The sequence below is a fragment of the Bubalus bubalis genome, chromosome 20, assembly GCF_019923935.1.
Source record: "Bubalus bubalis isolate 160015118507 breed Murrah chromosome 20, NDDB_SH_1, whole genome shotgun sequence".
NCBI lineage: Eukaryota > Metazoa > Chordata > Mammalia > Artiodactyla > Bovidae > Bubalus > Bubalus bubalis.
Genome location: NC_059176.1, coordinates 64,121,226 through 64,409,583, shown reverse-complemented (window position 1 = coordinate 64,409,583; position 288,358 = coordinate 64,121,226). Strand labels below are relative to the sequence as shown.

Sequence of the window (288,358 nt, the reverse complement as noted above, 5' to 3'; positions counted from 1 at the left end):
CCCTTCTTTCTTTTGCTCACCTATCTTTTGCTCAGCTATCAATCCTCACCATAGCTCAGTTGGTAAAAAATTTGCCAGCAATGCAGGAGGCACCAGCTCGATTCCTGGGTCGGGAAGCTCCCCTGGAGAAGGGATAGGCTACCTACTCCAGTGTTCTTGGGCTTCCCTTGTGGCTCAGCTGGTAAAGACTTTGCCTGCAAGGTGGAAGATCTGGGTTTGATCCCTGGGCTGGGAAGGTCCCCTGGAGATCTTGGAAAGGCTACCCACTCCGGTATTCTGGCCTGGAGAATTCCATGGACTGTGTACATCCATGTGGTTACAAAGACTCGGACATGACTGAGCGACCTTATTCCTCACCAGGGCCCCCTGTTGTAAGTTTGCTCCACAGGATGTAGGTGCCAGTCCAGAAGGCGGCAGCCAGGACACAGTCCACAGTGCCGAGGGCCAATGCTGTTGCCAATGTGGTTGACATGTCTCCCATGTCTGGGATCCTGACAGTTTTCTCTTCTCTTTCTGCTCTATTAAGTGGTCCTCAGGTGGCGCTAGTGGTAAAGAGCCCACCTGCCAATGCAGGAGACGTAAGATACACGGATTCAATCCCCTCGTTGGGAAGAACCCCTGGAAGGAGGGCATGGTAACCCACTCCAGTATTCTTGCCTGGAGAATCCCTTGGACAGAGGAGCCTGGAGGTCCCTGGGAGGGGGCTCCAGCCCCAGAGGACCACATTTCCCATCTCCCTGGCATCCAGGTGAGGCCTTGTGACTGGGTCTTGTGCCAGTGGCATGTGAGCAGCCATGCCGTGTGGTCACCTCTAGGTTAGGTTCTTAAGGAGCAGATGTTACTTGCTTGTCCTCCTCTCCATCTGCTGGTTGGACAAAGAGTAAGTCTAGGGATTTGTTGGTATTGTTCAGTCACTAATTCATGTCCAACTCTGTGACCCCATGGAGTGCAACACACCAGGCTTCCCTATCCTTTACTATCTCCCAGAGTGTGCTCAGATTCATGTCAATTGTGGAGAAGGCAATGGCACCCCACTCCAGTACTCTTGCCTGGAAAATCCCATGGACGGAGGAGCCTGGTAGGCTGCAATCCTTGGGGTCGCGAAGAGTTGGACACGACTGAGCGACTTCACTTCCACTTTTTGCTTTCATGCATTGGAGAAGGAAATGGCAACCCACTCCAGTGTTCTTGTCTTGAGAATCCCAGGGACGGCAAAGCATGGTGGGCTGCTGTCTATGGGGTTGCACAGAGTCAGACATGACTGAAGTGACTTAGCAACAGCAGCATCAGCATGTCAATTGAATCAGGGATACTAATCTAACCATCCCATCCTCTGCTGCCCTCTTTGCCTTTTGCCTTCAATCTTTCCCAGCATCAGGGTCTTTTCCAATGAGTCAGCTCTTCACATCAGGTGGCCAAAGTATTGGAGCTTCAGCTTCAGCATCAGTCCTTCCAATGAATATTCAGGGTTGATTTCGTTTAGGATGGACTGGTTTGATCTCCTTGCAGTCCAAGTGACTCTCAAGAGTCTTTCCCAGCACCACAGTTTGAAAGCATCAATTCTTTGGCCCTCAGACTACTTTATGGCCCAAATCTCACACTCATACACAACTACTGGAAAAACCATAGCTTTGACCATATAGATCTTTGTCAGCAAAGTGATGTCTCTGCTTCTTAATAGGCTGTCCAGGTTTGTCATAGCTTTCCTCCCAAGGAGCAAGTGTCTTTTAATTTCATGGCTACAGTCACTGTCCACAGTGATTTTGGAGCCCAAGAAAATAAAATATGTCAGTTACCACTTTTTCCCTTTCTATTCGCCATGCAGTGATGGGACCAGATGCCTTGACCTTCACTTTTTGGATGTTGAGTTTTAAGCCAGCTTTTTTACTTTCCTCTTTCACTTTCATCAACAGGCTCTTTAGTTCCTCTTCACTTTCTGCCTTTAGAGTTGTATCATCATATCATCTGCATACCAGAGGTTCTTGATATTTCTCCCAGCAGTCTTGATTTCAGCGTGTACTTCATCCAGCCCAGTGTTTCACATGATGTACTCTGCGTACAAGTTAAACAAGCAGGGTGACAATATACAGCCTTGACGTACTGCTTTCCCAATTTGGAATCAGTCCAGTTCTAACTGTTGCTTCTTGACCTGCATACAGGTTTCTCAGGATACAGGAAAGGTGGTCTGGTATTCCCATCTCTTTAAGAATCTTCCACAGTTTGTTGTGATTCACAGAGTCAAAGGCTTTGGCATAGTCAATAAAGCAGAAGTGGATGTTTTTCTGGAACTCTCTTGCCTTTTCTATAATCCAGCAGATGTTGACAATTTGATCTCTGGATCCTCTGTCTTTCCTAAACCCAGCTTGAACATCTGGAGTTTCTTGGTTCATGTACTACTGAAGCCTAGCTTGAAGGATTTTGAGCATAATCTTGCTAGCATGTGATATGAGCACATTGTGCGGTAGTTTGAGCATTCTTTGACATTGCCCTTCTTTGGGATTGGAATGGAAGCTCACTTTTTCCAGTCCTGTGGCCCCTGCTGAGTTTTCCAAATTTGCTGATATGTTGAGTGTGGCACTTTAACAGCATCATCTTTTAGGATTTTAAATAGTTCAGCTGGAATTCCATCACCTCCACTAGCTTTGTTCATTGTGATCCTTCCTAAGGCCCACTTGACTTCACACTCCAGGATGTCTGACTCTAGGTGAGTGACCATGCCATCACGGGCATCTAGTTCATTAAGACTTTTTAAGATACAAGATGGAAGCGTACTGGCCCCTGGCAAAACGCAAGAGGGAAACGTTGCGCATTGACCAACAATGGGACTGTTGGGCACTGAGACATGAGGTCTGCTTTGGAAACCCAGCACCAAGTGGTGGAGCCTATGTTACAGCAGCCAGTGTTCCCACCCCTCCCCCACCTGTGGCCTCTCTGGAGCTGCTGCCCACTCTCCCGTGGGGCCAGCTTCCCACAATGGTTGACACCAGTGCCCCAAGGGCCAGCCACATAGGCAGTCCAGAACCTCCAAATCTTCTGGCCAAGGGACCGCTCCTGTCCCTTGAGGGCTCTTTCCAGCCAGTTCTCTGTCCCCACAGAGATATGCAGGGTGCTTCCATAGCATGGTGAGGCGGGCCCAGCCTGCCTCTGTTTCAGTTCTCACACCTGCTAAATGAGATAACAGCCTCTAACCCACAGGGAAACTGTGAGGCTTTCAAGGTCCAAGTCCCTCCAAAGTACTGGGAGCAGAGTGAGGGCCTGAGAAGCCTTGACTCTATCCCACCCGCTGCCCACTCCCCTCCCTGAGGAAGAAATTCACACACAAAACTTATGCTGTCTACTTGGAAATAACCTGGAGAAGCAAAGGGGTCAACCCCCGCTAAAACCCCAAGCTAGCCAAGCCAGACCAGGCAAGTCACCTCCTGCTGTGCTGTCCTGGTTAGGGAGCCCAGCAAGTTCCAGGAAGGGCAGGGGACTGGGACTTGTCAGGAAGACCATCCAGGCTCATCAAGCCCTCAGCCCCACCAGGAGCCCCGGAAGGGGCCACAGGTGCTGCGTGGAGCCTGGGAGCCCCTGGCACCACATCTGGGCTTCCTGGTGACAGGAGGAAGATTCCCAGAGCTCAGTGCCCAGCCCTGCAGGGCTGTGGCTGCCTCTGGCCCAGATGCAGAATCAGCATCGCCCTTTTCCTTGTCTCCATGCAGTCTGAGCCTCTGCTCTGGAAACCTACCGCCACTTCCCCGCAGCTGTGCTAAGGGAACCTGTTGCCTGTCTCCCCAGCCAGGGCCCAGCTCTCGGTCCTCTGGACCCAGCTGTCCCCTCCCCGGCCTCACCCTCCATGCCTCCTGTGCCCCGGGCAGCCCACTCTCACACCCTGAACTCAGCAAGAACACCCGCCAGGACCCAGGCCTGGGTACTTGTCACCTGTCATCGTTCCAAGGCGCTGGCCTTTGTGGAAATCTTTCCACCTGAACGATGCTTTCCAGAAGCCCTCCCACTCCTCCAGAAGGTAGGCTCTCAGCAAAACACAACCATGAAATTTTTTAAAGAATGGGATCAGGGACAGAGGTCCTGATAATGCAGGACCTCTACCCTGCATTAAACCCTGAGCTTCTGAATATTAGCTGAGAAAAGCTCCATTTGGAGGAAAGCTGGTTAGGTTCTGACACCGTGGAGCTCATCAGCAGAAGCACCGTTTCTTTCTGAGATGTCCCCAGTTAGGAGCAGGAATTCACACCCTTGATGACTGTTCTTGTTGTGCAAGGTTTGACCTTATGCCTCCAGTTTCTCAAGTTGCAAATGACACAGAGAGGACACTCTGCAAGGACATGCCGCAGGGTTTGTGAAAGAGCCTGGAAGGAGGGTAGCACTGGGAACACACACGGTGTGACACATGGCAGTTTGGAGGAAATTGCCTTGCAAGCCTTGATCCTAGGACTGCATCCTCACCCTTGCCTCCTGGACAATCTTTTTGTCTCTCCTCCTCATCAGAGGATGATGTCTGGAGGCTTCTAGAGGATGGACTGTACTGTCAGGAATTGCCTTTGCAACATTTTAATCACTGTCTTTTCATCAAGTGTCATAACAGATGGTTACTGAGCATTCATTGTCTCAAAACTGTGTTAAGTGCCAAGTACTGCATAAATAAGGCACAAGGGCCCGTGTCCATGAGGGTTATGGTATGAAGTTGGAGAGTCCCACAAGCAGGAACTAAAGAGCAGATAGGGACCAAGGGACCCCACCTACTCTGGGGGTCAAAGAAGGCTTCAGGCTTAGGCCGGCAGGATGCCCAGGCGGGGACCAGGGGCAGAGAGTGTAAAGTGGGGAGGGGGTCCAAGTGTGGACCAGGGGCAGAGTGTGAAGTGGGGGAGGCCAGGTGTGGACCAGGGGCAGAGAGTGTGAAGTAGGGGGTGGGGTCCAGGTGTGGACCAGGGGCAGAGAGTGTGAAGTGGGAGGGGCCAGGTGTGGACCAGGGGGAGAGAGTGTGAAGTGGGAGGGGCCAGGTGTGGACCAGGGGGAGAGAGTGTGAAGTGGGAGGGGCCAGGTGTGGACCAGGGGCAGAGAGTGTTAAGTGGGGAGGGGGTCCAGGTGTGGACCAGGGGCAGAGAGTGTGAAGTGGGGAGGGGGTCCAGGCCACACAAGACCGCAGCAACACTGGACCCAGAGAGGGTTAGCGAGATTGAGTACTGCACCCCAGGAGGTGACCCGGATGCACTGGGAAAACTCAGCACTGGTCAGTGGGAGTTTGAATGTCACCCCAAGGGCAAAGTCAGGATGCACACCTGGCATTCGAGTGTTGCTGGGTCAGCTATAGATGTCACTGACTCCCAGATGCCATCAATTTAAAGCCATCTCAGAAGTGCTGAAGTGTAAAATGCTGTACATATTCCAAGATGAGAAGTGTAAGTCTCAGAGCCTGACAATTTTTTTTAAGTCCAGAAAGTATCCACAAGAGGGTTTTGAGGACAAAGAGAGCCCATGGGCTTCCTGAGGGGGCCCTACCCCCACCACAGAGCTGCCTTTCTCCCCCAACCCACAGCACCCCGAAAGTCTCCCCTGCACCATCTGCCCCCCCCCCGACTGTGATGCGTCGGCTCCCCTCAATGCTCAGCACCACTGATAGTCCCTGTTTGCATTTTACCCACATTTTTAAAATTTTATTTATTTTTTATTGAAGGATAATTGCTTTACAGAATTCTGCTGTTTTCTGTCAAACCTCAACATGAATCAGCCATAGGTATACATACGTCCCCTCCCTTCTGAACTTCCCTCCCATCTCCCTCCTCAACCCACCCCTCTAGGGTGATATAGAGCCCCTGTTTGAGTTTCCTGAAACATACAGCAAATGTTTCAAAATCACAGTGCCTCTAACAATCAATGTAGACATTGAAGGTGATGGTGTTTTTCTCCCTGAAAAGCTGTTAAGCTGACGGTGTATCTTATAGTCATTTACAACCCAGCCTTAGACTAGAATATTTGGTAATCCACAGGCCTAACAGATTATGCTGTGCGGACTGTGATTTACTAAAAAAATAAATAAAATAAGGCACTCATGCTTGTTTTTCTTTTTAAATACTGCTGTCTCCAGCTCGTCTCTCCTTTTTGTAAATGTGCATGGGATCTACTTATAAACAAGTTTCAGCTTCTCTTGGGTAATTCCTCTTAAAAAGAAAACAACTGAGGAATATCTGGATGGTTACAGGAATTAGAATCCCAGATATTTTAGAGCATGCCTTTTGCACCCACACCAAATAGTCCAGCTTTTGCAGAGGGAGAAATAACCACAGCAAAATAAAGCTGGGCATTTGACCGGCTGCAGTCTGCTCCACTTGCTGCTGGACATTTGATGGTGCTGTGTGATACACAGCAGCTTGGTAATCATCACAGTAGTCCCGCGACTCCTGCTTGGTTGTGGAGCCTGAGTCTTGGGGACTGAGGGGTCTGCCTGACACCACAGAGGCTTGAAGGCAGAAGCATATAATCGTGCAGAAGCACAGAGATCCCAAGGGCACACAGTGTCCTCGGTGATTTAACCCACAGTGCAAATCAGCTTTCCTTAATCCTCTTCCCGGGAGAAACTGGCTTATACGATTCACCTCCCTGCTGCAGAGTATGTCTGTGTCAAGTGGGTCCCGGGTGAGGGTCAGCTCGCAGGCCTGTCTGCCCTCTCTCCGTCTCTGCCCCCAGCTCATTGCTGGGAACGCCCCCTTGGCAGGCCTCATCGCTTTCTGCCCCTTCCGGAAGGTAGTGAGGTCCACGCAGAAAGGTCAGCCTTGTGCGTCCAGCACTTCTCTGCCTGGAGGCAGAGGGCTCAGGAGCAATCTCTTTTCACCCCTGCAGGCTAGGGCCTGGGGCCCATCAGGGTGGTGTTGGGAACACTTCTGTCTGATGCAAGGACCTGGAGTTGGGTAGGGGGTCCCCCACCTTCTCCCCAGCCCGGTGTGATCCCTCAAATCCTCACATGAACCTCAGACAGAAACGGGTGCCAAAAAAAAAAAAAGAAAGAAACGGGTGCCAGTGTCTAGGTCAGGTGGGCAGCAGTCTGCTTGTTCCATGCCATGCCCGTTGGGGACCTCAGCCAGCGGCCAGTTGGGCAGTCCTGAACTTGGCCCCTCTCTTGGGCGGCCTGGACTCCAGGGTGATTATCAGTGTCCACCTCCCTTACTTGACTGGGCGGGGCAGGGGGAAGCCACAAAGTCTGCCAGTCCCTCCAGAGCGGCCTGCGCCAACTTAGCCTTTGCCTCCCCGACCCCCAGTCTTCTCTTCCGACTGCGCGGGGGAAGGGCTGCTGGGGATGCAGCATGGGGCGCTGATGGGGGTCGGGCAATTCTGGCTGCTCTTAGGAGGCCTTTGGGATGCGTCCTCTCCGAGCCACACAAGCGTGGCCTTGTGCCAAGCCCAGCCTGGGACGCTAGAAGAGGGTGCCAGGGAGTGGAGCTGACTCTTCTTAGGCAGCAGCTTGTGCGTCCCCCCTCCCATCCTCTCCTCACGGCCCGGAAGCTCAGGCATTGCAGCTCCACTCTTTCACAGCCTCCCGTCACTTTGCTGGGCAAACGTTGAAAGGTGAGAACTCACCTTTCCTGTCTCAATCCAGTGTCCAAAGACACTGGGAGCTCACCTCGACAAAGGAGGCCCCAGGCAGGCGGCTTAACATGGTGAGAGTTATAGGCTGAGTTGCATGTCCCGCTCAAATCCCTATGTTGAGGTTCTAACCCCCAGTACTCCCCAGAATGTACTTATCAGGAAACAGGGGCTTTGCAGATTGAACCAAGAGGAGGTCATTAGGGTGGGCTCTAATCCAGTATGACTGGTGTCCTTATGCAATGGGAAAACTCGGATGCAGAAAAACACACATTCAAAGGAGGACACCATGAGAAGATAAGAGTGGAAATCAGAGCAGTGTTTCAGCCAGCGAAGGACCGCCAGGATGGCCAGCAAACCACCTGAAGCTGTGAGTGGCCTGGAAAGATGCTCTTCACAGACTCCAGAAGGAACCAACCCTCCTGACACCTGGATCTCAGACTTCTGGCCTCCAGAACTGGAAGACAGTACATTTCTATTGTTTATGCACCCAGTCTGTGTAAACTCACAGTGACCAACATCCAGGATTCTCCAGAAAAGTTGCAATTCCAAATGTTCTGAACCCGAAACCTCATAAGCTGCTAAAATGTTGCAGAAGTTCACATTTCAGTTAGAAAATATTCTTTCTCAAGCTCTGCCTCCCAGATTCCTTTAAAGCATCAAAACCCACTGAGGGACCATACATCTTGATTTAGGGTTCAGAAAATACAAACACCACTGATACAAGCCTGCCTTGTCAGGACTGGCTTTGCCCAGAAGGGGAGCAACATGTTCCTCCTGCTCTCCAAACACACACAGGATGGTGTCAGGGCTGGGCCCACCCTGAGGGAGGCCTAGCAAGTCCTTGTGGGGCCCACAGACCGCTGACTCTTCTCAGCAGAAGGCTGGAAGCCCTGTCAGAGAGAGCCAGCGTGCTCTGACAGTGATGCTACCAGCTTGAGCTGCCAGGCCGTGCTCTCACGGTCTACAGCGTCAGCCGACAGGCTCCATGTTGTCCGTTACCGCCTGTCTGTGCTTCAGCGGGTCTCAACCCCACTGCTGTGACTCAATGCACCACAGTGACAAGTTAGGGTAATTCTAGTAAAACCAACCTCTGGTTTTCTAGGGGGATGGGGGAGGGGTGCGGCTTTCATGCACCATTAAGTTTCTCAAGCCAGACTGCTATGGGTTTTGGTTGGGTGGTGCTACTTGGCTTAGGTAAGGACATACTTGACTGTCCTTCTCCAGATGGGCTGAGAAGGAACCCAACGCCCTGGCAACATGCGCAGCACTGCTGCTGCTAAGTCACGTCAGTCGTGTCCGACTCTGTGCGACCCCATAGACAGCAGCCCACCAGGCTCTCCCATCCCTGGGGTTCTCCAGGCAAGAACACTGGAGTGGGTTGTCATTTCCTTCTCCAATGCATGAAAGTGAAAAGTGAAAGTGAAGTCGCTCAGTCATGTCTGACTCTTCGCAACCCCATGGACTGCAGCCCACCAGGCTCCTCCATCCATGGGATTTTCCAGGCAAGAGTACTGGAGTGGGGTGCCATTGCCTTCTCCTATGAGCAGCACAGAATGTCCTAAAGCCTCAGTGGCCTTCGTCTGAGTGGAGAACACCATTCACTGTGAAATGTGCTCAGGTGGCTTCCATCAAAACCCAACCAGTGGTGGCATGTCATCCAAGTTCCGGGTAAATCGTTAGAAATGCCCCCCGGGGATGTCAGCCAAGGGCTCAGATAGACCAAATGCAGGGCAGTACATTTCTGGGTGTGTGTGTGTGTGTGTGTGTGTGTGTGTGTGTGTGTGTGTGTAAACACAAGAAAGTCTGAGTCACAGAATTTAAAACCTAAGGAAAGGAATTTTCAAGTAAGTCTCCTCAGCTCTACCTCTATGGGACCAACCAGCTTCAGTCATCCATTCACTTTTTTATTCAGTGTTTGGCCTAAGAGATGAAACACATGATTAGAGAAACAGAGGCAGTGGTGGGTCGGGGAGTGGGAGAAAAAACCACCATGTTTAAAGCAACGAGGAGCAAACCCTCCCTCCAAACCCAAACAAACAGGCCTGGCCAGGCCGTCCCTCCACAGGCTGGCCTGCTGCCTCACCTCACTCCAGCTCAGAGTAAACAAGTGGGGAAAGGAAATGCGAGTTGGGTGCAGTGCTGAGCATCCCCAAATACTGTCTAGTTCCTGGAAGGGACACAAGCCATTCCCAGCCTTCTCTAAGTGGCCAGATGTTTTCCTCATTAAGACTTTCCTAGGGTAGAAATGATCCTTGCCTGTTAAATGCAAGATTAGTTGGCTTTCTGTGAGGCCTAGGAGCTGTCTACTTTCAATTGCCTTTAGAGACAAAACTCTTAAAATGTCTTCTGGTACACAGCATCGTCTATGAAATATTTACCCTGACTCCAGCCTAGCTGTCAGACTGACCTCCAGCTTACAGGAAATATCAACAGTAGATGATGAACAAGCTAAATAACATAAACAATAAATAGTCACACAAATCCAGATTATGAAACATTCTCTAAGACAACTCTTCTAGACTCTTTACTCAGGAAACTAAAAATCAATAATACATAGATAAGGTAGTGTTCTAGACTAAAAGAGACACAGTTAAATGTGATGCATAAACACAGTTAAATTTAATGCATAGATTAAATTCTGATTAAAAATATCAAAATAGTTACAACAGACATTCTTGTGGTAACTGAGGAAATCAGAATATGGTCTAGATATTACATTTGCTATTGTTCAGTTGCTTAGTTGTGTCCGACTCTTTGCAACTCCATGGATTGCAGCACGCCAGGCTTCCCTGTCCTCCACTATCTCCCAGAATTTGCTCAAACTCATCTCCATTGAATCAGTAACACCATCCAACCATCTCATCCTCTGTCGTCCCCTTCTCCTCCTGCCCTCAATCTTTTCCAGCATCAGGGTCTTTTCTAATGAGCTGGTGCTTCACATCGGGTGGCCAAAGTATTGGAGCTTCAGCATCAGTTCTTCCAATGAATATTCAGGGTTGATTTCTTTTAGGATTGACTGGTTTGATCTCCTTGCAGTCCAAGGGACACTCAGAGTCTTCTCTAGCACCACAGTTTGAAAGTATCAATTCTTTGGTGCTCAGCCTTCTTTATGGTCCAACTCTAATATTCATACATGACTACTGAAAAAACAACAGATTTAACTCTATGGACCTTTGACAGCAAAGTGACATCTCTGCCTTTTAACAGGCTCTCTAGGTTTGTCTTCTTCAGCATCAGGGTCTTTTCTAGTGAATCAGTTCTTCACATCAGGTGGCCAAAGTGTTGTAGCTTCAGCTTCAGTCCTTCCAATGAATATTCAGTACTGATTTCCTTTAGGATTGACTGGTTTGATCTCCTTGCAGTTCAAGGGACTCTCAAGAGTCTTCTCCAACCTGACCCTGATGCTGGCAAAGATTGAAGGCAGGAGGAGTAGGGGATGACAGAGGATGAGATGGTTGGATGGCATCACCGACTCAATGGACATGAGTTTGAGCAACCTCTTGGAGCTGGTGATGGACAGGGAAGCCTGGCGTGCTCCAGTCCATGGGGTCACAGAGTTGGACATGACTGAGCAAGTGAACTGAACAAGGTTTGTCATTGCTTTTCTTTCAAGGAGCAAGCTTCTTTTAATTTCATGGTTGCAGCCACTGTCTGCAGTGATTTTGGAGACCAAGAAAATAAAATCTGTTTTATTTTTTCCTGTTTCCATTGTTTTTCATCTATTTGCCATGAAGTTATGGGACCAGATGCCATGATCTTCATTTTTGAATGTTGAGTTTTACGCCAGTTTTTTCACTCTCCTCTTTCACCTTCATCAAGAGGCTCTTTAGTTCCTCTTCCCTTGCTGCCATAAGGGTGGCATCATCTGCATATCTGAGGTTATTGATATTTCTCCCAACAATCTTAATTTCAGCTTGAGCTTCATCAAGCTTGGCATTTCACATGATGTACTCTGCGTATAAGTTAAATAAGCAGGGTGACAATATACAGCCTTGACGTACTCCTTTTGCAACTTTGAACCAGTTCGTTATTCCATGTCTGGTTCTAACTGTTGCTTCTTGACCTGCATACAGGTTTCTCAGGAGGCAGGTAAGATGGTCTGGTATTCCCATCTCTTTTAGAATTTTCCACAGTTTGTTGTGATCCATACAGTATTCTAGCACTGTTAAGAAAGTTCTGGGATCCACAACAGACTTCCCAACCTGGGGGTCTGGGAAAGGGGACTGAGAATCCTTAGGGAATCTGACTTTGAAGTCAGTGGGATTTGATTACAGACCTTCCACGGGGCTGGGTAATAGGGAGTCTTGGAGGGGACAGAAAAAACCAAACAAAACAAAACAAAAAAACTTGTATGCACCAGGACCCAGGAGAAAGGAGCAGTGACCCCACAAGAGACTGAGGTAGACCTGCCTGTGTTTGGGAGTCTCTGGCTGAGACTGGGAAGGAACACAGCCCCACCCATCAGCAGAAAATTGGATTAAAGATTTACTGAGCATGGCCTTGCCCCCCAGAGTAAGACTCAGTTTTTCCCACAGTCAGCCCCTCCCATCAGGAAGCTTGCACAAGCCTCTCATGAGGGCAGACAGAAGGAAAACCACAGTGACAGAAAACTAACCAAAAAGATCACATGGATATGACATTAGAATACGGATCACCATTATTTTCTTAGGAATGATGTTGGCATATGTTTATATTGAATAATGTCTTTATTCTTGCAGGATAGAGTATTTATAGGTGAATTGTTATGATGTCCACAACTTTTAAATGATATGTGTACACACACAGGGACAAAGCAATGATGTTACAATCTTCACAGTTGTTGGGTATACATGGATGTATTTATCATAGAATTTTTTCTACTTTTTTATGTGAAGACATTGATGTTAAAAAGCTGGTGGGAAAATAAGCAAAATAAAAATACAGAGAAAACCAAGAGAATAAAAATAAATAAGAGGTAAAATATTTTTAAACTAAAATTTTTTTAAAAGGATGGGGAACTGGCTGTAATTAGAAGACACATTCCACTACTTCCCTTCTGAAAAACAGTGGAGAAAGAATTTCTGCAAGCACATATACAGGATTTCACTACAGCAGTTATCTCTCAGTACCTGTGGGTGACTGGTTCCAAGACTCAGAAGAAAGCAAAATTCAGGAATGCTCACATCCTTTGTATAATATGGCATAGTATTTGCATATCATTGACTGCACGTCTTCCTCTATACTTTATTTATAATATCTAATACAATGTAGATACTAGGTACATAGTCATCAGGACAGTGTCAATGCTATGTACAAAATTGCTGGTGAGTAGCAAATTCAAGTATTGATTTTTGAAACTTTCTGGAATTTTTTTCTTCCAACTGTTTTCCACCCATGATTGGTTGAATCTGAAGATTTGGAATCTGAGGATACAGAGGGCCGACTGTACTAGTGAAACAGCAAAGAGCAGTGTTATAAAATCCCAGGGCAGGTCAGAGGTGACTTCTGAGGATGAGGGAGGGGCACAGATGTCAATGAATGCTATTATCGGTGTTCTAGTTCTTCGGTTGTGTGGAGGCTAGCATTTATTAATAAATGCATACATAAAATGGGCCAGGCACAAACCAAAGATGGTAGCTCAAATACCAAGTGAAATCAAATATTGCCCAGTTCCTGTACTTGGTTATGTGAACATGAGAAAATGTCCTCATGTAGGAAGGAGTTCAGTCCTCTGAACACTGAAGCAAGCTATTATACTTATTATTTGAGTATAATAATAAATAGAAACATTGTTATTATACTCACTGAGTATAATAATAAATAGAAACATTTCACTTATTTATTCAGTCTACAAATATTTACTAAGGGTCTGCTATATTCCCTTAGTATAATATGTATTATATGTATTATAGTGTATAATATGTATTATAGTATTTAGTAAGAACTAAAGAGCCTCTTGATGAAAGTAAAAGAGGAGAGTGAAAAAGCTGGCTTAAAATCCAACATTCAAAAAACAAAGATCATGGCATCTGGTCCCACCACTTCATGGCAAATAGATGGGGAAACAATGGAAACACTGAGAGACTTTACTTTCTGGGCTCCAAAATCACTGCAGATGGTGACCATAGCCATGCAATTAAAAGACACTTGCTTCTTGGAAGAAAAGCTATGACCACCTAGACAGCATTTTAAAAAGCAGAGACATTACTTTGCCAACAAAGGTCCATCTAGTCAAAGCTGTGGTTTTTCCAGGAGTCATGTATGGATATGAGAGTTGGACTATAAAGAAAGCTGCGTGCCAAACAATTGATGCATTTGAACTGTGATGTTGGAGAAGATTCTTGAGAGGCCCTTGGACTGCAAGGGGGTCCAACCAGTCCATTCTGAAGGAGATCAGCCCAGAATATTCACTGGAAGTCTGATGCTAAAGCTGAAATTCCAATACTTTGGCCACCTGATGCAAAGAACTGACTCATTGGAAAAGACCCTGATGGTGGGAAAGATTAAAAGCAGGAGGAGAAGGGGATGACAGAGGATGAGATGGTTGGATGGCATCACAGACTTAATGGACTCGATGGACAGACTCAGAGTTTGAGCAAGCTCTAGGAGTTGGTGATGGACAGGGAAGCCTGGCATGCTGCAGTTCATGGGGTTGCAACGAGTTCGACACCACTGAACAACTGAACTAAACTGATAGCATGTATTATACATATACATATATAAATTACTGCTAATTTATATTCAGTTCAGTTCAGTCACTCAGTCATGTCTGACTCTTTGCGATCCCATGAATCGCAGCACACCAGGCCTCCCTGTCCATCACCAACTCCCGGAGTTTACTCAAACTCAAATATATAAATTACTGCCTGCTATATTCTAGGTATATTGTATTATGTAGGTAATATATACAAATACATGATATATATTTACTGAGTTGCTGTTGTTTAGTCACTAAGTTGTGTCCTACTCCTTTGCGATCCCAAAGAGACTGTAACCTGTCAGGCTCCTCTGTCCATGGAGTTCTCCAAGCAAGAATACTGGAATGGTATTCCAGTTGCCATTTCATGAGGGTCTGCATAAATCAAAGGCTATGGAGATAAAAGAATGGGTAAATACACACCTGTATAAAAATATAATAAATAGAAATAAGGCTAAATCTCATCTCTGTCTAAAGTAACTAGGACTATTCTGGAAGTTTAAGGAAGCCCAAGAGAGGGATCAGTGAGCAGTTCTACTTCTTCCCGTGGTTCCTTATCCGTGGGAAACACATGAATCGTCTATTTACCTATGTGTCCATCCCCATGTCCATTCAGCTAGGCAGAGACTCAATAGGTTTCGAGCTGCTAGTATTTGTCAAATAATAGTTTTTAGTGCTGGGGTTGTATCAGTGAATAAGATAGGCAATGCCATTGATTTCATGGGGCTCACAGTTTAATGTAGACAATTAAAACACACATTAAGCAAATTTCAGCCTGAGAAAATAAAAGCTCTTGATGATATAGTGATTGAGACGTAGATTGGATACTTTGGATTCTAGAAAGAAATTAGCAAGAAACAGACAATACAAAATAGTTTCTGCTCTAACCCCAGTCCCTGGAGAAGCACCTGGCACATGGAAGGTGCTTAATATACATAAAAGGAAAAAAATTGAATGCAGAATGTTATTAAGCCATTAACAAGAATTAGGTACATCTATACATCCAAACGTGGTAACATGAAAGGGTCTCTATGAGTAGAGATAAACTGCAGAAAGATCATTTTTGTAAAACTAAATTCATAGGGAAAGACCTGTTAGAATTCATACTGCATAGTTACCACTGGGAGGAAAAGAGAAAGGACTTCCAATTCTTACTTAATACATATTTATTGTTTACATTTTAAGGGTGTACACTCATTTTGAAATACCAAGGACTTTTTGAAACACACACAAAATTATTGTATACATCAGGAGGGACAACCTGGAAATGTAGCATGAAAACTGGTGAGTAATTTGATCCAATCATGAAAACTTACACCAGATAGTCACTTTACTGATGAGGACTCTTCAAACTTTTGGGTAAGCAAGCTCACCCATACTCAATGCCATCAGCCAGGCTCCCTGATGCTCCCCAGGGCCCACTTTGTGTTCAAGAAAATACCAGTGTGGAGCATGCTACACTTTCTACACATGCTTATGTGCTATCTCAGAAAAAAGGAGCAGAAAGCACAGTGTAAAACCAGAAAATAAAGAAAACCATTTCAAGTTTCAAAGTACAGCATCTGGGTGGCACTGTTGAAATAAAATTGCCAGGATCTACTGTATTTAAATTATCCAGATTGTCACCTTGAAGGAAGACTAGAGACTTTGACTTGACTCTCAATCCAGGTGAATTCTCTTACGAGTTTACAACAAAGACAGACAGGAAGGACGAGGCTGTCCTGGTTTCTCAGTATAGAGAGACCTGCCGCGTGGTGGGAATATCAAACACCTGGAAACAAAGGCATCTAGTGCCTTTTTGTGGAAGGATTAAAAACTAACAAGCACGCGCTCCGTAAATTCTCCTGTGCAGTGGTGGCCCGAGCCCCACCACGGACATCTGCACACAAAAACGGGTGGCTGGGATGCCGGCAGGAGAGTGTCCAGGGGTGAGGGCTCCCTGACCCTGGAGGCTGAGCAGGGCAGTCACGGGGCTCCAGCTTCTAAAAGATCCTGTAATTTTCAGTTGACTAATGGAGGGGGGAATCAACATGTGAATCACCTTTCAAGTATTTAATTTAATTAGACAAGGAAAATGAGGCTTCTTTAAAATTCTTCCTTGGTATTAACTTCTGTCACAAAGCAGCCTAGCGTAATTGGTAAAAGTGAAAAAGTGATTACTGAGGCTTAAGCTTATTTATCACAGCTGTTGCACTTTTACAAAGTGAGTTTTATGGTGTTAAACCCTTTGCCAGAGCGGTTCGGACCCCAGAACATGGATTCCAGTGTTTTCAGAAAGCACCTCTAAGAAGCTGCAGTAACAGTCTGGGTGGGGACGAGGAAAGGAATGCCCGCCGCAGGCTGTAGCCCGTGGCCGGGTCCATCGCCTGGGTGCCTATTCTCCCCGGTCCTGTCTTCTCTGCCATTTTAGAATCAGACGGTCGTGGCAGGTGAAGGAGCTCTCAGCTCAGTTCCTCTATTTTTGGCAAACAACTTGCCCAGGGTCATACAACCACTTACCAGCAAAGCCAGTTAAACCTAGGCCATGTGACGCCCAAGTCACAGACCTTTTCTGTCTCCAGCAAGCTAATCAGAAAGAAAGGGCAGCAGCATCTCGGGAGCTGAAACTAGCAGTGCTCCTTCCCAGCGCTCTGTCTGGGGCTTTCCTGTGGCCTTCCTGCTTTCTCACTGCACTGGTCACTTGCGTTTCCCTCTTCTTCCCAGAGCTTTAAACATGGGGAAGGCAGCTTCCTGACCCCTCCCGCTTCGATCACTAGAGGGCTGACTGCAGCGGTAGGAGGCACCAGGTCCTCCTACCGTGTGCCAAGAGAGACGCCTCTCCACACTAACAACTGAAGAATTTTAGGAGGCACTTTCCTCAACTCAAATGGACCAAAACTTCTACCTAACAAGTGGTTGTTAGCAATGAACCAGTCTCTGTGTGGGAATCCAAAAACTGAGGACAAAGCAGACCCAGTCTGCAAAGAATCTACCATCAAGGGGGCAAGAAAATGACTTTTCTTTTTGATTATTTGGTAAAATGTTAAATGAAAGCTCAGAGAATAATAGCACAAACACCCATGTACCCATGACCTAGACATCTAAATTTTTGTCATATTCATGTGACCTCTCCCCAAGCCAGATCCCAAATACATAAAACCAATATCACAGCAGGCCAGGGTCTTTGTGACTCTGGACCACCAGGCTGGGGATTCCCCTGCATCACCCTTTAGGAAAAGACTGCTGCTGCTGCTGCTGCTGCTAAGTCGCTTCAGTCGTGTCGGACTCTGTGCGACCCCAGAGACGGCAGCCCACCAGGCTCCCCTGTCCCTGGGATTCTCCAGGCAAGAACACTGGAGTGGGTTGCCATTTCCTTCTCCAATGCATGAAAGTGAAAAGTGAAAGTGAAGTCGCTCAGTCGTGTCCGACTCCTAGCGACCCCATGGACTGCAGCCCACCAGGCTCCTCCATCCATGGGATTTTCCAGGCAAGAGTACTGGAGTGGGGTGCCATTGCCTTCTCCGAGGAAAAGACTAGATTAGACATATTGGGAGATACAGGGGTTGGAGAATAGGACTGGTAAAATCCTTCCAAGAATTCAAAGGCCCTACATATTTCATGAAGCCTCTTCACCTGATAAAGGATCTGGCCCTCTAACTCCGCCTCAGCCACTGCACCCTCCTTAGGAGTCCACGTGGCTGGCAGGGCACAGGCTGCCTGCAGTCACCATCCCAAGACCTGCCCAGCCAGGGTTCGGAGCTCGGAGTGGGCTGAGATCCCCTCGGGGAGGTCCTCACTGGGGATGCCACTCTGCACTGTCCTTGCCTCGTCGGTTCCAACCTGTCTCTCCCCCCGACGGCCGTCCGCTCCTCAGGACTGTAACCTGGGCTGCTCCTTACCTGTCTGTAGGAGGCACTTGGGACATTTCCAAGTTCTCTGTTTTTCCACTTTCCAGTGATAACAATCAAACCTATCATGTTGTAAACAATAAAATGTGCAAGTTTTCTATAACAATTACACCTCGATAAAACTTTTTTTTTTTTAAACGTAACCGATTCTTCTTTTTAGCGGGCAGAAGACATCCTAGGATGACTCCATATTGGTGGCTCTCAGAGTGGCTCCTGGGCCGGGAGCAGCCGCACTGGGTGCAAACCTACATTCATCTCCTAGCTGATTCGTTTGATTTCCTTTTTTAAAGTAGGGAATGACAGCTTAGCCCCCAAGAAGCCCAGGCTGCATCCATGGGCTGGGTAAGGGTTCGTGGGTGCTGGGTTTCCCTCCGGCCACCCTGGGACCTCAGGCTGCACCCAGCCTGACCACCTGCCATCAGCACTTCGGAAAATGCTGCTTGTCCTTCTCACATCTGTGGGACGCACCGTTGGCCACCTGCCTTGTGGGCAGTGCCGAGGCACATGCTGGCTGGAGCAGCCAGAGTCAGTCTCCCCCACCCCCGAGCAGGCCAGGGCTGTCATGATTAATGTTTGGCAGACATATTATCTACAAGCTGCTAAACTAGGTTTAAGAATAATAACAGCAGGACAATAGAACTACAGGCTATTGGTTTTGTCTGTGCCCAACTTAAATTAGGCAGTTGCAAAAGATAATTAGAGACATAAAGGCCTAGACGTACAGTCAGCTTGTCATGTGGTAGGAAAGATTTGTAATCTTTGATCACATAACACATAGAGAGCTATTCAAGGCTACCCATAAACTTGCTTGTTGTTCAGTCGCTAAGTCATGTCTGACTCTTTGCGACCCCATGGACTGTAGCACACCAGCCTCCTCTGTCCTCCACTATCTCCCAGAGTTTGCTCAAATTCATGTTCATTGTCCATTGTTGTTCCATGTCCAGTTTTAATTGTTGCTTCTTGACCCACATACAGGTTTCTTAGGAGACAGGTAAGGTGGTCTGTTACTCCCATCTCTTTAAGAATTTTGTTCATCGAGTCAATAATGTTATCTCATCCTCTGCTGCCCCCTTCTCCTCCTGCCTTCAATCTTTCCCAGCATCAGGGTCTTTTCCAATGATTCAGCTCTTCACATCAAGTAGCCAAAGTATTGGAACTTCAGCTTCAGCATCAGTCCTTCCAATGAATATTCAGGGTTGATTTCCTTTAGGATTGACTGGTTTGATCTCCTTGCTGTCCAAAGGACTCTCAAGAGTCTTCTCCAACACCACAGTTTGAAATCATCAATTCTTTGGTGCTCAGCCTTCTTTATAGTCCAACATTCTTACATCCATACATGACTTCTGGAAAAACCATAGCTTTGACTAGATGAACCTTTGTTGGCAGAACGATGTCTCTGCCTCTTAATATGCTGTCTAGGTTGGTCATAGCTTTCCTACCAAGGAGCAAGCATCTTTTAATTTCATGGCTGTGGTCACCATCTGCAGTGATTCTGGAGCCAAGAAAATAAAGTCTCTCACTGCCTCCACTGTTTCCCCATCTATTTCCCGTGAAGTGATGGGACCAGACGCCATGACCTTAGGTTTTGAATGCTGAGTTTTAAGCCAGCTTTTTCACTCTCTTCACCCTCATCAAGAGGCTCTTTAGTTCCTCTTCACTTTCTGCCATTAAAGTGGTATTCTCTGCCTATCTGAGGTTGTTGCTATTTCTCCCAGCAATCTTGATTCCAGCTTGTGAATCATCCAGTCTAGCCTTTAGCATGATGTACTCTGCATATAAGTTAAATAAGCAGGTGACAATATCCAGCCTTGTTCTCTTTTCCCAGTTTTGAGCCACTCAGTTGTTCCATGTCTGGTTCTAACTGTAGCTTCTTGACCTGCTACAGGTTTCTCAAGAGGCAGGTCAGATGGTCTGGAATTCCCATCTCTTTAAGAATTTCCCACAGTTTGTTGTGATCCACATAGTCAAAGGCTTTAGTGGAGTCAATGAAGCAGAACTCCCTTGCTTTCTCCATGATCCAGTGGAGGTTGAGAATTTGATCTCTGGTTTCTCTGCCTTTTCTAAACCCAGCTTGTACATCTGGAAGTTCTCAGTTCACGTACTGCTGAAGCCTATAAAACAAGGGGACTCATTTCACATGTGGCTTCTAAGAATCACTAGAACTTCTATACACAAAACCATGGACAAGTAGGTAGGCGGTTTCTGTAACATCTCATATTAACTGTTGGATTTTTCTCATTCTCTCCTATTTGCCATGGAAGAGCCTAGATATAATACTCAAATGCAGTGGTTCTAAGGGAGTCTCCAAACCAGCAGTATGTACGTTATCTGTATTAGAATTGCAGATTCTCAGGCTCCATCCCAGCCCTAAGGCATCAGAAACTGTGGAAGGCTCGGCAATATTTTAACTAGTCCTCCAGGGAATTCTGCTGCCCACTCAAGTTTGAGCCCCACACCCAGTAATGCACACAGTGGCGCACCAGAATTCCATACCCCGGGAATTGTGCACATTTTGAATTTAGAACGTGGAGGTCCTCAGTCACACACAGCCCTACCCAGTCTCCACACACCTGGGCTTCCCACCGCAGCCCCACTTCTGCTCCCAGGCACACTCCTCATCATCTGGGCTCCCATGCTGGCTGGCTCTGGTGCTGGCATGATGCTGGCCCCTTTCAGATGATCCAAAAATATGTGTTGAATGGGGAAGCAGTCCTCCACTGATCATTTCCAAACTTTACCTGACTTTGTAAACATCTCAGTAAAGAACATGAGGGTGGAGTCTGTGAAGGTTGTGTCAGGAACCTCCCAGCAGCACTAGGCTGGGGTTCGGCTGCATCAGGAAGACCCAAGAACTGCTCTCAGGAGCTTTATTACCGTTACCAGGGTCCAGTCTGACTGGTGGAACAGCTCAACTTATCTATCATGTAATGATGAGCTTCTACTAACCAGGCATTTTACTTCTGTCCATTGAATCCACTGAAACAGGTGATTGAAGAACATTTTAATTTATAAACATTTTAAATGAAGAAGGTAGTAATGGTATTAGTTAATCTCAGGTCAGATTAGGTTTTTGTTTTTTTTTTTTTTTTTTCTGGAACCTGCTAATAACTTCCTAAACATCAAGCATTTCCATGAAACTAGGCAGTTAATTATAGGCTTTATGAGTAAGTGCTTCTACAGAATAATATGTGGTTTAGATGTTCCATACTGGAGCCTGTGTACTTGCCCTTTTATCTTAATGCACGGAAGTGTCAAAAACAAGGGGTTACATACTTCGGGGAGCCAACCTGGCTCAAGAGTGGGAACCGAGTTGCCATCCCCTGGTCCTGCTTGCCGTGGGCCCCTGCAGGGCCCATGCTGGCAACAGGGACCCTCTGGGTGGCCTCAGGCAGATGAGTAACATCAAGGCTCACCCCAGGACCCTCCAGGTTGCTCCTGTTTCCATCCCAGCCCTGAGACAACACGGGAGCCCGCAGAGGACTGAGCGCGTGGCAACCGGAGGCTGGCCCAGCCCACACCCCTGCTGCCAGGCCGCAGACAAGGCTGGCAGCCTCTCCTCCTGGGTCTGTGGCATGGGACCTCCAGGTCCCCTCCAGGTTCATAGGTCTCTCTGCCCCTCCTTCTCACTGCAGGCAGTCCCTGGTTCAGGACCAATATGGAAACAGTTAAGCAAGGAAATGACAAGGTGGGGGAGAAGGGCACCTAGGGAGCAGCCCTCAAGCCCTAGCCGTCAGGGCCCGAGAGGGACTCTGCACCCTGGAGGCAGGAGGTCTGCACTACGCTTGTCACTGACCTCAGTGTGGCCCTCAGGCAGGACCCCCAAGGTGGTGGGTGAGCTGCCCTTGGTACTGGGCTGGCAGGTAGACAGATGCTCAGAACTGCTCCAGCGGTCAGCCAGTATGCTGGTTCTGACACTAGGGAGCTACTGAGGACACGCCGGCCCAGACCCTCCTCCCTGGAAAAGTCGTGTATGCACACACACATCTGCACACCCTGAAGGGGGTTTCCTAGTTCTGCATGAAGAACTTGAGGAGCAGAGGCACAGAGGAAAAACAGCAGCTGGTAGCTGTGATGAGAGAGGCAGGGAGTCTGGGGAAGGGGAGCCTCCTGTTGGGAGGCTCAGGGAAGCTCCTGTAGCGAGGAGACATGAAAACCTGGGCCCAGCAGAGCTGGGGGGAGACCGGAGTGGGAGGACTCCAGGTCAGCCTTCTCACTGTGAAAACGACCAAGACACCCACAGAGCAGAGGGGAGGTAAGAACTGAGCGAGAGTAAGTGCGGAGCAGCAGAGCCCATGCAACAAGTCGAGCGTCGGTTCCCTTCGAGCTTTCTTACCTGGCCCCAGGGCTGTGAAGGGGCTATCTACCTGCCTCCTCACTCCCCAAACATCTGGGAATCACTGCCTGCCTCCTCACAGGTCTTGGTCCTGCTGGGCCACAAAGCCTAAGGCAAGGCCAGATCCCTGCCTCCCAGACGCTTCTGGTGTGGCAGATGGACACGCAGACTACGTTCTCCCCGCAAAGAACTGCAGGGTGACCCCTTCAACTAGGCCTGGACGGGAAGGGCATCCTCACGGCTGGGACAGGAATGTCTTGGAGAAGCCGCCCCAAGGGACACCAGCTTGGGACAGGCTGAGTGCCCAGCAGGGTGGAACCCCTCCTCTGCTCCCACCAACCACAGGACTATCAGCTTCCAGGTACTCACACCTGGTATCAGCCCCCTCCATCACCTCCTTAGCTTCCCATCCCCTCCGGATGTGACCAGCCCAAGTTATTGTAAGTCCACAGGTGGCCCTCAACACAGAAGCCCTGCTACAGCTGACCTCTCTGCAGAGGGGCCATAGGCCCACACTCCTCCCTAGGGAGGAGAGAGCCATACTCTCCTAACACATTTCTTTCATCAGAACCTCATACTGCCAATCTCAGGCATTCTTTCTAAGCCACACACACATCCCTCTGGGCTAGATGGCATCACACACCTGTTATTTACATGTTATGGAGCAGATATACCTAAGGACGGACTTAGCAGGAATCAGGACAAAAGACAAATGTTCTCAACAGGCTCCAGCAAAGTTGCTGCTTCCTAGGCCACGCTGGGTTAGGACACGGTAGCAAAGCTGTGCAGGCTCGGGCAAGGCAGTGTCCGGCAGTTTTTAAAGGGCCCAAGGCAAGGCTGCTACCAGTTCCGCCTGGCTCAGAACCAGGCTCCTGGCGCACCTTGTCTGTCATCAGACTGTGGCCATGGACCTGGTACATTCCTCCCGAGGGGCCCGCTCTACCTACAGGGAGAGGCAGGAGGCAAGGGACTTGCATCTCTCCATCACTGGTATCACATCCGCAGGTGGAGGCCCTAACCCCCTCCACCTCACGCTCTAGAAACACCTGCCAGGGGTGGGGATGTATGGTGACTTTGCCTGGGTTTAACAGGAAGCTGGAAGAGAAAGGACTACCTTGATACTGATGTAGCCACTGTAATGTTAACCATAAGACCTCAGAATGTTCTATGGATAGTATATTTGAATCAATTACCTCAGCCTCAAGGACTGATAAGTCAGGGTAAACTAACAAATGACGTCTTCCAAGTCGGCAGCTCCACTTAGCTCACCACATCTAAACAAACAAGTCTTACTTTCTATTTGCTGGAGATCATTATCTGACAGATAAACTGATCAATCAGCTTCTTACAGGAATTTCAGCTGAGGCCTCTAGGTAAGAAACACCTATTTTGAAGTGTACGTAACAACTGCTATGTAACACAAGGATATTATTTATTTCAGTTCAACTTAATTCTAAGTCAAAACGCCCAAGTTCCTCTCTCTACTCCTCTCACTCACTGTGAATGCGAGGGATCATAATGTATGATGAAAAGATGGTGGTGGATCAATCTCTTAGCTGCCTGTAATGAAAACTGAAACAAACAAGCTGAAAACAAGCTGAGTATAAACATCACTGGCATCTCTGTGCAGCCTCATACACGCAGTTACTCAACCGGCCTTGTAAACACAGAATGAAGCAAAACCAGAGGCTGGCAATGCTGTTCCTAAGGGTGCCCCCCAAACCTAATTCCTTACAGTCAAGATTATTCAAAAAGGCATAGTGAAGCCCAAGATGGAACTCTCAGCAAGTGTTTTGTAGGAAATTAAGAGAGTCTTGTGGATGCATGGGCTTTAAATCCAGAAGGTATAAAGTCATGAGCCCTGCCAACTCTCGCCAAAACGTATCTCATTCTATCACTGCTGTTAACAAGTGACCGAGTTCCGTTCCACAGAAACACCTGACGTGAGTGAGGGCTGAGCCACCGGCAGGCCAGAATCGCGAGGACCCCACGGCTGGGGAGCTGGAGCCGAGCCTTCACGGCCCGCCAATGGGGCAAAGCCACAGCTCCCAGCCACCTCAGTCCTCCACCCGTAAGAGAAGGGCTCCCCTGCCTGTAAAAGAAAGGGTTTGGACTGGATTAACTCACGTGAAGAATACTGACTGAGCGCCCACTACGCGAGAGGACCAGGCAGGCACAGCAGAAAGGACCAACGGTGAGCCGCCGTAGCCAGCAGGGCTCCTCCGCTCCCCAGACGTGGAGGGCATCCACGCCACCCATGGGAGAGAGCGAGGGCACACCCGGGGTGACGGGCCGGGCGCTGCACCTCAGTCCCCACCGAGCCGCTGGGAGACGCGAGGGGGTGCAGCCGTGACCTGTGGAGACACCTCAGTACGCTGGACTTGCAGGGGGAGGCAGGGGAGCCTTCAGAGGCTCAGCGCAGTGGTGGCCCCGGGAGGGGAACTCCCGGCGAGAAGAATGCCTCACGACGAGTCCCGGGGCTTGTTTGGAAGTCTGCCACCCCAGTGCCCGCATGTCACGATCACGGGGGTCCGCTGCTCAGGGACCACGTCACCGAGGGGAGGGGAGGGCTGAAAGGTGGGGGCGCAGGAGAGGAAGGAACAGCAAAACACAGTCCTGGCAGGAGGTGCCCGAGATCTGGAGCTGAGAAACGCTGATGCTGCCATCCACAGGGCCCTGGGCTCCTTGGAGGCTCCAGGAAATAAACTGGCTGACGACCAACTGCCACATGTACCCATGGCTCTTCCAGCAAATACTGTGTGAGATCCAGGCCAATGAGGCCCAGGATCTGTCCTTAAGGAGGTCGCCGAGCAATGGACTTAAAGAAAATAACTTCAGAACATCGGTGGTAAAAAAAAAAAAAAAAAAAAAAAAAAGAACATCGGTAATAAACAAGGAAGAAATGCAATTTGTTCTCTGGTGCTACCCAAGATGGAAAACGATGTAGCCCAGACTTATTAGCCTTCTTAAATGGTATTGCACTATATTTCCTAATGATATTAAACTGCATTTCCATCCATGTAAGGAGGGAACTCAAAAACTTAAAAAATGCAACTGGGTGAGGCCATGCCTTGTGCACGTGTGTACTTCACTAAAGGGTTAAGGGGACAGAAGCAAGAGAGGGAAAACTTAGAAAACCTCTAGAGAAATATAAAATGGTCATGTACAGTAAGTCCACCCCTACAAGTGTTTTTTTAAAAAGAAAATTGAGTGGTGACCTGACCCAGAACTATCAGAGGAAGAAAAGCAACATTAGTTCAAGACTGAGAAGCAAGAAAAATCTGAGTCTGTTTGCCAGATAAAATAGGAAGTATCTGCAGCTGGATTCCCTCTGTGTCGGTCACAAAGCGTCAGTCTACTCATCACATAACTGAGCTGCTCAGCTTCAACTGATCCCCTTGTCCAAATGCAGCCATCTCACTTCTGATTCATAAAACACTATTTCACAGCAAGTGAGTCACTTAATGACTACATAATATAACATAAATTACTTTTATGCATTTAAAACAATTTCCTAATTACAAGGAAACATAAAAAAAGGTTCTGAGTGTGATTTTTAAGATGCTGGAACAAACCAAGATTTAATATAAAATATAATAACTACACATGATTACATGATTTTTTTTGAGGCCATTTCTGCAACAGAGGAGAAGTATTTTGCTTTAATCTGATCCTTTACTTCTAATGGTTTATGGATCTTCAGAATTGATAAAGCGCTGAGCCCGTGGATGCACAACTGAAACGCGGCACCAGACACTCTGGGCACAGGCGAGTAAGAAATGGAAACAGCAGCCCTTGGTGGAAGACACTCCACAGGAGGGCTTCACGCACTGCAACAACACCGCCACTTCTGGGTTTTATTCACACAATGATGATCTCTCATAGGACTTCAGTCTTTTCAAGTGGGATTGAGCATTGTTAACTGTCACTCAAAAATCAGTTTTTCTGGAAGACAAATATCTACAAAATGTACCATGATCTTAGAGAAATATAAGACTTTGATAACTATTTATCAGCAGAGCCATATGCTGGTTGACCTTTTTGTTTTTATCTAAGAATTAAGAGACCTTACTATAAACCTTATAGGTAATGACAAAATAATGATAAAATAAAGACAAACTGTCTTTGTATCTCAGGAGTCTACATTAACCTAAATAACAGTATCTGGCAGTGGATATTTAACATCTTTACTGGTATTGAAGCTAATATAAATTCTAACATCAAAATTTGTAGATGTGTTATGAGAACACAAAGCCACATTGTTACATAAATACAAAATGATACAAGTCCACTTTCTTTTATCTTTGAAACCCAACTACATGGGACATGGAAATTTTTTTTTTATATCAACTAGATAATCTGTTTTATCAATAGCTAGTAAGCTATTTTTGTAAATTGTCTTTCAGCTGAAAAAAACAATACACTACTTACATCATATTGGAAAAGTAATGACCTCAAGATTTCCAAGCAACACAGCTATTTTTCACATCTGAACTCCCCTGCTGATCATCAGGAATAGTTTCAAATGTCCCATTCTTGGCTTCCATTTGTGCCAAATCCTGGACAAGTCTGTAACAAGGCCATGGCTGAAAACACTGCGTTTCTGCACGAGGTGCTAAGTCGTCTGCCCTCCCTTCTTAGCACACCATCACTCATTAGTCTGAGGCCTCTCCTAAGTCAAGCTGTGCTATGGGATACAGAGGAAGTATGAAATCAAAGTCATTTTGTCATATCTCTTGCAAGCTAATAAACTACCTCAAATTCATTGTTTAACTGAATATACTGTTCTGAATATACTGTTCTGATGCTGTGGTCCAAACTCTGTCCTCAGTCAGAGGAGGCAGAGGTGAATCTGGCCCCAAAAGGCTCAGTGCCGGATCAACACGCAGAAGGGATAGACAGTCTTTTGTTGGAGGGTATTTGAAGAATGTGTTAAAAAGCAGGGCAAGGGTGGGGGGATTCTTAAATGATCTGAAACAGTGCTGTTTCCTGTATTACATTCTTACCCAATTCTTAATTATCTAAAATGCTGAGGAATAAAAGACAGAGTTCACTTTCTTTTGACCAAATAGCTGGGAGTGTTAAAAAGTTAAGGCAGACTACAAATAAAACACAGTTCCACTATGTTTTAAACCAGATTTAAGTGTTTTTTTTTTTTTTTTTAATTCAAACTGACCCAAAGCAAAACTTACATTACAAAGGAAGAACAAAATACATTATGATATAACACACTAGGAGTTACATGAGAGCTAAATCTGTGGGCCAAGGGCCTCATCCCAATGACACTCTGGGCTGATGAGCAATTCTGCACCAAAGTTAGAACCTCAGTTTTTGTATGGTCCACTGTGGTAATTAAACTACACATTCTCATCTCGTAGGGTGTGTATCTGACAAATCAAGCTAGACTCCCTCATGCTCCAGATGTGTACTCTTGCTACTGCCAGAACACTGAATTCTCTAGCGGAAATGCTGCTCCAAGCATGACTGATAATGAATTAAAAAAACAAAATTGTCAAGTCCTCCAAACTAACAAGTGTGGATTATTCTGTAGTAAATAGTTTAGAAATATGGAAATTAAATAATCTAAAAAACACCCTTACTCTGCTGTACATTTATAAACACAAATATTTACACACACAAAAAAAATCTTCCGTTTGCAAAAGATGAGGTTTGCAGTTCATTAATGATCATAATCTTTTATGAGCTGGTGTCTTTGGTGTACTTGCCAAATATATTTTTATAAAGGTTTAGTAACAGGCTTAAATAATAAATTTCAAAAGGAACATAGAAGGATAAGTGACAAATTTGATACTATTCTGAACATTTCAGTCAAGATTCTGGAAAAACCAGTTGATTTTCTGAAAACATTTGTTCTCATTATGTTACTACAGAGTGTTTCTCTGCCAATCAAACTGGAGAGCAGACCTGCACATTCCTTCCTGTATTCCACCAGTTACTGACTTTGAGACATTTTAGTTATTGTTAAAGATGATATGTGATTGGGATTCTAGTAACAACAAAAATAAAACATTCTTTTCAAGTTTCCAGAAAAATCAAACCTCAAATAATGGAATTATACACTTCTTCATTAAATAGAAATTCTGATTCCAGGAAGAGCTCTCATAATTTTTTCTTTTCTGAAGTCTAAGCAGCAAAGAATTTACCTTCATCTGATCTTTTTACTTGGAATTTCCTGACTCTAACTCAGTGGTGAACTTAGTTTTGGAGATATCTGAATGGCTGAGGAAAGAAAATCATTTTAAACTAACTGAATAAATTAACAGACACATGAGGAGATGAGCCCTGTGCGAACATAACAGTAACATCACTGCTCAAAGTACAGGATTCTGCCTGCCTTCCCATGTTCTTGCCTCCCTGGCCCAGGTTCAGGGTGCAGCAATGCCATCCACTTCCGGCCATGCCAGGTCCCCGATGCCAAAAGTGTGTCTTAGCTCTGACCTGGTTATCGGTTTTCAGAGAACACAGCTCAGCTCCTAGCTTCACAAGGACGCTCTCTCAGAAGATGACTTTTTGGAGATATTTTTATGGAAAAAAAGTCAGAACACCCATTTCTATCTATCACATCCCAGTTACAGTTTTTGGATGGTTGCAAAACTGGCCACACTCTGAGTGGTTCCCTGCGGAAGAGGCTACGTACCCCATCTGTGATCCCTCACATCACCCTCCCCTTGAAGCTCCCCACTGTTCAGAAACCTGCTCCCAAGCCAGGCTCAGCAGAGCAGGCATCTGATGCCAGAGCTACTCCACATCCAAGAGAATAAATTTTGTGCTTGAGGAAATATCACTGTCGGCTCTGAAAAAGGATAAAGCCAGAGGAGACTCCTAATTCTACTTAGTTATACTTTTCAGGTGAAATAACTTTATACTTGATGACTTAAAACTAGAAACTCCGATAAGATAAGCCCTTTATTTTGTAAACTTCTGATAATAAATTTATTACTGGTGTGTAAATATTCTGAAATTTCCCAAAGCACTAAGAACAATACCGGGATAGTTTTAAAGCTTCTTCTGGAACTAACACGATGTCACATCAAGCACAGGGCTCATTTCCAAGGGCATCTCCACAGATTCCTAATACCTCTGGAACCACTCTTACTGACACTTTATCATATTTATGTTTATACTGCAAAAATATGCCGATCAACCCAGAAAATAACTGTTCTGAAGAGCGTCTCTGTGTATAACTTTAAAATAGATAGGAAATGCTTAATTAGCATATTAGAAATTAACCAGACTTACAAATGTGCACCCATTATAAATTTTACCCTTTAGACATTTTATTTCAACTGGGAAGAAATAAACACCATGAAACCATCCCAAATTATTTATCCATTAAAGTCAAATGATTTAACAGTATTTTGGCTATTTTTAGGGAATACTCTATCACCAGGACATGAAATTTTCTGCTTAAACTGAAGTAAAAGACAAAGCTTAAAATGGAAATTGCAACTGACTCTATGTTCTGCAATTAAAATTAAAGTGGCAGTTCCTGTTCTCACAGGCATGTCAAAGCCAGCTGTGGAATGAGGAACATCAAGTGAAATAATGGATAAAATACACCAGAAAGAGTATTGCACTGGAGGCACTATTTTAAAAACAGAATACACGGGCTTTATAAAGTTATTTTCTTTCCCACTAATTGTTTTAAAAGCACAATTCAACTAGAGACAGAAGTTGAGACTCAACGTCTCCGGGTAGTGTACTACAGCTGTTAAAAAAGTAAGTTAGAAACGAGCACACCAACAAAAAGCAGAGGGACTGGGTTTAAGTCATCCAAAGCTACGTTAATTAGAAAAAGAACAGTTTGAAACAGCCAATTTGTACTCATTAAAATGAATGAGGTGACAACATTACTTAAAAAATTTCTTAGGGCATTTTCCAGTAGAACCCTGGATGCCCTGGGTGAAATTGTGCCTCCAAACTGTAACAAGTGCTCTGCTGGTTTATAATATTGTGCACGCCAATGAAACCATAAATTTGGAAAGGGTCAATTCTCCACTCCAAACTTGCTTGTGTCATTTTGGAAAAACAATCGTTTTAAATGCAATATTGTATAGAAAGCTTGGACCTCTTAAACTTGGACCAAGAAACCAAATTAAGACCTTCAAGCATGTGGTGTGTGTGTGTCTGTGTGTGTATAAAAAAATCTCTCCCCTACAATGAAAACCAACCAAACAAACAAAAAAACCTGTAAGTGTATACCTGCTTTCTGACTTCACAGCAAATCAGAAATTGCATAGGATATACTTTGTGCAAGGCAAAAAGCCTTTTAAGTATCTGGAATATAACTCCTAATCTTGCTCACAGTTCTCTGTGTATCAGATATCATCAAATTTGTGTTTTAAGTAGTCTTTCATGACCTTGGCAATTGGTAGTTCATCAAGTAGTTTTAGGTTTTGAAGGCCTATACACTGTCGAATTTTAATTCGGCACAGGTCCTGCAAGTTTCTGGGCTGTCCTAAAAAGACAGAAAAAAGAAAATGTTACAAAGCTGCAAAACACAACATTTAAGGAGGGCTTTAAGGTTCTGAAAGGAATATTTTATTTCATTGGGAAGTACCTCTCTGCGGACTTTACATGCAAAGGAGCAGAGAGACGAGCTAGGAGGATACATCCTGGGTACCATTACATGGCATCTCACTGATCCTTTGCACAGCCCTGGATGGTGGGTAGTTTCACTTCCATTTTACAAATAGGGACACTAAGGATCAGTGATTTTAGTCAACTGCTCAACATCAGACGACCAACTGAAGTGTTTGAGACTCAGACTTAAACCAGTTCTTCTGATTCTCAGCCTGGTATTCTTACCATTACAAATCGGAATGTCAGTTCTTGTCCCAGGTAGGCCTCTAATATGCGGGTTGAACCTGTGTGAGCAAATCCCTCTTCTGGGCCTCAGTGTCTCCACCTGAAAAGTGAGGGAACTAAGTTCCTCCTATCAGCTCCCTGTCCAGGGCACGGAACCCAACCCCAGGGAGCTCTCTCAAATGAGGTGTGCCCCTCTGATCCCCATGATTCCAGACACAGCAGAACCCTGCTATGGGGAGAAGGGAGCAGACTGGGAGGGAGGGCAGGAAGGTGGAAGAGGCACAGCAAGCTATCCTGAATTTCCATGTCTTCAAACAAGCCATCCTGACCATCTGCCAATATAAACCTATGCTATAACTGAACTCAAAAAAGAAAAAAAAAAAAATTACACATTGCAATTTCTTTCATCTTTGAATACTGTGTTTCACCAAAACAATAGAGATGATCACAAACAAGAACAAAAATTCTTTGCCACAGAGCTTCAGTGTTTGGATTCACATAAATTTCTACTTTCATATTCAATGGCAATAATGATACAAGTCAACATGGTTCAATGTGTACTCTGTGCCATGTAGTCTTATAGGCTCCTGACATACACTAACTTGTTTTTATCCTTTTACGAGGGAAGTACTTTGATCATCACCCCCGTTTTACAGACTGCTTGCATCTCCAACATTAAGTAACATGCTTAAAGTGAAGAACAATGCCATACTTCAGCAGTTCTCGAACTTTTTGGTCTCAAAACCTCTTTACACTTTAATTACCATGTAAGAAGTTAAAACAGAAAGTTCAGAAATACATATTAATTCATTTACAAATAATAAAGATAAGCCTATTACATGTTAACATAAATAACATTGTTATGAAAGTAACAATATTTTCAATAATAAATGAGAAGAATGGCATTCTTTCCATTTCTGCAAGTTTGTAAAGGTCTGGATGAATGGACGGTAGCTGAAGTTTCATGTACGCTCTCAAATCCAATCTGCTGTGATGAAACCACATCATGCAGTCTCTGGGGAAGTTCACTTACTCTCATAAAAGAAGGAATGTGGAAAAGACAAATAATGTCTTAGTATCACAAGGAAAATCATTTTGATCTCGATATCCTGAAAAGGTCTGGTTAACTCCAGGAGTCCCCAGGCCACACGTGGAGGACTACTGCTATACTTAGTACTTATTACTTGAATTGTACCTGTTTACAGGGATCACCATTATTCAAAATTATAAATGAAAAAGGGTCCTTAAAACTCAGACTTCTGCACTGTAGGGCCTGTATGATCATGCGCTTTCCAAGAGGCACTAAATACATGGTCTCTTAACAGATTCACAGCTGAAGCTACTGCTTTCCTAGGAACGGCTGTAAGCCAGCCGCATGTATATCCATGGATGTCCGCCTGAGGATCTGTGCGAGGCTGCTGTACACACTCGTGACTCTTGGTGAGGCTATATCCTCCTCACCATCCAGATCTCTGCTAAAAAGGCCACTTCATTAGAGCAGACGAGGTCAGGTTCCCTATCAGATACTTTCTGAGTTCCGTTTCTCTGGAGTGCTGAACGTGGCTATCATTTCACATTTATTCGGTGACTACCCATTAATGCCCATTTTCTTCCTTACATGTTCCATGAGGTTAAGATGATTTCTGGCTGCCAACGCCTGACACAATCAATACTCAACAAATACTAGCTGGACAAATGAATACTTAATAGGCTTTTCCTAAGAGTATAAAACAGTCAACTAACTCACTGCAAAACACACCCATGTCAACAGCAAATCATTTCTTAATCTGTTTTGAAATATTTTTCATCACCATTCACGGGCTACCTTTAGGAAGAGAATAAATTATCAGTCATTTTTCAACAAATGCTTAAACTATTTGATCTACAAATGCAAACCAGAGTATGAATCATCTTTGAATCTTTTTTTAAAGAATTTGATTTTCCTAAAAGATGGCAGGTCTTTTGAAGTACAATATTAATGAAAAGAACCACCACAATGTATTCAAGGCAAAACAGATGAGATAAACTGACATATATAAATATACATGTATACTTAAATGAAAACATATCATCTAACAATGTGGAAAAATTATATTATTATTGGAATTTGCTTAGCTAAGGTAGAAAAAATGGAGACAAAAGGTCTTCTTTTGTGGAAGATTACACTCTCCAAAGATGACGACAGTATCTCCAAAGACCTCACGCTCTTCTTTAACAACGTGACTGGATACTCCAGTGTTAAGAGATGGTGTCTGGGCTCCCTCTCCTAGAAACTGGGTGGGCTCCTGACTATGGTGAAACTCATAAATCAGAGCTCCCAACTGGCTCTTGAGACATTCACTCTTGGCACACAACTACCACCAGGCCATTAAGTCTACAAAAAGGAGCTGAGGTCACCGCCCAATAGTCCAGGCTGAACTCCCAGCCAACTGCCTGCACAACTAGCCAGCCATCAAAGTGAGACAGTTTGAAGGTGGAAAGGCCCCAGTCAAGTGGAGTGGTCCCAGCAAGATGACAATGCTTGGCGCAGAGAAATAAAATAATCAACTATTATCATTTTAAGTCACTCAATTTTGCCGCATTAGATAACTGAGATTCTGGAATGTGGAAGTAGGGTGTTACCATTAAAAAAATATATATATATATCTAAATTAGGTAGCTTTGTTATTGGGACCCAGCAGGGGGAAGAGCTTTGAGGAGGCTGATGGTCAGGACTAAAAGTTTAAAAAATGTTACTAGAAGCTGGAGGAAAGGGAAGATATAGTTTGGCAACATGTCACCTGGGGTAAGGGGAAAACTGGAAATGCCCTAACAATCTAGGTAAGAAAATTTCCCAGGCATAATATTACAAGTGCCACTGGCTCTCCTCATTGGCTGTGATAAATCGCAAGAGGGCCAAGGTAAGCCAGCAAGCTGAATTCAAGGGACGCAGCTACAGAAAAGCCACCATCCGCAGGAGCTACCGGTGCGTGAGCCTTTCCAGGGGAAAATGTGCTTCCTATGCCTAAATATCAGAAAGCTTTACTCAATTTGCTACTGAATTCTCTTCTTCTTAAGCAGTGTGTTATAGCAGTCTCAATGTTTGGGAGGAATCTAATCTTTTGAAGATTTCTTGACCATATGTAACTCTTGTCTGCAGAAATACCTTGAATGGGAAAAGCCACAGTTAAACCATCAACTGTTAGACCCAGTAGCTCTTGGGTGAGCTACTTAGCCTTCTGCTTTGGTTTCCACATCTACGAACTGAGGATGACCTACACAATAGGCCTTACAAGCATAAGAATTAGTTTTGGTAAAGTGCTTACAACAGGACCAGGCATATAGTAAGAGTTATAGAGTATTTGGTATATGTTAAAACAGTAATTTTAAATACTGGAAGGATATAATATTTTGCTTCTCCTTCTCAAAAAAGTAGAGGGCTCCTTCTTGGAAGGAGCTCTGTTTTCCTGCTGCTAAGATGGTAAGAAAATGAGTTGACAGTTTAATAGTAAAGGAGCATGATGCCAGTTCTGAGCAAACTGATGGAAATTATATTCTGGAAATCGCTACATGACTTGGATTAGGCAGAGATGGGGGAACCTTGTAGAAGAAGCTGTGCAGTGATGAAGTGAGGGGTGTCCACAAATACACAGCTATTTCCTCACCTTGGCAGGCAGTAGCACTGGATGAAAAGCAGGCTACATGATAGCAAGTAATAAAGACTACTCACTGTAATGACTGCCATTTCCAAGACTATTTAAGGAGCCATTTTTTCCCAGGAAAATCATTTTAGAAATAGAAGATTATGACTGAAGAAAGAAGTACAGGCATACCTCATTTTATTGCACTTTGTAGATACTGCATTTTTACAAACTGAAGGCTTGTGGCAACTCTAAGTTCAGCAAGTCTATCAATGCCATTTTTCCAACAGCATTTGCTCACTTCATGTTTTTGCATCACATTTTGGTAATCCTTACAGTATTTCAAATATTTTCACTATTATTGTACTATTATCTCTTGATTACTATTTTATTATCATGTTATCTGTGATCAGTAATCTTTTTTTTTGAAGTTACTACCACTGGCTAAAGGCTCAGATAATGATTGGCATCTTCTAGTAATAAAGTACTTTTTAAGTTAAGGTAAGCACGTTATCATTATTTTTTTTAAGACAAAATGCTATTGCACACTGGGTACACTACAATATAGTGTAAACATAACTTTTCTATGAGCTGGGAAACCAAACAATTTGCCTGACTCCCTGTACTGCAGTGGCCTGGAACAGAACCTGCAACGTCTCCAAGGTGTGCCTATACCTTCTTGTCAACACAGCACTCAAAAGTACTTACTGAGCACCTACTGTGTACTTAAAAATGCACTGTCCCAAAGATTAAAGGGGCAAAGGAAAGAAGGAGACAGAGGAAAAGAAGGCAGAGAAAGAGAATAAAGGGGACAACAACAAAAATCAGTACACGACACGCTGGTTACTAGGTGCCTCACTCCTGTGCTGTTAAATAGCAGCTGCCGTGTTCATGGGATTACAGCAGGGTGGACCTGGGGGAGACATCTCACACACACACACACACACACACACACAAACACACACACAGACATTACAACAGGGTGGACCTGGAGGAGACCTCACACACACACACACACACACTACAACAGAGTGGACCTAGGGGAGACATCTCACACACACACACACACACACACACACACACACACACACACAATACAACAGGGTGGACCTGGGGGAGACCACACACACACACACACACTACAATAGGGTGGACCTAGGGGAGACATCTCACACACACACACACACACACACACAATACAACAGGGTGGACCTGGGGGAGACCACACACACACACACACACACACTACAATAGGGTGGACCTGGGGGAGACATCTCTCACACACACACACACATTACAACAGGGTGGACCTGGGGGAGACATCTCACTCACACACACACACACACACACACACACACACACACACACACAAGAGGGTGGACCTGGGGGAGACATCTCTCTCTCCCTCACACACACACACACTACAACAGGGTGGACCTGGGGGAGACATATCACACACACACACACACACACACACACCCCAACAGGGTGGACCTAGGGGAGACATCTCACACACACACACCACACAACACACACACACACACATTACAATAGGGTGGACTTGGGAGAGACATCACACACACACACACACACACACACACACACACACATTACAACAGGGTGGACCTGGGGGAGACATCTCACACACAGACACAAAAAGTATAATTTAAGGAACTATAAACACTATGGGGGATGCAGAGACACTACAAACTATTATTCATACTAATGAATTACAATGGGATTACATAACACTTCAAAGGGTTTAGTCTTTCCACTTGGTAAAGAAGCCCATCATTAGTAATAATTGGGCTGGTATAAAATAGGAAATCAGCTTTTGAAGGGTCTGGTCTAGAACAAATTACAAAACCTGGGCTGCGGCATAATTTCAAAAATTAAACACCCTAAAGCATTAAATATCTCCTTTTGACATGACCACCTCTGCATTTGCCTTAAGCCAAGAAAAGCACATATTGCTTTGTAACAAATAACAGAAATCCTTAGAAGGCTACAGAAGAAACAGTAATACAAATATGACAGAAATGGTACGGAATAAGGTCATACTTTCTATATCAAAGAACCTTAAAACGTAGTGTAATCTGACTTCAAACTGTGCACCGCACCATCCAAGCTGACGCTATTTAATTCTGGATTGCATCCAAGAGTGAAATCAAAGTAGCCTTTTATTTTTCAATACCGTGATTCTTATTTTGAGGTGAGCTAGCAACTACCTTTGTCCTATAAAATAAGATTTTAACACATTTCATACTAAGCCCTGTGATGGGGGTTCAGGGACAAGAGCAAAAGAATAAAACATACTCATGGTAGGATCTTAAAAGGGAAACAGATAAAATGGAGGTACTGGGAGACCACTGCAGATGTTGACCCAAGATGAAAAGTGCTAAGTATAAAGGTTAGCCCATTATAAATGCAGTGTACTATTTATTTCTAAAAGTAATTTTAATAATTGAGACTAAATAACTTTGCCAACAAAGGTCCGTCTAGTCAAGGCTATGGTTTTTCCAGTGGTCATGTATGGATGCTAGAGTTGGACTGTGAAGAAAGCTGAGCACCGAAGAATTGATGCTTTTGAACTGTGGTGTTGGAGAAGACTCTTGAGAGTCCCTTGGACTGCAAGGAGATCCAACCAGTCCATTCTGAAGGAGATCAGCCCTGGGATTTCTTTGGAAGGAATGATGCTAAAGCTGAAACTCCAGTACTTTGGCCACCTCATGCAAAGAGTTGACTCATTGGAAAAGACTCTGATGCTGGGAGGGATTGGGGGCAGGAGGAGAAGGGGACGACAGAGGATGAGATGGCTGGATGGCACTACTGACTCGATGGACGTGAGTCTGAGTGAACTCCGGGAGCTGGTGATGGACAGGGAGGCCTGGCGTGCTGCGATTCATGGGGTCGCAAAGAGTCGGACACGACTGAGCGACTGAACTGAACTGAAATAACCTAGGAAGACTACAATGCAGAAGTGCAGCAAAATCCCCAATTAGAAGAAAAATCAATAATCAAAAATAATCTTAGTTAAAATGTGTTACACAAATTATTTCTCCAAAGAGGTATACTAAGTATCACCATTTTGGTAAGTCATACTAAAACAACAACAACAACAAAAAAAGTCAAAGAAATTGGTAACAGAAACATCTGAAAGGAAAACAGGAGTAAGGGCCCCCAGTGCAGAGGAGCTGTTATGATAGCCTGCTTATACACCTGTTGCTGTACTGGACTTAGCTGAGAAAGTCACAGCCTCAATTTCACTTTCTTAGAATTACTTTAAAAAGTAAATTCAAATTACTTAAAAAAGTACTTGACAGATTGTCATTGCAAAACAATTTATCCAACTCATTCCCATTTACCTAATCGTTTTTCTCTCAGAAACATGAGCCCTTTATTTTTCAAATTCCTTCTAATCAGTGTAATCATTAAAGCATTTTTATTTAAATAAAAATATTTTAAAATCATGAAGTACTTAAATTATCAAATACATTAAAATTATTTAAAATTTAAATAATTCTTTATTAATTCTTTAAAACATACAAATCAAAATACAACCCAGCACTGCCTTTTACAAACCACTAAAGCATATTGAGTGGCTGCTTCAAGTACTGGAACAGCAACTACTAGAAACACAGATCATTACATTACCTTTGACTCTTCTGAATATTAAACACAAATCCAACTGGCATATTCTCTGCCTTAAGAATAATTTATGCAAGAGCCTGCCATGCTATGTAAAATAAACAAACAGATAGGTAAACAAGGTGTTTAAAAACTAGTTAAGCGGTTAACTTACTCAAGGACTCCTTGGCACCTTTGATATGCTTCTGTGCATGGTGAATCACTGAAACTGCTATCTACAATTCAGGGTACTAGTCTTCTAAACTGACAAATAATGAATCTGTTTTACCCCCAGAGCATCTGATGGAATGATCGCTGATCTCTCTCTACAGATCCTAACTAATAAGTATGCTGGCATCGACCAAGCACTAATTTAAAACATTCCATCTTATTCACAGATTGTAACTGCAACTGGAAATATGTTAGAAAATCATTAAATCCTAAAACACTAGGTTACCAGGGTGTCCTTAAAATTTTGAATGTAGAAATTGAACATTGCTAGGTCTCAACTTTTTTAGTTTGAGGACCTCTGTGCACTCTTAAAGTTGGATGACCTCAAAGAATTTTCATTTATGTGTGTTGTTGTTCAACTGCTAAGTTGTGTCTGGCTCTTTGCAACTCCATGGGCTGTTGCCCACCAGGCAAGGACTCTGGAGTTGGTTGCCATTTCCTTCTCCATTACGTGTGTTGTATCTATCTGTATTTACCAAATCTAGAAATTTTAAAAATACTGATTCCTTAAAATAAGAATGATAAAATTCATTATCTGTTGAAATAAATTTTTATGAAAAAAAAAAAAAAAAAAAAAAGCTGCTTTCCAAAACAAGAAAGATTTCATGAAAAGAGTGGTGCTGTTTTACATCTTTGCAAATTATCTCTTAGGTATGGCTTCAGAGAAGACAGCTGGAATCAGAGACCTGCTTCTGCATACCATCTGTTGTAAACAATATGCTGTCTTGATTGAAGTAAATGAAGAAAATCCAGACACATTGGTAGTAGGAAAAGGAAGGAACACTTAATGGCCTTTACAGATAAATCATGGTTCTTTGATACTACACCAAAACTCAACAAGAGGTGTTTTTTGAAGGTTAGATGCAAAATGGAATCTGACACCAAATCAGTGACCTTTTTTATACCCTTTCATAATAAAATCCATTGGTCTGTTTTGCCCTTTGAAGGGATCTTTTACCCAATGCATGATTGTGTAATACCATGCATTAGTCGTTTGGAAAACACTGATTACCTGAGTTACGCAAATCTTTCCAATGGTGCCCCAATTCATTGCATGATAGCAAAAAATTACTTTTGTTAATAGCTCTACTGATTTTGAAAACTTTGTACATATTGGTAAACTGTCAATGTCCTAGTGGCAAATATAAGCTTTTCAAAATTCTAACTTTCACTTGAAAGCTCAAAATTTGTTGCTCATCATAAATACTTTCAGTTGTTCTCCTTAAGGTGACAAGCGAACTTCATTCATTTTCAAGAAAACGTCTACCAAATACCAAAGCCTAACCAGCTTGGCTGTCCATCTCGTATTTTAGGTAAATACAGTATTCCATCAAAAAAAGTTGCTGGTTCAGATCAAACAAATCACAGATGTACTTTCCCTTAATTCAATCCCACTTTGTTACAGAGTAAGAACACTTTCAATTTCCACTCCATAGAATATTAAAAAAGGTACATCCTCAAATGGGTAAGATTTATTAAAATTAAATCAAAGACATTCCTAAATGGATCTGGAACACTCTCCTCAGGCTGCCTGTGGTGAAGAACATGACTGCTAGCAGCCTCTGGGGCCACTGCCTCCATGAATGCTCAGGTGCCTGCTGTTTCAGCCACCACCGCTCTTACACATCAGTGCAAAGAGGCCAATAATATCTTAGTACTGTTACGAAATTAGTTTTGATCTCATGTCTTGAGGGCCCCCAAGAGTCCACACTGTTCTGTATGAATCCAAAAACAAAATAAAACCACAAGCAGCAGGATATCATTCCCTTTAAGAGTGGTTATTGGCAAGAATTTTTAAAAGGAGGGACCCCACAGACTCTGATTCCCCCAATTTTCAGAGGAGGCCACAGACCCATGGGGAGGGTGGGAGGACAGGTGGCCTACCCAAGCGCATCAGGTAAGTCAGATGCTGACTTACCATGGGCAAGAGCCCACTGTCTGCTCTCCCTGCCACAGGACTCAGCTGACGCAACAGCAACCAGATACAGGCCCCGCTGAGAATCCGTCAGGGTGCTGTGAGGGAGACACGGACCGCTGAACCCAAGAGGGCAAACGCTGCTCAGGCCTAGGGACTGTGCTCACAATATAAGTGAAAAATGATAAAAACAATGAACAGACTTCTGGTTTCAGCTCCAACATAAAAGAGAACTTGAAGTAATCATAATCACTCCAGTCCCTACAAGAAGAAACAGCTGAACAAACTCATCAAGGGCGTATCTAGGACCCATCAGTAAATGGATGTATAGGACAAACCTCCGCCATAGAATCTGGAGAAAGAGACAGATCTAGAATCAGAGCTGAAATTGGTGCACTTGGGGCAGAAGCTACTGGAGCCACAAACTAGAGGAACACTTAAACGGTCCTGACAAGCGGCCAAGCTCTGTGCGTGGCCCAGCATGGGAGGGAGAGCCACAGTCTTAGAACTGCTCACGTGTTCTGAGGGGTCCTTTCAGGGACCCCTTTTCACAGGGAGAGACCCCTGGTGGCTCTGGCAGGAGGAGGGTGTGAACACTGGCCTGATGGACACTCAGGAAACTTCACAACAAAGGCTTGCTCACTAAGGGAGAGACCTCACCAGAGTCCTAGCCCACCCGGAGAATAAACGTTTCTCTGATCCCCCCACCACGGTCCTCTCACCAAAGTGTGGGTATTTGGGGGGATACGGCAGGAAACAGCGGAAAGGACAAGACTTTTCTCATGGACTTTCTCTCTCTTTCCTAAAAGACTTTCATATTCTGAACACCTCTTTGACTAGGGAAATTTACACTGTAGGGCAAGGAGCTGACGAGGGGAAAAGAGCACCAGCTTACAATCCAATTGCTCAGGGAGGTTTTCATTATTATTAAAGCATTTCCTCAAGGGAAGCTTTCCTTACGAAACAATCTTTCTTGGAGTTTTGGTCTTGTACCTCCTTTAACATTTTCTTGTGCTTGCCATTTCTTGTGCATAAATGTTAATTTTTTTCTTTTGAATTGGACAAACATTCCTACAATCTCTGCTCTTCAGCTAGAGAATTTCTGCCCCTTCCTATATGCCAGAATTTCCATGATCCTCTTAGCTCTAAATGGTGTTTGTGCAAACTACACAAACAAATTACTCTAATTAACGGCATGCACTGGCACAGCCCTCAGAATGAGTGTTCTCAGCAGGCCTTCGTAAGGGGTCTCCAGCAGGATGCCTGCTGCTGCCTGTCATCACCGCCACTTCTTCCTGTCACCGGTCACATCTTCACTGATCTCACTTACTGTGTCTTTAGTTTTTGCTCCACTCTCTCTGCGTTTTCTTTTTTTCCTAGTAAAAGAACTAAGAGACCAAAAACTAGCTTCTCTAAGGAGGAAACAGCTTTCCCTCAGCAAGGTGATGCTCATGCTCTAGGTATGATCTTTGGCTCTTCTTGGTATTCATTATTCCTGGGCACAAACAAGCTGCTCCTTCAGTGGACTGGCTTTCTGGAGGAGACCACATTGAGTTCCAGACATTCAAGAAGGCAGAGGTTTCTGGAAGTCTGTCTGTAGAGTAATAGCAGCTTTTTGTGGCTTCTCCCTCTACTGTGATCAACAAGGCACCTGCAGATACTACTCTGTAACTAAGCCACTTGACCTGCCCTGTTTTTATGGAGTGTGTATCAGAGGTTTTATGTCAATTTTTCTAAAAAGCCACAACAGCTTTTAGATTCTAAGATTATGACTGTTTTGAGCTCTTCCAATTTAAATAATGTGCTCTGTAGTCAAAATGGAACAATGAAAACTAATAAGACCCCGAACAAAGACCACCAAGTGCCTTCGCTGTTCTTACACCTCAGGAGTCTGAGTTCTCAGATCAGAGGCCGAGGACGTGGGGCTGAGGGAGCAGGGGGTCGGCAGCAGCACAGGTGGGAAGGAACTCAGGGATTTAACCTGACGCTCCCTGAACCACCCAACCATCTTTCACTCTGGTTTTCAAGAAAGCCAGTACAGAGCTCCAGTGAGCCATCAGCTACAGTCGGTCCTTCCAGCACACTAGGAAAAAGAAAACCTCATAAATAATGCACAGGTGAAGCAGAAACACTTCATTTGCTTTTGGCAGAAAACACCACTGATGGCCAAGTCAAGAGGTAATGAATTATGTCGCAGCATCTGAAGACAGAGGCTAACTGCAGCCTTCCAAGGACAGGTGTTCCTTTGCTTCTGAAAAGCATCCCAAGTTTGCTAAGCCACCATCCTTATGGTTGCAGTCAGCCAATCTACCTTTTCTGCAGACCTACTCGGTGCACGGCTTTGCTCCAGGTGCAGTGGAGAACTCAAACACAAAGAGGCAGGCCTGTCAATTTTTCTATCTGCCCTGATTTTAAAGGTACGTGTGAATCTCTTTTTAACTCATCACTTGCTCTCTGGTAGCACTCCATGGTGGAGCTGAGCAGCTCCAAAGGGCCGGGGATAAAGGGGCGGCTCCTCCCATCCCTCTGGACGCCTGTCTCCACATGCAGACCGCACCACAGTTTAGAGCTGAAAACAGGCAGGGTAAAATAAGAATCTAAGGGATTCGATCTGTAGGTAGCAAGTCAGGCCCTGCTGTTCATCCACCTTCATTTAATACTTTATTTTCTTAAAAAAAAAAAAACAAAAAACAAAACACAGCACTTATAATGTGCCAAGTATTGTTTTAAGTGCTTTATACATATTAACTCATTCAATCCTCACAACAAGCCTATAAGACAGATATGATTACCCTAATTTTAAGATAAGGACACTGAGGCACAGAGCAGTTAGCAAATGCACCCAAGGTCACAGGTACTCTGTGGTAGAGTTAGGGCTGGAGCGAAGTCTAGTCAGTTGAATCCTGGTCTACGCCATTAACCACTGATCAAAGTATTTAACAGGCTGCGGCATTTATGTGTGTAACATGCCTTCCTGAAGGCAGCCAAGTAATCTAGTATCAAAGTTAAAGCAACAACAACTAGAAGACACTGAGAATTTATGTGTAAGATACACTGTATAGGCTATATACCACGACAGAATTCTAACCTGACGTCCAGGAGTAATTTTCTCTTTCACAACACCAACACCCCTATCAGTCTGTAAATGAAAACTACTAGAATATTTGCTGAAAGAATCAGCAGTGAACTTTTGCTGCAGTCTTTTCCTAAAATACGGGCTGGATCTGAAGCCAGTGGGGAGGAATCAGCACACACACCTCCTGTCTCTGAGTACATCACTGTGTCTCAAAAGCGTTCTGCAAGGGCTCACCTACCAGACAGCCCAAAATACCTCCCCCAAGGCAGGCACATCTGTGCTGAAGAAGTCAACACTTGCGGATATTTAAATAATTTATAAATACAATAAAATCCATTTCCTGTGTGGCACCTGCCACAAAATCAGTGCTCAACAGCCACATGGGGCTAGTGGCTACCACAGTGGTCAGCACAGAGGCCGTTCCTGTCATCACTGAACGTTCTGTGGACAGCATGGGTTAGACCCCAAGTGTCCTTTTTTTTTTTTTTATGCTTGAGTCTGAATATACTCACTGGTAATAATTTCATCCTGTCTTTCTTATGAATAAACAAAATTCAAATCATACCTCATTTCTTCATAAATTTTCTACTCCCAAATTCAGTTCCAAGGAGGACAGTGGATTATTTACAAGTAGGTCAGGTAAGTTCCTAATCCTCTACTACTTGGGACCTAGAATGTCTTTCTTCTTCTTTAACAATGAATGAAATATAAAAATTAGTTGAGGAAAGGGGAATTCATTAAAAAGTATGGTAGACAAAAGGCTGCGTTTATAGACGATAGATTCATGTTGAATACGAAGCTCGGAGAGTACCCACGAGGAAGTCGGAGAGGAGAGGGTGGCTGCTCCACACAAACCAATCCTCCATGCGAAAACCACCACACACGCACCATTAACACAGCGGGCCGACACTGCGTGGCTTAGAAAAAAAAGCGCCTACACTAAAACAGGCCGGTTACACAGTCCTGTGCGGGCCAGGGACAGTGGCACGAAATTTCCTACTGCGAACAAACTTTTCCTTACAACCATTTCTAATTTCTAGCATCCTTAATCTGCACTCCTAGGATGCCTAATAACACTGCTATTCCATTCCATGTGTGTTCACACTGTAAAGAAGCAGAAACGGAATGATAAAACACGAGCACAGCTTAGGAATAAAGCACACATTCTAAGACACTTCCATAGCGAAGGATGCTAAGATTCAAAATTCTTCTAATTCCTCATTCTCAATTTCATGAAAGCCTGGAAAGACTATGTTTATGACTGGTAGGAAATGCCCAGTTCTAGTATTGATCTCTGTTAATTTAAAAAATTCTTCTCTCTGTATCCTTTTGGCCAATTTTTCTCTCATCCTATCTATGCCTATTTACTTTTAGTAACACAATTGATTATTTTTATGAAATCCTGTGATATAGAGCTTTCTTTTTCATTTCAGACGAGTGGGAATGAGCAGGGCTAACAAGAATCATTAACATCTGGTCATTTTAAGTTGTAAGAACACCTTAAGCTCCTCAGAAGATGCAAAAAAAATTTTTTTAAATGTAATAATAGCAATAATTAAATTACATACTTGTGACTTCTTGTAAGAAATCCAAACACGGTCGACTACTTCCAGAAATGCTTATTGAAACAGCCAATGGGGTCTGTCCTTCATAGTTCCTTGTGTTCGTGTCCGCTCCATAATTATATAACATCCGTGCACAGAGCACATCGTCCCTAAGGGCAGACAAATGTAAAGGAGTCTGTCCGTCTTCTAAGCGACCCAAGTTTGTGTCTGCTCCTCTCTGGAGGAACATTCGGCAATAAGAGTGATTGCTTTTAATCACAGCGTATCTCAACAGGAAACCGTTCTGAATGTCGATGTTGGCGTTGTGGTCCAGGAGGATTTTCACACAGCTTGACCGCTCTCGGATAATGGCGAGCTGAAGCGGCGTTGTACCTTTATCACTGAGCGGGTCAACCTCAGCCTTGAACTCCAGTAGGAGTCGGACAAATGAGTCCCTACCATAGTGAGCGGCCACATGAAGGGGAGTCCAGCCATCATTGCTTTTGGCATTAATAATGTCGCTCCTGTATTCAGATTCTAACATCAGGCGTGCAATCCGGGCCCGGCCATGCATGGCTGCATAATGAAGAGCAGTGAAGCCTCCGATTAAGTCCTTAACTGTGGGATCAGCTAGAGTTAAAACCAAAATGAAAACATTAGCAGACTCTGGGAGAGAAAGCAACAACTCTGCCATGGCACAGCACATCTTAGCCAATTCTCACATAAAATGTGGAATGATTAAACACATAATGAGTATCAAGTCCTTCTTGCTTCAGCTTAATTGAAGTAGTTTTAATGGAAAATAAATTTTAGTAGAAAGCCATCAAACCTGGATTAACAGGATGAGCGTATGACTTACAAAGCATTTAAAAGATAAATACAGCAAACACAGAGCTCTGATCACCACACCCCTTCTCTTTGCTAATCTAACCAGCCGCCCTTGGCCTCCCAACTCCCTCATCTCTGCACTGTTTCATGTTTCTCTTCTGTTTTGAACTTTTTGTTTTATTTTCTCTTGTGCTCCTTCTTGGTCTTAAAAAGAAGCATGTGTAGCAACATCTGCTGCTCTAAATTACGGATGTACTGTGGTCTGGCAGACTGTGTTATTTTAGGGTATATTAGGTAAAAAAAAAAAAAAAAGTTTTTTGTGGTCTAAAAAATTCCAAAGTATGTAAGGTATATGTTAAGTGATCTTGATAAATCATGTTTCTATAAGATAAAAGTCTATTCTGAATTCTTTGTTTTACAAGAACTCTGGAGTTTTTAAGAATTAGGCAGCACACATTGTGTGAAAAATTGGGAGAAACTTCAGCACTGTGTAAATATTATTTTCTAAAACAGTTCCAAACCTCTCTTCTAAATCAACAGATTTCTGGAAGAAAGAAATAAAAGAGAAGACAGAAACTAAAATGACTTATCAGCTATGTGACTCCTCAAGCCAGAGACTGCCCCCTGTCCCCAATCCTTCCTGAAGCTGAGAGTCAGTTCTGCACCGCTCTCATCCCACTGGCCTTCCTGGGCAGGGGGCAGCAGAGGGGAAAGAACCTTTATTCACTGCAGGCAGGTCACTTGCTTCCCGGAGGCTGGCAAGTCCATGTGAAGATAGCTGGTTGGACCTAACTGTCTAAGAGTAAAATGCTTTCTTCTTATAAAAGTCACTCTTAATTCTTCGTTTGTTCATGAAAGAGAAAAATTCACAAGTGTTTTTCAAACAAACAAATAAAAAGCCCCCCCAGTTACGTGATTAAACACTCATGTATTGTTTAGTAAAAATATTTTTTAGTTCTATAACATTTTATGACAGTTTGGGCTCTTAGAAAAACTTATGAGGCAGAAAAGTATATGTAAAATAGTAATAATACTGTGGAAAATACAAATTTCAATTAAGAAATAGTTACAACAGAAGCTATACAATGTTAGCACTTTTTAGGTAAGTTGTATCAGTTGAATTTCTAAAATTATTTCATATAAACTGGTATTACACAACAGTAATAAGACTTTTACATGTTTAAAGAAAAAAAGGGTATCGTATCTGCCCTGCTCTTCACTAAAAGAAAACTATATAGTATATATTCAAGTTGCGACTTAAAAAAATAAAAGCAAGAACATTTAAACAAAGCACATTGCTGCCATCTACTGGTAAGATGTGAACAGGGGGCTCCTGATGTTTCCATTTTGACAGATGATGTCCTCAAGTTTTTTTTTCAGATACCTTACTTATCTAGAGTAAGTGAGGACAGGCATGAAATCTAAAAGAACCTCTATTATTCAAACAAAACCGTAAATCTTGCCAAGACAGTCATTTCTTAATCTATATCCAACCAATCAACTGCTTCCAAATATTGTCTCCTGTTAGTGAAATTCAAGAATACTTTCACTTCTCCCACCTTTCATCTACCATGGGCGCCTTTAAAGGTGCCAGCAAATAGTCTCATGTGTTATTTTACAGTAAAATTAAAATTATGTTACATGAACCTGCACTTCCATCTTTGGTTTTTCACTTTAGGGTTTTTTTTTTTTTTGGTTCTACTTATAACTTAGTGCTATACTGAGCTAGGAAAAACAAATATTAACAAATACAGCAATGATCTGTTTATTCTAAGTAAAAACCATAAAAATGCATTATTTGAGCACATACTGGAAACAAGGCATAGAATGAAGACTGTAGGTTAACAACACATAAAATCTGTACAGTTACTTTTCTCAAGAAATTAACATGGAAAATATAAGACAAAGATGAAAACAAAAATTATTATTAGCCAATGCAATAAAAAAAAATCTTAAATGGAGTAGCAGAAACTACAAAACATAAAATTCTATAAGAAACAGGCAAGACTTTCTTTGACTACACTGAATTCACTTCATCGGTGTCTGTTCAAATGTTTCTTCATCAGAAAAGCTTTCCCTGAACACCAAACACAGCAGCCCCATCAACCTTATAACTGTGTTCACTTCAGCAAGCTTTCTCCCCCAACATGCACGTATTTAATACAAATTCCAGAAGTCTCAAAAAACCCATTTAAACCTACTGAAAAGTTTAGCAATATACATAAGTAAAAGCAGAGAAACATTCCCTACCAATGATTTCTTTCCCACAGCTTTACTGCCGTAAAATAAAACTGAGACATTTCCAGTATACAGGTTGGTAAACTGATGAATATACAGTCATGTAACTACCACCGCAACCGCAACACTCCCATCCTCTTAAAACGCTCCTTCCCGGCCCTTACAGTCAATTCCCTGCCCAGACTCTAGGCCCCAGGCAACTACTAACGCTTTGCCTTTCTAGAATTTCCTAGAGTATTAGGCTTTTGCATTTGACTTACTTCATTCATCGTGAAGTTTTTGAAATTCATCCCCATGTTGTTGTTGCTCATCAAAAGTTCATCCCTCTGTACTGCTGAACAATACTCCATACTATGGATATACAGTTTATTTATACAATCATTAGCAAATGGACAAATAGGTTATTCCTAGGCTATAATGAGTAACACTACTGTGAACATTCACATAGTCTGTTTGTGGCTATGTTTTCATTTCATTTGGGAAACTACCTAGGAGAGACCTGCAGGGTCACATGTTAAATGTACATTTGCAGGATTCCACGGACAGGGGAGCCTGGTGGGCTGGTCCATGGGGTCACATAGTCAGACACGACAGAGCAACTAGTAGCTCACTTGTGTCCAATTCTTTGAGACCCCACTGACTGTAATGTAGCCCACCAGGCTCCTCTGTCCATGGAATTCTCCAAGCAAGAATACTGGAGTGGCTTGCCACTTCCTCCTCCAGGACCTTCCCAACTCAGGCATCGAACTTGCATCTCCCACATCTCCTGCACTGGCAGAAGGATCTTTTTTTTTTTTTTTTTTTTTACCACTGAGCCCCTTAAGAATCCCTAAATGTAAATTTAACCTAAAAAAGGCACCAAACTTTTTCTAAATGACTACACAATATTACAGTCCCTCTAGCAATGTATGAGAATTCCGAATGTTCTACATCTTCACTAATACTTGGCATTATTAGCAATGTTAATTTTACCAGTTCTGTTGAGTATAAGGTGGTTAACTTACTGGGATTTTAACATACATTTCCCTAATGACTAGTGATATTGGGCTTATTTATATACTTTCTTTTTGTGGAGTGTCCTTGAAATCATTTACCCATTTTTATTATGTACTTTTACTCATGACTGAGTTTAAAACTCAACTGTGTATACACTCTGGATACAAGCCCTTTTGTCTTGTATTTTCTCCTAGTCTACTGCTTGCCTTTTCACTTTATATAATGTGTCTTTGGAAGAGAAAAAATTTTAAATTTTGATGAAGCCTATATCATTTGTTTTCTTTGACGGTTTGTGCATTTTGTGTCCTGTTTAAGAAATCTTTGCCTAACACAAAATCACAGATTTTGTGTTTTCTTCTAGAAGTTTCATAACTTTAACATTTATATTTAGAGCAATGATCCACTGCTAGCTGGTTTCGGCGCAGAGTGTAACATCAGATCAAGGTTCATTATTTTCCATATAAGTGTCTATTTGTTCAAGCACCATTTGTTTACATGAAGCAAGAACTTTCAGATGTACAAGTTGAATTTAGAAAAAGCAGAGGAACAAGATATCAAATTGCCAGCATCTGCTGTGTCAGAAAAAGCAAGAGAATTCCAGAAAAACATTTACCTACTTCTGCTTATTGACTACACTAAAGCCTTTGACTGTGTGGATCACAATAAACTGAGGAATATGCTTAAAGAGATGGGAATACCAGACCATCTTACCTGTCTACTGAGAACCTGTACGCAGGTCAAGAAGCAACAGTTAGAACCAGTCATGGAACAACAGACTGATTCAAAATTGGGAAAGGAACACGTAAAGGCTATACACTGTAACCCTGCTTATTTAACTTCTATATAGAATATATCATGCAAAATGCCAGGCTGGATAAATCACAAGCTGGAATCAAGATGTTGGGAGAAATATCAACAGCCTCAGATATGCAGATGATACCACTCTAATGGCAGAAAGTGAAGAGGAAGTAGTGAACTAAAGAGCCTCTTGATGAAGGTGAAAGAGGAGAGTGAAAAAGCTGGCTTAAAACTCAACACTAAAAAAACAAAAGATCATGGCATCTGGCCCCATCACTTTATGGCAAACAGAAGGGGGAAAAGTGGAAACAGTGACAGATTTTATTTTCTTGGGCTAAAAACTCACTGTGGACGGTGACTGCAGCCATGAAATTAAAAGATGCTTGCTCATTTCTATGATAAAACTAGACAGTTATATTAAAAAGCAGAGACATCACTTTGCTGACAAAGGTTTACATAGTCAAAGCTATGGTTTTTCCAGTTGTCATGTACAGATGTGAAAGTTGGACCACAAGGAAGGTTGAATGCTAAAGAAGACTCTTGAGCGTCCCTTGGACAGCAAGGAGATCAAACTGGTCAATCCTAAAGGAAATCAACCCTGAATATTCACTGGGAGGACTGATGCTGAAGCTCCAATACCCTGATGCTGGGAAAGATAGTGGACAGGAGAAGAAGGGGGCATCAGAGGATGAGATGGTTGGATGGCATCACTGACTCAATGGACCTGAGTTTGAGCAAACTCCAGGAGACAGTGAAGGAAAGGGAAACCTGGGGCACTATAGTTTACACAGTTGCAAAGAGTCAGACACAACTTAGCAACTGAACAACAAACAAATTTGTCCTGGTGCCTTTGCCACAAAACAGTTCACCATACAAGTGTGGATGTATTTCTGAACTCTATTCTGTTTCACCAATCTAAAAGTGTATCCATACACCAATACGTGATTATCTTGATTACTGGAGCTTTATAGTAAGTTTTGATAGCAGGTAACATCCTCTAACTTTAAAACTGTTTTGCCAATAAATTTTAGAACCTATCAATTTCTTCAAACAGGCCTGTAAAAATATTGACTGGAATATGCTAAATATTTAAAAAATGTAAACCTGTTCCAAATTATCTAAATACTATTTCTTCTTCTAAACTGTGAATACAGAACACCTTTCTAAATATTCAGGTCTTCTTTAATTTCCCTCAGCAATGTTTTGTACTTTTCAGTGTATTAAGTATTGCACATCTTTCAATACATTTATTACTAAACTTTGTTGCTATTATAATGAATTGTTTTACATTTTATTCTCTAAATGTCATTCGCTGGTATAGAGAAGTAAAACTGATTTTTGTGTATTAACCTGTATACTCTGTAATCTAGCTAAATTCACTTTTTAGTTCTAGACATCTTTGTAGATTTCTTAAAATTTGCTAAATACACAATTATGTTCTCTGCAAATAAAGACAGCTTTACTTCTTCCTTTCCAATTCCAGGACTTTTATTTGAATAACAAAATGTTGAATAAATGTAGTAAACGCATGTACACTTGCCTTGCTCCTGATCTTAGAGGGAAAGCGTTCAGCAGTTCATTTACTATGATGTAATTCTGTAGTCTTCGGAAAACTTGTAGCTTTCCACAAGTGCCTCTCTTTAGGGTTTGGAGGTTATGTTCTGCTTTTGGCTTGCTAAGAGTGTTATGATTAATGGGTATACTATACTGTCAACCCCTTCATGGATCACAGCCTTGTTGTGGTGAAGACACTTGCATAACTCAATGAAGCTATGAGCCATGCCGTGCAGGGCTACCCAGGGCAGACAGATCATTGTATAGAGTTCTGACAAAACGTAGTCCATCAGAGAAGTGGCAACCGACTCCAATATTCTTGCCTGGAGAACCCCATATACAGTACGAAAGGCAAAACGAGATGACTCTAGAAGACGAACCCCCCAGGCTGGAAGGTGTCCAGTATCCTACTGGGGAAGAGTGGAGGGCGATTACTAACAGCTCCAGAAAGAATGAAGCACCTGGCCCAAAGTGGAAATGACACAGTTGTGGACGTATCTGGCGGTGAAAGCAAAGTCTGATACAGTAAAGAACAGTATTGCACAGTAACCCGGAATGTTAGGTCCACTGTTAAGGTAAATTGGATGTGGTCATGCAAGAGATGGCCAAACAGAACACTGACATCTCAGGAATAAGTAAACTAAAATGGACGGGAATGGGAGAATTTAATTCAGATGACCATTACATCTACTACTGTGGGCAAAAATCCCTTAGAAAAAACAGAATAGCCCTCACAGTCAACAAATGAATCTGAAACACAGTACTTGGGTACAATCTCAAAAATGACAGAATGATCTTGGTTCATTTTCTAGGCAAACCATCCAACTTCACAGTAATCCAAGTCTATGCCCCAACTACTGATGCCAAAGAAGCTGAAGTAGACTGTTTCTGTGAAGACCTACAACACCTTCTAGAACTAACACGAAAAAAAGATGCCCTTTTCATCGCAGGAGACTGGAATGCAAAAGTAGGAAGTCAAAAGGTACCTGAAACAACAGGCAAGTTGGGCCTCAGAGTACACAATGAAGCAAGGCAAAGATTAACAGAGCCAAGAAAACACACTGGTCATAAATAACACTTTTTTCCAACAACACGAGATACAACACTACACATGGACATCACCAGAGTCAATACCAAAATCAGATTTATGTTCTTTGCAGCCAAATAATTTTGAGAAGCTCTATACAGTCAGTAAAAACAACTGGAGCTGACTGTGGTTCATATAATGAGCTCTTTATTGCAAAATTTAGGTTAAATTGAAGAAAGTAGAGAAAACCACTAGGCCATTCAGATATGACCTAAATCAAATCCCTTATGATTAAATGTGGAGGTGATGAATAGACTCAAGGATTAGATATGGTAGACAGAATGTCTGAAGAATTATGGATGGAGGTTCATAACACTGTTCAGGAGGCAGTGACCAAAACCATCCCAAAGAAAAAGAAGTGGTTGTCTGAGGAGGCTTTACAAATAGCTGAGGAAAGAAGAGAAAAATATACCCAACTGAATGGAGAGTTTCAAAGAACAGCAAGGAGAGATAAGAAAGCCTTGTTAAATGAACAATGCAAAGAAATTGAGGAAAACAACAGAATGGAAAAGACTAGAGATCTCTTGGAGAAGGCGATGGCACCCCACTCCAGTACTCTTGCCTGGAAAATCCCATGGACGGAGGAGCCTGGTGGGCTGCAGTCCATGGAGTCGCAAAGAGTTGGACACGACTGAGCGACTTCACTTTCACTTTTCACTTTCATGCACTGGAGAAGGAAATGGCAACCCACTCCAGTGTTCTTGTCTGGAGAATCCCAGGGACGGGGGAGCCTGTTGGGCTGCCGTCTATGGGGTCACACAGAGTCGGACACGACTGAAGCAACTTAGCAGCAGCAGTAGCAGCAGAGATCTCTACAAGAAAACTAGCGATATCAAGCGAACATTTCATGCAAGGACGGGCACGATAAAGGACAGAAACAGTAAGGACCTAACACAAGTAGAAGAGTTTAAGAAGAGGTGGCAAGATTGCAAAGAACTATATAAGGTCTTAACTACCTGAATAACCATGATGGTGTGGTCACTCACCTAGAGCCAGACATCCTGGAGTATGATGTCAAGTGGGCCTTAGAAAGCATAACTATGAACAAAGCTAGTGGAGGTGATGGAATTCCAGTTGAGCTATTTCAAATCCTGAAAGATGATGCTGTGAAAGTGCTGCACTCAATATGCCAGCAAATTTGGAAAACTCAGCAGTGGCCACAGGACTGCTGCGGAAAAGGTCAGTTTTCATCCCAATCCCAAAGAAGGGCAATGCCAAAGAATGTTCCAACTACCATATAATTGTGCTCATTTCACATGCTAGCAAGGTTATGCTCAAAATCCTTCAAGCTAGGCTTCAGTAGTATGTGAACCAAGAACTTCCCAGAGGTACAAGCTGGGTTTAGAAAAGGCAGAGGAACCAGAGATCAAACTGTCAACATTTGCTGATTCATTAAGAAAGCAAGGGAACTCCAGAAAAACTTCTGCTTCGTTGACTATGCTAAAGCCTTTGACTGTGTGGCTAACAATAAACTGGAAAATTCTTCGAGAGACAGGAATACCAGACCACTTTACCTGTCTCCCAAGAATCCATAGGGTCAAGAAAACAAAAAAAGCACATAACCAGTAACAACAAGTATCAGGTTTTCACTACAGATCCTATAGACACTAAAAGGACAATAAGGAATATGAGCACCCTTGCAGTTCAAGGGTGTTTAACAGTCAGAACCAGACATGGAACAACAGACTGGTTCAAAATTGGGGAAGCACTTCCCTGATGGCTCAGATGATCAAGAATCTGCCTGCAATGCAGGAGATCCGAGTTCAATTCCTGGGTCAGGAAGATCCCCTGGAAAAGGGAATGGCTACCCACATCACTATTCTTGCCTGGGAAATTCCATGGACAGAAGAACCTGGCAGGTTACAGTCCATGGAGTCGTAAAGAATCGGACACAAGTTAGCAACTGAAAAACATATTGTCGATTCTATTTTCTGCATCTATGGGAATGATCATTTGGTATTTACTTTTATTCTATTAACAGGGTAAATTACTCAATATGTATTCAGATATTAAGGAAAGTCTGCATTCCTGGGATAAACACTCTAGCTATGATATACTTTTTTATATAATGGTGAATGAGACTTGATAGTACTTTGTTAAAGGTATTTCTATCTGTTGTCATAAGGGATAGTGGTCTGTTGTTTTCATTCCCTGAAATATCTTTACTTGGTTTCAGGGTACTACACACCTTATACAATTTAAGTTTGGGATCATTTCCTCAGAGTTTGTTAATGTTTATGCCTTTATTATTTGAAATAATTCAACAGAAAAGGCAGCCGGGTCTAAGGTTTTTAGTGTAGTTTTAGTTATGAACTAAGTTTCTTTGTTGTAAACTGATTAAATTATTGTTTTTCCCTTGGGTCAGTTCTGGCCATTTGTGTATTTCAAGCAATCTGTCCATTTCTTCTAAATGGCAGAAGGGTGCTCATTATATTCCTTATTATCATTTTAGTGTCTACAGGATCTGTAGTGAAAACCTAATACTTGTTATTGGTTATGTGCTTTTTTGTTTTCTTCATCAGTCTACCTTGAGGTTTATCAATTTTATTGATCTTTTCGAAGAACCAGCTTTTTCTTGGTTTCATCAATTTTCTCCATGATTTGTCTATTTTCAATTCCACTGATTTCTTCTGTTTATTTCATTCCTATTCTTACTTTGAATGTAATTCTAGCAATAGAGAAACTGTACCCTGAGAGCCGCCTTTCCTCTCTCTTCCTTTGCGCTGTTACTGTCATATATATTACATCTTTATATAAGCCCAACAACAGTTTTATAATTGCCTTTTAAGAGATGAAAAGGGGGAAACATATTTACATTGTCTATGGCAGCACGCTCCTAAGGGGGCCCCTCCCATAATCCCTGCCTCTTGATGCTCATGCCCGTGTGTAAATCTCTCCCCACGCATATGAGCAGGACCTGGACTCCTCTAACCCAAACAACCTGGCAAAGGTGACGGAATGCCACAACTGCGCATGTTATGATACACGAGGCTCCATCTTGCTGGCAGACTCACTGCAACTCTCCGTGCTGCCTTCATGAACTAAGGGGTCTTGCTGGGAAAGCCCACAGGACAAGAATCTGCAGTTTACCTCTAAGAACTACTGGCAACCTTCAGCTATGGCCCTCAGTCCTATACAACCAAGGGAATTAATCTGATGACAACCTGAGTGAGCTTAGAAGCAAATTCTTCCCCCGTTAAGCCTATAGATGAGAACGGTCTGGCCAACACCTTAAAACTGGGAGTTAATAATAGCAATAGGAATGAACACACTGTTTTTTACATGCATAGTTACCTCTACCAGTGATTTTTCTTTGTCCTGTGAATTTGGATTACACGTGGTACTTTTCTTTCAGCTAAAAGGACTTCTTTCTTTGCATGTGTTGGTATGCTTAATAATGTTCCACAGGTCTGCGGGGCCCTTGAGTGAGGCTCTGACGCTGCTTACAGCAAGCGAGAGAATCACCTCACATGTAACAGGAGACCTGGCAAATAAGACAGCTACATGGGCCTCGATAAGCTGCCACATATTCCTGGAAATGTGGAAGGCTGATGCATGCTTAAGAAAGACCAGAGAGGACCCCAGTTATCTACTCATCTCTGGTTAAACATGAGGCCAGAAAATGAAAGTTGGGGCATACCCGTAAATTATCTGATTAATGACTGTGTCTACTAAACCTAATATACAGATCTCGTTGGCAAAGTAAAAGTTTTAGTGCCTCAAATTGCTTAAGCACAACCTCTGACCAGTTACTGGTCAAACATAAGTTATTTTGATCATAAGCTATCTTAAATATTTTATTGTCTTTTTCAAAATTCTTTTTTATATATGTTCCTCAGATTGGATAATGTTTATTGATCAATTTTCAAAGTCACAAATTCCTTCTTGAGCCAGCTCAAATCTCTGCTAATCACTCTAATGAATTCATTTGTTATTGTACTTTTGATTCTAGAATTTATATAATTATATATATACACACACACACTCCCGTATATATATTGTTGCTGTTGTTCAGTTGCTTAGTCTTGTCTGACTCTTTACAATCCCATGGACTGCAGGACGCCAGGCCTCCCTATCCTTCACCATCTCCTAGAGTTTGCTCAAACTCATGTCCATTGAATTGGGGATGCCATCCAACCATTTCGTCCTCTGTCATCCCCTTCTCTTCCTGTCTTCAATCTTTCCCAGCATCAGGGTCTTTTCTAATGAATCAGCCCTGCACATCAGGTGGCCACAATATTGGGGCTTCAATTTCTTTATTGATCATCTCTATTTGATGAGTTACGGTCACATGTTGTCATTTCATTCTTTGAACATGGCTTCCTTAGTTCTTTGAACACCTTTATAATAGCTATCCTGAAATTTTGTTAAAGGTAGCATCTGCCTCTTCAGAGACATTTTGTATTAGCTAGTTTCATTTCCTATGCATGAGCAATACATTCCGGTTTCTTAGCAAGTCTCTTGATTTTACTGAAAACTGACTATCTTAGACTCTCACAGCATCCTTGGATTTTGATCCTTACCTCTTCTAGGTTGGCTGCTGTTACTATTAGTTTTAGTGAATTGCCTAAACTAATTCTACATAGTTTGTCTTCCTTAAGAGTATACAGTGTCTGTGCTCAGTTGTTACTATCAAAGCAGGGCTTCTAGGGGCTGCTCCTAGGAATAACTTATATTTTACCATAACTGGTTAGAGATTGTGCTTAAGCAATTTGAACCAGTAAGGCTTCCATCCTTTACCAAGGAGGTCTGTGTGTAGGCTGATACACACATTTAATAATCAGACAATTTACAAATATGTCACAGCTTTCATTTTCTGGCTTCAAGTTCAACAAGAGATGAGTCAATAACTGGGGTCCTCTCTGGTCTTTCTTAAACATGCATCAGCCTTCCAAATTCCCAGGAATACACAGCAGCTTATCAAAGCCCACATGGCTATCTCATTTGTCAGGTCCCCTGTTAAATGTAAGTCTTCTCTGCTGCCCTCCCCATTTGTCAGGTCCCCTGTTAAATGTAAGTCTTCTCTGCTGCCCTCCCCAACTGGTATTAGAGCCTCAGTCAAGTAGCTGTGCTGCAAGTCAAACAAGCTCGCAGTTGGTTTACCACCTAGATCAAGACCAGGGTTATTTTCAACAGCAGTCCAGGCATGGGGCATTTCCGTGGGCTCCAAAATCAGGTCAGTCCCTTCCACCATCAAGCAGGATTCCAGCCCTCATGATACTGTGAACAGAGCTTGGTGGAGAGCAGAGAGAGTAAAATGGGAATAGCCACTTTGGGCTCAACTTCTTCTTTTTCAAGTTTAAGTTAAAAAATAACTGATTTAAGATGGTTTGTCTTTCCTATTCAAACATTTAAAGCTATAAATTCCTCTCTAAGCACTGCTCTAGTATATCCCACAAATTCTGGTATGCTGTGCTTTCTCTATCATTCAGCTCAAAATTTGACTTCCAGACATCTGAGGCTGTCCTAGCTATGTTGTTGTTGGTGATTTCTAATAGAACTCCACTGCAGTTAGGGAATATACCCTTAAGATTTCAGCCTTTTAACCTTTACTGACACTTTACTGGCAGAATATGGTTTATCCCAGTGTCCATAACATGCACACAAAAAGAATGTACATTCTGAAGGTGTTGGATGCTATTTTCGAAAATAGTATGTCAATGTGTTTGATGATGTTTTTAAGATTTTCTCTAGATATTGATATTTTAAATCTAGTAGTTCTATCAATTGCTGAGAAATGTTAGAGTATTCAAGATTGTGAAATTGTCCATTTCTCCCTTTCATTGTCAATTTTTTGCCTACGTATTTTACTTTCAACCTGCCTGTACCTTTAAAGCATATCTTTGTAAGCAGCATATAATTGAGTTTTGTCTATTTACCTTTCTGATAATTTCTAGATTTTCACCAGAGTGTTCTGTCCATTAATGTTTAATGTAATTATTGATATATTGATTTAATTTACCATTTTATTATTTGTTTTCCATTTGTCTCCTAGTCTCTCTTCTTTCCTTTATACCTTTTTTTAAATATTATCAGAACAATTTTTAGCATTCCATTTCAATTTCTCCATTGATGTTCTAGCTATACTTCTTTGCATTATCTTTTTTTTTTTTAACTGGTTGCTCTAAGGATTAAAATATATATACTAATTTGGTCAAAAACATTACCAGAATATTTACAGAGGTTATTATATGCTTCCCATCTGTGTTTAAAAGCTCAAATACTTTTGGACATTATAAAATTCTAAAAGTGGGAAACTCAGTTTTTACAAAATATATGTATAGGCATTGCACCTTAATTTGCTATTTATGTGATTACTCTTCTTAAAAGTTTTAAAAGTACCAAATGCAAAGCTAAGTGGCACAGGAACAGACACTGCTTCGAGGTCTAAAAACAGCTATGCAATGTGCCATGAGTGTCATTATAGGCAAAAAAGCACAGTGATGGAGGAAAAAATCTAAACAAATCCTTAAAACTTGACTAATAATTCACCACAGAACAAAGAACTAGAAAGTCAGGTGGTGTAATGTTCCCAAACAGGATTTCCCCAAGAAACATTACTTTTTTGCTAATGAAAAACTGAAAATTTAGAAAAGCAGCAAAGCAAAAACAGCATTCCTCAATAACTACTGTCCACAGTGACGGCAGACTGCTTTCAGCTTTCCTTCTATACATTTAAAATATATATATAACTGTAATTATAGTCTAATTATTTTCCCCTCTATATTTAGGCACTGAAAATGCCTCCATTTTTAAAATTACATATAATAAAGGGTAAAATTTTCATACAGGAAAAAATCCTTGCATTTAAGCTGCTTCCTTGGAATAAATAAATAAAAGTAGTCTCAGGATCTAACACATACTACTAAACTTCTTTCCACAAATGCTTTCCTAAATGTCTACCATCAATGTCCCCATTTCATCACATTTGGGATTACCATTTGTAAAACCTTTCATTTTTGAAAAACAAAAAATAATTTCTCATGATCATGCTATGAATTTCTTTGACCAATCCCTTATCTCCCATTTATTTTCTTATGTTTCACCAAGAGGATTTTACCTACTGTACCAAGAGGAGACCTGAGACACTTCTCTCAGTTTACTCTGGGGATCTGCTTTATGAAATTAACTTCTAGAGCTTCAGCTGACTGCCCTCCAGGTCTGTTTGCATAAACACTAAATCTGAAGATAAACACACACACCGGCTAATATAGGGTCTCTTACTGTTACACTCTTGAAATGTTCAATGTAGTATTAGAATTTTTAGAAAGATAGAAAATGGGAAAATGAATACAATACGGGTTTCTTAAAAATTTGCACTCTTATGGTAAACACTCTTCCCCATAATTCAAACAGCACACTAACCTCATCAGAAAGACCACCAGGATGAGGACAAAGATACTATCATATGCATCACATTTGTGTTTGGAAACACTGATATTTTTGGACTTTATAAAACCCTAAGTATTCATCATTTTGAAGCAGGATTTTTGAAAGTAAAACAGCAAAATATCACTTACTTATATGCACAGGCCAACATTTTATGTTCTACTAGTCACATGTGGCTACTGAGCACTTTAAACAGGGATAGTGTGACTGAGGAACTGAAGTTTTTAACTTAACTGTAAATACAGGCATATATTTTACTGCACTACACTTTACTGCAGTTAGAGATATCGACTATGTTTTTTAAAAATTGTAAGTTGGCAACATCACCTACAGCAAGTCAATCAGTGCCATTTTCCAACAGTATTTGCTCATTTTGTCTCCCTGTATCATATTAGGATAATTCTTGAAATATTTCAAACTTTTTCATCATTATTATATTTGTTATGGTGATCAATTATCTTAGATGTGACTATGTCAATTATTTAGGGTTGCCACAAAACACACCCATAAGACGACAGTCAACTTAATGAATGTTGTATCTGTCCTGACTGCTCCACCAACCCCAGTCTCTCTCTCTCTTCAGGCCGCCCTATCTCCTGGGACACAAATGATCAGGCCTTTAACTGCTGAAAATGAAGAGTCACATGTTTCTCACTTTAAATCAAAAGCTAGAAATGATTAGGCTTAGTGAGGAAGATGTTGAAAACTGAGACAAGCCAAAAGCTAGCTTCTTGTGCAAAACAGTTAGCTAAGATGTGAATGCAAAGGAAACATTCTTGAAGGAAATTAAAAGGGCTACTCCAGTGAACACAGGAATAATAAAAAAGTGGAGCAGCCTTTTTTATCATATGGAGAAAGTCTGAGTGGGCCAAACAGAAGATCAAAACAGCCACAACATGCCCTAATTTAGCCAAAGCCTAATTTGGAGAAGGCCCTAACTCGCTTCAGTTATATGAAGGCTGCAAGAGGTGAGGAAACTTCAAAAACAAAAAAAAGTCTGAAGCTAGCAGAGGTTGATTCATGAAGTTCCAGGAAAGAGGCCATCTCCATACATCACAATGTAAGACGAAGCAGCACATGCTGATGGAAAAGTTGCTGCAAATTCTCTAGAAGATAATTAATGAAGATGGCCACACTAAACAACAGTGATTCAATGTTATTGGAGTAAGAGGCTACCTAGGACTTTCATAGTTAGAGAAGTGAAAGCCTGGCTTCAAAGCGTCAAAGGACAGGCTGACTCTTGTTAAAGCAGCTGGTGACTTTAAGTTGAAGCCAGTGCTCATTTACCATTCCAAAATCTGAGGGCACTTAGGAATTGTACCAAACTACCCTGCCTATGCTCTATAAATGGAACAACAGAGCCTGGATGACAGTACATCTGTGTATAATACAGTTTACTGAATGTATAAAGCTCAAAGCCAAGAACTACTGCTCAGAAATAAAGATTCCTTTCAAAATATTACTGCTCATTGACAATGCACCTAGTCATCCAAAAGCTATGATAGAGCTATAAGTAAGATTAATGTTGTTTTCATGCCTAACATAATATCCATTCTGCAGTTCATGGGTTAAGGGGTAATTTCGACTATGAAATTTTATTACTGAAGAAATGCATTTCCTAAGGCTACAGATGCCATAGACAGTGATTTCTCTGATGGATGTGGGAAAAGTAAATTGAAAATTTTTTAGAAAGAATTCACCATTCTAGATGCCATTGAGAACATTCATGACTCATAGGAAGGGGACAAAATATCAATATTAAGAGTTTGGAAGATGTTGATTCCAACTCTCATAGATGACACTGAGAGGGTCAAGACCAGTGCAGGAAGGAACTGCAGATTACTTAGCAAGAGAACTAGAAATAGAAGTGGAGCCTAAAGACGTGAGTGACTGAATTGCTGCAATCTCAAGATGAAATTTTAACAGATGAGGAGTTGCTTCTCAGGGACAAGTAATGAAAGTGATTTCTTAAGATGGAAGCTCAAGTGAAGATGCTGTGGAGGTTGTTGAAATCACAACAAAGACTTCAGAATATTACATAAGCTTAGTTGATAAAACAGCAATAGGGTTTGACAGAATTAACTCCAATTTTGAAAGCAGTTCTGCTGTGAATAAAATGCTATCAAACATTTGTGCAGGCTATAGGGAAGTAATTTGTGAAAGGAAGAGTTAATTGATGGTCAAACTTCATTTCTGTCATATTTTAAGAAATTGCCACAGCCACTCCAGCCTTCAGCAGCCTCCACCTTGATGAGTCAGTAGCCATCAACATGAGCCAAGACCCTCCACTGGCAAAAGGATTATAACTCACTGAAGGCTCAGATGACGGCTAGCAATTTTTTAGCAATAAAGCATTTTTTAACTCAAGTATGCACTTTCTTTCTTTCGACAGTTCCCAGACTACAGTATAGTATAAACATAACTTTTATATACACTGGGAACCCAGAAAATTCGTGTGACTGCCCCTAGTGCAACATGCGTTTCACTGTGATGGTCTGGGATTGAACCCTCAGAATCTCTGAGGTATGCCTGCTGCTACACATGCTGTAGACAGCACAGGTTTAGACTAAACTAAAGACAGCCTCTTATTACTTTTTCCCCCTTTTGGAATACAGACAGTATTAGTAATGCAAACTTGCTCGTAAGCACACGTCACACAGCTGCTCCGCAGCCAGGCTGCCTTCTGCGGTCACCTCGCTGTCACCACAGCACAGAGAGGGCAGCTTCTGAGCTCTGAGTTTTGATAGATCTGTGTGCTCACTCACTGGCAGTTTCACTGTGCAGGTGTCCAGATTTACCTGCAAGATCCAATCCTTTAATGCACTTGAGATTAAACATTTCTGGTAGGGTGAAAGGCTTAAATTAAACATCTATGTCTTCCCCACCCCCAACTCCTCCCAATTGCTCTAACTTTCTCCGGCTCATTCAGTAAATGACAACTCTTTTCTTCCAAACCCTCAGCGCCCAAACCTTAGTTATTCTTGGTTTCTTTCCCTCTCACCTCACAGTCAATCTATCATCACATCGTGTTGTCTCCATTTTCAAAATATATCCAGAATCTGACCACTTCTCAATATATCCACTGCTATCATGTAGCCCAAGCCACAGATCTCTCTCACCTGAACTATTTCAAAGTACTGGAGAGGTTTTCTGATTTTCCCCCTGCTCGTCTACAATCTGTCTTTCTCAGAGCAGCCAGAGTGAGAATTTCAGTAAGTTCATATCATTCCTCAGTTGAGAAGTGGTCAATGGCACCCCTCCCTTCTTATTCAGAGCGAAGTTAAAGGTCTAGGAGCTAGAGAACATGTTGGCTGACTCTCTTGAGCCCTGTTTGGTTCCCTCTCCCATCATTCTGCTCCAGCCACCATCTTCCTGGCTTCTTCTTGAAAGTGCTAAGATCTTCCCAACCTAGAGTTTTACTTAACACTTTTCTCCCAGATACCTACATGGTTTGGTCTTCATTTCTTTCAGGCCTCGGATGACATGTCAAGTTAGAGGCCTTCCATGAATACCTAATTTAAAACAGCAGTCTGTCCCTCTTTACCCCTTCTCTGATTCTTTTCTCTTCATGATCCGATATCATATACTGTCAGTTACTGAAATGTAAGTGTCGCGACAGTAGAGACCTTCCTTTGTTACTGTAGTCCCAGCCCTCGGAACAGTGCCTGGCACAAAGCAGGTGCTCAGGAAACACGTGTGGGGTTCAGGGAGATGAGGCTGCAGTCCTGATCAGGCAGCAGCGCCCTTTCACTAATTCACAATGCTACAACCAGTGAGCTTTTCCACAGCACACATCTGTTTCGCCCACTCCTCTCTGTCACACGGCTCACCACTGTCCCCAGAATAAATGACTGGATGCGCTCCAATCACGCTGAATCTCAGCTCCTAAAACCAAACATGCTCCCTTTTTCCTTCAACCCTTCATCAGTGTCCTCTGAGTTTGGAGTAACTCCACAACTCCACCCTTCCAGCACCCTACATGGCCTCACCTTTCAAGACCACAACCAAACCACGCTTGCTCCAGGAGGCCTTCCCTGCCCCTCCCGCCACCTCCACCCCAACAACAGTGGGTGGTGGTTTATAAAGTGCTCAGCTCAGTCTCTCGGGACTGCATTGTCTTCTTATAGGTCATATAGAATCAATTTATGAGGTGAATTGATGGTGAGCAAATTACTTACCATTCTGTGGCTCAGTTTCCTCAGTGGAAAAAACACTCCTTACTTACTTAACCTCATGAATAGTTGTGCAGAATCTAAATGTTCAACAAATGCTGGCTATAAATCCATCCCCCCAGTAGACTGTGGAGTATCAGAAGTGGAACATAATGATTAGGTCCACATCTCAGGGCCTGGCCAGAGCCTAGCATATGTCAGGCATTCAATAAATACCTGCTGAATAAATACCTGAACAAGTGGCCAACTGGCCGCCTCCCCCTCCTCTATCTGTGCGGATTCTCTCTCTCTGCGCAGAGGTAGGGGAGGGAAGAGGGAGAGAGGAAAGCGAACCCTTGTTTCTGTGTATTTCTCCCTGCCCCATATTTGAATTTTTGGCTTCATTTCATCCTACTGTCCAGCACAAAATAAGCTTATTAACAGGATGGGGCCAACCTAACTCTAAGTTTAAAAGCTCTTAAAGAAACTGGTTTAAGGAAAACAGCAGGTATGAAGAATTCAGGCACTTTTCTAATCCTACCAGAAGACTGGCCCATTTCAATCAGTATTTTTTAATAGTAATAATTTAAAAAAAAGGATCAGCCTTGTCTCTGTAAAGTTGGGGAACAATTATCTTAGGTAACTGGTGCTTATTTCTTCTTTCTCTCTCTCTCACTGAGAACAATACAGACACAGGTTCTGTCCTCACGAAGCCTCAAACTAGAACAGAACTAAATAGAATACTACAAAAATAATTTATTATTTTATTATTATATTATTAATAAATAAATTATTATTTCATTGCTTGTGACAGGAGCTACAATACAAAGGTACAGAGCCTAGCAGTACAGAGAGATCTGACCGAGTCCGGATGGTGAGGGAAGGCTTCCCTGAGAAGCGTGGGGAGAGGTGAGTGAGGCAGCATGGGCCAGGGGAAGGGGCGGCTCAGAGACAAACTGGGAGACGCTGCAGACGAGCAGACGCTGCAGGGCCACGAGGTCACATTAAGGACTCACAACTGCCCCGAGAGAAGGGGGAAGCCACTGATGGATTTTAAGAAGACATACTTTAACTGTCATTTTTAAGAGGTCACTCCATTTGGAGACTGGCTGGGAGGGCGCTGACTGGAAGCAGGGATGAAAGAGACATTTAGGAGTTCTGGTGAGGAATAAGGTTTCCTTACCCAGAGGCAGGACAGTGCCTCCAATGAAAGGAAGTGAAATGATCTGACAACTATTTAGAAGGATAGTTTCTAGGTTTCTGGCATAGCTTTGGTGCCATTTACTACAGAAGAACACAGTCAAGGAGCAGCTCATGCTGAACTGTGAGCCATGAGTGTGGAGACGCTGAACAGGCAGCACTGGTCTGGCGATCAGAAGCCAGGCCAAGACGAAATACAGAGCGTGTCTAACATCACACGGGGCCAAGGCGAGCGGAGAGCAGGAGGAGGGCTCCACTCCTATTTATGTTCCCCAACTGACACATAATGTGCTCTTAAAAACTACTCCATAAAGTTCTTATTCTACTAAGGGAAGGTGAAAAAGGAGGAAGTAAAAGGTGCTATACAAGAATAAGTGAGGGATTTCTGCAAAGTATGTAATTTTGTTGTTTTAAAATTTTATATGGAAATGCAAAGTATTAAGATTAGACAGGGCTTCCCAGGTGGCTCAGTGGTAAAGAATCTGCCTGCCAGTGCAGGAAATGCGGGTTCAATCCCTGGGTCGGGAAGATCCCCTGCAGAAGGAAAGGAAAACCCACTCTTGCCTGGGAAATCAATCCCAGGGACAGAGGAGCCTGGCAGGGTGTAGTCCATGGGGCCACAAAGAGTCAAATACAATGTAGCAACTGAGACAACAACAACAAAGAGTAGCGAGACATTCCTAAAGAGGGAGAGGAGATCTGATCTCCCAGATACTAAAGCTTACTAGAGAACAACAATTTACAACAGTATCATACTCACCTAGGGGCATACTGACAGCAGAAATAATGGAACCCTGCATGTCGGCAGGGCACAACAGTGAGAAAGCAGCGATGATGGAGGCTTCCTTTATGTGTGAAATTGTAACCGTGAGATACACCAAAACCAATTCTGGATAGATTAAGGTCCTAAGCATCATGAAACTTTTTCGAAAAAAATATAGGCAAATAATGACCCTGTGGTATGATGTACAAGACTCAGAAAGCACAACTCATAAGCCAAAAGAAAACACAATTTACTTAAAATGTAAACTTCTGCCCAATAAAAACAAGCATAGCAAGAAAGTGAAAAAGCTACCAACTGGGAGAAGACTGTTACAACATGTAACTACCAGCAGAGAATATATAAACAACTCCTGCAAGCAGTCAGAAAGAGACCCGCAAAGAGCCCAGCCCAGCAGAAGCTTTGCTACTCATGTCACTTTTGCGAGGGGCAGGGGAAGAAGCGAGCACATCACACAGAAGAGCAAACCACTTAGCAACATACTCCTGGCAAAGGCAGGGGCCTGGGCCCTCTCACACCTGCTAGGGACAGCCATTAACAACCTTCCTTGGAGGACAATTTGTCAATATCCATTAAAACAAACAAACAAACTAACATCCCTTTGATTGTACTTCTAGGAATTATCCAAGAGATAAACTCACACATGTAAAAAGATTAGTCAAGGACATTCTCTGTAATACTGTTCCTAGAAGAAGAAAAATGAAAAATTAGAATGTCCAAAATAGGAATTAAGTTTAAAGAAATTACATCCATACAATGGAATCAGTGACAAGGGAACTATCACTTAGTGAAACGTTTTATGAAAAAATCAACATGCAGAACCAACGATTAACAAAAGGGAAGCAGGCGAGAAGGTGGCCAGTGGAAAAATATGCACACACAGATGCACAGACTATCTCTTCAGGGACACAAAAGAATTCAGTAAGCGTGCCTCTGGGCAGCAGAGGGAGATCAGCGCTGAGGGGCAGACGTTTCCCTCTCAACAGTCTGTTAGTTACACCTTTCCTTTAGATGTTAACCATGTATATGGATGCATGTGTTACCTTCTCAACAAATAAAATGTCCTACTGAGAAACTTTCAGCCTCTCTCAAAAAATAAAAAAGGTTGATTTAAACAAATGACAGTATATCCATACTAATAAACACTACCTAGCAGTTGAACCAGGAGATGGCAAGAGTGAACGTTGATATTCTAGGAATCAGCAAACTACAATGGACTGGAATGGATGAATGTAACTCAGATGACCATCATATCTACTACTGTGGGCAGGAATCCCTTAGAAGAAATGGAGTAGCCATTATGGTCAACAAAAGAGTCGAAAAGCAGTACGTGCATGCAATCTCAAAAACGACAAAATGACAGTTCGTTTCCAAGGCAAACCATTCAATATCACGGTAATCCAAGTCTATGCCCCAACCAGTAACACTGAAGAAGCTGAAGTGGAACCGTTCTATGAAGACCTACAAGACCTTTTAGAACTAACACCCAAAAAAGATGTCCTTTTCATTATAGCGGACTGGAATGCAAGAGTAGGAAGTCAAGAAACAGGCAAAGTAACAGGCAAATTTGGCCTTGCAGTATGGAATGAAGCAGGGCAAAGGCTAATAGAGTTTTAACAAGAGAACACACTGGTCATAGCAAGCACCCTCTTCCAACAACACAAGAGAAGACTCTACACATGGACATCACCAGATGCTCAACACTGAAATCAGACTGATTATATTCTTTGCAGTCAAAGATGGAGAAGCTCTATACAGTCAGCAAAAACAAGACCGGGAGCTGACTGTGGCTCAGATCATGAACTCCTTATTGCCAAATTCAGACTGAAATTGAAGAAAGTAGGAAAAACCACTAGACCATTCAGGTATGACCTAAATCAAATCACTTATGCTTATACAGTGGAAGTGAGAAATAGATTTAAGGGGCTAGATCTGATAGAGTGCCTGATGAACTATGGACAGAGGTTCATGACATTGTACAGGAGACAGAGATCAAGACCATCCCCATGGAAAAGAAATGCAAAAAAGCAAAATGGCTATCTGGGGAGGCCTTACAAATAGATGTGAAAAGAAAAGAAGTGAAAAGCAAAGGAGAAAAGGAAAGATATAAGCATCTGAATGCAGAGTTCCAAATAACAGCAAGAAGAGATCAGAAAGCCTTCCTCAGTGATCAATGCAAAGAAATAGAGGACAACAACAGAATGGGTAAGACTAGAAATCTCTTCAAGAAAATCAGAGATACCAAGGGAACATTTCATGCAAAGATGGGCTCGATAAAGGACAGAAATAGTATGGACCTAACAGAAGCAGAAGATATTAAGAAGAGATGGCAAGAATACACAGAAGAACTATAGAAAAAAGAGCTTCACGACCCAAATAATCACGATGGTGCGATCACTCACCTAGAACCAGACATCCTGGAACGTGAAGTCAAGTGGGCCTTAGAAAGCATCACTACGAACAAAGCTAGTGGAGGTGATGGAATTCCAATTGAGCTATTCCAAATCCTGGAAGATGATGCTGTGAAAGTGCTGCACTCAATATGCCAGCAAATTTAGAAAACTCAGCAGTGGCCACAGGACTGGAAAAGGTCAGTTTTCATTCCAGTCCCAAAGAAAGGCAATGCCAAAGAATGCTCAAACTACCGCACAATTGCACTCATCTCACACGCTAGTAAAGTAATGCTCAAAATTCTCCAAGCCAGGCTTCCTCAATACGTGAACCATGAACTTCTAGATGTTCAAGCTGGTTTTAGAAAAGGCAGAGGAACCAGAGATCAAATTGCCAACATCCGTTGAATCATCGAGAAAGCAAGAGAGTTCCAGAAAAACATCTATTTCTGCTCTATTGACTATGCCAAAGCCTTTGACTGTGTGGACCACAATAAACTGGAAAATTCTGAAAGAGATGGGAATACCAGACCACCTGACCTACCTCTTGAGAAACCTGTATGCAGATCAGGAAGCAACAGTTAGAACTGGACATGGAACAACAGACTGGTTCCAAATAGGAAAAGGAGTACGTCAAGGCTGCATATTGTCACCCTGCTTATTTAACTTGTATGCAGAGTACATCACGAGAAATGCTGGGCTGGAAGAAACACAAGCTGGAATCAAGACTGTTGGGAGAAATATCAATAACCTGAGATATGCAGATGACACCACCCTTATGGCAGAAAGTGAAGAGGAACTAAAAAGCCTCTTGATGAAAGTGAAAGAGATGAGTGAAAAAGTTGGCTTAAAACTCAAGATTCAGAAAACAAAGATCATGGCATCTGGTCCCATCACTTCATGGGAAACAGATAGAGAAACAGTGTCAGACTTTATTTTTTGGGGCTCCAAAATCACTGCAGATGGTGACTGCAGCCATGAAATTAAAAGACGCTTACTCCTTGGGAGGAAAGTTATGACCAACCTAGATAGCACATTGAAAAGCAGAGACATTACTTTGCCAACAAAGGTCCGTCTAGTCAAGACTATGGTTTTTCCAGTGGTCATGTATGGATGTGAGAGTTGGACTGTGAAGAAAGCTGAGCGCCGAAGAATTGATGATTTTGAACTGTGGTGTTGGAGAAGACTCTTGAGGGTCCCTTGGAGTGCAAGGAGATCCAACCAGCCCATTCTAAAGGAGATCAGTCCCGGGTGTTCATTGGAAGGACTGATGCTGAGGCTGAAACTCCAATACTTTGGCCACCTCATGCGAAGAGTTGACTCACTGGAAAAGACCCTGGTGCTGGGAGGGATTGGGGGCAGGAGGAGAAGGGGACGACGGGTTGAGATGGCTGGATGGCATCACCGACTCAATGCACATGAGTTTAGGTGAACTCCGGGAGTTGGTGATGGACAGGGAGGCCTGGCATGCTGTGATTCATGGGGTCACGAAGAGTCGGAAATGACTGAGCAACTGAACTGAACTGAGAAGTTGAAAAGAACAGAGTAAACCTATATGTGCTTCCCAGGTGGCACAGTGTTAAAGAATCTGCCACCAATGCAGGAGAAGCAAGAGATGTGGGTTTGATTCCTGGGCCAGGAAGATCCCTGGAGGAAGAAATGGCAACCCACTCTAGTATTCTTGCCTGAAGACTTCCATGGGCAGAGGAGCCTGGCAGGCTACAGTCCATGGTGTCACAACGAGTTGGATGTAACTGAGTGACTAAACACACACACAAACCTGTATGTATTACTATGGGATAGGTACAAGACTTCTTTTTGGGGACAAGACTTCTTTTCAGGGTAATGGAAATGTTTCAAAGTTGGTCGTGGTGAAAGATGTCCAACTCTATGAATACATTAAAATCTACTGAATTGCACACTTGAAAAGGGCAAATTGTAAGGTTTGTGAATTCTATCTCAATAAAAGCTGTTAAAAAAATATCTACATACACACATACATACAAACAGAGAGGCGGGGTTGGGGGGAGAAATAGAGCTCAGCAAACTGGACCCAGAGGCCAAATCTAGAACACCACTGGTTTTTATAGATAAAGTTCAACAAGCACACAGCTACATTCATACTTTCACACTGTATATGACAGCTTTCATGCCACAAAGGCAGAGTTAAGCAGCTAACAACAGAAAAAGGAGGGCTTGAAAAGCCCAAAATATTTACTATCTGGCCTTTTTCAGAAAAAGTCTGCCAACGTAACATTTAAAAAATTCTTAAGTTACATATAGCTGAGCAAAAAATAACAGTTGCAGAATTATAATACAGTCAGTATATCATTTATATTCTAAAACCACATACAACACAATAAGATGTATTTTCTAGAAGTATGTTAGGAAATGATCTAGAAAAATAAGGACCAAACCAGACTTAGAGCCATGAGTTACTTCTGGGCAGGGGTGGGCAGACACGGGTTGGGAGCTGACCAAAGGGGACTTTGGCTTTGTTTATAATTTATTTGAAATTGTGTTTTATTTGTTTTAAGGAAACAAGTTCATATATTACCTGAGTAATTGACCTTTCTTTTTTAATTAGTTTTTTAAAAGCAAGGCTAACAGATGCAGAAAGTAACACAACTAGGTAGAATTTAAAAATCTGAGTTCGGTTCCTTCATTTTACTAAGCAGTATCAGAATTTTAACTATTCTGATTCTACACCCACTTCTTAGTGTTTCCAGACCTTTCTTCTGGCATACCTCATACAGTACTCCTTCACGGCCTTCTGTGCTGAGGTTTGCAAGTTTGAAGGTGAAATGAGGCATGAGCAAGGGCCACAGGGAGGGGCAGAGGACAGCCACAAAAGAGTTGGCCACTCACAGGACGCCACCGTTCGCTGGCCTGGGCCTCATATTCCTATCTTCACATAATTCACAAGACCCTAATGACAGCTGTGCGACTTCTGGCGTTTTCCGTACTTCAAAATCGTTTCCAAGCTTGACCAGTCAAAGTACAACACAGAAATGGAACTAAATGATTGGTAGGCAATCCAGGCCCTAGAGTAGCACATAATGAATCCTGAGTTCCAACTAAGCTGCTTTACATCATAATTTATGAAAATAATATGAGTACAAAAATACATTTGTTCATCTTGTACACTTGTACAAGTGTAAATCTAGGAAAATAAATTAAGTGGAAATCTAATGGGCAAAAAAGTGAGTTTAAGACAATTATTAGTTACTATTAATTACGGGAATGGACAGTTTTTCAAAGCAAAAACATAAAATGGTAAATGTAGCTTCCAACTGCATATAAAATTAGACCTCAGGTAATCTTGCAGGATACCTAGAAACTATGTACAATTCTAGAAAAGGCAAGAGCTAAAACAGTAATAAAAGCATCTAAAAATGCTTTTAGAAGAGGTAAATTCAAAAGATAGGGTATCATGAAGGCCATGGTATTTATAGGGGCCTATGGTATCTCTGTCTACTTGAGCAATTCTCAACAGGGGGAACTTGAGCAATTCTTAGTTGTTGGGACCACAGCCACTTCCGCTTCTGAAACAAAGCAAGTGGACAACCTGAAGAAAGGTTGCTTTTAGTTGAAATAATCTGGGGAAATCTGGCTATATAGAAACTAGAGTTATAAGGGGGGAAAAAAAGCACATTCAACAAACCAATTTTTTAGACAATCTGGTTTTAAACAAAACTCAGCATAACATCTTTACAAAGGAGAGAAGAAGTCGAGCATTAGAGAAAAGAAGCATTAGAAATTATATACACGTGCACACATTACTTTAAACAGAATTTCAATTGTTTCTTCTCGGGGAAAAAAGGTTTGCTCCCAGTAAACTCACCTCCATGCTCTAGAAATACTCGAACACATCTTTCCTTTCCTCTTGCTGCAGAGAAATGAAGCAGGGTCCAGCCATTGGCATCCCGACCATTTGGAGAGTAGCCTTGCTCTAACATCTTCCGCACTGTGTGAACATCCCCAGCAGCCACTGCAGCTTGAATCTGCAACTCTTCCTGGAGTTCAGGGTTCCTTCGACAATGGTGGTGTAACATCCTAGCTGAGTCCACTTTTTTTTTTTTACAAAGGATTCATTAGGTCACAGGGATCAGCCTTGAAGGGTAGGCACAATACATAAAATTTAGAATACCTGACACCTGACAGTGTGTTCATTAAATACCCCAGAATTTTCCATTGCTAATTCATGTAAGCCTCAGTGATGACAATTCATACCATAACAAATTAACATGTATCTGTTTTGACCAGAACTTTCAGTAATTTCCCTAAGATTATAAAAGATTTCAGAAAGAAAGTAAGGCATAGTCCCAAAATGCTGAAACAGGAAATTTCCTCTTACAGCCTTTTGTAAACTCAGAGTAAATATCAGTGAATACAACATAAAAGGGAAGGGGATGCTGGGCAGCTGAAGATGGATACAACAGAGGAAGCAAATGAGCACTTGTTTTAGGATTTCACATTTACCTAAAGCACATGGAAAATTTAATTTATAAACTATTCAACAAATCTATCACACATTAATAAGTAAACACTGAGTATCAAATGGACAATTCATAGACTAGGAAGACTAAAGACCTTCAACTATGAGAAGCAGTTTAACATTTAAAAGGCGAAGACCTTTAGGCTGGTCTCCCAAAAATATTTCAATAATATTTTACTTTTAGCCCCAGAAAGAGTGGAAAGCTGGAGGGAGGGGAAGGGGAAGTAGGTGGGGTTAAGCAAATTAGAGGGAAAAAAATGTGCAGATTATATTTACATTCCTTCATTTCTGTTTCTCTATCTATCCTTTCCACTTTAGGAAACAAGATTTACTACTCCTTGCCATATTTCTTTGGCACTTTTCTAATTTCCATTTTCCAGAAGTTTTATTCTACAAATATTCAAAGTAGTAATGTCATAAAAAATATTTTAAAAGAAGTCTAAACAATCTGCTGATTAACCACATGAAAAAAGTAAAAAGCAGTATATTGAATTTCTATACTTTCTAATAGGTCAAAAGAGGTCTGTACTCAAACTCAATATAAAATGAGCTTTCCTTCATGCAAATAGGAAAAGTTCAAATTGAACTGATGAAAAGTTATATCCTACATGTGTGCATACAAAAACTTTTAGTGTATTTCTAAGTTTTTAAATACACACAGAAACTTAAACTAACATAATTCTAAGAAGCCATTCCACCTGGGCTAACTTTAAGGACTAGATTAGACTCACCTCCTAATGAGTAGCTTCCATTTCAAAAAAAAAAAAATTATGTGAAAGTCCCTTAAAGACATTCTGGTCTCATATGTAGGTTAGACATCTTGGGACAATCTTGTTACCAATAATAATTTACCTTGGAAGACTTATCCCTATAGATGGTACAAAGGTCAATTTAAGGTAACTTAAGTCATAACTTTGGTCATGTTATCACAGCTCAATGGTATAATCAAAATATCCTACCTTGTTTATACACAGAAAATGGTTATTATTGATACAAACTCCTAAGTATCATTACAAAGTAATGTAATTTAAAAAATATCAGACCACTGCTACAAAGAACTGTTTCTTCAAGAAAAACTGGAAAATGAGAAACTTCCTGACAATTTGTTTTCTTAAGAAACATGATTTCCCCTTATCTTTCCACTTAATTACTTTTTCAACTGAAATTAAAATTAAGTCTCTTGCCTTAGAAATTTTAAAACCAAGAATCCTTCTGGACTAGGTTTTTGCTTATTTTTAGCATTGTAAGGGAAGGTAAAGACCATTAGAAGAAATTCACAGAAACTACCACCATATACTCAAAACAGTCCCCTTTAACAGATTTTTTTTTTTTTTTTAAACTGGGATGATTACCTTGGCACTTAAACAAGGCAATCTATACAAGGAAAAAGATTTAAACAATATCAAAACAAACCCAGATTTTCTTTTAGCAAGTGTCGTGTTTAGTATACATTAGGTAATCTGAATGAGAAATAAAACTAAATGGATTTTCCCCTAGAACAGCACAGACAACCTATGTCACTCAGTCACTTACCTTATGAAAGAATGCCCCTTTTCCTGATATGTGGATTGCCTAATAATCATTGTGCACATACAGCATTGTTGAGTGAGGGCTTAGAGTGTCTCCAGATTCTGGTGTTAATGAACTCTTTCTGAACCTGAAAACAAATGAAATAATAATCATGGAAAATTTTCTAAAAATAATAAAGAACCATAGCTACCTAAATAGTCTACCTTTTGACGAGCTAACATTTCAGCACATTACAACAACTTACAGAGCAAGGAACGAACTCAAATCAATTCTTAGAAGAAATTACCTCAACATCTACATTAATCTCCAACGTGGTATAGGATATGATTTATTGGGCGAAATTTTTTTTCTAAAAAGGCAGTTTTTTTTTAATAAAGAAAATAATAAATCTCATACTTGGAATTTGGATGCAAACACAAATTTTTTGGGGGGTCTATTCAGAATATATTTTCAGAACTGAATTACTTTTTAAGTGACATCATTAGTTTCTTGCTCTTTCTAAACAATGAAAATACATGTACACTCAATACAGTAGGTAGCCAGGGTCAAAATGGGATCTATGACAACTAAAAGGAGGTTGTCTTTAAATGCTTGTTTTTTGTATATGCAAAAGACATCATGTTAATAATTCTGAAACTGTTATGCCATTATGCATACACCAAACTAGGCAAAAGATTAACAACAGTCTTGCTGGCTTCTCCATATGAATCCTGAAAAAATTCTTTACAACTAAAAGAAAAGGGATCTTTCTCCACATCCATTAAATCCTAGATCTATGAATTCCATTAGGGTTAAGAACACATGCAAAGTGACTTCCACACATTACACCAGAAACCGTCCAGGAATTACTCATTGGGAGAACTGCCATCCCATTCTAGTGGGGTGGGTGTGCCAAGCCCTTTGTCACTTAAACAAGGAAAGGTCACACTGCCCAGCACCTGGATGAGCTATGGGGAAAAGTGGCAGTCACAGGTGGTGGCGGCTGCAGACCAGAATTTTCAACCAACCCAAATTAGTGCAGACTACTTTGACCCTTATCTCTTTTCACAATCTATTTTTCCCTGTCAAATTTCTTCAAGGAAGCCAAAGACTCTGCAAACATGCACTTGGAAATAAATAATATTTGGCTTAAAACTGCCTAACACTTTTAAATAAACAAACTAGGCATGTTCAGGACTCCTACACAGCAAGCTATAAAAACTGCAAAGCCCAGGAGATAGTGAAGGACAGGGAAGCCTGGCATGTTGCAGTCCAGGGGGTCGCAAAGAGTCGGACACAACTTAGAGATTGAACAACAACTTGTATGGATGTGAGAGTTGGACCATAAAGAAGGCTGAGCACCGAAGAACTGATGCTTTCGAACTGTGGTGCTAGAGAAGGTTCTTGAGAGTCCCTTGGACTGCAAGGTAATCAAACCAGTCAATCCTAAAAGAAATCAACTCTGAATATTCATTGGAAGGACTGATGCTGAAGCTACAATACTTTGGCCACCTGATGCAAAGAGCCAACTTACTGCAAAAGACCCTAATGCTGGGAAAGATGGAAGGTAAAAGGAGAAGAGGGTGGCAGAGGATGAGACGGTTAGACAGCATCACCGATTCAATGGCCATGAATCTGAGCATACTCTGGGAGACGGCGGAGGACAGAGGAGACTGGCGTGCTGCACTCCATGGGGTCACAAATAGACACAATTTAGCAACAGAACAGGAGAAGGCAATGACACCCCACTCCAGTCCTCTTGCCTGGAGAATCCCATGGATGGAGGAGCCTGGTAGGCTGCAGTCCATGGGGTCGCTGAGGGTTGGACATGACTGAGCGACTTTCCTTTCACTTTTCACTTTAATGCACTGGAGAAGGAAATGGCAGCCCACTCCAGTGTTCTTGCCTGGAGAATTCCAGGGACGGGGGAGCCTGGTGGGCTGCTGTCTATGGGGTTGCACAGAGTCGGACACGACTGAAGCGACTTAGCAGCAGCAGCAAAGGAACAACAATCCTTACAGAAATGGTTGATGCTGGAACTGGGCAGGAAATACAGAAGATGAGCCTAGAGCATCTTACAGTGCCAAAAGAGAAGGAAGTACTCCAAGAAAAATGCAAAGATGTCAAGGGGATACAGGAGCCAACTAGAAGAGCTCTCAATAGCCATGGTGGAACAAATCAAACAAGATAATCAAAGTACTATTAGATACTATCCCAAACTACACCTAAGTATCAGTAAGTCTGTATTGATAATGAACAACTGATTGACTTTAAAAGGGGGAGAAGAAATAAATCTCTTGTTCAAAATTCCGAATAATGTGTGTAGATTCACCCCCTCCCTTCACCCTTAAGGAGGTGGAACACAACTCCCCTTTCTCCTTAAGTGTGACTTCCTTTCAAAGATGATGAACCACTTTTCAAAGAGGATGAACTTTTCAGTGGGAAACCTGAAAGACAGTGCATCAGCTAGATAATTATGGCCAATATCAAGAGCACCATCAAAATCATGTTGTTAGCATGATATGATGAGAATGGCAATTTACCTGTGCTCTTTCTCCCCAAAACCCACAGCCACAGTCTAATCATGAGGAAAATACCAGACTGATTCCAATTGAGGGGCTATCTACAAAATATCTGAAACTCTTCAAAATGTCAAGATCATCAACAACAAGGAAACAAAGAAATCTGAGAAACTGTCACAGTGAAGAGGAGCCTAAAGAGACAGGACAACTAAAATGGAATGTAGTATCCTGGATGGGATCCTAGAACAGAGAACAGTTATTAGGTAAAAGCTAAAGAAATCAGAACAGAGTATGGATTTTAGTTAATAAAACTATTCAATACTGTTTCAATAACTGTGAGAAATGTGTCTATTAATGTAAGACGTTAGGGGAAGGTGAGTGTGTAATACATGGGAATTCTGTATCACTTTCAACATTTTTCTGCACATCTATAAAACTGTACTAAAATAAAAAATGCAAACTAATGTCTTCAATGATGAGCCTGCAGCATTTCCACACAGAACATGTCATTATTCTCCATGTGATCCACACCTCCATTTCAAGAATGAACACCACTGGATGCCTTACTTCTAAGTATTTCCTCGGTAACCCCTGTCCTCCTAAGAAAAGTGAAGATGACTTTTCACAGTCTTGAGCCTTTAAGAGTCCTTGTTTTTGTCATCGTTGCCTTCCATACACCCATCACCACTTCCATGAAGGCAGCAGAAATGGTGGGGGACGGCAAGTGAGGTGGAGGTTGAAAAGAATATTAAATGGCATTAATTTATTAATAATATCAAGAAAGGTTTTGTGTTAAAGGTCGAAGTGACTCAATTATTCCTCTCTATAAGCAAGATGCACAAACAACTCGTGATAATCCCACACCATCTACTCCAATCAGACAAACGAAAGTCTACTGAGTACCTTATAGTGCCTGGCATACTATGAGTCTTTGGCCACTGGTATTATCCCTGGAGAGAACTTACAGAGTTTTCGCATACTCCAAATGAATCAAATACTTGTAGAATGGTTAGGATCATTTTTCTTTATTCTGACCATACCAAGCTCTAGAAATAAAAAACACAGGTTTAAAGCAAAAAAAGCACTTTGTGCTTCAGTCTTTATGCGAAAAAACACACACACACACACCATGCACACACGACTCCTGTCCTCTTAAATTATGAAGGCCAAAGACTTATTACCAAAATATCCTAATAGTCCAAAGCATCAAGCAACTTAATTTCATCGCGGTGTAATTTTATGAGTTTGCATTTAATAGAGTAGAAGCATCCATGTATGTGTAAGTAAAGGGAAAAAGGCTACTGAACTCAGAAAGTTAACGTAATATTCAGTGGTAAAGTTACCATTAAAAACTACAGCAGAAGTACAGAGATAAGACAGAAAAAAATCTATTTCCCCTCAAAAAGTGCAAGTCTGAAAATCTGATAGCTCATGGAGTCACATATAAAACAAAATGGTGAAGGAGTCAATTTTCTAAGTAAACATATGTACAATGCAAGTTGACTCAGAATGACTAAAACTCTGAGGGTGCAATCTTTAGAAATTCCATTCTAGGTTTCAGTCAGAAAAGGAAAAAAAAAAAAACAAAAACATACTAACAAGGAAGACTTTAGAATTATGTATCAAAATGAACTGCTTCCCAATGTATATCACTTTTATAAAAGATTTTACTGCCCAATGTTAATAGTGTTTAAATTTTGCAAATTCATCTTTTCTACTTTACACTTAAAAAAGAAAACAATCTAGGCCTCCAAGCTTTCACAATGTTGACCATATTAGAAACTACAAATTTAGGAATTACATGCCATCTTATTTCCATACAGATATCAAGTGAACCTCATTAAGTTAAAACCAAACCTTCTTGCTTCATATAATTAAAAGAAATCTATATTCATAGAATAAAGAATAAAATAGCTATAAAGCAAAATATATTTAAGATCTGTCTAAAATTACATAACTTGCACCAAATTTGCCCACATGTCCCCAGTTTCCTTTGGCATAAATGATTAGTCATTAATAGCTTTTGCATATTACTTTCACTGAAAGGCCACACATTTTTTGATTAAGGGACACAAATTAGAACTGTGCTTTCAGATTTCACACGAACTGGAAACAAGGTAACAGCTTGCTACTCAAAAAAAGAAATAAGCATTTCTTTGCAGAATAAACAGAGATACAGGCTGTAAGGAAATAAAATCAGTAACTCCAAGGATACTGGATCTAAGGGGAAAAAAAAAAACACCAAAAAACATGACTAGCTCACAAATCCCAAGAGGGAAGATAGATGCAGAAATACTACAATGCCCAAAGCATGTAACATGGCTGCGATGGATGTTGATGAGGTCGACTCATATAACCAAGAGCCTGGAACCCAAAACGAAGTAGAAGTGTTATTTTAGGATCACTTGGCTGAGTACCACAGTGTTTCTGTTTTAAAACAAGTGAGGGTATTCATATTTCCTCCAAATTACTGGGCCTCCATATAACAAGTATTTATAATCATGTACAACTTTTCTACAAGCTTCCTAAGTTCTGACAGAAAGACCAACAATTTTCATGGAATGTAGACAAGGCAACAGAGGAAATTTTGTAGTTCACTTACTTCAAGTCAATTTAAAGTGTAAATCACAAGTATCATATATGATGAAATCTTGTCAACTTTATCTTTTTAACCTATGTCTGGCCTTACCATCTTAGCAGCCTCATATCAGTACCTAAGTTTATGAGAAAGGAGATAAGTCTTCTACGTAGGGCATACTTTCTGTTGAAGATGAAGTGAAAAGGCTGAAAGTCAGGTATTAGATATGCTTACAGAAACGACCTGATTTTACAGACTTTTTAGGAATCATATGTACTTCTGTGTTATCAAAGTTAAATGTGAACAAAATAAAGTGGTATTTGTATGTGTCATAATATAATTGTGAATGGCATCACTTTAGGTATGAAGACAGTCAGTACTGGCCACAGCATACTCAAAATGCATCACTTCAATTAAAATCAGTGATTCTCCCTATGGGGTTATAAATCTTACTTGGTTACCAAAAAAGCTGGGTGTTTATATTTTTTCTTTTCAAAACCATGTGTCTGACAATAGAATTAACAAAAAGTTAACTACCAGACTGAAGAATATAAATCAATCAACAGGCTTTTTTGGTAATACAGTATTCACATTAAATGTTTGGCATAATCTAGACCAAATACTCTCAATCATGCTAACATTAAGAACAGATGTTGACAATTTATATATACTCCATAATCTTAGAAAAACCATTAAAAGCTGAGAGGATCAATGAAATAGTTAAGAAATCAGAAAGAACAGAGAGGAAAGTAGTGGTCTCTCTTTACCTTACATACTTGACTCAGCACAGGTGATAAAACCCCTCAGAAATGAAAACATGCTAGAGTTCAATCTAAAGCAGAAAAATATTTAACTAAGAAGGCCTGAACAGAAAATACACGCAATTCATCTTTACCTTAAAAACATGCTTCAAGTATTTTAGCAATTTTTTAAAAGGTCTAAAGTAATCATTAGGCATTTCTCTGGCGATTCACATATTTAAATAATGAAAATTGCCTTCTACCTAGCTTTTACTGAAATGCAGTGAACCCTACATGTACAGAGGGAGCTTCCCAGGTTCCCAGTTGGTGAAGAATCTGCTTGCCAATATGGGACACACAAGAGATGTGGGCTCGATCCCTGGGTGGGGAAGATCCCCTTGAGGAGGAAATGGCAATCCACTCCAGTGTTCTTGCTTGGAAAATTTCATGGACAGAGGAGCCTGGTGGGCTGCAGTTAATCATGTCACAATGAGCCGGACATGGGACATGGCTGACCATACATGCACTCTACGTGTACGTACAAAAGGTGCCCTAAATGTTCACTGTGGAATAGTCATTAGTCAATACTGATTCTAAACCCCATTCAGTAGCATACATTCTCATTTTGGTATCCAGTTCCAGGTCTCAAGATTACGCAAACCCTCAAAGCCCTTTAAAAGTATCTTTAGCTGCACCTTGACAATTAGAAGAATCAGGTAAGAGATTCATTTCTTTATCCGGAAGGCAGAAAGTCCAGAGGAAGAGAACAAGTCAAAGATTTCCTAACAACTTTTGCTATTTTAAGCACTTCTTTGCATGTAAAATTCCCTAAAAAATCTGTGATAATAAAATAACTCTGAGATTAACAAGCGACTTTATACTCCTGTTATTGGATGTTAGAGAAGTTTTTCACTTGGCTCATTTCTGAATTAACTCTAACATGATTTCCCTGTTCATATCCCCTCTTTAGGACTTACATGAATGTCCTAAACTTACCTTTAGTGCATTTTAAAAGGTGGCAACAAAATGCAGATGCTTAAATTTCAATCTAACAAATTCTCTGTAAGGGTTTCAAAATAAGAAATCTTATGAAAAGTGCCAAAATAAAACCCTACGTTCTAAACATACCAAAATATTCTTTTGCCCTTTTTTTTTTGATGTTTTGTAGCTTTATTAGTATAACATTTCTCAATGTACAATAAATTTTACATATTTAAAAAGTACAATTTGGTGAGCTTTGATGCAACTATGCACTTATTCCCATAGTCAAAGTCCCCTCTTAACAAGTTACATGTTTCCATTTATTATTTCATATATGTGAAACATTACACACATTCTAAAATTTACCTCTGCCCTAAAATATAGGATTTAGCTTCTCTATTTTATACAACAAAAAATTCTAGCTAAGAAAAATAAATGGTTTTCTAAATAAAAAAATAGAGAAAGAAACAAAGTAAAAAGCTTTTAGTGTTGAGTGTTGAAGCTGTGTTTTCTACCAGTGTTATTTTATCCTAAAGTTCTTGCTCTTTCAGTTACATCAGACTTCTCATGTGTGCATACTCAGTCCCTTCAGTCATGTCCAACTGTATGCAACTTTTGTTTTTAAATTCCTGAGCGTCAAATGATTAACAAGATATTGCATAAAGTTTTATAAGTACTAGAAAATCTGAGATATAACAAATATGATTTATCTTTTTATAAGAGTTTCATAGCCCTTACATATCTGTCACACGGAAACACACAAAAGCCCAGAGTTAATTATACATAAGTGCTTCAGTAGAGTATTGCTTTCATATCATTCACATTATTAAGGTACACAGATTCACTTTTTGCTATAGGAAAAAAAATCACATTATTTTCTGAAACTCACAAATTTCAAGCTATTACTGAACCTTCCTTCACGAACTCTTGTGAGGTAACTCAAAAGATAATCTGATGGAGGTAGAGGAATGATAGCAAAGAAGAGGGGAAAACAGAAAATTGTGGTTTAATTAAAAAGCAGAGTCATCCAGAATTAACAAGCAATTAATAAGGAATTGGGCAATTCCTATGAGAATAAGAGGGGCTGGGGGAGCTACAAAAAGGTCTCAAAGTCTCTGAGTAGGGTAAATGGTGGAGTGTACCAAAAGACAAATGCAACACATGGAAACACACTGTTCAGAGGGAAAGGCGGAAAAAAGGTCCTGGGAAAGAGAAGTTATTAAAATGTTAAAGACTGGGGCACGGGCAGCGTTTTTGTTTTTGCTGGAAAGCTAGAAGCCAGAAAAGGGGTGCATTGCCAGGTAACTATCCAGAAGAGAAAGCACCGATTAATGAGGTAGGGGCCAGGAATAAACAATGGGGGAGGGGAGGGCTGGCTCGTTACCTTGACGGTGGAAGCTGGTCAGAGCTTCGCGGCTGCTCGGGCGGGTGGGCAGACCCTCTCCTGCCGTCGCTCGCCCCCCAGCCAGCTCACACCTGGAAATCAGAGACCCGTGAGCGGGGCAGAGCCCCGGGGCCGGGGCGGAGGGGGCCCCGGGGCAGAGAGCGGGGCGGGCCGGCAGGAAGCGGCAGGCTTCCCCTCCGTCCCGGACCGGCCCCTTCCCCTCAGCGGGGGTAACCGACTTTTACCTGTCTCCTCAGCTGCTGCCTCCCTTCCTTCTTCCAGCCGCCTCCACACTCACCAACTTCTCCATTGAGGAAACAGCCCGGGCAGGGCCGGACCCGGCTGTCCCTGCTCCTCCGCGGCGCCTCCCGGCCCCAGCCTGCCAGCATCCAGATGGCCCGGCCGGGCGGAGGCGGCGGCGGTGGCCGCCGGGCGTCCTGGGGCAGGGGTGCAGGGAGGAAGTCCCGGCGCGGGCGGGGGGCAGCCCCGGTCCGAGCGCTCGGGGCAGGGGGCTGCCGCGCTCCTGGCCGGGGGCGCCCGGCCACTGAGGGGCCCGGGAGGGCTCGGGGCGGCGAGGGCCCGGCTCTCACGGAGCCCGTAGTGCCTACCGCCGGGGCGCCAGGCAGGGGGCTTTCGGGATGCACTTTGCACCGGGCCACCCCCGCCCCCTCCCTCCAGCACTTTGGGGTCACTGGGACGGGACCAAGCCCTCAGCAGCCAATCAGCGGCCGCACTGGAGCCGGAGCCCGGAGCCGTAAACCAGGTCTGAGGTGGGTGGGGGCGGTGGGGGGTGGGGGGGACTTGGTTGGTTGGTTGCTTCCTTCTCTCCTCCTTACCCCAGCGGCCCCCACCCCTTGCCTGCCGTAAAGCGGCCTGCGTATTCGCGACAGTTAGAGGAGGCGTGCCGAGCGAGGCTAGGAGTCGCCTCTGATTGGTCACATTCACTTCCCCCCCCCCCCTCCCCGCCCCAACTTCGCGGCTTCGGACGCTCCGCCCCTGGCGGAGGGACTCCACGCGGTTGCTAAGAAACACTATATACCGAACAGGACCTCTGCGCAAGCGGGAGGAGGCAGCGCCCTGTACTTTCTGTGAACTACGGTGGCCCGGAAGGGGCCGGCGTTTGCTCGAACGGCAAAGCGGAGGCGGCGTGGCTTGAGGCAGATCTCCAGCAGGTAACTGGAAGAGGTCGCTACGCTCGGCGACGGGGGAAGCGGCTGTGCGGCCGATGAGAGGCTGTTTCGAGGCTTAGGACTGAGGAGGTGTCAGTCCCCAGGAAGCGAGGAGAGGCGCTCCTCGTCCCGCCGCCGTCGGTGCTTTTCAGACGCGAGCGCCGGCTCCTAGGCTGCGCTCCAGGGCCTGAGGCGCCGTTAGCTCCCGGCTGGGCGCGCCTCGCCTCACGCGGAAGAGGACACTGTGGCTTGGCGGTGACGCTTCAAGGGCTTTCCTGCGAGGACAGCGGCCCTTGAGAATTCCTGCGAATGAAAGGGAAAAGAGTGGAAAATGTGGGAGATGGCCGTGTTTATTAAGTGCGTTTTTTCACTTACCAGGTATTTACCCTAAGCTGGGCAGTGTCCTAGCCGTCAGGGAGACAACAGCGAACAAGATACATGTAATCCTTTGCCCTCGTGAAGCTTTCAGATCAGATCAGATCAGTCGCTCAGTCGTGTCCGACTCTTTAGCAAAGAGACTGACAGACACGAAATTATTTACTAGATAGGGATGGGGTCGAGCTTGGCTTGGACGTGATGGCTCTTTTAGCTAGGAAGGGTCTCTGAGGAAGTGATATTTGACTCGCCATCTGAGTGAGGAAGACTCAGCCATGCTAAGATCGAGGTGGGGGCGGGGGCGGGGGGAAATCAAAGTCCGAAGTCTCTGACTGGAATAATCTTTGCCGTTGCTAGGAACTGCAAGAAAGAAGGCCAGCTAGTCAGGCAGGGAAACTGATTGATAATGAAGTTGGTTATGGGAGTGGAGGGTGTACGACAGGCTGCATATCTTGCAGGACCTTGTAGCAGGTGGTCGGGAAGATCTATTTATGTTTTGAAAAGATCACTGGCTGCTCAGTGGAGAAGACTAGCTGAGAGTGAGGTTACTGCAGATGTGAAAGATTTGTGGTAGTCCAGGCAAGAGTTGACATTATCTTAAACTTAGTCACCCAGTACAGCAGACGTTTGGCTACCACCAGTGTCCTCAAGAAATGCCTATCTAATTGTATAAAGAAAGTATGTATTTCAACATATCAACTACTTTTATGTAATAAAATACATTAAGATGTTTTGTGGCAGATGGGGATCACTGCAAACATTTCAAATTGATATCCTGCTATTTTATTGTACATTATCATTCATCAAGAATATTCATTTTTCTGCCTTCTACATGAGCTGTTTATTGGCTTAGGTAGGCAAACTGGACTCAGGCCTATCCAGGGAAGCTCATAGTCAAGTGTGGGGAAACCAAATTAGAAAATTATTGCAGACAATTCAGTGAGACAAATACTATATATAGCCTGAGGGAGCACTTGGCCAAGGCCCTTAATCCTGACTTGGATATGTGGTAGGCTCCCCAAGACTGGAGGTTTCCTCCTTGAAGGTTGAGAGTGGGAGGGGAAAGGCTAAGTATGATTTTAGGGAGAATGGGCCAAGAAAAGTAATCCTTAAAGTGCACAGAGTTTCTGAGGCCCTCAGAGAAAACCTGGAGCTAAATTTGTGGGGCACAGACCTAACAAGACCCCAACAGTCAGATCTTGAAGGGCATGCTAAGCCATGTTCAGGAATTTGTACTTTATCCGAATCAAAGTGGAGATGTTTTTCAGAAGGAAGTGCGTGTCGGGAAACAACTACTTAACAAGGACTCTGTTGTGGTTGTCCAGGGTAGGAGTGGTGTACTGTAACAGTGGCCATAAGGGTGGAAAGAAGTGAGGTGAGAGAGGGTCTGGAAAGATAGCCAGGTTTCTTGCTTGGGTGACTAGGAGATACAGGTGCCATATACTGAGATGGCAACTTTGAGAGACCATAGAGTGAGTTGAGTTTGTGCTGAAGGTGCTGTGGAAATTCCAAGTGGAGTTCTCCACTGGAATTTAGATATTTGAGAGTAGACCCTAGAAGAGAGCTAAACCTAATTGTGGATTCTGGAGTTGTTAGTGTGGAGATGTTAATTCAAGATATTGAGAGACTGTGAAACATTAAGGAGACTACAATCAGCTCTCTGTTGTATTCATGGGTTCTGCTTCTGTAGTTTCAGCCAACCTCCAGTCAAAAATATTTGTAAAAAGAAAAAAGTTCCAGGAAGTTACAAAAAGCAAAACTTGAACTTGCCACCAGCTTAGCAACTATTTACATAGCATTTATATTGTATAATATATTCTAAGTAAGCCAGAGGTGATTTAAAATATAGGAGAGGATGTGCATTGTTGTTATTGTTCTTCAGTAGCTAAGTTGTGTCCGACTCTTCGAGACCCCATGGACTGCAACACACCAGGCTTCCATGTCCTTCACTATTTCCCAGAGTTTGCTCAAATACATGTCCATTGGGTCAGTGATGCTATCTAACCATCTCATCCTCTGCCTCCCTCTTCTTTTGCCTTCCATCTTTCCCATCATCAGGATCCTTTCAAATGAGTCAGCTCTTTGCATCAAGTAGCCAAAGTCTTGAAGCTTTAGCTTCAGTATCAGTCCTTCCAATGAATATTCAGGATTGATTTCCTTTAGGATTGACTGGTTTGATTTCCTTGTAGTCCAAGGGACTCTCAAGAGTCTTCTCCAACACCACAGTTCAAAAGCATCAATTCTTCGAAGCTTAGCCTTTATGGTCCAGTTCTCTCATCCATACATGATTACTGGAAAAACCATAGCTTTGACTAGATGGACCTTTGTTGGCAAAGTGATGTCTCTGCATTTTAATACTCTGTCTAGGTTTGTCATAGCTTTTCTTCCATGGAGCAGGTGTCTTTTATATTCATGCCTGCCGTTACCATCTGCAGTGATTTTGGATCCCAAGAAAATAAAGTTTGTCACTGCTTCCACTTTTTCCCTTTCTGTGTGCCATGAAGTGATGGGACCGGATGCCATGATCTTAGTTTTTTCAGTGTTGAGTTTTAAGCCAGCTTTTTCACTCTCCTCTTTCACCCTCATCAAGAGACTCCTTAATTCCTTTTCACTTTCTGCCATTAGAGTGGTGTCATCTGCATATTCGAGGTTGTTGACATTTCCCTTGGCAATCTTGATTGCAGCCTATGCTTCATCCATCCTGGCATTTTGAATGATGTACTCTGCATATAAGTTAAATGAGCAGAGTGACAATATACAGCCTTGACATACTCCTTTCCCCAATATTGAACCAGACTGTTGTTCCATGTCCAGTTCTAACTGTTGCTTCTTGACCTGCATACAAGTTTCTCAGGAGACAGGTAAGATGGTCTGGTATTGCCATCCCTTTAAGAATTTTCCACAGTCAAAGGCTTTTGAGTAGTCAGTGAAGCAGAAGTACGTATTTTTCTGAAATTCCCCTGTTTTCTCTCTGATCCAACAAATGTTGGATGTGCCTGGATTATATGCAAATAAGGGACTTAAGCATCTACCGATTTTGGTACCCCTGAGGGGTCCTAGAACCAGTTTCTACCCAGAAATGACTGTAGCAGGAGAAGAACTGAGCAAGGATGTCTGAGAAGGAATTTCCAGAGAGGGAGAAGGGGCTCCAAGAGAGACTGACTTGTCAGGAATTTGTGTGTGTATGGTGGTGGTGTTCAGTTGCTAAGTTGTATCCAACTCTTTGCAACCACGTGGATGCAGCATGCCAGGCTTCCCTGTGTTCAGAAAAAGGCAAATTTATTTATTTATTTATTGTTTTAGCGACACCAAACACCACATGGGATCTTAGTTCCCAGACCAGCAATCAAACTTATGCCCCCTTCAGTGGGAACTCACACTCTTAACCCCTGGCCCACCAGAGAAATCCCAAAGCAAAATATTGTTTAATGGAGGGACTACACAATTATTATCTATGTGAACATGTGCCTATTTTTCCTTTAAAGAATATACCCCTTTGGCCAGCAGTTCTGATGATGTTGTAATCAGAAACGCCCTTTAGGAAAAAGCCTTAAAGATTTGGCAGGGGTAGGAGAGTGAAAAGATGTATTATAAATTGAGAACCATCATGCATGATAGAGAAGGCACTGAAATAGTGTGGATCAGTGTTAATAGTCACATTGGTAGCCCTAAAGACTTCTTTCTCTTGTTCTATGTAAGGCTTTTCAGGAAATACAAATTCTTAAAAGAACATTCTTACTAAACATTTGCTTAAATTAGAAAAAAATAGAAGTTTTATACTACTAAGAGCCAGGCTGCAAATTATACAGGATAAGTTTTTAAAAACTTATGTTTTTTTTAAACCAAACCCACCCAGGAAGTATAGTATCTAACTGTATTTTCAAAGGAATATGTGCAGGACTGCAAGCAGTTTCCAAAGGGATTTCAACAGGAGTGTGGAACAATGGTACTTTACTTGGAATTACTCTTCCTAAAAAAACTACTTTGAAGGCTACTACATATTTTTGTATGTATAATTTCCAATTAAAAAAATTTAATTTCTCTTTATCCTTAAAATACATAACTTAATCTTAACTAGAAACCAGTTATATTCAGACATATTAAGTGGTATGATACATTAGCAACTTCTGATCTTTCAATTCTCTCATGATTTCTTCCTGATTTATTATAAAAACAAATAACATCACAAAGTTTGGACAACAGCTTATAATACCTAAACTTCAATACAACTACCAACTTTATTTTTGCATACTCTTTTTGTCTTCAGACATTTCACACTTTTGACAATACATGTGCCCTGGGGGATTCCATGGCAGTCAAGGGGTTTGGACTATACGTTCTCTGGTCAGAGAACTAAAATCCCATGATCCATATGGCATGGACAAAAAAAAAAACTTGTGTTATGAGACTTTATTGGTACATTTTGCCTAAATAATTGCTGCCTCCTCCTTGGAAACCCAGATCGCTACCTGACATCCGCTAGCACTCTTGGGTTCTGGAATTGCATAGAGGCTTTATGAGTTATCTGGGCCAGTGATTTTCAGGTTTCATAGCAATGGGACTCCAGTGTAAAAAAAAAAAAAACAAAAACTGTTGACAGGGATATTTTACCAGTATGAATGTAAATTGTAAGTTCAGTTTTATAAAGTATACTGACTACAGAATCAGGCAGTTTTGAATTCCAAAAAGAATAAAATAAATGAATAAATCTGTGAAGTTGTGCAGGACATGTTCAGTCTCACAGCATCGTCAGCCCCATGCAGCTCAGTGTGTTGCTAAATGTTGCTTCAACCAAGACATGAAGGTCTGCGAGCTTAACAGAAGTTGGTATCTGAGTTGTGTCCTAACTTTTCCTAGCTTTTCCTTTTCTCTGGTCATTTATTTTTCACTTGAAATCCTTTGTTCAGGTTGCAACAGTTTGCAAGATTACCGAGAGGTAATTGTATCACAACCAGGGAACATGGCATAGAGAATGTGCTACTAGATAATTCTAAATTGATTTATTGTGTTGGTGATCTCAAATTTGATAATTCTTAAACTATAACTTTTCACTGATTTAGCAGTTTAGATTGCATAATATTTTTAGCAAATTAAACTTGATTAGATTTCACCAGACATACTTTACTTTGCATTTAATTAGGTGATATCAAATTCACACAAATGGAAACACTAATTTTACAACAGATAAATGAAGTAATTCCAGATCAGCGTTTATGATTTTTTTAGTTCATAAAACCCTGCTGTTCTTAGTCGCTCAGTCGTGTTCGACTCTTTGCAACCCTTTGATCCTGCTAGGCTAGGCTCCTCTGTCCATGGGGATTCTCCAGGCAAGAACACTGGAGTTTGTTGCCATGCCTTCCTCCAGGGGATCTTCCCAGCCCAGGGATCAAACCAGGGTCTCCTGCGTTGCAGGCAGATTCTTTACCAGCTGGGGTACTAGGGAAGCCCCCATAAAACCCTGACTCAGTCTTAATTGAGTTTCTACCCTGTATAGAAGAGTACTTGATCATTGGAAAAATGTTCAAGCCCCCCTGCAGCAACTCTGACTTACTTGGTGCCCAGGACTCAGGCATCTTTCCTAGTGCCCCAGTGAGTTCACTCTGTGACTGAAGTCCAGAATCACTGCCCAGGAGACTGTGTCTCAGCCCTTAAATCAGGCGGTGTTGATAATACAGAGAGAGAGCAGGTTATGCCGTGAATGACAGCAGATACCATTTTTGTGACTACAGGGAAATTGAGACCTACATGTTGTTAATATGGCCACCAGACAGTCTATCATCTGCCTTCCAGCATAACTTTGTTCAGCAGTACCTGGAAGGAAAGGAGGAAGGAGCTGGATATAGAAATTCCTCTTTATAGACTTTGACCTTACAGTCGGAAGAAAAAAATGCTGAAAGGAAGGAAGCTAACTACTGGCTCTCGAGCTTCCTTATAGCCCTGATCAGACTTTTTTTTCCCTTCAGGGTAGTTTTAATTTGCCCTTTATTGTGACTCAACGTGTGCAGCTCCAGCACACTGAGCACACTGTTAGGTAACACAGCAAAGATTGAATGAGCTCAGAACTCAAGCCCTACTGTGGATAGTACTGCTATGTATAACATTTATTTTTTGACATGAAAGTTTTATTGTATTTTAAAATTCAGAAGCTAAAAGTTACACAGCAGTTGAAAGTTTTTTTGAGATCAAAATAGTACTAAAATGAACTTTGTAGCTGATTTTAGGATTATTTCAGACATACGTATTACTAATGAACACTAAATGAATGAAGTTAATAGATCTCTGAGAACTTGACTGAAACAATATTCAGCCATCAAAACATTCAATAAATATTTAATGCCTACTGTGTACCTGGCATTGTGCTAGGAGCTGGGGAAGAAGTGATGAACTAGACTCCTCTTTAAAGTAGGAGTCTTAGAAATCATTGCACAGATCATTTAAAGTACAGTTGTGACATATTCTGTAAGAGGACAGTAATTCTAGAAGACTGAGTCTAGGTATCTCAGGAGGACCTAACCTTGCTGGAGAAAGTCATATTTGAAGCTGAGCTATGCTTAGACTCAGTTGTGTCCGACTCTTTGTGACCCCATGATGGACTGTAGCCCACCAGGCTCCTCTGTCCATGGGATTCTCCAGGCAAGAATACTGGAGTGGGTTGCCATGCCCTTCTCCAGGGGATCTTCCCAATCCAGGGATCGAACTCAGGTCTCCTGCATTGCAGGCAGATTCTTTACCATCTGAACCACCAGGGAAGCCCAAGAATACTGGAGTGGGTAGCGGGAATCTTCCCGACGCAGGAATCAAACTGGATCTCCTGCATTACAGGTTGATTCTTTCAGCTGAGCTAGTAGGGAAGCCCATATTAGTTTCAGGTGAGCAACATAATGATTCAAGATTTGTATACAGTGTAAAATGATCATCCCAATAAGTCTAGTTAATATGCATGTCCTCACATAGGTTTTTTGTGTGTGTGATGAGAACTTTTAAGATTATCCCTTAGCAATGGGAACAATGTACAATACAGTATTGTTAACTATAGTCATTGTACTGTACATTACATCCCATGAATATACAGTCACTGTACTGTGCATTCACCTGTTTTGCCCACACGCCACCCCCTGTTACTGGCAAACACCAGTCTGTTCTCTGTATCTATGAATTTGTTGTTGTTTTTGTATGTGTGTATGCTCAGTCTTTTTCGACTCTTTGCAACCCTATGGACTGTAGCCTGCCTGGCTCCTGTGTCTATGGAATTTTCCAGGCAAGAATACTAGAGTGGGTAGCCATTTCCTACTCCAGGGGATTCCCAGCTCAGTGATCCAACCCACTTTTCTTGATTTCCTGCATTGGCAAGAGGATTCTTTACCACTAGCACCACTGGGAAGCTTTATTTATTTATTTAGATTCCACATGTCAGAGAGATCATATGGTATTTCTCTTTATCTGACTTATTTCACTTAGCATACTACCCTCAAGGTCCATTCACGTTGTCACAAGTGACAAGATTTCATCTTTTTTTTTTTTAATGACTGAATAATAATATCTGTATCTATAGAAAAGTCATATTTTCTTTATCCATTAATCTGTTTAATAGACACTTAGGTTGCTTCCATGTCTTGACTATTGTGAATAATGTTGCAATGAACATAGGGGAGTATATATCTTTTCAAGTTAGTGTTTTTATTTCCATTGGATAAATAGCCAGAAGTGAAACTGCTGTTTCATGTAATAGTTCTAGTTTTAATTTTTTTGAGGCCCTCCATACTGGTTTCTATAGAGACTGCACTCACTTATATTCCTGCCAGCAGTGCACAAGGATTCCATTTTCTCCACATCCTCATTGAGACTTGTTATTTCTTGTCTTTTTGATAAACTGCCGATATAATAGGTATGAGGTAATATCTCATTGTGGTTTTGACTTGCATTTCCCTGATGACTAATGATGTTGAGTATCTTTTAGTATTACCAGCTGGCCATCTGTATGTCTTTGGAAAAATGTCTGTTCAGATCTTCTGCCCATTTTTTAATCAGCTTTTTGTTTTTTTGACTTGGGAGGATTCTTTGCTATAGAATTTATGTGAATTCGTTATATGTCTTGGATATTAACCTCTCGTCAGATATGTGGCTTTCAAATATTTTCTCCCATTTTGTGGATTATCTTTGCATTTTACTACTTGATTCCTTTGCTGTGCAGTTTATAGAAACTAAGTGTGTGTTGATGGATGAATGGATAAAGAAAATAACAAAAACACCAAGCTCATGGATGCAGAAAACAGATTGGTGTTTGTTAGAGATTGGAAGGGTGGGTGGAGGTGGGGGGCAAATGAGCGAAGGGGACCTGAAGTTACAAACGGTCACTTATAAAATAAATAAGATGTGGAGCTGTAATGTACAGCAGAGGTCCCCAATGCCTGGGCCAGGAGCCGTTACTGTCATCAGGCCGTGGTCAGTTAGGAACCAGGCTGCACTGCAGGAGATGAGCAGGGAAGCTTCCTCTGTCTTCCTTCTGTATTTGCAGCCACTCCTCATTTCTCGCATTGCCACTCATCTCCACTTCCTGTTAGATCACCGGCAGCTTTAGATTCTCACAGAGCAAACCCTACTGTGAATTGGGCATGCAAAGGATCTAGGTTGCACACTGCTTATGAGAGTCGTAAGCCTGATAATCTGAGGTGGAGTTGAGGTGGTGATGCCTACAACTGGGGAGGGGCTGCAAATACAAATTATCATTAGCAGAGAGGTTTGACTGCACAGAGCCATAATAAGTCAGCTGCTTGCAGACTCATCAAAACCCAGCAGTGAGTGGCAAGTGACAATTAAGCTACATCTGGTGGTAGGCTTTCTAGTGATAAGTGAGCTGATGCACTTCAACTGCACAGCTGTATCTGGTGGCAGGATTTAAGTCAGAATCTGATATTTATTTTAGTCTGTGCGTGGCCTGTTCATTATTTTATTTGCCACTTCTGTCTGTGCCCTCTTTCCTGCTCTACACACTTGTCTTAGTCACAGCTTTGGTAAACCCACATGCTAACCCTAGCCAACATGAGTGGAAACCAAACATCACTGGAGAGTTTCTTTGAAAAGTGGGCAAGATTCAATGATAAGACAGCAGAAAACTCTTAAGACTGTCAGCAAAAAGAAAGCTGCATATAAAAGAAAAACTGAGTTCCACTTAAATTATGGGTTCATTGCATCAGGTGCTTCATATTCTCCAAGCTCGCTTTGTATCATATGTGGAGACACTGGCTATCCAACCAAGCCATGAAACTTTCGAAAATGCTTTGCCACTTGGAGACCAAGCACTGTGCATTAGAAGACATGTCTTTGGAGTTTTCCAAAAGAAAAAAGACATGAATACAAAAAACAGAAGCAATTATTGAAGGCCGCCACTTCATCAAATGTGTCTGCACTGAGAGCATCATTCTTAGTGGCTGACAGCATCTCTAAAGCTAAGAAGCCCTTTCCTGTTGGTGAAGAGCTGATCCTGCCCGCCGCTTAAGGACATTGTCCTGAACTTTTAGGAGAGGCTTCAGTTCAAAAGGTGACACGTGTTCCTCTTTTGACTAACACCATAACTAGATGAACTGATGAAACAGCAGAGGATCCTGAGGCACAATTATTAGGGAGGATTAATGAGTCGCTGTGGCATGTAATCGATGTTGACAAGTCTACCGGTGTTGACAACAAGGCAACAAAGCTTGTCTTCATGCAATATTTTCAGGAGGGTGTGCATAACAAGGTTATGTGCACTTTTGTTGCCAGCCAACACCACAACTGCAGAACTATTCCAGTCATTGGCTACTTATCGGGAAACTGAATTGGTCATTTTGTGTCAGTATGTGCCCGAATGGAGTGGCTGCCGTGACTGGACGACTGTTTGGCTTCACTAATCAGGTCAAAGAGGTCGCCTCTGACTGTGAGTCTTCACATGGTGTCATCCATAGAGAAACGCTGGCTAGCCGAAAAATGCCACCTGAGCTTAACAGTGTTTTGTAGGATGTGATTAAAATTGTTAACCATATTAAGGTACATGCCCTTAACTCACTTCTGTTCACATAGCTGTGTGAGGAGGTGGACGCAGAGCTTATATGTCTTCTCTTATACACAGATAGTTTTCTAAAGGTGGATCACTGGCCAGAGTTTTTGAGTTACAAGAGCTGCTCCAGAGATTTCTTTTAGAAAAACAGTCACCACTGGCAAAACATTTCAGTGACACAGAATGGGTTGCAAACCTTGCTTACTTGTGTGACATATTCAACCTTCTCAGTGAACTCAATCTATCACTATAGGGAAAAGGACCAGTGTGTTCAAGCTGGCAGAAAAAGTGGCTGCATTCAAAGCCAAACTGGAATTACGGGACGATGAGTGAACGTTGGGATTTTTGACATATTTCAAACATTAGCAGAGATTTTGAAAGAAACTGAGTCGGGGTCTTCTTTCTCCCAGCTGGAGCATGATCACCTGTGTCAGCTTTCAAAAGAGGCAGCATAACTTCCCAACCACAAAAGACCTCTGAACTGGGAAGGAACAGATCCATGACCTATTTGTGAATAAGCCAGGTGAATAAGTAGAGGATCAACTGCTTGAGATCACAAATTACAGTGGCCTTAAAAGCATGTTTGAGACAACTTCAGATCTCCGTATGTTCTGGATTAAACTCAAGGCAGAATATCCTGAGATTGCCACAGAAGCACTAAAAAGCCTGCCTCCATTTCCAGTGTCCTCTCTTTGTAAAGCGGGGTTTTCTGCAATGACAGCAACCACGACGAGATTATGGAGTAGACTGACATAAGCAGCATGCTTCGGGCATCACTGTCTCCCATCACCCCCAGATGGGACTGTCTAGTTGCAAGAAACCAAGCTCAGGGCTCCCACTGATTCTGCATTATGGTGGGTTGTGTAATTATTTCATTATATATTATGTAATAATAAAAGAAATAAAGTGCACAGTAAATGAGCTTGAATCCTTCCAAAACCATCCCCCCTCAGCCCCCAGTCTATGGAAAAATTGTCTTCCATGAAACCAGTCCCTGGTGCCAAAACGGTTGGGGACTGCTGATGTACACCTTGGTTAATAGTACTATTGCCTTTGAAAGTTGCTAAGAGAGTATATCTTAAAAGTTCTCACCACACACAAAACTTTTTTGAAATTTTGGTGATGGATGTTAACTGGATATAACATGGTGGTCATTTTGCAATATATAGATGAGAGTGTCATGTTGTACACCTGAAACTAATATAATGTTATATATCAATTATACCTTGATTAAAAAAAAAAAAATCTGGTAAACAGTGACTTCTATTTGTGCCTTCCTTAACTTGCCACCACCTTAAAAGTGGGGGTGGAGCATTGTTTTTTTCTCCCGTCATGTTCATTCTCTTTTAGCCATTTTACACCATAAATAGAAGTGCAAAGGCTGTAACAGAAAGGAATCTGGGGAGTCCATCCCTCTCTGTGTTGTCTTGTTTCCGGCTGGGGCACAGGAAACACTGACAGATGTGCACTGGGGATTACTGTGGAGACAGTCACACTTAACCCTTCCAGTGTCGTCATGTCCTTGAACATGGAAGGAGAATGAGGCTTAGTAGCTTGCCCTGTGGTAACCCTGATGTGGTGGAGACATGTGACTGTAGACCCCAGGTTCCAGGCTCTTACCAGTATAGCACTTTGGGAGAAAAACACTTTTAATCACTTAATCATATATTTTAAGTCTTTATAAGTTAATTATCAGGCTTTTGCTTTATGCTAAAAAAAAAAAAAAAAGAAAAAAATCACCTGACCTGTATCAGAGTTCTGCCAACAAGAATTTAATAGGAGGTCAATTTACAAACATGAGACAGGGTCTAAGTGTTCTTAGTGTTTTAGCAGTAACCTGGAAACTTGTTAGAAATAAAAATTGGGGGGCCCCATCCCAGAACTACTGTATCTGAAACTCCCAGGCATGCAGTCTGCTCTTATGTGCCTTGCAAGTGATTCTGAGGCAGCTAAAACTTGTTCTAAGGAAATGAGCAAAGGACGGCGTTCCCTGGGGCCTGGTCACTATGTGCTCTCGGCCTGGAGGTAGGTAGAAGGAACAGTTCCTGAACCTGGAAAGAACAGCCTGTCCCCACCCCCACCCCCCACCACAGGTCTCCTTCTGCAGCATGTATGGGCGTGGAGAAAGGGGAAGGGTAGAACCAGTAGCGCGAAGGGAAGGTGCCTAGCCCAGGACACGGTGTGGGAACATACCCTTCATCTCCTTCTGCCTCTGGGGTAGGGAGGTGCTCTTGAAATTGGAGTTGACCAGTGGTGATTGCCTTGGCGGTGGACATGGGTGATGGGAACCTCTGTCCTTTCATTTTCTGGGCCTTCTCAGTCCTTCACCACCTTTTCAGCCTTTCCAAACCTTGGCACTGCCACCCAGGGTCTCCTCCCCCTCCCAACTTTCTGTAGAGTCTAACCAGACCCAGACCCATTTTATTTTTTTGGACAAAGTAAATGGTGTATTAGTTGGGGGGAAGGGACTGGAATCTCAGAAGCAGCCTTTGTTGAGAGTGCTTCAGCTTCTACCTTAAGAATCACAGCATCCTTGTAAATGGAGAAAGAGAGAGAGAAAGTAGCCATTAGCCTTTGGTCAGATTTGAACCTACTGTTGCGTTAGGCATATTGTTGCCCTGTATTGAGAGATTCCAGTCACTTAGGAAACTATTAGCTTCTCATAAGGTAAGGTAAGTCACTTCAGTCGTGTCCGACTCTGTGCGACCCCATAGATGGCAGCCCAACAGGCTCCCCCGTCCCTGGGATTCTCCAGGCAAGAACACTGGAGTGGGTTGCCATTTCCTTCTCCAATGCATGAAAGTGAAAAGTGAAAGTGAAGTCGCTCAGTCGTGTCCGACTCTTAGCGACCCCATGGACTGCAGCCTACAAGGCTCCTCCGTCCATGGGATTCTCCAGGCAAGAGTACTAGAATGGGGTGCCATTGCCTTCTCTGATTAGCTTCTCATAGAAAAGTTTTTTTTACTTTATATATTGATCATGAAAGTAGTTATTTTCCTGTATTCTGAATTTAATGTAGAGGTTAAATATAAAAACTTTCTAATCTTTTATTACAAGACAAGGTGTAAATTACTAACAGCTTCTTTTTTGATAATTTTAAAATTAAGTTGTGGGAGAATGTTGTATAGTAGACTGCACTTAAAGGTGCTGTTTCTTAGGAATTTTTTAAGAAAATATTTTTAAATAACCATCCTCAGTTTTCAATCCAGAAATATTTAAGATCAGAGTTCTAATATGTTTACATGCGTGCGTGCTAAGTTGCTTCAGTTCTTTCTGATTCTTCACGATCAAACCCATGTCTCTTAGAGCTCTTGCTGTTGTTCAGTCTCTCAGTCATATACAACTCTTTGGGAACCCGTGGACTGCAGCACGCCAGGCTTCCCCTGTCTATCATCAGCTCCCAGAGCTTGCTCAGACATCCATTGAGTTGGTAATGCCATCCAACCATCTGGTCCTCTGTTGTCCCGTCTCCTCCTGCCTTCAATCTTTCTTATCATCAGCGTCAGGGTCTTTTCTAATGAGTCAGCTCTTCGCATCAGATGGGCACAGAATTGGAGCTTCAGCTTCAACATCAGTCTTTATAATGAATATTCAGGATTGATTTCCTTTAGGATTGACTGCTTTGATCTCCTTTTAGTCCAAGGGACTCTCAAGAATGTTCTCCAACACCACAGTTCAAAAGCATCAGTTCTTCAAAGCACAGCCTTCTTTATGGTCCAACTCTTAAATCCATTTATGACTACTGGAAAAACCATAGCTTTGACTGTATAGACCTTTGTTAGCAAAATAATGTCTCTGCTTTTTAATACTTTGTCCAAGTTTGTCATAGCTTTTCCTCCAAGGAGCAAGCATCTTTTAATTTCATGGCTTCAGTTGCCATCTGCAGTGATTTTGGAACCCAAGAAAATAAAGCCTCACTGTTTCCCTTGTTTCCCCATCTATTTACCATGAAGTGATGGGACCAGATGCCATGATCTTAGTTTTTTGAATGTTGGGTTTGAAGCCAACTTTTTCACTCTTCTTTTTAACTTTCATCAAGAGGCTCTTTAGTTCTTCGCTTTCTGCTTTAAGGGTGGTGTCATCTGCATATCTGAGGTTATTGATATCTCTCCCAGCAATCTGATTCCAGCTTGTGCTTCATCCAGCCCAGCATTTCTCATGATGTACTCTGCATGTAAGTTAAATAAGCAGGGTGACAATATACAGCCTTGATGTTCTCTTTTCCCAAGTTTGAACCAATCTATTGTTCCATGTTCAGTTCTAACTATTGCTTCTTGACTTGCATACAGATATCTCAGGAGGCAGATAAGGTGGTCTGGTATTCCTATGTCTTTTAAGAATTTTCCACAGTTTGTTTTGATCCACACAAAGGCTTTAGCATAGTCAATGAAGCAGATGTTTTTCTGGAATTCTCTTGCTTTTTCTACGATCCAGTGGATGTTGGCAATTTGATCTCTGGTTCCTCTGCCTTTTCTAAAACCAGCTTGAACATCTGGAAGTTCTCTGTTCACATACTGTTGAAGCCTAGCTTGGAGAATTTGAGCATTACTTTACTAGCATGTGAAATGAGTGCAGTTGTGCAGTAGTTTGAACATTCATTGTCATTACCTTTCTTTGGGATTGGAATGAAAACTGACCTTTTCCAGTCCTGTGGCCACTGCTGAGTTTTCCAAATTTGCTGGCATATTGAGTGCAGCACTTTCACAGCATCATCTTTCAGGATTTGAAATAGCTCAGCTGGAATTTCATCACCTCCACTGTTTTTGTTCATAGTTTTGCTTCCTAAGGCCCACTTGACTTCGGACTCCAGGATGTCTGGCTCTAGGTGAGTGATCAGACCATTGGGTTATCTCTTTCATTGCCAGGCAGGTTCTTCACCTCTAGTGCTACCTGAAAAGCCCAAAGTGTTAGTTGCTCAGTCTTGTTTGACTCTTTGCAACCCATGGACTGTAACACACCAGTCTCCTCTGTCCATGGAATTCTCCAGACAAGAATACTGGAGTGGGTAGCCATTCCCTTCTCCCAGGGATCTTCCCAGGGATCAGAACCAGGTCTCCTGCATTGCAGGTGGATTCTTTACTATCTGAGCCACCAGGGAAGCCCTAATATGTTTATGTTTATATTTTAGTATTTATATTAATTCCTTGATATTAATGAAGTCCTATGCATATTGTTGCTAAGGATCAGAAGGCTGATGTCTATAGCCAAGTTATTTTTTTTTAATTTAGCTTTAATCTGAGCTCATTGTAAATTCACTTGAAATTGTAAGAAATAATGAAGAGAGATCTTGTGTACCCTCCAATGGTAGTGTCTTCAAAATTGGAACCGTACCACAACCAGGATTGATATTGATACAACCAGTGTACTGCTCCTAATTGGACTCTCCTTTTGCCTGTGTTCATTTCTGTGTGTGTATATTTAGTTCAGTGCAGTTTTGTCACATAGATAGATTAGCATGTTCCCCATCAGCTATTATCATAGGGCCTTTACAACCCTGCTCACCAAGTGGAAACGATCCTTCCTGACCTCTGGCAACTACTGATCTCTCCAATGCTCTAGTTCTGGGCGTTTCAAGATTGAACTGTACAGTATGCAGCCTTTTGACATGGACTTTTTCCTCAGCATGATCCCCTTAAGGGTCATCCAAATCATTGCATGTGTCTGTAGTTCTTTCCTTCTTATTACTGAGTAGTATGAATATACCATAGTTATTTATTCATCCATTTATAGTTAACTATTCATCATTCATAGTTAACTGTTCATCCATTGAAGGGCATCTGGATTGTCTCTAGTTTTCTGCTGTGAGTAAACCTACTATGAACTTTCACATACAGGTATTTCTGTGACTATAGGTCTTTATTTTCCTGGAATAAGTGCCCAAGTGTGTGATTACTGGATCATATAGTAGTTGCATACTTAGTTTTTGTTTTGTTTTAAAGACTGTGTATTTTTTAGAACAGTTTTAGGTTCACAGCAAGATTGGGAGAAAGGTACAGGGGTTTCCCCTATATCTTCTGCCTGCACACATATATAGTCTCCCTCATTATCAGCATCCCTCATTCAGATCAGATGATCAGTTGCTCAGTCACGTCCAACTCTTTGCGACCCCTTGAATCGCAGCACGCCAGGCCTCCCTGTCCATCACCAACTCCCGGAGTTCACTCAGACTCACGTCCATCGAGTCAGTGATGCCATCCAGCTATCTCATCCTCTGTCGTCCCCTTCTCCTCCTGCCCCCAATCCCTCCCAGCATCAGAGTCTTTTCCAATGAGTCAACTCTTTGCCTGAGGTGGCCAAAGTACTGGGGTTTCAGCACAAGCTGGAATCAAGATTGCCCGGAGAAATATCAATAACCTGAGATACGCAAATGACACCACCCTTATGGCAGAAAGTGAAGAGGAACTAAAAAGCCTCTTGATGAAAGTGAAAGTGGAGAGTGAAAAAGTTGGCTTAAAGCTCAACATTCAGAAAACTGACCTTTTCCAGTCCTGTGGCCACTGTTGAGTTTTCCAAATTTGTTGGCATATTGAGTGCAGCACTTTCACAGCATCATCTTTCAGGATTTGGAATAGCTCAACTGGAATTCCATCACCTCCACTAGCTTTGTTCGTAGTGATGCTTTCTAAGGCCCCCTTGACTTCACATTCCAGGATGTCTGGCTCTAGGTCAGTGATCACACCATCATGATTATCTGGGTCGTGAAGATCTTTTTTGTACAGTTCTTCTGTGTATTCTTGCCATCTCTTCTTAATATCTTCTGCTTCTGTTAGGTCCATACCATTTCTGTCCTTTATCGACAGAAATGGTATGGACCTAACAGCTGTGGCTGTGCGGGCACTGGAGGGCCTAGAGAAGCTATCCCACGTTGAAGGTCAGGAAGGGCAGCGGTGAGGAGATACCCCTCGTCCAAGGTAAGGAGCATTGGCTGAGCTTTGCTGGAGCAGCCGTGAAGAGATACCCCACGCCCAAGGTAAGAGAAACCCAAGTAAGATGGTAGGTGTTGCAAGGGGGCCTCAGAGGGCAAACACACTGAAACCATATTCACAGAAAACTAGTCAATCTAATCACACTGGGACCACAGCCTTGTCTAACTCAATGAAACTAAGCCATGCCCATGGGGCAACCCAAGATGGGTGGGTCATGGTGGAGAGATCTGACAGAATGTGGTCCACTGGAGAAGGGAATGGCAAACCACTTCAGTATTCTTGCCTTGAGAACCCCATGAACAGTATGAAAAGGCAAAATGATAAGATACTGAAAGAGAAACTCCCAGGTCAGTAGGTGCCCAATATGCTACTGGAGATCAGTGGAGAAATAACTCCAGAAAGAATGAAGGGATGGAGCCAAAGCAAAAACAATACCCAGTTGTGGATGTGCCTGGTGATAGAAGCAAGGTCCGATGCTGTAAAGAGCAATATTGCATAGGAACCTGGAATGTCAGGTCCATGAATCAAGGCAAATTGGAAGTGGTCAAACAAGAGATGGCAAGAGTGAATGTCGACATTCTAGGAATCAGTGAACTGAAATGGACTGGAATAGGTGAATTTAACTCAGATGACCATTATATGTACTACTGTGGGCAGGAATCCCTCAGGAGAAATGGAGTAGCCATCATGGTCAACAAAAGAGTCTGAAATACAGTACTTGGATGCAGTCTCGAAAACAACAGAATGATCTCTGTTCTTTTCCAAGGCAAACTGTTCAATATCACAGTAATCCAAGTCTGTGCCCCAACCAGTAACGCTGAAGAAGTTGAAGTTGAACGGTTCTATGAAGACCTACAAGACCTTTTAGAACTAATACCCAAAAAAGATATCCTTTGCATTATAGGGGACTGGAATGCAAAAGTAGGAAGTCAAGAAACACCTGAATAACAGGCAAATTTGGCTTTGGAATACGGAATGAAGCATAATAGAGTTTTGCCAAAAGAATGCACTGGTCATAGCAAACACCCTCTTCCAACAACACAAGAGAAGACTCTATACATGGACATCACCAGATGGTCAACATCGAAATCAGATTGATTATATTCTTTGCAGCCAAAGATGGAGAAGCTCTATACAGTCAGCAAAAACAAGACCAGGAGCTGACTGTGGCTCAGACCATGAACTCCTTATTGCCAAATTCAGACTTAAATTGAAGAAAGTAGGAAAAACCACTAGACCATTCAGGTATGACCTAAATAAAATCCCTTATGATTATACAGTGGGAGTGAGAAATAGATTTAAGGGCCTAGATCTGATAGATAGAGTGCCTGATGAACTATGGAATGGGTTTCGTGACATTGTACAGGAGACAGGGATCAAGACCACCCCTATGGAAAAGAAATGCAAAAAAGCAAAATGACTGTCTGGGGAGGCCTTACAAACAGCTGTGAAAAGAAGAGAAGCGAAAAGCAAAGGAGAAAAGGAAAGATATAAACATCTGAATGCAGAGTTCCAAAGAATAGCAAGAAGAGATAAGAAAGCCTTCTTCAGCGATCAATGCAAAGAAATAGAGGAAAACAACAGAATGGGAAAGACTAGAGATCTCTTCAAGAAAATCAGAGATACCAAAGGAACATTTCATGCAAAGATGGGCTCGATAAAGGACAGAAATGGTATGGACCTAACACAAGTAGAAGATATTAAGAAGAGATGGCAAGAATACACAGAAGTGTACAAAAAAGTTCTTCATGACCCAGATCATCACGATGGTGTGATCACTGACCTAGAACCAGATATCCTGGAATGTGAAGTCAAGGGGGCCTTAGAAAGCATCACTATGAACAAAGCTAGTGGAGGTGATGGAATTCCAGTTGAGCTATTCCAAATCCTGAAAGATGATGCTGTGAAAGTGCTGCACTCAATATGCCAGCAAATTTGGAAAACTCAACAGTGGCCACAGGACTGGAAAAGGTCAGTTTTCATTCCAACCCCAAAGAAAGGCAATGCCAAAGAATGCTGAAACTACCGCACAATTGCACTCATCTCACACGCTAGCAAAGTAATGCTCAAAATTCTCCAAACCAGGCTTCAGCAATACGTGAACCGTGAACTTCCTGATGTTCAAGCTGGTTTTAGAAAAGGCAGAGGAACCAGAGATCAAATTGCCAACATCTGCTGGATCATGGAAAAAGCAAGAGAGTTCCAGAAAAACATCTATTTCTGCTTATGGACTATGCCAAAGCCTTTGACTGTGTGGATCACAATAAACTGTGGAAAATTCTGAAAGAGATGGGAATACCAGACCACCTGATCTGCCTCTTGAGAAATTTGTATGCAGGTCAGGAAGCAACAGTTAGAACTGGACATGGAACAACAGACTGGTTCCAAATAGGAAAAGGAGTACGTCAAGGCTGTATATTGTCACCCTGTTTATTTAACTTCTATGCAGAGTACATCATGAGAAACGCTGGACTGGAAGAAACACAAGCTGGAATCAAGATTGCCCGGAGAAATATCAATAACCTGAGATACGCAAATGACACCACCCTTATGGCAGAAAGTGAAGAGGAACTAAAAAGCCTCTTGATGAAAGTGAAAGTGGAGAGTGAAAAAGTTGGCTTAAAGCTCAACATTCAGAAAACGAAGATCATGGCATCCGGTCCCATCACTTCATGGGAAATAGATGGGGAAACAGTGGAAACAGTGTCAGACTTTATTTTTCTGGGCTCTAAAATCACTGCAGATGGTGACTGCAGCCATGAAATTAAAAGACACTTACTCCTTGGAAGGAAAGTTATGACCAACCTAGATAGCATATTGAAAAGCAGAGACATTACTTTGCCAACAAAGGTTCGTCTAGTCAAGGCTATGGTTTTTCCTGTGGTCATGTATGGATGTGAGAGTTGGACTGTGAAGAAGGCTGAGCTCCTAAGAATTGATGCTTTTGTACTGTGGTATTGGAGAAGACTCTTGAGAGTCCCTTGGACTGCAAGGAGATCCAACCAGTCCATTCTTAAGGAGATCAGCCCTGGGATTTCTTTGGAAGGAATGATGCTGAAGCTGAAGCTCCAGTACTTTGGCCACCTCATGCGAAGAGTTGACTCATTGGAAAAGACTCTGATGCTGGGAGGGATTGGGGGCAGAAGGAGAAGGGGACGACAGAGGATGAGATGGCTGGGTGGCATCACTGACGCCATGGACGTGAGTCTGAGTGAACTCCGGGAGTTGGTGATGGACAGGGAGGCCTAGCTGGCGTGCTGTGATTCATGGGGTTGCAAAGAGTCAGACACGACTGAGCGACTGATCTGATCTGATCTGATCCCTAAATCATTGATTTTGTGTGAGGATGGTTGGGGACCATCATTTTTATTTGAAAATTGGGGGGACTGTCTTTTTTATATTAAGACTAACATAGTACTATTAAGATTTGACTATAAAATTCAAGTAGTTTATAGTATTTAAACAGTACAAGAGAGACTTTAAGCAAATTTTGTGCTTGTAATGGGCATGCCCTTAGCCCCCTAATATGGGAGTTCACGCTTCTCTGCCACGAGGTGTTTTCTGGAAAAAACTCCAAAAAGCACCACTCATTCACTTGTCCTAATTAGGTCCCTCCTAACATTTGTGTCCTTTCAAGACTATGCAGATCTCTTGTCATTTATCCAGGATAACTGGATCCACAGCCTGTAAGCATTCTAAGCGTTTTTTCTCAGATACTTTGCTTTATTGGAATCTCTGAAGAGCCTGGTGTTTGAGGGGTATGCCTTTCTCCAGGCCAATACGGTAATGCAGCTTGAGATATCCCCATCTTGTAACAACCATTCCAGAAAAAAAGTTTGGTTGCTTAATCCCCTAGCTTGTTTTTTCAGGATTTGTCCTTCCTTGCTGTTAGTGGTATAATTGCTTGAAAACAGCTACAATTCTCAATTCTCAATGGGCTACCATAGACATTTGTTTCAATGCAATTTTGTTTGGCCAGTGTTAATGTCCTAAAAGACACTAAAATCAGGAAATGTTTATGAGAGAGTAGGAGCCGCCTAGCACCTACTATCTTCACTCATTCGTTATCTGCCTGCCATTTGTGACCTCTAGTTTATGCTTTTGTGATTTCTTCTGCCTGTAAAGCATATTTTGACTCTGTGTATCTTCAAGTTTATAATTTTTCAATCTGATTTCTCATAACCACTCCTATCAAGGTCCTAGGTCCCACTGTGATTGAAAACAGCCAGTTCTCTCACCCCTAACCCCTCGAAGTATGTGTTTGTTTACCTAAATTTATTGGCATTCACATTTTAGTTTTGTGTGTTGAAATGATTGAACCTTTCGCAACAGCCCTTTTTATAGGTTGAAAATAGTTGAAATAGCAGTTTTATTCTCACTTGTGGTAAAATTTAAGAACTTAAGATGAATAGAAATATTATTACAGAATATTTTATATATAAAAATCTCAATAGTTTTGTTGGGAAGAAATGTTGTAATTAAACTAAAAAGTAAAATAAGCACAATGGAATTCATCTTTGAAGGAGAATGTGAAAACTAATTTCTGCTTTGTGACAGACAAAATATACCAGACAATTAATGAGATGATTTTATTCAAGCTGATGCAACAGCTGCCGCCACCGCCGCCAAGTCGCTTCAGTCGTGTCCGACTCTGTGTGACCCCACGGACTGCAGCCTACCAGGCTTCTCTGTCCATGGGATGCAACAGGGAGAATGTTTATTAATGGGAACCTCTCGAAGAAGGAGAAAATATGGAGTTTATAAAAGTAGGAGGTCAGTAAGGAAAGGTGGAGGTGGGTCCTGTCACCAGTGGTCAGCCTTTCCTTGGAACACAGAAGGTGTAGCGCTTCTTAACCATGACTGCTTTCTGGAAGCACAAGGCTCAGGTCAGTTTTAACATTGCCAGACGGAACAAGGTTACTGCTATTACCATACTTATGTTTATAAACTGTGTGAGATATGCACCATAGAAGTTTGTTTTATAACTTTAAAATCTATAGGATTCTTAATATTTCTGCACTAAAGGACTAGAACAGCACAGCTTTGCCTTATAAGGGTGACCAGGGGTTGGAAGTCCTTTGAAACAAAGCAAGGGGAAGAACCCACTGCAGAGGGAGGGCGGAAGACCAGGGGCAGGCCAGCGGCCCGTGGTCAAAGTGGGACCCAGTGAAGGAGACCGCGCTCCCTCCGAGACTGCTTCTGGTGAGGAGGGAAGGGGTGAAAGATGGGCGTTTGTCAGTGGGCCAGGCTAAAGGAGAGAATTCCATGGGTTTTGTTAAAGGATGCATTTTAAAAGGACAAGATCATGACCCATATAAAATGAAGGTGGAACGAATTTATTTAACTAATTAAAGAACTAGCCAAATGTCACAACCATTTTAAAAGTTGATGAACTGTGAATTTATATAGAGAAGGAATATTAAAATGAGTTTACAGATGGAAGCAAAACTGGGTTTTCCCACTACAGGGAGGGTTACCCTTTCACCAGACAATTGTGGGCATGTCCATAAACAAGAATTATTTGCATTGCTATTAGTTACCTATAATTTACCAAGGTGTAAAATAGTGTAAAGAATATGCCTGCCAATGCAGGAGACACAGATTGGATCCCAGGAGCAAGAGACCCTGGAAAAGGAAATGGCAACCCACTCCAATATTCTTGCTCTAGAGATCCCATGGACAGAGGAGCCTGGTGGGCTGCAGTCCATGGGGTCACAGAAGAGTCTGACATGACTTAGCGACTAAGCAACAACAACAAAACAGCTCAAAGGCAGTGAAAAGACCAAGCCCCATCGGATCAGGTAATTCCCAGCGGCCCCATTATTCCGTTGGAAGGCTATTCAGTAATCTCTCTTGCTCACGCCACGGTCTTTAGTTTTTCCTAGCCATGCCTGCTCTGTAGTAACTACATGCTTTCTCTAATAGTCATCTGTCAGTTGTTTACCCATTTTTCTCCTTAAAAGCCATGTCTGATTTTTTCCTTTCTTTCTGGTCTCCATCAGGTCAGAGGAGCCTGAGACATCCAGGATATATAAGTTTATAACCAACTACAAATACAAATTAGTTTCCTCATGTTTGGATTGCTTTTGCTTAATATCCTATCTTTTTCTTGGGATGGCATTAAAATTTTTTTAACTTAATGTTATGAAAATTAATATTGAGAGTGCCTTGGACAGCAAGGCGATCAGACCAGTTAATCCTAAAGGAAATCAACCCTGAATATTCATAGGAAGGACTGATGCTGAAGTTCCAGTACTTTGGCCACCTGATGAGAAGAGCCAACTCATTGGAAAAAACCCTGATGCTGGGAAAGATTGAAGGCAGGAGGAAAAGTGGGTGACTGAGGATGAGATGGTTGGATGGCATCATTGATTCAGTGAACATGAGTTTAAGCAAATTCTGAGAGATGGTGAAGGACAGGGAAGCTGGCATACTGCAATCCTGGGGTCCCAAAGAGTCAGACATGACTTAGAGACTGAACAACAATGTTATTAATTTTAAGTTGGGAGTTAATCAGCATAACCATAATAATTTGGCCACATAGCCATAATAATTTGGCCACATGGTATTCTACAGAGAAGGCAATGGCACCCCACTCCAGTACTCTTGCTTGGAAAATCCCATGGACAGAGGAGCCTGTTAGGCTGCAATCCATGAGGTCGCTAAGAGTCGGACACGACTGAGCAACTTCCCTTTCACTTTTCACTTTCATGCATTGGAGAAGGAAATGGCAACCCACTCCAGTGTTCTTGCCTGGAGAATCCCAGGGACGGGGGAGCCTGGTGGGCTGCCGTCTGTGGGGTTGTACAGAGTCGGACACAACTGAAGTGACTTAGCATAGCATTCTAACGTTAGATTTTCATCTGCAAGTTGAAGGTGAAAGTTAATGAATTTGTGTTATGGGCCAAGTGGTTCTCAACCTAGACAATTTTGCCCTACCCCTAACCCCCAGGGCCTGCTACTGACATCTAATCAGTAGAGGCCAGAAATGCTGCTAAACTTCCTACAATGCATAAGACAGCCCACCAAAGCAAAATTACCCAGTTCTTACTGTTAATCACACCAATGTTGGGAAACCCTAATAGCCCATTGAAGAAGGTTAGAGGAAAGCTGAAGTTTTTGCTATGATAAAACTAAAAATAATTTTATGGTCTTAAATCTACATGAAAAACATACATTTTGTTTTTATACATTAAAAATAATGTTATTACCAATTTTCCATATTTAAAAATTACGCAGTCAGTATTACCTTTAACTTGAGAGACTAAATAAATAGAAAGAGACGCTTTTCCGTTAGAAGGAGAGGATGAGAGGAATTGAGAGAGTGGCATTGGAACACCTACATTAACAAATGTAAAATAGCCAGCTAGCAGGAAGTTGCTAGGTAACACGGCCTAGAAGGGTGGCTGGGGTAGGAGGTTCAAGAGGGAGGGGATATTTGTATACTTATGGCTGATTCACATTGTTGTACAGCAGAACCCAACACAACCTTGTAAAGTAATTATCCTCCAATTAAAACAGGTGCCTTTCCTTTGTAACGTGTATAACACTTGCACTTTTAAAATTACTTTTCCTATTTTAGGTTTTACCGAAGAAACATCTTAGAGATTCATCGCATTTCCAAGGTTAACATTTACAATTTGGAGTTGTTGACCTTCTTCTAAGAAAGATTTTGGCCATCAAAATGAAAACTTTCTTTGAAGCTTTAGAACAATTATACAAGAAGGTACTTCTTGGAGCCACACTTGAAAATGACAGCCATGATTACGTCTTTTATCTCAACCCAGCATTTTCAGATCAAGATTGTTCTACAATCACCTCCTCAGAATGCTCAGACGCCCCCGATGTTCAGGACAAGCAGGACCCATCCTCTGTCAGTTTGTCTACCTTTTCTGTAGCACCTGTGTGTTTGCAGAGACATTCTCTGATGAGCAGTACCCGAGAAATAATGCTCCTTCAGTTAACAGTGATCAAAGTGATGATAACCAGAATATTGTCTGTGGAAACTGAATTCCATGCAAAGGAGAAATACAGAGATATAATTAAAATTCTTTTAAAATCATCTGACATCGAATCTCAATTGGTAAGCCCATTGACTTTTTGTGTTTTGTGTTTTTTTTTTCTTTTTTTAAGATCTAGATTTTTTTAAATGAAAGTTTTAAAACAGTCAGCAACAGTAGGTAAATGTATTTGTTTGCCTTTAGACCTGTATGTTCCAAAACTCGGAAAAATTGTTATCTCACATGGCTGCAAAGTGTCTTGCACTAATTCTGTATTTCCAACTGAAGGAAAAGGTAAGATAAGTAGTCAAATTATGTTACTATTACTTTTATATTTTCTTTAAAATTGATCTCTGGCATTCAGTTTTTTATCAATAAAATATTTGCTCACATAATGTGTAAATCCACAAAAGTATAAGTATAGAATAATATGTTGGTGACTTATTTCAAGGATTAGAGTCTTAAATACATTATAAATCATTACACATAAGATTCTCAACTCAAAAGATAGACTGCAAGTCACAGAGTCCATATCTGTTCAGATTCTCAAAGGAGTAGGTGGGCCTCCTTCTTCCCTTCCAAAAACAAGGCTTAGGAGCCCCTGCTTGAGTCTAAGACCATTTTCATAGGTTTAATATAAATTCTAAGAGTGGTCCTCAACATAATGAAAAAATATGAACAAATTAATCATTTTTCTCTTACCTCTGAATTAGTTAATAAATATATCTAAACATTTCCTGACTTCTTTTAGCTATAATTGCTTGTTCCTTTCTTAAAACAACATTCTTTCCTGAATACAAAAAGGTGGTATGTACAATAGAAAATTTGGAAAAAGAGAAAATGTATAAAGACCAAAATAAAAATTTCATATCATTCCAGCCACCAGAGATAATAACCACTGCTAATATTTAATGTTCTTAGTTTTTTATTTCTATGGTGTATTAAATTTCTTGACTTAAGGAATACTGGGATATTTATGTCCTTGTTTTAGCAAATATTATACTTTTTTTTTTGGAACGAAGTAAACAATGTTGTGTAGAATTGTGTATTTAATAGATAATTTGTAATGGCAAATAAAATGTTGTATTACAACTTACTACTTAAAAATTTTTTTCTCACTTATAGATAACATTGAGTAATTCCTGGATTTCTTTTTGCCAAAAAAATATTTCTGAATATTCTGAAAGTAATAAAGTAGTATACTGCCTCTGGATACTTACCTTTGTAATTAAAGAAATCTTTAAAGATACATCTTCACAAAAAACAGGTATGAACTATGTTCCCCAATAAACAATTGTCGTTGTCTTGTTCCCAGGGAGCATTATATTTTTATGAGTAAAACTTATTTTACAACCTCTAATTGTTTTGAAGTATGAAAAACTAAAAAACCATGCCCCATAGTATTTGATTGAGGATACCTTTTTAAAAGGAAAAATATAAAACTTCACTATTACTGGGTTTCCCTGGTGGCTCAGATGATAAAGCATCTGCCTACAATGTGGGAGACCTGGGTCAATCCCTGGGTCAGGAAGATCTCCTGAAGAAAGAAATAGCAACCCACTCCAGTGTTCTCACCTGGAAAATCCCATGGACGGAGGAACCTGGAAAGCTATAGTCCATGGGGTCGCAAAGAGTCGGACAAGACTGAGCGACTTCACTTTCTTTTCACTATTGTTAAAAATTGAAATTAAAGCTTTCCATTTTTGTATGTCCTTTGCATAGTCTGATGTTACTGATGTTTGTAAAATGGATATTAGCCGTGATTATTAGCTGTTGGCATGTTTATCTTCATTTGTTTGTGTTAGAGGTGAATAATCCAAACCATTTTTTCGCCTTACGAAGTGATGATGATTTTAAAAATTGAATTGTAAAATTGTGTTTTAAGAAAACTTTGTTTTTCCTCTTGCTTATAATTACTATTTTTATAATTGCAGAAATTCTAAAACAGTTCCTGACTCCTTTTGACACTCTTTTTGAAGTCTTTTACAATTCCTTATTTTCTCAGCATTTTGAAAACCACCAAGATGCTTCTAAACTAATAAACAGTTTGATATGTTTCCTGGAATTGCTTGAACTTCTTATAGCCTCCAGAATCTACCTGAAGTTACATTTCACTTGCCAGAGGATTTTATTTTTGAAACCTTCTTGTGTGCTTGATGTTATTACCTGGCCTATTCAGGCTTTTGTCAAAAGGAAGTTGATCATCTTCATCAAAAAGTGCCTTCTGTGCAAAGTGGGTGAAGACCTTTGTCGGGGATCTGTCCCTGCCTTCATGCCACCAGATAATCCTTTGGACGTGGACCTGTTAGCTTTGGCCAGTGCTGTTCTGCAAGCTGTGAATTTGGGTTTGTTGAGGACGTTGTCTGTCTGTGGAAAACGTTCCTGCTTTGGAGGTGGTGAAGTCCTAGCTGGATATGAGCGTGCCCCTGGTCCAGATCATGTGATTCTTAGAGCATTGAGCTTACTTATCATAAGATCCTTAGAAATCAAGTTTCAAAATTGTGCTTCAGCAAATGAAATGAAAGGTAACTTTCTGAATGCCTTTTGTATGTAAAGTAATGGATAATTATATACAGAAGTAAAATTATTCCTAATTATCAAAGCTCAGGATTGTAATTTCACTAACTTAAGTTGTATCTTATTCTAGTTATAATTTATTAAATTTTCTTCCAATAAAGATAAAAAGCTAGAATTGTCTTTTAAAAAGTTTCAGTTTTGTGTGCTAAACTGAATTTGCATAGCGTAGTTAATAACTGTAGTTAAAAGAAAAAGATTGTTGAGTCTCTGAAAAGTAAGCAATGTTAGTCAATTCATGTTCAGATACTTGTGGTATATTATTCATATTTTCCTTCACAAAATTGGTATATCTACTAATACAGAGTTTTGATAATTAGGAGTTGAATTAAACTAATGTAGGGTATAATCCTGTGCAGTTGTCATTTACAACACTAGATGGCGTTGGTTACATAAATCAAGAGTTTTAAATTGCAGTTAAAACGCCTCAAAACCTTTTTGACTTTTGTGCTTAATAGTAGTACTTTCTTAAAGTGCTTTAAAAAACTTTAAACAAACAAAAATTTTTTATGCTGGTATTTTGAAGGCAAATTATTTTTGTTTGGTTGTATTGTTGCCTCTAGTACAAACACTGTGGCATCCAGTGAAGCAATTTCTGTTCTACTGTTCATTTATATGTTTTTAGCAAGAATTCATTTATATGTTTTTAGCAAGAATTCCGGAGAAGGCGATAGCACCCTACTCCAGTACTTTTGCTTGGAAAATCCCATGGACGGAGGAGCCTGGTAGGCTGCAGTCCATGGGGTCACTAGAGTCGGACACGACTGAGCGACTTCACTTTCACTTTTCACTTTCATGCATTGGAGAAGGAAATGGCAACCCACTCCAGTGTTCTTGCCTGGAGAATCCCAGGGATGGGGAAGCCTGATGGGCTGCTGTCTCTGGGGTCGCACAGAGTCGGACACGACTGAAGTGACTTAGCAGCAGCAGCAGCAGCAGCAGCAAGAATTCATGTAACTTTTATTTCTCAGAGATACTAGCTATTCGACACTGTGGCAAATAGATGATCTGGCTACATATTTTAACTATATCCTACCAAGTGGGTCTTTTTTTTTTCTCTGAAGTTCAATTTCCTAATATACAGAGTAGAGATAATCCCTAACTCAAACTTTTGAATGTGTGAATTATGATAATGCATTTTAAAGTACTCTGCTGCTGCTGCTGCTAAGTCGCTTCAGTCGTGTCCGACTCTGTGCGACCCCAGAGACAGCAGCCCACCAGACTCCCCCGTCCCTGGGATTCTCCAGGCAAGAACACTGGAGTGGGTTGCCATTTCCTTCTCCAATGCATGAAAGTGAAAAGTGAAAGTGAAGTCACTCAGTCGTGTCCGACTCTAGCGACCCCATGGACTGCAGCCTACCAGGCTCCTCCGTCCATGGGATTTTCCAGGCAAAAGTACTGGAGTGGGGTGCCATTGCCTTCTCCATTAAAGTACTCTAGATGTTATAAATGTATGTGAATAGGTAAGTTATTATAAATGCATTCATAAACTGTTGTTTTCTCTTTAAATTTTTCATGTTTTGAAGTTGATTACCAGAGGTTCATGTCTGAGTTACTGACCTTCTTAAAGCCTCACCTTCAGCCCTGTCTGCAATCACACAATCTCTGTGAGTGGTTGTCTAGGGTCTTCATAGAACAAGACGATGACATGCTGGAGGCTGCCAAAGCATCGCTGGGCATCTACCTGAAGTTGACCAGGTTTGTATATTTTAAAGTAATTATACTAACTAACATGGCCAGGAAAGCAGAAAACATTTTTAATAATGTATTGGACATACAATTTACTTTCCATCGTTAGGGGAAAAAATCCCTCACAATCTTGTGGTTTCCTTATAAGTTCCAATTCCTTTAACACTGCCCTACATGAAAATAGATTACATTTGAGTTCTCATTATGAAAACTTGAATGGCTAAGCAGATCTAGGAATTAGAACTAAACTGAGATTAGACAATATGGATTCTGGCTGAGTCTCCATCTTTGCTTTACCTGTGTGATCAAGAATAAGTTAATACCATTGTCTAAGTCATAATTTAATTGACATTTGAAACTCTTTTCACCCTTAAGACTAACTTGTCTGTATTGAACTTGTGTAAGGTGATTTTTGCCTTTGTAAAGCTGAATTCAAACTTGTAAGTAATCAAAGGAACTTTTAATATACAGTTGAATTGGTACTGATATCATCTTGAGGCAGATATCTGAAATTGATTATAAAGTTATGTTACTGATGACATTTTATACTGATCCTATTTCTGTTTATTAAAAGATCTGTACTTGGGTCATATCTTATGGCAAATGTCTGTAATTGGTTATGAAGTTAATAACTGATGACCTTTTACAGTATTTCTGCTTCTGCTCTATTAAAACCGTAAAGTATTTGCTTTATTTCCATTTCTTTCTTGGCTTCAGAGAAAGGGATTTCTTACTAATGGTTGTCGGGGTGGTGTTGTGCTGCCAGTTCTTACTTGTGTTCTGACACTTCTGGCAATGCCTGCTTTCAGACTGTAAGTGTTTGGGGCCAATTTTCAAAAGGTTCTAATCAGGAATACAGAATGCATGCATGTGATTTAAATTAGGTCAGAAACGGTCAAATACAAATTCAGTCTGACTACACATGCCTTGAAGAATATATAGCCATATTCAAAGCTGACTCCTTATGCCTCAGGAAAGAGGAAGCTTCTGAAGTAAATTCATTTTGAATGTGAATTTCTAATTTTCTTGAATTTTGTGTGATCACAGAGGCCTGTGCTCATGTCATATGTATTTTTTTAATGTAACTGAATTGGTTAAGATTAATTGTAAATGATAGAAATCAATATAAACTAGTCTAAGCCAAAAAAGGAATTTACTTCCTGGGAATTCCAAGGAATCAAGTTTAGCATCAGGTGTAACTATGCATGACTTAAATCATGTCGCTGATTATTTCTCTTTGTTTCTGTCTCATAGCTTTGAATTCATTCTCAGGCAGGGCCACCAGCAGTGCCAGACTTACAGCAGCCTTACAGTTAAGATCTTTAATAGTGCCAGCAGAAATCCCAGAGGAGGTCTGATTAACCTGCATGGGTCACAGATTCATGTTGGAATCATGGTGGCTAGGACCATGGGTACTCTGATTAGTTAGCCTGGGTCACATGCCCACCCCTGCTGAGACAAGTGTGGAAGGAAAGGAAAGAGGTTAATTCCCACCTTACCATGTGGAATTAGTTACCTGTAGGAATAAGAGACTCTGATGTCAATAGACAGGAAGACAGAGGACGTTTGTTGGACAGATAAAAACTAGAACTACCAAAGTCAAAGGATATTATTTATTTTATTGGATCAGGTTTGTATAGAGTTTGTAGAGAAAGAGATTGTTTTGAATTTTTTTCTTTTTTAAATAATGCATAGATTAAAAAATAATCTGGCAGAATTTATGGTATGTGAATTATATCTGTCAAAACATATTTATAAAGAGTCATTAATCTGGAGTGTCTGTTATTTTCAGAGAATGTGAAGCTACTGAAAGCTTGACCCAAGAAAAAGAAATGTGGAACCATCACACACATGAAAATGGCTATAATCCCCACTGTATTTTTTTATTTTTATTAAAAAATATAGGATTTGATTCTACTGTTCTTCTTGATTTTTTGATTTCATCAGAAACTTGTTTTCTTGAATATTTTGTTAGATACTTAAAATTATTGCAAAAAGACTGGGATAATTTTTTCACCATTTGCAACTATTTTGATGTAACTGCATCTAAAGATAACATACATATTTGTTGTATCTCCTCACTTATCCAAGGTAGAAAAAGCAGCGCAACAGAAGCTAGTCCTTTGGTTGTTGTTGGTAGTCACACAGATGCTCATTCTTGGGTCTCCTGGGCTTCTGCTGCTTCTTCTGAACCACTGAACCACGGTATAACGTTGGAGAAGGCCCACACCAAGCTCCAGGCTAATTGTCTTTCTACCCCAGGAGCTTCTCAAAGTCTGGTAGATTATGACAGCTCTGATGATTCTGAAGAAGGATCCACAAGCCTGTGTTTAGTAAACAGCAGGCTAACGTCTTCACACCAAGAAGCAATGAAGAAAACTCAGGACACATTTGGAGCAAGTGGGGATAAAAAAGAACTTGGCCCAGAGTCTCAGTCAAGGCCTCTGGTTACCGAAGAATCTAATACCCTGTTCTCTGTTTATTGTGACATAGCCCCAAATAACCCAAATAACACTGCTTCTGAAGTGGGAATATCTCACAGAACAGTAAAGTGCTTTGAAGAGCTACAAGGTGCCATTTACCGTTTGCAGAAGAAAAATCTGTTCCCATATAATCCAACAGCACTTTTAAAGTTGTTAAAACATATTGAGACGATATATAATAAAAGTATGACCCCTTCGTAAAACAGTGACATTTTATTTCCAGGAACTGTTTTTCCTTAATATAATTGTGCCTTAATGAGATAACAGTATCAAAAATAATAAATAAACCTCAAAAGAGTTTTCTAAACCATGCTTTTCTTTTGCCTTTTGGGAGCAGCCTAGTGACTGAAAAAGATAACATCAAATAACAAGTCACTTGATACAGTTGTACAACATTTGAAATCTATGATAGTTCAAACTTCCTCAAATTTGGGATAGTTATTGTATTAATTTCTTATTGATACTGTAACAAATTCTGACCAACTTGGTGGCTTAAAAGAACAGAGATTTATTCTTTCTCAGTTCTGGAGGCTAGAAGTTCAAAATCAAGGTGTTCGAAGGACTGCACTTTCTCTTAAGGCTCTAGGGGAGAATCTTTCCCTGCCTCTTTGTGTCTTCTGGCCATTGCTGTCAATCCTGGATATTCCTTTATTTGTAGCCACATCACTTCAGTCTCATTCTCTGTTATCACATGACGTTTTCCCTGTGTGTCTGCTGGTGCTGCTGCTGCTGCTAAGTCGCTGCAGTCATGTCCAACTCTGTGCAACCCCATAGATGGCAGCCCACCAGGCTCCCCAGTCCCTGGGATTCTCCAGGCAAGAACACTGGAGTGGATTGCCATTTCCTTCTCCATCCCTATGTGTCTATCCAATTTCCCTCTTTTTAAGTATACCAGTCACTGGATTAGGGCCCAGTCTCATCCAGTATGACCTTTTGTTGTTGTTGTCTGTTGTTTAGTCACTAAATCATATCCCATTCTTTGTGACCCCGTGGACTGTAGCCCGCCAGGCTCCTCTGTCTGTGGGGGTTCTCCAGGCAAGAATCCTGGAGTAGGTTGCCATTTCCTCCTCCAGGGGATCTTCCCATCCCAGGGGTCACAACTTAGCCTCCTGCATTGCCAGGTGGAGTGTTTATCACTGAGCCACCAGGGAAGCCCCAGTATGAGCTCATATTAGCTTAATTATATCAGCAGGGACCCTATCTGCAAATAAGGTTGCATTCACAGGTCTGGGTAGGCCTGAATTTTGGGAGAGACATTGTAAGCCAGTATCTTTATTATTTCCCTTTGAGATGTTTACATGTAATGTGATATGTAAAAAACTTAAATCTTAGTGGTTTTTTATAGAGAAGTGATTAGCTTCATGTGTGTGTGTGTGTGTGTGTGTGTATATATATATATGTGACCTATGAGAACACAAGTATATTCTTAAGATTTTTTAAAGATACTTTAAAAATAAATTTTTTCCTGTTTAAAATTGTTGTGAAATGAATAATTCTGTCTTTTAGAGAGGAAGCAGTAAATTCAAGTTTTCACGTCATTACAAGCATGCCTCATTTTATTGTGCTTCACTTTGTATTTTGCAGATGCTGCATTTTTTACTGGTTCAAGGTTTGTGGCAACCCTGTGTCATCCAAGTCTTTTGGTGCCATTTTTCCAAAAATATTTGCTCACTTTGTGACATTTTGGTAATTGCAATATATTGGTAATTGCAATATTTCACACTTTCTCATTATTATATTTGTTACAAATATAAACCTTCTAACAGATAAGGAGTTGCTGATTATGGATGAGCAAAGAAAGTGGTTTCTTAAGATAAAATCTGCTCCTAGTGAAGATTCTCTTAAGATTGTTGAAATGACAACAAAGGATTTAAAAATATTTTATAAGCTTAGTTGATAAAGCAGTGGCTTTAACATTTTCAGCATTGCTGAAGGCTCAGATGATGGTTAGTATTTTTTTAGCAATAAATATTTCTTTATTATAGTATGTAGGCATAATGCCATCGCACACTTACTAGACTACAGTATAGTGTAAACTTAACTAGTTTATATGTACTGAGAAGCCAAAAAGTCCGTGTGATTCCCCTTACTGTGATACTTGATTTACTGTGATAATTTGGAACTGAGTCCAGAGTATCTCCAAGGTCTGCCTGTGAGGGATTTGTATACTGAGAGTGTAACTGTATTCTGCTGGTGAGTCTGTCATTAAGGCAGTCTAAAATGTCATCCTTAAAACATTTTTAAATGATCCTTTTATAGATAAATATAAGGAGACTGAACCTACCAAACATTAAAATATATTTTAATGTTAGTCACTCAGTCATATCTGACTCTTTGCAACCCCATGGGCTGTATGTAGCCTGCCAGGCTCATCTCTCCATGGGATTCTCCAGGCAAGAATACTGCAGTGGTTTACCATTTCCTCCTCCAGGGTGTCTTCCCAACCCAGGGATAGATCCAGGGTCTATTGCAAGCAGTTTCACCACCATCTAAGCCACCAGGAATGCCTAAAATATATTTTCAAGGCTGTGTTAATAAAACAAATTAGTACTCATTCAAGTAGAAATAGGAAAATCAGTGGAACTAAATAGAGGATGGCTAATCATTATAAAAATGAGATGCTAATATTAACCAAAGAGAAATGCAGAGGTCAAAAAGTTTGGTAACAAAGTTGGGGGTATACATTGGGGTGGCTTCTTCTATGTGAAAAAATGTATCTTCTGCTTATAAAAGCAAAAGACTAGAAATATCTGGTTAAATGTCAAAATATATATACTCATAGTATATATGCTAAGTTATATATATACTTATGGAAAGAATGGGCTATATTCATGTTAAATGAAGCACCACAATAAAAAACAAAAGTAAATATACCAGTGTCCCATTTGTTTAAGGAAAGAAAGCAGGGAAGGAGTAATGCACGCACTTAACATATTTATATATGCTTTTCTGTGTCTATAGAAAGCTTGACTTCTCATTGTATATCTTGCTTTACTTTTTAACTGAATACTTTTTTTTTTTTTTTTTGAATACTTTTTTTTTAATTAAAATTACTTTTTTAAAATAAAAGAAACCTGATTCTTTTGTTTTTAGGGGTACATAAATGCTAAATGCACTAAAAGCCATGCTTATATAGGTGTGTTTTTTACCTGTGTTTCTCTATAAGATTAATAAGGAACCGTCAACCCCTTGTTATATGTAAAATGAGAAAAAGGCAATCTCATGTGTATGCTGAGTGTTGGGATTTCAGAGATGCTGCATGTATAACTAACCTTTAGGTGTAAGTCAGTTTGTCCTGCCCTCACTGAAGCCCTAGTATTAGTGAGGATGACTGGTGCTAGCAGTGTGATAACTTTCCTGGCTGTTCAGAGTATCCAGAGCTGTCCTGAGTTAGTCTATAAGGGAAAACACAAAGCCAGTGATACACAATGAGTTCCTAGTCTGTAACTCCACCTCTTCTCCAAGTAAATACATATGTGCATTCAAGTGAGCACAATTTATTTAATATAAATTTATAAATCAATAAATTATGAATCTATTGTTTTAAAATAGAGACAGCAAAATACACACATGCTGCTGCTGCTAAGTCGCTTCAGTCGTGTCCGACTCTGTGCGACCCCATGGACAGCCCACCAGGCTCCCCCGTCCCTGGGATTCTCCAGGCAAGAACACTGCAGTGGGTTGCCATTTCCTTCTCCAATGCATGAAAGTGAAAAGTGAAAGTGAAGTCGCTCAGTCATGTCTGACTCTTTGCGACCCCATGGACTGCAGCCTACCAGGCTCCTCCATCCATGGGATTTTCCAAGCAAGAGTACTGGAGTGGGGTGCCATTGCCTTCTCTGAATACACACATATATGACTTGACTTTTCACAAATAGCATGTTTATGAAACCAGTACCCAACTCAAGAAACATTACTGGCGCTCAGGAGTCCCCCTGGGAACCCTCTCTAGTCATAACTCACTGGTAAAGGAAACTATACCCTAAAATGAGACAACTAGATTAATTTTGCCTAGTTTTGTCTTTTATGTAAATAGATCATAGAGTATATGTTTTTTTATATATGGCTTCTTCAATGATATTTGGAACATGGTCTAATTTGTTTTTTAAATAATTGCCAAGTAGTTGCATTTCAGCTGTTACTAGTAACAAAATACTTACACAACTCCTTAAAATTGTAGATGGCACTCCCAGTGTGCCAGAATGGTGAAATTGATAGTGGTTGAAACAAAATAGAGACAAACAGGTTATACAGGACCTTGTGTAATTGGCCCCAACCTGTTTCTCTAGCCTCACCTGTGGTTCTCCCCCAACCCCCTGTCTTAGGAACACCGCCTTTTGCCTTATAAATTTGTCGAGCCCCATCTTTTTTTCTTTTGTTGTGGGTTTTTAAAATTTTATTTATTTTTTGGTTAAGCCCCATCTTAAATGTTGGACCTGTGAAAACTCCTCCACCTGTTTTGAACCATTAGCTCCTACCTGCTTTGTATTTTCTTCACTGTGTTCTTTCCTATATCATAGCATTTGTCACATTATGTTTTAATAGTTTTTCAACAGCCTCCATTTGGCATGTTCTTTTTACATTATCCCTTGTGAATAGCATCATGTCTGCCCCATTATAATAAACACAACCACAAGTGTTGAATAAATGAGAAGAGATCCTCTCCAAAGACTTGATAGTCTCCTGGGGCAGACAGGTGTGCAGAAACTTAAAATCTTTAACTTGTACATCAGTCACACTTTCCATATGCCAGCTGCTGTTCCAAGTGCTCAGATTATCCTTATAATAATAGGCAGGTATTATTATGATCCTTGTTTTGTAGATGAGATTAACTTGGTAAGGTGGTAGAATCAAAATAATGGATTTAGTCAGTCTAGTTCCGACCTCCTCTCCATAAATGACTGACTGTCTTCAAGCATGGGGTGATGCACTATTAATATTAACATTGTTGCTGTGAGTGCAGTGAGTGGTATGAAGAGAAGCCCTGCTGGCAGGCTAGCTTAGAGCCAGTTCATCCAAGAGCTTGTGTGCTGTGCTAAGGAGTTTTGACTGTTTTGTGGGCAGTGGAGAGCCCATGTGGTTTTCAAGTCAGTGACTGGTTTTGTGTTTGAAGAAAGTGACTTAAATAGCAGTATGGTACCAGTGGCTAGGCAGACAAGTAAAGACTGGAAAGAGTCCTGGGAACATCCAGCTGGCGTCAGGGACAATGAGAATGGAGGAGGAGGAGCAAAGCCTTTTTGCTGAATTCCAGCAGCAGGCCCCTCTGTCCACAGACTCATTAAAACATGAGTAAAGGAGCAGTGCGTCATGCAAGGACTGGTTTACAGTCCAATAAAGCCAAGGTCTTAGCAGGTCTTCGGACTGAGGGACACCAGACACACGTGAGGACAGGGATACCACGCTGCAATGGGATTAATTAGGCACGTCTCAATGTTGACAGCTGACTTCCCACCCGCCCCATTACATTTTCCCCCAGAAAATTAGAGGAAATGTCTGTGGAGTCTGACCAACCTAAGAGAAAGATCTAAAGATACACTGTTGTTGTTCAGTCACTAAGTCGTATCCAACCCTTTGCAACCCCATGGACTGCAGCACGCCAGGCTTCCCTGTCCTTCACTGTTGCCCGGAGCTTGCTCAAATTTGTGTCCATTGAGTCGGTGATACTATAACCATCTCATTCTCTGCTTACTTCTTTTGCCTTCTATCTTTCCCAGCATCAGGGTCTTTTCCAGTGAATCAGGTCTTCACATCAGGTGACCAAAGTATTGGAGCTTCAGCATCAGTCCTTCCAATGAATATTCAGGGTTGATTTCCTTTAGGACTGACTGGTTTGGGGGCTTCCCCAAAGAAATTATTCCACCAAGCCTGCCAACCCTGAAGTCCACAGTCACAAACTTCACCCATGGGGAAAGTTTCTAGTTGGCATTTATGTGTCCAACTCTTACAATGGAGTGAATAGCCAAGGAACACGAGGCATTTGTGGAAAGTCTCTTAACATTACAGAGCCTAAAAGATGACAGACTAAGCAAGGAAGAAATTAGTAATATCCTCAGAGATAAATGGTTATAAAAGATATTACACTTAGAATATTCAGGAGGAGAAATAAACTTATAAACGAATAATAGCAGAAATGAAAAACTCAATAGAAATGTAAGTTGAGGAAATCTTCAAAAAGTATAACAGCAGGACAAAAAAAAAATTGGAAAATAGTAACAACAAAATTTGAGGACAGCTCACAAGATTCCATAGCTGAATAGCACAAGTTCTAGATAGAAAAGTAGGAGCAGAGAAGGGGAAGTACTAAAGTAGTCCAGGAAAAATTTCCAGAACTGGAAGACTGAGTCTTTAAACAATATATGAACATATAACTGGGAGGAAAAAAAAAAAAACAATTTTATAAAGGATGAAGAGAATTAGCCTGAGACAGGCGCTGCGTTTTCACTTGCATTTGTGTGGCGGGAGATGCTCCTGCTGCTATTCCCATAAATAGGGAAGTGGAACCTCACAGTCTCCACAAAGAAGAATGCGTTCTGCTGTCAGCTGAGTGACTCAGGCATTCTTCAGCATTTGTTGACGCCCAGCAGACAGACAGAAATCTCGTGTTGAAAATTAGAAGATCCACATTACAGCAGGAGTCATTTTCGTAGAGCATTATGAAATTCATAGGAGAAGGTCTGATCTCCCTGAGACTGGAGAGAGGAGAGGAAAGAGGCCTAGATGAAGAAGGAAAGTTGAGAGAATTCCAGGGGCAGGAAAACAAGAAAGGCTTTGCGGAAACTCAGGTCAGGTAGGGCTTGAACAGGCAAGTTTATATGGAGTTTAGTATCTAAGAAGACGACTCTGGGTGTTTTAACCTTCAGGAAGCTGTTGGTCACTTGTGAGAGACCACGTGTGGCCCCAGGTGTGCTCGGGAGAGGAGGTGGACACCACGAGGACAGTGGTTTTCAACTGATCTGTGTTCTCTGTCCCTCTGAACACCGGGATCTGTCATGGCATCTGTGAAATGCCTGTGTTGGCATGGATCTGAATGCCGTCCCCAGAGGCAGTGTCTGGTCATGGAGCCCAGGCTGGGGCTCGGACCCGCCTCTCACCTCCCTCCTCAGAGCCCAGGCAGCCCACTCGGACTGCTCAGGGGTGTGGGAACGTGACCTTAAACACTGAGCTTTAATTGGTCTTTTATATCATTTGTGACACGATATAGAGTTATCTCGCTTTATATTAAAATACTCATTTGAAAATTGTGGTCGATAAAATGCCTTTTCTAACTGTATTATTAATCATAGGTCAGACTAGCAAACCAACTGTAAGTTTTTCTGATTATTCTAAGGAAAGTGAAGCTGAACAAAGCAGATCAAAGCCTTCACAGTTAACCTCCTAATTATTCGGTTCACTAGTATACTTTTTTAAGATATAGAAAAACAGGGGTCCCCTTCTGAACATTTGCCATGACATTAACCTTTCCAAGTAGACTGACTAAACTGTAGCACAGTTATTCACCACATTGGGTAAAATACGTATTTATATATACCATGGATTGCTTGCATTTTTTTTTTGTCTTTGGGATTTTTGCTATTTTTTTTTTCAAGGAAAGTATAGTTTTCTAATACTTAGAGGAACTGAGAAATGGAATATTATCAGGGTATGATTTCCTTACCAGTGAGAAAAGTTTAAGCATTTTTAGTCTGGTTTGAGACAAACATCTCCCTAATCACTGAAAGCTGTAGAGTTTAAAATATGGGTTTATATTACAGATATTGTCTAGGAGTGGGGATTGGGGTTGTCTGTGGCATTATGACAGCATATGCTTTTTTAAAAAAGTGCTTTAGACCTCCTGCCAGACACACTTCTCTCTGGAGGCCCACAGAGTGAACACGCCAGCAGCACATTTATGATTGCTTATGACTTTGTTTCTTAATTTATTGAACAAGTTTTCCTGCAGCCAAACTTTTTTTTTTAATTTGCTAAGAAGGGAAATTTATTTTTCATTTCTAAATTGCTGACTTTTGTTTGTTCATGTCTGTAAAACCTAAGAGTAGTATAGTCCACTATTGTAAAATAGAATTGAATTTTGACTGCCAATTTTCCTGTAAATTGTCTTTAAAATTTTTTTTCTGGTTTAGCTATTTTTTTTTTTCCTGTAATAAAGTGGAAAGATTTCCCTTACTCACTAGATTGTTGACAAGTAAATCATTTTTGGTATCATGTAGCATTCTTTGCTTGAATATGGCACATGTCCTCTTACTTGTGTGTCACTTTTAATGTGTGAAATGAATGATTTGATGGTTATATGGAAGGGAAATGAGTGGTGGACTAGGAGACAAGATTGATTGGCAACCGCATTTCCCTATACAAATGAGTTTTATTACAAACTAATAGTGAAACCAGAGTAACATTTAGGAGTAATCACAAACAGCCCCATTCTCTGAAATGTCTGTTTGGGTAAAAAGTATGTCAGTATGAGCATGAGGATTTGGGAATGGACCTTGAACAGCACTGCACTTCCTGGATCAGCATGCAGAGTGAAGAAACCACTAAGATTCCATCAGAAGTATTTCTTTTATAACAGCATTGTAAAAAGTTAGTTAACAGTATTGTTTGTTTTGTTCTTTAATAGTCTGTTACGGAGGGTGGCTAAAGGGCCATCTGCAGCAAAGGAATGTCATCCCAGTTGTTGTAGGTCAGTGGTGGCATACCCACCGTAGGAGGCTGGACTCACAAACACAGCAGTGGGATAAGCAGAATACATGACACTCGAACTCATGCCATCTGTGTTTTCCACCCAGGCTGTCCTACTTGATTTGTGAACCAGTTGATGAGAAAAAAATCACTGTGGTATCTGAAGAAAAGTGCTTTGGGACCATCCAAGATCAGGGTCCATCTAGTCAAGGCTATGGTTTTTCCAGTGGTCATGTATGGATGTGACAGTTGAACTGTGAAGAAAGCTGAGCACCGAAGAATTGATGCTTTTGAACTGTGTGTTGGAAAAGACTCCTGAGAGTCCCTTGGACTGCAAGGAAATCCAACCAGTCCATTCTGAAGGAGATCAGCCCTGGGTGTTCTTTGGAGGGAATGATGCTAAAGCTGAAGCTCCAGTACTTTGGCCACCTCATGCGAAGAGTTGACTCATTGGAAAAGACTTTGATGCTAGGAGGGATTGGGGGCAGGAGGAAGAGGGGACGACAGAGGATGAGATGGCTGGATGGCATCACCGACTCGATGGACGTGAGTCTGAGTGAACTCCGGGAGTTGGTGATGGACAGGGAGGCCCGGCATGCTGCCATTCATGGGGTTGCAAAGAGTCAGACACGACTGAGCGATTGAACTGAACTGAACTGAAGATCAGGGTTTGAGGTTCCAAATGTATTCTGTGACTTATAAGCTAAAACTTTGGGTGTGAGTTCTTTGGTCTGATCATGTGTAATCAGCAGATAATACATAAATGGACTTTATTATAAACACAATCAAAAATTTGTTCCCTTTTAATAGCTGAAAAGTTGTTCCTTTTTAAAATGTAGCATAGTTTTAATCTTAAAATGATTTTTATTGTCATAAATTACATATTTTCCATGATAGTTTATTCTTCCTTAATATTTCCTGTCTTCTCTCGGCTTGCAAATGGATTGTTAGTAATTTGTACTTATGTCTTGTAGTTATTTGGAAAACATACCTACTTTTTAAACTATACAAGTCATTACCTTTTATGCTTTCAAAAAACATGTTAGAAAATTCCTTTATCATCAAAGCCAAGACTGAAGCCATAAGCCTAGACTCCATTATGTGCCAAATTTAGTTCACTTTTCCTTTTCTTGCCCCATTTAGTTTTCTGGCCATTATTAATTTCATCTGAATTCATTAACCAAAATGTTGTCCCCCCCCCCCCGCCCCCCCAAAGCTTCTAGGAAGCTTCTAGCTTCCTCTAGAATATATAACTTATACAAATTTTACTTTTGCCTTTTAGATGCTGTTTTATTATCACCATTTTATTTGTTAGTCTTAACTCTGTTTCACACTGTATCCAATGAACTAATCTCAATTTTGGCTCCTCTTGGGTAATGTTTCCAAAAGGAAAGTCTAGGGTACCTCTCAGCAGTTTTTCTAGGAAGAGGGATATATTTTCTGAGACCTCATATATTGTGTATCAGAATGTCTTTTGGTTACCATTCATTTTGTTGACCTGAATGACAACTTGTTCGGGAATAGTTTTTGTGTTGCAACTTTTCTTAAACTGTTGCCATTTGTATTCTATTGTTTTCTATCCCTAGCTTCTGGAAGAGAAAGCTGAAACCATCCTTATTTGATTATTTTTAGGTTATCTGATTTTCTGATGGCTGTGTCCAAAATAATGCATTGTCCTTGAAATTCAAGAACTTCCTGAGGTTCTGTCTAGGTCTGGCTCTCTTTTGAGTATTCTTGCCTGGAACAAGATGAGTCTTACATTCCATCCCAGGTACGTTCCCCGGGGTCCCTTTTGCCATGCCTTCATGGCAAGTGTTTACATTTCATTTTTTAAATCATTTATTTGAAGATTGAGCTTCTGCTTTCTAATCTCCATGCTTAATTTCCTCTCTTAACACTCTCAACTTTGTTCTCTTTTCTGTGTATTCTGGTGGAATATCTGAACTCTGCCCTTCTTCACTGGAGAAGAAAATGGCAACCCACTCCATTTTCTTGCCTGGAAAATCCCATGGACGGAGGAGCCTGGTAGGCTGCAGTCCATGGGGTTGCGAAGAGTCGGACACGACTGAGCGACTTCACTTTCACGCATTGGAGAAGGAAATGGCAACCCACTCCAGTGTTCTCGCCTGGAGAATCCCAGGGATAGGGGAGCCTGGTGGGCTGCCGTCTATGCGGTCGCACAGAGTCGGACACAACTGAAGCGACTTAGCAGCAGCAGCAGCAGCAGCATACTAAATACTTTGCAGACTGTTTTTTCTCATTTAATCCTTAGGACACCCTGCAACGAGTAATTATTATCCTTATTTTACTCTGAGGAAAAAAACATTTAAAAATACTAAAAAGTCCAAGGTCACACAACCCAAAATTAATAAATTGAAGAGTCAAAATTTAAACCCAGGACTCTGGCTCCAAAGCCCATTTTCCTTACCACACTATACTATCTTATCTATAAACGACTGTCATAGAATTATATTTTAATAAAATATTCAAAAGAATAACACTCCCCATTTACTGGAGCTTTTTTTTTTTTCACTGCCCCATTTTATGTCTTCCAGTTCCGATCTATGTCTTCATTCAACATTGTAATGAGAGATCACCGCAAATGCGGGTCCTATTCCTGTCCCTACGCTCCAAGTTGTAAACGGTCTGTAGGCCAGTTACAGTGGTATTTGCCCCCTGGAGAGGTTGTGTAGTTGAGTAGCAAGGGCACCGGGTTTGAAATAATGAAAAACCCAGATTCGAAGCCCAGTTGTACTATGTGGCCGCCGTGGAAAGTTACTTAACCCCTGTGACCGTGTCAGTGTGCATGTCGGAGGAGGCGCCACCCCACGTGAAGTCCCTGCCACCGTCAGCAGGTTGTTGGTGGGTGGCGGCCTGCGGGCCCCCCAGTCCCCGCCCACCCCGGGCGCCACGCACTCAGCGACCATGAGCCGCCCTGTATCCCAGGATGCACCGCCCCACTGGCCGCCTGGCCTGCGTCCCAGGATGCACCGCCGCACTGGCCGCCTGGCTCGGCTTGGCGACGGAGCCCAGCCTCAGGCCCGAGAGATAAAGGTGCGGAGAGTGTGTGGCTGGGGGCCAGCGGCCTGCTGCGTGCCGGTGCTTCGCAGCCTGAGGTCTGTCCCCGTCCGGTCCCCGCGCAGGTCGTGTCAGAGGCCCTTGTGCTGACGCAGGCCGAGGCCATGCCCCGTCCGCCAGTCAGCCGTGTACCAGGGCCCTTCCCGCTCAGGTCGAGGCCAGGCCCGGCCCCGGCCTCCACCAGGCCGCAGCCCTGTCCAGTCCTGGGCCGAGTCTCCGCCGTCTCACTGCAGCCCGCCTACCGGCCTTGCAAAGTCGGTTAGACTCGTCCCAGGACTCCAGTGCCAAGCGGGTTTCCCTCTTTGTCTTGCCCTCATGGGTTTTTGTGAATTGCTGGGTTGGCTCCATCTTCTCACTTGGGTGACTAGGGGTCAAGCCCACATTTCTGTGGAGTTCAAGGTAAGGGAGCCCGGGAGACTGTCCGGAAGTGGACTCAAGGCCTAGACTCGATTCACAGACCGCAGTGCCCTCTGTATCCCTGGCCAGCACTTCTGAGGGGCCTTCGTTTTTCTCAGGTGAAAATTATTATACCTGTGTGACTTTAAGGAAACTCTTAACAATACCCTTTTTTTAACTCTAAAATTCAACCAAATGTATCAAGGACCCAGTATGTGTTTACATCCGGTTGTGAGATCTGGGTCCTGGGACCTCAGAGATGAAAAAGGCACCATCCTGTTCCTCATAATCATAGCTTGTAAGCCTAAATCACCCTGTGATTTTTGATGTTTATTCCAGTTTTTCTTTTACCCCATCAGAAAATGGGGGGTAAAAGAAATAATTTAAATTTAAATCAACTGAAATGGGGGAGGGGTGGAATGTGAAGTTGTATAAAGGGTAAATTGATCCAGTTAGGTTGGTTTGCCTACTGTAAATTGTGCCTTATCTTCCATTAATTGTTCAGTAAACAAATTTAGTAGGTCCAGACCAGCATTTTTTAAGATTAGAATAGACAATAGAGTACATTATAAATGGTATGGATAAGTATTGTTTTGTGAAACTTTGAGTTGAGCGAGCATGCTCAGTTTTGTCTGACTCTTTGTGGCCCCATGGACTATAGCCCAACAGGCTCCTCTCTCCAAGGGATTTTTCAGGCAAGAATACTGGAGTGGGTTGCCATTTCCTCCTCAAGAGGATCTTCCCAACCCAGAGATCAAACCTGTGTCTCCTGAGTCTCTTGCATTGCAGGCAGACTCTTTACCCACTGAACCATTGGGTAAGGTTTCAGTTATGTTTATTTAACAGGTATATTTGTACTAGGTTGTAATAATAAAGTATACTTATTGTGGATTACATCTTAATAATTGTTACAGATTTAGATCAGGACAAATATGTTACATGTATAGAAAGTAACCTTGCAGTAATAATAATTTATCTTGATAACAATTATTTGCAAAGATTGAAACTATGAAAGAGTCAAATGGTATTTCTGCCCTAATTAGCTCCATGTTTTATAATTACTTAACATGGTATTAGCATAGCATGTATTTGGGTATCTGATCCATCACGTTCATTGTAGATGGTTGTTGATGTGTAAGGAATGGAATGGTAAAATTGCTCCAGTATATGAGATCAGTCACTCTAGTGGTTGCTGATAATAGAAGCCACAAACCCCATCATTGTTATTGTGAAAATATGCATGATTTATAGGTTATATCTGTTGTTGCCATGTGTGACCATATGAAGATCTTTGCTTTACATTTTCCCTGCTAAAATTCAGTAATGAAGTTAAATAATCTGAGAGTTTTCTGGTCTGTCCTACTTATGATGTTACTTTTTCTAAAAACCTGATGCAGAGCATATCTGATGTCAAAGGGGTTATGCTATTCAAAGATGTTTTTCTTTTCAGCTATGATGAGATTTTTAAAATTTTTCCACTAAAATTTAAAGCTTTTAATGGTTGTTGTTGTTCAGTCACTAAGTCGTGTCCAGCTCTTTGCAACCCCATGGACTGAAGCATGCCAGGCTTCCCTGTCCTTCACTATCTCCTGGAGTTTGTTCAGATTCTTGTTCATTCAGTCAGTGATGCTTGCTATAATAATTATTTTTACATTTTGTATTTGTGTTTATTTGTTGACTAGTTGGTTGGTTGATTTTTATTTTAAGGATTTAGATAACTTAAAGTTTGGACTATAGTTGTTGAAACTAATTTCCCAATGTATAATTTATTCTCTAATGTGTCAGTCAGACATTTAATTGTAACTGGCTAATATTTTATTTTGCAAATGGACCTTACAAACAGTTTACCATCATCAAGCAACCTATTTTTTTTAACCGTACCTACTGGTAACTGCTATGATAGGAATTCCACAGATGTATGAATTAATGAACATTATAACCATAAATTATTCATGTAAATATTTGGTGATGCATCTTATTAGTTTTTAGCAAAACAATTTTTATACCTGATTTATTTTAAGAGGAACTAATATTTGGCAGTTTTATTCCAGAGAAATAATAAGGCATCTATTTTAAAAAGAGATAAATGAATGGAAATCATCCTGTCCTATTGGACACTTTCAGACCGCACCCAACAGTGAAACAAGTAAAGTGATAATCTAAATTTCTAATTCAAAACCAGCCTAACACAAAAGAGGTTAAGAAGGCAGGGGATTGTTTTTCCTCAATTCAGATCTCAGTAGAAACCTGTGAGGGGCACTTTATAATTAGTCTGGTATATGGTATTTTGCTCATATCCCTTTAGTCTCTTCCAAAGTGTTAGACTCCAGCACTCACTGTGTAGTTCAGTTGATCTGTTAATAGAGCAAATGACTGCTGACATTCAGGGAATGTGCTTGCTTTTTCCAGCAATAGCCAAAGTTTGAGATCCTTAAGTAGCTAGAAAGCAGGGACCATCACTGCCTTGTTCACTGTGATTTCCTATTTCCAGGCACATAGGAGGTGCTCAATAAATAATTGTTGAAGGAATGAAAATACCATGGAAGGAGGAAGAACAGCAGCAGAAGGTACATGCAGCTTAAAACATAGGAGTAAAGCGTATTATCAGATCCGTAACTAGTATTTACTGAGGGTCTCCTATGAACCTAGTAGTGTTTCTGGGGTGAGATCTGGGCTCACAGGCTGTTTACAGCCTAGGGGAGACAAGGAATATACCGATCGATTTGAGTTACAAGAGGATTTTTGTGCTGTACTATTAAAGAATGGGACTGCACATAAAATGGGCCTGATGGTATGACTTGGATGATAAATGTAAAGAGAAAGGTTGATTCAAGTTGCTTTGAGAGGCAAAGTTTCCCAGAGGAAATGGGTGGGGCTTGGATAAGGAGGGATAGCAGGCAGGGCATGAGCATAGCCACTGGCTCACCCCAAGAGGAGATTGGTATTGGGGGACAGTGGGGAGCAAAGTGGGATAGGCTGCCTGGGATCATAGTTTGGAGGAGTGGCTAGGAAATAGACAGTCATGGAAGTTAGATTTCATGTAACCAGCATAAAGAAGCCGTAAGTTCTGAAACAAGGAAGTATTTTGTTGTAGGCTGTGTTTTTAGAGTGCTCTAAAGGAGGAGGGCAGCTCTCCCTCAGAGACTAGACGGAGACAGGACACAGACCCCAGGACTAGAATTTCAGTACTACTTTCAGTCACACCACAATGTTCTGGTCACTGTGGATGCTTTGATGGCACAAAAACAACCAAGGAGGGGAAATGCATTTGTCCTAGAACTTTATTTTAGGAGGGTCTGGAAATGACCAAGGGCTGTCCACACTTGTTCAACAGCCACAAATCCACACATGCTCAGTCTCTGCCTCAAGCCTGCTCTGTATTTCTAATGCCCTGTGGAGTAGCAAAGTCAAATAAGGAGAGAGAAGTGTGAGTTCTTATTCTTGGGAATGAATCTTAGTTGCTGTCATCATGAAATTTAGTCCAGCTTGTGTTTTTCATAAAGGACTCCATCCTGCCTTTTAAAAACTTTCTCCCAAGAATTCACAAGCTGAAGAGAGATGCCCATCCTTGGTGGTCTCAGGTTGCCAAGCACACCTTCTCTTGGTTCTTTGTTGGCACATGGTGTGTAGGGTATCGGATAGAGGGAGAAGGCGAGTGAGAGGGAAAAGATAGACAAGAAGCTCATTGAGCTCAGGGGTCTCGCCTTCATCTTTGTGTTTCAAGCAGCTTATACAATACATGAATGAATGATGACTGGATATATAAGGGGCATTTTGTTTCCTGATTGTCTGGTATGCATACCATGGTGTCAGTGGCCCAGATATTTATTCAAACACTCACCTCCTTCCTACCTCCTCTTTCTTCACACCTGTGTAGTGCTGGTGCAACTCATAAGGTATATGGAATGCTTGGCACAATGTTGGATTAAGGGAGTATAGATGTTAAAGCTACCAATTCAAGCCTTCACAGACTGGAACAATCATGGTGTTAATGATTTTGAGGATGAAAAGTTTATCTGCCAACTCCAGTCTGTTTCCTGATGCCATACTATGCAGTCTGAGCTCCTCTTTTAAAATCCATGGCTTATGCTTGCATGCACAAAGGCTGTGAAGTAGTAAATTTTGAAGTCTGTCTCCTCTATTGTCCCAGTGTGCGCCTGGGTAGAGCATATATACTTGTACTGCATGTACATGTGTCCATTTCCCTCTGCACTCTTTATTATAGGGTTAGTGAACAATTCTGCTCATCTCTGTGAGTATGCATCTGTATCAGTTTGGGAAGTCACTCTGTATTTTTATTATTGAGACCTTAGATCCTTCAAAACACATAATGTTTTATGTCTGGCACATAGTATGAAGCCAGTAAATGCATGCTAAGTGAGATAATGAACAAATACTGTGTTCAGAGAATGGTCATGGGTGCTACTTGAAAACTTTATACAATCCTTATACTCAAGATTTAATTGGAGAAACTAAGTCTATGTGCAAAAAAATAAAGTCTATTAGGAATAAACATAGGAATAAAGCATATAGATTAAATATATTAATAATATTGGTTATTATAATCATAGCTAAAATCTACAAAGTGCTTACTATGTGCCAGGTACTCTAAGAGCTTTGATGGATATTAATTAATTTAATGTTTTCCTAACTCGGTAAGATATTGCTGTTATTTTCCCCATTTTGCAGCTGAGAAACCCGAGGAACTGAGACTTAAGTGACTTGTCTCGAGTCACGCAGTCAGTAAGAGTAAGATCACACAATAAGCACAAAGAGGCACTGGGTTCAGCAGCAAAAACTTTCTGGAGGAGACCAGCTGAGATGTGGCCTGCCCCATCACCAAGGCAGAGACCGTCTGGTTGGCCCTCACCGGGGCTGGTAAACAAAGCTGTGGAGAGCCTGCTCACATAGCCAGATAACTGTTTTTTGAAAGAGAGTCTCTCCTTTGAGGAGAAAAGCAGATAAACCCTATTAAACTTATATTTTCTTCTCTAGAAAATTAAGGTTTGGTCTCAAATATAACACGCAGCTTAGAATATCAGAAGCTGCCCTGCTTCCTTTTCCTCCACATCTGTACCACATGCAACTGGGTGCCCTCTGGTCCTTGCCAGCGGAGCTGTGGCCCCATATCTAGGGGTCTGCTTCCCACTGGGGCCCACAGTCCGTTCCCTGTGTCCTGCTTCCTCTGTGTTCCTCCTCTGAGTTCCAAAGTAGTCCTCCAAAGTCCGGATTGGATTTGCCTGCTTTTATCCCCTGCCCCTCTTTTACACTGTGAACTACTCTTTACGCTCTTTCTTACTTTAGTAACATTTAGTGACAAGATTGCTCTGTGTATAAAAACTCATCCGTTTTGTAACACATGTCTTATTACTCCCCTCGAAACCTCTTCACTCTTATCAGGCTTGATTGCTTACATTTTATTGTCAGAGGTAATATTCACTTTTTAAAATGTAGTGAATCATTAATATTTTAATAAACGATTTCATATCTATTAATGACCAGCCTCGGAGAAGGCAATGGCACCCCACTCCAGTACTCTTGCCTGGAAAATCCCATGGGCGGAGGAGCCTGGTAGGCTGCAGTCCATGGGGTCGCTAAGAGTCGGACACGACTGAGTGACTTCACTTTCACTTTTTCTCTTTCATGCATTGGAGAAGGAAATGGCAACCCACTCCAGTGTTCTTGCCTGGAGAATCCCAGGGGCAGGAGAGCCTGGTGGGCTGATGTCTATGGGGTCGCACAGAGTCGGACACGACTGAAGTGACTTAGCAGTAGCAGTAGCAGCAATGACCAGCCTCTTGAGAAACCTATATGCAGGTCAGGAAGCAACAGTTAGAACTGGATATGGAACAACAGACTGGTTCCAAATAGGAAAAGGAGTACGTCAAGGCTGTATATGGTCACCCTGCTTATTTAACTTCTATGCAGAGTACATGATGAGAAACGCTGGGCTGGATGAAGCACAAGCTGGAATCAAGATTGCCAGGAGAAATATCAATAACCTCAGATATGCAGATGACACCACCCTTATGGCAGAAAGTGAAGAGGATCTCAAAAGCCTCTTGATGAAAGTGAAAGAGGAGAGTGAGAAAGTTGGCTTAAAGCTCAACATTTAGAAAACTAATATCATGGCATCTGGTCCCATCACTTCATGGGAAATAGATGGGGAAACAGTGGAAACAGTGTCAAACTTCATGTTTTTGGGCTCCAAAATCACTGCAGATGGTGATTGCAGCCATGAAATTAAAAGGCGCTTACTCCTTGGAAGGAAAGTTATGTCCAAACTAGATAGCATATTCAAAAGCAGAGACATTACTTTGCCAACAAAGGTCCGTCTAGTCAAGGCTATTGTTTTTCCAGTAGTCATGTATGGATGCGAGAGTTGGACTGTGAAGAAAGCTGAGCACCGAAAAATTGATGCTTTTTTTTAAATTTTTTTATATATTTTTTAAATTTTATTTTATTTTTAAACTTTACAAATTGTATTAGTTTTGCCAAATATCAAAATGAATCCGCCACAGGTATACATGTGTTCCCCATCCTGAACCCTCCTCCCCTCTCCCTCCCCATACCACCCTCTGGGTCGTCCCAGTGCACTAGCCCCAAGCATCCAGTATCGTGCATTGAACCTGGACTGGCAACTCATTTCATACATGATATTATACATGTTTCAATGCCATTCTCCCAAGTCTTCCCACCCTCTCCCTCTCCAACAGAGTCCATAAGACTGTTTTATACGCTTTTGAACTGTGGTGTTGGAGAAGACTCTTGAGAGTCCCTTGGACTGCAAGGAGATCCAACCAGTCCATTCTGAAGGAGATCAGCCCTGGGATTTCTTTGGAAGGAGTGATGCTTAAGCTGAAACTCCAGTACTTTGGCCACCTCATGCGAAGAGTTGACTCATTGGAAAAGACTCTGATGCTGGGAGGGATTGGGGGCAGGAGGAGAAGGGGTCGACAGAGGATGAGATGGCTGGATGGCATCACTGACGTGATGGATGTGAGTCTGAGTGAACTCCGGGAGTTGGTGATGGACAGGGAGACCTGGCATGGTGTGATTCATGGGGTCACAAAGAGTCGGACACGACTGAGTGACTGAACTGAACTGAACTGAACCAAACGGAACCGAATGGGGATTCAAATATATAAAACTGATTTAATGTCTTAAGTCCTAAAGTTTTCTAATAAAATGAAACAGTATTTCCTGGAAGTGACACCCACACATGCATCTTGCTCTGTCATGCTTGCTTTGCATTCTCTGTTTTCTGTTAGCAATGAACGGATACATTTATCATGAGGCACAAGTGAGAAAGAGAAAAAAAGGGAAAAAGAAAATCATTACCTTAGGAGTCCTGGAAGGAACATGTTTGTGTTTATCTTCCTCAGAGGAACTCAGGCTAACAACTCCCCCAAGTCACAACCAGCAAACCTCCAGAATTCCTCCCTTCTATCCCTCTAGCTGCTGTCCTCTGTTGTATAGGTTTTTCATCTGTCTCTAAAGAAGGAGGAACTATACCTTGTCCTTGACTCAAGAAATATAGCAGATGTGAGATTCTTTTGATGATAGAGAAGCTATGAGCTATGTATAAATACTTTATCTTTGATTTGTACATACATCTTATCAGTAGATGACATATATTTAGTTATACAGTTGACAAACAAACAAACTTGTGGTCCTACAGTACTGTTTTGGCTTATTTAATTCTGAGGGAATCCAGAGTAGAGTTCAGAAGTATCCTTTTCCCCAGATATCTGCAGAGTGAAACTGAGTGTTGGTTGCCCACAAGTTGGGGTGTTAACTATTAACATGTATTGAACAGCTCATCACAGTGCTAAGCTCCAGGGATATAAGGATGTGTGAGGCATATTCCAGAGGAATTACCAATGTAGTGGGGACTACATGCATGCTCGGTCAAGTCCAGCTCTCTTGCAACCCCACAGACTGTAGTCTGCCAGGCTCCTCTGTCCACGGAATTATCCCAGCAAGAATACTGGAGTTATTGCTATGTCTTCCTTCCAAGACATAGGGGATCTTCCCAACCCAGTGATCCAACCCGCATCTCCTGTGTCTCTTGCATTGCAGGCAGATCCTTTACCGTTGAGCCACTGGAGAAGCCCGTGTAGTAGGGAAGCAGATACAAAACTGGCTAAGTTGTAATAGTAGAGTAGAGTGCTGTAATATCGTTATAAACACACAACAGGGTGGGGTGAGAGCTGTGGGACTTGGCAGGTGAGTCAGACTTCTATCAGGCAAGAGAGAGCAGAAAGCAGCCAATGGACGGGCATGGAAGTTGCCTGCTTCTGTTGCCTGGACAATAGTGGGAAAGGGCACGAGGAGAGTCTAAAGGACTGGTTGTCTCCTGTGACAAATCTAGACTGAGTATTAAAAAGCAGAGACATCACTTTGCTAATAAAGGTTCATATAGTCAAAGTTCTGGTTTTTCCAGTGCTGCTGCTACTGCTAAGTCGCTTCAGTCATGTCCGACTCTGTGCGACCCCATAGATGGCAGCCCACCAGGCTCCCCCGTCCCTGGGATTCTCCAGGCAAGAACACTGGAGTGGGTTGCCATTTCCTTCTCCAATGCATGAAAGTGAAAAGTGAAAGTGAAGTCGCTCAGTCGTGTCCGACTCTTAGCGACCCCATGGACTGCAGCCTACCAGGCTGTACATTTCCAGTAGTCATGTACAAATGTGAGAGTTGGACCATAAAGAAGGCTGAGCACCGAAGAATTGATGCTTTCAAATTGTGGTGCTAGAGAAGACTCTGAGAGTCCCTTGGGCTGCAAGGAGATCCAACCAGTCCATCCTAAAGGAAATCAGTCCTGAGTATTCATTGGAAGGACTGATGCTGAAGCTCCAATACTTTGGCCACATGATACAAAGAGCCAACTCATTGGAAAAGATCCTGATTCTGGGGAAGATTGAGGGCAAGCAGAGAAGAGGGCAACAAAGAATGAGATAGTTGGAAAACATCACCTACTCAATGGACATGGGTTTGAGCAAACTCAGGAGACAGTGAAGGACAGGGAATCATGGTGTGCTGCAGTTCATAGGGTTGCAAAGAGTCAGAGACAGCTTAGCGACTAAACAACAGACTAGAAATGTACAGTATGGGGCAATTCTGCATAGTCCCCTGGCAAGATCTGGTAAGATCTGAACCACAGTCTGTGCATTCACTGCCCAATCTGCTGACAGATCACCGCCTGCCAAATGAGCTTTAAAATTTATGAACCCTTTAATAGAAAAAATCTGAGAAGAGAAAACCAGACTAGGAGAATTGCATAAGCAAGTGTTGAGTGAAAGGGCCTTGACCAGTTTTCCTTCTTTGAACTAAATTCATTAGGGAAATTTGAGAAACTGTAAAGTTTCAGAGAACTTCAAACTGGCATTTTCCTCTTCTCTGCCTCTAGTCAACTTTTATTTTGCTGTCAGCTATTAAGCTGACAGAAGAAGAAAGCTGTCTTTCAGCGGTTAGAGTCAGCCAATGAGGAGAGCTTCAAACCAGGCTTTCAGGGAGGCAGCACTGCCCAGACCTCCTGGGAGGCAAGGTTTGGCTTCTGAGACGGACAGGAATCAACTTGTTGAAGCTTTTTTACTTGTCAGAGCACCTTTAAATAATCCACGGTTGCAGCTGTTTCATCTTCAGACAAAGGAGAGTGAAAATGGTTCCAAAAGGTGTAACATCTCAAGCTCTGTAAAATGAGGGACACCTGCTTTTAAAATGGAAGCATCTGAAGCAGGCAAACAACGTTTATACCATGCTACTGAGTTTGTCTTTCCTTGTCTGTGATGATTATTCTTTGAGACACAAATCAAAACAAAGCGAATCACATCCAACTATTCTAAAAAGAAAAGATGACCTGATTTTTTTTGTCATTTTATGGTTCAGAAAGGGGATTTTTCTCAATTGCTAGGAAACAGGTGGAAAAATTGCATTTCTAAGAGTGATGCTCCTTAGTTAATGAGTTTTGTGGTGTGGTGGTGGTGGTGGTGGTGGTGGTGGTTTAGCTAGCAAAATCCATGCCCACGTTTCAGGCTTCTGGAGAGTAATACACTGTCAGACCAGCTCAGAGAACTGTGCAGGGCTGTTAGCAGTGTTTCGGGTCTCTCTCAGCCACTAAACCCGTTCCTTTTAATACAAAGAGCAAGACTATCCTGAGTAGCAGTTGACGAACAACTTTTTACTGTGTGTACTGAAACGCAATGATGATGAAGCAATTGATGCATTTGTGATTCACTGTCTCAATGGATTCCACTTTTCTCCTCTCCAAGTGGTGAAACAGGAAACAGCATCGCATCAGGAAGAACCTGAAGGTGTCCTCCAGGAGCCGTGCCCCACGTCACTGATTGCCCTGAGTCAGAAATCTTGACCTGCAACTTTAGAGGGTGGGTCTCTGAAAGAATTTCAGAGCTTACACAGCAGTGAGGTGTGTTGCTCTCTGATGAGAACAAAGCTGGCTGGAGCACTGGAAGTCTGGCTCTGACTGTTTTCACAAGCCAGGGGCATCTTTGTGCAGTGAAGTTTCAGAAAGGTAGGCACCATCTTATGGATGTTGTTATTATTTGAGTACCTTCAAAACCAAGTTGGTCTTGACTGTGTATGTATGTGTGCGTGAGAGAGAGAAATGATCAAAATGTTTGTTTTTTGGCCTGATGCAGGAGAGAGACAGAAAACAGAAGTTCAAAGCCATTTGCTTGATAAGTTTTTAGTAATGAAGAGTAAATGGTGAATTCAAACTTCTAACCTGTATTACTTGCTCTTGGCAAGTTTAAACTGATTCAATGAAGGCCCAGGAAGAATTGTTCAGAGAATGAAATCACGTGAGGCTGAGTGCTCCGTCAGCGTAGCTTGATTTATGTGGAAAGCCTTGACTCAAGCTGAAATGAAAAGGATGCCCATGGATCTCCAGGCAGCACAGAAAAGGCCACTTCAGACTACTTAAGAATGTCATAAATTTGGAACAAGGCAGAACTTGCTCATCTCACAGTGACAAGCTTTTTAAGCTTGTTCCATCTTGAGGGAGATAATGTCATGTCCAGAAGACATTAGCTAATTAATTCTAAAACTTCCAGCTTTGTGCAGAAAAACAAAACAAAAGCAAAACTTTATTTTTTCTAACCCATGTTTAGTGAGGGTATTCTTTTAAGCAATTTTATTTCCTGAAAAGCCTTATACAGAGCAAGGGAAAGAAATTTGGGGAACTTGCTGGATGATGATTCATTCATTAATCTGCAATATACAAGGTCTTTCTCCACTACAAGTGAGGGTTCAGACTTTAAACAACACCTTTCCCTGGAGAAGGAAATGGCAACCCATTCCAGTATTCTTGCCTGGAGGGCTACTGTCCACAGGGTCTCAAAGAGTCAGACACGACTGATCGACTTCACTTTCACTTTTTCATATTCTTTTGCATTATGGTTTATCACAGGATATTGAATACAATTCCCTGTGCTACACAGTAGGACCTTGTTGTTTATCCTTCCTATATGTAATAGTTTGTATCTGCTATGGATAGGGCTTTTTAAAGCAATAATTGGGACATTTTCATCTAAATACTTACATTTAAAAATTACTTTAACACTATGTATACTATATTTTGTATAAAAAGGAAGGGAAAATTATATACACACAGGATATGTTATATATATATGTGTGTGTCTGCATATTTTTAAAAAAGGAAATATAATAAGGGTAAGTGGAAATTAAGGAATCTATAGGCAAAGGATTGAACTTCTTTAAATACACACATTTATAAGGTTTTGACTTTTTTATTGGCCACACATTTCAGCTTGTGGGATCTTAGTTCCCCCAACCAGGGATCGAACCCAGGCCCTTGGCAGTGAAAGCACAGGAGTCCCAAGCACTGGACCACCAGGAATTTCCAGATTTGACTTTTAAATCAAGTATAGGTTTTATAGTATCCCTCATCAAAGATGAGGGGAAAGTGATAAACTAAAGTGGACTGTCATCATAAACAGAGGACCTTAACTGTATGTCAAGCTTTTCACATAAATATACATAGAAAAATAATTCAAATAATTTTAACATAGTAATTTGTATACCTTTAGAGACATCTGCTCCAAGGACAAGAGAGTACAAAGAAATCTTGAACTGTACTTGGTAGATTTATTATTGATAGTTGTATTAGTGTAGTAATTTGAATAGTGTTGCATCTTATAGTATTAATAAATATTAATAAAATTAATAAATATTAATATACCCCCCAAAAAACACCTTTCATTTCTCTTGGGTTTCCACTTAAAATTTCATCAGTAAAATCCTGGACAAAGGGAAAAATTCTTGAAGAGGAAAATAGATACAGATAATAATTGTATAGTCTTCCCATTAAAAAATTTCTGTCATTTCTAAAAGCAATCACATTAATTTCCATAAGTTTGAAGATAATTCTGGGTTTAGCAGTAAACTGCACTAATTGAGTCCTTACTGTGTATTTATGCAGTTCACGTTTAATTCAGTGAGACAAGACTCATGCCATTTTCAGATAAGGAAATTTAGTCTCAGATTTATAGCAGCGTAGTAGGGAAGTGAGAGAGCCAGAACTCTGTTGCCTTTCTGCACACAGAATATATGTATGATTGGAGCCCTCTGTATTCCTATCCTTTTCCATCAGCCCTTTATGAGTCCTTGTCACATGGAGGAGTTTCTGAATCCATAATATGAAAATTTTGATATCTGATAGAGCAAAAGACCAAGCGTGAATCTATATTTGCTTCTGCTCTGGGAGTGAAGTCATGATGAAGTTGACTGAACATGGACTAGAAAGGCAGACAGACCTAGATTTGAATCCCTGCTATGTGACCTAGGCAAGTTAGTGAAATTCTTCAAACCTCAGTTTCCTTATTTATAAGCTAATTGTAATAATGTCCATCACATAGCCTTGTTATAAGGACTAGAGAGACAAATAATGAAAGTGTCATCTGCATGATTGAAAAATGGTAGACTTTCGATCAATAATAGTCATTTCTCCAATAACTTGTTGATGCTTTGACATGCTGGATCCTGTTCTGGGCATGGGGATATCAGCAGTGACAACAGAGGCAAGACCCTGCCCTCATGGAGCTGACTGGTGCTTATTTATTATATTATTGTGTGACTGACTTTCTGTGAAAATCACATTATGATTATTGAGACCCTTTTTGATGGATACAGTCTGGCTTTGACATAGCCTCTGAAGCAGGGTAATGAAAGTTCTGTGCCAAGATTCCCTTAAAATATAGTAGAATTTGGCAAAAAGCAAGAACATCAGATACTTCTTTTACAAAAGTCAGTTTGTTCTAATCATTTCAGAGTTAGAGGTCAGGAAGGATGTGCTTTTATGCAAACATTTACACACATGCACGCACACACACAGAGAATTCATCTGAGTTTTCCTGGGCCCACAAAGCCATAGTAGAAGCATTACTGACAGGAGAGGTGTGGGAGGAGGGTCTGGCTCCAAGAACTCATGGAACAGAGTGTGGTGTGGCAACCATTCATGTGCTTTAGGTCAGGCCATCTACTCAAGAGCCCTGGGCTTTCCAGGGCCTTCCCAGTGTGAATTTAGGGACAAAGCTTGAACTGGAGATAATATACCTTTATAAAGACAGATTGGGGGCAAGAGCAACTGACTTATTTACCAGCTAAAAGCCTGTAGTTAAGTAGGCCAATTGGCATCAAGAATAGTATTTTGGCATCTGTCCCTAACTTTGAATCCCAATAAACTGCAGATCATATCAGAGAAATATGAGAGGGACACAGGGAAGCTCCCTCTGGAATCCAGTGCAACTGTATTCTTCCTTTTCCTGGCAACACCTGCGTACCCAATACCACTGTCCTTGTTGGTCTTATACACCCTGAGTTTTTTTATGTAGTTGGTAGACACAGAATGACTGAACAACTCTGTGTCAGCCCAGACCAGAGAGTTGGCACTATGAAAGAAGGCTTTGTAAAGTGACAAGACTTACTTTTGTAAGCCCAGTGCAACAATCAGTCTCATCATTTTATGGGTCATGTTGCCTTAAGATTGTGTCTTGTAGCAAGGATTTTAAAGGATGAAAATATAAACCAAGTTAAAAGCTTAATTAAGGCTTAGGTAATAAACCCTCAAACAGCAGGTGGATGGGCAGATTAAGAATCTTTAGCCTTATATAATACTATAATAGCCTGAATTCTCTCCAGGGATTACTGTGAATAGGGGACAGATGTTTGATTATAAGTGGACTGCAGAAATCACTGTTTTGAAACAGTTAAATTATTTTGAAATTTCATTATTATCAGACCTTAAAGTCTGCAGAAACCCACTAACAAATGGAAGAGAGCTGTGTAAGAGGGGATGTGACCTTGAGATACAGTCCTCCTTTCCCAGGTAGGAGGATTTAGAATTTTCCAGGCAGTGAGTGTTCATATGCTGCTCAAATAGAAAATGTTTTGGTTCATTTTAAAAACCATTTTCTCTTTATTTTTTTGCCCACATGGTCACTGGCAAGTCTTTGGAGAGCAGTTGTGCAGTGTTCTAAGGAGTGTGAGCTGACCAGAGACCTGATGCATAGCTGGCATTTAGTGTACAGAAATTCCAACTCAATGAAAAGGCTCCCTTTTTTCCCTGAATTATATCTTCAGGAAATACCAGGAAACTGAGATACTTAACCAGAATTTCTAAATCCCTCTGCTCAGGATTGGTATACACAAACATACCCCACACAGACACACACACACACATGCACACACATGACATAGACACAGACACACACACATCCACACACATTCATGTGCATAATATAAAAACAAAATCAAAAGATACATACTTTGTGTGTGCAGCAAAAGTTTAGTTCTCATGTCATAGAGTGCGATAGATTGGGCCTTCTGCCCTCTGAAATACATGGTGTGTGGTCACTGGGCCTGGAGAAAGGAGAAATGGAAGCAGTTTTCTAGCTTTTTAAAAAACTGAGATATAATTTACATATTAGTTTCAGATGTTGTTACATAATAATTTAATATTTGTATATATTGTGAAATAATTACCAAATACAATTCTTATTAATGGGAAAACTGTAAAATTCACAGCTAATACATATATTTAGGTTATTTGAAAAGATAAAATATTACATTGAGGGATTTGAAATCATTTTTACTTACATGTCCATATTCTAAAATGAAGTAATTAGGAAGGGAAAATCATATGGCACAATCCACTTGTTCTTTATAAAGTCCTTATGTTCAAAAACAAGGCCTATTTCTTTTATTTGGTTTCATTGGCCAGACATACTTTAGCAGGTAGTCAATAAATGCTCACTGGTTATACTGACAGGCTGAACAATAATTATTTCAAGATTCAAGCAAAAATTCTAAGAGCCTTTTCTTCAATAATGAAGATTACTTAACATCATTTAATAACTAAATTGGCTTCAATTTCTTCCCCTCAAATTTTGTTTTCTTGCTTGACATCTGATTAAAACTTTAAAACTAAAATATGCTGATACTGAACAAATCTCAAACTGTGCAGATGAGTAGTTTTCGTGTGTGATGTTCCCATCGCAGGCTCACCGTTACTTCTGACCTTGGGTCAGCATACAGACTTGTAATGAGCTCCTCCTGTTCCATTAGCTCGGCTTTCCCTTGCTTGTTTCCAGTATATCTGCCTTCTGTGAATTCTGGTCTACAACCACCTGTGGAAGAGAAAAACTTCAGAACTTTGCTAGATGATGGCTGTAAAATAATATTCAGGTTGGATTTTCCTAAGTAATTTTTTCACAGGTTACATTTTAGCGGTGGTTTTCAAACCTTTTTTTGTTGTTTGTTTTTTGATGATCACTGATGGTAAATACTTCCAGATCTCCACTTAGAATGCACACACACATTAATTGGAAAAAGTTTCCCAAACAATATTTGATATGTATTGATGTTTTCTCTTCTATTCCATTCCACTGCATAACCTTTCTGGCCTGACCTAATAATTTTGTAGCTGGTGCGTGCATCACTCATGTCTGACTCTTTGCCACCCTATGGACTGTAGCCTGCCTGGCTCCTCTGTTCATGTGATTCTCCAGGCAAGAATACTGGAGTGGGTTGCCATGCCCTCCTCAAAGGGATCTTCCAGGCCCAGGGATCAAACCTGAGTCTCCTGTGTTGCAGACAGATTCTTTACCACTGAGCCACCAGGAAAGCCTTTATAGCTGGTAGTGGTTCTCAGTACTAGCTGAAAGGAAGACTTAACTAGGTAATTTAAAATATATATATTAAAGTCAAAATCACACTAGACCCATGAAAAAGACGAGAAATTCCAAAAATAGACCTCTGCTTTACATATCAGTTGCAATACATTAACTCCAATACATATTGGACCCTTGATTTATAACATTATAGATACTATAAGGAAAGAATAACCATTTGAATATCTATATGGACAAAATCTTGTTTCTAAACTCAAAATGTATAAAGATCTAAGTGTTAATATGGATGTGTTAGGTAAAACATTAAAGTTCTGGATCTGTGCTCTTCAGTACAGTAGGAATTGAATATCATATGATTATTTTGTTTACTTTCCCAGCATCTTTTTCTTTTTGGTCAACCTTAAGACATTTATAATTAAGTTTCACCAACATGAATGACACAGGGGAACTTGGAATCCCCTCTTATAGCATGTGGTACCAGCAACCTGCCCTGTGAGTCAGCCCAGCCCCAGTTCCACCACTTTTCTCTAGGTTCCCAAGTGCCCCTGCTTTACAGAATCAGGTTACTGTATGGTTTAGCAGAAAAAAAAATTGAGGAAATACTCAATAAATTTTAGTTTAGAGAAGAAGAAATTTTAAAAAGGCTTAGAAACCTGTAGATCCCACCTCATGATCAGTCGAGTAGCAGCAGGCTGAATTGGCACATGTTGGACGTTCCCAGCAAGGGAAAAGGAGTTGGTGCTACACTTGGTGTGGCACTGACTTGGGACCTTGGCATGTGTCAGCGTGGTATTTTCTTTGATTCATAGCAGCTAATGGCAGAAATCAAAGAGACAAATGAAAATCATATAAATATATATTGGAAAGAAATTTAAGGATGCCCTTTTCAAAAGAATGTATATTTGAGAAGTGTAGAAACCTAGGGAAATTTTTATTTTTAAATAATATGTTACATTTTCATACAATATACCCAGGATGTTTTTCCCTCCAGGTACTTTTGCAGGCAAAAGATCCAGAAATTTAAAGCCATGGTTTTAATCATTAATTCTCCCCAAAGTATAATTAATAGATGAGAGATTTTCTCTGTATTCTAGACTTTGCAAATATGCCACATGTCTCTCTTTGTCTCCATCTCTCTGTCTCTGTCTTTCCCCCATCTACTTAAAACCTGGGTGTTACCTGCATTTTTTTTTCATTAAGGGACTTCTTGAATTAGATAGACCTGGACAGGAATGACTAGTTCTTTTCAGTTTTGAGATCTCACAAGTTATTTTCTTTGGGTGAGTAAGTAGCAAGAGCTGGTGGCCGTAGGCAGTGAAGTTGCCCTGGTTGAGGAAGGGACATGACCCATCCCTTTTGCTCAAAGGAGGAAACAGTGACTATGGCAGCAGGTGCCCAGTTTCCCAATCTCATGCCAGCACTACTTGCTAGGGGGAAAAATCCCCCTTTCTATTGTTATTTTTTAATGATTTCTTAGTCAAAGAAGAAAGCTGCTGGGAACGTGTAATTGAGGTTATTTTTCTGCACTTCTTCACTGCATCCCTGTCCTGTGTCGTCACACCCATGCATGCCACCCTTATCTGAAGACTATGCGAATCTTTGTCATCTTGTTCATTTCCAAGGGATGCTTCCTTCTGCAGAGGCAATTGAAAATATTTCATAAGCAAATATTTTAAATATTAAAATTGGGGGCTTGCTTCATCATGTTGCCCTGATAACACCAAAGTGAAAGTGACTTAGTCAAGTCTGACTCTCTGCGATCCCATAGACTATAGCCTGCCAGGCTCCTCTGTCCTCAGAATTCTCCAGGTCAGAATACTGGAGTAGATAGCCATTCCCTTCTCCAGGGGGATCTTCCCAACCCAGGGATCAAATCCAGGTCTCCTGCATTGCAGGCAGATTCTTTACCATCTGAGCCATCAGGGGAGCCTTCCCTGGTGAGCCACTAAGTCCTTCCCTAAAAGTAAACTTGCCTCCTCTTTATCAGTGAATAAGACAGATGTTCCAAATTCCTTCCTTTTAAAAAAATTGTTTATTTTTGGCTGCGGTGGGGCTTGGTTGCTACACACAGGCTTTCTCTAGTTGCAGTGTTTGGGCTTCTCATTGCAGTGTTTGGGCTTCCTCTTATTGCAGAGCAGGCCTCTGTGGCTTGCAGGCCTCAGCAGTTGTGGCACATGGGCTTAGTTGCTCCATGGTATGTAGGGTCTTCCTGGACCAAGGATCAAACAAGTATCCCCTGCATTGCACTGCATTGAAAGATGGATTCTTAACCATTGGACCACCTGGGAAATCCCCAAATTCCGTCTTGATCAAGATGTGGCTGTGCACCCTTCTATAGGTTTCACTGTCTGTCATGGAAGATTCCTTTGTTGAGACTGCACAGGACAAGTATCATGATGTAAGAAATCTTGCTGACACTGAGAAAATTAATTACCTACCCTGTCAAGGCAATGAATTATCCATCAGAAAAGCTTTTCCCAACTAACACTTGGTCGAGTAACTTCAATACTGATCAAGGTATTGTAGGAAATCAATGAATGATGGCTGGCTGTGGTGCCACCTGAAAGTCCACAATACTCTTGAGGAGGAAATGTAAATAGTGACCACAGTACCAACACCTGCAGTTTACTGGGCACTTACTATACACCAAGCATTATGCAAAGTGATTTAGACACACGGCCTCATTAATCCTGACCTAGATTTTACGGACATAAAAATTGTTATACCTGTTTTACAGATGAGATCATATAGCTTTAAAGGGGTGAGGATGTGTGTTCAGATTCCCAAACACTTATTCTTGACAGGCCAGTAGGCCTTGGGTTCCTACACGTCCTGTCCTGAAATTCTGTCCCAGTGTGTTGTGTGTGGGGAGGTCTGGGCATCCCGCTTGTGATCTTTGGGGAGGTGGGAACCAGGTGACGCTACACAATACAGCCTCTTCAGGGCTTGTCTCCAGGCTGTCTGTTTAGCACGGTTTGTATCTGTTATGTGGGCTCCCTTTACTGAAAGAAAATTACGAAATCAGTTAATACTATCTTTTCTCAGTAGTGAGAGATGTGCACTTCATGGCAGGAAGGCAGCTATGAAGGACAGGAGGTGTCCCATTCCTCCCCCTTGGAAAATCTTTTTAAACTTAGCATTTAATCTTATTATTTAAGATTTAAGGATTCTTGCCCCTACCCAATAAGGTCAGGATAGTAAGATAGTATCATTATATAACATTGATTCTGTACTTCACTGTATTCAAGTATTTTTACATACCTGCTGCTGCTGCTAAGTCGCTTCAGTCGTGTCCGACTCTGTGCGACCCCATAGACAGCAGCCCTCCAGGCTCCCCTGTCCCTGGGATTCTCCAGGAAAGCACACTGGAGTGGGTTGCCATTTCCTTCTCCAGTGCATGAAAGGAAAAAGTGAAAGTGAAGTCGCTCAGTCGTGTCCGGCTCTTCGCGACCCCATGGTCTGCAGCCTACCGGGCTCCTCTGTCCATGGGATTTTCCAGGCAAGAGTACTGGAGTGGGGTGCCATTGCCTTATCACTCTTAATCCACAACAGGTCCTTGTAGAATTAGCACCATTTAATGGTAATTCAGATGAAGATTCAGAGAGGCTGAGTTGTCCAAGACCATTTAGCTATTAAGTGACAGATAGAACCCAGGCCATCTGACTCTAGATCCAAAGTTCTTTATTTTCAGCTATTTGAAAGACAGTGAACTACTTAAGGTGGTGTATGTAACACTGCATTCCTTTTTTTTTTTAATTCTTCGATTTCAGGTTTGTGATTTGTATGGTAGTCTTCCTGACCTGAGACTAAGTGAGGCAGGAGCTTCTGCAGGCTCTGCACCCAGCCAATCGTCCAGTTTCTCCAATGGGAAAACTTGAGACAGAATGAGGGCCTCCACTTGGGCTCCTCTGAGTCACTAGCAGCAACAAGGTTCTCAACTCCCTTGCTTTTGCCTACATCACTCACTTGTGCCTGGGACTAATAACAGGTTAATTTGTGAAGCAAGATGTGTGACTCACCAGACAAGGGAGGAGAGCCTGTAAGAAAGGACTCAGAGGAGAAGAGCAACATATTTAATAGCAACTGGAAAGGAAATGCTGACATGATGCTAATTGAGTTAAGATTTCTTTCCATTGCAACACCATTTTCTGGTTACCCAGCCATTAATTTGTATTTTAGGCTTCTAAAGTTAGCTAAAAGGGGCAGGGCAGGGGAAAGAGAGAAAGGGAATTCTACCTTTGAAGGCAAAATTATCAAATCTGTATTACTTTCTCATGGATTTATTCTCAATCATCTTGGACGCCTCTTCTTTGAACCCTAGGATGTGCATTTTTCTGAAGCTTACCTATTGTGTAACGTTGCTTTACATCCTTCTGATTTCAGCCGTAGCTGTGTTTGTGTGAGCTCCTATCCATATCACCAGTCTGAAAATACTTCGTCAGTAACTTGCCTCTCTCTGTCCTGAGCTGGCCTTTGGCAGTCTTTGTCACTTAATGACTAGATCAGAGATGAACCAGATTAAGGTGAAGAGGCATCCTGGAGAATTACTTTTTGGTGACTACTGCCTCCTTAAATCAGAGAAGGCAATGGCACTCCACTCCAGTACTCTTGCCTGGAAAATCCTATGGATGGAGGAGCCTGGTGGGCTACAGTCCATGGGGTCACAAAGAGTCAGACACAACTGAGCGACTTCACTTTCACTTTTCACTTTCCTGCATTGGAGAAGGAAATGGCAACCTACTCCAGTGTTCTTGCCTGGAGAATCCCAGGGACGGGGGAGCCTGGTGGGCTGCCATCTGTGGGGTTGCACAGAGTCGGACATGACTGAAGCGACTTAGCAGCAGCAGCAGCAGCAGCAGCAGCAGCAGCCTCCTTAAATGCCTTTTGCTGTGTTATCTTTATTATCTCCAGAATCTAAAGTCAGTTTATAGATCTCAAGAATCTGTCTTCCTGTGGACCAAATAAGCACATTTTAAAATTTTAGTTACCTGTTTGTGTGTATAGAAAGGCTGTGATAAGTTTTACCTAGGTAACAAACTTGCCTTATTTCAAATCAGCTATTAGTTTTTGTGTTTGAAACATTAACTTAATAAATGCAATTTCCAAAAAAAAAAAAATTAGCCCCTTAAAAAAAATAAGGTGAAATAAATCACCTTAATAACATATTTTAGTCATGGGAAGCTGGGTGCCTACTGGGAAAGCAGCAATTTAAAAATCTTAAATACCCAGAATTTTGCTGTTTTCAATTATTGTTTTCATGTTTCCATCTAGATTTTGTCTCTGCAAACATGCTCACACACATATATGTATATGATTAAAATAGTATGTTATATAGACCATACACTATCATGTGCTCATAGTATAGATGTAATTTTGAATTTTCTTTTTTTAAACATGTTATAAAACTTTTCATATTTATACATTTCATGTGTGTGTTAGTCACTCAGTCATGTCTGACTTTTTGCAACCCTTGGACTCTAGCCCACCAGGCTTCTCTGTCCATGGGATCCTCCAGGCAAGAGTACTGGAGCCATTGTCTTCTCCAATAAATTTCACAATTTTTAGCATTAACTGTGTATTATTACATAAAATTAACATTTTAAAAATGTATTTAAACATTACAGATTTTTAAAATCCATAATTTACTAACACTAAAGTGTTATTTATTAACCAGGGTTTAAATTTTTTTGCTCAGATAACACATATTTCTAGGTAGGCTTGAACATTTTCATGACTCCTAAAATTTATTATTTCATTCCAGGATGATGGTATTATCATTTATGTTGCCACCAGTAACATAGGAATGTAATGGTTTTATATTTACATGTAAATGATATATATAAAACATTTATAGCATCATTAGCACTGAGTGTTATTTTTAAATTTGTCTTCTAATGTAATAGGTGTCATGTATAGAATTTTAGGAAGTGAAAGTTCATTTAGTTCTTCTCCTTAGAAGGGCAACATGGTATTTAATAACTTGACTCCAATTTACAATTTAACAGGCATATAGTACAGTCATTTACAAATATTTACTCACTTTGTCATTTTAACAACTTCATCAGTGTAGTACTATTATTATTATTTCTGTTTTGTAGATAAGGAAATTGTCATTAGTTGTCCAAGAGCACATAGCTAGTTAAAGTGTCAGAACCTAGACCATCTGTCTCCAAAGTCCATGTAATTGACCACTGTGTTATACTGGCTCCGTTAATATCTATTGAGAACTTACTGTTTCTTCAGTTTCTGTAAGCCGACTTACGGATGCTGTTATGAGCAAAATAACTGTAGTCCTTGCTCTAGTAGAACTTGAGGTCTGGGGAGGGAACCAGACTTTAATCAAATCAACATATATAAAATTACAAGCTTGATACATGTTTTGAAGAAAAAGAATGCAGTAATAGAAGAATCTAACAGGAATGTTTCTTTTAGCTGTAGGAGTGATGGGGTCAGGGGTCATGGAAAGTTTCGATAAAGATCTTAGAGGCACTTAAATTGAGACTTGAAGGATAAGGAGGCCAGAGTAGTGTGAAGATGGATGAACTCAGCATAAGGAGCAGTCTGTGCATATGCCCTGAGGCAGGAAAGGAGTTGGCTTGCCTTTTGCTCTAAGGGTCATAAAGTCAACCAGCTTGCTTGTGGGATCAGAAAGTGAGGGGGAAAGGGAGCAGAAGAGAGCCTAGAAAAGCAGACTGGGGGTCCAGCGGTCCAGGGCCGTGCTACAAGTTTCTCACTCACAGAAGTGTGCAAACTGAGGAAGAGTGTGAGAGTGCGCACTGGGGAAGACTGTGAGAGTGTGCACTGAGAGAGTGCACACTGGGGAAGGGCAGTGAGAGTGTGCACTGTGGAAGAGTGTGAGACTGTGCACTGAGAGTGTGTGCACTGGGGAAGAGTGTAAGAGTGTGCACTGGGGAAGGGCAGTTGAGAGTGTGCACTGGGGAAGAGTGTGAGAGTGTGCACTGAGAGTGTGTGCACTGGGGAAGAGTGTAAGAGTGTTCACTGGGGAAGGGCAGTGAGAGTGTGCACTGCGGAAGAGTGTGAGAGTGTGCACTGAGAGTGTGTGCACTGGGGAAGAGTGTAAGAGTGTTCACTGGGGAAGGGCAGTGAGAGTCTGCACTGGGGAAGAGTGTGAGAGTGTGCACTGAGAGAGTGTGCACTGGGGAAGAGTGTGAGAGTGTGCACTAGGGAAGTGTGTGAGACTGTGCACTGAGAGAGTGTGCACTGGGGAAGAGTGTGAGAGTGTGCACTGAGAGAGTGCTCACTGGGGAGGAGTGTGAGAGTGTGCACTGAGAGAGTGCTCACTGGGGAGGAGTGTGAGAGTGTGCACTGAGATGAGAGAGTGTGCACTGGGGAGGAGTGTGAGAGTGTGCACTGAGAGAATGCACACTGGGGAAGAGTGTGAGAGTGTGCACTGAGAGAGTGCACACTGGGGAATGGCAGTGAGAGTGTGCACTGGGGAGGAGTGTGAGAGTGTGCACTGAGAGAATGCACACTGGGGAAGAGTGTGAGTGTGCACTGAGTGCACACTGGGGAATGGCAGTGAGAGTGTGCACTGGGGAGGAGTGTGAGAGTGTGCACTGAGAGAGTGCGCACTGGGGAGGAGTGTGAGAGTGTGCACTGAGAGAGTGTGCACTGGGGAAGAGTGTGAGAAGGTTCACTGAGGGAGTGTTCACTGAGAAAGGGCAGTGAGAGTGTGCACTGGGGAAGAGTGTGAGAGTATGCACTGAGAGAATGTGCAGTGGGGAAGAGTGTGAGAGTGTGCACTGAGAGAATGCACACTGGGGAAGAGAGTGAGAATGTGCACTGAGAGAATGCACAGTGGGGAAGAGTGTGAGAGTGTGCACTGAGAGAGTGCGCACTGGGGAAGGTCAGTGAGAGTGTGCACTGGGGAGGAGTGTGAGAGTGTGCACTGAGAGAATGCACAGTGGGGAAGAGTGTGAGAGTGTGCACTGAGAGAGTGCACACTGGGGAATGGCAGTGAGAGTGTGCACTGGGGAGGAGTGTGAGAGTGTGCACTGAGAGAGTGCTCACTGGGGAAGAGTGTGAGAGTGTGCACTGAGAGAGTGCGCACTGGGGAGGAGTGTGAGAGTGTGCACTGAGAGAGTGCTCACTGGGGAAGAGTGTGAGAGTGTGCACTGAGAGAATGCACACTGGGAAAGAGAGTGAGAGTGTGCACTGAGAGAATGCACACTGGGGAAGAGAGTGAGAATGTGCACTGAGAGAATGCACAGTGGGGAAGAGTGTGAGAGTGTGCACTGAGAGAGTGTGCGCTGGGGAAGGTCAGTGACAGCTGCCTCCAAACACACCTGGAGTTGCTTTGGACAATAAGCCACAGGCAAAGCCATCTCCAAGGGGGTTTCTTCTGTGCACGACAGCAAATGGCGACCCTGCTTGTACTTTTCTAGGAATTAAATATTACTGGCTCATTATTGGTGATGGACAGGGAGGCCTGGCATGCTGCAGTTCATGGGGTCGCAGAGTCGGACATGACTGAGTGACTGAACTGAACTGAACTGGCTCATTATTTGAGTTACGAAGGGGCTATTTAAGTTAGGAACCTAGATCAAGGCGTATTGCGCAGTTTTCTTAGAGCCAAGAGAAACATGGCCTGAAGAGAACAGCACCAGGGAAGGGGCTTGGCTTGAGAGAGAAAGTGACCCCGTACAGATGCCAAGTGCCTTGTTGGCATTTTAAGGGTTTATTAGCTCTGCTGGAAATTTTTCCATAATGTTTACTAACAGTGAAAAAGTATTGTCTTAGTAGAAAGTGATAGCTGGCTCATGGAGACATTAACCTATGCTTTGGAATCAGTGGAAGCAAAAATGTAGAAGCACATCTTCCTGAAATCTCAAGTCTACCCTTAATCTCTAAGCAAACTCTATATACAGCATCAGAAGGGGAAAATGAGAAGGCTCTTTCTTATTTCATTTTCAGAGGCCTTTTGTTCAGTATAACTTTAGCTTTTGTTAATTGGTATTAGAGTAAGCACATAAAGTTTGTTAGACTTTTCCATCAAGTCAGGAAGCATTAGAGAATGAAGGTTTGGCCAGTAGGAAGAACTCTAAGATTATAGGAATCACAGCTGTAGGAAGCAGTCATGACCCCTGGGGCTGAGATAGAGTACACAAGGAAGTAGCCCCCAAGGCTGATGTGCAGACTCCTTTGAAAGAGCATCAGTTCAGTCAGTTCAGTCATGTCCGACTCTTTGAGACCCCATGGACTGCAGCATGTGAGGCCTCCCTGTCCATCAGCAACTCCCGGAGTTGAAAGAGCATACAGGGTTGCTATTGGAACCAGGAGAACTGGCTGCCTATGGAACCAGCCCTCAGGAACTTGCAAGAAATTTGCTGTCTAGGGTGCTGTCAATTGGGGAGTGTTTCTTTGGAGATACTTGGCCACAAAACTCCTCAGGAAGGCACTGATGGGTTTTGCTGGCTGCTGGGGGCTCCTGGAGCCTTCATTGGAAGCACACCAGAGCCAAAAACAAAACTCTCTTCTGCAGTGTCTCTCCACCACTCCCTACTTTAAAAAGCTCCTGGGCCAACTGGCAAAGGGAAATAGGTAAAGGGGCTGAAGGGACCAGAATCATTTCACAGAGCAGGCAAACAGCATCAAAATTCAGTGACTTACACGATAAAGAATTTTGTTTCCCTTGCACATAACAGTCCAGATATGGGTAGACTGGGGCTAATGTGCTGATTGGCTTCAAAGGTTGCTCCAGGTCTGTCATCCCCACTTCCAACTGTTGGGCAGGAGAGAAACCAGGGCATGCAGCTTGGTCTTTGGGAAGATTACCCAAATCAGTTCTGTTCCTGTGTCGTTGACTGAGACATAGTCATGGATGGCCACATCTAGCCATGCTAAAGGGAGGTTAGGAAATGTTGTCTTGCATGGCAGGGCAGCCATGTGTCCAGGTTGAACTTGGGGGTTAGGTTGGGGATCTATAACTAAAAGTCAGGATGAATGGATACTTAGGACATCCTGATGCCCCTCAATGGCGTCTTCGAGGTGATACCATGTTTTTGCTAGAGATCCTCAGAAATTTTCCTTTTAGTCTCTAAATCTATTCTGAATTTCTTCAAGGCTTTAAATTGATATAACTGTAAAATTCAGTATGAGAGAATTAAAATTGTTTTTTTCTTGTTGTAAGTTAATTCTTTACCTAAAGTATAGGACTTTTTTCCCCTTCTCTTCAGTTTTCTAAAGCTATAAGCCCAGGTATTTATTAACTTTTTATGCACTAACTTAGTCATAATAAATATCTTTCAGAGTTAAGTTGCTCTGTCCTTTGCATTGTCTTATCCATTTGAAAAGGCACAACTTAAAATGCTTTTAGAATTGGAATTTACAGTTGGCACAGTTCACAGGAAGCAACTAGGTGCTCATATTTTTCTTTCTGTTTTATCTTAAAGGCATAAACCAGTTGTTTTGACTGAGTTAGTAGAGTTAGTTCCAAAGAAAAAAAAATAAGACTGAAGGTAAATAAACATGTTTGCCTGACCTCCTGCACCAAATTTTAAAAGTTGTTTTGCAACTAATAAAAATGAAGTTGTACATAGTTAAATTAGATATCATTTTTGACCATAGTATAAACCCTCCGTTGATTTCATTCAGCAGACACTTAGGTAGTGTCTGCTGTGTGGCAAGCTCTGGGTATACAGCAGTGAATGAGCTGGGCAAGATCCCTGCTCTTCTGGAGCTGACTTTCTTCACCAGAAAACCCTGGTCCCACTTAATCCAGCTGGTCTCCCAGTCTCAAAAACTCTCACCAACTTTCATATCCTCCAACCATAATAATACTCAAAGACCAAGAATATTGATTCAAGAGTGTCTCTCTTTCACTCGCATTGCTCAGGAATTTACTTCAGTTAAACTTATTTTCTTAACTTCCCATTTCTCATCACCATCCTGTATCTGAGCAATATTTTCTGTTCTGTAGAGACGCTTTCTTTCATTCTCCTCATATCCAAGATATATGTACTGTAGAGCTATCTTCTCAACTAATGTGGTGTTTATAGTTGGGATTGGATTGATAGATTTCAGAAGCTGTCCAAAACCTCAGCCTGATTTAGAGTTCTTACCTCAGCAATAGTTGGAGTAACACATTTTTTCAGAATTTTACAAAAATGTTGCTTCAAATAGTGATAAACTTGTAACCTAGATGATTTTATATCTTCAAGTCCTAAGGTCAGATTTAATAGTGTGTGTCTAAAAAAGTGGCTTAGCAGGCTTCTTTCACCCTGCTGGGTTCTGTATCCATGAGGTCAGAAAATAATGAGTCATAAAAACCTACATGCATTAGATGGTTTTCCTGCAAACTACTGGCAGCTGGAGTTGAAAATAGGGTTTAAAATTTCCACAGTATTAGTGGGAAAACACAGCTGAGTTAAGATGCCACTTCCATTACTTCCCCAAAGTAAAAGGAAATAACTTCAGGTACTTTTCTTGCAAATATTTCCTATTTTTAAAAACAGCTTCAGATTTTTTATATAGGTAAAAATTGAAGTTCCTTCAGATATCCTTTTTATATAAATAGGGATTTCAGTACTTAGAGATTGTACAAAAGATGGGGAAAATGGAGTTTGAGTAGCTGATGAGAAAAAAAGGGACTGAGAATGGCCAAGGAGTAAATGAATACGTTTGCTTCCCAGAGGACTCTAAGCAGAGACTGAAGAGTTGTTAATACTCGTGGCAATTTTCAGTTGCCAGAAAAACCTAGATTTCAGCCGAATTAATAAAGACAAGAGGTGGGCTATGAGTTTGATATGATATTTAGTGAGCTTCTCATAGTGTTCAAAAGTGCGTGAGTCATGGGTAGGGTCCCAGAATGAGATTCATTGTTACAAATGCTTAGGACTTTTTTTTTAAGCAGTAACTTGTCCAGTTTTAAAAACACAGGGATCTTTCCATCTCATTTTGTTTCCATCTAAGGATTGTTTAAATATTATGATACTTAGTTAATACAGCATCAGGTACCATTCCACTCTGTGTAGATAATATTTGTCATTCACCAAACTTTTTAAGGCTGGCTTAGGGAGGCCAGTAGCCTGTGTTAAGCTGAACAACCAAAAAACTGTTTAAGTAATGACTGAGCACAACTGTCGACTTTGAAACGTAGTATGCAGAACAGGAGCAAAAATGGGAGAGAAAGAAAGGAAAGGGGACTAGTGAGTGTCTTTTGTGGGCAAGAGAGATTGGTGGCTAACCAGATGGAGAAATTGGCAGATGCTGCAAGCTACCTGAAGTTCAAGGTTCAGACAGCTGAGTTGGAACTGTCAGTTTCTCCTAAGAGGATAAGGAAAATGCTAGGTGTATCAGTCATCACTCTTGATTATAAGCAGTGGAAGCCACCTGTTTCTTATTACCTTAAAAAAAAGACTTCACTGAAAGTGACTCACAGCACCAAAAAAGGTGGTAGGTCAAACCTGGACCACAGTAGAAACCAAGAGACCACAGCGATCAGGAAGGGCAGGAAGCCGAGAGATGACAGCTGTCTTCTCAGCAGCAGCAGCTGGGTAGAATGCCATCTGCTGCCGCACTCCCGCTTGTCCCTGTCTGCTCCAGATTCAAAGTCCATTTGGCCAAGCCCAGGCCAACAGCCAGCAGATGGAGAATTGTCCACCTTGACTTTCACAGAGGGAAAGGCATGGCACCAGATCCACACACAGTAATGACTTCCCTGCTATCATGAGGGCTGGGTGCCCTGCTCCCTCCAGAACGGCACATCTTGTATGCTACAGTCAGAGAAGGCTGACTGTGAAGGATGCCCGCAGTGCTGGAACAGGCCTGTGGCCCTAAGACGGCTGCTGAGAGGCTAAGAGAATGTGACTGGCTTCATGCTGCTAGACTGAAACGGCAGAAAGGAGGAAAGTGCTTGTCGCAGTTTAGCCCCAGATCGCATCTCGAGAGCAGGCATGGTAGAGGGGCTGGCTGGAGGAACAGTCTGGATGAGTAAAGCCACTGCCCAGAGCTGGAATGTTGGCCTGTGGGCATCTATTGAACAGTCTGTACCAAGGGCTATCATCTGGGAAAACCACTTCTCCTTAGAGGAGTTAGTTGATTTTTGCTTTTTAAAGCATGAACTTTTTTCTTTCCAGAAAGCCATTAACTTTAAAATCATGCTTAAGTCTGAATCTGGATATAGTCTTTCCTTCATTTACTTCTGTTTCTGAGTTCGTAGACACAGTTGTTTTTTTTGTTTGTTTGTTTTGTTTTGGCTGCACTGTGCAGCTTGAGGGATCTTGGGTTTCCTGACCAGGGATTAAACGTGCATCCTTGGCAATGAAAGGTCAGAACTCTAACCACTGTACTGCCAGGGAAGTCCCCTTGGACACAATCATGACTCAGGTGAATTTGGGAGATAACTCTTAAACCCCTTAAATGAGATGATAGGAAGCTTTAACATGAAGTTCAGGCTGAGCCATGGATTAAAAGACGTAAAGGTTTAAAGGGGATGAAGCTTAGAAGCGGAGTTTTTAACGTTTTTTTTCTTTAGATGTAACTCACATACCATACAGTTCATTCATTTAAAGTGTGAAATTTAATGTTTTTTTAGTATATTCACAGAGTTATGCAATCAACACCACACCCAACCTGTGAACAGTTTCATCACTCCAAAGAAACTCTGTACCCATTAGCAGTAACTCCCCATTTCCCCCGACACCCATTTGTACACCCCAAGAAACTACTAACATGTTTCCATACATTTGCCTGTTCTGAACATTTCACATGAATAGAATCGTACAAAATATGCCTTTTGTGCCTGGTTCCTTTTATTGAGCATGTTTTCAAGAGCCATCCATGTAGTAGCATTATTGTTGCTGTTCATTTCCTAAGTCATGTCGGATTCTTGGCAGTCCCATGGACTGTGGCATGCCAGGCTTCCTTGTCCTTCACTATCTCCTGGAGTTTGCTCAAACTTATGTCCATTGAGTCATGATGCCATCCAACTATCTTTTTGTCTGCTGCCCCCTTCTCCTCTTGCCCTCAGTGTTTCCCAGCATCAGGGTCTTTTCTAACGAGTCAGCTCTTTGCATCAGGTGGCCAAAGTATTGGCGCTTCAGCTTTAGCATCAGTCCTTCCAGTGAATATTCAGGACTGATTTCCTTGAGGATTGACTGGTTTGATCTCCTTGCTGTCCAAGGGACCCTCAAGAGTCTTCTGCAGCACCACAGTTCAAAAGCATCAGTTCTTTGGTGCTCAGCCTTCTTTATGGTCCAGTTCTCACATCCATGTATGACTATTGGAAAAACCATAGCTTTGACTAGACGGACCTTTGTTGGCAAAGTAATGTCTCTGATTTTTAGTACACTGTGTAGATTTGTCATAGCTTTTCTTCCAAGAAGCAAGTGTCTTTTAATTTCATGGCTGCAGTCACCATCTGCAGTGATTTTGGAGCCCAAGAAAATAAAATCTGTCACTGCTTCCACTTTTTCCCCATCTATTTGCCATGAAGTGATGGAACCAGATGCCATGATCTTAGCTTTTTTCATGTTGAGTTTCAAACCAGCTTTTTCACTCTCTTCTTTGACCCTTATCAAGGGGCTCTTTAGTTTCTCTTCACTTTCTGCCATATTCTAAATACATGTCCCTTATCAGATCTATGATTTTCAAATATTTCCTCCCACTCTGCAGATTTTCTTTTAACTTTCTTGATGGTATCCTTTGAGAACCAAAAAGTTTGTTTGAAAACCAAAATTTCAATGAGGCCAAATTTATCTGTTTTTTATTTTTGTGGTTTGGGTGTCATAAGCAAGAAAGCTTTGCTTAACCCAAGGTCATGAAGACTTACCCCTACACAAAGAGTGTTATTCTTTTAGCCCTTATATTTAGGTCTGTGCTTCCATTTTGAGTTAATTTTTGTGTATTCTGTGAAGAAGAGATTCTTAACTCTTTTGAAGCAGCAATAATTGATATTTGGTGGCAGTACATGGAGAAATAGTAAATAATGTAGTTTTTTCTCAGTTTGAGCTACATTTTTCAGGGGATCATTTACAACTCTAAGTTCTTTCTCTCTCCCTTTATGTGTGTTTTTTTTTTTTGGTTGTTGGGTGTTAAAGTTACTAGGCTTTCAACAAATCTCATTTTATTGCTTGCATATTATTTAGCATGTCAGCTCCTATATAACCATTGAAAGCTATTTTTTAGTTATGTTTCACACTGGACAATTGGAGAAGGAAATGGCAACCCACTCCAGTGTTTTTGCCTGGAGAATCCCAGGGACGGGGGAGCCTGGTGGGCTGCCGTCTATGGGGTCGCACAGAGTCGACTGAAGCGACTTAGCAGCAGCAGCAGCAGCAGTAGCAGCACACTGGACAAAACAATCTGTACTGCCTGGAGATGCATTTTAGGAGTAAGCAAACTATTTTGTATAAAGATTATTATAATAATACCAAAACAAACTCATTGCCACTGCTATTTGTTTCCTGAGTCATAGTTTATTAAATTTGGAGCCAATAATGTAATGAACATGCTGAGGCAAACTTTTAGGAAGAAATAGATTTGCCTTTGTAGGAGTAGTTCATTCTGATGCAATGAAGGACAGAAGCCTGGAACAAGGCTTGTCTTTGATGAGAGAGACTCCTGTTGCCTGGGCTCATTTCTAAGATCTGTAGGAAGTTTGAACTTTAGTTGTAGTCTGACTCAAAGACTTGTGCCTCCTCTTGTTCTGAGCTGTATCTGACTATGCGCTTCATCATAGGTTCCCTCTCTTGATTCCGTCTTTGGTCAGGTATGTCAGATGGCCCAGGCAACCAGTGCGTTCAGTTCCCTGAATCCTCAGTTCGCTTATGGACGTGTGTTAATTCTTTCCTCCTAACAACTGTTTCATGTTCGTACTGTATCTTCCTGAGCCCGATCTAGGTCAGTTCTCACTCGGTTCTAAGCTCCCTAAAGTCCCTTTAGGATCATCCCTTTCCTTTCTGTAGCCCCCCTTCCTTTCTGTAGCCCCCAAAACTGATGGAAAGTATCAATAAATCTTCCTTGATGATCTTTATTCCACCATATTTGCACAATTTTGTGACTGTATTAATGGTGCTTATCCTCCTCCAGGGTAGAAGTTGTAGTAAAATGATTAATACATGAAAAAGAAAGCAGCCCTTCTCTCTCTCCACACAAGCCTTTCAGGTGTGGGTGTGCCTGGGTTCCTGCTACTTTGAATGTGCATGTCTCTGAGCAGTGGATGAGAAATGAAATAAAATAGGGAGTATCTCACCAGGGTTAGTTGTTTGGTTTTGGTATGGATTTTTCTGAAGGATATTGGAGTCCACACTCTGGAATTCCTCTACATCTGAAATCAGAAATCTGTAATGTCGGAACTCCACTCTCGACCTCACCTCTGACAGAGTCTTCCCAGTTTTTCGGGTGCTTAGTCTCCTTCCCACCAGACTTGTTCTTTGACCTCCAGCTGCTTGAATTTTCTGTTTTTCCCCTTGTTCTCACTTCTTTCTTGGCCTCTCTTTATTCTCTACCCACTTTGGATCTCATGTGTAATCTTGTGAACAGCATTGTTATCAGCATGTTCAGCTCCCTGATGCCACTGCTCTTTGCACCTTCCCATTTCTAACTGTATCTGCTACCTCAAACTCAGAATTGCTCTCCAGTCTTCCAGTGTCCTGAAATGTGCATCATTTAACACTTCCAGAGAGCAGCCATGTGTGTGCCTGGCTGGGTTTGGGGGGCTGAAGCCCAGCTCTCATGTGCTGGGTAGAAGGGCTGAGTCTGCCCAGAGGGGACACCATCCTCTAGACAGCACAAAGACACCACGTGGGCTCACACAGAACCTAGGTTCCCAAGCAGCCTTTCTAAAATATCTGATCATTTTATTCTTCTGCATAATCCTCTTCATTGGTTCCATTAGCTAAAGCCCAAGTTCCTTAGCATGGATTGCAGATCCTCTGTGACCAAGTCTGAACTGTCTCACCAGGCTTTTGATGACAGTCACCGTATGGTTAATTACCCAAACTGGGACACTTCTGAAAGGAAGGGGCACTGTTAGTAATTATGGCAGGACAACAAGCTGAGGCTCTGGGCACCTGTGTGTGACCAAGCATCCCACACCTTGGATTCTTACAGTGTGGCTGAACCACACTGCTGGTGATGTTCCATGGGCACTGGGTTATTTATCAGTCAAGAGATTTTGATAAAGTTATTTTGACTACCCTGTAGTGAATCTGAGGACATTTTTACTTCTTTCTCTGATTAACTATTGAATGATGAGGTTAAAACATCCTCAAGAGCAAAATGTCAAGATTAAAACTGTCATAGCACAAATGATGGGACTGGAGCATCTATATGTTCTATATTTCTAATTACTTGATCAGTGTGCTTTCTTTCCTTATAACTTCTATTTCCTCTTTCCCATTTTCCTCCCTTTCTCTGATTTATTTCCATTTATTGTTCAAGGCTTCCCTGGTGGCTCAGGGGGTAATGCGGGAGACCTAGGTTCGATCCCTGGGTCAGGAAGATCCCCTGGAGAAGGAAATAGTAACCCACTCCAGTATTCTTGCCTGGAGAATCCCATGGACAGAGAATCCTGGTAGGCTACAGTCCATGGGTTTGCAAAGAGTCAGACACGACTGAGCAATTTCACTTTACTTTGCTTCACTTCACTGTTCAAGACATCTCAAGGGTCACCTGTCCCAGTGATCTTTCCCTGACATGTCCTGGCTGGGCTTGGTGCTGATTGTGTTCCACAGCACCTGCTGTGTGTGCATGTGTTTAGTCACTCAGTTGTGTTCAACTTTTTGAGACCCTGTGGACTGTAGCCCTCCAGGCTTCTCTGTCGATGGGGGTTCTCCAGGCAAGAATGCTGGAGTGGGTTGCCATGCCCTCTTCCAGGGGATCTTCCCAACCCAGGGATTGAACCTAGGTCTCCCGCACTGCAGGTGGATTCTTTACCATCTGAGCCACCAGGGAAGCCTACAGCACTCTGTTTTATTGTACCACAAACCTGTTTTATTGCACCTAAGAAAAAAAAAATGTGTCAGTCATTCAGGCCTGCCCTGCCCACAGAATATAAGGTCCTTAGGGGAAGAACACTGGATTTTTAATCTTTGCATCCTCAGTGCTTAGCACAGGGCTTGACAAATAATGGATCTCTGTAAATATTTGTTGACATGGAGTAATTTAAATTCTTCATTGTAATACAAAGTTAAATATACTTGTCCTTTATCTTCTAGAGAAATTCTTAGGATACCTACTTGGAGATTTTATGAGGCTGGCCTTTGGCATGTTGAAGTTGTAGAGATTATTGTTAAACTAATTTTCATATGATAGAAATATATAAGAGGAAGATACATTCTCATAATAGTAACGTATGTTGTGCCAAGAGTATGAACAGTGGTGTGTAAACTTCAGTTTTCCATGCCATTACCAAAACTGTTCTGAGAGTTTCTGCAGAATGATACCTGTTTAATACAATGAAGAGCCATGACGTCCATTAAATAATAGTACTTCGTTCTTACCCTCTGTTCAGAACTCTCTAGCTTAGGTATTTTGAGTAAAGGTGTCAGTGTTGTCTCAGTTTTAAGTATTTGTTTTATAAGTCTAATATATTCTTCTTTCATCTTTTTAGAATGTTTCAGACATTTAAAGAATGGTTTTGGTTGGAAAGATTCTGGCTTCCTCCAACAATAAAATGGTCAGATCTTGAAGATCACGATGGACTCATCTTTGTGAAGCCTTCTCATTTATATATGACCATTCCATATGCTTTTGTTTTGATAATTATCAGACATTTTTTTCAAAAGTAAGTAATGTTTGTGTGTCTTTCCTCTCCATCCCTCTTTGCCCCACCTCTAGAATAAAGGATTTTGGTAAGATCCTTAAAGAATCTTAATCTGTTGCTCAGAGGTCACCAGTAATGGGCGCTCATGAAATCACATGCACACTAAATGTTGTCTAGAAACTGAACAAATAAAAATCAGAAATTCTGTCTCCACAAGTACATTAGTTTCACAGTGAAGTAAATTGAGATTGAGAAAGGTTAAGGATCACAGAGCTTATTAGTGTCAATGATGGTGCAAGAACTTAGCTTATCTTCCACGTACCATGTTGTCTGACAACAGACATGCGTGCCTATGTCCTTTGTCAGCAGTATTAGGAGAGTATAACTAGCGGATGCATTATCATTTTAGAATGGCTATAAAATAGCAGAAATGGCTCATTAAATACCAAACAATATTGTTTTATAGCATAGTTTAAAGGTTTATTGAAAATTTTAACAGCAAGCCTTCATTCCAAAGGATAAAGAAATCAAAGAAAAAATATCAATTTGCTTTCTCAGAAAAAGTGACCTTTTTTTTTCTTAATTTACTTTAAATAGATATTACTTCCAACCTTTTTATTAAAACTGTACTAGTGTCATGGTAACTGAAGATAAATGTTCATCTATAATTTTGGTAGTTGTCTCTATTTCAAAAAATTGTTATTAGCACATTAATTTTTTTTGGAGCAAAAGAATATTCAAATGTCAAGAGTTGGATAAGCTTAAAACAGAATCCCCAGTAGCTGAGTTGGTAAAGAATCTGCCTGCAGTGCAGGAGACCCTGCTTCTCCTGGGTTCAAGAAATTCAGTTCCTGGGTCAGGAAAATTTGCTGGAGAAGTGATAGGCTACCCACTCCAGTATTCTTGGGCTTCCCTTCTGGCTCAGCTGGTAAAAAAATCCATCTGCAATGTGGGAGACCTAGGTTCGATCCCTGGGTTGGGACGATCCCTTGGAGAAGGGAAAGGCTACCCGCTCCAGTATTCTGGCCTGGAGAATTTCATGGACTGCGTAGTCCATGGGGTCGCAAAGAGTCACATTCGACTGAGTGACTTGCACTTTCACTTCACTTTCACTTTCTTTCAAGACAAAATCTGATAAAGATCATTTTGTCCAAGACTAACTGTGGTGCAGATCGTACGTTTATAACCATTTGCAGGGTTCTCATCCCAAGGGTTTGACCAACTCTGTTTCATGGATTGTCCAAGAGGTTTCTATACAAATAACAACTTTACTTTGGCCAGCCATGTGCTATTGATAGGGGGAAGAAAAGAAAGCCGCTTGATACCACTAAACTCTAGCTGAGAATGCTTGATAGTGTTTTCCTTTTTGACAGTTAACTCCGCTTTTACTCACATGTTTGGATTTGTCAAAGAATGCCTAAATTAGGATTGTGCTGCTGCACTTGTAAATTAGCAAATTACTCTGCTGTCCTGAAATATTTGCTTTTCTTGAGTAGTGTCTGATGAGCTTTGAACTTGACATCCAGGTTGTACACTTGCAGATTTCCTACTTTGGTGTGGACAGCTCCATTTTCAACGTTTGATCAGACAGTGAACTAGAAAAGTGTTTTGCTTGCCAAAGCAGCATAGCTGAGGAAGACCAACTTGCTGTGTCCTGGTCTTGGCCTCTCCAGCAGTTATCAGGAAGGAATAAAATCTTCTTTTAATCCTTAGGGCCATTCTTACTTCTTCTCAAGGGGTTAAGTATAGTCTTTCCTACCCCCTTATACCTTTAACTCCCAATAACTCACCCTTAGTTTTTTCCATCCCATGACACTACAGAAAACTGTGTTGCTCCACTAATCTCGTATCTCTTTTTTTTTCATATCTGTTTTAATGCAAAAGAAGGAAGGAAAATTTAACATGAGAGCAAGATCATGCTTTTTGGAGTAGAAATTTATATTTTTTCAGGGCTTTTATGTAATTTTCATTAGATTAAACTGCTTAGATCATAAGATATTACTTACACCTTGCATTTGAATAGAAGCCTATAGTTTAAGAGATATATAAAATTATAAGTGGTATGATCTCAGTCAAGAAAATGAGAGCTAAGTGAGCTGGCCAAGGTCACATGGTTAGTAGGTAAAGAGTAGACCTGAAACTTGAGCCCACAAGCTATGACACCAGATTCAGGGTTGCTGAGTTTTTATTTTCCCCTGAACCAGAACTTCTAGGGCTTTCACAATGAAATACTCCTGATAGCAAAAGAGAGTAAATTGATATCCTTTGGGAGTATAGAAATGGCTTAAGGAGATGATAGCAAATATGAACTTTCCTATCAAAACTTCATGTAAACTTGACACCATGTTTCAGCATATCCTGTGATATCACAAGAAAGCTTCTTTCTTTTGTCCTGCATTATGTTTGTGTTATACCTCCTCATTCTAGGAAGTGACCTGGAGTTTTGATTTGTCTGGCTCATTTTTATCTTAGCTAGGAGCCATTCAAAATGAGAAAGGGCCCTTCCCAGAAAGGAGTACAGAGACCAACAGATGAAGAACAAATAAGTAGATCATTTGAAAGTTACTGACATTTGCTTTGTATTTAGACTTTCTTTTCCTTACAAGTTTTAATTTGTGCCTTATGCTTTGATATTTTTGGGGGGAGGGGTCTAGAATAGCAGTTACTAACTAGTACATCCAGATTATTCTATACATCCTTCTTTGTGTCTGAAGTATGATTTAGAGGGGATCTAAGCTACTCAAATTTAAGTACATGTGGAATAAGCACATTATCCCCGAGTAAATTATGGCCCTGGAAGAGTCCAGGGCAAGGGTAAGGGTGGTAAAATCAGAAGGTAAGCTTTTTTTCTTTTACTTTTATAATTTTGTTTATTTATTTTGTCTGTGCTGGGTCTTCATTGCTTTGAGGGCTTTTCTCCAGTTGTGGCAAGCAGGGGCTACCCTCCAGTTGCAGCGCACAGCGGTGGCTTCTCTTGGACTCTAGGGAACTCAGGCCTCAGTAGTTGCAGCACTCATGGGCTCAGTAGTCGTGACTTGTGGGCTCTAGAGCACAGGTTCAGTAATCGTAAATGGTCTTAGTTGTTCCGCGACATACGGGATCTTCCAGGATCAGGGGTTGAACTTGTGTTTCCTGCAGTGGTAGGCAGATTCTTTACCACTGAGCCACCAGGGAAGCCCTTTTCTTTTACTTTTAATGATACAATGAGTAGATTTCTGGCCTCTGCCATTTCCACTGAGCAACATGAGGGCATTAAGGGTTCTTTAAAGAAGGGTAGGTGTAGCAGTTTACAGGAATTGAAAAAGGATTGTTACTATCTTCAGTTGAAAGTCTCAAAATATATACCTTGGACTTAAATGTTATCTGGGACTTGCATTGCTTCAGATCTGTGTTCTTTCATATAAAACCTTCTGATTAAACTCTGATCATAGAGCCTTTCAATTCTCAGGAACTAGGAATCAATCTTAATGGCAGTAGGCTGTTGTTTCTGTCTAGGAGAAGTATTTAAACCTCACATGCTTAATAAATGCCTAGGCTTGCCTTCTTTTTTATTCCATAAAAGAATATTGAAAGAAAAAGCATGTGTGGGTAGTGCTCTGGGACTGCTCGGCTTTTGGCTCACAGGTAGCTGTTGTAGTGCCAAGTGAAGAGGTGTCTGAACGAGGCATCTGAAGGCTCAGTTGCACAATAGGAGCAAACCTGCGACTCATGCCCTGGTGATTAACCTAACTTTGAACTGTTTTACATGGCAGTAGAAGTTCACATTCTCTTTTCTTCCTGTGAGATTTTTCCCTTCTATTCCATATCAATACAATGAAAGTTCAGGCAAGTTCATGTCTAAGGTCCTTATAGAGCTAAGACCTGTCATTTCCTTCCTTTTTTAAGTTCAGTTTATCAAATATTTATTGTGTTTCTTTATTCTCTCCCTTTTTAAAATAAGTTTTTAATTAAGCACCTATTCATATTTATGTATTACTTACATATGTATAAGTGAATACATAAGTAAAAGGTGAATTGATTGTTTAGATTCTTTTGAAAAGAAATATAATGCTAAAGTAGCAAACTGTACTTATATACATCCTCTGTTTTACTGAAAATGTTATTTCTGTTCTTGAAGCCTGGACATGTTAACAAACAGGACTATTATTTCTCTTTCTTCTTTAAATTAATGCTTTGACTGTAGATGTTTTCCTCATATCAGCAAGTATGTTATAGATATGTATTTTTATCCATTGTGTATGCTTATCTCTCACATGACCCTCAGAGGGAAATGTTATACTTTATTTGGCTTTGAAATGTATGGGCCATTTCCAGGAGAACTTAGGCCATCTGGAAGTTAGATTGGCTTATACATTTTATCCTGGCTTCCTTGGTGGCTCAGATGGTATATAATCTGCCTGCAATGTGGGAGACCCAGGTTCAGTCCCTGGGTCACGGAGATCCCCTCGAGAAGGGAATGGCAACCTACTCCAGTATGCTTGCCTGGAGAATCCCATGGACAAAGAAGCCTGGCCAGCTACAGTCTACTGGGTCGCAAAGTGTTGGACACGACTGAGCAGCTCAACACTAAGGCTAACTAATACATTTTATCAGAGTATTTTCATAAAATTTAATTTTTTTATTTTTGGCCATACCATGTAGCATATGGGATCTTAGTTCCCCAATCAGGGACCAAACCTATGCCCCCTGCATTGGGAACTTGGAGTCTTAACCATTGGACTGCCAGGGAAATCCCAAAAATTTTTATTCAATTCCATGGTTATAAAAATGAATTTAAGGGCTAAATGATCATTCATAACTAAATTTCCAGCATTTAATTACATACAGAAACTTCTGAATACTAGAATAGCCTGACCTATCAGACAATGGAGCCTTTGTTAGAACTAAGGGAAAAATAGGGACATGTGATTTTTAATCAGCTTTACTGAGGTATGATTTACATATAAGAAAGTTCATCCGGAATTTGATGCATTTTGACAAATGCATGTAACTATCGCCACAATTATAATGTAGAAGATTTCAATTGGCTGAAAACATCCCTGTACCCTGTGTAGTTAATTCTCTTCCTACCTACTGCCTCCTTGCAATCACTAAAATGCTTTGTCAGTATAATTTTCCGCTTTCTAGGATTTCTTATAGATGGAATCACATAGATTATAGTCTTTTGTGTCTGATTTCTTTTACTTAGCGTAATGCTTTTGAGGTTTGTTTTTTTTTCCTGTCATTATATGTATCAGTGATTCTTTGTCATTGCTGAGTAGTCTTTCAACATATTGCTATACTGAAATTTATTATCCTTTAACTAGTATGGAAATTTGGATTGTTTACAGCTTTGGCCTTTTACAAATAAAGCTTCTGTGAACATTTGAGTAGAAGAATTTGTGTAGGTATATGTTTTTATTTCTCCTGGTAAATAGCGAAAGTGTTCTTCAGAAGGCATTGTTAATGCAAATATAAATCTATACAATAGATTATTTGGCAATAAAAATGAATGAACTTCAAATGCATCCAGATACATTGATGGATCTCAAAAACATTACTCAATGAAAGAAGCCAGGCACAAGCAACCACAAATTATATGACTCTATTACATTAAATATCCAGAAAAGGCAGTTATAAAGATAGAAAGTAGAGTAGTGATTGCCTGTAACAGGATTGACAGGGAGCAGGGATTAAAGTAAATATATATGAGGTATTATATTGGAATTATGAAAATGTTCTAAAGCTGATTCATGGTAATAATTGTACAACTTGGTAAATTTACTAAAAAAAAATCACTGAATAGTATACTTGATATGATGAATTGTATGATATGTAAAAATGCATTAATAGTTATTTTTAAAAGATGTCGATAAAATGGAGCGGTAAGTCAGTTTAGAAAATCTATACAAGACATTTTGTATATATTTGATGAGGGACTTAAAGTCAGAATGTGTAAAGAACTCATAACTCAATAACAGACAAAAAGACCTGATTTTTTTAAATGGCTGAAAGTTGGAGCAGCAATCTCACCAAAGGAGATGTTAATAGCAACTAAACACATAGAAGATGTTCAATACCATTAATCATTACCAAAATGCAAAGTAAAACCACTATGCACTGGAAGTTAACAAAAATGTCAGAGTAAGGATCTCTGAAAATTTTCTCCTGCATAACATCAGGAAACTAGCAAAAACTGTCAAATTAACTTTTCAGAATTCAGAATTAACCAGAGGCTTGCAGCAATCCAGAGAGTGTTATTGAAAAAAAAACAGCTGACTGTTGGAAAGAGCAGCAAGCTTTGTGGCATTTTAACTTGCCCTATTTCTATACTTACCTTTCCTCCTCTCTGATAGCTTTGAAAAACCAACAACCCACGATTTCAATGGAAACCAGCAGCCTGGTGACCACTGAAGGAAGCAGAACAGAGTTGGAGCTCCTTCAAACCATCATTCCCAGAGAATTGTCATTCTCTGACCTGTCTGTTGGTTCCTTGAAAGGGCACTACTCATAAACTGTCTTTATTTCCCTTTTCCCTTGGGGAGAGAAGAGGTACTTGTCTGAAACAATTAGAGATAATTGATTAACTTTGGAACTGCCTGAGGGTAGTGGAAAAGGAAAGATATACCCATTTGAATGCAGAGTTCCAAAGAATAGCAAGGAGAGATAGGAAAGCCTTCCTCAGAGATCAATGCAAACAAATAGATTAAAACAATACAATGGGAAAAACTAGAGATATCTTCAAGAAAATTAGAGATACCAAGGGAACATTTCATGAAAGGTGGGCACAATAAAGGACAGAAATAGCATGGACCTAACAGAAGCCATCCCCATGGAAAAGAAATGCAAAAAAGCAAAATGGCTGTCTGGGGAGGCCTTACAAATAGCTGTGAAAAGGAGAAGTGAAAAGCAAAGGAGAAAAGGAAAGATATAAACATCTGAATGCAGAGATCCAAAGAATAGCAAGAAGAGATAAGAAAGCCTTCTTCAGCGATCAATGCAAAGAAATAGAGGAAAACAACAGAATGGGAAAGACTACGGATCTCTTCAAAAAATCAGAGATACCAAAGGAACATTTCATGCAAAGATGGGCTCGATAAAGGACAGAAATGGTATGGACCTAACAGAAGCAGAAGATATTAAGAAGAGATGGCAAGAATACACAGAAGAACTGTACAAAAAAAAATCTTCATGACCCAGATAATCACGATGGTGTGATCACTGACCTAGAGCCAGACATCCTGGAATGTGAAGTCAAGGGGGCCTTAGAAAGCATCACTACGAACAAAGCTAGTGGAGGTGATGGAATTCCAGTTGAGCTATTCCAAATCCTGAAAGATGATGCTGTGAAAGTGCTGCACTCAATATGCCAGCAAATTTGGAAAACTCAGCAGTGGCCATAGGACTGGAAAAGGGCAGGTTTCATTCCAATCCCAAAGAAAGGCAATGCCAAAGAATGCTCAAACTACCGCACAATTGCACTCATCTCACACACTAGTAAAGTAATGCTCAAAATTCTCCAAGCCAGGCTTCAGCAATATGTGAACCGTGAACTTCCTGATGTTCAAGCTGGTTTTAGAAAAGGCAGAGGAACCAGAGATCAAATTGCCAACATCCGCTGGATCGTGGAAAAAGCAAGAGAGTTCCAGAAAAACATCTATTTCTGCTTTATTGACTATGCCAAAGCCTTTGACTGTGTGGATCACAGTAAACTGTGGAAAATTCTGAAAGAGATGGGAATACCAGACCACCTAATCTGCCTCTTGAGAAATCTGTATGCAGGTCAGGAAGCAACAGTTAGAACTGGACATGGAACAACAGACTCGTTCCAAATAGGAGATGGAGTTCGTCAAGGCTGTATATTGTCACCCTGTGTATTTAACTCATATGCAGAGTACATCATGAGAAACGCTGGACTGGAAGAAACACAAGCTGGAATCAAGATTGCTGGGAGAGATATCAATCACCTCAGATATGCAGATGACACCACCCTTATGGCAGAAAGTGAAAAGGAACTAAAAAGCCCCTTGATGAAAGTGAAAGTGGACAGTGAAAAAGTTGGCTTAAAGCTCACCATTCAGAAAATGAAGATCATGGCATCTGGTCCCATCACTTCATGGGAAATAGATGGGGAAACAGTGGAAACAGTGTCAGACTTTATTTTTCTGGGCTTCAAAATCACTGCAGATGGTGATGCAGCCATGAAATTAAAAGACGCTTACTCCTTGGAAGGAAAGTTATGACCAATCTAGATAGCATATTCAAAAGCAGAGACATTACTTTGCGAACAAAAGTTCATCTAGTCAAGGCTATGGTTTTTCCCGTGGTCATGTATGGATGCGAGAGTTGGACTGTGAAGAAGGCTGAGTGCCAAAGAATTGATGCTTTTGAACTGTGGTGTTGGAGAAGACTCTTGCAAGTCTCTTGGACTGCAAGGAAATCCAACCAGTCCATTCTGAAGGAGATCAGCCCTGGGATTTCTTTGGAAGGAATGATGCTAAAGCTGAAACTCCAGTACTTTGGCCACCTCAGGCAAAGAGTTGACTCATTGGAAAAGACTCTGATGCTGGGAGGGATTGGGGGCAGGAGGAGAAGGGGACGACAGAGGATGAGATGGCTGGATAGCATCATTGACTCGATGGACGTGAGTCTGAGTGAACTCCGGGAGTTGGTGATGAACAGGGAGGCCTGGTGTGTTGCTATTCATGGGGTCTCAAAGAGTCGGACACGACTGAGCGACTGATCTGATCTGATTGAACAGAAGCAGAAGATATTAAGAAGAGGTGGCAAGAATACACAGAACTATACAAAAAGACCTTCATGACCCAGATAACCATGATGGTATGATCACTCACCTAGAGCCAGACATCCTAGAATGTGAAGTCAAGTTGGCCTTATGAAGCATCACTATGAACAAAGCTAGAAGAGGTGATGGAATTCCAGTTGAGCTATTTCAAATCCTGAAAAATGATGCTGTGAAAGTGCTGCACTCAATATGCCAGCAAATTTGGAAAACTCAGCAGTGGCCATAGGGCTGGAAAAGGTCAGTTTTCATTCCAATCCCAAAGAAAGGCAATGCCAAAGAATGTTCAAACTACTGCACAATTGTACTCATGTCACATGCTAGAAAGTAATGCTCAAAATTGCCCAAACCAGCCTTCAACAGTACGTGAACCATGAACTTCCAGATGTTCAAGTTGCATTTAGAAAAGGCAGAGGAACCAGAGATCAAATTGCCAATATCCATTGGATCATCAAAAACCAAGAGAGTTCCAGAAAAACATCTACTTCTGCTTTATTGATTACACCAAAGTCTTTGACTGTGTGGATCACAACAAACTGGAAAATTCTTGAAGAGATGGGAATACCAGACCACTTTACCTGCCTCCTGAGAAATCTGTATGTAGGTCAACAAGCAACAGTTAGAACAGGACATGGAACAACAGACTGGTTCCAAATTAGGAAAGGAGTACAAAAAGGCTGTATATTGTCACCCTGCTTATTTAACTTCTACGCAGAGTACATCATGTGAAATGTCGGGCTGGATGAAGCCCAAGCTGTAATTAAGATTGCCAGGAGAAATATCAGTAAACTCAGATATGTAGATGACACCACCCTTATGGCAGAATGTGAAGAAGAACTAAAGAGCCTCTTGATGAAAGTAAAAGAGGAGAATGAGAAATTTGGCTTAAAACTTGACATTCAGGAAACTAAGATCATGGCATCTGGTCCCATCACTTCATTGGAAGTAGATGGGGAAACAGTGGTAACAGTGACAGACTTAATTTTCTTGGGCTCCAAGCTATGACCAGCCTAGACAGCAGAGACATTACTTTGCCAAGAAAGGTCTGTCTAGTCAAAGCTATGGTTTTTCCTGTAGTCATGGATGGATGTGAGAGCTGGACTATAAAGAAAGCAGAGCACCAAAGAATTAATGCTTTTGAACTCTGGTGTTGGAGAAGACTCTTGCGAGTCCCTTGGACTGCAAGGAGATCCAACCAGTCTATCCTAAAGGAAATCAGTCCTGAATATTCATTGGAAGGACTGATGCTGAAGCTGAAGCTCCAATACTTTGGCTCCCTGATGGGAAGCTGACTCATTGGAAAAGACCTTGATGCTGGGAAAGATTGAAGGCAGGAGAAGAAGGGGACAATAGGGGCTGAGATGGTTGAATATCACCGAGTTTATGGACATGAGTTTGAGGAAGCTCCAGGATGTGATGATGGCCAGGGAAGCCTGGTGTGTTGCAGTCCATGGGATGGCAAAGAGTTGGACACAACTGAGTGACTGAAGTGAACTGAACTGAGGATAGTGGATAATTAATGGGTCAAACAATAAACAAAAAGCTTTCCTTTTTAAAAGATAAGCTGGGAAATATGTCCATAGGGGATTTTGAAAAGCTCTGACATACTCTTGGAAGTTAGAAGGCCACTTGAATTTGTAGAGCTATGGGCATGCCCAGGGCCACCCACATGATCAAGAAGTATGATCTAGAAGTGAGTCCAAAGCTCTCACCTCTGGATGACCTTAAGGCTTTTGCAAACAGGAAGTGAAGGCTAAGGCAAAGTTGTCCACTGCCTGGTTGAGTGTTGAAGGTGTGCCCTGAAGTGTACACGAGCCCCTTAGCAAACACTGGAAGATTTATTGGTTCCAGGCATTTAAGGACATCTCTGTCTAATTGTTAGTAGACCACTAAGCTAACCTAATAAAGACTTTAGTGCCCACACATAAAGAATATAGACTTTACAGATCGGATTTTAAAAGTAAACAACAAATGGACAACAAATAGCACGAACAACAACAAACTCTGAAGAGGGGGATATTCTGATTTCCAGAGTTGCCACATTATATTAGTAAGCATGTCTACTTTTAAGCAAAAATTATGACATGCAACAAAATAAGAAAGTATAGCTCATACACAGGAAAAAAAATCCAGCAGTCAATAGAGTGTGTCCCCTACAAAGCCTGGATGTTAAACTTATTAGACAAGACTTTAAGTCAACTATTTTAAAAATGTTCAAAGAACTAGAGAAAACCATGCTTAAAAACTAAGGAAAGAAATGTCTCACTAACTTAAGAATATCAGTAAAGAGATAAAATTATAGATTATAAAAAGAAATCAAATAGAAATTTGGGACTTGTTAAGTATAATAACTCATATTAAAAATTCACTGGAGGGCCTTAACAGCATTTTTGGGCAGGGAGAAGAAAGAGTCAGCAGTCTAAGGAATAGAAAATAAAAAGAATACAGAAAAATGAAGAGCCTCAGAGACCTGTGGGCCCTGATGAAGCATAACAACATATATATAATGGGAATTCCAGAAGAAGAGGAGGAAATGAACAGGATAGAAAATATTTGAAGAAATAGTGGCTAAAATTTCCCCAAATCTGATGACACACATTAATCTGTAATTTGGGAAACTAGTCAAACTCCAAGAAGAATAAGCTTAATTAAAGAAATTCATATCTAGATATATCATAAGCAAACTGTTGAAAGATAGAATCTTGAAAGCAAGGAGAGAGAAGCATATTATCACATAACAGTGATCTGTGATAATATTGAGTTGATTTCTCATCAGCAACCATGGAAGCCAAAGGCAGTAGGAGGACAAATAATAAGAAAAAAAAAAAAACTGTCAACCACGCAAAATTATCCTTCAAAATGAGAGAAAATAAGACATTTCCAGATAAGCAAAAACTGGAAGAATTTGTTGCTAAGCAGACCTGCCCTATGAGAAATACTAAAGGGAGTCCTACTGACTGAAAGCAGAGGATGCAGACAGTAACTTGAATCCACATGAAGAAATAAAGAGCACCAATAAAGGACCCACATAAGAAATAAAAGGAATAAATGCATTTGTTTTGGTAATATGTTTTACTCCTATCTGATTTGAAAGACAGCTGCATAAAGTCATAATCATAAATGTCTGTTGATGGGAACACAATTTATAAGTACATAATTTATATGACAGTAGCAGTGCAGAGAGGGGAGGTAATGGAGTTTTGTATAGTGCTTAAATTGTTTTACTATTAATCTGAATTAGAAAATTATAAATTAAGATGTTAACTGTAATCCCTAGGTAATCCCTAGATTAACCACTAAGAAGATGATTTTTAAAAATAATAAAAAAAAAGAGAAGGAATTAAAAGAATACACTAGAAAATATCTGTTTAACACAGAGAAGATAGTAATGGAAGGATAGAGAAACAAAAAATCATAAGATGTATAGAAAGTAAATAGCAAAGTGGCAGATATAAATCCTGTTTTATCAGTAATTAAGTGTAATTTGCATTAAATGTAAATGAATTAAATACTCCAACTAAAAGACATAGATAGGAGGACTGGATAGAAATATTAATATATGATCCAACTATATAATTTCTATGAAAGACTCACTGTAAGTTCAAAGACATAAATAGGTTGAAAGTGAAAGAATGAAAAAATATATATCATGCTAGCAATAACCAAAAGAGAGCTGGGATGGCTATACTTTATCGTTGTTGTTTAGTCACTAAGTCGTGTCCGTTTCTTTGCGACTCCATGGACTGCAGCCCTCCAGGCTCCTCGTCCTTGGCTATACTAATACCAGACAGTTTAACAGCCTTTGAATAGTTGCTGGAAACAAAGGATATTTTATACTATAAAAGGGTAAACATATCAAGATGATATAACAATTATAAACATATATGTACTTAGCAACATAGTCCCCAAAACATGAAGCAAACAGAATTGAAAGGAGAAATAAACAATTCAACAATAATAGCTGTAAACTTCAATACTCCATTTTCAATAATAGATAGAACAACTAGGCAGAAAATCAACAAAGAAATAGACTTGATCAGTGTTATAACTGAACTAGACCTAACACACATCTATAGACCACATCACCAATAACAGCAGAATACACATTCTTCTCTTGTGCACGAGGAACATTCTCCAGAATAGACCATGTGTTAGGCCTTAAAACTAATCTCAATAAAAGCGAGAGGATTGAAATCATACAAGGTATGTTTTCTGACCACTATTGAATGAAATTAGAAGTCCATAACAGAAGGAAATTGAGAAATCAGCAAATATATGGAAATTAAACAGTATACCTCTAATAACCTATGGGTCAGAGGAGAAATCACAGGTAAACTAGAAAATCCTATAAGATGAATGAAAAAGAAAGCACCATACCAAAACTTATGGGATTCAGCAAAAGCAGTGCTTACTAGGACATTTATAGCTATAACCACATATATTTAAAAAGAAAAAAAGATCTCAAATCAGTAATCTAACCTTCTACCTTAATAAACAAGGGAAAAAAGCAAACTGAATTTATAACAAGCAGAAATTAAGAAATAATAGAAATTAGAATATAAAATCAATAAAAGCTACTACACACCCAGTAGAATTGCTAAAATTAAAAATACTGGCAATACCAACTACTGGCAGAGATATGGAATAACTGGAACTCTGGCACATTATTGATGGAAATGTAAAATATTATAGACACTTTGGAAAACATTCACTAAGTTCTTATAAAGTTAAGTGTATACTTGCCATACAACCTATCAATCCCATTGCTAAATATTTACTCAAGAGTCATGCTATTTTTCATTAGTTAGAACTTTAAATAGGGGACATAATAATTTCTTTAAGGTAATATCACCAAAGAAAATAATAACAAAACATTTATCTTAATCTTTAGTAGTCTTAAAAATGAAACTAAATAGAATGGTTTATCCTGGTTCCTGGATATTACATATAAATGTATTTGAGTTTATGGCTCAGAGGTTAAAGCGTCTGCCTGCAAGGCAGGAGACCTGGGTTCAATCCCTGGTTGGGAAGATCCCCTGGAGAAGGAAATGGCAACCCACTCCAGTATTCTTGCCTGGAGAATCCCATGGACGGAGGAGCTTGGTGGGCTATAGTCCACGGGGTTGCAAAGAGTTGGACACAGCTGAGCAACTTCACTTCACTTCACTTCACTTCAAGTACAGTTGACCCTTGAACAACAAGGGTTTGAACTGCAGGGTCCACTTGTAAGCAGATTTTTACAGTAGTAAATACTACAGTGCTAAATCTACAGTTGGTTGAACCCATGGATGTAAAACCTTGAATAAGGAGGAACCACTTACCTAGGGGCTGACTATAAGCTATATGAGGAGGATTTTCACTGCACTGTTAGCACCCCTCACCCCTGTATGTTTAGTCAAGTGTATTTTGTATTTTAAGTTATTGCTTGTATAAAGATCTCAAATTTTGCTCTTTGAATTTCTATAAGGCAGATTTTGGCTTTAGGTAGTCTAATGACTGATCTTTCATTTGGAATCTAAAGTTACAGCTTGACTTTCCTGAGGACATTGTGGATTCATTCTCAGATTTTGAACTTGAAAAGCAAGTGTTAGTTTCTCAGCCATGTCTGACTCTTTCTTTTGTTTATATTTTCATAGGTTTATTGCTTCACCTCTAGCAAAAACATTGGGCATTAAAGAGGAAGTTCGGAAGAAGATTATACCAAATTCTGTTTTAGAGAATTTTTTCAAACATTCCACAAAGAAACCATCTCAAGTAAGTACAAATTCTTTGTTTTGGGATTTTAAAATCTCCTTTCTTAATATTTCCATCATCTGTTGCTTACCTCATCTATGCAAAAAGTTAGTTTCAGTTGAGCAGCAAATAATTTGTTTCATATGGATTTTTTCCTCTGTTGATAAGTTATAAAGCATTCTGAGCATAATATCAGATCAGATCGGATCAGTCACTCGGTCGTGTCTGACTCTTTGCGACTCCATGAATCGCAGCACGCCAGGCCTCCCTGTCCATCACCAACTCCCGGAGTTCACTCAGACTCACGTCCATCGAGTCAGTGATGCCATCCAGCCATCTCATCCTCTGTCGTCCCCTTCTCCTCCTGCCCCCAATCCCTCCCAGCATCAGAGTCTTTTCCAATGAGTCAACTCTTCGCATGAGGTGGCCAAAGTACTGGAGTTTCAGCTTTAGCATCATTCCTTCCAAAGAACACCCAGGGCTGATCTCCTTCAGAATGGACTGGTTGGATCTCCTTGCAGTGCAAGGGACTCTCAAGAGTCTTCTCCAACACCACAGTTCAAAAGCATCAATTCTTCGGCGCTCAGCCTTCTTCACAGTCCAACTCTCACATCCATACATGACCACAGGAAAAATCATAGCCTTGACTAGACAGACCTTTGTTGGCAAAGTAATGTCTCTGCTTTTGAATATGCTATCTAGGTTGGTCATAACTTTCCTTCCAAGGAGTAAGCATCTTTTAATTTGATGGCTGCAGTCACCATCTGTAGTGATTTTGGAGCCCAGAAAAATAAAGTCTGACACTGTTTCCACTGTTTCCCCATCTATTTCTCATGAAGTGGTGGGACCGGGTGCCATGATCTTCGTTTTCTGAATGTTGAGCTTTGAGCATAATATAAAGTGACACAATAATAATATACAATATAAAAAATACATTTATAATGATATAAAGTAACAGTTAACTAGTGTTGAGCACTGACAATTTGGGTATAAAGATCAAAATTTAATTTTCAATGGTAGGGTATATACGAAGTATACCAATGCAAATGGATCATTATTAAGGCAGAGTAGCCCATGTCTGACACGCTGGATGACTGTGACACTGTCAGTGCACACGGCACACATTACAGAAGTGTCCCTTGGGGTGGCTTTCCTGAACATAACCCTTTATTTTATCCAAGGCTTCAAAATACTCAGAAATAGTCTGTGCTCCTGCCCACTCCCCCGGGATGGAATCCTTAGGAGAATCACAATTCTCTTCTCTATACAAGATGCACTTGATGAAATGTTACAGTGCACTGCATGTTTACACCACAGAAAAAGACTTTAACGTAAAGGTTATGTGAAAATAGTAGTGTCCAGGCAAGTCTAGTTTCATTATACCCCACATTTAAATGAGATGAGATAAAAACTTCTCCAAAAGTGGCACACTCTCTCCGACAAATACAGACATCTCTCACTAGTAATTTTAAGTCAAAAATATGTACTAATGTGGTTTTAGGATAGATAGATTTTTAAAGTCCTGAACTTATCTGCTGAATTCACTTGCTTCTTCTATGACACTTTGTGTCACTGGTCTGGCGGGCTCCCTGCACAAATGAGCATATTGAAATCTGACCACATAGCACCAGGCATCATGTTCAGAATTATTCATGGCTAGCCAGCACTGTCTCTAACTTGTCTGCCATCAGCTTCTGTATGTGCCTTTTTTTTCCTAAAAAGAGGACAGTCTGACAAGCCATCTCTGTATGTTCTTTATTTCTACCTGCTCTAAAACACTGAAGTCATTCACCTAAATACTGCTGTTACCTCTGGTGATAATAATGCTTAAGCATCATTTTAAATTTTGCAGAGGGGAAGTTATTTAGTTATGTTTATGAAAAGTTAGGACTCTCTCAGAGAATCCTTATTATCCTTTGTTTCTATCTGAGAACAATTAATAATTATTATCTGAGAATAATTTTATTTATTTATTTATTTTAAACTGGGATTTAACAGTTATTGAAACATCTTTTTCTCCCTAAAGTTACCCTCATTTTTATCAAATATAACCAAATTAAGACTAGTTTGTTTGCAAAATAGGTATGTTCTCACTAATTTTGGTTTGATGATTTATATAACCATAATTGATCATAGACTTTTTATATTGCTGAAACATTTATAGAGTCTCAGACTGAACTTTTAAAATAAAACAGGGCTGAGAAACTCACACGAAAGGCTTATCACAGATTTTGCCCAACAAATCTAGGTGAATTCTTCCCTTTTTAAGGTCTCAAAAATTCCTTGAGATTTTTGTAGCTGTTAGTGAGATAACCTTCCTAACTCATTTGATAAACTTACTGGAAACCTAAGAGTTTCAAATTTCTGAAGGAGTCAGATGAAAAATATAATTGTCTTGTTTATAACATATAATTTTACCAAACAATTTTCATAATTAGTTTGAAAGGAAGGTTTTCCCTACTCCCGGGAAACACAAGATTCAAACCTGTAATTTTTCAGATAGAAACCATAAAAGTTATAAGCATATTTGCTGGTTCATTCAGTCCTTTGTTAACTTTAGTGAAGTCATCAGGTTTTTCATAAAATACCAGAACATATCAGAATGTTAAGACCTCTATATAATTTCTAGGATATCTATATTAGTAATATTTATAGTACATTATAACATGAGAGGATTTATTACTCATTTGATAATATTTTTCATTTAATTTAACCAACCAAATAAACACAGTTTAATATCTCTCTTTGGGATGTTTCAGGGGCCCTCAGAAGTACCCCAAAGTTAGAGGTCAAAGGAACTTCAAAAGAATTCTATTTAAGAAGTTTTGTCAAAAAAGTCAATTAAAAGGGCTTAGAACATTTGGTCAGATTTAGTCAATGTTGATGGGCGTATATACCGAGGCTCAAGGTCTATGTAGAAAATTTGGCTCTTATCAAGTTTCTCAGCTATGAAGATAAATTAGCCACCTGACAGTTAAAGAAAAGTGAAGAAAAGCTGAAAGAAATGTAGAGATTAGGTCATCTTTCTTCTTTACACATTGAGATGAGGAAACTAAGGTCAACAGAGGACCTGTCCTAGGTCATGCAGCTAATTAATAGCTGAATCCAAACCTGGACCCTGGCCCTGGACTCTCTGTCAAGTGCTGCTTCTAATATGCCTAAATGATGTCTTTAACTGTGTACAGGATGTTGAAAATGTATTTCAGAGGCTAGAGCTATGTTTGTAAGTAATTATTCTAGCTCAGTTGACAATACAGTATGGCTTAGTATAGTTATAATTTGGACGTTTGCATCAGGTAATAGAAGAAATGTTATATCAACCCCCAAGTGTTAGAAAGCTTCCTCTACTAAACTATGAAGATGAAGGGGCATAAGCAAAACATCTAATCTATATTGTGCATAGATTACAAAATCAAGGTAGTATTTGTATAACAGATCAAGATGACAACAAGTTGGCCAGTAAAATGCCCGTAGAATAAAAGTACTAGAACTTAGGAAGATAGAATATAGTAGAAGAAGGCAAAGTAGATGACTTAATAGTGATTTCAGATGTGGAAACAAAATGATACCACAATACTCCCACACATTAACTTGGCCAAGGTCACGTAGACAGCATTTTTGCTTAATTTATAGCTGAGGTAAGACAAGTTTCTAGGAAGACTAAAAAAAATTGTGCTGGTTCAAGGGATGGGTGGGTATCACCTCTAACAAAATGTTCCAAGTCTGTAGTCACAGGGCACTGCAATGGTAATACAGGTACGTAACATCTGACTTTATTAAGACAACTGAGGACACAAATCGAAGATTCTTCTTCAGCTGCTACAGACTGTACCAAAAACACAAAAACATTTCAGATACACAGTATCAATTCTATGCTGGTTAGCACAGAGGATATAACATGGTATTGATGAGGTCCAAAAAGCTATACATGTGAACTGCCACTGAGAGTTTTGTTTTATGTTTCACACACTTCTTTGTGACTGTGTATGTGCAGCTGTGTGCCCACTGTTTATATATCTGTATGTCTCTCTCTATGTGTATCTCCATGACAATTTCAAGATGAAATTCAAAGAGAGAATCATGATAGCATACCAATAGCTCTGGCCAACGGATCATTTTTCCCACTGTTGGTAAAATGAAAGAACAGCAGAACTTATTAACTAGCCCTTTTCCTCCGCAAGAACACAATGAGAACTATTGCAGAACAAATGAATGTGTAGTTCTGAAAGGTAATTTAAAGAAAACGTAAGACTGACATTAAGCAGATATTGTGGTCCATAGTTGGAGAAGGGTCCATAGAGGCATTCCAGGTTGCTAGCTTGTCTCAACCATGGATTCAAACATTTTTAGAGCAAAAGGCTCTCTAGCTCTCTAGTCCAGTTTATTTTATGGGTGAGACATGTGATAGACAAAGAGGTTGAGTGGCTCCTCTATGGTCCCAGAGAGTTGGTTTTTGCATCAAGTAGCCAGGCCTCATGGCTCCATTTTAGGCCACACTGCTTCTCTTCTGGAGAAGGCAATGGCAACCCACTCCAATACTCTTGCCTGGAAAATCTCATGGACGGAGGAGCCTGGTGGGCTGCCGTCTATGGGGTCACACAGAGTCGGACACGACTGAAGTGACTTAGCAGCAGCAGCAGCTTCTCTTCTAGGTTCTGCCTGAGAGCCTTTCCCTTCCACGGACACATTCTCTGTAATGTCCAGGCTAAAAACACGAATTGTGAGAACAGACTGTATGTGAAGGTGAGCAGATTAACCCCTCTGCCTCAGTGTCCACCTCTGTGAACTGAGCGTGTTAACAGCAGTTACCTCATAGGACTCTCAATTCAGGGATTGAATTGAGTACTTAGAATACTGCCTGGCACACAGTCAAGGTCAGCTCTTATTATTCATAGGCTATAACTATCATGTAGACTTCTACAGGAACGTTCTCAAATATATCTTCCCAACATTAATTATCCCAAGGGAACATCAGTAGTTTCCTAAGTATGCTTGTTTGTATTCCCATAATATCTTAACACAACTTTCTGTACCTAGTAGGTGTTCAATAAATGTTTGTTTCATATATTAATAACAAAATACTACTAAAGACTTCTGTTTGCAAGAAGACTTCTATCCCAATAATATTGTAGATATATGAGGCCAGTGTTGTCAAGATTTTGAATCAGATTCATCTGTGCTCCAAATCAGGAAAAATGCTTCAAATCATGTTTGATTACCATCTTCTAGATGCACTTATTCATCAGGTATCTGTAGAAATGATGAGGTAGTAAAATTGTATTGTTCTCAGATCTGGGAAAATTCTACTGTGAGAACAGGGACTTTGCTCATTGCTGAATCTCCAGTGCCTAGAATAGTGACTGGCACTAGTGAGTGAGAGGCTCAGTAAACATTTGTGAATGATCAAATGAATAAAACTCTTAAAATAATCAAGTTGGACCCAGAGCCCTTCAGTCTCAGAGGGTACAGAATATAGTGCTGCTGCATTTCAGAATATGTTCTGCTATGGAGCAAGCAATAGGATTTGAATTATATCTTCTGTTTGGGGGAATCTATTCAAGCTTACAAGTTATTTTAGGAGTAGAGGAATATTTTTTTTGAAATGATTTTCAGTATATGGTCTCCTTTCTGTGTTCAGCCATAATCTCTAGCATTGATGTAGCACATGATAGATGATTAGATAGAGCCCCGAGATCCTAAATCAATCCCACCAGACAGGAGGCAACCACTCATTGTCAATGCCCCATTTTCCACAGTGGGTCAGAGTACACAGCTCAAGGCTGCAGAGCTAGGAAGTAGCAGAACTCAGTCTTCTGTTTTTAGTTCCCTGCCATTCCTACTGCATTCTGTTGCCTCAAAACCTTCCGTGTTCTCTCCTCCTGCGATAGGGCTGTGACAGGTTTGGTGCTGCCTGGGAGAGTGTAATCAGACCTCCAGACTTGTCCCATCTGGAGTGTGAGGTCCTTGCTGTGGGGACCTCGCTGAGAGAGGTCAAGGATAACAGGGCAAAGTAAACACTGTCTCTACCTCCGCTCACTCCTGGTGCTTCATACTTTACACACTGCAAGAGGAAGCCTTCAAAATGCAAACATTTTGAAGATAAATTCAGATAATTCCAGGCAAGGCCCTCCTTGCTGTGGCCCTGACCACATCTTTCCTCCTCATCTGTCTGTATGTTTCTACCCTGCAAGACCTCTTTCTGTCCTTTGAGTACTCCCAGCTCCTCTGTGCTCTCATCCCCAGATGACTTCACATGCTGCCAGGACACTTCCCTTCTTCAGCTTCTCCTTCTTGGGACATTTTTCAGGGTTTAGCTTAAGTATAACTTCCAGGAATTGCCTACATGAAGTTAGGTCCCATGGTACCCTGACCTTCCCCTCTTTCAGTGCTCATCATAATTTATTAGAATTCTTTGTTGCATTTTCTGACTTCCTTACCAGACAGACTTTACCTCATGAAGGGGAGGCGCCGTAAATGCTAATCTTGTTCATTCAGATCTTCGGTGCCAAGCACAATGCCTGCAGGAAATACTCACCCATGAATAGCTGCCAATTTAGGGCCATCAAAAACACAAAAACAAACCAAAACAACATAGAACAGGAGGTGAAACTTTGGCCTATAAAATAATAGTGTTAGAGATGACAGTTTACAGGGAAACAGTATAATATGTCTTGTCTATATTTTGTTTTGCTTTCTTTCTCTTCAGATTAAGTAATAGGCTTGCGGTTATCTCTGGGTCGGGAAGATCCCCTGGAGAAGGGAATGGCAACCACTCCAGTGTTCTTGCCTGGAGAATCCCATGGACAGAGGGGCCTGGTCAGATACGACTGAAGTGACTGAACATGCATTAAGTTAGGAGTAAACTGAAATATTTCTTGTACTCAGCATTGCAAAATGAGAGATCAAGAAGACTGGTATCTCAAAAAAATTACAGAGCTTATTTCCTTGTGGAAGTGGAAAGTACTGTAGGTCTAGCATGTAAAACATGCCCGTGTTGAAAGAACACAGCTTAAAATACCACCAGGAAGCAGAGCTGCTTCTATCAGTCATTTGGGGTTCTTGTTTGGCCCTGGGAGAACTTCACATTTGTAATCTTTGAGCAAATCTATCATCCACATTGTTTTCAATTGTAAACCATAACCTGCAACTTCTGCCTTCCAGAAGAGAAGCAGTCATCATTATTATAATCTGTAATCCTTATTTTTTACAATTGGAATTATTTAAGGTTGGTTTAAAACATGCGGCTGTTGTTGTTTAGTCGCTAAGTCATGTCTGACTCTGTGCAACCCTGTAGACTGTAGCCAGCCAGGCTCATCTGTCCATGGTATCTCCAGGCAAGAATACTGGAGTGGGTTGCCATTTCCTTCTCCAAAATAGGCTGTGCATATGATTAAATGTGAAAGTTTTGGATCTATTAGAAACATTGTATGAAATGACAGAAAGGGCAGGAGCCTAAGTTCATATCCTCACTTTGCTACTAGTTTTAGGTCTTGGACAAGCTGTTAAAACTCTTGGAGTCCCATTTTTCTCACAGGAAAAAATACAGAGATTGGGTTTGATTGACATCTTAAACTATACTACTCTACGTGCAACATAGGAGGCCCTAAATAAAATTGGCTGAAGAAGTGAGCCATGTATGGAACTTGAATGTATGGGTTGCTACCAACTTACGGAAAATTGGTCTTTCTTAGCAACTGAGTTTTCTGGGAATTAACATTCTCTCTGTTTTGGGTTGGGTGTGTGTGACTCCATGACAAAAGGGGTAAATGCACTGGCCCAAGGTTTAATGCAGAATCGCTCTCATCTCCACAAATGCTTGTAACTCGGTCTCAGTGTCTCTTGCTTGCCTGCCAGCCTACTCTGCTCTTAAGCACTCACTCATTTGTTTCATCCCCTTTCAGACTGATATTTATGGACTGGCAAAGAAGTGTAACTTGACAGAGCGCCAGGTTGAAAGATGGTTTAGGAGTCGGCAGAATCAAGATAGGCCTTGCAGGATGAAGAAATTCCAGGAATCTTGGTAAGAAGGATAGTTAAAGCTTTTCAAATGGTACCATTTTGTATGGAGCAGAACAGTCATCTCAGAAAGAATCCTGAGGTTGCAGCAGCAGAAGGGTTTGAGCCTGCTCTATCACTTACCAATCAAGAGTTTGATACTAGCCACTCATCCACCTCTTGTGCTTCACTTTCCTTCTTTATCAAACAAGGTAAGATATGAGCTGTCTCAGTTAAACAGGAGATATATTATGTACTTATCTTGAAGTCCAGAAAAATCATAAAAATGTCTTAACTGGTGTTTATCTTTTCTGGGGTAGCACTTGGCCCTAGCTCACTAGACTATCGCCTGTTTCCAATCACATTGTAGTTATTCTGTCACATTATAAGAGCAGAGAAGGTCTGAGAGGGCCTGTCCTCCTCTCAATACTGGTGGAGAGGACTTCTTTCTGTCTCAACTTGACTCTTACCCTACTCCTGCTTGTGGACTGGACAACCAGTTCCTCTCGGTTTCCCCACCGGTTTAGCAGGAGGTCTGGATGGACTGGGCACCACATAGAGTTTTTGCATATCTGGCTACTTCAGATACATTCCGAGGGCAGTGTGACTGTATCACACTTATTTTTGGCTTTATTAAAATTCTGCTTTTTCCTCTTCTTCAGAGTATTATAGTACTTGAGTATATATATATATATATATATATATATATATATATTTAGTACTTTTCCCTTGGTGGCAAAAACTGACACCTGTGCCAAAACGAGGGTCTAGGTCATTGCTATTACTTTGTTGTTCTTCTTTACATCCAGACCAATAAATGTTAGTTGGGTTGTGTGTGATGCCAAACTCTACATACCAATAGCATTCCTTCATTTTGCCTATTTCTTAAGGTCCTAAGATTGCCTAATGACTTTCACCAGTTTTGATGGTGAAATAGATAGGGATTTGGTATAAGACTCTCAAAGAAATCAAACCTGTGAGAGGCTAAACTTTAATGACTTTCTTTAACTACCTATACATTCCTGAGTACAGTCATCCAACTGTGAGACTGGTGATGTATATTTAGAGGCACAGATCAATTCTTCATAGTGTCTTCGAGATAAACTGCCGGGGTCCAGCCCCGGTTGGATCCAGGGATTCCCTTGGGAGGACGGCGTTGGCAAAAAGGATAGCACAGCAGAGAGATCAGAGGCATGAACTAATTGGTTTACACAGAAAGCCAATAAAACCTGTGACATCAGGTTTGCACTGACCACGGAGGCCACAGCCGCCCTCTCAAATCGCGGAAAGTGCCCCACCTTAGGCACCTTCTCGAGTGGGTCTTAGAAGCCGGGGCAAATAAGTGGTCTCAGAGGGCCCCCGCACTCCAAATTAGTCATCCTGAAGGAAGAACAGAGAAGAAAAGGAGAGAAAAGGAAACAAGAAAGAACGACATGGGGAGACCAAGCTTGATGAGCATGGCCCACAACTTTATTTTCCAAAGTAGCTTTTATACCTCAAGTTGTGCATTGAGGATAATAGAGGGTGTAGAGCCATGCAAGGTCAGCAGTCCTTGACTCTATATCGAAGCCAGGCTTTCTTTCTGCAAACTTTCTGGCCAGGAGGCCTGTTAACATTTTATGACCCTTTCTTCTGAATAATGGTTGGTCAATCAGAAAACTTATTTTCTCTAAAGGTGATTGTTCTAAAGTCAGGCGCCACCCTCCAAAAGCATTAGATAAAGTTGCATTCCTATAAGGCAAAAGTGTGGTGGGCTATAACAAGAAAAGAATTAACTCAAGGGTCCAAGGTTACAAACATTAAAGCTACTACTTACATTTCTATATACCAACTATATTAATCAATACACTCCCAGGGACACAGTAGGTAAGGGATATGGAAACTTGGCAGCAAGCATTAGCTCAACAAAGAAATCCTCTACTAGTTCTATTCTAACAATTTTAACTCTCTGAGAAGCTCTGTATTGTTAGAATATCTTAAGCTTCCCATGCCTCTCCTGGTTGGAAGGCTGTGAGCAATCACATGCGTAGCTGCAGGAGTCCGAACAAACCTGTCAGGCAAGCTAGAAAGTCATCAGAGGGCTTTGAATTGAAACACTCCTATTATGCCCAGGAGGCTTATTAAGTAGAGCTCTAAATTGATTTTCTTCAGAGAAAGGTGGTCGGGGATAGCCCCCCCTTTAATGTCAGAAGAGTTGGTGAAAGTCGTGAAATAGTAAAACAGACAGGTTTTGGTTTTGGGGTAGATGCTCAGGCAGGTCCAGGGGGCCTCTCGAGTTCTGATTCGCCTTTGCATGTCAGATCCTCTCCGCATGACCTTTGTCATGGATGGGAACTCCTGTACTGGCTCCCAGCAATAAACTTTTTTTTTTTCTCATCATGGGCTTCTGTTGCCTTTCCCACAGTAGCTGGAGGTGTATGACATGGTTTGTTTTCTAACTGTTTATCTCTGAGTTTTAGCCCTTGCGAGATTAGTTAATATTGGGTTGCCACTATGTCAGCTTGGCCCAGGTGAATCTCTCTTGACGATCACTACAAAACACTACAAAGTGGAACTGGTTTCACGTTATATCTTCCTGTTTTTCTGTTATCATTTATCCTCTCTAGCAAATGACTCTTTATCTTAAATAAAGTCCCAAGCAGGGACCATGTCTCTCCCAGAGCTGAATCATATTCCAGTGAAGGAGTATGGTAATTTCTTATAAATCATAGTGCCTTACAGTTTATAAATAATCTTGGTTTGATCCTCCCTGCCTCTCACAGTGTGGGGCAGTCAGGGAAAGTGGGGCTAGACTTGTTTGAGAAATGAGAAACTGCACATTATCTAATTGCCCTCAGATATTCTGACTCCTGTGTGGCCCCTGCTACCTAGTGCTGACCTCTCAGAAGCAGGGGCCCCCACATGTCAAGTAACTGGGTCAGAAGAGTCCAACATTGGGAGTCTGGCTGTCAATGAGTCCACTGAGAGTCAGCCACAAATTTCAGGTCAGGGAAGGGAATTATGAGTTGCCATTATCAATCGTCAGGCAATGCAGAGGGTTGTGTGGACCATCTTCATAGTATGTGGAACTATCCTAGATCCTGTGGACATGTAGATTTTAAGAGGGAAGTAGAAGTGGAAAGTATGTCACTGGCCCAAAGCAACTAATTGGGGAGATAACACTATCACTTATGAAACTACAACATCTGTTGTTCCATTCCATCCAGACCATAGCACACGGTCTGCACAGAGCCCACAGTCTACACATAGTCTATACATGGCACACAGTCTATAGTCATGTTCAGATGTACTCTGGGCATTCAGAGGAGATGGTGTCAGCAGGGCTGGATACATTAGACAAAAGCTTTCTAGAGGTCAGGCATAAGCTGGACCTTGAGGGATGGGTCAGATTTCCACAAGAAAAGAAAGCATGATTTGAGGGCAGCATATTTTAAGTAAGGCAAAGACAGGAAGCAGTACAGTGTATTTAGGAGACTGAAGTGAACCCACAAATAAAATTTAAGCTTTACCTTATTGTTTAGCAGGACATAGGAATTCACAAATTTCCTATGTCAGTGAATTATTAAAAGTTATTATGGATCAAATAAATAAACTAAAGCAAAATGCAAAGCTCTTTAATTGTATAGGGACCGCACTTTATTCCCTCAGCTGTGAGATGTGCTACAGGAAACATAGCAAGACATACCTAGCCCCAGGCATTTTAGAAATCTCAGGAAACTTCACTTCAGTTCAGTTCAGTCACTCAGTCGTGTCCGACTCTTTGTGACCCCATGAATCACACCATGCCAGGCCTCCCTGTCCATCACCAACTCCCGGAGTTCACTCAAACTCATGTCCATCGAGTCAGTGATGCCATCCAGCCATCTTATCCTCTGTTGTCCCCTTCTCTTCCTGTCCCCAATCCCTCCCAGCATCAGAGTCTTTTCCTATGAGTCAACTCTTCGCATGACGTGGCCAAAGTATCGGAGTTTCAGCCTCAGCATCGGTCCTTCCAATGAACATCCAGCACTGATTTTCTCTAGGATGGACTGGTTGGATCTCCTTGCAGTCCGAGGGACTCCCAAGAGTCTTCTCCAACACCACAGTTCAAAAGCATCAATTCTTCAGTGCTCCTCTTTCTTCACAGTCCAACTCTCACATCCATACATGACCACTGGAAAAACCATAGCCTTGACTAGTCGGAGCTTTGTTGGCAAAGTGATATCTCTGCTTTTCAATATACTATCTAGGTTTCTCATAACTTTTCTTCCAAGGAGTAAGCATCTTTTAATTTCATGGCTGCAATCACCATCTGCAGTGATTTTGGAGCCCCCCAAAATAAAGTCTGACACTGTTTCCACTGTTTCCCATCTATTTCCCATGAAGTGATGGGACCAGATGCCATGATCTTCATTTTCTGAATGTTGAGCTTTAAGCCAACTTTTTCACTCTCCTCTTTCACTTTCATCAAGAGGCTGTTTAGTTCCTCTTTACTTTCTGCCATAAGGATGGTGTCATCTGCATATCTGAGGTTATTGATATTTCTCCCAGCAATCTTGATTCCAGCCTGTGCTTCTTCCACTCCAGCATTTCTCATGATGTACTCTGCATAGAAGTTAAAGAAGCAAGGTGACAATATACAGCCTTGACGTACTCCTTTTCCTATTTGGAACCAATCTGTTGTTCCATGTCCAGTTCTAACTGTTGCTTCCTGATCTGCATACAGGTTTCTCAAGAGGCAGGTCAGGTGGTCTGTATATTCCCATCTCCTTCAGAATTTTCCACAGTTTATTGTGATCCACACAGTCAAAGGCTTTGGTATAGTCAATAAAGCAGAAGTAGATGTTTTTCTGAAACTCTCTTGCTTTTTTGATGATCCAGCAGATGTTGGAAATTTGATCTCTGGTTCCAGCCTTTTCTAAAACCAGCTTGAACATCTGGAAGTTCACAGTTCATGTATTGCTGAAGCCTGGCTTGCAGAATTTTGAGCACTACTCTACTAGCGTGTGAGATGAGTGCAATTGTGCGGTAGTTTGAACATTGTTTGGCATTGCCTTTCTTTGGGATTGGAATGAAAACTGACCTTTTCCAGTCCTGTGGCCACTGCTGAGTTTTCCAAATTTGCTGGCATATAGAGTGCAGCACTTTCACAGCATCATCTTTCAGGATTTGGAATAGCTCAACCGGGATTCCATCACCTCCACTAGCTTTGTTCATAGTGATGCTTTCTAAGGCCCACTTGACTTCACATTCCAGGATGTCTGGCTCTAGGTCAGTGATCACACCATCATGATTATCTGGGTTGTGAAGCTCTTTTTTGTACAGTTCTTCTGTGTATTCTTGCCACCTCTTCTTAAAATCTCCTGCTTCTGTTAGGTCCATACCATTTCTGTCCTTTATTGAGCCCATCCTTGCATGAAATGTTCCCTTGATATCTCTAATTTTCTTGAAGAGATCTCTAGTCTTTCCCATTCTGTTGTTTTCCTCTATTTCTTTGCATTGATCGCTGAGGAAGGCTTTCTTATCTCTCCTTGCTATTCTTTGGTACTCTGGATTCAGATGCTTATATCTTTCCTTTTCTCCTTTGCTTTTTGCTTCTCTTCTGTTCACAGCTATTTTTAAGGCCTCACCAGACAGCCATTTTGCTTTTTTGAATTTCTTTTCCATGGGAATGGTCTTGATCCCTGTCTCCTGTACAGTGTTACGAACCTCCGTCCATAGTTCATCAGGCACTCTGTCTATCAGATCTAGTCCCTTAAATCTATTTCTCACTTCCACTGTATAATCATAAGGGCTTTCATTTAGGTCATACCTGAACGGTCTAGTGGTTTTCCCCACTGTCTTCAATTTAAGTCTGAATTTGGCAATAAGGAGTTCATGATCTGAGCCACAGTCAGCTCCTGGTCTTGTTTGTACTGACTGTATAGAGCTTCTCCATCTTTGGCTGCAAAGAATATAATCAGTCTGATTTCGGTGTTGACCTTCTGGTGATGTCCATGTGTAGAGTCTTCTCTTGTGTTGTTGGAAGAGAGTGTTTGTTATGACCAGTGCTTTATCTTGGCAAAACTCTTATCAGTCTTTGCCCTGCTTCATTCCATATTCCAAGGCCAAATTTGCCTGTTACCCTAGGTGTTTCTTGACATCCTACTTTTGCATTCCAGTCGCCTATAATGAAAAGGACATCTTTTTGGGGTGTTAGTTCTAAAAGGTCTTGTAAGTCTTCATAGAACCGTTCAACTTCAGCTTCTTCAGCGTTACTGGTTGGGGCATAGTCTTGGATTACCGCAGTATTGAATGGTTTGCCTTGGAAACGAACAGAGATCGTTCTATTGTTTTTGAGATTGCATCCAAGTAGTGCATTTCGGACTCTTTTGTTGACCATGATGGCTACTCCCATTTCTTCTAAGGGATTCTTACCCACAGTAATAGATATAATGGTCATCTGAGTTAAATTCACCCATTCCAGTCCATTTTAGTTTGCTGATTCCTAGAATGTCTATGTTCACTCTTGCCATCTCCTGTTTGACCACTTCCAATTCCAGGTTCCTATACAATATTGCTTTTACAGCATTGGACCTTGCTTCTATCACCAGTCACATCCACAACTGGGTATTGTTTTTGCTTTGGCTCCACCCCTTCATTCTTTCTGGAGCTATTTCTCCTCTGATCTCCAGTAGCATATTGGGCACCTACCGACCCGGGGAGTTCCCCTTTCATTATCCTATCATTTTGCCTTTTCATACTGTTCATGGGGTTCTCAAGGTAAGAATACTGAAGTGGTTTGCCATTCCCTTCTCCAGTGGACCACATTCTGTCAGACCTCTCCACCATGACCTGCCCGTCTTGGGTGGCCCCACACTGCATGGCTTAGTTTCATTGAGTTAGACAAGGCTGTGGTCCATTTGATCAGATTGGCTAGTTTTCTGTGATTATGGTTTCAGTGTGTCTGCCCTCTGATACCCTCTTGCAACACCTACCGTCTTACTTGGGTTTCTCTTACCTTGGATGTGGGGTATCTCTTCAGGGCTGCTCCAGCAAAGTGCAGCTACTGCTCCTTACCTTGGACAAGGGGTATCTCCTCACAGCTGCCCCTCCTGACCTCGGGCGTGGGGTAGCTCGTCTTGGTCACCACCCCTGACCTTAGGCGAGGGGTAGCTTGCAGGAGACATAAGAGATGCAGGTTCAGTCCTGGGGTGAAGAGGAACAGGAATAGCAACCTGCTCCAATATTCTTGCCTGGAAAGTTTCATGGATAAAGGAGCCTGGCAGGCTATAGTCCATGCTGTCACAAGGAGTCTAACATGACTAAGCATGCATGCACACAATTTCCAAGTACCTGGTGTGTCTTGTGCTGGTGGGAGGCATTCTCTTGCTGGGTGGACCACCACTTGCCCGGCTGGCCACTGGGCAGGTCCACCGCCTTCTCCATCCTGCCCTGCCACCATGGAGAACCATGTCTGTCCTGTCTCATGTCGCCCAAGTTCCCGCTGTCCAGCTCCTCCCTGATCTCACTCAGCAGGCCTTCATCTTTCAGCTTTGCCATCTTTGTCTAACCAGTCAATTTGTTTTTTTCCAAGAGGTTTTTTTCATCCCTCACAATTATGTTCATCTCAGCCATTCCTGGAAAAAAGGACATTTTACTGCCTTAGGTTCATCTGAAGCAAGGAAAATTAGTGAAGAACAATTAGTCAATTGCTTCACAATTAGTGAAGCACAGCAGCTCCCAAGGTTTTTGGTTTCAGGACCCCTTTGTTCTCTTAAAAGCTATTACAGACCCCAAAGTGCATCTGCTTGTGTGAGTTATACCTATTGATGTCCACTGTACTAGAAATGGAAATTAAAATATAAGACTACACAAGCACGTATGTCATCAGCTATCAGAGCAATGATACCATCACAGAACATGTAGCCTCTGGGAAATGCCACTGGACACTTGGGAGGAAATGAGCGTAAGAAATAAGACAAATAACATTTCATTATCATTGTGAAAGTGTTTGATGTCAGAGATCCCTGACTTTGAGAACCCCTGAAATAGTGTAATAGACCTGATAGGGCTGGTTCGGGAGGATGTGAAGCTTGGATTTTATTTTTGTATCTGATTGGGACAGATTTTATTTTCTTGGGTTCCAGTATCACTGTGGATGGTGACTGCAGCCATGAAATTAAAAGATGCTTGCTACTTGGAAAGAAAGCCATGCCAAACCTAGACAGAATGTTAAAAAGCAGTGACATCATTTTGCCAACAAAGGTCCGTATAGTCAAAGCTACGTTTTTTCCATCTGTCATGTATGGATGTGAGAGTTGGACCATAAAGAAGACTGAACACCAAAGAATTAATGCTTTTGAATTGTGGTTCTGGAGAAATCCCTTGACAGTCCTTTGGACTGCAAGGAGATCAAACCATTCAATCCTAAAAGAAATCAAACCTGAATATTCATCGGAAGGACTGATGCTGAAGCTCTAATACTTCGGCCATCTGATGCAGCAAGCTGACTCATTGGAAAAGATCCTGATGCTGGGAAAGATTGAAGACAAAAGGAGAAGCAAGAGGCAGAGGATGAGATGGTTGGAGGGTATCACCGACTCAATGGACATGAATTGGGGCAGACTCCGGGAGATAGTGGACAGGGAAGCCTGGCGTGCTGCAGTCCATGGAGTTTCAGAGTCGGACATGACTTAGTGACTGAACAACAATACTGATTTTTACTGTACAGTCTTGGGTGAATTATGTGATCTCTCTGAAGTTGAGCATTCTTTAGTCTTCATCTCATCTACCTTTTAGTGTTGTTGTGAGAACCAAGCAACAACCCACAAAAGGAGCTACTTCATAAGCTTGTTGTAAAGAAGAAAATATGGCATCACACAAGTATCTTAGCATGGTTCCTGAAACTAGATTAAGAATCAATACATGTTTGAGACACAAATGATACGAGATGTGCCGCCACACTTACGGCTTCCTTTGGGCCTGACAGATCTCTTCTTCTTCTTTTTGTACTTCTTGTTTGGCCAAAATAATTAAGGATCAAGGAAATGCTCTCTACATTTAAGCACGTGGCTTTGTTGAACCAGCGGTAAATGAAACAAGTGGGAACAAGTCTCATCTGGCTCACTTTGTGGTTCAACTTTCTGAGTAATTGAACCCTACATTTTTCCTTAATCAAAACAAGCAATGAAGGAAAACCATCATGTAGCTTAGAAGCAGTGACAGTTTTCCGGAAACACTACTGGATTCAGGGTTCAAAGACCTACGTTACTGACTTGACTGTGTCACTGCTTGGCTGTGTGAACTGAGGAATGGCCTCCAGTTTAGTTCAGTTCAGTTGCTCATTCATGTCCAACTCTTTGTGTTCCCATGGACTGCATCATACCAGGCCTCCCTGTCCATCACCAATTCCCAGAGCCTACCCAAACTCATTCCAAAATCATTGGCATCAGTATAATCATCCAACCATCTTATCCTCTGTCGTCCCCTTCTCCTCCTGCCCTCAATCTTTCCCAGCTTCAGGGTCTTTTCAAATAAGTCAGCTCTTTGCATCAGGTGGCCAGAGTATTGGAGTTTCAGCTTCAACATCAGTCCTTCCAATGAACACCCAGGACTGATCTCCTTTAGGATGGACTGGTTGCATCTCCTTGCAGTCCAAGGGACTCTCAAGAGTCTTCTCAAACACCACAGTTCAAAAACATCAATTCTTTGGTGCTCAGCTTTCTTTATAGTCCAACCCTCACATCCATACATGACTACTGGAAAAACCATAGCCTTGACTAGATAGACCTTTGTTGGCAAAGTAATGTCTCTGCTTTTTAATATGCTGTCTAGGTTGGTCATAACTTTCCTTCCAAGGAATAAGCATCTTTTAATTTCATGGCTGCAGTCACCATCTACAGTGATTTTGGAGCCCAGAAAATAAAGTCAGCCACTGTTTTCAATGTTTCCCCATCTATTTCCCATGAAGTGATGGGACCAGATGCCATGATCTTAGTTTTCTGAATGTTGAGCTTTAAGCCAACTTTTTCACTCTCCTCTTTCACTTTCATCAAGAGGCTCTTTAGTTCCTCTTCACTTTCTACCATAAGGGTGGTGTCATCTGCATATCTGAGGTTATTGATATTTCTCCTGGCAATCTTGATTCCAGCTTGTGCTTCATCCAGCCCAGCAAAGTAGTAAACATATTCAGAACATCCCAGGTAGTTCAAATGGGAAAGAATCTGCCCACAGTGTGGATGACCTGGGTTTGATCCCTGGGTTGGGAAGATTCTCTGGAAGAGGGCATGGGAACACACTCCAGTATTCTTACCTGAAGAATCCCATGGACAGAGGAGCCTGGTTGGCTAGAGTCCATGGACTTACAAAGAGTTGGACATGACTAAGTGACTAATACACACACACACACACACACACACACACACACACAGATAAACACACACAATATATACGAAAAGTAGGAAGACTGGCTTAATAAGCTGTGTATACTATGTATTCATCACCAACTTTAATAATTATCAACTCAAGGCTGTCCTGTGTCATCTCTGCCCCCGTCCACTTTTCTCTGTTACCAGATTTTTTGGATGTGGATATTTTTCTTTCAATTTTATTGTGATATATTTAACATACAGCACTGTATAAATTTAAAGTGTACAGTATAATGACTTAACTTACGAATGTTGTGAAATGATTACCACAGTCATTTTAGTTAACATCTGCCATCTCATAGATACATAAAGGAAAAAGAAGAAAGAATTTCCTTGTGATGAAAACTTTTTGAACTTAATTTGTTAGCAACTCTCAAATATACCATATAGCAGTGTAAATACAGTCATCATGTTATACATTACATTCACAGTACCAATTTAAGTAATAACTAGAAGTTTGTACCTTTTGATCACCTTCCTCCAGTTACTATTGAAGATCACATTTGAAGCAAATATCAGACATTGTGTGATTCATTTTTAGATTTTGTTTTAGATATTGTGTGTGTGAGTGTGTGTGCTCAGTCATGTCTGACTCTTTGTGACTCCATGGACTGTAGCCCACCAGGCTCCTCTGTCCATGGGATTTCCCAGGCAAGACTACTGGAGCAGATTGCCATTTCCTCCTCCAGTTGATCTTCCCTACCCAGGGGTCAAACCCACATCTGTTGAATCTCCTGCATTGGCAGGCATATTCTTTACCAGTATGCCACCTGGGAAGCCCATTTTAGATATTGTCATACCTTAAAAATGTATTTAATAGCAACAAATATTCAATCAGTATTCAAATTTCCTTGATTGTCTTATACTTTTCTTTATAGTTTGTTTATTTGAATCAGGATCTAAATAAGACCTGTGCATTACAATTGGTCTTTTAAGTGTCTCCTAATCTATATAGTTCCCTCTCCATACATGAGAAAAAAATATTCTTTTAAAATGTGCTTTTCAGAAACATGACTAAAGTCTAGCCACATAGAAACCTTTACACTGGGATTAAATTTGGATGAAGTGAGTAATTAGATAACAGAATTATCAAACAGGTCAGTTTTCATTCCAATCCTAAAGAAAGGCAATGCCAAAGAATGTTCCAACTACCACACAATTGCACTCATTTCACATGCTAGCAAAGTAATGCTCAAAATTCTTCAAGCCAGGCTTCAACAGTATGTGAACCATGAACTTCTAGATGTTCAAGCTGGATTTAGAAAAGGCAGAGGAACCAGAGATCAAATTTCCAAATCCATTGGATCATCAAAAAGCAAGAGAGTTTCAGAAAAACATCTACTTTATTGACTACGCCGAAGCCTTTGACTGTGTGAATCACAACAAACTGTGCATATTAAATATTCCCATATTAAAGATATGGGAATACCAGAACACCTGACCTGCCTCCTGAGAAATCAGTATGCAAGTCAAGAAGCAACACTTAGAACCAGACATGGAAAACAGACTGGTTCCAAATTGGGAAAGGAGTATGTCGAGGCTGTATATTGTCACCCTGCTTATTTAACTTCTATATAGAGTACATCATGCAAAATGTTGGGCTGGATGAAGCACAAACTGGGATTAAGATTGCCAGGTGAAATATCAGTAACTTCAGATATGCATATGATACCACCTTTATGGCAGAGAGCAAAGAACTAAAGAGTCTCTTGATGAAAGTGAAAGAGGAGAGTCAAAAAGTTGGCTTAAAACTCAACATTCAAAAAAATTGAGATCATGGCATCCAGTCCCATCACTTCATGGCAAATAGACAGGAAAACAATGGAAACAGTGAGAGACTTTATTTTCTTGGGCTCCAAAATCACTGCAGATGGTGACCACAGCCATGAAATTAAAAGACGCTTGCTTCTTGCAAGAAAAACTACAACCAACCTAGACAGCATATTAAAAAACAGAGACATTACTTTCCCAACAAAGGTCCGTCTAGTCAAAGCTATGGTTTTTCTGGTAGTCATGTATGGATGTGAGAGTTGGACTATAAAGAAAGCTGAGTGCTGAAGAATTGATGCTTTTGAACTGTGGTGTTGGAGAAGACTCTTGAGAGTCCCCTTCGACTGCAAGGAGAACCAACCAGTCAATCCTAAAGATCAGTTCTGAATATTCATTAGAAGGACTGATGCTGAAGCTGCAGCTCTAGTACTTTAGCCACCTGATGCAAAGAGCTGACTCATTTGAAAAGACCCTGATGTCGGGAAAGATTGAAGGCAGGAGAAGAAGGGGACGACAGAGGATGAGATAGTTAGATGGCATCACCAACTCAATGGACGTGAGTTTGTGCAAACTCCAGGAGTTGGTGATGGACAGGGAGGCCTGGCGTGTTGCAGTCCATGGGGTCCCAAAGCATCAGACACGACTGAGTGACTGCACTGAACTGAATTGATTATCAAACGTCATTTATTGTGTGTCAGGAACTAGGCTAGGCATATTAGTAATAACAATAGCTAACACTGGTTGCTTACTTCATACAAGGCACTATATCATAATTTTTCATATTTTTACATTTGGAGGTAAGTTTTGTTATTTTCGTCTTATGGATGAAGAAATTAAGGCTACTTGAGTTAAGTGACATACTTGAACTTTTAGCCATCCAATAAGTGGCAGAATCAGGATATTAACTTAGATTTTTCTGACTCCAGAATGTGCATTCTTTCTAAACTGTTATACAAAATGTTTTTCTCCTCAGATGTCAGTCACCTTAACAAGTGTTTTATTTCTTTTGGCAGCTGGCGATTTACATTTTACCTAATTATTACCATTGCTGGAATTGCATTTCTTTATGATGTAAGTTTTCTCTCTGATATATCTTTGACTGTAATTTGTCTTTAATTTTAAAAATTCCTGCTTACGAATCCCTTGAGATATACTTTCAATAAGGTAACCAGCTTTTAATCCTCTACTCACTCTCATCACTTGTTTATGAACTTTCATTACTTGCCCATCAGAAATCAAATCTCTCCTTATCATATTCCCTTTGCATTGTCTGTTAAAATAATTATTAAATGATTATCTCATTAAGTGATGTATAAAATTAATAGTAAATTGTTAACAGAAAAAAAGATAACTAGCTTTTGGAGATGTCTCTGAAGATTCTTTTAAGATTTCTCTTAAGATATTTTGTTGCTATGAATATTTCAAGATTTTTTATTGCTACCAGAAGCAGTAATCTAATTGGTCCAGAAACAATTTCATTAGAAGAGGCACTTGTTTGAAATAAATAATTTCCTTTGAGAATCAGGACTTTTATCAATCCCAAACTCACTAGAACTCTTGCATGTCACAGAGGTATTGTATAAGAACAAGTAGAAATACCTGCGGAAGGAGGGAGATACTGCTGGGGGAGCAGGAATGTGATGAAAGTATCTTACTGTTCATGTTTCCTCCCTATCACAGGCATCAGGAAGGGCTTAGGTTTCTGCTGAAATCAGCCTTTGACTCTGAACAGTTTCTCTTGGTTCCTTGCTTTTTCAGAAACCTTGGGTATATGACCTGTGGGAAGTTTGGAATGGCTATCCCAGACAGGTAAGTCCCCCTGATGTAGTCCCTCCCCTCCTCAGCAGCTTGCCCCCCCTGAGTTAGGTCTGAGTCCCTTCCTGCTCTGTGTCCACTTTCATGCAGTCCTTGGTGCTTTGTCTACTGGAGCTTACTCATTCTTATTCGTTATTTACCCATCACTTGTCTCATTCCTTTACTTTGCTTATGGTTAATGTAATTATGTATTTGAGTTTAAATTTACCATCTTACTATATATTTTCTACTTGTATCACTGGATTCATTTCCTTTTTTGGTACTCTCTTATTACTTTTTTTATAGGACAGTGAAGTTTTTAAAATTATTACTCTATTTCTTCCCTAATATTAGCTTTTCAGTTATACAGGCACTAGTGATAAAGAACCTGCCTGTCAGTGAAGGAGATAAGAGACTTGGGTTCAGTCCCTGGGTTAGGACGATTCCCCTGGAGGAGGGCATGGCAACCTACTCCAATATTCTTGCCTGGACCATTCTTACCATGGATAGAGGAGCCTGGCAGACTATAGTCCATAGAGTCTGAAAGAGTCAGACACGACTGAAGTGACTTAGCATGCATGCACACGTTCATTTTCAGTAGTTTTCCAAGAGATTACCTTTTGCATTCTTCAATTCTTAGAGTCTGATACAAATTAATGCTCTTACCTCTTTCCAGTCAGTGAAAGGTCATCAGACTATGCTTATCTCCTTCTTCAAATATTTAAAAGCCTACAAGTCACTACTATAATTGATTTGTAAATGTCAATTTACCCTTTCCTTAATATTATTTGGCATCTTGCATTTCCACACTTTCAACTGGCATTATTATCCTTATGGCTGAAGAAGCCCCTTTGGTTTGCTTGTCTGGAAATGTCATCATTTTACCCTATTTTTTAAAAGGAGTTTTGCTGGGCATAGAATTCTGGGTTACTAGTTATTTTCTTTGAGCACTTTAAAAATGTCATTCCATTGTCTTCTGGATCCCCTCAGTTTCTTTAATTCAGTTGTCCATTTTATTTTTGCTTCTTTGAATGATGTCTTTTTATTCCTCTGTTTTAAACATTTTGTATTTGTCTTTCAGCAGTATGATTGTGATAGGCATAAATGTCGTCTTCTTTGAATTTATCCTGTTTATTGTCCATAGTAATTCTTGAATATGTAGCTTGATGTCTTAAATCCATTTTGAAAAATCCTTAGCTGTTGCTTCTGTTCTCTTTTCTCTCTCCTCTCTTTCTGGAATTTCAGTTTACAAGTGAGCTAATATGCTAGACTTTTACACTAGGTCCCAAATCTCTTACATGCTTTTTCTCATATTTTCTATCCTCTAACTCACTGCTTCAATCTATAGGAACACAGTTCTCCACAGATCTCTTGCATTTCTGCATGTCATATGAAGTGAAACACAGGCTGACTTTTGTTCTGTATTGTCTTTTGAAGGATGTTTGTATGCCAAACAAGCTTGGAAGATGGAGGCAGTCTCTCCTCTGGAACAATAGATATACATGTGATTGTCCATTATGAAAGATTAAGGTTCCCTATTTCAGGGTTCCTCTCTGGTAACAAAACCCACTGCACGTGCAAATGTCAGTTCAGTTCAGTTACTCAGTTGTGTCCAACTCTTTGGACCTCATGGACTGCAGCACGCCAGGCCTCCCTGTCTATCACCAACTCCCGGAGCTTACTCAAATTCATGTCCATCAAGTCAGTGATGCCATCCAACCATCTCATCCTCTGTTGTCCCCTTCTCCTCCCGCTTTCAATCTTTCCCAGCATCAGGGTCCTTTCTAGTGAGTCAGTTCTTCACATCAGGTAGCCAAAGTATTGGAGCTTCAGCTTCAGCATCAGTCCTTCCAATGAATATATAGGACTGATTTCCTTTAGGATAGACTGGTTGGATCTCCTTGCAGTCCAAGGACTATCAAGAGTCTTATTCAACACTACAGTTCAAAAGCATCAATTCTTCGGCACTCAGCTTTTTTATAGTCCAACTCAACATCCATACATGACTACTGGAAAAAGCATAGCTTTGACTAGATGGACCTTTATTGGCAAAGTAATGTCTCTGATTTTTTTAATATGCTGTCTAGGTTGATCATAGCTTTTCTTCCAAGTAGCAAGCATCTTTTAATTTCATGGCTACAGTCACCATCTCCAGTGATTTTGGAGCCCCCAAGATAGTCTGTCACTGTTTCCATTTTTTCCCCATTTATTTGCCATGAAATGATTGGACTGGATGCCGTGATCTTAGTTTTCTGAATGTTGAGCTTTAAGCCAACTTTTTGACTCTCCTCTTTCACTTCCATCAAGAGGCTCTTTAGTTCCTCTTCACTTTCTGCCATAAGGGTGGTGTCATCTGCATACCTGAGGTTATTGATATTTCTCCTGGCAATCTTGATTCCAGCTGTACTTCATCCAGCCTGACATTTCACATGATGTACTCTGCATTTAAGTTAAATAAGCAGGGTGACAATATACAGCCTTGATGATATACTCCTTTCCCAATTTGGAACCAGTCTTATTCCATGTCCAGTTCTAACTGTTGCTTCTTGACCTGCATACAGGTTTCTCAAGAGGCAGGTCAGGTGGTCTGGTATTCCCATCTCTTCAAGAATTTTCCAGTTTATTGTGATCCACACAGTCAAAGTCTTTGGCATAGTCAATAAAGCAGTAGATGTTTTTCTGGAACTCTCTTGCTTTTTTGATGATCCAATGGGTGTTGGCAATTTGATCTCTGGTTCCTCTCCCTTTTCTAAATGCAACTTGAACATCTGGAAGTTCTCAGTTCATGTACAGTTGAAGCCTGGCTTGGAGAGTTTTTAATATTAGTTTGATAGTGTGTGAGAGAGTACAATTATACAGTAGTTAAAACATTCTTTGGCATTGCCTTTCTTTGGGATTGGAATGAAACCTGACCTTTTCCAGTCCTGTGGCCACTGCTGAGTTTTCCAAATTTGCTGGCATATTGAGTGCAGCACTTTCACAGCATCATCTTCCAGGATTTGAAATAGCTCAATTGGAATTCCATCATTTCCAGTAGCTTTGTTCATAGTGATGTTTCCTAAGGCCCACTTGACTTAGCATTCTAGGATGTCTGACTCTAGGTGAGTGATCACACCATCGTTGTTATCTGAGTTTTGAAGATCTTTTTTGTGTAGTTTTGTGTGTTCTTACCACCTCTTCTTAATATCTTCTCCTTCTGTTAGGTCCATACCATTTCTATCCTTTGTTGTGCCCATCTTTGCATGAACTGACCCTTTTGTTTAGCCGTGGGAATTGGAATGGGAGAACTGGCCCAAATATTGTTATTCTGGCAACTGTAGTACTGTGAACAGTAAACTATCCTTTATCTCTGACCCAGGAGTCTCATATATCCAACCAGCATTCATGGAACTGTGGCAAGATAACTTGCAAGTAGGGTAAAATCTCAGACACTTCACAGCTCTGGATATTTTCTACTGCATATCCTCCAGATCACTAGTACATTTTTCAGCAGTGTCTAATCTACTCTGAAGCACATCCTTTGAGTTCTCAATTTTAGTTATGGTATTTTTCAGTTCTCAACTTTTCACTTAATTCTTTTCTGTGGATTCCAGTTCTCTTATAAAAATTCTCACTAATTTTTAAAAATAACCTTAAAAACCTAGTTAATTTTAAAAGTCATTTTAAAGTCATAGCCTGATAAATCCAATACCTTGATCACCTATTTTCTTTCTTATCCCTGTTTCCTTTTGCTTGATAACTTTTGGTTGAATGATAGACACTGCATATGAAAAATTATACTTAGGAATGATATTATCTACCTCCTGAGTGGACTTATTTTTGCTTCTGTTAAGCAGTTAGAGTTGAGACAGATCATCTTAAGTTTTATATGTTTTGAAGTGATTTTATGTGAATTCCAGTCTTTGTAAGGGCAGATGTATTTATAACTCATCTGTATTTCTAGGGCATTCTCTTACAGTGGTTTTAAATAAAAGCTTATAGTATTTACAAGGACTCCTTTTCCTTGGCTGGCCCTGAACATCAGTTTGCTTCATTGCACTGTGAGATTGCCAAAAGTCCTACTTAACTTCTGCTTAGGAATCTGAGCTGGTGTTTTCTAGAAACTCTCTTTCATTTGTTTCAATTGCACATTTTCTATGTTTGAAATAACATTGTGTTTGAATATCTAGATATTTTCTCTTCACTATATTTTTAAGATAAAGGAATGTTTATACCTCAGAGAATATAGAGTGTATAGAGTCTCTGGGCTCTATAGTGCTTGTAATCAGCAAACACAGACTTTATGCTATACATAGGTATGGTTTTCTTTGAAATTATCCTGTGTAAGGTCTGTTGCCGGGAGCCGGCGAGAGACATTCCACTCGTGACAAAGGTCATGAGGAAGGGGGCTCGGCATACGCAAAGGCGGGATCGAGCCTCGGGAGTGCCCCCGGATATTCTCGAGCATCTACCCCCCAAAAAACCAGAGTCTGCCTACTTTATTGCTTTGTGCTCTCACCTCTGACTTTACTGGGGGCTGTCCCCCACCACCATCTCACTCTCTCTGTCAAAGAGTTAACTTACAGCTCCAATTAATAAAGTTCCTGGGCAATTAGGAGTGTTTAAATCCAAACCCCTCAGATGGCTCTCTAACTCGCCTGACAAGTTTACCCGGACACCTACAGCTATGCATACGATTGTTTACAGTCTCCCAGCCTCCAGAGGCACGGGAAGCTTAAGATATTCAAATAGCTTAGAGCCTCTCAGAGAATTAGAAACTGTCAGAATAAAACTAGTAAAAGATTTCATTGATGAGCCAATGTTTGTTGCCAAGTTTTCACATCCCCTGAATTGTATCCTTGAATGTGCATTAATTAATATAGTTGGTATGTAGAAAAAATAAGTAGTGGCCTGGTGTTAGTAACTTTAGACCCTTAAGGTAGTAAATTCTTTCCTTTGTAAACCCATTACACATCCACCCTATAGGAACGTAATCTTATCTTCGGAAGATGGCGCCAAACCTTAAAATAATTACTCTTAGAGAAAATAAGTCTTTGTTGATAAGTCCTTGTCAAGAGTCATAAAATGTTAATAGGCCTCTGGCCAGAAGATGATGTAAATCACCTAAACCATTTGTATACGATAAATCTGCAGGAAAGAAACCCTGGTTTTTGATAAGCATCAAAGACTGCTGATTTTGCATCCCCTATTGTCCTCTATGTGTAACTTAGGGTATAAAAGCCCCTGTTGAAAATAAAGCTATGGGCCTTGCTCACCAACGCTTGGTCTCCCCATGTCATTCTTCCCTTTAACTTCCAGCTGAGTGTCCATCTGGAGCGTGGATGTCCTCTGCGACCATTTATTTGCCTGGGCTTCTAAGACCCACTCGAGAAGGTGTCTAAGGTGGGGCACCTTCCGCTATTCGAGAGGGCGCCTGCGGCCTCCGTGGTCAGAGCTAACCTGGTGTCACGGGTTATATTGATTTTCTGCATAAACCAAGCCACTCAGCTTCTTTTCTCCACTGAATTTTCCTACTGAGCTATCCTCATTCTATTCCTCTTTATTATCTCTAATTAACATTTGAATAGGTCGCCTAGCCGTCTCTCCTTCGAATACCCTGGATCAGCCGGGGCTGGACCCCGGCAGTCTGTAGTATTTCTTGAATTAAGGATGCACTAGAAATAAAAGATTCCATTTAATGCATTTTTCTTCTCTTTGAAATCTTGGCTCCATGGGATGCTTCAAGATGCTTTGGTTGTTCCTTGTTACCTTCAAACAGATATTAACTGTACTTTTCCATATTTTTAAAGTAGTTCTCACTAGGAGGGTTAGTCTCATACAGACTTGTTTGCCATAGAAGAAAGCAGAAGTTCTCTTTCTTTTATGGCCTTATCAAGGATGATGAGTTGATCAGAAATCTATTCCATTTAATGTATTAGCCTTACTCTTCACCTCTCAGGTGTGTCAGTTTATGCTGATGCATAATAAATCATCACCAAAACTTAGTACTTTAAAACAACAACCATTTATTTGCTTATGATATGGATTAGCAATTTGGGCTAGGCACAGCCAAGCAGTTCTTTTCCATGTGGTGTTAACTGAATTCATTAATGTATTTTCAGTTAGTTCACAGGCTGGTTAGGGGATAGCTCATGTGCCCTCATTTGTATTTTTGTCAGTGGACATCTTAATTCTCTACTTAGTGGCCTCTGATAGGGTAGCTCATGTTTCTTGTTGTTCAGTTGCCCAGTCGTGTCCGATGTTTTGAGACCCCTTGCATTGCAGCACACCAGGTCTCCCTGTCCCTCACCATCTCCCAAAGTTTGCCCAAGGTCATGTCTGCTGCATTGGTGATGCCATCCAGCCATCTCATCCTCTGACACCCTCTTCTCCTTCTGCCCTCAGTCTTTCCCAGCAACAGGGTCTTTTCCAATGAGTCGACTGTTTGTACCAGATGACCAAAATACTGGATGCTTCAGCATCAGTCCTTCCAATGAATATTCAGGGTTGATTTCCCTTAAGATTGACTGGTTTGGTCTCCTTGCTGTCCAAGGGATTTTCAGGAGTCTTCTCTAGCACTAGAGTTCAAAGGCATCAATTCTTTGGCACTCTGTCTTCTGTATGGTCAAGTTCTCAAAACCATATATGACCACTGGGAAGACCATAGCATTGACCACGTGGACTTTTGACAGCAGAATAATGTCTCTGCTTTTCAACACACTGTCTAGGTTTCTCATAACTTTCCTGCCAAGAAGCAACTGTCTTCTGTTTTCATGGCTGTAGTCACCATTCTCAGTGATTTTAGAGCCCAAGAAGAAGAAATCTGTCACTGTTTCCACCTTTTCCCCTTCTATTTGCCATGAAGTAATTGGGCCGGATGCCATGATCTTTGTTTTTTTAATATTTAGTTTTAAGCTGGTTCTTTCACTCTCCTCCTTCACCCTCATCAAGAGGCTCTTTAATTTCTCTTCACTTTTTGCCATTAGAGTGGTATCATCCACATGTCTGAAATTGTTGATGTTTCTCCCACCTACCTAATTCCAACTTGTATCTCATCCAACCTGGCATTTCTCATGATGGGCTCAGCATATAGGTTAAGCAAATGGGGTGACAACAGACATCCCTGTCATACTCCTTTCTAAATCTTGAACCAATCAGTTGTTCCATACAGGGTTCTAACTGTTTCTTCTTGACCTGCATACAGGTTTCTCAGGAGACAGGCAAGATGGTCTGGCATTCCCATCTCTTTAAGAGCTTTCTGCAGTTGTTATGATCCACACACTCAAAGGCTTTAGCCTCAGGTTTCTTACTTGGTACTTATGAGGTCTCTGATTGCATCATATTTGCTGTGTCACCTTGACCAATGCCCAGAATTCAAATTCTTGGTCATGTTGGAGGTTACTGTACCAGGACATGAATATGAGGTGAAATTCATTGAGGGCATTAATGTTACAACCCATCACACCAAGTAATATAATGTCTCAGCTTATCTAAAAGAAGCACAACACCCCTTACTTTAAAGAAAACTCTAGCTGTAGGAATTTCATTTTGTTTTTTAGGAGACCTTTTTAGACTACCTAAATAATTGTATATATTTTACTACTGTCCCATTTGAGAATGGGCCAATTTGGGTCACCAGCTTGTCACCAGAAAAGAGGTTAGGACATCAGATTTGAGTAGTACTCAATAAACATAAAACAAGATATTTTGTTGAGTCAGCAAAACAACTTTTCCATCTAATTTAACTCTCAATCAACTAAAAGAATGCAGTTACACCTGTGGTAGTTTTATTAAATTTTAAACAAAATATTTAACTTGATTTTGGAATTCTTGTCTCCCTTTTTAGAAAGGATTCATTTTGATATTTGGCAAAACTAATACAGTTATGTAAAGTTTAAAAATAAAATAAAATTAAAAAAAAAAAAAGAAAATGCCTCAAAATATCGTCTCTAATTCCTTTTCAGAAGTTGAAATGTAAAACATTATTATTTGAGAGGAATTTGTGGTATATAAGCTTCCCTGGTGGCTCAGCTGGTATCAGAATCCAGATGAGAATCCCCCTGCAATGTGGGAGAATTGGGTTCAATCCTTGGGTTGGGAAGATCCCCTGGAGAAGGGAAAGGCTAACCACTCCAGCATTCTGGCCTGGAGAATTCCATGGACTGTATAGCCAAATAGGTATAAACAATGTTTTTAATCCTTAAAATGAGTTGTTTATATGGTGGCATTAAAGTAGTGAATACTCTTGTTTTCCTCAGCCCTTGCTGCCATCCCAGTACTGGTACTACATTTTGGAGATGAGTTTTTATTGGTCTCTCTTATTTAGCCTTGGCTCTGATATCAAGAGGAAGGTAAGTGTCTTATTTACAAAGGTGCTTTATCCATTTTTTTCAAAAATGTTCATCCCCCTTCCCCAAATCCTAATCTTTAAATTATATTTTTTTGTGTTCTTAGTTTTAGTTGATAGGTTTTTGTTTTTTTACTTTTATAGCACATAGAATAGTGCAAATATGCTTGTTCTTTCGTGACTTGATCAGTATTTGTAGTGAAATATTATAAAAACTTTAACTTTGAAATTCCACTCTTGTTCCATGAGAAAAGCACTCTCCTTTATGATGTCTCTTTCTTTCTCTTGGTTTGGGAATGTAGTGTTCTTCGGTGCAAAGAAGAAAAGTGCTAGTGGTTTTAATTCTAGAACTGTATCTTTTAGTTGATTACAGACTACTTTATTCTTTCATGTATTCAGTGACTTTGAAAACATTTTTTTTGCTTTAATTTATCCAAGATTCTTGTTAGGAAATACTGCTTCAGGCACTATTAGCTTTGCTTTATTTGTAGGGAAACTGAGTCACTAGCATGCTAAATGCATCCTCTGAGGTCCCAAAGTAAGGTATTTTTAGGAACGGTTTGGTTGCTACTGATTCCTGTTTGCTGGTACAGAAAATCATATTAGACTTTCAGTGCAGGCACAGATTTCCTTGTGTACACTAGCAGAACAGGGCAAATGACAGATACTCTTGGCATGTACTTTATATGTTATGCTCTATATAAAACATCAATTTGTAGCAAAATTCATATGATAAATAAAATTAGGTGGAATTCGTATTAAGGAGCTAAAACTAAGCTGGCTTGACTAAATGATGTTTAAATGATGGTGTACATTATCTACCACTAAGGGGCACAGTCAGCTGCTCAGCTGAAGATCTAAAAAGAAACTTACGGAATAAACCATGAGAACATAGTGTAGAAACTCTGATTGAAATGATTTCCTTTTCGAGAAAACTTGATCACTATAGTTTAATTATTATTAACTTAATTTAGGCTATGAATATATCAAATTTTAATTGAGGCATTTTCTCAAGGGATAGAATTGAAAATAATCATTATTTAGAAGGTATTAATAGACAGACTCAGATAGGATGACCCCATAATCATCCTTTTCCCACTTTTGAGCCTTTGATTTTTTTCAATAGTTGCTTTCTCTTTATTATTTACAGGTTCATAGCACCTTTCAAAAAATTAAATGTAGGTATACATCATATATTTAAAAATACATACTTTCAGAGACAAAAAACTGTTAAGAATTGGGTAAAGCACAGGCTCTGAAGTCACACTGTCTAAGTGTAGATCCCGTTTTCACCACTCATTAACATTTCAAGCTAGTTGATTATATTCACTAAACTTAATCTCCTCATATATAGAGTTAAAAATAGTTTCTATCTCCTCCAGTTGTTGTGAGGATTAAACAAGTTAATCCATTTAAATCACTTTCTGGTATATAGAAAGTACTCAATAAATTAGGCTGGTATTGTTATTTTATTTTATTTTTTTTACTTTGGCTACAAGGAAACTGAAATTTTATGTTTTTTTAAAAACATTAAAATTTTTTTTTAAATGCAAAGTCAAGTGGGCTTTAGGAAGCATTACCACCAAAAAAGCTAGTGGAGGTGATGAAATTCCGGTTGAACTATTTCAAATCCTAAAAGATGATGTTGTGAAAGTGCTGCACTCAATATGCCAGCAAATTTGGAAAACTCAGCAGTGGTCACAGGACTGGAAAAGGTCAGGTTTCATTGCAATCCCAAAGAAAGACAATGCCAAAGAATGTTCCAACTACCACACAATTACACTCATTTTACATGCTAGCAAAGTAATGTTCAAAATTCTCCAAGCCAGGCTTCAGCAATATGTGAACCAGGAACTTCCAAATGTCTAAACTGGTTTTAGAAAAGGCAGAGGAACCAGAGATCAAATTGCCAACATCCATTGGATCATCAAAAAAGCAAGAAAGTTCCAGAAAAACATCTACTTCTGCTTTATTGACTATGTCAAAGCCTTTGACTGTGTGGATCACAACAAACTGGAAAATTCTTGAAGAGATAGGAATACCAGACCGCTTACCTGCTTCCTGAGAAATCTGTATGTAGGTCAAGCAACAGTTAGAAACAGACATGGAACAACAGATTGGTTCGTAATCAGGAAAGGAGTACGTCAAGGCTGTATATTGTCACCCTGCTTATTTAACTTCTGTGCAGAGTACATCATGTGAAATGTCAGGCTGGATGAAGCACAAGCTGGAATCAAGATTGCCAGGAGAAATGTCAGTAACCTCAGACATGCAGATGATACAACTCTAAAGGCAGAAAGTGAAGAGAAACTAAAGAGCCTCTTCATGAGAGTGAAAAAGGAGACTGAAAAAACTTGCATAAAACTCAACATTCAAAAAAAATTAAGATCATGACATCTGGTCGCATCACTTCATTGCAAATAGATGGGGAAATGATGGAAACAGTGACAGACTTTATTTTCTTGGGCTCCAAAATCACTGCAGATGGTGAGTGCACCCATGAAATGAAAAGATACTTGCTCCTTGCAAGAAAAGCTATGATCAACCTAGGCAGCATATTAAAGAGCAGAGACATTACTTTGCTGACAAAGGTCCCGTATAGTCAAAGCTATGCTTTTTCCAGTAGGCATGTATGGATGTGAGCTTTCTTTCTATAAAGGAAGCTGAGTGCCAAAGAATTGATGCTTTTGAACTGTGGTGTTGAAGACTCTTGAGAGTCTCTTGGACTGTATGGAGATCAAACTAGTCAATCCTAAAGGAAATCAGTCCTGAATATTCATTGGAAAGACTGATGCTGAAGCTGAAACTCCAATACTTTGACCACCTGATGCAAAGAACTGACTTATCGGAAAAGACACTGATGCCAGGAAAGATTGAAGGCGAGAGTAGAAGGGGACGACAGAGGATGAGATGGTTGGATGGCATCACCAACTCGACAGAAATGAGTTTGTGCAAGCTCCGGGAGTTGGTGATGAATAGAGAAGCCTGGCGTGCTGCAGTTCATGGTGTCACAAAGAGTCAGACATGACTGAGTTACTGAACTGAAAAACATTTTAATGAAGATATGCACATACCGTTCAACTCTTCTGTCTAAATACATAATACAATGGTTTTTATAGTATATTCACAGGATTTTGCAATCATCACTACAGTCAATTCTATTTCCATCAGCTCAGATAGAAATTCTGTACCCTTGAGCGGTTGCTCCCCATTTCTTCTAACCTGTACAGACCCAGGCAGGTGCTAACCTATTTTTTGTGTCTATGCATTTGCCTCTTTTGGATATTTTATGTAAATGTAGTCATACAATATATTTTTTTTGCATTAGGTTGATGCAAAAGAAATTGTGGTTTTGCATTGTTGAACTTTCCCATTTGATATTGGAATACATTCTTAAATAAATTGTGATAATATTATACATCATTTTAATGCACATTACTCACTCTATTTTTTTTTTTTTTGCTAATGACTTATTACTGGCTGTTTATTTTATATTTTAGACTAAGGATGTTAGGCAAAAAGCAAATTTGAGGATTTTTCTTATTCGAGTTCAAAATGGGTCATAAAGCAGCAGAGACAGCTCGCAACATCAATGACACATGTGGCCCAGGAAACTGCTAACGAACCTTCAGTGCAGCAGTGGTTAAAGAAGTTTTGCAAAGGAGACGAGAGCCTTGAACATAAGCGCAGTGGCCGGCCATCGGAATGTGACAAAGACCAACTGAAAGCAGTCATCAAAGGTGATCCTCTTACAACTACTTGAGAAGTTGCCAGAAAACTCAGTGTCAACCATTCTGTGGTCTTCTGGCATTTGAGACAAATTGGAAAGGTGAAAAAGCTTGATAAGTGGGTGCCTCATGAACTGACTGAAAAATATTTTTTTTAATCATTGTTTTCAAGTGTCATCTTCTCTTATTCTACACAACAACAACGAACCATTTATTGATCAGTTTGTGACAAGTTATAAAAAGTGGATTTTATATGACAACCAGAAATGACCGGCTCAGTGGTTGGACTGAGAAGAAGCCCCAGATCACTTCCCAAAGCCAAACTTGCACCAAAAGAAGTTATGGTCACTGTTTGGTGGTCTGCTGCTTGTCCGATCTACAGCTTTCTGAATCTGAACAAAACTATTACATCTGAGAAGTATGCTCAGCAACCTAATGAGATGCATCAAAAACTGCAATGCCTGCATCTGACACTGGTCAACAGAAAGGGGCCAATACTTCTCCATGACAAGGCCAAACTGAATGTCGCACAACCAATGCTTCTAAAGATTAACAAATTTGGTTATGAAGTTTTGCCTCATCCACGGTATTCTCCTGACCTCTCGCCAACTGACTACCACTTCTTCAAGGATCTCAACAACTTTTTGCAGGCAAAATGCTTCTGCAACAGCAGGAGGCAGGAAATGCTTTCCAAAAGTTTCACAAATTGAAGCACGGATTTTTATGCTACAAGAATAAACAAACTTATTTTTCACTGGCAAAAATGTGTTGATTGTAATGGTTCCTATTTTGATTAATAAAGATGTGTTTGAGCCTAGTTATAATGATTTAAAATTCACAAAAACCTCAATTACATTTGCACCAACCTAATATCTGGCTTCTTTCCCTTAGCATGATGTTTTCAAAGTTCATTCATGTTCTGGCATACATCAGTACTTTATTCCTTTTTATTAATGAATAATATTCCATTATGTGGAAATACTACATTTTGTTTATCTATTTATCAATTAATATCTGGGTTGTTTCTGCCTTTTTGGCTATTATGAATGATGCTACTGTGAACATTTATATGAAAATTTTTACATGAACATACATGTTTATTCTTCTCAGATATATACCAAGGGGTGGAACTGCTATACTATATAGTAGTCGTATGTATAACCTTTAGGGGAATTGTCAGAGTATTTAACAAAGCAGCCATGCCATTTTACATTCCTACCAGTAATGTATAATGATTCCAACTTCTCAACATTCTAGCCAGTGCTTATTTTTGTTTGTTGCTTTGTTTAGTATTAGCAAAATACTTCAATATTTCACTAATGTAGTTATTCCACTTTTACTTGTTACTTATTTCATATGCAGTAACTCTTATTTTAATGGTTGTGTAATTTTATTACATCTGTCTTGGAATTAGGCAGGAAATTAACAATAAAGGTAAATGTACATAGGAATATGCTTATGTATATATATGTCTTTTGTATGTGTGTAAAGTGTACATATATCTGGTGTAGGGCAATGGGAAGAACAGCAGATATTAGGACTTAGATGGCAACTATTCAGTGTTATCTCAAAGTTAAATGACTTCATCAATGAGGATAACACTTGTTCTATCTCTCTCATAAGAATTGTGTTTAAGAATGAAAGTGAAAGCATTTTACAAATTTCAAAATATGCAGATGTAAGTTGTTATTTTTTAAATTATTATTATTATCTATTCAACTGATTGGAAAATAGCTGCATTTACTTAATGGTCTCCATTTGCCCTCATTATGTAGGATTTTCTAGCTACTATCATCCACCACCTGGCTGCTGTCAGTTTGATGAGCTTCTCTTGGTGTGCTAATTATATTCGCAGTGGGACCCTCGTGATGATTGTACATGATGTGGCCGATATTTGGCTAGAGGTAAATGTTTGCCATTAAAAAACTAATAACAGTACCATGTCCTGGGTTAACTGTGACTCTTTATAGGAAGAAATCTCTGTGAGTGATTTAGCAGAGCTCTCAGTTCTGAAAACACCTAAAGTCTGTGGATATCTCTAGGTCCCCAGGTCTTTCAAGCTCAAAGAAAGGAAAGCTTTCAGTTTTTAGTTTCTAATCTTTTTTCTCCATGGTAATCAAGAGAGAGGGGTTATTTTGTGGGATTCTATTTCTGCAACGTGCATGCAGATATTAGCTTAGGAAGTAAGCTGAGGTATCTGAAGAAAAAATGAATTCTCATCTTTTAAAAGGAAAACTTGGACTATGGCATCGTGGATTTTTAAAGCTGATTGGCCCCATATATTCACTTAAGCCAAAGTTAAACAGGCACTGAATGCTTGCACTGCCCTGCATGTTCCTCCTCCAGCTTTAAGGAATGAGAATTAATGTTTATTTAAATGATATTTATTTTCTAAGGAAGCAATGTTTCAGAGCAGGAGACTTTAAAACAAGAGTCCCTAATCTCTAGTTATACAAAATATAAGAAAGAAAGCAAAATTAGGATTGTTTCCTCTATGTGTTTCTGTTGTGTATCGGTTCTGTTTACCCTGAGACAGTGGGTCCTGCTATACTTAGAGCCGCATTATTAATTATTTACATATACTCATTCATAGTGAACATGAAAGTTGCTCAGTCAGGTCCGACTCTTTGTGATCCCATGGATTGTACAGTCCATGGAATTCTCTAGGCCAGAATACTGGCGTGGGTAGCCTTTCCCTTCTCCAGGGGATCTTCCCAACCCAGGGATTGAACCCAGGTCTCCCACATTGCAGGTGATTCTTTACCAGCTGAGCCACAGGGGAAGCCTGAGCTGGGGAAAATGATACTAACGTATTTGCATTCAGGATAACCTCTTGAAGGGCTAATAATTAAATGTAAGTTGATATGGAAGAAATTAATTTAATAAGATCTTGTTCTTTTAGATCAGAATTCAGCAAGTTCAGTTCAGTTCAGTTGCTCAGTCGTATCCGACTCTTTGCAACCCCACGGACTGCAGCACGCCAGGCTTCCCTGTCTCATTAACTCCCTGAGTCCACTCAAACTCACGTCCATTGAGTCGTTGATGCCATACAACCATCTCATCCTCTGTTGTCCCCTTCTCCTCCTGCCTTCAATCTTTCCCAGCATCAGAGTCTTTTCAAATGAGTCAGCCCTTCGCATCAGGTGGCCAAAGTATTGGAGTTTCAGCTTCAACATCAGTTTTCCAATGAATATTCAGGACTCATTTCCTTTAGGATGCACTGGTTGGATCTCCTTGCACTCCAAGGGACTCTCAAGAGTCTTCTCCAACACCACAGTTCAAAAGTATCAATTATTTGGCACTCAGCTTTCTTTATAGTCCAACTCTCACATCCATACATGACTACTGGACAAACTATAGCCTTGCTGGATTCAGCAAACTTTTTGGCAAAAAGATCAGATCAGATCAGATCAGTCGCTCAGTGGTGTCCGACTCTTTGCAACCCCATGAATCGCAGCATGCCAGGCCACCCTGTCCATCACCAACTCCCGGAGTTCACTGAGACTCACGTCCATTGAGTCAGTGATGCCATCCAGCCATATCATCCTCTGTCATCCCCTTCTCTTGCCCCAAAAAGCCAGGTAGCAAATCTAGCTTTGTGGACCTCATACGATCTGTTGTCACATATTCTTCTTTTTCTGTTGTTTTTCCTTTTCTTTTATACTCCTTTAAAAATGTGAAAACCATTCTTACCATTCTTAGCTCAAGGGGCTGAGAAGCTTTAGTCCCTAGGCTGAATTGTGATTTGCCAAACCCTGTTGTAGGTGTAACCAGAAGTCATTGGAAGACATTTCAAAGAAATTGGCTACTGTTAAAATTGGCTAAGTACAGAATTGTGTTTCTTGTATGTAGCCATAATTAGACATGTAAATCCAGTTCTAAGGGTAAAGATTATTATATGTGCTTCAGAGCAGCAAATGACTTAGCAGAAGGAGGATTATGCCAGTTCTTCCATGTGTTGCTCTCTGAATGTAGTCATCTCTGTTATAATCACCTCCTCCTCCAATCATATCTCAGTAACCCTTCCTGAAAATTAAGACCACATTGGCTATGACTTTAAAACTTTGTGCTACTCTGTTCTTTGAGCCCTCTAGTTCAACTGCCTTTGGTGTCCACCATAAAAATAGCTTCATTGTGTTAACTAAAAGGGAGATTTAGGTATTAGGACTGGGAATAAGCACCGTGTTGTCCCTGCCTACCCTGACATTGATATGACATAGGTTCCCTAGGTGACCTGTTTAGACCTTCCTAAAGATGGAGACTATTAATCTTTCCTGTTCCTCAAAAGAATTATTGGGTCGTTTCTTAGTTCTTTCTTTGCAAGGAAGAACAGCTTCAGCATCTACAGTTTTTACTCATAAGCAGTCTTGTGCCTTCTTCATGTATCTTCATGATCCTCTTTTTCTACATGTTAAGTTTGGATCCAGGACCCAACACTTTAACAATATCTTGACTGCAAAGGAGAGAGGTTACTGTCTGATATCCATCTTTGCACAGTCCAGCATAGGTGCCATGTGTATGGGCCCAAAGAAGTGCTATTTTGCCAACTCAAGTGGCTCTCTTCACATCTATGCATATCTCCAGCTTCCTGCTAGGCCTGGCTGCCGACCCTTCAAACAGCTCCCTCTATTCCAAGCCCTGTAACCTTCTGGCTTTCTCCCCATATCCAAGTTGGGCCTCACTGGCATGCCAGCCTTCCATTTCAGCAGTGAAGGCTACTTCCTTTTGGGCCTCTGCTAACCCCATAGTCTGATCACATTCCTACCCCTTGGTAAGTAGGGAAAAGTATGGAACATGCAGTGTAAACCATTCCTGAAGTGTAATAAGCTACTTCTCTTGTTCTAGATGGACCTTGACTTTCCTGGGAGATTTCAGTTCTAAAACTGGCAGTCCTAAGCCACACTCCTGCCCAGCTTCCACACCCACCTTCAGACACTTTCCCATTCAGCCTTGAGCTACACTGGATAATGCAAGAGAATCCTCATTACATTAATACCACATTAAACAGAACTTTCTATAATTCTTTTTACTCAACACAAATCATATGAACATTACAGACTAGCATGAAGTAAGCAGGAAAAATCAAGTGTTTGAAACTCTGCTTCAACCAGGATAGGGCCCTAAGGGCTGCCTCCTAACTCCACTCTTTATCATCTGCCTGAAAGTAGCTGCCTTGATTGCAGCGTGCCCAGCCCAGCCCAGGGCTTCACTTATATCCCAGCCTTTCTTCAGTCCAGCTCTCCTCCGAGTTAAATGGAGGAATTCAATAAATGTCAAGCTAAAATTACATGCTAAAAGTAGTTATGCTAATTTGTAGTGCTTATGTAATACAAGAGTAATATTACAGTCATTCTAACTAATTTTTTAAATGTTGTATTATGCAAGGTTCCAAACATATGACAAGGTAAAGAATATAATGGGTCCAATGGACCCACCATCCAGCTTTAATTAATGTGGCCAATCTTATTTCATCTACTTTTTATCCATAACCCAACTCGCACCAAGATTTTGAAGCAAATCCCAGGTATAATTTAATTTATAGATATTTAATTTTACACGACTATCACCCTATCTGAATGCAATTTCTTTCTATTTTCTCAGTCTGCTAAGATGTTTTCTTATGCCGGATGGAAGCAAACCTGTAACACTCTGTTTTTCATCTTCTCCACCGTGTTTTTGATCAGTCGCCTCATTATTTTTCCCTTCTGGTGAGTAGACAAGGTGCTGTGCATGCCTTTGGTCGCTATGCTGAGGTCGCCTTGCATGTTGTTCAGGTTGGAGCATTGCCCTTTCTTTCTCACACTGATCTCCAGCTATTTGTGCAAAGTTTAGCTGGATAGAAGAATGTAAAGGAGTCATTTTTATAGATAATTAAAACCACACCTTCTAATGTGAAAGGCTTGCTACAAAGGAAGATAAAAGATGTGTGACCAGTGGAAAGCAGCATCTCTTACTCTATGTCTGCTCTCATGAACATGGATCTTTTTTGCAATTAACAACTTTTCCAGTTATTCAGTGAAATGTCATTGGTCAGTTATCAGCTCTTTAAAAGAGAGGCAAATTCTGTGTTAAAATTGCAATAGTTATAACCACCATTAATTGAATGCCAGGCATTGGATTAGGCCCTTAATACATCTTGGCACTAGCTATACAGCAAACCATAAAGATAAGTGTCATCAATTCCACTTCACGTATGAGGAAACTGATGCTGATTTCATTCTTCGTGATCTCTGGTCCTAACAGTGGTACGGACCACTGGCTCTTGCTCAGTCTGTTGATTTTGTTTAGCCAAGAGCTGGCAGTGTCGAACTTATGTTGTGTCTCTCCTGACAGCCTTTCCTTCAGCAAGTGTAATTTCCCATGTGTCGATTGACAGAAACCAGAGGAAAAATGTGAGGAAGACTTTGAGGGTTTGGAAAGAACAGCTTAAAACTAACTGTAGTTTGGGGCTAGCCTAGGAGTTTCAGATACTCTCAACAGAAAAACTAATGTTGTTGAAAGTCCTAGGTTCCAGGGAAAAGAGATGGAGACCCAGGTTGCAGGGCTGATTCCTTGTGAGAGGAGAGCACACAGGAAGACTGGTTAGAGAGTTCAAAAGGTGCTGGCCACTCTCTGGAAGCCAGCTGCATTCTTTAACATAAGACTGGGTGTCTTGATTAGATACTTTTTCTAGAGAGAAACAGCGGAGTGCAGTGATGAATTTCATGGGTGCAAGTCAGTCCTTGCTGCAGATTTACTACCTGTGCGATCTTGTACAGATTAGATCAATTTTCTCTGCTTTAGTTTCTCATCTGTAAAATGTAAGGATTGTCAAGAGGCTTAAGTGAGATAATAAATATTAAATAGCTTAGAACAGTGTCTGGAACATAGTAAAGACTCAGTAAATGCCAGCTGTTATTACTGAAATTATTAAATGAGTCTGAGAATTTGGAGTTTAATCCAGAATCAAATCTGAGATGCATGTTTAAGATGCTCTTCTTGGTTGATGAATCATATTACCATCACTTTCACTTTGGCTGATCAAGTGTGTTTGTGAAATTAGAATATTGTACAGTATTGATAGGATAAGAATTGACTTGCAGATAGAGTTAAGTTGTGGCTTTTTAGTGTGACTTTCATGGTGCTCTGAATCTAGCATATGCCCACTGCTTATTTTGTTTCAAAGGTACCATGTGTTCCAGTTATCTATAGCTGTATAACAAACCTTCTAAAAAGCTTAGTGGCTTAACACAGTAGTGAGCAAATTTTTTCTATAAAGGGCCATAGAATAACTATTTTAGACTTTAAGAGCCATATATGGTCTCTGTTGCATGTTTTTCTTTGTTTTGTTCTATTTCTTTTACAATCCTTTAAAAATGTACCAAACCCAGCTTAGATCACTGGCTGTAGAAAAACGCTCTACAGGCCAGACTTTATCAACAGGCCATAGTTGGCAGGCTTCTCTCTTAAAATAACACATTATTATTATCATTATTATTACCTCTTATGGATCTCAGAATTGACTGACCTCATTTACATGGTTTTCACTCATGTGGTTACAGTCAGATGGTAGCTGGGCAGCTGGAGTTGGAGTTTTCTTGAAGGCTTCCTCAGGCACAAGGTTCAGGTAACACCCATGACATCAGCTGGTTTATGCTGGTCGTTGGTTGGGACTGCTGCGGGCCTGTCAGCTGGATTGCATGCCCATGCCCCTTCACTGGCCTGATCTCTTCCTAGGACAGCAGATGGATTTTAAGGGTGAGCAGTTCAAGAGAGAGCTTTGGCAGATGCTGTGTTTCCTTTTGTAACTCAGCTTCAGATGTCATAGCATGTCACGTCCAACCTCATTTTCTTCATTGGATCCAGGTCACTAAGGCCAGTTCATATTTAAGGGAAGGAAAATGAGCTTCCACTTCTTGTTGGGAGTAGTTTCAAATAATTTATAGACATATTTTAAAAACACATACCATGGAAGTTCTCAGTCTAGAGAACTCTCTGAAAAGCATCTAAGTATTGCTGCTGTGGTTGATTTGTGATTCAGCAACAAAGGATCTCACCTAGAACTTGACTTTAACATCTCAAAACCAACAGGCAAGCTTACCCTAACCTCGCAGTTGAACATCAGGTTAGGGTTGAGTGATTTGGAGGTGGTGTGTTACTTTCCCATACACCCTCAACTTTATTTTTTTATTTTTTTTATTTTTTTTAATCCTAGACATAAGAACTCATTCTTTTGCCAGCATTTCTGGATTTCAAGGAGAATTAGTTACATGCATTTGGCATTTTCTTGATCCTGATATTTTGCTGAATTCACCAGCTCACTGCAGAGGGCAGCCAATACCACTGTTTGCTGTCTTCAGAGAGTTTGGGCTGCAAATAAACCAGTATTAGTAGACTTGACTATAAACATTTTTTGTGGGTAAAATTTTTTCTGTACTGATGTTGACTGATCCTCATTTGGAGGGTTAAAGAAAACCTCAACAAGCTATTGGAAGTTTTGGAGCTGGGTTTTTCATGGTTTTCAAAAGCATCGGTTGTAGTGTATTACTCTGGCTTAAATAGCTGTCCCATCAGCTTGAACCTGTTACACAACCGTCTTGTGGTGCCAAAGAGGAAAAGTCAGTTCCTTGTTGTTAGTCTGGCTCCAGACATCTGTCTAAAATTTGTAACTCTGCAGACTCACTTCTTAAGGACCTTTTATTAGTCCAGATTTGTTGGGAATTTACCGTGAACCAAACAAGGTGCAGACAAGAGGCCCGTTTCAAGATTCAGACATTTTAGAGGTGCTGTGGGAGGCGGTGCGCCATCTAGTTGCTCTGTTCTTCTCAGTTGTTTTTGCTGCGCATTTTGTCGTGAGATGTAAGGACTGAGTGTGGAGAAAGCTCCTGGGTGTTGCCATCTGAAAGGGATCTGAAACCCTGAGAAAAAGAACAGGAGTTTGCCATCACGTGTGTCTTTCCATTTCTTCTTCCCTCTATGCCCTCAGCCTCAAGCAGGTTTGCTTTCCCCTTGTGAATTTCTTACGTGTTTGTACAACTGTGTTGCCAGTTCTCCTTTCCTCCAGTTCTTTTCAGGGAACTTATAGCCATTTTTCAGTCAATGTCAGCAAGAGTTAACTGGTTTGATTTTCTAAGCATTGCTACTGTCAACATTAGGTAGACACTCCAGTTGGCACGGGCCAAACTGCTTTAATCTAATTGCTTGGTTACCCTATTTATTTGCGTTTTTCTTCAAAAGTGTTTAAATTTCAGGCTTATGTTTTTCACATTGTATTCCCAACTATTGTATTAAAATAATGGCTGCTATATTTGCGAATTATTGGATGTATTTCTCTACTTTATACAAATACCACCTGAGAATCATTCCCCAACCCAGGGATCCAACCCAGATCTCCCTCATTACAAGCGGATTCTTTACCAACTGAGCCACCAGGGAAGCCCATTCAGTGAAAAAGATCCTCCAAAGGTCAGATAAACGATTCCCCTGACTCCTGACAGTTTTTCTCCTTAAATAAATAAATAAATAAATAAATAAATAAATAGATAGATACTGATTTAGTCCCAGATGGTTGATCTGAAGGGAAGGAGCGTGTTGTAGCTGATGTTTCCAGGTAGCAATGCTGGGTCATCGCTCCATTTCTTGAGCTCATCACTAGATGTTGTGAGGAGCTCACAGATGAATGAGATGCAGCTCCTCGCCTGCAGGAGTTCATGATGGCAGTAGAAGAGATCTCTGTATCCACCACCTTATTCATATATTTGAAGAGTATTAATACTGACCTGTGTTTCTTGGATATTCCAAAAAGAAAATAGTAAGACATTTCTTTCAAATCAAAACTACAAAAAGATATCGCCTCACACTGTACAGAATGGCTGACCATCATTAAAAAGTCTACAAATAATAAATGCTGGAGAGGATGAGGAGAGAAAGGAACCCTCCTATATTCCTCCACTGTCAGTGGGCATGTAAATTGGTGCAGCCATTAAGGAGAACAATATGGACGCTTCTTAAAAAACTAAAAATAGAGCTACCATGTAATCCTATAATCCCACTCCTGGGCATATAGGAAAAGGCAAAAATTCTAATTCAAAAAAATACATGTACCTCAGTGTTCATAGCAGCACTATTTGTAATAGCCACAACATGAAAGCAACCTAATTTGTCCACTGACAAATTGATAAAGAAGATGTGGTACATATTTACAATGAATATTACTTAGAAGTGAAAGAGAATGAAATATACCATTTGTAGCAACATGGATGGACTTAAAGAGATTATCATACTAAGTGAAATGTCAGACAGAGAAGAAAAATATCATATTATATCACTTATATGTAAAGTCTAAATAAATGATACAAAGGAACTTACAAAACAGAAACAGAGTCACAAATGTAGAAAACAAAGTTATGGTTACCTAAGGAGAAAGTGAGGAAGGGATAAATTAGGGATTTGAGATTAACAGATACACACTACTATATTTAAAATAGGTAAAAGACTAAGACCTACAGAGGAATTGTATTCAATATCTTATAATAAATAACCTATAATGGAAAAAAATCTGAAAAAGATTAGATACATATACATATATATAGCTGAAAGACTTTGCTATACACTTAAAACTAACTCAGCATTGTGAATTAACTATACTTCAGTTTTAAAAATGGTTAAACAATAAAACATTTCTAACTGTGAAAACAACTTCCTTACCTCCAAGGATACATATGCTAGTGGTAACTTCATTTCCCCACCACTGGTTCACAGGACTTTGGGCTTCATCTTTTGATGATCCAGGTCTCACTGGTATCAAAAAAATGGTACCCTGAGAAGCCTCATATGAAAAAGAATTTTGTGGGAGATGAGACAATATAAACCCTTGAAATGGCTGTTAGAGGACAGTTTTAAGGAGACACAATGGAGCCAAAAGCCTCTAGTCCATCAGAGGGAAACTAGAGTGAGGACATGATAGTCTTTTTCTTTCCTTTTAACGCCTGAGGCCTCAGTTCTGAGCAGGCAGGCAGGGGCAGGCAGGGGTCTTCCGGGGTCCCATCAGCTTCCACACCCGCCTGGATAGCAGTGTCCTTCCCTTAGTCACCAGAGGAGACGCAGGGCTACGCCAGGCCAGAGGGCTCTGTTGGAGCTGGGGCTGCTCCCTGGGACCGCCCTGCAGATGCTTATCTCAGAACTAGACTTTCCAGTCACATGGCTTCTGGAGGAGACAGCACAAGTCACCACACATGTTTACTCAGAGTCTCGCTCGGTGGGCAGCTCCTCCCACACCCCACAGGCTTGGTACTTCTGCTGCTGCTTGTAAACTTACGAAAGACAACTACCACAGTCCATAGAACTTTAGAATGAGGGGCTTTATTCATTATTTAGCGTAACCCCTTTGTTTGTTTATTTGTATGGAAATCATTTCAAGCTTGTAGAATAATTTCAAGTATATTACAGAGAACTCTTACCTGTTCCCTTTACCCAGATTTACCAGTTAACATTTCCCTGATTTGCTGTATTTCTTTCTTTTTCTCTCTCAACACACACACATATAACACGCTCACATGTGTGTGTGTATGTGTGTGTGTGTGTGTATATATATATATATATGCATATATACACACACATTTTTTTCTGAACCAAAGTTGAAACCATCATGCCCTTTTAATCCTAAATAGTTCAGTGTATATTTCCTAAGGACAAGGACAGTCTTCTACAGAATCCTCCATCAGTTTCAAGAAAGGTAGCAATCTACCATCAGTATTTTGGTTTTGTCAGTTGATCTGATAGTGCCTTTCATTGCTTTTTTCCCCTCACTACCGGATTTGGCCAGGATCACATTCTGCATTCAGGTGTCATCCACCTGAAATAGTTCTTCTTGTACTGGGTACTTCTTGCCTTTCGTGTCACAGACATTGTTGAAGTATTGCAACTTAGTTTATTTTTCACGTGAGAAGTTAAGATAGATCTAGGATAGCACTGCTAGTTATGAAAGGATCAAGACCAGAAACAGGACATTTGAAACACAAAACAGGTATGTTTCCAACTAAATTACTTAATTGATAAGAGCAGACATGGCTGCCTTGCCTAAGTTTTAGTTTTCTTCAACTATTTGGTCACTTAGAAATATAAGCCATCTCTAAAATGTAAGATAGGCAGTTAAACACCTATAGAACCAATATTTGTTATCCTGAAAAGGCTTAATGCTTACACCCACAATTAGCAAGAAAAAAAGACCTTTAATTTTTATTAGAAAAAAACAACTTTTGGTGACTGCCTTATCCAGCCCAGCAAAACCAACAGTTTATACCAACAATGTGATTTTTTCAAACCATGTAAACTTTAGCAATTGAAAGAGTAAAGATGGGGAACAAAACCCCAAACAGAGAAAAGGCCAAGCTTTGCCATCCATAGGCACCATGGTAGTGTGTCCATTTGGACAGGTTAAAGGCCAGTGTACAGAGCAGAACTGAAGAGTATTCTCTGTGAAAAGGGAGATTCCATAGGCCCCACAAGGTAAGTGTGTGAGTGTGTGTTCACACGTGTCTGCACACTTGATACATGTGTGTTCAGGACACACACTTGATACACATGTATTTGAGCCACACAAAATTTAGATGGGCAGATAAGTTTTGTTTTTTTCCTTCCTATTCTTTTGGTAAAGGATGAGAAGAATTAAGGCTGACAGATTGGACTGTCCTTTAGGTATCATTCTGGATCTCACCCCAAAAGATCTCCCATGATTTCCACTTTTTGTTTCAGTTCAGCTTGTTACATGCTGACTATGTAAACTATAACTTCACTAGAATGACCTGTGGAGCCTTAAGAAAATATTCATGGCAAGGTTCTAATTCAGACCAATATTAGAATCTATAGACTGGACCCAAACACTGTGTTGCCCTCCATGTGGTATTAACTAGCCCTTTGCAGTAGGAAAGCAGGTGGTGGTGGAAGCCGTCTCATCATAGTGGTGGTCATAATAATGCTATAACTACCATTTTTGAGTGCTCACTGTATGCTGAGCTCCTCCCATTTGTCAACTCATTTAATCCTCACGACAACCTGATGAGGTGAGTTCTGTTTTATTACAGAAGAAACTGAAGCCCAGAGAAGCCAGTAACTTGCTGTAGATGTCAAGGAAACCATGATCCAAATGTAGCAGGCTCCAGCACCCATGCTATTGACTGACCTCTCCTCTCTGCAGTGGCTTCTCTGTCTCTGGAGCTGTTTGTCAATGGCAGTCTCTTCCATTTCTAGAACTCTTAAGTTTGCAAAGCTGACTCTGTGTTTCTCTGGAGCCTTAGTCAGAGAGATGGGGTTAGTTTCACCCAAGGAACAGGAGGTTGTGTAGGTTGCCAGGCAAAAAATAGCAGCCTCAGTCCCAGAGCCCAGCTCTGATGATGCTAGGCCAAGTATTGTTTTTGTTGTTCGATCGCTAAGTCATGTCTGACTCTTTGAGACCCCATGGACTACATACAACATGCCAGGCTTCCCTATCCTTCACATCTCCCGGAGTTTGCTCAAATTCCTGTCCACTGAGTCAGTGGTACTGTCTAACCATCTCATCCTCTGCCACCTCCTTCTCCTTTTGCCTTCAGTCTTTCCCAGCATCAGTGTCCTTTCCAATGAGTCAGCTCTTTGTATTAGGTGGTCAAAGTATTGGAACTTCAGCTTCATCAGTCCTTCCAATGAATATTCAGGTTGATTTCCTTCAGGATTGGCTTGTTTGATCATCTTTTAATCCAAGGGACTCTCAAGAGTCTTATCCAGCACCACAATTCAAAAGCAGCAATTCTTCAGTGCTCAGCCTTCCTTATGGTCCAACTCTCACATCCATAGGTAACTACTGGAAAAACCATAGCTTTGAGTATAAGGGCCTCTATTACTCTCCTTCCTAAAACCTGCAGAGGTTCCCAAAGCTCTTTCAGGGAAGGCCACACCTCTGACCTTGGCTTTCTAGGCCAGTGAGAGATGGCTGCATTCACCAATCCATCTTCATCTTACACACCCAACCCACGTCACCCCTCTTCCACCCCATCCCACCCCCTGCCCCCACCCACCTTGCCACACTGGTCTTCTTTTTAGCCCTTGAATTTTCCATAATGCCTCCACCTGAGAGTTTGTACATGTTACTCCCTCCAACTCTGTCTCCCCTTCAGCTATAGAGAGAAGAGGGAAATCTCCATTCAGTAAAAACCCTGGAATATTCTCCCTTATTCTTTTCTTTTTTTCTTTGCATGGACCACAGTTAAATTGTAGGTTTAGGTAGCTATTTACATTCTTGATAGGATGTATAAAGGAGGTATTTTTGAGTAGATTCCTTTGTTAATTTTGACATTGACAAATTCCCATTAGGGAGCCTTGTATGGGACTAGGTCCTGGAGGAGGCGATGGGAGAATACATTTGAGATGAAGGCTTCATGGCAACTGCCTGTGGAAAGCTTGCTGGCTAATGAGGAGTCAGCTCATATACAAGCTTTCACTGTAAGGCAGAGTGAATCAGCCCAATGCTCTAAAGAAGTTCGTAGCAGAGGAGCCCTGAAGAAAGTTAGAAGAGGTGATCAGGAGAGATTTTTTTGTAGAGGAGTCCATGCTTTGATAGGTGAGAAGAATTTCAGATGAAAAAAGGAAGGACATTCTAGACTGAGAGAGTGCAAAATAAGGCACACAGTTGCTTAAAGACCCAGCAAATCATAATAGCAAATAGGCTTTATTTATATTATTTCCCTTAACCCCTGTGGATGCAGGCACCAAAATGTAAGCCCTACTAGCTCAGGAATTTCAGTCTGTTTTATTTATCCTGGCTCCCACAAAGTGCCTGGTATCATTTTGGTGCTTAATAAATATTTACTGAATGAATAAGGTAGGTATTTATTGCTTCCATTTTACAGTTTAGAATATACACAAAAAAGTGACTCAGCTTACATAGAGTCAGGATTTTAAGAAAATATTGGGGATATATTTTATAATGTTAGGGGTGAGAAAAACATTTTAAAGCATAACATAGAGAAAGCAACTGTAAGGGAAATAATTGATAATATTGGTTACAAAATTGTTTTATAAATTAGTCAAGAAAAATTATAAACGAAGTTGTAAAAATCAGACCATGTGATATCATTTAACATGATTAAAAAGTAATGCATTATCATTAATATATAAAGAGCATTTAGGAGTCAGCATAAAAAGTAAACATCCCCCCCCCCAAATTGGACAGATACCATGAAGAAGCAGTTCACAAATGTACAAATCATAATAATAATTTTTAAAAACTCATATATATCTTCATTTCACAAGAAATAAAAATGTAAATATATAAGCAGTGTAATGTTGTTTTAGTAAAAGCTGACAGACTACAATGTTGATCAAGATCCCAGGAAGCAGACACTCTCATACACTGGGTTCATTTCAGTTCAGTTTAGTCACTCAGTCATGTCCGACTCTTTGCAACCCCATGAATCACAGCACGCCAGGCCTCCCTGTCCATCAGCAACTTCCGGAGTTCACTCAGACTCACGTCCATCGAGTCAGTGATGCCATCCAGCCATCGCATCCTCTGTTGTCCCCTTCTCCTCCTGCCCACAATCCCTCCCAGCATCACAGTCTTTTCCAATGAGTCAACTCTTCGCATGAGGTGGCCAAAGTATTGGAGTTTCAGCTTTAGCATTAGTCTTTCCAAAGAACACCCAGGACTGATCTCCTTTAGAAAGGACTGGTTGGATCTCCTTGCAGTCCAAGGGACTCTCAAGAGTCTTCTCCAACACCACAGTGCAAAAGCATCAATTCTTCAGCACTCAGCTTTCTTCACAGTCCAACTCTCGAATCCATACATGACCACTGGAAAAACCATAGCCTTGACTAGACAGACCTTTGTTAGCAAAGTAATATCTCTGCTTTTGAATATGCTATCTAGGTTAGTCATAACTTTTTTTCCAAGGAGTAAACGTCTTTTAATTTCATGGCTGGTGCAAGAATATAAATTGGTGTAGTCTTGATGGAAAGCATTTAGCAATACACTCTAAAATATAAAATGAATATACTCTTTGATTCAGAATTTTAGCAACTTGGGAGGAAGTGAACAATTTAATCAAAATGTCTTCACAAGTAACATTCTCACAGTGTTCTTCATAATGTAATGAAAATTTGGAAACAAATGTCTATCATTAAGAGATTAGCTAAATAAGTTATGATATGTATAAATGGATTTCTGTGCATTTATTACATAGAATGGTATATAGTAGGGGTTGGCAAATTGGCTCATAGGCAAAATCCAGTTCGGTGAACTATTTTGCTAGTAAAATGTTATTGGCACACAGCCACACCTACTAACTGATACATTGCTTATAGCTACTTTCACACTGCAGTGGTCACTTGAGCAGTTGCAACAGGGACCAAATGGCCCAGAGGCCTGAAATATTTATTATTTGTCCCTATTAAAAAAGTTTGCTGATCCCTAATTTATAAATATGTTCACTGACATGGAAAGCTCTCTGTAACATGTTTGATTGCTAAGTCGTGTCCAACTCTTTTTGTGACCCTATGGACTGTAGCCCACCATGCTCCTCAGTCCATGGGATTTCCCAGCAAGAATACTGGAGTGGATTGCCATTTCCTTCTCCAGGGGATCTTCCCAACTTAGAGATCAAAACTCTGCCTCCTGCACTGGCAGGCAGATTCTTTACCCCTGAGCCACCAGGGAAGCCCGAAAGCAGGGTACAAAACCTGTTATATAAGACCACGTGGTAATAGGGAAGGGAGAAAACACTTTAAAAATGTATTTTTCAGAAAGATGTTTTGAATTATGTTTATCAGACATAGTATGTACTGGGTACCTGTGAGTTGTGAGATTTTAAGTGATTTTTACTTTAACCTCTTTATATTTTCTGTAATTCCTAAGTTTCTAAAAAAAATTATGTAAGTAAAATGGATAAATGACTATTGAGTTCAGAGTTCATATCATTGCTTTTTGAATAAAAATCTTGAATTAACAACTCACAAAAAAAGGAAGTAAAACTACTAAGGGAACTGTCAAAGGTTGCAAATAATGCAAGCTGAAATTGTTTTATTTTTTAAATTAGCAAATTTTAAACCCCATTGGTACTGGTTGGGAGGGTTCAATAAAATTCTTCTTTCATAAATTGCTTGTGTCCTTATCAGTTCAGTTCAGTCGCTAGGCGTGTCCAACTCTTTACGACCCCATGAGCAGCAAACACCAGGCCTCCCTGTACATCACCAACTCCTGGAGTTTACCCAAACCCATGTCCATTGAGTTGGTGATGCCATCCAATCATCTCATCCTCTGTCGTCCCCTTCTCCTCCTGCCCTCAATCTTTCCCAGCATCAGAGTCTTTTCCAGGGAGTCAACTCTTTGCCTGAGGTGGCCAAAGTACTGGAGTTTCAGCTTAAGCATCAGTCCTTCCAAAGAAATCCCAGGGCTGATCTCCTTCAGAATGGACTGGTTGGATCTCCTTGCAGTCCAAGGGACTCTCAAGAGTCTTCTCCAACACCACAGTTCAAAAGCATCAATTCTTCGGTGCTCAGCTTTCTTCACAGTCCAACTCTCACATCCATACATGACCACAGGAAAAACCATAGCCTTGACTAGACGGACCTTTGTTGACAAAGTAATATCTCTGCCTTTCAATATGCTATTAGGTTGGTCATAACTTTCCTTCCAAGGAGTAAGCGTCTTTTAATTTCATGGCTGCAGTCACCATCTGCAGTGATTTTGGAGCCCAAAAAAATAAAGTGTGAAACTGTTTCCACTGTTTCCTCATCTATTTGCCATGAAGTGATTGGACCAGATGCCATGATCTTCGTTTTCTGAATGTTGAGCTTTAAGCCAACTTTTTCACTCTCCTCTTTCACTTTCAACAAGAGGCTCTTTAGTTCTTCACTTTCTGCCATAAGGGTGGTGTCATCTGCATATCTGAGGTTATTGATATTTCTCCCAGAAATCTTGATTCCAGCTTGTGCTTCTTTCAGCCCAGCATTTCTCATGATGTACTCTGCATATAAGTTAAATAAGCAGGTGACAATATACAGCCTTGACAAACTCCTTTTCCTATTTGGAACCAGTCTATTGTTCCATGTCCAGTTCTAACTGTTGCTTCCTGACCTGTATATAGGTTTCTCAAGAGACAGGTCAGGTGGTCTGGTATTCCCATCTCTTTCAGAATTTTCCACAGTTTATTGTGATCCACACAGTCAAAGACTTTGGCATAGTCAATAAAGCAGAAATAGATGCTTTTCTGGAACTCTCTTGCTTTTTAGATGATCCAGCAGATGTTGACAATCTGATTTCTGGTTCCTCTGCCTTCTCTAAAACCAGCTTGAACATCTGGAAGTTCATGGTTCACGTATTGCTAAAGCCTGGCTTGCAGAATTTTGAACATTACTTTACTAGTGTGTGAGATGAGTGCAATTGTGCAGTAGTTTGAGCATTCTTTGGCATTGCTTTTCTTTGGGATTGGAATGAAAACCTGGACCCTGCCTCAAGGCTGTACCACCATTTGGTTGCTCTTCCTCTGTTTATGTATCCCCTCCCTTCCCTGATCAGCAACTGTTTGAATCTGCCTTTTGGGACTCAGGGAAGGTCAAGGATGCTAAGTGAAGCCTAGATCCTACAAACAAGAAATGGAGATCACAGAACAGATCTATACTCTAGAGTCCCACAGAATCCTGCTTAGTTTTAATTCAGGGAATTGTGAAACTATGACTGATAACTTCCTGTCAAAATGGGGCATAGGACTGCCTCAGTTTGGAGAACAGACACTGAACTGGAAGTATTTCTGATTTCCAAGTCCTAGATCTGAGTTTTTTATGTTTAAAATGTCAATCTCTTGGTCTCCTATTTTGGTGTAACAGACCCAACTAGAAGTAATTGGAGGAGTGACAACTCAAATTTTAATAGACAGAATAAATCTCATTTCTTTTCAGAAGAATAAGCGTGAAACCAGGTTTGGACCTGGCACTTTGGGAACATTTATAGCCAGGTAGCCAGTTGCCTAGTTTTATAAAAAGTAAGGTTGCAGTTATTAGCTTCCTACAGACATTGTTCTGAGAATATCTGGTGGCATCTAAGTCTGACACAGCTCAGAAAACTCAAATTCTTAGCAATATAAGGACCAGTCTGAAATTACACCCATACTGTGACTTACTTTTTTCCATGGATATCTGAACCATAGCTACTCTATTTTGATTTTTAATTGTGATATTCTCCTTAATAGCCAAAGCAGAACTATAATTAACAATGTTAGTGTTTTTCTAGGTATAAGAAGTTGCAAGGATTTGGATTCATAAAATCTTTTCCTGAAAATATCTATCTGAAGGACTGTTTTTCCAGTTTTTCCCAGAGCGCTTTGTTTTTTTATCTCCACCCTGAACTCCTTTCAGGGGTGTTAAAGGTCAGCAACGGCAGTGGCCATGATTTGATCTTTGTAGAGGTAGATGGCAAGTGCCAGTTTTCAGTTGATAGGGCCCCCTTCATGGTCATAAGCTTGACTATGATTTTGGGGGCACATCTCATGACCATTGTCTCCCATGGTACTGAGAATGCTGACAATTCCCAGGTCTGGCAAATATTTCTCTGATAGGCCATTCAATGTGCTATTACTGGACTAGGCCATAAAACAGTATCCAAAATTCTCTGGACCACCTGTCTTACTAGCCTCTTGGTCCAGGAAACATTCTCTCTTGTTGCTTCTTCCCATATCTAGAGTTACACTGTTATCAATCTCATATGAAACTACATATTATTTTATCAAAGGCTCAGTCACACACTTGGTAATGTAAGAAACAGCAATTTTGTAAAACAGGTGAAATACAAATAACATAGCCAGCAGTATTAAAGTCCTAAGTAAGAATTAAGCTAAGAGCTTCCATTAGATGCAGCCCAGTATGTCCCAGGTCATCTGACTTAGTCTGTTCCATTCGAATCCTTATCTTCCAGGGAAATTATATATTGGCACTGTCTATAAGGTACATAGCCCAGTTTCCTAGTGTTACTAGACTGATTATCCTTCAGTTCAGTTCAGTCGCTCAGTCATGTCCGACTCTTTGCGACCCCATGAATTGCAGCACACCAGGCCTCCCTGTCCATCACCAACTCCCAGAGTTCAGCCAAACTCATGTGCATTGAGTTGGTGATGCCATCCAGCCATCGCATCCTCTGTCATCCCCTTCTCCTCCTGCCCCCAATCCCTCCCAGCATCAGAGTCTTTTCCAATGAGTCAACTCTTCACATGAGGTGGCCAAAGTATTGAAGTTGCAGCTTTAGCATCAGTCTTTCCAAAGAATACCCAGGGTTGATCTCCTTTAGAATGGACTGGTTGGATCTCCTTGCAGTCCAAGGGACCCTCAAGAGTCTTCTCCAACACCACAGTTCAAAAGCATCAGTTCTTCGGCACTCAGCTTTCTTCACAGTCCAACTTTCACATCCTTAGTATGACTTAATTGTTCCCAACATAGAGGAGACTTTAAACCTAAATTATCATAGCCTGGTGTTATCTGTATTAATCCATCCCCTAATTGTGGAAGATTTTTTCCTTTGCTGAAATTTTGCTTGTTGCTCTGATTGAGCATGAGTAATAGAAGAAAACTCAAATTTATGACCAGGGTCAAAGCAGGCATTATTAATAGGCCAAGTGAGGAGATCCCATCCAGTAGTATCAGTAGTGACCTGAACATGACTATAATTTTCCTTTTAAAGTAAATTTTCTCAGGGCCAACCAATTTGAGCCTTGGAGTGAAGAAATTCACCAAGATAACCCAGAACTGGACACAGGTAATTGGCCACAATCCCAACAATTGGATTGATTTCTAAAACTAGCATAGGATCAGGCCTATGATAGAAAAGTGTTTGATTTATATGCAAAGGTCTAAGAAGTCAAGAAAACATAAATGATCATATGAATCAGGTGCAGCATCTTAGGCAAACTTTCTCTCTCTAATGTTGTCTTCTTCTCATCCTGGTGTAGTACAGTTTCTCCTCTGGGTGTCATTTTAAGGTGAGATCAGGTCAGCTGTCCTCTCTATAGACTAGTCCAGTGTAAGGGCCTTTGGAAGTGGGAATTAATCTAAGAGTCAATTTACCTTCAATTTCACTGTGAATGAGCTAGTTAAGAGTACCTGATAAAAAGGTCCTTCCATCCAGGTTGGAGACAGTCCATTAAATTATGTCCTTTTCCAGTTCTGGTTGTAGATTGTGAGGCATCTGATCTTCGTCCAAAGAGAAATTACTGAGATAAGCTTCAGAAACAAACTTAGGGTGTCTCTTAATAATTCAAGTGAATTTTGCATTAATATACCGTAACAGCAAAGAACTATTCAGGAAATGGGTCTTAGTAGATACAGACCGTCATTAACAAACTGGGATTTAATATTTATTGAAACATCTTTTTCTCCCTAAAATCACCCTCATTATTACCAAATGTAAACAAATTAAGACTAGTTTGTTTGCAAAATAGTTCTGGTGTGAATAAACCTGACCTGATGATTTATATAACCATAATTGATCATAGACTTTTTGCTTTGCTGAAACTTTTATGGAATCTCAGACCAAACTTTTAAAATAAAATCTTTCAGGGCTAGGAAAATCATGCCAAAGGCTTATCACAGATTTTGCCTAACAAATCTGGGTGAAGTCTTCACTTTTCAAGGTCTGAAAAATTCCTTGAGATTTCTGTACTTGTTAGTGACATAATCTTCCTAACTTGTCTGATAAAGTTATTGGAAACCTAAGAGTTTCCAATGTCTGGAGGGGTCAGATAGAGAGAAAAGATAATAGTTTCCATTTGTTTATAATTTTACCAAATTAATGTCATAATTAGCTTGAGGGGAATATTTACCCTACTCCTGGGAAACACTGATTCAAACCTGTAAATTTTTTCAGATAGAAACCATAATAGTTATAAGCATGTTCACCAGTTCAGTCCTTTTGTTAACCTTTGTAAAGTCATCAGGTTTCCCATTAGAATACCAAAACATGACAAAATTTTAGGAACTCCATATAAGTTCTAGGATATCTATATAAGTAACATTTATCATACAATATAACCTGAGAGGATTTATTACTCATTTGATAATAATTCCCATTTAATTTAACCAATCAAATAAACACAATTAGTTTAATATATCTCTCTTTGGGATGTTTCAGGGGCCCTCTGAAGCATCCCAAAGTTAGCTAGAGGTCAAAAGAACTTCGATAGAATTTGATTTAGGAAATTTTGTCCCCCCAAAATCAAAAGGGTTTAGAACAGCCAGTCAGATTTAGCCAACGCTGTGGGGTGTGTCACTTAGCTTGCGTGTGTCACAGTGGGTGTACACACCAAGGTTCAAGGTCTAGTGACAGTGGGTTCTGCCATCTTGGACCCATTGGTTCTAACCAGTCTTCCTGTGGCTAAGTCATTCCTAACAAAATCTACTTACCCAACTAACTGTAATCCAGTCTTAGAAAGTCCTGATCATGCATAACCCACTCAGTTCACTACTTTTTCATTTCTCACACCTTTTCTTACTGAAAGCACTTCCCTGAAAGTTTTTCTTCCAGGTTGTGTTTGTTTCTTTTCTTGTTAACAAATCTGTAACAAAGAGAATACAGTCTTATTTGACCTCTAGTAAATCTAGGTACAACAGAAGTATTATACTTATTGATGGTTCTAAAGACATGTCTATATCACCAAGTATTAATTTAATATTGAATATTTCCTAGTTCACATGAACCTGAAATTCATTTAGCTTAATTTAGAATTGTTTGATTTGTAAGCACTTACATTTCTTTAAGCCATTTAAATAGAGCTCATTTACAAATTAATCTCAACAATATTATCCAGAGACTGAGACACACACATATCTAGAGAGCCACAACACAAGATTTGGCTTCATTTTCTAAACTTAGTCATGAATCAGATATTACAATATAAAATTCACTAGTTTATAAATAACAGTTGGGATAAATAACATTTTTAAAACCTTCTTCCTATTTGCCCTTCAGTCTTAAAAATTAGAGATGGTCTGGATTAGTGTTCCTAAGAGTCCTGATCTCAAGGCAAGGAAGAGAAAATCAAGCTCTAACAAAACAGCATCAGGTCTAAACAAAATGGCAGCCACACAAAGCAAAATGGCCATCACAAATCACAACACAGAACACATACACATACCCAACCATCCTAATCAGACATTCCTGTAAATACAAGATTACGTTCTCTCAGAAAACCTCCTATAGAGACACAGAACTTCAGATCCAAGTTCTACCAGAGTGAATGAAAGTAATCTCAAGTCTTCAGAGATTTCAAAGGGAGGAAAGGAAGTCAGGCTGAAAGAAAAGGGGGAAGGAGGTGGGATGGGGGAGCAAAAGGGGTGACCTTACAGACATCTCTTGCCACCTGCAGATAACCAGGTGTTATGGGACTACTGGGCTTCCAGAGAAGGGAGGACTGGAAATCGGCCCTACCAGAGACCAGGCCAGACCAGAACAGAACCAGAATTCAAACCAGAAACCAGAACAGGACCAGAATTCAAATTCTCTGCCAAGCAGGGGTGATTGGCCCCCGATCCTCAGCTCAGTCTGAGGCCCTTCGACCAGACTCCTGTGTCTAAGACTGGGGGACTAGAAAAAAGGGTAGGATAGGAAGGGTTAAGGAGAGGAAAGAGAGAGTGAAGGTGAGAGAGGTCAGTGAAGTCTCTTGTTCCTTACCCGGTCGGGGCACCCTGGCCAGTTGTCTGTGTCAGGAGGAGACCAAGGACAAAAGGGTCCCAGTTGGAGCTGCTGGGTCTGGTCCATTGGCGGGCAAGCTGGTCCCCAAGAACCCTGAGTGGTCAGTATGTCAGTTGAGTACCCCAAGTAGTCAGGATGTCAGTGGTGGTGAAGAAGAGTCCACACCAGAGTTACCATTTGTTGCAGGAAGGGGGACCCCTTCCAAGGCCCAGAAATGGACTCTTGTCTAACACTTAGAAACCAATTGTCTGAGGAGACACATGTGCTAACAGAGCAAGAGATTTTATTGGGAAAGGGTGGAGAGCAGAAGGGTAAGGGAACCCAGGAGGACTGCTCTGCCCCATGGCTCGCAGTCTCAGGTTTTATGGTGATGGGATTAGTTTCTGGGTTGTCTCTGACCAATCATCCTGACTCAGAGTCCTTCCTGGTGGTGCGCACATTGCTCCGCCAAGATGGATGCCAGTGACAAGGATTCTGGGAAGTGGTCAGACACGTGGTGTCTCTTCCGGTTGGTGGTGGCTTACTAGTTCCATGTCCTTACCAGGACCTCCTGTCATAAAACAGCTCATGCAAATGGTGACTATGGTGCCTGGCCAGGGTGGGCAGATTCAGTCAGTGTGCTTCCCCTAACACACCAAATTGTTCAAACAATGTAAACTTTTTAAGAACGTAAAGTGGGGGTTTATTTAAGTAAGGATACGCGCTCAGGGAGAGCGAGCAGGCAGGTGAGGAGCTGCCACACTGGATTTCTTTGCTAAACTGGTTATAATGGGCATACTAATGAAGGGGCAGGATATTCACTAAGGAGTAATTTGGGGGGCATCTTCCCCGATTTGCATGCCAGCTCCATTTTCCTGAGAGGAAGAGGGATTTTTGTCCTTATTTAGCTTAAATAAGAAGTATCAGTACATGATGGGTACTTCTTATCTATAAGGCTAATTTTATTTTTAATAAGATCATAATGAGCAAAAGGTTGCATTTGAACACAGGAGATTCCCACCTTTCCCCACCTTTCTTTGTCTTCTATTCAGACCCTTATCACCCAGTTTCCTATCAGTCTGAAGGTTTCTGCTTTGCTTTGTCTATCTATGGACCCCTGCTGTTTACAAGATGTGTGATTTCCTGCTACCTTTTCTCTGCTCAGATCTAGCTACCTGCATGCTGTAAGATTTCCCCCTCAAGGAGTCTGGACTCTTAAAACCTTTTAAGTGGCAGAGGGGCTGATGGTCCATCTTCTGTAACCGCTTCAAACTGACCATGGGCATTGTCCCTACCTGTGGATCCAGATCTCTTTGCTATTTGTCAGAAATAAGGTTCTAGGGATTGTGTGTAAACTGTTTTGATTTAAAGGTAAATGAAACTGAATGTAAGATTCCACAAGTGATACTTTTACTACAGTGCAAAATCTCTACAGAATAATAATAAGTGCTGCTGAAGATGAGCAGCAACTGGCATTCTCATTCTTTGCTGATTGGGATGCAAAATAGTTATTTTGGAAAACAACTTTTCAGTTTCTTGTAAAGTTAAGTGTATACTTGGCAGTGTGATACCCAACAGTCCCACCTGTATGTATTTACCCTTAAAAAATGAAAACTCATATGTACACAAAAACATATATATTACATAAATATTTATAGCAGTCTGTCCACAATTGTCAAAAACTGGAAACAATGCAAATGGTCACTAATGGGTATACCCACACAATGGAATACCACTCACTAGTTTAAAAATATCGTGCTATTGATACCCACAACAACTTACATGAATCTCAGAGGCTCTGTGCTGAGTGAAAGAAGGCAATCTCAAAAGCTGACACACTGTATGATTCCATTTATATGGCCTTCTTGACAAGACAAAATTAAAGGGATGGGGAATAGATAAGTGGTTGCCAAGTGTTAGGTCTGGGGATATGACTATAAAGGGACAACACCAGGATTTGGGGGTTGATGGAACCACTCTGTCTGTATATCGTGGTGGTGGTTACAAAAATCTATGCTTTTATTGTAATTTGTAGAACTGCACACCTCCAAATAGTCAATTGCACTATATGTTAATTTAAAAATAAAATTTAAATATATGTAAGAAAGGTTAGAGAAGAATGCACAAAATAATAGTATTATTTTTTTAAATTGTAATTTTATGGGCAGCGTTCTTATTTTTACAATTTTGTATGAAAAAACTATATTTACAAACATATATACAGAAAACTATATTTACAAACAGCAATGTTTGCAGTTTGGGAAGACAACAGATAGCCTTCATACTGCAATTGTATCTGAAAGCACTGTGCATCCTGGTCGTTGAGGGCAGTTCCTATTGTGTCCAGGAGTCTGTTTATGAAATGAATAAAGTATTCAATTCACTTCAGAAAGTGGAAGTAAAAGTAATAATAGAATTTTTGCTTCTTTAAAAGTCTGTTTTATCCAGAAAATTTACTGATGTAAAATTTCCTGTTCACTTTTGATGCCAAATAGATGAGACTGTATCCAAAAGGCAATAATAACCCCATGCACACATGCATTATCTCATGTTCTCCAATCCTGGGAAGATGAGTGGGGTTAGGATATACAGTTCTCTTTGCAGAGAGCAAACTGAGGTAGAGGAACATTTGTGATTTTCCAAAAATGATATAAAAGGTGATATTACCATATTGTTTTCTTGTGAATCTTTCCTGAACATTATTAGAAATGAAATAAATGTTGTATGCCTTTCAGAGAAAAAGTACCTGTTTCCTCACTGAAAATTCAGAAGTGCTTTGACTATAACGAAACATTCTCATTTGTTTGGTTTTTCAGGATTTTATATTGCACGCTGATTCTGCCTCTGCACTACCTTCAACCTTTCTTTTCATACATCTTCCTCAACCTACAGCTCCTGGTGCTCCAAGTTCTTAATCTTTACTGGAGTTACTTCATCCTGAAGATGCTCAAAAGAAGTATATTCACGAAGGTAAGGCCGTTCAGGTTTTATTGCTCTTAGCAAGTAGATTTCATTGCCAGAACAAAGGTGAGGCCCAGATGATGGAACATTCTACTTAATTTATAGTTAACCAGAATTTTTTCTTGATTTGACCATCTTGATGAGAATTTCTCCAAAATATTTTTTAAAATATTATAACAGAGATTGAGAATTTGTCTTTTCAAGTTCTTTATGTCTGACAGGCCCCTAATAAGTAATTTTGAACATACAAATGAATAAACAATTTTGGGAAAGAAGTTGCAGTATTTTGGATGGCCAGTTACACAATAATTTATGAATCTATTTATGGTCGTTAAGTAGATTTCCAAGGTATTCTTAAGAAATTGCTTTTATTAGAGGACAAGGATTTTCTGGAAAATTTTTATTCAAGAATTGATTGCTGCTTCTTGAAGAAAGTCCTGACGAGTCTAAATTTGCTCCAGTTTGGGGCAGGCTTTATGGTGAGACTTAAGTGCTGTTTCAGATCCTTAGTTCACCTTTGCTGATGGTCCAGTTTGTGCATAATGTTCTCCCCCCATGAGCTTTCTTCTCCTCTCTGAAATTTTGTCCATTATTTGTCAATACTCTTTTTCTGAAAATATTTTCTTCCCTAAGAAATGAATAATACATTTTAGACAATGGAAGGGAATTTTTTTGTTTGTTTAATTTAGAATTCTAGTTTTTAATTTCAGAACAGGGGAGGAGATGGCTTAAAGAAATGAATAAGACACAATTGTTGCTTTTGGGGAAGCAGCCCAGAATCTAGTTGGGGAATATTCATCTACTAGCAACTATATTTGTTGTGTAGAATGTCCTGTGCTGAAGAGAGATCCCAGAAACCTGCTGTGAAAAACAAGAGAAATTGAATCAAGGTGACCAGGGAAAGTTTGGTTGTATAGATGGAATTTGACTGGAATTTTTAAGGCAAGTTAAAAAAAAAAACAAGTCATAACTCCTTCCTTGCCTAGAAGTCATACATATAAGGGAATTTTAATTAAGAATCTTTCAAGGTGAAAGTTACAGCTGGCCCACTTTTGGGTGTTACCTAATCCCTGTATAACATAGCATTGTATCATGATCAGAATGAGTGACATAGGTAACAGATGTGCTTGTAGTTTATCTGATAAGCTCATTTTTTAAATCAAATCTCTGATTAATTTATTTTCCTACTTTAGCATTTGTGTCTCAAAGATCATTGAAAAGTTGACAAATGAAGTTTAGGTTGCCATAAATGACCTCTGCTGCTGCTGCTGCTGCTGCTGCTGCTAAGTCGCTTCAGTCGTGTCTGACTCTGTGCAACCCCATAGGCAGCAGCCCACCAGGCTCTGCCGTCCCTGGGATTCTCCAGGCAAGAACGCTGGAGTGGGTTGCCATTTCCTTCTCCAAATGACCTCACGGTCTTCTAAATCTAGACGAAGGTATTGGAAATTAGGCTATATCTGGATTAATCCCAAATCAAATCCTGAATTTTTTTTAAACTAAATTGATGATTTGAACTTGTTTTCCTGAGAAAAAAATCTTTTCTCTAACTGGCTACTGCTGCTAAGTTGCTTCAGTCATGTCTGACTCTGTGTGACCCCATAGACGACAGCCCACCAGGCTTCCCCGTTCCTGGGATTTTCCAGGCAAGAATACTGGAGTGGGTTGCCATTTCCTTCTCCAATGCATAAAAGTGAAAATTGAAAGTGAAGTCACTCAGTCGTGTTCAACTCCTAATGATCCCATGGACTGCAGCCTACCAGGCTCCTCCATTCATGGGATTTTCTAGGCAAGAGTACTGGAGTGGGTTGCCATTGAGTGGCTTAGAAAATAAACCTTTCATTGAATGATTCTAGTGTATTAATGTTCTCAATAGTTTTTCTATGATCTCTGCAAAAATTACTTTATCCCTAAGTGACAGGTACAGTTGAAGTAACTGAATTTGAGCAGTTAAGACAATCTGCATATCCAGGGGTTGGAAGGAAGGCAGGTCACTGAACTGAGCCTGCCCTGCCTTCAGGTCCAGCCTTCCTAGAGCTCCTGTCTCAGTCAGAAGCGGTTCCCTTTTTAACTGGTCATTGTTGTTGTTCAGGCCCTAAGTCATGTCAGACTCTTTGCAACACTATGGACTATAGCCTGCCAGGCTCCTCTGTCCATGGGATTCTCCAGGTAAGAATACTGGAATGGGTTGCCATTCCCATCTCTAGGGGATCTTCCTGACCCAGGGATCAAACCCACATCTCCTAGTGAGTGACAATAATTACAGGCTTGGAAGGGATCCAGGCAGAACAAAACTTGGAAACTAGAAAATACTCTTATTTGGTTTCATCATGATTTTCATATTTCTGATCTCTAATGGGTAATACCAAGCCTGATTAAAAACCCTGTGGGTTGGGGAGCTGTGGACAGGAATTCCTGATTTCTCATGCTGTACTTTGGAAAAGCTGTTTCCAATTGCAGTTTGACAGCAGCAGTGGAGGCCCCCGCGGCCCTAATCCTTGCAGCCCTTATGACTTCAGCTGGCTTGCATGTGCACTCTGTTTTCCACAGCAGTGGCAAATCTGGCTGTGAAATCAGCTTCTTCCTCCAAAGCCATAAAGCCGCCTTTTAAAGAATGCTGTTTGAAGGCGTAGTTGCATTGCAAAGGGGAGGAAAGGGATAGAGGCAGGAGCTGAAATTTTTAGAGAACAACTAACGAGTCAGTTTTCAATTCTGTTTAACAAATATTTAGCATTTAACACACAACACAATTGTTACTAAGGTGACTAATTCTTGATATTTATAAAATGGAATTGCAGAGGTCTGTAGGCCTCCAAAATAGGATTTTAAAAAATCCTATAACAGAGACTGAGAGTTTGTCTTTTTAAGTTCTTTGTGTCTGACAGGCCCCTAATAAGTAATTTTGAACATGCAAATGAATAAATAATTTTGGGAAAGCAGTCACAGTATACAAAATGACAAGTTACAAAATAATTTATGAATCTGTTTATGATCTCTATGAATTTTCATGGTAGACTGAAAAGATAAAAATGATTATTCTTAAAAAAAATTGTGATTTTTTTTAAGAATAAGAAAAACTTGTTTTCCCTAAGCAATAGGATTACTGCATACTTATGATGAATTTGCTACTTTAACAACATTGTTGTAATTTCAGGACACTAACATATACACACCATGGTTATCAGGCAGCTTGCTTTTGAAAACAAGAATTGGCATTGAAACTTTACTGGTTCCTATAAAATGGAGGATTTTGTGATGAACTACCAGCCCACACATCACATCAGGAAGTATGATGGGCTGACATATTAAGCTTACTCTCTTTGCAAACATGAGAACTACTTTCAGAGGAAATTAGAAGAAGCATAGTATGCTTTTGTTTGATATTACTTAGAACTTGATCATTCTTAAGTTTTTATTTTCTTTCTTCTAAATATCATACTGGGTGCTGGCCAACTTAAGCATGTTTCTGTGACATCTTAGACTGGTACATCGCCAGAACATGGAGGTGGGACTGTAGCCTGCAGCTGTTACAGCCAGGCTGGAGAAGCCAGTGCCTTGGCAACTGGCCCTAGCCATCTGCTCTTGACAAGCAGTGTCTCTTAAGTTCACAGAATGACACTTCAACACATGCAGAACTATTTTAGTTAGAGAAAGGAACACTCTAATAAGGGAAACTGAGGAAACTGAGGCTCAACCACATTCACACAGTAATTGCATGGTAAGGTCAAGACTAGAAGACCCTGAGTCTTTTAATTTATAATTGTTGTTGTTGTTCAGTTGCTAAGTCATGTACAACTCTTTGCAACCCCATGGACTGCAGCATGCCAGGCTTCCCTGTCCTTCACCATTTTCCGGAGCTTGCTCAAATTCATGTCCGTTAGGTTGATGATGCCATCCAACCATCTCATCCTCTGTCGTCCCCTTCTTCTCCTGCCTTCAGTCTTTCCCAGCATCAGGGCTTTTCAATGAGTCAGTTCTTCACATCAGGTGGCCAAAGTATTGGAGCTTCAGCTTCAGCATCGGTCCTTCCAATGAATATTCAGGACTGATTTCCTTTAGGGTTGACTGGTTTGATCTCCTTGCAGTCCAAGGGACTCTCAAGAGTCTTCTCCAACACCACAGTTCAAAAGCATCAATTCTTCGGTGCTCAGCTTTCTTTATGGTCCAACTTTCACATCAATTCATTACCACTGGAAACATCATACTTTTGACTATACGGACTTTTGTTGGCAAAGTGACATCTCTGCTTTTTAGTATGCTGTTGGTCATAGCTTTTCTTCCAGGGAGCAAGTGTCTTTTAATTTCATGGCTTCAGTCACCATCTGCAGTGATTTTGAAGCCCAAGAAAATAAAGTCTGTCACTGTTTGCATTTTTTCCCCCATCTATTTGCCATGAAGTGATGGGACTGGATGCCATGATTTTTTTGAATGTTGAGATATTTTTAAAAATTTGTTTATTTTTTTTGAAAGATAATTGCTTTACAGAATTTTGCTGCTTTCTGTCAGACATCAACATGAACCAGCCATGGGTATACCTATGTCCCCTCTCTCTTGAACCTCTGGAGCAGAACCAGATTAGAGTCTGAGCTGCCTCCACAGCAGGTCCAGAGACCAGTGCAGTGTTGCAGGGCATATTAGGGAGGCGAGGTGGACTGTGACTCCCAGCGAGGGAAAGGATGCTGACAGCAGAGACTCAAGAAAAACATTATTATTTTTATATTTTGAATGTTGAGTTTTAAGCAAGCTTTTTCACTCTTCTTTCACCTTCATTAAGAGGCCATTTAGTTCCTATTCACTTTCTGCTAAAAGGGTGGTGTCATCTGCATATCTGAGGTTATTGATATTTCTCCCAGCAGTCTTGATTCCAGCTTGTGCTTCATCCAGCTCGGCATTTCACATGATGTACTCTTTGTATAAGTTAAATAAGCAAGGTGACAATATACAGCCTTGAGGTATTCCTTTCCCAGTTTTGAACCAGTCCATTGTTTCATGTCCAGTTCTAACTCTTGCTTCTTGACCTGCATACAGGTTTGTCAGGAGGCAGGTCAGGTGGTCTGGTATTCCCATCTCTTTAAGAATTTTCTGGTTTGTTATGACCCACACAGTCAAAGGCTTTAGCATAATAAATGAAGCAGATGTTTTTCTGGAATTCCCTTACTTTTTCTATAATCCAAAGGATGTTGGCAGTTTGATCTCTGGTTCCTCTGCCTTTTCTAAACTCAACTTTTACATCTGGAATTTCTCAGTTCGTGTACTGTTGAAGCCTAGCTTGAAAAACTTTTGAGCATTACCTTGCTAGCATGTGAAATGAGCACAATTGTAGTAGTTTGAACATTCTTTGGCATTGCTCTTATTTGGATTGGAATGAAAACTGATCTTTTCCAGTCCTGTGGCCACTGCTGAGTTTTCCAAATTTGCTGACATATTGAGTGCTTCGTTTTAACAGCATCGTCTTTTAGGATTTGAAATAGCTCAGCTGAAATTCCATTACCTCACTAGCTCTGTTGGTAGTGATGCTTCCTAAGGCCCACTTGACTTCACGTTCGAGGATGTCTGACTTTAGATGAATGACCACACCATCATGGTTATCTGGGTCATTAAGACTCGCCACCTGGGAAGCCCTATAATACTTAACCTTTCCTAATTTTTCAGGGAAGATTAATAACCAGAAAATTAATTTAAAATAGTTGTATGGAGTAAAAAATAGTGAGTACAGAAACAAACTGAATAATCAAAATAGTAGATTAAAACATAGATCCTTCAATTTATTTTTGAACTTTTTAAAAGCATAAAATAGTTTTGTAATTATTTTTTTAAATGATTTTTAATCTTTACTTTTTTACCTCCTAGTAAAGCATCAATTCTTTGGCGCTCAGCTTTCTTCGCAGTCCAACTCTCACATCCATACATGACCTCTGGAAAAACCATAGCCTTGACTAGACGGCCCTTTGTTGGCAAAGTAATATCTCTGCTTTTCAATATGCTATCTAGGTTGGTCATAACTTTTCTTCCAAGGAGTAAGCGTCTTTTAATTTCATGGCTGTAATCACCATCTGCAGTGATTTTGGAGCCCCAAAAAATAAAGTCTGACACTGTTTTCACTGTTTCCCCATCTATTTTCCATGAAGTGAGGGGACCAGATGCCATGATCTTAGTTTTCTGAATGTTGAGCTTTAAGCCAACTCTTTCACCCTCCTCTTTCACTTTAGCCGAAGAATTGATGCTTTTGAACTGTGGTGCTAGAGAAGACTCTTGAGAGTCCCTTAGACTGCAAGGAGATCCAACCGGTCCATCCTAAAGGAGACCAGTCCTGGGTATTCATTGGAAGGACTGATGCTGAGGCTGAAACTCCAGTACTTTGGCCACCTCATGCGAAGAGCTGACTCATTGGAAAAGACCCTCATGCTGGGAGGGATTGGGGGCAGGAGGAGAAGGGGATGACAGAGGATGAGATGGCTGGATGGCATCACCAACTCAATGCACATGAGTTTGGGTGAACTCCAGGAGTTGGTGATGGACAGGGAGACCTGGCGTGCTGCAATTCATGGGGTTGCAGAGAGTCGGACACGACTGAGCGACTGAACTGAACTGAACTGAAAGCATTTAGGGTAATAGCTAAGACTAATGGCTCTATGTAGATTCGTATCTTGAGCATGATTATTTCTCTTCATTGCCTCAGTTTCCTCACCTATAAAATGAGGCTGATAATATTAGTGCCTGCCTTGTAGGAGAAAGCCCTTAGTAGAGTGTCTGGCACCCAGTGCCCACATGATAAATGCTAGCTGCCATCATCACTGTCACTGTTATAAAGCAGCACTATTCCTTGTGCTGAATCCCAGAGACCCTGTGAGTTTCAAGTGCCCTGGCAGTTTACTTGCAATCAAGCTCTGTCTTCCATTTGCTTAGATAAAGCTACAGCTGATGTCAGAGGTTCGAGTCCCTGGCTTTCTGCCAGTGGCTCCAGTGACACTTTCCTAAGCTGTCTTCTGCCAGTTGACTTTCACAACTCACATTCTAGGTGGCACTTAGGACACATTCACTCAGATATCAGCATTTTAGGGAAGAAACATAAAATCTGTAACTTTCAAGAAGACTTCAGTTCTCTTTTGTTAGTCGGCGATAGTGGATGTAAAAACAGCTGAACAAGAAAATATCACAAAGACTGACCATTGAAGTACAGTGTTATAAAAATGCTGTTGATTTGTATTTCCATATATCTGGGTATTATGTAGATTAATTAGTTTAACAATCTATTCAAGAAACAACAGTGGAATCTAGAAAATTTGATAACAAAAATAATTTTTCAAAGTTACTGGACTTAAAGACTTTCAGATTTGAATGTTCTTTTATACTTGACGTTCAGTCCAGCCACAAGTAGAGAATCGTGTAGGATTTTGGAGCTAGCAGAAACCACTAAGTGTCTGGCAGGAAACCAGGGTCCCCTCACAGTGCTGCTACTGCCGCCTACCCCAGACGTCCATGTGGATGGTGGTTTGGGTCACCCAGGACTGGGGCTTCTTGAGGTTAAATTAATGCTGTTCTCTGCCTCCCCAGGAACAGTGTCCATCTGTGTGTGTGTGTTTAGTGTGGCTTATGGTCACTTCCCACAAACGTCATGATCTTGTCATTGACTTTGCTTGCTTACCTTGGCAAATAATCAGTTGCAGCTCTTCATAGAGGCTGCTCTTCAGAAAATCTCAATGAGGGCAAATTCCCATTGGGAGATTTTCTGGTGTAAATCAATCATAAATCTCTTTTACACCTGAGTGTAGAGTTGTTTAAAGAAGTCAAAGATAATAAAAGAGATAACATATCTTGAGTGAGGGCCAAGCCCACAAGCAGACTGGCCTCTTCTAAGCCCCATGCCCCCAACGGAACCCTTGCTGCTTTGCCCTCTACTGAGAGGCCTCCACAATAGGCCCACACGTACAGCCAGGGCCCTGAGGTGGTTTCTTGGGAGAAGCCTCAACCTCACATTCACAGTGGAGGTGGAAGTGGCAGAGAACTGGAAGGAGAGGATCACCCGCCCAAAGGGGAATCGGAAGGGACTTCCTAAGGCCATGCAAATCCAGACTGGAACCACCAGCATCCTTCTCAGGGAATACCTCTTTTTCACCCTAGGATAGCATTATGCAGGCATTTTCTTACACTGGCATGGGTCAGTATGTTTTCTAAGCTATTTGGCAATTCTTCTGTTGGTTTTTTTCTAAACTGTTTCTTACTTCTGTCCAAACAGTCACTGGGAGGCGTATACCAAGATGCACACACCCAATCATTGGGAGGCAGCCCCTCTTCCTGTGGCTGACCACAGCAGTGTATCTGTTCAGCTTTTAATTCCAAGCACGCTGACCTCTGAGGGAGAAAGATTATATTAGGATTTTTAAATAAGTAAAAACGAGATTTTATTTCAGTTTTCTTCAGCTACCCTCTGTTCCTTTGGAATCAGGCATGAAAAGCAGCTGGGTGCTAGTAGCTGAGTGGGACCTGTTCCCTCTAGGAGGTTTCAGCTGCTGGGTGTCTGTTTAAAAATGACAAACCTCCCTTTCCTGCAGTTGCCCATGAACTATGTAATTATATGGTGATTTTCCATACTTACTTTATCAGTTATTGGCTCCCTATGCATGTACCTTTAAGTTTCTTGTCTTATCTGTTTTCTAACAATGGTTATCAAGATGCTGTTCTTGGAGGTACTGGACTACATAAGTTATTTGATGGACAAGCGGTTAACTGAAGCTGTTGCAGAAGGAGGGCTCCAGTTCTGGTGAGAGCTGTCCCATGAAGTATTTTTGAGGACAGCAGTGGGTGCTTAAATCTTGCCTTTAGTTCCTCTGTCCCAAATGTTGACCTGATGCTCCTCTCATAGTGTATTGCTAAAGTTGAAAAGGAAGGGGGACTATGGGGGAAGATCGAAGTGAAAATAGATAAAAGAAACTCCGACATCTCTTGTACTCATGTTTTTAAAAAATAATTTCACAAAATGGAATGGCTTTTTATATACTTCTAAAAGGAATAGATATTCTTCATTTTATTAGTAGAGAAACAAATGCATAAGTACATGCACATAAACACACATACACAAATATTTTATATGGAACTTGAGTTTTGGTTTCTGTATCGGCCTAGACAAGGGGACAAGCACAATTCATGGCTTTTAATAAATCTACACACTCGCACCAGAATGTGAAAGTTTTATTAACGGGCTCTTGGCCCAGAGAGATTGGTCAGAGCATATGGGGGGAAGAGTGTGCCTGGCCGATCCTGTGCCTGTTATTCTCCCACAGTTTTCTGTGGCCGTTACCCCTCTGTGCCCCTACTGCATAAGACTCAGGAGAGGGCTTTACATAGCACAAAAGGAACCCTATTCCTGAAAATTCATTTTGCTTGTAGATATGGATAAAACTAGTTCATTTTTAAAAAACATTTTCATTTTGATTTATCATATGGGCTTTGGCGCTTGAATGATTTATGATGCAGATGGCTTTATCCGAGTTCTGTTTAGGGAATAGCAAGCATGCCATCTGTGGAACTCTGACTTTCAGGGGAGCTATTTTCTATTTTCTGCAATTAGTATCTCCTTGCCACACGTGTCAGGCTCAGGAAATCTTAAAAGCAAGCCGCACTGGGTACATGCTCCCTTCCTGTGGCTCTGAAGTGTGTCTTGCAGGCCTGCCCTGAGACCTGTCATCTCCTCAACATCGCCCTGAGCAGCTCAGGCCTGTAGGTGTGCTTCTGTAATGTCTTTGGTATGAACCCGGAAACCATGGTCAGGTCTTCTAAGGAAGTGGGATTGGCTGTTCTTCCTTGTTGGCTGGGTTGGGACCTCCAATCCCATCACTGGAGCACTGCGTTGAGGCCTGGCCACAATGAGGTTGCAGGCTAAGGTGAATACTGGTCCTACTCAGTAGCTTCACTAGGTGGCTACTTACATCATGATTTGATAGAAGCCAGTCAACCTTTCTGCACCCCCAACAATCAATTTACCCATTTCTCTGGGTTCAAGATGATATGAAGAGTGTGGAGAAAGTCCAGCCTCTGGGAGGCCCCAGGATCTCGGCTATCCAGAAAAAGAATAATGAGGGGGAAGTAAACTCAGTGAAGGCATAGAAGAGACCCAATCAGACTTTATCTCCTTTCTGTAGCCATTGTTTCTTCCCCATATTATGTGTGAGGATGAGTGTGTATGTGTGTGGATGCATATACAGAAGTCTTTAGGGGTTCTCTGGGATTCCACATCTGTGAGGGAGAGAAGGGAGCTGAACTGGGCAGAGGGAGAAATTAAAATGTGGTGCAGTTGCTACAAAGGCCTCAGCCCACCCTCTAGAGCACGCTAGAGCTGAGTGGCCCTTCAGAGATATTACAGCTAAAGCAGTGGGGTCAGACCTCTGTACCCCAGCACTAACCTGTCACTGGATGTGGCTGCCCTCTGGAGAGGGGCATGACTCTGGTCAAGGGAGCTCCCTTTAGCCAAGGATAATACCAGAGAAGAACACAGCTAGAAGCTCTCACAGCTGGGAAATCAGAGCTGTGGTCCTGAATGGGCTTCTGGGCTGTGCATCGTGGGGTCCACATGGCCTCCAATCTCTGCCTGCCCTACCCCAAACCTAACATCAGCCCCCACAAAGAGAACTACGTCTACCCTCTGTAGGGAGGCAGACTAGAGATCAGAGGGTATGGGCTCCCAAACACTTAGATGTGAAGCCTCAAAGAATTTATTTATTTTCTATCCTCTGTATTCTTTCTTTTTTAATTGAAGTGTAGTTGATTACAATATTTATTAGTTTCAAATGTACAACAGAGTGATTCAATATTTTATGGATTATATTCCATTTAAGGCTGTAACCAAATAATGGCTATATTTATTTCCCCACGTTGTACAGTACGTCCTTGTTGCTTATTTATTTTCTACATAGTAGTTTGTGTCTCTTAATCCCATTTCCCTATATGGTCCCTTCCTGCTTCCTTCTCCCCACTGGTAACCACTAGTTTTATCCCTATGTCTATGAGACCTTTTCTGTTTTATTATATACATTCATTTGTTTCATCTTTTAGATTCCACTTATAAGTGATAATGTAGGTATTTGTCTTTCTCCATCTGACTTACTTCATTAAGGTCCATTTATGTTGTTGCGACTGAACTGAACTGAACTGAACTGATGTTGTTGTGATTAGCAGAATTTCATTCTTTTTATGGCTGAGAAATATTCCATTGAGTATATATACATACACCACATTCTTCTTTATCCATTCTTCTATTGATAAGCACTTAGGTTGCTTCCATGCCTTGGCTATTATAAATAATGCTGCTATGAGCATTAGGGTGAATATATCTTCAAATTAGTGTGTTTGTTTTCTTCTGATATATCCCCAGTAGTGAAATTGCTGGATCATATGGTAATTCTGTTTTTAGTTTTTTTGAGAAAACTTCACACTGTTTTCCATAGTGGCTGGATAAATATACAATCCCACAAACACTCTGTGTGTGTGTGTGCGTGCGTGTGTGTGCGTGCATGTATGTGTGTGTGTATGTGCACATACACTCTGTTACTCAGTCGTGTCTGACTCTTTGCGACCCTGTGGACTGTGGCCAGCCAGGCTCCTCTGTCCATGGGATTCTGCAGGCAAGAATATTGCAATGGCTTGCCATTTCCTCCTCCAGGGGATCTTCCCTGACCCAGCAATCGAACCCATGTCTCCTGAGTCTCCTGCATTGGCAGGTGGGTTCTTTACCACCGAGCCATCTGGGAAGCCCCACAAAATTGTACTAGGATTCTAAATGATAACCTTGCTGGGTAGAATATCCTGGGTTGCAGGGTTTCCCTTTCAACACTTTTAGTATATCATGCTACTCCCTTCTAGCTTGCTAAGTTACTACAGAAAAATCAGCTGTTATCCTTATATACAAAGGGTTCCCTTGTATCTCTTTGTTTTTCTCCTGTTGCCTTTAGAATTGGCTCTTTGACTTTTGCCATCGTAATTATGATCAGTCTTGGTGTGTGTCTGTTTGGGTTCATCTTTTTTGGGACCCTCTGTGCTTCCTGTACCTGGATATTTGTTTTCTTCTTCAGGTTTGGGATGTTTTCAGCCATAATTTCATTAAATACATGTTCAGTCCCCTTCTCTCTCTCTTCTCCTTCTGGGATACTTGATGTTATCCCAACAATCCCTTAAACTATTTCCATTAAGAAAAATGGTTTTTTCTTTTTGCTGTTCTGATTGTGTGCTTTCCATTGTTCTGTCTTCTAGTTGACTTATGTGTTCTTCTGTATCATCTAGTCTGCTGTTCATTCCTTTCAGTGTTTTGTTTTTTCATTTAAGTTATTGTATTTTTCAGTTCTGACTGGATCTTTTTTATACTTTCTAGTTCCTTGTTAAAATTTTCACTGTGTTCATCTGTTCTTTTCCCTAATTCAGTTTGCATTCTTATTAGTAATGCTTTGAATTCTTTATCTAGTAAATTGTTTATTACTATTTCATTAGTGTTGTTTTTTCAGGGGGGTTCTCTTGCTCCTTCAGTTGAGACAAATTTTCCTCTGTCTTATTTTGCTTGTCTTCTTCTCTCTATGAAATTAGGTAAAATAATTACCTATCACGGTCTCAAAGGAGTGTCCTTATGGGGGAGCATCCCTCTGCAGTCTGCATGTGCCCAGTGGCCTTGTTGGGAGAGCTGGATTTGGCATGAACACAAGTCATGCCTTTCTTCAGGGTGAACTGGCAGTTACCACCTTGGAAGGAAGTGGGCCTGGAGAAGGAGGAGCTAGAACCAAAGCCGTGTGTGAGGTAGTGCTTCTACCTCTGCCCAGTGGGTGTCACCCCTTTGTTGATGCTTTTGCTATTACTGTAAAAAAGCCACAGATTCCCAAGCACAGAGTTTACTTAAGGCATTTCAAAAGCACAGCTCTGCAATTTTACTGAAGCTGTGGTTGCAGATGTCATTCCCAGAGTGTGTGGAAGTGCTGTGGCAGAGATTATTCATAATTTTATCTTCTTAGCATATTTTTATCATTGTCAAAGTTTATTTTGTTAAGTAATCCTTGCAATAATTTTTGAGGCCTGCACACCAGGGCCAGCTGCTTACTTTCACTAATGGGTAAATCATGATTAATTAATGATTTATGATTCATGTCTCCAGTTGTTGTAGCAGAAGCTCTGTCTAAGTGTGTGCTCTGTCCCGGCCCTGGCACCCTCAGCTCATAAGGGTAGCAGAGTTGGAGTAGGAGGAGCTGGGTACTCAGTGAGGGTCAGGGCAGGGGTTGTGGCAGCCTGGCTGCCATCAGAGATGAGATCTGCCTCTGAGGCACTGTGTCTGCAATCGCCAGGCCTGGCTGCCTGCTCCCTGCTCAGTTGCCACTTGGATTTGAGCTGCTACAGCATTTCACGGTTGAGATTGTCCTTGGTTGTAGTTGCCCATGCTCCCGTGTGGAGTTGCACCACAAGGCAAACAGTGCTGGGGTATTGACTCAGCTTGGGCTGAGGGGCACACTAGGGCAGTCACAGGAAACCAGTCAGACAGCCATGTGGTCTCAATCCAGTCTTTCTACCCTTCCTTGGGAGCAAGCAAGTGTTCCCATGCTTCTCATGAGCAGAGTCTAGCTTTCGCTCAGACCTTCTGTTTGTGTTACCAGTCCTTCTACTAGCCAAGGAGTCTCACCTTCCCTTTGTTGCACCCCAGGGCTGAGGTGGCCAATATGTGGCTCAAACCATTCACTCCCTAGGAAGCATCTCCACCCATGTCATCTCCTTTATCTCTGAGTCCCCTCCAGGGCCCAGGTCCAAATGCAATTGCTTCTCTTTCCTTCCTGCATGTGTCTTCCTTACAGTCTTGGTTGTATAGGAGGTTTACTTCCAGTTTTCAGTTAGATTTCAGTGAGAATTTTTCCACAGGTAGGTGTATTTTTGATGTGTTCGTAGGGAGAGGTGAGTTCTGTGGCCTCTTTCTCTGCCATCATGATTTGAGTCTCCACCTTCCATTCTCTAATTCAAGTTGATAACTGCCTACCTGCCTTACAGGGTTGTGGTAAGGATAAAACGCTGTGATGTAAATGAAATTCTCCCTCATAGATCACAACCTTGTTGTGGTAAAGGGGCTTGTGTAAGTCAATGAAGTTATGGACCATGCTGTACAGGGCCACCCAAGACATACAGGTCATAGTGAAGAGTTATGACAAAACGGGGTCCACTGGAAGAGGGACTGACAAACCACTCTAGCATTGTTCCTGTGAGAACCCCATAAACAGTATGAAAAGGCAAAAAGATTTGACACCAGAAGGTGATCTCCCCAGATTCAGATCAGATCAGATCAGATCAGTCACTCAGTTGTGTCCGACTCTTTGCAATCCCATGAATCGCAGCACGCCAGGCCTCCCTGTCCATCACCAACTCCCGGACTTCACTCAGACTCACGTCCATCGAGTCAGTGATGCCATCCAGCCATCTCATCCTCTGTCGTCCCCTTCTCCTCTTGCCCCCAATCCCTCCCAGCATCAGAGTCTTTTCCAATGAGTCAACTCTTCGCATGAGGTGGCCAAAGTACTGGAGTTTCAGCTTTAGCATCACTCCTTCCAAAGAAATCCCAGGGCTGATCTCCTTCAGAATGGACTGGTTGGATCTCCTTGCAGTCCAAGGGACTCTCAAGAGTCTTCTCCAATACCACAGTTCAAAAGCATCAATTCTTCAGCGCTCAGCCTTCTTCACAGTCCAACTCTCACATCCATACATGACCACAGGAAAAACCATAGCCTTGACTAGACGAACCTTTGTTGGCAAAGTAATGTCTCTGCTTTTGAATATGCTATCTAGGTTGGTCATAACTTTCCTTCCAAGGAGTAAGCGTCTTTTAATTTCATGGCTGCAGTCACCATCTGTAGTGATTTTGAAGCCCAGAAAAATAAAGTCTGACACTGTTTCCACTGTTTCCCCATCTATTTCCCATGAAGTGGTGGGACCGGATGCCATGATCTTCGTTTTCTGAATGTTGAGCTTTAAGCCAACTTTTTCACTCTCCACTTTCACTTTCATCAAGAGGCTTTTGAGTTCTTCTTCACTTTCTGCCATAAGGCTGGTGTCATCTGCATATCTGAGGTGATTGATATTTCTCCTGGCAATCTTGATTCCAGCTTGTGTTTCTTCCAGTCCAGCGTTTCTCATGATGTACTCTGCATAGAAGTTAAATAAACAGGGTGACAATATACAGCCTTGACGAACTCCTTTTCCTATTTGGAACCAGTCTGTTGTTCCATGTCCAGTTCTAACTGTTGCTTCCTGACCTGCATACAAATTTCTCAAGAGGTAGATCAGGTGGTTTGGTATTCCCATCTCTTTCAGAATTTTCCACAGTTTATTGTGATCCACACAGTCAAAGGCTTTGGCATAGTCAATAAAGCAGAAATAGATGCTTTTCTGGAATTCTCTTGCTTTTTCCATGATCCAGTGGATGTTGGCAATTTGATCTCTGGTGGTTTTTCTATACTAAAAAGACTCACAACATACAGAGTTAAGGAAATCAAAATTGTTTGCAATCTTGGGATTTTAAAATGTGAAAGACCCTTAGGCAACCCTCTACGTCAACTTTTTCTTTCTACAAAGAGCAGCAATCTAGAGAGGGTCTTTGACCTCAGCAATCACCTACTAACTACAGTGTGGTCCCTGACTGTCATCCACAGCATCATCCAGAGCTGATGAGACATGCAGCCTCTCAAGCCCCACTAGATACTTTCTGTATTTCATAAAGAACCTTAGGTGATTCATATGCACATTAAAGTTTGAGGAGCACTGGTCTAGAAATTTCATATTCCAGATAACTGACAGGAAATGTCCATGTATAGCCCAGTTTCAGAGAATCCAATTTAAATTTAATGCAACTCCTTTGAAGAGAAAAAAAGAAAAGGGAAAAACTCAATTGTTTTTTTCTGTAACCTTGTCAACTGGGATAATAAGAACTAATATAACAGAAAGGAATGTATTTTGATAGTAGTTTAGAAAATAAAACTCTTTTTACTGAGTACACTTCTTTTTCATTCAGTTAAAGCTCAACGTTTCTTTAAAAACAGCATAAAGTGCTTATTATAGTGTTCTTTGTTTCACTGCCAACTGTGGATTTCGATGTGGAGCCATTCAAAAAGCAGTGGGACATTATGAGTCATTCATGACCTCCTGGGCTTTGACATTACTGTAAAGCCACAGGTTCCCAAGCACAGAGTTTAGTTAAGGCATTTCAGAAGCACAGCTCTGCAATTTTATTGAAGCCGTGGTTGCAGATGTCATTCCCAGAGTGTATGGAAGTGCTGTTTAAGAGATTATTCATAATTTTATCCTCTTAGCGTATTTTTTCTCATTGTCAAAGTTTATTTTGTTCAGTAATCCTTGCAATAATTTTTGAGGCCGGCACACCAGGGCCAGCTACTTACTTTCACTAATGGACAAATCATGATTAATTCCTAAAGGTGTATATATTCTGGAATCTTAAGATAGAAACAAAATTACACAAAAATAAAGCTAACAGTATAGACATCATCAGGGCTTGACTTTAAATTTGTACTCACTTTTTTGAGGGTGAATATGAAAGTGGTAAGTTGTGTATTAATTGAGTGGTGCTGTCTGTGTTACACATAGACAGTCCAGAGTAGCGTGGTGGCCGTGGATGGAAATAGGTACTTGTAAGATATGCAGAGTAGTGAAGGGTTTGAGAATATTTGGCTTGAAGAGGGGTTAACTTCAATGTCTGAAGGAAGCACATAGACCCCTTTTAGGTAGAGGCAGATTTTAGCACCATATGAAAAAGAAACAGGTAATGAATTACTGGAAATGTACAAGCAGGAGAATGTACATCTTCTGCTCTGGTTGTTAAAAAAAAAGGCATATCAACATCATGTAGAAATTGGATTGTGTGTGTGTGTGTGCTCAGTCGTGTCCAACTCTTTGCAGCCCCATAGACTGTAGCTTGCCAGGCTCCTCTGTGCATGGGGTTTTCCAGGCAAGAATACTGGAGTGGGTTGCTATTTCCTTCTCCAGGGGATCTTCCTGACTAGGGATCGAACCCACATCTTCTGTGTCTCTTGCATTAGCAGGTAGATTCCTTACCACTCAGCCACTTGGGAAGCCCCAGAAATTAGATGAGCTTAAAAGTCCCTCCAAATCTGGAGGCCTATGGGCACCATTCTTTCTTATGCAATTGCCCCTCTACACCTCAAATGCTACCACTCCAGTCCAAGCCACTGACATTTCTCTCCTGGTCTATGACCACAGCCTCCTAAGTGCTCCACCTGGGGCCACCCTGGATTCTTTCCAACTCTTTTCACACAGCAATAGAGAATACTGTTATATATAAACCAGTTTCCACAGAAAGCAGAAGATTTCTGAGGATACAGACCTTGTCTTTTGTATCATATATGTTCCTAATATTTCAAACAGTGCTGCACGGCAGCTTCCATTTGGACATAGAAGTAACTTGGAGCTTTTGAACATGACCTGTTAAATCCATAATCTGGTCCATGCATACTCCCTGATTTCGTCTTAGGTCATGCATCATCTTTCTTATCACATTTTAGCTGTACTGCCTTTCTGATCGCTGAGCATGCCATTCATCTCAGGGCCTTTGTACACACTATGTCTTCTTCATGAAATGCCTACTCCATCTTCCCTGACTACTCCTCCTTAACCTTCCAGTTACAGTCTTTGAGTTCCATTTCCTTATCAAGGTCTTCCTTCCCATCTAAGTGAGGTCCCCAATTTATATTGTGGTATGTATTCTCTACTTCATAATACTTACAAATGTGTGGCTACATATTAATATGTGTTTGATACCTTAGGGTTTGGCTCACTGAACATAGTGTAAGTTATTTGAAGACAGACTATTATATCCTCAAAGTGTTACACAATGTACAGGGGCTCAAGATACATCTTTGGAATCAGTGGTTCTCACTCAGAGTGATTTTGCCCCCGCCAACACCTGCCGGGACATTCCCAGGTGGCTCAGTGGCAAAGAATCTGCCTGCCAGTGCAGGAGCCACAGGAGACATAGTTCAATTCCTGGGTCGGGAAGATCCCCTGGAGGAGAAAATAGCAACCCACTCCAGTGTTCTTGCCTAGATAATCCCATGGACAGAGAAGCCTGGCGGGCTACAGTCCACGGGGTTGCGAAGCATTGGATGCAACTGAGCACGCATTAAGACATTTTTGGTGGTCACAACTGGCATCTAGTGCAGAGAGACCAGAAATACCTACTATTAACCCTCCTACAATGGGCAGAACAGTCCCTATAGAATTAACTGGCTGACAATGTCAAGAGTACCCAGGCTGAAATCCCTGGAATGACTAGATAAACTCCTCTCTCCTTTTATTGATTTCATTTTATAGTTGGTGTTGATCCCAAATTGTCTTGCTTTCCGACCTGACAGTGTCATCCTATACAGAGAAAAGTTAGGTTTTTGTAAGAACAGTCAAACACACTGTTTCTCAAGTGCCTAGCTTTCCATAATTAACTGTTCAGAATTTCTTCAAGTTGGGGAATTTAAGATTACTCAAGTTATAATCACAGATGGCTGCCAACCATTTCCTTTAGAAATAAGACAACTTCATTTGGAAAGTTCTGATGGATTGAGAGAATGAGATTGCCACTATACAGTCCATGGAATTCTCCAGGCCAGAATACTGGAGTTGGGTAGCCTTTCCCTTCTCCAGAGAATCTTCCCAACCCAGGAATCAAACCCAGGTCTACCGCATTGCAAAGAATCTCCCGATTCTTTACCAGCTGAGCTGCCAGGGAAGCTGAATTGTTTAGGTGTAACTGAGAGAAAAATGATGGCTTTGATGGTGCCACACCTTTCTGTTCCTTATTGGCTTTGTGCGGGGTGGGCTGGGAAGGGCACTCTGGGTGAGGCAGGGTGGACGTGGCGGACGGGCGTTCCTCATCCATTCTCATTCACCTAGTGACCAATCCTCTCTCCTTACTGTTCTCCTCTTGACCTTGCTGAGTGCTGAGTCTACCCCAGCAGAATCATTCATGTTCTGGAGGCAGCCAGTTCTCATCTCCTGCCCTGGGAACACACCTTTCTCTCCTAGGAGCTACATAGGTTCTCATCTTTAATTCAAGCCTCTGCATTTATGAGGAAGTCTTCCAAGGCTGCTACTTAAGGAAACATTTCATTCAGCTCTGTAGTCAGTCTAGGACACTGCTTCCCAGCCTCCTCATCTCAGGCACCAGAGAAATTAACATTTGTACAGCACACGGGGGAAACTGACAGGACTATCAAAGCAGGAGGAGACTGGGGCTTTAGGACTATCAAAGCAGGAGGAGACTGGGGCTTTGCTGGTTGCCCCAAGGCCCGAGCGGGTCAGTATCTCAGCATATCTTCTAACCCTTTCCTGGAACATCAGTTGGAAAACACTAGCGTATTGATAAAAAAAAACCCCACTACACTATGACTGCTCAGCTATGAGCCACTTACGTATTTCCTTTGAAATTTGGCTGGTGGGTGGGAGTTATCTAAAAGTAAATTATATTTCTCTATCCATAGAGAAAGGCGGGCTAGATATTTTAAAATTTTCCTTATTCAGAAATCTGAAGCAGCACTGTCCAGCGGAAGGTATCTGCAGTGGCCATCACAAGTCTTGCAAGGTAGCACTGCAGAACACTGTGAGTCAGCAGGGGTCTTCCAGGACCCAGACCTGTGCAGCTGCATCTCAGAGGGTCAGCTGCACTGCCCAACTTGGCTGACTGCTCTGCCCTCCAATTCTGAGGCCCTAGGCTGGGACCCACCAACAGAATAGTTCAGCTCAGCATCTGGATGTGACCGCAGAGATTAGATGTAACTTGTAAACCACTAAGACAGGAGCTCAGGGATCTGTGTCAAAGAGCCCCTCTACATGTGATAAGCTGGGAAACAAGGTCTCCCATAAAGGCCTGGACTGAGGATGACCTGGCAGTTTTGCCTGGAGCAGCCGTTTGGATGGGAGTGCCATGTGCTGGAACATGAAAGGTAGGGAAAAAAGGTGGTGAAGGGACTTCCCTGGTGGTCCAGGGGTTAAGATTCCACCTTTCCACTGCAGGGGGCATGGGTTTAATGCCTGGTTAGGTAACTAAAATCCCATGTGGTGCAGCCAAAAAAAATAAAAGAAAGGTAGTGTAAATGGAGCCTAGAATATTACAAGGCCTCAGGCAGCTGAGAGGAAATGGTCTGAAGCCTGAAAGGAGGTCCATGCTGGGATACAAATTTGGGATTACCTGCATTCAGATGGTATTTAAGATTCCCATCTTGTGGGACTAGATTCATTCATTTACTCACTCACCAAATATACACCAGGTGCTTGCTGAGTGCTGGATGGCATCACCTCAGAAAATTTAGAGGAGGAAGATGGCACAACCCAGTATATTTCACCCCCTCCTCTCTCCCTTCTTCCTCTGCAGAGGGAGCCATGGAAGCTGATGTCCTTCCACCCATGCTTTTAAATGCTTGTTATGTTTGGATATAGCCAAAATTAAAGTATTGCTTTTTTTGTTGTTAAACTTTACATATATGGCATGATTTAGTTTATATAGTATGATTTAGTTTATATAGTATACAACTTTTTTCTTCACTCATTATAACATGATTCATACAATGTTACTGTGAAAGTGAAAACCACTCAGTCGTGACTGACTCTTTGTGACTCCGTGGACTGTGCAGTCCATGGAATTCTCCAGGCCAGAATACCGGAGTGGGTAACCTATCCCTTCTCCAGCAGATCTTCCCGACCCAGGAATCAAACCGAGGTCTCTTGCATTGCAGGCAGATTCTTTACCAACTGAGCTATCAGAGAAGCCAGTGTTACAGTGGATCAGTGCGTTTGCCTCCTGTACAGCATCCATCATGGAATAATCTAAAGTCTGCATATCCTCCTGTTAACATTCTTCCATCTGTCTCCTGGTGAAATGTGTGGGAGTTTCTCTATAAGTAGAATACCTGAGTCAAGTTTTTGGAGAAGGCAATAGCAACCCACTCCAGTACTCTTGCCTGGAAAATCCCATGGACAGAGGAGCCTGATAGGCTGCAGTCCATGGGGTCGCTAAGAGTTGGACACGACTGAGCGATTTCACTTTCACTTTTCACTTTCATGCATTGGAGAAGGAAATGGCAACCCACTCCAGTGTTCTTGCCTGGAGAATCCCAGGGACGGGGGAGCATGGTGGGCTGCCGTCTATGGGGTTGCACAGAGTCGGACACAACTGAAGCGACTTAGCAGCAGCAGCCAAACAATTTGCCAAACTAACTGTATGAGAGACTCTCTCTTTTTTATTTGTTTATTTTCTTTATTGAAGGATAATTGCTTAACAGAATTTTGTTGTTTTCTGTCAAACCTCACATGAATCAGCCAAGGTATACATATATCCCCTCCCTTTGAACCTCCCTCCCATCTCCCTTCTCATCCCACCCTTCTAGGTTGATACAGAGCCCCTGTTTGAGATTCCTGAGCCTTACAGCACATTTCCATTGGCAGTCTATTTTACATATGGTAACGTGTTTCCATATGTTACAAAGAGATTTATGTTACTCTTTCCATACATTCACGCTCTCCTCCCCTTTCCCCATGTCCATAAGTCTATTTTCTATGTCTGTTTCTCCATTGTTGCCCTGTAAGTAAATTCTTCAGTACCATTTTTCTAGATTCCGTCCATATGCATTAGAATATGGTGTTTATCTTTCTCTTTCTGACTTACTTCACTCTATATAATAGGTTCTAGGTTCATCCACTTCATTAGAATGGACTCAAATGCATTCCTTTTTATGGCCGAGTAATATTCCATTGTGTGTATGTACCACAACTTGTTCATCCATTCATCTGTCGATGGACATCTAGGTTGCTTTCATGTTCTAGCTATTGTAAATAGTGCTGCAATGAGCAATGAGATACATGTGTCTATTTCAATTTTGGTTTCCTCAGAGTATATGCCTAGGAGTGGGATTGCTGGGTCATATGGTGGTTTTATTCCTAGTTTTTTAAGGATTCTCCATACCATCTTCCTTAGTGGCTGTATCAATTTACATTCCCACCAACAGTGGAAGAGCATTCCCTTTTCTCCACACCCTCTCCAACATTTATTGTTTGTAGACATTTTGATGATGGCCATTCTGACTGGTATGAAGTGATATCTCATTGTAGTTTTGATTTGCATTTCTCTAATAATGAGCAATGTTGAGCATCTTTTCATGTGTTTATTAGCCATCTGTATGTCTTCTTTGGAGAAATGTCTGTTTAGGTCTTTTTCCCACTTTTTGATTGGGTTGTTTCTTTTCTGGTATTGAGCTGTATGAGCTGCTTGTATATTTTGGAAATTAATCCTTTGTCTGTTGTTTCATTTGCAATTATTTTCTCCCATTCTGAGGGTTGTCTTTTCACCTTCCTTATAATTTCCTTTGCTGTGCAGAAGCTTTTAAATTTAATCAGGTCCCAATTGTTTAGTTTTATTTTTATTTCCATTACTCTAGGAGATGGGTCATAGATAATCTTGCTTTGATTTATGTCATCAACTGTTCTGCCTATGTTTTCCTCTAAGAGTTTTATAGTTTCTGGTCTTACGTTTAGGTCTTTAATCCATTTTGAGTTTATCTTTGTGTATGGTGTTCAGTTCAGTTCAGTCACTCAGTCATGTCCAACTCTTTGAAGCCCCATGGACTGCAGCACGCCAGGCCTCGCTGTCCATCACCAACTCCCAGAGTTTCCTCAAACTCATGTCCATAAAGTTGGTGATGCCATCCAACCAATTTATCCTTTGTCATCCCCTTCTCCTCCTGCCTTCAATCTTTGCTAGCATCAGGGTCTTTTCCAATGAGTCAGCTCTTCGGATCAGGTGGCTAAAGTATTGCAGTTTTCAGCTTCAGCATCAGTCCTTCCAGTGAATATTCAGGACTGATTTCCTTTAGGATGGACTGGTTGGATCTCCTTGCAGTCCAAGGGACTCTCAAGAGTCTTATCCAACAGCACAGTTCAAAAGCATTAATTTTTTGGCACCAGCTTTCTTTATAGTCCAACTCTCACATCCATACATGATTACTGGAAAACCAGGGCTTTAACTAGATGGAGCTTTGTTGGCAAAGTAACGTCTCTGCTTTTTAATATGCTGTCTAGGTTAGTCATAACTTTTCTTAAAAGGAGCAAGCGTCTTTTAATTTCATGGCTGCAGTCACCATCTACAGTGATTTTAGAACCCCCCAAAATAAAGTCTGCCACTGTTCCCATTGTTTCCCCATCTATTTGCCATGAAGTGATGGGACCAGATGCCATGATCTTCATTTTCTGAATGATGAGTTTTAAGCCAGTTTTTCCACGCTCCTCATTCACTTTCATCAAGAGGCTCTTTAGGTCTTCTTCACTTTATGCCATAAGAGTGGTGTCATCTGCATATCTGAGGTTATTGATATTTCTCCCAGCAACCTTGATTCCGGCTTGTGCTTCCTCCAGCCCAGCGTTTCTCATGATGTACTCTGCATATAAGTTAAATAAGCAGGATGACAGTATGCAGCCTTGACGTATTCCTTTCCCTATTTGGAACCAGTCTGTTGTTTCATGTCCAGTTCTAACTGTTGTTTCCAGACCTGCATTCAGATTTCTCAAGAGGCAGGTCAGGTGGTCTGGTATTCCCATCTCTTTAAGAATTTTTCAGGTTTGCTTGTTGTCCACACAGTCAACGGCTTTGGCATAATAAAGCAGAAATATATCTTTTTTTTCTGGAACTCTCTTGCTTTTTCAGTGATCCAGCAGATGTTGGAAATTTGATTTATGGTTCCTCTGTCTTTTCTAAATCCAGCTTGAACATCTGGAAGTTCATGGTTCATGTACTGTTGAAGCCTGGCTGGAAGAATTTTGGGCATTAATTTACTGGTGTGTGAGATGCATGGGATTGTGTGGTAGTTTGAGCATTCTTTAGAATTGCCTTTCTTTGGGATTGGAATGAAAACTGACCTTTTCCAGTCCTGTGGCCACTGCTGAGTTTTCCAAATTTGCTGGTATATTGAGTGCAGCACTTTCACAGCATCATCTTTCAGGATTTGAAATAGCTCCACTGGATTTCCATCACCTCCACTAGCTTTGTTTGTAGTGATGCTTTCTAAGGCCCACTTGACTTCACATTCTAGGATGTCTGCCTCAAGGTGAGTGATCACACCATCATGATTATCTTGGTCATGAAGATCTTTTTTGTACAGTTCTGTGTATTCTTGCCACCTCTTCTTAATATCTTCTGCTTCTGTGAGGTCCCTACTATTTCTGTCCTTTATTGTGCACATCTTTGCATGAAATGTTCCCTTGGTATCTCTAATTTTCTTGAAGAGACCTCTAGTCTTTCCCATTCTATTGTTCTGCTCTATTTCTTTGCATTGATCGCTGAGGAAGGCTTTTTTATCTCTTCTTGCTATTCTTTGGAACTCTGCATTCAAATGGGTATATCTTTGCTTTTCTCCTTTGCCTTTTGCTTCTCTTTTCTTAGCTATTTGTAAGGACTCTTCAGACAACCATTTGCCTTTTTGCATTTCTTTTCCTTAGGGATAGTCTTGATCCCTGCCTCCTGTACAATGTCACGAACCGCCATCCATACTTCTTCAGGCACTCTGTCTATCAGATCTAATCCCTTGAATCTATTTCTCACTTCCACTGTATAATCATAAGGGATTTGATTTAGGTCATACCTGCAAGAGAATGCACTGGTCATAGCAAACACCCTCTTCCAACAACACAAGAAAAGACTACACATGGACATCACCAGATGGTCGACACCGAAATCAGATTGATTATATTCTTTGCAGCCAAAGATGGAGAAGCTCTATACAGTCAGCAAAAACAAGACCGGGAGGAGACTGTGGCTCAGATCATGAGCTGCTTATTGCCAAATTCAAACTTAAATTGAAGAAAGTAGGGAAAACCACTAGACCATTCAGGTATGACCTAAATCAAATCCCTTATGATTATACAGTGGAAGTGAGAAATAGATTTAAGGGACTAGATCTGATAGATAGAGTGCCTGATGAACTATGGACTGAGGTTTGTGACATTGTATAGGAGACAGGGATCAAGACCATCCTCATGGAAAATAAATGCAAAAAAGCAAAATGGCTGTCTGGGGAGGCCTTACAAATAGCTGTGAAAAGAAGAGAAGCAAAAAGCAAAGGAGAAAAAGGAAAGATATAAACCTCTGAATGCAGAGTTCCAAAGAATAGCAAGAAGAGATAAGAAAGCCTTCCTCAGCGATCAATGCAAAGAAATAGAGGAGAACAACACAATGGGAAAGACTAGAGATCTCTTCAAGAAAATTAGAGATACCAAGGGAACATTTCATGCAAAGATGGGCTCGATAAAGGACAGAAATGGTATGCACCTAACAGAAGCAGAAGATATTAAGAAGAGGTGGCAAGAATACACAGAAGAACTGTACAAAAAAGATCTTCATGACCCAGATAATCACAATGGTATGATCACTCACCTAGAGCCAGACATCCTGGAATGTGAAGTCAAGTGGGCCTTAGAAAGCATCACTATGAACAAAGCTAGTGGAGGTGATGGAATTCCAGTGGAGCTATTTCAAATCCTGGAAGATGATGCTGTGAAAGTGCTGCACTCAATATGCCAGCAAATTTGGAAAACTCAGCAGTGGCCACAGGACTGGAAAAGGTCAGTTTTCATTCCAGTCCCAAAGAAAGGCAATGCCAAAGAATGCTCAAACTACCACACAATTGCACTCATCTCACACGCTAGTAAAGTAATGCTCAAAATTCTCCAAGCCAAGCTTCAGCAGTACGTGAACTATGAACTTCCAGATGTTCAAGCTGGATTCAGAAAAGGCAGAGGAACCATAAATCAAATTGCCAACATCCACTGGATCATTGAAAAAGCAAGAGAGTTCCAGAAAAACATCTCTTTCTGCTTTATTGACTATGACAAAGCCTTTGACTGTGTGGATCACAACAAAACTGTGGAAAATTCTTAAAGAGATGGGAATACCAGATCACCTGACCTGCCTCTTGAGAAATCTATATGCAGGTCAGGAAGCAACAGTTAGAACTGGACATGGAACAACAGACTGCTTCCAAATAGGAAAAGGAGTTCGTCAAGGCTGTATATTATCACCCTGCTTATTTAACTTATATGCAGAGTACATCATGAGAAACGCTGGGCTGGAAGAAGTACAAGCTGGAATCAAGATTGCCAGGAGAAATATCAATAACCTCAGATATGCAGATGACACCACCCTTATGGCAGAAAGTGAAGAGAAACTCAAAAGCCTCTTGATGAAAGTGAAAGAGGAGAGTGAAAAAGTTGGCTTAAAGCTCAACATTCAGAAAACAAAGATCATGGCATCTGGTCCCATGACTTCATGGAAAATAGATGGGGAAACAGTGGAAACAGACTTTATTTTCTTGGGCTCCAAAATCACTGTAGATGGTGACTGCAGCCATGAAATTAAAAGACGCTTACTCCTTGGAAGAAAAGTTATGACCAACCTAGACCGCATATTCAAAAGCAGAGACATTACTTTGCCAACAAAGGTCCATCTAGTCAAGGCTACGGTTTTTCCTGTGGTCATGTATGGATGTAAGAGTTGGACTGTGAAGAAGGCTGAGTGCTGAAAAATTGATGCCTTTGAACTGTGGTGTTGGAGAAGACTCTTGAGAATCCCTTGGACTGCAAGGAGATCTAACCAGTCCATTTTAAAGGAGATCAGCCCTGGGTGTTCTTTGGAAGGAATGATGCTAAAGCTGAAACTCCAGTACTTTGGCCACCTCATGCGAAGAGTTGACTCATTGGAAAAGACTCTGATGCTGGGAGGGATTGGGGGCAGGAGGAAAAGGGAATGACATAGGATGAGATGGCTGGATGGCATCACTGACTCAATGGATGTGAGTCTGAGTGAACTCCGGGAGTTGGTGATGAACAGGGAGGCCTGGCGTGCTGCGATTCATGGGGTTGCAAAAAGTGGGACATGACTGAGCGACTGAACTGAACTGAACTGAATAGTCTATATGGTATTAGGAAGTGGTGTATGGTGTTAGGAAGTGTTGTAATTTCATTCTTTTATATGTAGCTGTCCAGTTTTCCCTGTACCATTTATTGAAGAGGCTGTCTTTGCCTCATTGTATATTCTTGCCTCCTTTGTCAAAAATAAGGTACCCATAGGTGCATGGGTTTATTTCTGGACTTTCTATCTTGTTCCGTCGTTCTGTATTTCTGTTTTTGTGCCAGTACCATACTCTCTTGATGACTATAGCTTTGTAATATAATCTGAAGTCAGGAAGGTAGATTCCTCCAGCTCCATTCTTCTTTCTCAAGACTGCTTTGGCTTTTTGGGGTCTTTTGTGTTTCCATATAAATTGTGAAGTTTTTTGTTCTACTTCTGTGAAAAATCCCATTGGTAGTTTGATAGGGGACATATTGAATCTGTAGATTGTGTTTGGTAGTAGAGTCATTTTTACACTATTGATTCTTCCTATCAAGGAACATGGAATATCTCTCCACCTGTTTATGTCATCTTTGATTTCTTTCATTTGTGTCTTATAATTTTTTCTATACAGTTCTTTTGTCTTCTTAGGTAGGTTTATTCCTAGATATTTAATTCTTTTTGTTGCAGTCATGAATGGGATTGACTCTTTGATTCCTCTTTCTGATTTTTCATCATTAGTATATAGAAATGCAAGTGATTTCTGTGTATTGATTTTGTATCCTGTGACTTTGCTAAATTCACTGATTAGCTCTAGTAATTTTCTGACAGTATCTTTAGGGTTTTCTATGTACAATATCATGTCATCTGCAAATATCAAGAACTTTACTTCTTCTTTTCCAATCTGGATCCCTTTTATTTCTTATTCTTCTCTGATTGCTGTAGCTAGGACTTCCAGAACTATGTTGAATAATAGTGGTGAAAGTGGACACCTTTGTCTTGTTACTGATCTTAAGGGGAATGCTTTCAGTTTTTCACCACTGAGAATAATGTTTGCTGTAGGCTTATCATAAATGGCCTTTACTATGTCAAGGTATGTTTTTTCTATGCCCATTTTTTGAAGAGTTTTAATCATAAATGGGTGCTGAATTTTATCAAAGGCTTTTTCTGCATCTATTGAGATTATCATATGGTTTTATCTTTCAATTTGTTAATATGGTGTATCACATTGACTGATTTGCATATATTGAAGAATCCTTGTGTCCCTGGAATAAACCCAAGTTGATCATGGTGTATGAGCTTTTGGTATGTTTCTGAATTCTGTTTGCTAAAATTTTGTTGAAGATTTTTGCATCCATGTTCATCAGTGATATTGGCCTGTAATTTTCTGTTTTTGTGTGTTGTCTTTGTCTGGTTTTGGTATCAGGGTGATGGTGGCCTCCCAGAAATGAAGTGTTCCTTCCTCTGCAATTTTTTGAAAGAGTTTTAGAAGGATAGGCATTTGCTCTTCTCTAAATGTTTGATAGAATTCTCCTGTTAAGCCATCTGGTCCTGGGCTTTTGTTTTTGGGAGATTTTTGATCACAGCTTCAGTTTCAGTGCTTGTAATTGGATTTTTCATAACTTCTATTTCTTCCTGGTTCAGTCTTGAAAGATTGAACTTTTCTAAGAATCTGTCCATTTCTTCCATGTTATCTATTTTATTGCCATATAGTTGTTCATAATAGTCTCTTATAATCCTTTGTATTTCTGCATTGTCTGTGGTAACCTCTCCTTTTTCATTTCTAATTTTGTTGATTTGATTCTTTTCTCTTTTTTTCTTGATGAGTCTGGCTAAAGGTTTGTCAATTTTGTTTATCATCTCAAAGAACCAGCTTTTAGTTTTATTAATCTTTACTATTGTTTCTTTCATTTCTTTTTCATTCATTTCTGCTTGGATCTTTATGATTTCTTTCCTTCTACTAATTTTGGGGGGTTTTTGTTCTTCTTTTTCCAGTTGCTTTAGATGTAAAGTTAGGTTGTCTATTTGATGTTTTTCTTGTTTCTTGAGGTAGGATTGTATTGCTATAAACTTCCCTCTTAGGACTGCTTTTGCTGCATCCCATAGGTTTTGAGTTGTTGTGTTTTCATTATCATTTATTTCTAGAAATTTTTTCATTTCCCTTTTGATTTCTTTAGTAATCTGTTGGTCATTTAGAAACATTGTTTAATCTCCATGTGTTTGTGTTTTTTACAGTTTTTTTTCTTGTAATTGATAATCTAGTCTCATAGCGTTGTGGTCAGACAAGATGCTTGAAATGATTTCAGTTTTCTTAAATTTATTGAAGTTTGATTTGTGACCCAAGATGTGGTCTATCCTGGAGAATGTGCACTTGAGAAGAAGTTGTATTCTTCTGCATTTGGATGGAATGTCCTGAAGATATCAATGAGATCCATCTCATCTAATGTATCATTTAAGACTTGTGTTTCCTTATTAATTTTCTGTTTTGATGATCTGTCCATTGGTGTGAGTGGGGTGTTAAAGTCTCCTACTATTACTGTGTTACTTCAATTTCTCCGTTTATGTCTGTTAGTGTTTGTCTTATGTATTGAGGTGCTCCTATGTTGGGTGCATAGATATTCACAATAGTTTTGTCTTCCTCTTGGATTGATCCCTTGATCATTAGGTAGTGTCCTTCCTTATCTCTTGTAATCTTCTTTAAGATCTATTCTGTCTGATATGACAATTGCTACTGCAGCTTTCTTTTGCTTCCCATTTGCATGGAATATATTTTTCCACCCTCTCACTTTCAGTCCATATGTGTCTTTAGGTCTGAATTGGGTTTCTTGTAGACAGCATATATATGGGTCTTGTTTTTGTATCCATTCAGTCAGTCTATGTCTTTTGATTGGAGCATTTAATCCATTTATATTTAAAGTAATTATTGATATATATGTTCCTATTGCCATTTTCTTAATTGTTTGGAGTTGATTTTGTAGATCTTTTTTCTTTTCTTGTATTTCTTGACCATATAAGTCCCTTTAACATTTGTCATAAAACTGTTTGGTGGTACTGAATTCTCCTAACTTTTGCTTGTCTGGAAAGCTTTTTATTTCTCTATCAATTTTGAATGAGATCCTTGCCAGGTACAGTAATCTTGGTTGTAGATTTTTCCCTTTCAGTACTTTAAATATATTCTGCCATTCCCTTCTAGCCTTCAGAGTTCCTACTGAAAGATCAGCTGTTAAGCATATGGGGTTTCCCTTGTATGTTACTTGTTGCTTCTCCCTTGCTGCTTTTAATATTCTTTCTTTGTGTTTAGTCTTTGTTAGTTTGATGAGTATATGTCTTAACATATTTCTCCTCGGGTTTCTCCTGTATGGGACTCTTTGTGCCTCTTGAACTTGATTGACTATTTCCTTTTCCATGTCGGGGAAATTTTCAACTATAATCTCTTCAAAAATTTTTGCATACCCTTTCTTTGTCTCGTCTTCTCCTGGGACCCCTATAATTTGAATGTTGGTGTATTTGATATTGTCCCAGAGGTCTCTCAGACTCTCCTCGGTTCTTTTAATACTTTTTACTTTATTCTGCTCTTCAGAAGTTATATTTCTACCATTTTATCTTCCAACTCACTTATTTGTTCTTCTGCTTCAGATGTTCTGCTATTGATTCCTTCTAGAGTATTTTTAATTTCAGTAATTCTGTTGTTTGTCTCTGTATATTTATTCTTTAATTCTTCTAGGTCTTTGTTAATTGTTTCTTGCATTTTCTCCATTTTGTTTTCAAGGTTTTTGATCATCTTTACTGTCATTATTCTGAATTCTTTTTCAGGTAGTTTGCCTATTTCTGCTTCATTTATTTGGACTTCTGTGTTTCTAGTTTGTTCCTTCATTTGTGTAGTATTTCTCTGCCTTTTCATTATTTTTTTTTTTTAACTTATTGTGCTTGAGGTCTCCTTTTCCCAGGCTTCAAGGAAAGTTGAATTTTTTTCCTTGAAGGAGGTTGAATTCTTTCTTCCTTTTGGTTTCTGCCCTTCTTAGATTGGTCCAGTGGTTTGTGTAAGCTTTGTATAGGGTGAGATTTGTGCTGACTTGTTTGTTTGTTTGTTTTTCCTCTGATGGGCAAGGCTGAGTGAGGTGGTAATCCTGTCTGCTGATGATTGAGTTTATATTTTTGTTTTGTTTGTTGTTTAGATGAGGCGTCCTGCACAGGGTGCTACTGGTAGTTGGGTGATGCTGGGTCTTGTATTCAAGTGGTTTCCTTTGTGTGAGTTCTCACTATTTGATACCCCCTAGGGTTAGTTGTCTGGTAGTCTAGGGTCTTGGAGTCAGTGCCCCAACTCCAAAGGCTCAGGGCTTGATCTCTGGTCAGGAACGAAGATTCCACAAATGGTTTGTTATGGCATTAAGTGAGATTAAAACAAATATCCAAAAATGAGAAACAAAAGATGATCCCCAGACAAATGGCAGTTAAAAAATCAGGAAAATAATAATTAAAATAATGGAATATACACATATACATATATACCCATGAGCAAAGTCAAAACAGTCCAACAAAAATAAAGTACATAGATTGAACCAGTGAACAAAGGAAATAAAAAATTATATTTACCAGTTAAGAACAAAACAAATTAAAGCACAAACTGGAAAACAAAACTAAAGCAAGGTGCCAAGTGGGGAATAAAGCCTTGAAAACAAAACTAACAAATATGTTGAGAGGAAAAGAAAGAAATAAAAAATAGATATGCAAAGTTAAATCGAGGTAGATGAAGAAGATTTTTATACATTAAAGATTAACAGCAAGGGGAAAAGAACAGTAGGAAAGGCAAACAAAGGAATAAATGTAGAAAAAATAATAGGTTTTAAAAAATGAAAATTATAAAAAAGAGAAAAAAAAAATGGAAGAAAAAAAGGGAAACTCCACAGAACTGCAAAAGCCCAATGTAGAGCAGAGGTTTATAACAACAATAACAAGTGTGACTGAATACACACATATACATATACACACGTAAGCAAATTGACCCGGTGAACATAGGAAACCAAAAGTTATATCTACCAGAACAAAACCAACTAAAGTACAAACTGGAAAACAAAACTAAAGCAAGGTGCCAATTGGGGAATAAAGCAATGAAAATAAAACTAACAAATATGTTGAGTGGAAAGGAGAGAAAGGAAAGAGGAGAAATAGAGATGCAAAGTTAAATAGAGGTAGATAAAGAAGATTTATATATGTTTAAGATTAACTGCAAGGGGAAAAGAACAGTAGGAAAAGCAAACAAAGGAATAAATGTAGACAAAATAATAATAGGCTTAAAAAATTAAAAGTAAAAAAGAGAAAAAAAAGAAAAAGGAAAACTCCACAGAACTGCAAAAGCCCAATGCAGAGGCAGAGGTTTATAACAACAATAAAAAATGTGACTGAGAAAAAAGTAAAAGCTTAATTGGATTTCATAGTGCCAATAAAATCAACAACTACAGCAGAGGGGGAAAAAAGAAAAAAATTTCAAAAGATTCTACAGAACAAGTCAAAACATAAGAATAATAAATGTTTTTCTTGAGTCACTGCTGTTAGAGTTCTTTCCCTCGCTGGGAATCACAGGCCACCTCACCTCCCTAGGATGCCCTCCAACACTATGCTGATCTCTGGATTTGTTGTAGGGCAGCTCAGATTCCAGTGTGGTCCTACTCCTGTGTGTTTTTGCCTCCAAGGTCCACAGCTATCAGAACTAGTGCGTTTTCTTTTGTGGGAGCTCTCAATGACCTTTTACATATTCCATAGACACAGAGTCTGCCTAGTTGATTGTGTGGATTTAATCTGTAGCTTGTACAGCTGGTGGGAGGGATTTGGGTCTTCTTCCTTAGCCACACTGCCCCTGGGTTCCAATTGTAGTTTTATTTCCACCTCTACTTGTGGGTCGTCCACTGGGGTTAGCTCCTGAGGTTGCCCTGGAGGACTTGGGTTTGCCCCTGGGAGGGCCAGGTATGGAGGTGGTGCAGTTGCTTAGGTCGCAGGGGTCCTGGCAGCACCAGGTACTCAGCGGGATTGGTGGCTAGGGCAGCAGGAAATATAGTGATCTAGAAGGGTATGGCAACCAGTATTGGCCAATGTGCTCCAGTATGCTTGCCTGTAGAACTCTCCTCCCTGACAGAGAAGCCTGGCAGGCCACAGTCTACAGGGTCGCAAAGAGTTGACACGACTGAAGCGACCTTGCACGCATAGACGCAAGACATTTTTTGCCTGTGGCTGCTCTGCCCCATTGAAGATTGAGCGTGAAGGTGGCACAGCTGTTTGACTTGCAGGGACCCTGGCAGCACGAAGTGTGCAGGGACTGTGACTGCCTCCACGGCAGGAGTCATGGCCCTATCAGAGTCTTTTTTCGAGCCTTTTGTAGCTGGCAATCAGAAGGCCTCTTTAGCCAGTCTTTCTCCATACCTCTGCCCCTTTGGACACTTAGAGGGCTCCCTTGTCTAGGGTCCTTTTCTCTGTTCAGTGTGTCAGAAACATAGAGGGCCCCCTTGACTGAGGTCCAATTCTGTAGATCCGCGCATCAGGCACTTAAAGGGGCACCCTGAGTGGGGTCCTACTCTGTAGTTCAGTGCCTCCATAGTTTGATGGGCCAGCCTCTCTGTTGTTCAGCTGCTGTTACTGGCCTGTGGGGGGAGAGAGGCTATGGTGATGGCTCCACCCCCTACGCGTGACTGAGCAGTATCCTCTTGCTTCTGTGGCTGCCTGGCTTTCCTCCACAGGCATTTCGCCCCACAATCTCCTCCCTCATATCCCCTCAGTCCGTCTCTCCGCAGTCAACAGCAGCCCTCACCCTGGGATTGCTCCACAATCCCTAAACTCCAGTCGCTGTCCCTTCCAGGAGACCCACGTTCCTGCCCGGCATATGTATGGCTGCAGCAAGAACTGTCTGATTCTCATTCAATTTGTGCTGCCATAGATCAGCTGTTTCACTCTCAGCCTTAAATGTTTCTCCTCTGACTCAGTTGCCCCGATGTGGGGATCAGACCCCTGCTTCAGTTCCCCCACCCACCGAGGGCTGGTCCAATTCTACCGTGTGTGTGTGTGTTTGTGTGTGTGTGTGTGTACATGCTCAGTCATGTCTGACTCTTTGTGACGCCATGGAAATTAGCCACCAGGCTCCTCTGTCTGTGGAATTCTCCAGGCAAGAATAATGGAGTGGGTTGCCATTTCCTTTTCCACCAGTCTTCCTAATACTCCTGTTTTTCCCCCAGTTCCTTTGTCCTACCTAGTTTTGCATGGTTCTATATATTCTTTTCCACTGGTCAGTTACTCCTGTCTGCTCTAAGCTGGTGTTCTGCGTGCTTCTGTGTCTGAAAGTGTATTCCTGATGTATCTGTGAAGAGAGATGTACTCCACGTCCACTGACTCCTCTGCCATCTTCGAGAGTCTCTCTTGCCCCACATCCTCGCCATCAGACATTTCAATAGTTATCAGTTTGATGAACATGAGATTTTTGTCTTATTTTAATTAGCATTTTTCTTATTACTAAGCTTGAGCATTTTGTACAGTTGTCTATAGCCATCTCTTCTGTGAGTCATCTGTTTATATCTTTTATCTGCTTTTCTGTCATGTTGAATTTTTTCCTTTAATGGTGCATATGAATTCTTTATTTGATGCTAACGTTCGAAACAAACTTTAACATTTAAATTTTAGTACTCATTTTCTGGGCTGTATACTTAACCCTCTGTCTTTTCATGGTTATTTCCTAAATGTTGCTTACTTAAATCCTAAAGATTTTTTTCAAAATGGTTTTGTATATTTTTGCCAAATTAGAGTTGTGGAACTTTCAGGCTATTGAATTTAAAATAGTGTTGAAAGGATGCAGAATATATAGAAAATACGCTTAATTTAATGCTTTTAATCCCCAAAGCAAAGTATGTTTATGATATCAAATCATTTTATACATCACAACTTGATGATTACCACACAGTCTTTTAAATTTATTTTCGGGTAATATAGAGAATATTAAATAAATCCATGCACTTTTATCAAGAGCCACATTTTGTAGTCTGAGTTCTTCTCCACTAAACCGAGTCACTGAGCTGGCTGGGATCAACTACTGTAGTTTAATCTCTTCTGGAAAATAAATGTGACTGACCAGATGTTCTCCAGAATCCACCTATCCCTAAAACTTACTTTTTCTCTTAGAAGTTCATTTTTAAAAGCCTATAAGCCTCAGAAAAGTGAAATAATTTCTTAAGGAAATTAGATATATAGATAGCAACAAATGTAATGAAAATAAACACCATCTGTGGAAAATAGAATATATTTTATACTGGTGAGTTGGGACAGTTTACAAAGCAAGAAACCTTTAAGCCTGGTTCTGAAGATCAAGAAGAGGGACTCTATGTATACAGACCAGTCGCAAAAAATTGGGAGCCATGAATAACCCAGCTATAGGGTATGTTTTCAATACTGCTGACTCCCACTCAGGACTGAGGAAGCTGAGACATGGTCTTGGTCCTGTACCCTGTGTCTGAGACATTTGACACCAGCCAGAGCAAATTACTGTGTGATGTTACAGGTTCAAGCATTTTTTCATGAGCCCCACTCCCAGAGAAAAAGGATAACTAGGAAAAGTTGGAAGTGTGTCCATTGCTTTAGGATTCTCCCGTGCTTGGGTGAATGAGTCTTTGAACATGGTTCAGTTAAGCTCTGTGCCCCTGCTCCTAGAACACGCCTTTCACGGGAAAGTTGGCTTCAATTGCCTTTAATCTAGGGGAGAATATTTCAGCCCCAGCTGCAGAGTTTCTGTTTCTCTCAGGGTATGGGATGCTCTCAGACAGACTGATTGCACGCCTTCCTTCACAGTGACTGTGACTTCAACACCATCCTCTGAATGCAAGTCTTCTCTGCCCTTTTGGAGTGCCAGGCTAATGATATTTGCCAGTACTTGTGCCACTGGTGATGTGGGGGTTCCAAAGCCCTTATTAAGACCAGTAAGTCCAAAATGCAGTACTTGGGTGCAATCTCAAAAACGACAGAATGATCTCTGTTCGTTTCCAAGGCAAACCATTCACTATCACAGTAATCCAAGTCTATGCCCCAACCAGTAATGCTGAAGAAGCTGAAGTTGAATGGTTCTATGAAGACCTACAAGACCTTTTAGAACTAACACCCAAAAAAGATGTCCTTTTCATTATAGGGGACTGGAATGCAAAAGTAGGAAGTCAACAAACACCTGGAGTAACAGGCAAATTTGGCCTTGGAATACAGAATGAAGCAGGTCAAAGACTAATAGAGTTTTGTCAAGAAAATGCACTGGTCATAACAAACACCCTCTTCCAACAACACAAGAGAAGACTCTATACATGGATATCACCAGATGGTCAACACCGAAATCAGATTGATTATATTCTTTGCAGCCAAAGATGGAGAAGCTCTATACAGTCAGCAAAAACAAGACCAGGAGCTGACTGTGGCTCAGACCATGAACTCCTTATTTCCAAATTCAGACTTAAATTAAAGAAAGTAGGGAAAACCACTAGACCATTCAGGTATGACCTAAATCAAATCCCTTATGCTTATACAGTGGAAGTGAGAAATAGATTTAAGGGCCTAGATCTGATAGATAGAGTGCCTGATGAGCTATGGAATGAGGTTCGTGACATTGTACAGGAGACAGGGATCAAGACCATCCCCATGGAAAAGAAATGCAAAAAAGCAAAATGGCTGTCTGGGGAGGCCTTACAAATAGCTGTGAAAGAAGAGAAGTGAAAAGCAAAGGAGAAAAGGAAAGATATAAACATCTGAATGCAGAGTTCCAAAGAATAGCAAGAAGAGATAAGAAAGCCTTCTTCAGCAATCAATGCAAAGAAATAGAGGAAAACAACAGAATGGGAAAGACTAGAGCTCTCTTCAAGAAAATCAGAGATACCAAAGGAACATTTCATGCAAAGATGGGCTCAATAAAGGACAGAAATGGTATGGACCTAACAGAAGCAGAAGATATTAAGAAGAGATGGCAAGAATACACAGAAGAACTGTACAAAAAAGATTTTCACGACCCAGATAATCACGATGATGTGATCACTGACCTAGAACCAGACATCCTGGAATGTGAAGTCAAGTGGGCCTTAGAAAGCATCACTACGAACAAAGCTAGTGGAGGTGATGGAATTCCAGTTGAGCTATTCCAAATCCTGAAAGATGATGCTGTGAAAGTGCTGTACTCAATATGCCAGCAAATTTGGAAAACTCAGCGGTGGCCACAGGACTGGAAAAGTTCAGGTTTCATTCCAATCCCAAAGAAAGGCAATGCCAAAGAATGCTCAAACTACCACACAATTGTACTCATCTCAAACACTAGTAAAGTAATGCTCAAAATTCTCCAAGCCAGGCTTCAGCAATATGTGAACCCTGAACTTCCAGATGTTCAAGCTGGTTTTAGAAAAGGCAGAGGAACCAGAGATCAAATTGCCAACATCCGCTGGATCATGGAAAAAGCAAGAGAGTTCCAGAAAAACATCTATTTCTGCTTTATTGACTATGCCACAAGCCTTTGACTGTGTGGATCACAATAAACTGTGGAAAATTCTGAAAGAGATGGGAATACCAGACCACCTGATCTGCCCCTTGAGAAATTTGTATGCAGGTCAGGAAGCAACAGTTAGAACTGGACATGGAACAACAGACTGGTTCCAAATAGGAGATGGAGTTCGTCAAGGCTGTATATTGTCACCCTGTTTATTTAACTCATATGCAGAGTACATCATGAGAAATGCTGGACTGGAAGAAACACAAGCTGGAATCAAGAGTGCCGGGAGAAATATCAATCACCTCAGATATGCAGATGACACCAGCCTTATGGCAGAAAGTGAAGAGGAACTCAAAAGCCTCTTGATGAAAGTGAAAGTGGAGAGTGAAAAAGTTGGCTAAAAGCTCAACATTCAGAAAACGAAGATCATGGCATCTGGTCCCACCACTTCATGGGAAATAGATGGGGAAACAGTGGAAACAGTGTCAGACTTTATTTTTGGGGGCTCCAAAATCACTGCAGATGGTGACTGCAGCCATGAAATTAAAAGACGCTTACTCCTTGGAAGGAAAGTTATGACCAACCTAGATAGCATATTGAAAAGCAGAGACATTACTTTGCCAACAAAGGTCCATCTAGTCAAGGCTATGGATTTTCCAGTGGTCATGTATGGATGTGAGAGTTGGACTGTGAAGAAGGCTGAGCGCCAAAGAATTGATGCTTTTGAACTGTGGTATTGGAGAAGACTCTTGCGAGTCCCTTGGACTGCAAGGAGATCCAACCAGTCCATTCTGAAGGAGATCAGCCCTGGGATTTCTTTGGAAGGAATGATGCTTAAGCTGAAACTCCAGTACTTTGGCCACCTCAGGCAAAGAATTGACTCACTGGAAAATACTCTGATGCTGGGAGGGATTGGGGGCAGGAGAAGAAGGGGACGACAGAGGATGAGATGGCTGGATGGCATCACTGACATGATGGACGTGAGTCTGAGTGAAGTCCGGGAGTTGGTGATGGACAGGGAGACCTGGCGTGCTGCGATTCATGGGGTTGCAAAGAGTCGGACATGACTGAGCGACTGATCTGATCTGATCTGATCTGAACAAGTTCTCTTTTATACAAGTAACTTGTTCTTCATTCTTTTCACCATCACTTTGTATAACTGAAGGGAGTTGCTGAGAAGAGGAAGGAGGTACTTTTAAAAGACCTTGCAGAAATTATACTCATGAAGTTCCAATTGTGGAATGAATAGCATTGTTAGTATGTATTCTAGAGGACCCACATCATTTCTGGGAAACAACCAGTTAAGTATTAGCTATCTTTGCTAATTCCATAAAGTTATCTAACATTATCAGAATAGTAATATGATGTCTGTAATGACACAGCTAACCCTTCAACAAGGGCAGCTGGCAGCAGGTAATAAGGAGCGTGTGTGCTGCAACATGCTTGGCACATGTGAGAGTTGTGCACCCAGTGACTACAGTCCTTTGGATGCTGAAGCCCAGATTCACCCTTTACTCTTCAAAGAAGATCCTTGGATATTTTTGTATCCTTCTTTTTGCATGGATTTTCTCTGGTCCTTAATGATTTGTGGGATGGTTTAGGGCCAACGAGTTACATGAGACCAGTTCTACAAGCTCAGGGACAACTAAGAAATAGGGAAGTAAGGGGTACTGGTGTGCAGAGAGCAAGCAAAGATAAGGGCAATACAAGAAAAGAAGCTGGCTGATTGCAAGAGAAGACTCACTGCTGCTGGTACAAGCAGTCTTGTCATCTCATCAAGGCAGACAGGTAGAGTTCCAGGAAACACTGTGGCTTGACTTTTAGCAAGTATTTATTAGTAGATTCCTTGTTCCCCTAGAGCTTGCTTGACTTATGTTTTATTTTTATTAAGTACTGTAATTTCTGGAAAAGATTTACCTTGTGAGAAGGTACTTTGCAGAATATAGATTGTAGTTTATATCTTAAACTTTCCAGATTTCAGCTGATTTAGAAAAGCGTCATTTTTTTCTAGCACACCTTAGTCAAGGTTTTTTAAACTGGGGGTTGAAGATCATTAATAGGTTGACAAATCAGTTTTGTATCATTTTTAAATGAAATAGAATAGAATAAGGTATGTCAGTGTCTGTCTGACCCCCTGGATGCCCTGTCTCTCCAAGTATTCCAGCAGGGGTTTGTAGAGCACTGTGGTTCAAAGTGTCTAACTTTAGATCAGGGTTTTCATCCTATATGCCTCTCATGATTGTGTGACCTTGAAAAAGTTACTCAACCCCTCTAAGCCTCATTTTTCTCCCTATTAAAGTAAAGAGAAGGGTGCTATATCCTAGGATTGCTGTGAGGAGGAAATGGTATTATTCATACTAACTGCTTAGTTTGGTGCCTGGCACATGGACATTATAGCACCTTCATTTATAATTACCAACACCTGGAAGCAACCAAGATGTCCTCCAATACATGAGTAGATGCATAACTGTGGTATGTGCATGCAGACAATGGAATAGTCTTCAGCAGTAAAAAGAAATGAGCTATTAACTGTGAAAAAACTTAATAGCTCATTTCTTTTTATTTAGTAATGTTTGTTACTAAGTGAAAGAAGCTAATTTTAAAAGCTAAATACTGTATTATTCTAACAACAAGGCATTCTGGAAAAGACAAAACTATGGCAAAATAAAAAGATCAGTGATTCCAGTGATTAGGCAGGAGGGAAGGATGAGCAGGCAGAGCACAGTGGATTTTCAGGGCAGTGGAAAAAAATAACCCTTTAAGGATGCCATTGTTGTTGTATAAAGGTAGCATATACAAGATGAAATTGAATATAATATGAGGTTTTATTAATATTTATTTCCAATTTACATTACATTTTCAATTTACACTATTAAAGTTTGTATAACGTGCAACCATTCATCATTCATCTAACAACTCTTAGTAACAGGAAATCCTTTCTGAGCTTCACCACCAAGGGCAGTGGTTCTCCATTCTATTGGACCCACACTTCCTTCACTAGCCTGAATTTAAATTCCTAGTAATAGCACTCACCCAAAAGCATAATTTCAAAACAGCAATATAGTGCCACAACTGTAATAAAAAAGAAATAAGATGAAAGACATTTCTCATAAAATATGCATTTCACGTGTAACGTGTACATGAGAGCACTAGAGAATGTACTGTGTTGACAGGTGCTGTGTTTGCTTATATGGAGACTCACCGTGAGCGGGGCAGCTGCAAATTCAGATGATGCAGTCTTAAATGCCACTGGTGGAGTTGCCATCCGTGACACGACTCTCTGAAATTGTAAAGTTCTGAACAAAATGAAGTATAGTCTTCCTTTGATTTATGTATGTAGTTGCATTCCTGAAGAATTGACAATGTATTAACAACCATGCAAGAATTCCTGTGCCTGAATGTAAAATGGAGTTCGGGTCCAGGCCTGGATAATTACCAAGGCAGGTCTGGCAGGACATTTGGGTGTCATGCACATTGTAAGATGTGTGGCATCCCTAGCCAATGCTCACTAAAAGTCAACAGTGCTCAGAAAGTCAATCTTTCTGACTGTGAGGATGTCATACGTTTCCAAAGTCCCTATATGGTCCAAGCCCTCTTCTTAGAGGTGAGGGTGCTGAATGTAGGATGTGGCTTCAGGCTGTGGTGATCATCCTCCAAGGTGAATTTATCTCTCAGCTAAAGCAGCTACTCAAGTCCTGAGAAAGGGGTGGAAGTGGACTTCCCTGGTGGTCCAGTGGTTAAGAATACACCTGCCAATGCAGGGAACACAGGTTCAATCCCTGGTCCAGGAAGATCCCACGTGCTGCAGAGCAACTAAGTGCATGTGCCACAACTACTGAGCCCGAGCTCTGGAGACTGAGAGCCCCAGCTACTAAGCCTGCGTGCTGCAACTACTGGAGCCTGTGTGCCTGGAGCCCGTGCTCCACAAGAAGTGAAGCCACTGCAGTGAGAAGCCTGTGCACCACAGCTAGAGAGCAGCCTCTGCTCTCTGCAGCTAGAGAAAGCCCAAGTGCAGCAAGGAAGACCCAACACAGCCATAAGTAAATACATAAATACCTTTTAATGGAGTGGAAAGATGCTAGTATGCCTTTCTAAGAAGAAATTAGGGGCAGAGTCAGTGGTGACTCAGATGGTAAAGAATCTGCCTGCAGTGCAGGAGACCCGGGATCAATCCCTGAGTCAGGAAGATCTCCTGGATAAAGGAATAGTAACCCACTCCACTATTCTTGCCTGGAGAATCCAAGGGACAGAGGAGCTGTTGGGCTACAGTCCATGACGGGGGGTTGAGGGGGGTTACAAAGAGTCAGACAGAACCCAGCAACTAACAGTTCACACTTTCACTTTCAGGGGGAAATTAGTTTCTTTGTTCTGATTCAGATTTCCCCTTGTTCCCTACAAAAATCATTTAAATAATGAGAAGGAGAGCCAAGGGGCATTGTCCATGAAAGCAAACATCAACCAAACATGGCTCTCCCCTGAAGGACTCTGTCTACAGGGGGCAGCACTCTGATCCTGGCTCCCAGCCAGTTGTGGAAAGGTTGCCTTTCTCTGTTGCATCTGGGTTGTTTTTGTTTTTGTTTTTTTCCTCAATTTTTATTTTTATCTATTTATTTATTTTTAATTAATTTATTTATTTTACTTTACAATATTGTATTGGTTTTGCCATACATTGACTTGAATCTGCCATGAGTGTACATGTGTTCCCCATCCTGAACACCCCTCACACCTCCCTCCCTATGACCCTCTGGGTCATCCCAGTGCACCAGCCCCAAGCACCCTGTATCATGCATCAAACCTGGACTAGCGATTCGTTTCACATATGATATTTTACATGTTTCAGTGCCATTCTCCCATATCATCCTGCCCTTGCCCTCTCTGTTGCATTTTAACTGATGTGATGCCGAGTTTATTCCTCAGGGTTTACAGTGAGCTTTGTTTATTTTGAGACACTTTCTGTGTTGTAGAAAAGAGCGGAACGTACAGAAAAGGGCCTATGGAGTTGTATTTCTGCGATTAAGACAGCAGAATGTGTACATTGTTGTTGGTGGTGTTGTTTAGGCCTTTGTCTGCACAAAGAAGTGTTTGGTTACACATACCCCAAGAATCTCCAGAGGTATTCGGTTTTAGTCTTCAGGTCACAAAAGGGAAAAGCCTTATGGTTATAGATGTCATTTTGAAAAATGATGTGTGAGGAAACAGTCTCACCTTCCATATTTTTTTTCTGCTCTAAGTTAGGGTTAATACATACATTTGTGAACCAGCTTAGAGAGTCAGAGATCATGTCCAACGCTGGCCTTGCACAGAACTTGAGTTCTTGGTATTGTTTTAATAGTTCACACCATCTTTTATCTTTTGTAGTGAAGTCTGATCTGTGACAATTCCATCTGCCTTCCTTGGGAACAATTTTATTCCTCTAGGAGTTTTCCTGGCAAAATTCCTTTCAGAATACTGTGAACCACGGAAAAACATATAACTCTTTATTAGGAACTGTCTTGGAAGGACATTCCTGCATAAAGAAAACAGGAAACATCCTATCCCTCAAAGCAAAAATATCCTGACAACCAAAATGCCCACATGAGTAATACTTTACTTAGTTTATTGGGGAAAACCATCATGTTTGCTTTATAACAAGAAATGCTTTTGTTTTATTTTTAAACTTACCAGTAAAATATTTCTGTACTGTTGTACAGTTCTGTGAATTTCAGCACAAGTGTAGATTTGTGCGGCCATTGCTGTAATCTGGATATAGAAGAATTCTCTCACTCCAATAGCTCCTCCCTCCACCCCAGCTCTTGGCAGCACTTTTCTGTTCACCATCCCGACAGTTTAGTCTTTTAAAGAATGTCATGAAAAGTACATTAGTATGTCTTTTGGTAGGTAACCTTTGGAAACAAACTTTTGACTTAAAGCCTTTGAGATTCATCCAGTGTCTTATAAATATCAGAAGTTTGTCTCTATGGATGTACAACTGCTTACTAATTTACTTGTTGAAGAACATTTGGATTGCTTTCAATTTTTGGCAATTATGAATAGAGTTTTTGTAAACATTTGCTTTTCTGTGAACATTAATATTGTATCTGTCTCTAGGATAGATCCTCAGGGGTAGGAATGCTGAGACAAAGTGTCTATACCAATTTGCATTTCCATCAGCAATGTATAAGAGTTCCTTCCAGTCACTCTGCATCCTTGTCAGCACTTGGTATTCTCAGAATTTTTAAGTTTAATTCTAATTTTAGAATAAAATTCTAATTTTAATTTAAATTAAATTTTTAATTTAATCATGATTTTAATTTGCATTTTCCTAATGGCTCATGATGTTGAACATCTTTTCATGTGGACAGCCTGTATCCTCATAGACTGTCTATTTTTATATATTTTCCCATTAAAATTTTTTTTTCACATTGTTATGAGAATGTTTTATTATCCTACAAGTTGAATATGGGATTTGCAAATATTATCTCCCAGTTTGCAACTTGTATTTTTATTCTCTAAACTGTTTCTTTCACAAAGCAAAAGTTTTAATTTTGATGTAGTACAGTTTATCATTTTTTTAATGGAATATGCTTTTTGTATCATGTCAAAGAACTCATTACTCAACTCTAGGTTGTAGGTTTTCTTCTGAAAGTTTTGTAGTTTTATATTTTATATTTAAATCTATGATTCATTTTATGTTAACATTTTTATAAGGTTAAAATTTACTTTCTGCCTAAGGATTTCTGATGGCTTCAGCATCAGTTGTTGAAAAGACTACCCTTTCTCCATTGAATTGTTTTTGTACCTTTGTCAAAACTCAATTGGCCATATTTGTGTGAGTCTATTTCTAGATTCTCTTTTCTGTTTCATTGATCTATGTGTTTACCCCTTTGCTAATACCATCCAGTCTTTATTACTGTAACTTTATAGTCAAGTCTTAAAATTGGGTAATTCAAGTTTTCCAATTTTAGTCTTCTTTTTCATTGTTGCCGTCTCTATTCTAGTTCCTTTGCATCTCCATATAAATTTTAGAATCAGCTTATCTATAAGAAGGATTTTAATTGGTATTATGTGGAATCTATACATAAATTTGGGGATGATTAACATATTTACTGTATTAAAACTCCAAGTCATGAGCATATTATGTCTCTAGTTATTTAGATCTTTGATTTCTTTTATCAGGGTTTTACATGAAGATCCTATACATGCTTTGTTATACTTGTACCTAAGTGTTTTGTTTTATAAAACTATTGCAAATGTTCCTCCTTTTTAACTTTCTGTTTTAGTTGGAAATTTCTAGTCATGTTGGTTTACTATGGCTGGTGTAACAAACTGCCACAAACTTGGTGGCTTAAAACAACAAAGTTTACTTTCTGAAGTTCTGGAGGTCAGAAGTCTATGATCAGTTTTGAGTAGAAATCAAAACTGTGTGGCAGGTGTGTGTTTACACACAAAGGAAATCAGTTCTTTGGCTCTTCTAACTGCTGGTGGCTGCCAGCACTCCTTGGCTTATGGCTATATCACTGCAGTTTCTACCTCTGTCTTCATATTCCTTTCCTCTGTGTCAGATCCCCTCTGCCCCTCTTATGAAGCCATGATCATCTCTCATCTAAAAATCCTTAATTTAATCACATGTGCAAAAAAACTTCACCATGTAAATTAGCTGTCACAGATTACAGGAATTAAGACATAATATTTTTGAGGACATTTTCAGCTTACTACATGAGAAGGAAATGGCAGCCCATTCCAGTATTCTTGCCTGGAAAATCCCACTGTTGGAGGAGCCTGGCAGGCTACAGTTCATGGGGTCGCAAGAAGTTGAACACAACTGAGCGACTTAACTTACTTAAATTTACATTAGTGTTTAGAAATCAAGATTGTGTGTGTGAGAGAAAGAGAATAGAGACATAAAGATACAGAGACACACAGAGAGACAGATTGTGTATGTTGACCTTTTAAACTCATATATTAATTCTAGGAGTTTTGGGGTTGATTCTTTATATTTTCTATATAAATAATTATGTCATCTGGGGATTTCCTTGGCAGTCCAGCAGTTAAGACTCCACACTTTCAAAGCAGGGGGTCCAAGTTCGATCCCTGGTTGGGGAACTAAGATCCCACATGCCACGTGGCATGAGCAAAAAAGTAAAAAGTTTAAAAAAATATGTCTTCTGCAGATAAAGATATTTTTATTTCTTTCTTCCCAATTTGTATGACTTTTGTTTCTTTTTCCTGCCTTATTTCATTGGCTAGAATTTCCAATGCAGTGTGAATAGGAATGGTGAAAGTGGACATCCAGACTTGTTCCTAGTCTTAGAGGGAAAGCGTTCAGTCATTCACCATCAAGTAGTCCTTCTTTGCAGAGTTTTCAAAGGTTTTTTTTTTTTTTTTTAAATCATGAATGGGTGTTGAATTTTGTCATATGATTTTTCTGTGCCAGTTAATGTAATTATTTTCCCTTCTTTATATTATTAATATGATGGGTTACATTCACTGATTTCCAAATATTGAACCAGCTTTGCATTACTGGGACAAACCTCATGGTGTACTATTTTTTATACATTGCTAGTTTTGATTTGGAACATTTTGTTGAGGATTTTAAAGTCTGTGTTCATTAAAGATATCGGTCTGTAGTTGTATTTTCTTATACTGTCTTTGTCTGGTTTTGGTATCAGGGTAATCTGGCCTCATAAAGTAATTTGGGATGTGTTCCCTCTTCTTTTTTTCTGGAAGAGAGTTGGTGTTTTTTCTCCTTTATATGTTTCATGGAATTTGCCAGTGAAACCATCTGTTCCTGATGATACTCTTTTTCAGAAGATTTTAAACTACATATTTAATTTTTTTTTCATAGTTTTAAGACTACTCAGGTAACCTCTGTTTTCAATTTCATTGATTTCTCATCTCTCTTATTTCCTCCCTTTTGCTCACTTTGGGCTTATTTTTCATTTCTTTTTTCCCCTAGTTTCTTAAGTTGGAAGCTCATATCAATAGAGCCTTTTCTTGTTTTCTAATATAAGCATTTGTAAGGTATACATTTCCTTTTAAGCACTATTTTAACTAGATGAACAAGTTTAATGTGTTGTATTTTTATTTTAATTAAAAGTATTTTCTAGTATTCCTTGAGACTTACTGTTTTGATCCCTTGATTTATTTATAAGGTGTTGTTTAATTTCCAAGTGTTTTGAAATTTTCATACTATTTTTTGATAACGATTTCTAGCTTAATTCCATTAGGATGTGAAGATACTTTTCATAATTTCAATTAAGTTTGCTAAGGTTTGTTTTATGATTCCTGGTATGTTCTGTCTTGGTGAATGTTTGGTTGTGTGAATGAATATGTGTTTTCTCTGAAGGGAGTCATACCTCTGAACTGGGCCCATTTGTTTGCTTATTCACCTAAGAGTCTTTCTGGAAAGCTGTCACTCACAGCCCATTGTTTTCTTTGTCCAGAGCATCCGGGATGTGAGAAGTGATAGTGAGGATGAGTATGAAGAGGAAGAAGAGGAGGAAGAGAAGAAGAAAGAAGCCACAGAAGGCAAAGAGACAGACCGTTTGAAGAACAACCTTGGAGCCAACAGGCACCTCATCCCCAATGGTCAGCATGGCTGTTAGCTTGAAGCCCATGTAGCTCCCAGTGCACAGTGCACCGCGAGGGCTGCTGGGAGCAGGACGTGCTCCCTCCTCCACTGCTGTGGCCTCAGGACCCAGAGGGACCACAGATTTTGCCCCTCTTTCATTATTACCACCTTCCCCCCCTCCTAAGATATATTTAACAAAATGTTGTTTTTGTGTTAAAATGTTGAATATAAGCATACCAGTGGATTTTACTGGAGTTAGGACTCAGGCTTCAAAGATTTCTCCAGAGAACCCTTCTAGTTCTAATTGTGCCCATTCATGCATTTGAGACACTTGGAGCCAACTTGGTTGTGGGCCTTCCCCTTCCCGCCTTGCCTGTGTTCAAGATGATTTGAGAAGTGCTAAGGCAACCCACCTTTTCCAGGTGTGTTTGGCCACAGAAATGACTCACTTCCCAAAAGTGAGCTAGAGATAGCAAAGGAACAGTGGTGGCAGGACCAAACTAAGGGGCCAGGCTTCAGGGCTCACAAGCTCCCTTCTGCCGTGGAAAGTATTTAAGCCTTCCATGCTGTGTGCTGCGTCTCTCCAGTGGGAAGAACCAGACATGCCCTTTCCCCTCACAGGGATGGAGTAAGGATCAAATGAGATAATAATGGGCATGAGAGTGCATACTGTAGGCTGTGGTGTTCCTATTACCAGACCCTCTCTCCACCGTGACCCCAGCCCTGACCCTTTCTCCACTGTGATCCCAGCCCTGACCCTCTCTCCACTCTGACCCCAGCCCTGGCCCTCCTTTCATTGTGATCCCAGCCCTATTTGGGAGAGCAGCATGGTGAAACTTGACACTGAATGGGCCTGAACAAAAGGCACAGTCTTGAAGAATTCCTTTTAAATGTGTCTGGAGACACCTAGAAATGCAAGTACCCAGAAAGCTGTTTCCACTTAATTTGGTGACTGTTTGTTAGCTCCCCAAAGGTAATTTTCACATCCCCCGGGTTCTCGTCCCTCAGGCTCCACGGCCAAGAGAAGGGAGTTTGGGCCCCCCTCCTTGTATTTGCTGGTTTCTCGTTTCCTCTCCGAGAGAGATGTGTCCCTGTTGTGTCCTGAGCCATCCCCTCAGCCAGCAGAGCTACCCAGCAGGCCATGGGGTCCACCAAGGCACTGGACCCAGGTCAGGCTGCTCCCCGAGTCACCATCACTCAAGAAGCCCAGCATCCGGAGTGCAGCATGCACCTGAGCTCCTGAGCGAAGGAGGTCTTGGAAACAGAAGGAGATGCTGCACTATAAATCTCTGCAATCCAAGCCAACCAGAGTGCAAAGCAGTAACACAGAATAAGACAAAGTCTGGAGAACGCCCCCGAGTCAGCATCACCTCCTGGGCCACCTACCTCTTTGGAAGGACAGGTAGGGGTTGGTAGGTCAGTAGCCACCTCTCAGCCCCCACAGGGGTGCTTCTCCTAAGGCTCGCATGCAGGCACCTCAGGCCTTCTCAGGTGGCTGACTGAGGAGAAGCAGAACCTTACAGGGGAAGAGCTGAGCAGAATATGCAACTTTTCCCCACCCAGTCTCTCATATTTTTTGGTCACATTTTGCATCTTCATCCTGTTTTGCTAAGGGTCTGTATAACAAAGCCAAGTAAGTGGAAGCTGAGACCACGGGGACTAATAAAGCCCACACAGGCTCCACCAATGGGGCCCGCAGCCCCTGCAGCACAAAAGACACTGTATATGGTAAAGGTGTTGGCAGTTTTTTGTTTTTTTTTTTTAAGTAAAAAAAATTTTTTTAACCTTCAGAATTCTTTCCCAACAAAATTTATTTTTGAGGAATTGTTAGAACAACAGAAAAAATGTGTCGGGTTTCTCTATATAATATCCGCTTTTATGAGTACAATAACATTATATGTATAATGTATATTATAAATCTAAAATGCCTCCAGTTACAGCTGTTCAAGCATAGCTCTTGAATTATTTTTTTTTTTTTTTTGGTGAAAGGTCACACTAAGATATTATTTTTATTTTCCAGTTAACAGAAACATTTTCCTTGATTTATTTCAGTCTCTGTACCAAATATCTTCTTGCTTGAAGTAAAAAAGTGTTTAGTTGTTGCATTATCCTCCAGTTCTTTTTTTCTTATTTGAACATAGAAAGTAAAATTGGTAAGCGAACTCCAACTGCCTATGGAGAGCTGGAAGCACCAAACTACCTCTGAAGAGGTAGAGATTCATGTTTTGTAGCATCTTTTAGGGCTTTTGTGGTTAATTTTAAGGCTGACCTCTTTTTTACAGCAAACAAAAGCTCATACTATGCACCAAATGGCTTTATAAAAATGTAGTCCACCATGCCACCAGTATTATTGTAATGGTAATGATTTACAATAAAACAAAGACAGAGCACTGTGTGTGTGCTGATTGAGTAGATTCAGCTTGGCTTCCTAGAGATTATTTCTGGTCTTATTGAGTGGTGGAAACAAAGACTTGTCAGTCTTATAGAAATACCCTGCAGGGAATCAGGAGAAACAGTGAGGAGACCAGAGCCAAGTTAGGACCTGAGGGCCACTGGCCTTGGGATACAGACAGCAGACTAGGAGACACGCAGACCAGGCCTGACGAGGGCGAGCCTCTCAGCTGTGTGCAGTGCAGACAGACACCAACTTGTGGACTGGAGACTAGCCTGAGCCCTGTGATGTGCGGCCCTGAGGAAATGCTGAAGAGCGTGGCGCTAAAGGTGTTTTCTTAGCCCCCTTTTCTGTACCTACCCTTCAAAGGTGGAGGAGGAAATAGGGTCTATTGATGGTTCAACTGAATTACCTGTTGAGCTTAAAACACACCTTACCTGCTCCACATTTTATTTCATACTTCTGGGATGAGGGAAAAAACTGCATTTTAACCAAGCCCAGGTACTTCTGAAGAGCAATCAGGATTCTGTGTGACCCCCCACCTGGTTTTATTCCTGTGTGGACTTTGCACGCATGCTGTTGTGTCTTACTAGCAGTTTCATATGCTAATAAATGAGAATAGACAATGATACAGGCTATTTACTCCAAACTAAATCC

The 288,358-nt window shown here is 40.9% G+C and overlaps 3 protein-coding genes and 1 long non-coding RNA gene across 16 annotated transcripts; 2 read left to right on the top strand and 2 right to left on the bottom strand.

Moving 5' to 3' along the window:
• Positions 1 to 27,599: 27,599 nt before the first annotated feature.
• Positions 27,600 to 83,689, bottom strand: ASB7 (ankyrin repeat and SOCS box containing 7). Of its 7 annotated transcripts, none has more exons than XM_025271620.3 (7): positions 83,189 to 83,686; positions 82,944 to 83,035; positions 78,164 to 78,306; positions 74,763 to 74,886; positions 72,576 to 72,844; positions 45,344 to 45,949; positions 27,600 to 30,956 (listed from the first exon to the last, which is right to left on the bottom strand). In XM_025271620.3, the coding sequence occupies exons 5-7, from the start codon at positions 72,784 to 72,786 to the stop codon at positions 30,817 to 30,819; spliced, it is 957 nt and encodes a 318-aa protein (XP_025127405.1). In that variant the 5' UTR covers positions 72,787 to 72,844; positions 74,763 to 74,886; positions 78,164 to 78,306; positions 82,944 to 83,035; positions 83,189 to 83,686; the 3' UTR covers positions 27,600 to 30,816. The 7 variants fall into 7 exon arrangements, with proteins under 7 accessions (XP_025127405.1, XP_006053815.1, XP_044789062.1 ...); XM_006053753.4 differs by having other exon boundaries at positions 78,226 to 78,306; XM_044933127.2 differs by having other exon boundaries at positions 83,242 to 83,686.
• Positions 83,690 to 83,937: 248 nt separating this feature from the next.
• LINS1 (lines homolog 1) lies at positions 83,938 to 116,499 on the top strand. 5 transcript variants are annotated; one of them, XM_006053758.4, is made up of 7 exons: positions 83,940 to 84,115; positions 109,029 to 109,529; positions 109,651 to 109,740; positions 110,572 to 110,713; positions 111,381 to 111,971; positions 113,547 to 113,718; positions 115,502 to 116,499. In XM_006053758.4, exons 2-7 carry the CDS (start codon positions 109,131 to 109,133, stop codon positions 116,391 to 116,393), a joined length of 2,286 nt encoding a protein of 761 aa, XP_006053820.2. In that variant the 5' UTR covers positions 83,940 to 84,115; positions 109,029 to 109,130; the 3' UTR covers positions 116,394 to 116,499. The 5 variants fall into 5 exon arrangements, with proteins under 5 accessions (XP_044789060.2, XP_006053820.2, XP_006053821.2 ...); XM_006053759.4 differs by having other exon boundaries at positions 83,940 to 84,469; XM_006053757.4 differs by having other exon boundaries at positions 83,940 to 84,490.
• A 21,520-nt stretch (positions 116,500 to 138,019) lies between these two features.
• On the top strand, positions 138,020 to 287,697 carry CERS3 (ceramide synthase 3). Of its 3 annotated transcripts, XM_044932851.2 has the most exons (13): positions 138,020 to 138,262; positions 138,614 to 138,873; positions 163,086 to 163,259; positions 177,657 to 177,774; positions 185,655 to 185,773; positions 198,920 to 198,977; positions 199,665 to 199,715; positions 207,938 to 208,030; positions 213,530 to 213,658; positions 217,356 to 217,462; positions 238,233 to 238,386; positions 285,182 to 285,326; positions 286,318 to 287,697. In XM_044932851.2, exons 3-13 carry the CDS (start codon positions 163,087 to 163,089, stop codon positions 286,542 to 286,544), a joined length of 1,374 nt encoding a protein of 457 aa, XP_044788786.1. In that variant the 5' UTR covers positions 138,020 to 138,262; positions 138,614 to 138,873; position 163,086; the 3' UTR covers positions 286,545 to 287,697. The 3 variants fall into 3 exon arrangements, with proteins under 3 accessions (XP_044788786.1, XP_044788788.1, XP_044788787.1); XM_044932853.2 differs by lacking the exons at positions 138,020 to 138,262; positions 163,086 to 163,259 and having other exon boundaries at positions 138,325 to 138,873; XM_044932852.2 differs by lacking the exons at positions 138,020 to 138,262; positions 286,318 to 287,697 and having other exon boundaries at positions 138,331 to 138,873; positions 285,182 to 286,053.
• Positions 219,668 to 223,049, bottom strand: LOC123330731. Its single transcript, XR_006546821.2, has 2 exons — positions 222,441 to 223,049; positions 219,668 to 220,651 (listed from the first exon to the last, which is right to left on the bottom strand). It is a non-coding gene; the product is annotated as an uncharacterized LOC123330731 (long non-coding RNA).
• Positions 287,698 to 288,358: the final 661 nt, after the last annotated feature.

Excerpts from the sequence above, each read along its gene's own strand:
- ASB7 (XM_025271620.3), bottom strand. The coding sequence starts at position 72,786 with ATGTTACACCACCATTGTCGAAGGAACCCTGAACTCCAGGAAGAGTTG. Across the intron at positions 45,950-72,575 it reads AGTATTTCTAGAGCATGGAG|CTGATCCCACAGTTAAGGAC; the intron begins GTGAGTTTACTG and ends TTTTAACTCTAG. Across the intron at positions 30,957-45,343 it reads TTTCTTACAAGAAGTCACAA|GACAGCCCAGAAACTTGCAG; the intron begins GTATGTAATTTA and ends CTGTCTTTTTAG.
- LINS1 (XM_006053758.4), top strand. The coding sequence starts at position 109,131 with ATGAAAACTTTCTTTGAAGCTTTAGAACAATTATACAAGAAGGTACTT. Across the intron at positions 110,714-111,380 it reads TACATCTTCACAAAAAACAG|AAATTCTAAAACAGTTCCTG; the intron begins GTATGAACTATG and ends TTATAATTGCAG. Across the intron at positions 113,719-115,501 it reads ATCTACCTGAAGTTGACCAG|AGAATGTGAAGCTACTGAAA; the intron begins GTTTGTATATTT and ends TGTTATTTTCAG.
- CERS3 (XM_044932851.2), top strand. The coding sequence starts at position 163,087 with ATGTTTCAGACATTTAAAGAATGGTTTTGGTTGGAAAGATTCTGGCTT. Across the intron at positions 217,463-238,232 it reads CTCATTATTTTTCCCTTCTG|GATTTTATATTGCACGCTGA; the intron begins GTGAGTAGACAA and ends TTGGTTTTTCAG. Across the intron at positions 285,327-286,317 it reads CAGGCACCTCATCCCCAATG|GCTCCACGGCCAAGAGAAGG; the intron begins GTCAGCATGGCT and ends CTCGTCCCTCAG.